The sequence below is a fragment of the Myotis nattereri genome, assembly GCF_964212035.1.
Source record: "Myotis nattereri genome assembly, chromosome: 15".
Classification (NCBI taxonomy): Eukaryota; Metazoa; Chordata; class Mammalia; order Chiroptera; family Vespertilionidae; genus Myotis; species Myotis nattereri.
In genome coordinates, this window is record NC_138090.1 from 29,089,614 (window position 1) to 29,377,971 (window position 288,358).

The 288,358-nt window shown below is 47.0% G+C and overlaps 3 protein-coding genes across 5 annotated transcripts; 1 reads left to right on the top strand and 2 right to left on the bottom strand.

Annotated features, from left to right (window-relative positions):
- Window positions 1-4,660: 4,660 nt before the first annotated feature.
- Window positions 4,661-35,182, bottom strand: CA5A (carbonic anhydrase 5A; the record flags this gene model as incomplete). Its single annotated transcript, XM_081106862.1, has 7 exons — window positions 4,661-4,804; window positions 7,230-7,385; window positions 12,991-13,053; window positions 13,207-13,302; window positions 15,414-15,532; window positions 30,162-30,359; window positions 35,026-35,182. 7 exons carry the CDS (start codon window positions 35,180-35,182, stop codon window positions 4,661-4,663), a joined length of 933 nt encoding a protein of 310 aa, XP_080962988.1.
- A 15,221-nt stretch (window positions 35,183-50,403) lies between these two features.
- On the top strand, window positions 50,404-172,624 carry BANP (BTG3 associated nuclear protein). 3 transcript variants are annotated; one of them, XM_081107994.1, is made up of 14 exons: window positions 50,404-50,485; window positions 77,002-77,096; window positions 81,706-81,844; window positions 88,443-88,534; window positions 91,621-91,820; window positions 105,990-106,106; window positions 107,875-108,050; window positions 120,626-120,865; window positions 127,593-127,760; window positions 130,547-130,677; window positions 132,780-132,842; window positions 136,053-136,091; window positions 168,562-168,705; window positions 171,997-172,624. In XM_081107994.1, the coding sequence occupies exons 3-14, from the start codon at window positions 81,775-81,777 to the stop codon at window positions 172,066-172,068; spliced, it is 1,512 nt and encodes a 503-aa protein (XP_080964120.1). In that variant the 5' UTR covers window positions 50,404-50,485; window positions 77,002-77,096; window positions 81,706-81,774; the 3' UTR covers window positions 172,069-172,624. The 3 variants fall into 3 exon arrangements, with proteins under 3 accessions (XP_080964120.1, XP_080964119.1, XP_080964121.1); XM_081107993.1 differs by lacking the exons at window positions 50,404-50,485; window positions 77,002-77,096 and adding an exon at window positions 80,439-81,530; XM_081107995.1 differs by lacking the exons at window positions 50,404-50,485; window positions 77,002-77,096; window positions 105,990-106,106.
- Window positions 172,625-248,049: 75,425 nt separating this feature from the next.
- Window positions 248,050-248,721, bottom strand: LOC308531661 (proteasome subunit alpha type-2-like; the record flags this gene model as incomplete). The annotated part of the gene is made up of 1 exon (XM_081108710.1): window positions 248,050-248,721. Exon 1 carries the CDS (start codon window positions 248,710-248,712, stop codon window positions 248,050-248,052), a length of 663 nt encoding a protein of 220 aa, XP_080964836.1. The 5' UTR covers window positions 248,713-248,721.
- Window positions 248,722-288,358: the final 39,637 nt, after the last annotated feature.

Consider the following 288,358-nt stretch of genomic DNA (forward strand, 5'->3'; position numbering starts at 1 on the left):
GTGGAAGCACCTGTTTGTTTCATCGCTGCTGCTTTGAGGGCTGAGATCAACGTCTTTCCTCCCAGCGTGTTTGTGGTTTCATCGCAGTGCGTCCGGCCCGGTGTGCTCCCCAGGAAAATCTGTGCCTCAGGGTTCAGGCCGGTTTCTAAAAAACAACTGACCGCAGAGGACATCCACCCGGAGACAAAGGTGTTTGTGCGTTCGGGGGACAGACCTATGGCCACACGAAAAATGGCGGGAAAGCACCCGCCCGTTCTTGGCATTCTCGTTGGCACATGTTATGACCGTTTGGCAAGTGGAACCGAGTTCAAGAGGCCGCGGTCCTTTCTCCCTCCCACGGCTCCTCTGCTCAGCTGGGCTTTGCTCTTCCCAATGCCCCTGGGAAACGGCCCCCCGAGAACTGACATGTGGCTGCTCTGCACCCTCCAACTCACAGACCCCACCCCCAATGACTGCAGTTCCTTCCAGACGCGAGAAGGACGCTCTCACACGCCGCAGGAGGGTGAGCAGGTGCCGCTTTGGGAGGGAGTTTGGAAATCCGTGTCCAGGTTATGGTAGAATACGATTTCTCGTGTTGTAAAGTTCAGGTTTTGTGTTTTTGCTTTAAGGCTGTATTTCTTCTTTCATTGAATTGCACACATCAGAGAGGGCAAAAGCGAAATGCTGCACAGGCCCCATAATCCAGAGATCTCAAGAGTCTCAACCCCTCACATGAGCCTCAGTTTCTCCTGAGGACAATTTTATAGAATTTTCATCGAACTTGTTATAACGACTGAGTGGGAATGCTGTGGTCTCATCCTTGGCCACACGATCCAGTCACTTGGGGAGCTTTGTAAGAACCATTCCTCAGACCCAGGGCAGCACAAGCTTTGGGGACCAGGGCTGGGCCCCCGTGGTTCAGACACACAGTGGGATTGAGGGTTGCCGGATATGCCTGGGAACACTCAGGCCTTGTCTGGCGGAACACAGACGGAGCTCTGTGAACTGTTATTAGTGGTGGCACACCCTGCTGCTCGGTAAACTTAATTATCGATTGTAAGTGAGCAGGGACATCAGCTTAGAGTTGAACAAAAATGTGTCTGTTTTGATTGCATTCTTTTTTCAACATCAATTTTGACTCCTTCAAGCCAATCCTCTTTCACCCAGCATAACCACCGAACTCAATCCTTTTTTTAAAAAAAATATATTTTATTGATTTTTTACAGGGAGGAGGGGAGAGGGATAGAGAGTTAGAAACATCGATGAGAGAGAAACATCAATCAGCTGCCTCCTGCACACTCCCCACTGGGGATGTGCCCGCAACCAAGGTACATGCCCTTGACCGGAATCGAACCCGGGACCCTTCAGTCCGCAGGCCGACGCTCTATCCACTGAGCCAAACCGGTCAGGGCCGAACTCAATCCTTTTAAAGCCACACATGTTTTATTTTAAACCATTTTTGTTGAGAGTGAATTGCCTGTGTCTGCCTCAGTAGAGAGTTGACTTCTCTTGGTGACGCCAGTTCCCTGGTGGCAGTGTGTTTCATCGTGTGCTTCGGAGGTAGCTCAGGAACAAGGCAGGTGGCTCTGGCGACACCCCTGATTCTCAGCCCCGGCACCCCTGTCAGTGTGCCCTGGTGCTTACAGTGTCCTGCTTGCTTTACTCCCAGAAGCGCTTGAGCCAACATCCCAGATGGCCTGGTATCCTGTCCGCAGAAGTCAGAAACCCGAGCTCTCAAGTGGGTAAGCAAAGTAGTTCTTTCAATTGAGGTGTAATATACACCCTGTGAAGTGTGAAAAGTGCATGAATATTGAGTGTTCGCCCCTGTGGTGCTTTACATACATACAAACCCATGTAACAAATGCCCAGGCTTAGAAAGAGAGCTGTGTATTTAAATCTGAACTAATTATGCCCGGTCGGCGTGGCTCAGTGGTTGAGCATCGACCTATGAACTGGGAGATCACGGTTCGATTCCCGGCCAGGGCACACGCCTGAGTTTCAGGCTCAATCCCCAGTGTGGAGCAGTTGATGAATGATTCTGTCTCATCATTGATGTGTCTATCTCTTTCTCCCTCTCCCTTCTTCTCTGAAATCAATTAAAGAATGTATAAAAAATAAATAAATTTGAACTAATTAAAATTATGTACAATTAAACGTCAGCTCCTCAATCACACTGACCACATTTCAGGTGCTCAGTGGCCTCCTGTGTACACCGGACTGTGCAGCTCTGGATCATGCCACCCTCACAGAAAGTGCTGTGGGGCAGCGGAGCTCCAGAACACTCAATACCTACCCACTCTGCCTGGCTTCTTGCACCTTTCCCAACCCGTCCCCTCCACCTGCTGCGGAAGACACTGGCCTCGGGGCTGCTGCCTGCTGCTTGGCTGACGTGGCCGCAGGCTGGTCTTGCATGTACAGTCCACCGAGTCACGGCCCAAGATGTTCACACCCTGAGCCCTGGGCCCTGTGCGACCCGACCTGGCAGAGGGGCTTTGCAGGTGTGATTCCGTGAGTGACTTTGAGATGACAGAGTATCCTGGGTATCTGGTCGGTCCAATGTCATCACAGGGTCCTGGTAAGAGGGAGGCAGGTCATCACGTGTGGTCACCTGTTACAACAGCCAGAGGAAACTCTCCTTATAGGCTAAATCCCGCTTCACTAGAGACTCAAGAATGGCTACATCTTCTCAAAAGTCGGGAACTATTTTGGGGTCCAAACCAAACTTAAAAATATCTCCTTTCCTCCCGGACACCATACGTCTCTGGCATTGAAGCAATCCACCCATCCAGAGCCTGACACCCGGGCCTCGACCCACCACCAACGCTCCCAAACTGTCTTGTTTTGTGGTGAAGCAAAAACGACTCAGGGCCTTTGTAAACCGGCATGAACGTCCGTGGTGCCGCATCTGCACAAAGCGCCGGAATAGGACGGGTGCTCGCGAGCACGGCACTCCTCCAGCGAAGCACGGACGCAAGGAAGTTGAGGACTGCCATCTCTGTAGTAGGTGCGGGACACTGAGCAGCTCAAAGCCAGACTGTAAATCGTTGGTCCCATAAGAAGTTCTGTGATTTGGTGGAGGGCGGGGGGGCGGGGGGGGGGCGTGGAAGGTAAATCTCTGCCACCATAAACCACACTCATAACATAGGTCCTCTCTGATTTTAGGTGTTATCTGTGGACGGTAGTGAGTACATTTATTCTTTACCTCCCCCGACTGAGACGGAGTGTAGACAAACACTCCGTGGTAGACAAACAGCCTTTGCTTATTTTCCTGTGCTGTTTCTCACTGTTTATCCGACTGTAAGGTAATGTTCGAAGACAACCTGATTAGGTGTTTGCAGAGCTGCATCCCTACCAGAGGATGTAAATGTTCCAAAAATAAAAATACTTTTTTACCAATTAGGATGTTATTCAGACTTAAAAGGAAAAAGTAAGGACATCCTGACACACACTACGACGTGGGTGAACTTGTAGGCATTATGCTGAGAAAACAAGCAGTCACAGAAGGACAAACACTGCGTCATTCCTGTCACATGGCTTCCTAGAGCATTCAGCATCGTGGGGACAGGGTTTCAGCTTTACACGGCGAGCAGAGCTATGGTGATGGTTGGCGGTGATAGCTGCACAACATTATGAACGCATTTAATGCCACTGAACTGTCCACTTAAAAATGGTTAAGATGATAATTTCATGTGTATTTCACCATAATTAAAAACATAGAGAAACCATTACACCCAGAATGGTGGCATGTCCTGAACAACCAAACACTTTGGAGAAACCTTTGGCTTTGAAGATGGAGGAAGGGGCCTCAAGCCAAGAAACGTAGGCACCTAGAGAAGCTGGAAAAGGCAAGGAAATGGGTTCTCCCCTGGAGCTTCCAGAGGAACCGCCCCGCCCGCACCTTAAATTTGGACTTCCAGCCTGCGGAACTGTGAGACAGTACACTTCTGTCGGGTTAGGCCCACAGTTTATGGTTGCTATGGGCTGAATTGTGTCACCAGCCCCGATTCATATGTTGAAGCCTTAACTTCCAATATGTCTGTATTGGAGATGGGACTTTTAGAAGATAATTAAGGTTGAACGAGGTCGTAAAGGTGGGGTCATAATTCGATAGGATTGGTGGCTTTATAAGAGGAAGAGAGAGAGGAAAGGCCCTGCGAGATGGTGCCTCCTGCAAGCCACGGAGAGAGGTCTCACCAGACCCTGGCAGTGTCGGCACCTCGACCTCAGACTTGCAGTCTCAGAACTGTGGGAAAATGTATTTCTGATGTTTCACCCCTCCGTTTGGGGTCGTTATAGGAGCCCCGGGACACTGATACATCGAGACTCTGTTGCCTGGGACCTACGGGGCGACCATGAGTGTGGAGAAACAGAGGACACCACCTGAGGAGAGGGCAGCATGGAGCCGAGAGAGGGCTGGGCGGATGACGTCAGTCGGGGGCTTGCTCGGCCCGTGAGGCTGCCGGGACCTGCTGCGAGTCCCATGAGATCCTCCGGGTCCCGGGTATCCACGCCCTTTCTTTGAAGTGATTTTCATTGCAGCTGAAAAGTACATTGACTAAAACAATGATCTCTGTCTTTCTTTTTAATGTCAGGGGTTGCATATGATCAGGCCATGAGACTTGGGAAACAATACTTCCTCTTTCTAAAGTCAGTTCAGCCCACTGACTTGGACGTAATGAATTTAGGATCCGGTGCTCCCTTCAGTGGCCTGGAAGGATGCACGGAGCTTCCGGTTCATCAGGGGTTGAAGTGGGCGGTAGTTGTTCACCATCGACTTCTCTTCCTCACCAAGTGCCGTGAACAGGAGCGTGCGAAACGCGGCCAGCTGGAACAGAGAGCCACCAGTCACCTGGGTGCAGGGACAGTGAACAGCTGCCAGGGCCTGTGTAGTCCCTCCCGCCGTGAATCAGGGATGGCCTGTGTGGCCAATACTACATGGCAGAGGGGACTCCTGAGCGATGTCAGCAAAGGCATTGCAGCTTCCACCGGGGTCTCTGGGGACGCCAGCTGCCATGTTGTGAGGACACTGACACAGCCCATGGAGGGGCCCACATGGCGTGCATTCTTGCAGGCTACTTGTGTGGGCCACTTTGGGCAGGAAGCCTCCAGCCCCAGGCAAGCTTTCGGAAAACTGTAGCCCCAGCTGACACCTGACTGCAGCTCCATCAGAGATCCCGGGCAGAACCACCCCAAATTCTGGCCCACAGTAACTCTGAGAGATAATAAACGATTTTTTTTTAAAAAAAAATCACTAAGTTTTGGAGCTATTTGTTACACAGCAATAGAGATCTACTGCATACACTCCTTTGATTTACTTTTCACTCAAGGAACTAAAGGATTATTTTTTATGTATCATCTCATTTGTTCTCATAATATACTTATGAGCTCTGTGAAAATAACTCACATGTTTACTTAATACAGAAGTGACATTTTATCTGTACAGTGACCACTTACTGGGCAAGACAGATCTGTGTGGTTGATGAAGTGCCCTGCGGAGTTCTGTGGGGCGTGGTGCACAGTCTCCCAGACATTCAAGCTCACGGCAGGTTTTTTGTGTTTTTTTTTTACTTTCTCAGAAATGCAGCCTCTCTCCTCTCCTCCACTGCCCCGGGGGTGCACACACACCTCCCACTTCCCCTGGTCAGGGTAAGGGGCTTCTGATCTGTATTTTTGAATAACACCCAACCCTGTTTTCATTTCCCTGCAGACAGCAGTTTGCAGAGACTGATATTGTTTTTGCACCACCCTCTCCTTTCCTACCCCTCTCACATTCTCTCCTGCTACAAACCTGACCCAGAATGGGTGCTTATTACATGTTTGTTGAGTGACAGAGGGGTCTTAGTAACAGGGGTCATACTTCCACCAAGGCCGTCCTGATGTCTGCAATAGTTCTGGTTTGGGGGTAGGATGGGTGATCTGCAGCCTGCATCTCAAAGTTCAGACTCGCAAGGCAAAGGGCACCATTCCGTGACTTTTAAATAAGAGAATGTTTTCAGACCCGTGAGGCTGGAAGTACCTCTGAGAGTGCATCTAGAGCCCTCAGAAAAGGACAGTTGAACCAGAGCTGATAAATACTCCTGAGATTGATCAGAGGCCTCTGCCTGAGGCAGGGGTGGGACAGTGACAGCGTGCTTGCTGTGTAGTTATCATCCCTAAATCTAAACTGCCCTCAACAGACGGACTTTCTCCTGATTCTAGATTTCCAAAGAAAAAGATACTGCAACTTAAAAAATATATATGTAATATCTACTTATTTTAGAACCACAGAATATTCAGATAAGGAAAAGGAAGACAATAAAAACCACTGCAGATCTATGACCCTGGGATAACGAGTAGTGACTTTTTGGTGTGTATCTATGTGATAAACCGGGTTATTGTTCAGTAAATATTCACTCCCTTCCTCTCTGCCCCACTGACTTTGGCCTTGCCATTGTGGCTTGCTTTGGTCAACAGGATGGGAATGGGTGTGATGCCAGCAGAAGCCTTAAGTGTGCATGTGTCGTTTGGCTTGCCTTTTGCATTTTTGTCATTTACCATGAGAACCAGCCCTTGGTAGTCACTGGTCCAAGGAGCATGAGAGACACTGGGTCCAACCCAACCACTGACCACCTTCGGTGAAGCCCAGACATCTACAACCTAAAACAGAGCCTCCCTAGCTGACCAGTGATTCTCTCTCATCATTGATGTTTCTCTCTCTCTCCTTCTCCCTTCTTCTCTGAGATCAATAAAAATATATTTAAAAAGGAAAGAAAATAGAGCCTCCCAAGACAATCAATAAACCCACAAGCAGGCAAAAAACAAATGTTTGTTATAAGCCACTGAGTTTTGGGGAGGTTTGTTACACAGCATTATTGTAGCAATAGCTGACTAACACAATCCTTCTGGAATTTTATCTCAGCATATATAGTTCTGTAGCTTACTGTTCTATCACCCAAACAGTGGAACAAACTAAAGTGTTCTCTTCCTCTACCCTTTCCTACCCCCCCTCCCCCCCCCCCGCCCCTACCCCATCTCTCTCTGTCTCTGTCTCCCTCACACACTAATATCTCAAGGTCAAAGAATTGTGATTTCAGGAACCTCTGTTCAGTCGCAACAAGCTTGTGCTTCAGTTGGAACTTCCTTCTGGTGCAGGGACATCCAAAACGCACCAAAAGGTAAAACTCCACGGTGCTCACTGACAGTATCTTAGTGCCACTGCCACACACTTTCTTCAGCACAGGCCCACCTCACCAGCTGCAGGCGCAGCTCACCTGGTTCGCGGCCACTTCAATGGGCTTCTTCTGGACGATCCAGGTGACAGACTCGGTCAGCGGGGGAGTGGTGAGCGAGCCCAGGTAGGTCCAGTAATCCCGGCAGGTGGGCAGCAGGCAGGAGGGCTCGAAGGGGCCCAGGGCCACCCGTGCATCCTGAGAGACAGAGGCCACAGGCTGCATCAGGCGGAGATGGGAGGGGCAGAGGCTCAGGGAGGAAGGCAGCGGCTCTATCTTTCTCTCAGAGATGTGGCTTCGCAAGGCTGGGAGGGAAGTGTGTTCCCCGAGATAAAGGCTGTGAGGCCACGGTTGTCACATTTGGAAGCAGTAACAAGAAAATATGACCCTTGTCGCAGAGCATGAATCCTCACCAAATGCTTATACAGTTTCTTTTAAAGTTATCTATTTTCCCATGTCCAGGCTGTGAAAATATTATACTTTAAAAAATGTGGTAAAATAACATGCATAACATAAAATTTACCATTTTCACCATTTTTAAGTCCTGTAGCAGTAAGTGCATCCACACTGTTGTGCAACCATCACCCCCGTCCATCTCCTGGACTTTCTCATCTTCCCAAACTGGAGCTCCTTCCCCATTAAACACTAACTCCCCGTTCCCCTCCCCCAGTCCCTGGCACCCACCATCCCACGTTCTGTCCCTAGGAATCTGACTCCTGTAGGGACCTTGTATGAGAGGAATAATCACGCACTATTTGTCCTTTTGTTACTGGCTTATCTCACTCAGCAAAACGTCTTCAAGGTACATGCATGTTGTAGCATGTGTCAGGATTTCCCCCCTTTTTAAGACCGGCTAGTCTTAAAAACCACACCGCGTTTATCCATTCATTCAACAGTGGACACTTGGAGAGCTTCCACTCCTTGGCTATTGTGAGTACGGTTGTCGTGAACATGAATATAGACCCGGCTTTCAATTATGTTGCATATTACCCAGAAATGGGAATGCCAGATCCTATGGGAATTCTGAGTTTAGTTTTTTGAGGCACTGTCACACTGTTTCCACAGTGGCTGCCCCTCAACACAGCTGAACTTCTCTCTAAAGCAGCCACCCCTGGGTGTCAGGGCCGCGGTGAGGACATACACTCAGGAGGGTGCCCTGCGTGGAGCATATGCCAGAATTGTCCTTCTCACGGGGAACAGGCGGGATTGGTGGACGTGGACAGCTGTTCTCGACCACTGTGTCCCCAGAGTTCTGCGTTGCTCCCACAAGGGCCTCCCATCAGCATGTCCTGCTTGGGAGCCCAGTGTTCAGAACTCACAGTTTGCTCGCTTTCTGTGCTTTATAAAAGGGTAAGGAGAAACCTGTGTTCCAGGGGACACCGATCAGATGTCACGGTTGATCCATTCATTCACTCACTCACTCACAGCTTTGCATTCAGCACTCACGGTAAACCCAATGCTATCTTAGGCTCTGGGGTACAAAACCACCCACCTTCATGGAGCTCTCCCTTTACCAGAAGAAAGCAGGCAGTACCCCAAATAATAAGTAGATTTCTAGCATTTGCACAGTGATGGAGGAAAATAAAGTAGGGAGTGGGGGGTGGGAGGGGGGGTGGATAAGAAGGATGGTCACTGGGAAGGTGACATTTGAGCAAAGACATGCAGGTTCCGGGGGTGGACACAGGCAGCGCCAAGGCCCTGAGGTAGGGTGCGGCCTGATGGGCTAGGGCAGTGGTTCTCAGCCTTGGCTGCACATTAGAATCACCTGGGAATCTTTTTAAAATCCTGATTTCTGAGCCTCATCCTCCGGAAATTCTGTTTCTTTCTTATGGGGCGGGGCCACAACATTAGTAACAAAGAAACAGAATTTCCGGAGGATGAGGCCCAGAAATCAGGATTTTAAAAAGATTCCCAGGTGATTCTAATGTGCAGCCAAGGCTGAGAACCACTGGGCTAGAGGAACAGCAAAGTGGCCACATGGCTGGAATGAGTAAATGACACACAAAGGCAGTAAAAAGAGACAGGGTGGGGGTCCTACAGAGGGGGACACCCCTGCTTCTGTCCGGCTGAGGCCACTGAGAAAATCTACCAGCAGAGGCAGGAGAAGGGGCGCTCCCTGGACGCTGCTCAGCACGGCGCCTGGGGTGGAAAGAGGAAGGAGGGCCTCTGCCAGTGTCTGCCTCCTTGTAAGGCAGAGGCACCCGACAGGCTTTTGCCCGGAGAGGAAATGATCCCTCGGGTCCCTCAGGTTGACGGCCCAAGATGGTGGGCTCCACCCTCTATAAATCGAGTGAAACTGAGAGGTAGGGACAGGCCCGCACGCAACGTAAAACATCCGGCCTCAACACCGGGCTGGGCACTAGGGAGGATTTAAGCACGAAGCAGACACCCTCTCATTCCCAAAGAAGAAGGATTCTGCACATCGAATCCTTCCACCCAGCCTTCAAAGGCACAGGCGCGGGGCCCGGACGACCTGGCTCGTACCCTGATTGCTGGCATTCATTCATCAGAAGTGGAGAGATGTTGGCCCACAAGAAGGAAATTGGGCCCTGGCCAGTTTGGCTCAGTGGATAGAGCATCGGCCTGCAGACCAAAGGGTCGATTCCAGTCAAGGGCATGTGCCTCGGTTTCAGGCTCCTCCCCAGCCTGGGTCTTGGTTAGGGCTGTGCAGGAGGCAACCAATTGATGTGTCTCTCTCACATCGATATTTCTGTCTGTCTTTCCCTCTCAGAAATCAATGGAGCCCTAGCAGGTTTGGCTCAGTGGATAGAGCATCGGCTTGGGGACTGAATAATCCCAGAGTCGATTCCAGTCAAGGGCACATACCTCGGTTGCAGGCTCCACCACCAGCATCCCTGATCAGTGCGTGTGCGGGAGGCAACCAATTGATGTGTCTCTCTCACATCGATGTTTCTCTCTCTGCCTCTGCCTCTCCCTTCCACCCTCTCTAAATATCAATGGAAAAATATCCGTGGGTGAGGATTAAAAAAAAAAAGGAAATTGGTTCACACCAATGGGCAATTATGAGGCGCCTTGCGTGAGCAGGTGTTGTTCCACTGTGTGATTAATTATCTAGGAATGTCTTCAGGACAGCATGATCGAACTGTAATTCACATAGCGTAGAACTCACTGCTGTAAAGTGTCCAGATCCACGGCTTTTAGGGTATTCACAGACAGAGATGTGCAACCACCATCACAGTCAAGTTAGAACATTTTCACCTCAAAAGAAAGAACCCCAGTAAACCCTGTGGCAGTCCCCTCCCTCACCGCTCCACCCTGCCGCCCCTGCCACAGGCCCCATCTGCTTTCAGTCCACGTGCACTTGCCTACATGGACATTTCCTACAGATGGAATCACACAACATGCGGACTTGTGTGTCCGGCTTCTCTCAGCTCAATACCGTCAAGGCCCCTCCCGCTGCTGTGTGCTGGTTGGTGCTTCTCTCCTTTTCATGCCGAATGGCATTCCATTGTTCGGTCTGCGTCACTCGTGAGGGAAACAGGTCACAGAGGTCGTGGGTCAAAAAGCAAAACGTACCAGTGGGTTTGTGGTGACAGACACATCCCCTCCTGCTCCCCTTGTCCAGCCCCAAAGGCTGCCAGGCACCTTCTGAGACCATTACCTTGAATTTTTAGAATCACCCTTTAAGGGATATGTTTATGTTATTGATGCAGAAAGTAAACCGATGTAAGTGACTCTCCCAGAACCACACACTTAGACAGTGGCTGGACCCAGATGCCGGGAGGTCTGTCCCAACCCCCTCGGGGCTGCAGGGTGGGTGTGAGGCAGTGGGTCACACGGAGGAGCAGCTGGTGGGCTGCTACCACCCACTGCCAGGTACTTGCCAATTACAATTTTGAGAGGACATCTATGTATTTCTAGTGATGTCCTCAGAGCTCTGTGTCCTGTCCCTCAAGCACATCAGGGTTCAGAAAGCTGTTCCCCCTTGGAGCCCTTAAAACGAGCTAAGGCCCCTTCTCTCTGTGTCTGTCAGCCCTGCTGGCTAGAGGATTAGCTGGGAACGCACATGGGTTTGCACCAGCGTGCAGCATGAATACGGACAAACCGGCTCCTGGTGGTGGGCGCCCACTCGAAAGTCTTCCCGTTCTCTTTTCTAACATGCACATCCCACTTGGGAAAGAGGGAAGGTAGTGGACAAAGGAAGCTCCATTCGGTACAACGTGGGAGAATAAAATGGGAGAAAAGGCAAAACCATAGGGTTTGGAACAGATCAGTGGTCGCCCAGGCTTGGGGGCAGGGGCACGACTGTGCGAGGGCCACAGGATGGGACATACCAGGCGGGGCACGGTTTTGTGTGGGCCCGGCTGGGTGACTCCACTAATGTGTCAAGACCGATAGAATGTACACCAGAGAGATGACTCGTAACACTGCAAAATTTAAAAAAATCAGCCAGAACCAGGACGGAGTGCAGACTGTGACAAATGACCGACGGACGACACCTCCCGTCCCATGGAGCGCGGCTCCTGCTCACCAGGGCTGGGCCTTTCACCTCTAAGATTCTCTTATGCTTCAGGTGAGGAAACTGAGGCCCAGAGATGATCCTCAGGACCAGACTGGGCCCAGGCAGCGTCTCCTGTCACCGCACGTCAGACACCATTCCTCCCTGGTGGCTGGCCCAGGAGACCCTGAGTTAACTCATGTGAGTGTGTGTGTGTGGGGGGGGGGGGGTAGGGGGGTGGAGAGGGAACTCTCCAGAGGGAAACACCCCCTGAGCAAACAGCACCTCACAGCCAGCTCCTTTCTTTCCCACCGGGAGGCGGAGGCCACCCCATGTAGGCGGTGGATGCTGGTGGGGAAAACATCCCAGGTTTACTCTGGCCGGAGACCAGCGAGGAAGAGGACGCTCCGAGCACCTTGTCCTTGTGGAGTTCCTGAGCTGGCAGCCATGGCGGCGGGGGGTGGGGAGGGTGATCTGGGCTCGGTCCCACAAGGCCCACGCAGAGGCCCACATCAAGGGGAAGGCACCACACAGATCAAAGGGCCCCCGTGAGCCAGCCAAGGAAGGGCTGACCCCCAGCCTTCCTGTGGGCCGCGCTCACCATTGTTAAGACAGGTGGGAGCCCCATCCGTCCAAGGACCACGTTCAAGGACCACAGCGACTCCTTCCCTCTCAGAATGCTTTTGTTTGCCCCCGAACAAATAAACTGCCTTTCTTTGGAATGTCCACTTCTCCATCAAAGTCCTCTCTTAGCCGATGTTGGAGAAAAGCGACATTGTTGTGCTTAATGCGACAAGGTGTCCAAGGGGAGCTGAGCCAAGATGCGCTCTGCCTCCCACGCGTGGTGGGTTGTGGGTTTCCCTCTTCCCATGGTCTCCATGCTCTCAGGGATGGGTGGTCCTGTGTCCCCCCCAGGAGAGTGCCAGGTGGCACTTGGGTAGGCACTCTTAAAGGTTAATCGTTAGGTATTTATTTCCATCAGCTTTAAAACAGATGTTAGCGTTAATGGATGTCACTGCTCAGGACAGGGCCAGTGCAGGGCGACAGGGCGAAAATCTTCAAGATGCTGCCTGAATGACTGGATTTTGGGGGAAACTCAAATCGATTCCCACACCCCATTTATACTGAGAAGACAGGGGCCCCGGAACAGCAGTGACACAGTGACAGCAGAGCGTGGGCCAGTGCGCGACACACCTGGAGTCAGCCCCAGCGAGCTCCATTTCAGGATGGGACTCAGACCCCCTCGGCACGCGCACCAGCTGGCCGTCTACCCCTTGCCAACGAGCCAGTGCTCTGCCCGGCCGTGCTTCTCCGGGGACGCTGACTCTGATATGCGCGGCTTACCTTATGCTTTATTTCCGGCAAGACGTCCACCAGCGTCTGCAGCGCCTCGTGGTGGGACCCCAGCTGCGCGGCACAGACACAACATGTTCATTCGAAAAGGCAGCGGGCAGGGCGGCAAGCGCGCCTCATCCTACAGGGACTGTTCAAAAAGCAGCCCCGTGGCCGCACACCACTTCTTCACCAGGAGGGCGGCGCCCCAGCCCAGCGAGAGGTTACCTTTAAAAACACGCCTATGACAGCCAAGCCGTTCTCCCCCATTACAGCTTCTTTGTAGTTTGGGTATTTCACAGCATTCCAGTGAACTAAATGCAGCTGAAACACAGGAGGAAGAGACCTTGTACCCATCACGCTGCAGCAAGAAATGAAACCGTTGCCCCCCTGCTGTGTGCCAGACCTACGTGTCCATTCAATGGTTTTAATGAATTCAGCCTGAGCAGCCGGGGTAAGGAACGCGGGCGCCACCAGCATGCTCGGAGCCCCACGTGGCTGCTAGAATCACAGACCGTAAGGGCCTTCGCGTTCTTGGTGGGAGAGAAAGAGGCTCGTTTTAACTTTATAAAATAGGAATGGGGGTTGGAGAGAGTGGGTTATTTGCTATTTTTCATATTTTTTTCAGATATCCTTGAAAGTGTTTGCCAGATCAAATGCAGGGCCCCCAAACTTTGAATTTCACATAAACAACAAATAATTTTAATGCCCCCCAATATTGCATTTTTCTCTCCATGTGTCGCCCTCGCTTGAACTTCCTGTGTCCTTATTTCACACCCTTCCTTCTGGCATCAGGACTGGCCAGATGGCAAGGGTTTAAATCAGGGGCAGGGGCCCGGCTTGGGAAGCAGGCTGTCCTGGGTCACTGGCCAGCAGGAGGCAGAGCCAGCACCCCTGGACTGGCTCGGGGTTCTCTGTGATGAGAGCGCATGGTGCTGCCCACGCTGGTCTGGCTCAGACGTGGATGGGGCCTGGGTGTCCTTACAGATTTCCTTCTACAGGAGTGAGCTGTGGTGAGGTCTTTCTGAATGGAGACCCGAACCCCGAGGCAGCAAGCCCTCCCCAGGCGCTGCTGGATTCCAGGGCCCTGATCCTCTGCCGGGGCCCACGTGTGCTCCAGGTGGCACCTCACTCCCAAGTCCCAGTGTTCCCAGCCATGTGCACCGGGGACAATGGGGGTGGCGAGGCCTCCCCTGCTTCTCTGTGGCTTACCTGGAACCCCCCACCTGCTGTCCTATTGCAATCTGCCAGAAACAGAGACAGCTGTCCCACAGCCCTGACTGCAGCCTCCTGCCTTCACAGACGCCACCTTTGGAGCTGGCTTTGCCCTCCACATCCCACCGGAAACGGCACTTTACAGCATGCGTGGGTCCCATCGCTGATCTCGCCTCTATGCTAATAAATTACAACAAGCTCCTCTGTTAAAATATCTGTAAACATTAAAAACCGTGGTGCGGATACACAGTTTGTGTTGTCAAATGAAAGGGAGCATGTTGCAAGCCGCTGCTCTTTCATTTTTGTCACGTTTGTAAACATGTGTGTAATTATATCAATAGATGTAATTGCCTCTTTATAAACTGTCCCCAGAGATCACGCCTGGGTGTGTGGTTGCTGGTCATTTTTATTTTGGGGGCTGGCTGGACTCTAGTTCGATTTTAACTATAGTATTACTCCCATAACAATGGCGACAGAAAGTTGAAACAAAAACAGCTCGTAACTTGAAATGCATCTGAAAGGCAGGTGGTTGGTGGGTGGATAAAGGGGTGGGTGGGTGGACAGACGTCTGATAAAGTGAACACGGCAAAACATTAATCTTAGAATCTTAGTGGCAGACTCACGGGTTCTCGGTGTACAGTTCTTTCAATTTTTTGGTTTGTTGGAAAAATTTCATAATAAAATATTGGGGGAAATCTATACATTACCACTTATCACCCCACAGTAACTACAAAACCCAGTTCCTAGCATTAATCTCTGCTCATTTTTTCCCTGACTCCCGTTTTATTTTAATGTTTCAGAGGTCACTTTTTTTTAGGATGATCTCTATTGTAAAGATTTTCAGATTCTCCATAGGTGGCCTCACACCCTGAAGGACAGGAAGGTGTGAGTGGGAAGTGGACCACCAGCAAGCGCGGGGCTGAGGGAGAGGCTTAGAGCACAGATTGTTCCTGAATCCCAGCTGCCTGGTTCTGGCAAGCTACCCAACCTCTTAGAACTTCCGCGTCTTCTTCTGTTAAATGAAGGTGCTAAAAACACCCCCCCTTCAGGATGGTTGTGTGATTGAACGGGTGGAGTGGCCGACTGTTCTGGTTGGGGCACGGAGAGTCCCACACCCCAGGAAACCCTCTGTTTCTGGGCCACTGGGATGGATGGCCACCCTACAAGGGGCCCGGCACGTGGACGGCGTCCGCATGTGGGCCGCTCGGACATCTACACACCTCTGCCGGGTACACGCGGTCCTCCACCGTGTGCTCGGACCCCCACTCGTTCACTGCTCCCCAGTGGAAGTGGAACTGCTTCAGGCGGTAGTGGTTTTCCAAGGGGCCACCGCTAATTCCTGAAAAATGAAACCCGTGCGTGTTAGTTTGTCTGTTCTTCGGATCGAAGCCGCATGATTTCACTGTCGACCGCTGTCTTGCTGAAATGACAAACTGGAAGGTGGGCCCCATGTCCCAGTTACCCGGCCCCAGGCGGGCCCACATCATGCTCACAGTAGCGATGCAGATTCCAGTGCTGCCACCAGGTGGCGGTAGGGCCTCAATCCCTCCCCACAGCAATGAAGCAAAGAATAACCATTTGAGATGTATGCCTGTCCTATAAGATTTCCAGATTCCTTAACTAAGAAAAAAAAATATGTCTCTTGAATGAAAAAAAAAAGGCTTAAATCCTGTCAACAAATAATTTTATAAACTAATATGTTAAGAGCAAGATTTTAAACAAATTCTGAACTACAACATGCTACCTTTTCCACTAACTCTGGTCTTGATGCAGCTCTAGCTCAGTCTAGTCCCACTGTATGACCAGGTTTTATAGGAACACTCCTTCATAAGTCACTCTAAATGCCTGGCGGAGCCTCCCCAAGAGCTGTTAGCCTGGTGTACTAGGGCTCAGACCTGAGCATCCGCCAAGGAGGAGTCTGGCTCCCAACTGCAGGAGAGCCATCCAGGGGCTCAGGGTCAGGGCAGGAACAGTGCATTTTAACTGTCTCCTGGGTGGCTCCGATGTACATGGCTTGGCCTGCCCCTCGCTGCACTTGCTAATAGATTTCCGTGAACAAACGCAATGGTAACTGTTGGACATCTCACTTTTGGTTGAAGTGAGCTTGTGCTACTGGGGTGGCTGGGACAAGTCTGGAAGACATGGCAGAGCGGTGGGGTGAATTCCAGGGGCCTTGCTTGCCTCAGCCCCTCTACATGTCAAATGCTACCGGCTAGTGCGTTTTCTGTTTGGTCTTTACCGTAAAAAGTATTTGTAGCAGGAAACACTGAACTATAAACAAGAAACCGGTTCAGCTCATGATTCTGCTCCCAATCAAGTTGTAAAGCTTCCCGCCATCTTTCTTGACTACAAATGAGGGTGTTGGTCAAGGTCATTAGGGTCTCGTCCAACCATAAAGTTCTATGGTTCATAAAGTAATCTTCTACTCTCCTTAACACGCACACGAATTACACCCCTACTTTCAAAAACAGGCAGAAATATCTCTTTCTCTACCAAGTATATAAGAACATTTTCTCCTGGCCAGGTGGCTCAGTTGCCTGGAGTATCTTCCTGTTCATCAAAAGGTTGTGGGTTCAATTCCCAGTCAGGGTGCATACCTAGGTTGTGAATTAGATCTCCAGCCAGGGTGTTTCCAGGAGGCAACTGATCTCTTTCTCTCTCTCTCCCCTCCCCTCTTTTCTCCCTCAAATCAATAAAACATATCCTTGGGTGAGATAAAGGAAAACAAGACCCCACATTTCAAATCATAAAGTCTGAATCCATCAGTGGCCAAGAGTACTGTGACATGAAGGAGGAGAGCCTCTCGGGTGGTTCAAACTGCAAGGCTTTAACGGAGATGTTCGCGGTTAGAAGTACAGGAGGGGTGATTGTTTTCCTTCGAGGGGGTGAGGATGCTCGTGCAGACTGGCCTGTGTAGTTTTATGTTGTATTTTAATTTATGGTGAGTAGTTAAATAGGTTGTGAGAAATCCCTGAGGTGCAGCAATTGGAGCTAGGATTTGAACCCAGGCCTGATGCCAAAATGTGCGCCTTTGCCCTTTAACCTTCAAAGCACAAAATGTAATCTAAGGAGTTACAGAACCATGAAGCGCAGGCAGAGGTCATCTTTGTGCACTTCTCCCTGGCACCTTGTATCTGTGGTGGAAAGGGAGTTTGTAGCATTGGGCAGCCAGAGACCACATGCAACCAAAGTACATCGCTTAGTGACGGAGAGGTGAGCCTGTCACCTGACCAAACGTCCTCCAGGAGGTACCCTGGGACTGAGAGCCCGAGACTGGCCATGTTCGCGCACGCAGAAGGTAACCATGGGGATACAACGCACATCTGTATCATCTTTTCCAGAACATAAGTTCAGAAGGCAGGAATGATGGGTGTTTCAGCTAAGGGACAAATTGAATGGGACACAAACTGGTGAACAGTTAGAAGGCTGCGAGCTAAGTACCATCCACTCGAGTTCCCAGGGCTGGGGCCATTTCTGTCTTGCTCATCATTGTATTCTCAGCACTTAGTCCAGGATACATCCATTGGAGGCACCTGGTGGGTGAATGAGTAGGATTACTCAGCTCATTGATTGGTTAAATCACTCAGTAAGCAGATCTGTGTATTACAGCAGAATGCAGCCTTTCCCATGGTAGCTTGGGCACTGCCTGAGATTCCTAGGGAATTCCACCAAACACTATAATTATTTCAAGAGCTGGATTTGCAGCTTAGCTCTAACTTGCTGTGTGACCTTGAGCAAGTTGCTCAGCCTTTCTGAGCCCAGCCTCCCCACCTGTGAAATGAGGAGTGTTGGCAGGATAAGTGGAGATAATGGCAGGGAGGTCACTTTGTAAAGTGTTGTCAGACGATGATGATGATGATGCCGGTGACTAAATGTCATGTAGCCTTTCAGGGACGCAGCTCCTTCCTCTATTAAAAAGGAAGTACGACCTACATGGTTCCTGTGGTCCCTTCCAGCTCAAGCATCTTAGACTTCTAAGTAGGCCCATAGGTCAGGTCTCCAAAAAGAAAGATACCAACTGCATGAGGCATACATTCACCGATAGCTGGAAGCCTGCCAGATCCCCGCCAAAAATAACCTTTAGCAAAGTCACTCCCCACTGTTGCCGGCCACAGAGAGCCAGAACCAGAGGCCGCTGGGAGGGGCGGGGACTGTGAGCACAGAGCCTGGCTCCGTCCTCTGTAAGGTGAGGAGGTGCAGGGGTCAGGAGACTTTCCCAAGTTCACACTCTGAGCAGGACTGGAGCCCATGACCACACTCCACTCCCACATCAAACCGCCCCCAGGACCCTTGGCCGAAGCAGCCTCCCACCAGGCAGACTCCCGCCTGTCTGCCCCTGCTCTTCTTTGCTTTATTGCTGCAGGCAGCCCGAACATAAATGGAAGTCTGTCTTTGAAATCCCGGGGCTCTCCCACTGCAGGGAAGAATGTCCCTGTTCAGCGGGGCCTCCAGAGTATAGGTCTCCTCCCGTTCAAGCTGATTCTGGTCATTTGTACATGAACCAGGGACTTGCTGGAAACTTGGGCTGGGACCAAGCAAACCCAGAACCAACACCCCAAAAGCCTGCTGCCCCTCGCTAGCCTGTCATGTGCAAATGTAAATAAGGAGATAAGCTTTTCAGGAGGGTAGCGAGGAGGAAGAGGTCTGGGGCGGGCAGGCAGGGCTAGGCTGTAACATGGGCTGGGCTGGAGCGCCCCCATGTGGCCGATGGGTGGAGACACACCGGGATCTGCCATTTTGAGGGTTGCAGCCTCACTCTTTCAAATGCATTTCAGAAGAGAAAAAGAGGGCGTCAGGAAGCGCTCAGGAACCTCAGCAGACATGGACCACAGAGAAGAATCTCACTGTAATAATGTCTCTTAAGCCCGACCGGCAAAGACAGCCCACAAGCAAAGTGCCTGTGTATTTATTTAAAAACTGGGAAATCCTATTTTGTCTCCCTCTCTGTGGGAGCAGGGTCTGGAGTCAGATGCCCGCACCATCTCTTCCAAGCGGAGTGATCTTGGTCCAGCCTCAGTTTCCCCATCTGTAGTATGGGGATGATCCTAGTGTTTACTAGGAGGGACACTACAAGAATTAAGTGATGCGGTAAATACAAAGTTCTTAGCACGATGCCTGGCAATTTGGAAGTGCTCCAAGACAAAACCCAGCAGCCATCGACATGTCTCTGTCTGGGATGAAATAGCCGATTAAAGAGGAAGGGCTCTCACTGCTCAGCGTCTCCTGTGTCCTGGGTGCTGTGCGGGCAGCGTCCGCCAGCTTGTGTACCGTCAGCACCTGAGGGGCAGTGAGTGCATGCTGGAAGCTACCACCTAACAAGCCGGCATTTATCGAGCACCTGCTAGTGCTGGGCATTGCCCAAAGCGCTTCAGGTTCCCCCAGGGAACGTGGGGCCTCCTCGCAGCAGGTGCCATTAGCTCATTTTTGAGATGAGGAAACTGACTCAGGAGTGAAGTCACCTGCCCCAGGTCACCCCGTGGCCTCACCCCAGGCCTGCTTGAAGGTTCAGACCATCAGCTCGCGTAGCAGGGTTCAAGCCAAACTGAGGTTTTTCTGGCCAGGAAAGTTAGGAGCCCGGTTTCAGATTGCAGCCCCGGGTTTTAAAAATCTCAGCCTGACTTTTCATAGAGACAACACTGTGTCAAAAAATATCGCTTCAATAAAACATTTTAAAAAGGCAAGCCCAGTACAGAAAGGGGCCTTTAGCTTGCCAGCCCCTAGCCCCCAGGCTCTGCCATGGACAGGGTCTGTCCACAGAGAGGAGGCTGTGCATCACCGCAGACTTCTCCACGAGCAGGTGCTGTACCAGCGACTGCCAGACCCTTCAGACCCCCGAGGACAGATGGCATTGGAGGATGATCCCTGCTGCCCTTGGCTGGTCCCAGACACGACCATCTCTGTGCTTACAACAGTGGCAGCTCGTCGCCACCTGTTTGTAGTTCGGTGGTGTTCCAAGGATAAGCAGTCTTTTGCTGGGCACGGCTGTTTTAAGGCTTAAAATAAATGTAAGAGGCGTTTGAGATATTCAAATTGGTCAAAACGGCAACTAACACGACATCACCGAGGAGCAGCCGGTCCTTGGTGCCACTCCGGGGTTTAACCAATATTCTGAAGCTGTGAAGTTCGAGGTCAAAGGTTTTCCGTGTGTTCTCCAGACCAGGAAGCTCTCTGTAACGCCCTCCCCCACCCCTCCCCAGGCAAGTGGGAGCCACAGCAGGTACCAGCACACTGTCAGTGTGGGGGTCACAGCCCGACCCCAGAACCCCGGAATGAGGGAATCCAGATCACTCCCTGGAGTTAAACTCGGAGATCCTCACCTATTGGCTCCGGTTTAAAGTCATACAAACTTGAGCTCACAGGCCGGTCTCACACAGTGCAGCTCTGCGTGGGTTGTTTTCTCTTTCTGCGTCTCAGATTTGGCACTTTTAAAAGATAATGACACTAGCCCTAGCCGGTTTGGCTCAGTGGATAGAGCGTCGGCCTGTGGACTCAAGGGTCCCAGGTTCGATTCCGGTCAGAGGCACATGCCCAAGTTGCAGGCTTGGTCCCCAGTAGGGGGCGTGCAGGAGGCAGCTGATCAATGATTCCCTCTCATCATTGATGTTTCTATCTCTCTCTTCCTCTCCCTCTCTGAAATCAATAAAAAATATATTTTTTTTAAAAAAAGAAAAAAGATAATGACACTAGTTCATTAGAACATCAGAGGAACTAATACAGTGATGTTGACAAAACACTCCCCAGCACAGCCCCCAACACCAGCAGGTCTCAACTGGCGGCAGCACTTCCTGTTATTATTATTGGTATTATTATTCTTATTAAAATGCTCATCACCATCATCATCAAAGCAGAGATTTTCAGTCACCTGAAACAGCCACTATTTCTCCCAAGATAGGACCTTCCCATAAAGACACTGAAGGATAAACATTATCTTAAGAGATTGTCTTTAAGAAGGGGCTCAGTGGATAGAGCATCAGCCTGCAGACTCAAGGGCCCCAGGTTCGATTCTGGTCAAGGGCATGTACCTTGGTTGCGGGCACATCCCCAGTAGGGAGTGTGCAGGAGGCAGCTGATCAATGTTTCTCTCTCATTGATGTTTCTAACTCTCTATCCCTCTCCCTTTCTCTCTGTAAAAAATCAATAAAATATATTTTTTAAAAATAGAAGGGGCTCAGCCAGCCACAGATGCATAAAAGAGGAAAAATCATTCATTCATTCATTCATTCATTCATTCAACAAATATTCACTGAGCTCCTACAGTGTGCCACAGTCTATGCTGAGTACTGGGGAATCTCCAGAGAATTGTACAGATGTCATCCTGACCCCTGGGAGCTGGGAACCCAGAAAGGCAGGCAGACAGCTAATGAGGCTGAGCAGGTCTGCATGTTGTGACAGGCACGGATTCAGTGCTTTGGGGGGACCTAAACTGGAGGGAGATGGAGTAGGCCACCAGGATGGCACAGATGGATGGTTCAAGTGTCGGAGGAGGAGGGAGCAGGGCAAATGGGGTGGGGGGCAAAGGGGTAGGCGCTGGCAGTGGCTAAGTAGGGGAGCCTTCATCAGCAGACTTTGAATGTTCTGATCTTTAAAAATGGACACATCATGCGAGGTTTGCCCAAGCCATCAACTGTTTGATTCCTCAGCTCCCGGCCTGACTCTAACCTCAGCACGTAGGTAGGCATGTGGGCTGGGCGTCCACCGTGCTGGAGCAGAGGCACCCGAGCACAGCTGGGTGCCGGAGGCTGCGTGCTCTTGCCATTGACCTTGTTTTCGATCACATTACGAGCCCTGAAGAACAGTTTCTGCGGTTGGCTCTCCTGAGTGTCACAGGAATCTATTCAGCATCTCCTTCAGAAAGGCCTTGAATTCGCCTTCCAAGGCCTCCACCGGGGCTCCTTTCAAAGCTCTTTCTTGCCCCCTTTCCATTTTCGCCCACCATCTCCTTCCCCTCCTCTCCCCAGCCACACATAGCCCTCCTCCCCCTCCTCCCCCTCCTCCTCCTCCTCCTCTCCCTCCTCCTTCCAACATGCCACACACAATCACGGGTTCTCTGCCTTTCAGAGCCTGGGAAGCGCAGCGGCCTACTCAGCTCTGCACCTTTCTTGCAGGCGTGGTTGCTAGGCCCGCAGGCTGCGGCTCTCCCTGAGGGCAGCAGGTGCCATGCCTGCGGCCTGAGCAGGGACTTGGGAGGATTCAGGACCCACAGATCATGTCTTCCTGGAGGGAGTGGGGGGTGGGGAATGGCACACTCACATTGTCCCCTCTCCATCCAGGACTTGGTTTATCTTTCACTTCACCTTTCCACATATTTCCTCACTTGGGAGCTTGTGAGCAAGGACGGCCCCTGGAGGGTTCTGTGACTTAGCGCATTTCCACCCACAGTGAGTGCTTAGTAGGAACTTGCCAAGAGAAAGTGGCCTGCGCTGCTGTAATGCAGGTTTGCAGTTGTAGCCTCTGATACGGAACAAGTACGTTTGATTCCTGGGTGCTTCTGTGGCAGCACCGGGGAACAGCTGCGTGCCTAATGGTGGAGACGGAGAGCAGTCTCGGAATCAGTGGACCATGTGGGCGTTAACAACATGACAGGGGTTCGGAGGGTCCTCAGAGGATCGCCCATTTCCCAGTCGCTTCCTGCTCAGTAGAGCACTGTTGGCACCAGCCGGGGCTCAGACTCGCCACATCCGTCATGTCCGTCTGGGAGCCCTCTTCAGCCTCGCCGCGCTCCAGATGTGGGGGAGCTGGGAGGACGGTGTGATCAGAGTGTGCAAGAATGCCAGGGAAGAGGAAATGGCGAGTGCAGGGAGCAGTGGGGGAGGGGAGGCGAGAGGGTGGGAGAGCGGGAGCAGGAAGAGAGCATCACGGGGACTGGCTGCAGGGGGCTGGGAGTGCTGTGGACTCGTGGGTCCCAGAGGGCAGAGCGTTTTCCTAGGTGGGAGTTATTATTCCCGTGGAGGGAGAATCACACTTCCCGCCAACCTCCAAAAGGACCCATATCCAGGACCAGTAGATAAGTAAGGTAGCAGATAAAATACATCTTCATTTTTAAATGAAGATGGAAAGTATATGGTTTTAGGAACCAGACTGCCAATTTACACATTTGCAGGGAAAGTAACTGCCCCGGATGAGTGTGATCATCACAGTCTTTCATCCCAGGCAAGGCGTCGTCTTCCGACCTGCAGCCACAGTCCCCTTCCTGACAGCACGGCCTTCCCTCCCTCCGGGACGCCCTCCCCTCCCCTCTGCATCATCTTGGGACCACTAGCTCATGCCTCACTGCAGGCGCCCAGCCAGCAGAGGGGTCCCCTGGGACTTGGGTCCCTGGGACTTGGGTCCTGCACGGAGAGATGGCAAAGCAGTTCTTGCTGCTGAGTGCCAGACCCCTCTCCAGGCCCCACCTGCCTGTCGGGGGGAGCCCCAGATGCTCCCCGGCAGCCCCCTTTTGGCTACACCTGGAGATTCCCACCCGATGGAAGTGAGGTCTGCAAACGTGGAAATCACACGGGTGTGCAGGTCACAGGTTCGCTCCAGGAGCAAGCGCACGCTCACCTCCTGCGTGTGCGCCAGCGGCTGATTCTGCAGTGGTGAACGAGGGCCCTGCCAGCCGGACCGCTTGGCAGTGGGGACGGGTATCTATTGTCGTCTAGAGGACAAAGGCTGTGATTGGCCCCACTTTAGAAATGACTTAAAATTCACTTCCATGTCAAAGGATGTTGGGCTGTGGCTTCAGTGCCTGGTGCCTTCGCTGCCGATTACTGTCCTTGCGAGTGAGTGACCTTTCAGGAAGGCCGCTCGCAAGTCCCGGTGGAGCCTCCAGGCTGGAGGTTTCCGTTTGCCCTCCATCTGCCCACTGGTAAAGCAAACCCAGAGGCCTCGGGGGCCAGAGAGCCAGGCTCCGCCTTCTCCGTGCTCCCTCTAGGGCAGCCGTGGGCAAACTACGGCCCGCGGGCCGGATCCGCCCGTTTGAAATGAATAAAACTAAAAAAATAAAAAGACCGTACCCTTTTCTGTAATGATGTTTACTTTGAATTTATATTAGTTCACACACACTCCATCCATGCTTTTGTTCCGGCCCTCCGGTCCAGTTTAAGAACCCATTGTGGCCCTCGAGTCAGAAAGTTTGCCCACCCCTGGGCTAGTGGCAGACAGTAAACAAGCACACAGCCAGGCTTTGCTTGACCCTCTGATTTGGAAGGCACCACAGCAGGCAAAGCTATCCCTGACCTAGTGCTTGGTTCTCGGCCGTGGAGCTAAGCACGTCACACGGGTCCTCTTCTACTCTCCCCACAGCCAACCGGAGTCAGAGCTTCAGTTCACAGAGGAGGAGACCGAGGGCCAGAGAGGGTAGGTGACATGTTCACGCCACCCAAATGGTAAGCGGAGGAACGTGGTCTCACACCCTGTCATCTTTCAACTTGAGAGTGAGCCCATCAACCCCATGCTGTCACCCCACCCCCTGAGGAGTAGGATGAGGTACCACTTGGGTGCTAGAGGGGCAGCCCAGGACCCTGTCCCCCCAAAGAAGATGGACCTGGCAAGGAAGACAGAGGCATGGAAGCCATCTGCTGCTCTACCCGCTCCCCTCAGCTAGGGGTGGGATGGGGGACAGCAGGGCCTCCAGCGCCCGGGAGTCAGGCCCCGCACTGTCAGCAAGAACAGACGCACCGGCTTCTCCATGTGGTGGGAGGGAGGGAGGAGGTTTTGGAAACAGCTCTGGGTTTGACTCTTGGATGTGGGTATCCTCTTCCAATAAGTGGAAATATTTACCTCTCTTGGGATTTGTGAGAATTAAATGCCTTGACAACGTTCCCCAGTTAGCACGGTGAGTGGTCACGGCCAAGCAGCAGTGAGCTAGGATCTGGTTCACAGAACAGTGTCTGCTCAGCAGGGGGTCTACCCCCGGCCTTGGAACCTGGACCTTGGATACATTTTCTGCACTAAACCTGCCCATCAGGTGGAACCAGTGCTGTCATTCATCACGCGAAGATCCGAAGGATCGCTGCGCTGGCTCAAGGGGTCTTCTTTCATGTGCGAGGCGCTCAATGGGTTTGACGGCAGGGCCCTCTCCCCCTTCCTGTAAAGTCCTTCATGGCTCCACCAGCCCCTTCGTCCTGGGCCTCAGCACCACTCGCATTCCTTGGAAGGAGCCCCTGCCTCCACCTCTGTTACTCATCCTCGCTGGCTGGACTTCCTCTCCAAGCACGTGTGTCCCTCACCCGCTGGAAGCACTGCTGGAACCTTCCACGCTGACGGAAAATGTCCTTGGCCTCCCAGTTGTGTTTCGCTTTGCGTTTTTGGCTCCCGCCTGCTGGTGTTACCCAACCTAAGGGATCACATTTTATGCAGAATTACTCTACCCCGCGCGCCTTCTCCGCTCACTTCCTCCCTTGCTCGTGGAGCATTTCCTTTTAGTACATCCAGGGTTTGTTCTCTTTTAATTGTGGGAGAATCTCATTAATCTCCATTTCTTGCTACAAAACTTTTTTTTTTTTTTTTTTAGTACTTTCCGTCTTTCGGCTGTGTTTTCCATTTCCTTTCCTCCCACGGCTCCTGATATCCAATAGAGGTGAACGGAGAAGACAGATCATCTGAAAAGGTGGGGGCTAGAGGCTGGAAAGGGAGCTATAGAGATGGGTGTGGGAGCCTGGGAAATTGGGTAGGAAAGAAAGAAAAGGGAAACTGCGTTTTGGAGAAAATAACAAGTAAAGTAAAACCAGATTGGCCTGTGTGGACATGAGCCACAGGGGGAATTATCCAGCTAATTTATGTGGCCAGGGAGAGACACCCAGATAATTCTTTCGGTCTGTGGCAGGGTGGGGTCCCTTTGAACCAGATTGAGTAGGTGGTGGAGGAGCCAAAATGTGGGGGTCACGGCCAGGTCAATGTAGAGGCCTGGCTGCAATAATGGGTGCAAAAGCCTTGGGCTTTGAGAGCAGTGAGAAAAAGGGGTGAGCCAAGGTCAGCTCAGGGTCAAGAGCAAGGATGTCAGGCCCAGTGGAGACAGCACTGTGCCTCTCCAGCCTCACCTCACTTCTGGGAAAGCACCCCTGTGGTCCTCCACTCTGACCTCACCTTGCTCCAAGGCAGCCAATCACGGAGAATCACAGAGTCACTGTGATTGGTTTACCCAAAATGAGTGACCCATGGCAACCAGCCCTGGGGTCGATGCTGCTGTTGCTGGGACAGAGACATGGGCTGTCCCTTTGTGCTGCTCTTTTGGGAGGATCTACAGGGCCACCATCCTTGCCTCATTCCAGGGGAAATGGAACCCACTAGGCCCTAGTGACAGGGGAAAGCAGAGCTGAGAGGGGAATTTAAGCCAATAAGTTTTCCTCTTCTTTGCTTAAGCCAGTTTGAGTTGAGTTTCTGCCACATGCAACACAAAGGAAGTCTTAATCAATACAATGAATGCCGTGCAAAAATGAGAACAAAAATAAGATCTGAGGCAGCAGGGACTGAAGAGAAGAAAAAACAAGAGAGTGACATGTGGGACAAGCTCATACGGGCTCCTGGGAACTGTGTGCGCCTCTTTCTAAATCATGTCAATGACTTTGCACTGGAGCTTGAAATAGGCGGGCAGTACAGGAGTATTTACACCACGGGAAGTGGCAAACACTACAAATTATGGCTTCTTGTCCCCCAACCTCCATCCCACAACCCACACCCCAGCAAGCCAGTTACTAAACATTTACCAGGACTCCATCTACTCAGAAGGGCCAGGTTTACGTGGGCCTGGCTTCCCAGACAGGTCTGAGAGTCTTAAAGCATGATGCTCTTACCAGTAATCTCTCTGGGTCAAGTTAAACAGATCATTGCCAACATTCCCCTCCACCCTGAGTGGCACAGACCCAGCCTACAGCTGAATTACATTTGAGCAAAGATTAAAAGGACTGAAACTGGTGGTTCTCCAGCTGCCTCCCTTCTATTTCTTCTCTCTTAATCTAGTCACTTTTTGTTTGTTTACTTGTATTAGGACTCTTGAAAATAAGTGACTGAAAGATAAATCAAACTGACTGGGGCAAAAAAGAGTTTGAATAGTCCAGCAACTGGTTTGGCTCTAGGCAGATCTGCAGTTAGAGGCTCTGACAATGACCTCCAGCCTCATTTTTACCCATCTCTTGGCTTTGCTCTGCCATGAAGAATCACAGATGCAGCCTTACAGCTGGCCTCAGCACAACCTTAGCAGAAAGAGAGGTTCTTTTTTTTTTTAACATTTCCAAGAAAAACCCTTTGGCTCTCATTGGCTTGGCTTGAGTCACATGCCCATCTCTGAACCAATCACTGAAGTCAGAGAAAGGGTAGCTGGGACTAGCCACGCCCACTCCTATGATTCAAGCTTTGGGTAAAATTCAAGACACTGAAATTCTTGACCAAAAAGAGGCCTTGGCTGTCACCTGTAATAGTCTAGTTTCCCAGCCTAAACTCTGACCCTGAACTCCAATGGGACACAGGAGCAACTAGGTTCCAAGGCACCCATGCTGTGAGACACCCAAATAAAAATACAATATAAGCCATCGGGCCCTTGGAGCACCGAGGAGATTCCCTGTTCCACCTGTCAGGAGAGTCTGGGTGTGGGCGTCTTCTTGCTGGTAGATGAGAGACAGGGGCCCAGTCTGACCTCACTGCCCCCGGCCCTCCTGCTGGGGTGAGCACGCTGGACACGGCTTGGCTGGGCTTGAGCCAGGAGCCCACCTGGACCCTGAGCTGGCTGCTGGCTCTCCTGGGGACTGACAGGACCATATTCCTCCCGTGTGCTAGCACTTTCCTCCCTGCATGCGGTTAGCACCTCTGGCCTCATGCCTGAACCCTGTGGACATCGGCTGCAGGTTCCTTCCACTGAGGATTCGTGCTCCTAAAATTCCCTTCTGCGGAGAGCAGAGACTCTCACTGTGCGGGCTCTGTGGCCTCCTGCCGTGGATCTGACCCTCGTGTTTCTCATCTGTCAAATGGGGACTAATATTCGTCTCACTCGGCTGTTACAAGGAATGTTTAAGTTTGTGAAGCCCCTGACAAGGAGAAGGAGCCAGTCAACGACTGGCGGGGGCGTTAGAACCAGCAGGACTTGGCCTTGAACCAGGACCCTCCTACTTCCTTGCCACTAGATCTTGATGAGTCACGTCCCTCTGAGCCTCCATTTCTTCTTGCATAGAACGAGGACCCCAGCACTCCCACAGTGGAGCCTGTTGTGTGTGCTGTCATAGTGGTGCTTCTTAAAGAGGGTGTTTGCTTGTCTGTACAGCATAGCTTCCCCTTCTAGAAACAGCACCTGAGCATGTGGTCTTGGTGAGGACATGGGTCAGGGTGCTGGGTTCCCCACTGACCAAGAGCTGGGTAAGTGCCAAGCTCAGCTACCAGACCTTTCCCTTTGGGAATCTGAATTATTTTTTCAAATGTATCTTAACTCTATTCATACAAAAGTCCAAAGTAACCTTCAAAGTTTTTTTATATTTTAAAACTTAAAGGAAAATAAATCTGTTTATAGATATCAGCCAGACTCATAGCTACACATAAAAATTATATAGGAGGATTATGAGCTCATCTACATCCATATCTGTTTTTCTCAGTCTTATTGGAATATGTATCACACAACTATTAACCGAGCAAAAGTTCAGGAACTATTATTCTTTATTTAATCTTTTCAAGTGGCTGCATAAAATGTTTAAAATTAATACAAACCATATTCCTGAAAAGCCCATTTTAGTTGCTCCTTGGGAATTTGAACTTGGAACAGACCAGCAAGGGCAGAAAAACAGTTGGTGTGCTAAGTAAATACATGCAGAACCCCTGCTCCCGGCGCCCGGAGCTGGCCTGGTTCCTGTGCTTTCCAAGATCTGCGTATCCACCTCCCTCCTCTTCTTCCAGCCAGGCCTAGCCTTCCGAGCAGTTCCTCTTTGCTTATGTTGGCCAGAGTTAGGGTTCTCATTCCTGGCCTTTGGGGAGTCGCACCTGAGAAGTGCCCCCGAGGGTTGGATTTATAACAGAGAGAGGATCCAAGCAAAATCTGCAAAGGGAAAAGGTGCCCCTGGCGATGACTGGAGACCAGGCGCCAGCTTCCAGTGTCCTCTCTGCTGGAGCCACAGGGACGCGCTGACCCCCCCGCAATGAGCTGTGACAACACGGGCGAAGTGTTGTCTACCAGGGATGCCCACGGGAGACTTGGTGCCCAAGGTTTGCACTGGGGGCTGGTCACAGGGGCACCCTCTACCTGGCAAATACTCTCCGCTCCCAGAAAGAACACGGATGTGCAGCATAAACGAGCTTACAATCCTGACGAGTTCGGAGGTAGGAGGAGCAGCCCCAGCCTGACGGAGTAGCCATCCCTAACTCCCGAGCACCCTGGCCAGGATTTAATGAGCTGGTTCATGGAGCGCGGGGCCCCAGAAAGGGACGGTGGCTTTGGAGGCTTCTCTCCCGCCACCCTGCCCACCTGCTCCTCAGCCCTGCATCATCCCAGACAACCTCCACCCCGTCCCCCTCCACTCCCTTCCTCCTGGCAGCTGGGTGTTCATTTAAAACCTCAGCCAGCTCAGTGTCTGCTGGCCACCCGTCTCCCCTGAGTAAGAACCAGCGAGGTGACCAGGCTCCAGACGCCATTCCCTCCTCCTCTCCTTCCAAGCCCCCTCCTCGGCCCTTCTCTGGTTTCCTCTCTGATGGGCCATATATTTGTGTTTTTATTTGCTTAGAGTTTCTTCCTCCCCAGTCCCTGGAATGTAACCCAGAAGGAAGGGACTTAACTTCGTTCATAGTTTTGTCCCCAGCAGAACCGTGTGATTGGCATTATAATCTGTAACATAAGCATCCCTGTCCCCGCAGAGAGCCATCGAGAATTCATCCTGTTTCTGCCACCACCGTGCTGTTCCTTGTCCCCAGATTTCATACTTCAGGCTCTCAGGCCCTTCTCTGCTAAGTCCCTGACCCCGCTCTTAGGATGTGGCAGGAGAAGAGAAAAGCCTCAAATCCCACTCCAGGCTCACCTGCGCCCTCGATGGCGTCGTCAAATTCCACCTGGAAGAGGTAGCCGGTGTTCCAGGCGTAGCGGCAGGCCGCGGCGTCATAGGAGACCCGGAGAGGGGGCAGCCCGGGGTCATAAACACTGTCCCTCCAGCGGATGTTGATGGGGGACTGCCGGGAGCCCCCGGGCTTGGAGGCTGGGCCCTTCCAAAGGGGGTGCACTGGGGACAGAGAGGGAGAGAAGGAGATCCTGATGCTGCACTGGCCTCACTGAGCCTGTTTGTGCTGATAATTAACTTTGTGTTAAAGTTTTTACCATTATGAAGGGGGAAAGACACATTTGTGACCAAATGAGCCACTTGAGTTATTGGGTATGTTATTTACCTTCTCCCTGTTGACACCCCCCCCTCCCCACACACACACACAGCCTCATCTGTAAGAACAAGGATAATCCTATATAGTAAAAGCCTAATATGCTGTGTCTGGTCAACCGGTTGGCCATTCAACCAAAGTGTAATCCTATCTAATAAAAGACAAAAACGGCAATTGACCATGCCTTCGCTATGCTTCCCATTTGGCTAATCAGGGCGATATGCAAATTAACTGCCAAGAAAGATGGCGGTTAATAGCCAACAAAGATGGCAGTTAATTTGCATACGCAGGCGCCAAGCGACGGAGCAAAGCCAGCTGGCCCCAGGCAGGAGCAGTGAGCGAAGGCCGGCATGGCGAGCGAAGAGCAAAGAGGGAAGCCCGCCGCACCCGCCTCCACCAGGCCCCCGGGGCCTGCGCAGCGAGTGAATCTGGGTGAGAAGTTAATTCTGTGGCTTGGTGTCCTGGCTCTCCTGGGGCCAGGGGTGGGCAAAACGGGAATCCCTGCTCTGAGAGTTCAGGGTCATGGGGAGCACACTGCCCCCTGGTGGAGCACACGAGTGGTGCCGGTGGCAGGGACCCTCTCAGACCAAATGCTGGTCAGAGACCAGGGTGGCTGGTGGGGTTGGAGACCCCCCCTGATGCGGACACTCTGCCATGCCCCTGGGGCCCGCGCGCAGTGAGTGAGGAGCTAAGCCCCTCTCCCGCCGTGCCGGCCTCCGCCATGCCCCCGGGGCCCAGGCCCCTCCCGGCGAAGAGTGAAGGCCTGGGTTCCGGGCACCAGAGGAAAACTGGTGCCAGCAGCCAGGGGAAGGGGCCCCCGAGGGGCCCCAACTGTGAGAGGGCACAGGCCAGGCTGAGGGGCCCACCCAAGTGCACAAATTTTGGTGCACCGTGCCTCTAGTATGCTAATGATATGCTAAGGATGTTCAACTGCTCGCTATGACGTGCACTGACCACCAGGGGGCAGATGCTTTGACTGTTAGGTTAGCTTGCTGCTGGGGTCTGGCAGATCAGGACTGAGTGAGATGGAGCCCTCCAGAGGTCCCTCCCGGCTGGCCAACCTCCCGCGTCCCTCCCTAGCCCCAATCGTGCACCGGTGGGGTCCCTCAGCCTGGCCTGCACCCTCTTGCAATCCAGGCTGAGGGACCACGCCCCCCGCGGAGTGCACAAATTTCGTGCACTAGGCCTCTAGTAGTATATAATAACAGCAGGTTATGGAATCCATGTTAGCTCCCACTCTGCCCAGTGCCCTAAAGCAATGACTGGCTGGGCTGAGAGAGAGAGCGGCCCGGGTGCCCTGCAGCTGTCCAGCGCTCTGCCTCTCCAGTTCCTGGTGATGGAAGGATGACAGCAGATTCAGAGCCGGAAAATCGGCCTCGCCTTTGTCTGGTGTCCTTTGTTCAGCCTCCTTCTGCTCTAACCCAGATCTGTACCCGGAGTGCCTGGCCTTCCATTGTCTGTTCTCTCCCAAACCCCTCTGAGCTCATAAACCGTGATTGTGTCTGGTGGGAAGCGACATTTAACACACACTGCCCTGCACTGTCATGTTCACGCCCATCCTCCCTAAGGGAAAACGGGGATTTACACGGCTGCACGACCCTTAGCATGGACAGACGCGGGAACAGCTAAGTGCCACAGAGGCAGCCTCCCCTGACCGGGGACTCAGCTGCCCCCCACACAGAGATGCAAGGTGCAGAAGAGTGGGGGTCTTTAGGGTGCATTTGTGACATTTCATGAAGGCTGAAGGGGCCGCCAATGATGAAGCCTCAGCATTGCACACCGTCCCTGCCACCGAGGGAAAGGTGTTGCCCATCACAGCCTGCAAAGGAGTGACGCCGCTTAAACCGTTCAGTAAGTGTTCACAGAGCTCCTCCCGTGGGTCCCAGGTTGGCCCAAGTGCAGGAAGGATGAGAGGCACATTGAACAAATCCGGACGACCCAGCCTGGAGCCCAGCCCAGCCAGGGTGAGCCGAACCCAAGCCCTGCAGACAAATGAGCAAGAACGGTTTGTTAAATGTTTGAGAGCACGCACTGGTGTGCTGCTGCAGGTTAGGGACCAGCTCAGCGGGGAGAAGCTCTGAGGTGGAAGGTTTGTTGGTTACCACGGGGATACTCCCTCCAGGGCCGACTTTAAGCTACCAACATGAAAGGCACTGATCACAGACTTCGGAAGAGATGCCCGCTGCTGGTAAAAGGTAGCTTACACACACACTGAAACATGGTCTGAGCACGCTTCATTGAAATGGTCCCTAAAATTATTTCTGAACATTTCATAACTCTGACTCTCTTGGGACCACACCACCAGTGATTCTCAATCATTTTTAGTAGCAAGTGTTCTTTCCCCCACAAATGAGATGTTTTGGCAAATCCCAATAAACAAAACAGTGAAGAGAACCCCTGGGATTCCCCCACCAGCAGTTTGAGAACTACCGCATAAATACAGCATAAACTGATTTAGGCACTCGATACAGTTACTTTGTTATTCTGTCCTGCACACGTGTGAAAGATGTGGGAGAGTATGGTTTGTAAGAATTAAAAATTGAACACCATCAATGTCTCCCAACAGGGTAATGGCTAAATACAGGGACATGCGTATGATGGCCCATGACGATAATAACAGTGCTCAGAGAGTTCTCATAAGATGCCAAGCACTGGTCCAAGCCTTTCTTTTCTTTTCTTTTCTTTTCTCTTCTTTTCCCTTCTTTTCTTTTCTTTCTTTTAATATATTTTTATTGATTTCAGAGAGGAAGGGAGCGGGAGAGAGAGATAGAAACATCAATGATGAGAATCATCCATCAGCTGCCTCCGGCTCGCCCCCTACTGGGGATTGAGCCTGCAACACGGGCATGTGCCCTGACTGGAATCAAACCGTGACTTCCTGGTTCATGGGTTGATGCTCAACCACTGAGCCACACCCACTGGGCTTATTACTCACCTTTTACAGGTGAGAAAACGAAGGCTCTGAAAGGGTAAGAAACTTGCCGAGGGGCAGGCATCCACAAAGTGGTGAGGCCAAGATTCCATCCACGTGGGCTGATGCTCTTAATGGTTAAACTAAGCACTCAGGGAGGACAGTTACTGAGAGACAGTGTGGAGATGTGTGCAGCTAAGAAAGAAAACCTAAATGCAGATAAGCATGCACAGTGCAGTACTTTTTGCTTTATGGAAAGTTTTGTGATGCGTGGATAGGTCTCTGTGCATGGGGAAAGCGTCAGGCAGCTGCACTGCAAAGCACTCTGGGAATTGGGGCGGAGGGGGACCTGCGGGAGGGTCTTCTCTGTGAGTGAATATGCTTCCTGTGGTTTGAAATCTCAGGTAAGTCTGGGGTGGGGCCTGAGGTTCCTCATTTCTCGCAAGCTCCCCAGTGGTGCTGCGGCGGCTGGTCTGGGCACCCCACTCTGAGTGGGGGTCACTGAACTGGGGCTGGGGGTGGGACCAGGCTTCCATCCCAGCCCCTGCTGGTTGGGGGCTTGAAGTGCATCCTGGTGACTTTGGTTTGCATCTCTGTGCCACCCTCGTCCTGGAGGACTCCGTGGGTCCCTGCTCTCGGAGGCCTATAGCAGCTCCTGAGCACCACAGACCTCTTAAAGCGTGGGCCCGGGCTTACCCCAGGCGTGTGGTCCAGCACGGCCCAGGCTGCTGCCCCACTTCACGGCCCGAGTGCTGGCCTGGCAGAACCCCAGTGGAGCCTGGAGTGCCCTGTGGTTTCGAGACAGAGTCCAGCATCGTCCTCAGGGGTGGACCCACAGACTCATGGGAAAGAGCTAACAGTGCTCACTGAGAGCCTGGGTGTGCCGGGCTTTCCACGCACCATTTCATCTCAATGCAGCCCCGTGGGACACCGAGTCATCCCATTGTATGGATGAGGACACGGAGGCTGGAGGGGCGGGGTGAAGCCACCGCCCAGGTCCCCCCGCAGACAGGTGTCGCCAATGCCTGGCCCCAGGAGTGACTGGCTCTGGGAACTACCCAGTCCTGGGAAGTGTGGACTATCTATGTCAGAAGCCACCTTAACAGCCTCCAGCGCACGCCCTTTGTCTGACGGAGGGAGAGTCTGAGACCCAGAAAGGGGAAAGGATGCGTCCAAGTTCACAGAGCATTAAGCACGCAAATGCCCGAGTGAGGCGGACAGAACGGGCAGTCCATGGACAGGGTGGCTGGGTGTACTTACTGCCTGTTTGCCGAGAACGTTCTCTGCTGGGGAGATTTGGAACTCTGATAACTGGCTCATTTGGTCCTTCAGGGCTGGATGTTTTGTAATAACAGCTTGTCTTAGGGAAGGGGTGCCTGTCTTGTTCCAAGCCTCTGGCCCTCCCAACCCCAACCCCCACCCCCATCCCAGGTGAATCAGGTTAAAGAACTCGTCTAAGGTCCCCACAGGAAAAGAGACAGAGCAGAAATCTGAACCCAAGCCTTCTGGCTCCAGGCTGCCTTCATTTTGAAAGACACCCTAAAGTTAGCTAAACGTCTAATTGCATTTGGGGAAACTGGAGGATTCTAAGACATTCTACTTACAAGCGTTATTCCTCCTTCTCTGCGCACAGGGCACCTGGGAGCACAGTCGCTCAGGCCTCAGCCGATGGCTTCGTAGAGCCCCCCACACCTGCTTGGCCAAGATGGAGAAGCCTGAGGTCTTCGCATGGTTCCTGCCCAGCATCGGGGTCCTGAGCATCTTGGGTCTGTCCCCGCGGAGCCCAATAAAGAGAGGGTCTTTCCTGCTATCCTCGCTTTGACTGGGAAACCGGTGGAGTGGATTGGACCCACTTCTTATTGTAAAAACTCACCCAAACCATGAGCCCTGGTAGTTAAATTTCAACCCAGGCCCGCCCTGGCTTCTGGGATGACACTTGGTTTGGCTTAGGGGTGGGTGCACTGGGACAAGTGGCCTTCACTGCGGCCAGGCCCCTGGGGTCACTGTGCTTTGATCTGGTAAACAGTGAGGTGAGCGGGACAGGGAGGCAGGCCTGCTGTGAGCCCGGGGAGCAGGTGAGGGCACATGGGGAGGGCGAAGTCCCTGCTCTTGGCATCGACCTCTAACCTAGAGTGAGCAGCTCTCCGGCCTCGGGCCGCTCCAGACCAGGCACAAAGCCATACTGTGTGTATGTACAGGGAACAATAGGTTCAAAAGTGCAGGGATGGGACTCAAAGCTGCTGGTGGGTGGGGCAGGTAAGCACGTGACTCTCTGCCTGGGACTCCTGGGAAAGCAGCCAGTCCCCTTCTCCATAAAACAGACTTGATTCGATACAAATGTGTTCTGCCCAAGTCAGCTGCCCTGGTTAGCCCAGGACTCCCGGGCTGCGGGGCCCCTTTCATGCACAAACTGTCCACATTTGGACAAAGTACTAGATGGTCCCTCTCATTATTCAACTTGTAATATTTGCACGCGCCAGATACAAACAAACTTACTTTGGACTCCATGGCATTTATTTCCCACTTTTACCCGTGAAATGATGACTACAGGTCTGGAGAAGTTTGTACCTTTTTGGTGTGTGTGGGTGTTAAACTTAGAAACTTCCAGGGGATAAGGAATATCAGAACTTATCCCAGGGTCTCAGGTCGGAAAGACCCCGCGGAACGAGTTCTGAACCTCGCGTCCACTTTGGGCTCCGGGACCCAAGGATCCCGTGGTCACACGCATGATTGGTCTACAGCTTTTCGCCCGATTCTCTGATGGACCCGTGGTTCATTGCCTTTGTTGCAATCAACAAAAAACAACTCTGGAATATAGGGTGTCCCTCAAAAATGTCTACAAGTACTTTAAATAATTATAAAGGCAGTGTTCATTAAAATATGTTTCATTTTCAAAATTGAGCTATCAGCTGTTGAAGTGTGTATACATTTTGGGGGGACACCCTGTCTTTGCTTAGATTCCTAGAGTCACTTTAGAAATGTAGCTACCCCAGGTAGCTTCATGCATTCATTCATTCATTCACTCACTTCTGCCTCTGTTTCCTCATCTGTAAAGTGAGGAAATAAAACTCTGTTGGGTTGTGTGAGGGTTTAATGGATTATATGCGTAAAGTGCTTAGAATGGTTCTGCTGCCAGTACTATACGCGGAGCGCCAGGCAGGCCTGGATGAGTGCAGGCTTCCCGGCATGAGCAAGCGGTCAGCGGACACTCACAGGGCCTCTTTGCTCTCAAGGGCATGTCCTCGGCCATCCAGGCTGCCCTGCCACCTTCAGCCGCCCATTTTAGGTAGATCGCATCCCCGGCCAGCCCTGCGGGTCTGTGTCTACCTATTTGCCTCGGAGCCCCGTGGCAGGGCTCTGCTTTGCTTAGAAAATGTCATCAGCCCATCTCAACCTGCACATCCCTCACAGCTGACTCCTACGTCACTTCAACTGTTAGCGCTAGAAACCGTAACCTCTGCCACTAAAAATACATAAAAGCCATCTATCGTACAAGCAGTTCAAAGGTCAAAAGTAAAAATCTCTCTTTCCCAGACTGAACTGCTGATTGCAGGGTCTTGTGGCTCTTTCTGGAAATTTCCATGATATTTAAGCTTACACGGTCATGTGCTACTTAACAACAGAGATGCCTTCTGAGAAATGGGTCGTTGGGTGCTTTCATCGTTGTGCAAGCATGGCGGAGGGCACTGACCCACGCCCAGGTGGCAGGCCTGCCGCGGCTGTATGTGCTGTGCGTCTACACCCCAGGGAGTCTGTTTGCGCCAGCAGCACCACAAACACTGAGGAATTGTAGTGTGCGCCCTGACAGTGGCTTTTCTTTTTTGTGATGCAAGTGTCGGAGTGAAGCTTTGACGGCCCTGGCATTCATTTCAAAGAGGCATCCACTTCAAAGACGGCTACCTCCAGTAACTAGGACACCAGCCACACGCTGGCTGACGAGCCTGGCACCCGCACTGAGGCACCTTGTTTAGAGATCTTGGTTGATTTAATAATTGGCCCTTTGGGCCACTTGTTTTCTTCTCTTCCCACACTTCACCTTCTTGCCCTTCTATTTTAAATTCACCAATAAAAAGTGAGCCCATGAAACCCCAGGCCTCCACGCTCAACCCCAACAAAGGAGAACTCCAGGACCCTGCTCTCTCTGCACCAGGGGCCTTGCTGGGTGCCCCCCTGGTGTGAGTAATAAACTTTTCCCTCCAAGAAGCCTAATGGTTATCACTGAAGGGCATCTTGCTATCATAATAAGAACCACCAGGGTCAGCCAGTCGATACATTAGTTTAGAAAGAGGAGCTATCCGAGAGAAAGTGACACAGAGAGACAATGACATTGCTCAGCCAAGCAATTCCTATTCCTGTATCCTGAACTCCACTTCCAAACTTTTCATTTATGTGAATCCTGAAGTTCCTTTTATTAAGCTTGTTATTTTTTTCTCTATATTCCAAAGGGCCCTAACTTAGTAGATAGTTCACTTTTTATCTTACAGATGAAGGGACCAAAGCTGACACGCACGGTCTAAGGCAGTGATGGCGAACCTATGACACGCGTGTCAGAGGTAACACGCGAACTCATTTTTTTGGTTGATTTTTCTTTGTTAAATGGCATTTAAATATATAAAATAAATATCAAAAATATACATCTTTGTTTTACTATGGCTGCAAATATCAAAAAATTTCTATATGTGACACGGCACCAGAGTTAAGTTAGGGTTTTTCAAAATGCTGACATGCCAACCTCAAAAGGTTCGCCATCACTGGGCTAAGTCCTCCCTGGCTAGAAAGTGGCCCAGGCAGGACTCAAGTTCATGGCCTCGAGCTCATTGTCTCTTTGAGCCCGACCACATGGCTGTGGTTGCTTCCACGGGCACACACGTAAGGTGTACAATCAGTGCACATTGTTCTGTAGGCAGTGGCCAATCATCTATTCTAACCTATCACCCGGTGCTAGAGTTTCAGTTGGACTATAAAGTGTGTGTTAAGCCTATGCCCCAATTATCAATTGCTGCTTAACACACCACCCCCAAACCTAGTGGCTAAAAACTACACATGTAATGTAGGCAGGGCTCACTGGAAACAACCCGTCGCTGGTCCAGGAGGCACCGGCTGAGGTGGCTCATCTGGGGCTGAAGGACCCACCACCAGGATGGCACGCTCACACGGCTAGCGAGGAGGTGCCGGCTGGCGGGCGGCTCCTCTCCATGTGGGCCTCTGAGCCAGGAAGTCAGCTTTTACTCACCAAAACATTTAGGAAGTCAAGCAGTTTCTTCAATAAGTTAAACTCAGAGTTACCATGTGACCCAGCAATTCTATTCGTAGGCGTACACGCAAGAGAAATGAAAACATACATCCACACAAACACGTGTACACAAATGTTCATAGCAGCTTCATTCACAAGGACCAAAAGGCAGGAATAACCCACATGTCTATCCATGGACAAATTAAAGTGGTATATCATCTAAACGCAATTATTCAGCCATAAAAAAAAAAAAAGAATGAAGCTACAGTCATCAAGACCGTGTGGTATTGGTGAGAGAACAGACAAACAGACCAATAGGACAGAATAGACCCACATAAATACAGTCAACTGATCTACGACAGAGAAATAAAGGTGGTGTGATGGAGGAAAGAGTCAACTAACGGTGCTGGAACATCTGGACAGACACATGCAAAATAAACGCAAGCAGATATAGACCTTACGCCCTACACACACACACACACACACTCACACACACACACACACACACTCACACACACACTCACACACTCACACACACACTCACACACACACACTCACACACACTCACACACACACACTCACACACTCACACACACACACACTCACACACACTCACACACACTCACTCACACACACACTCACACACACACACACTCACACTCACACACACACTCACACACTCACACACACACTCACACACACACTCACACACACTCTCACACACACACACACACTCACACACACACACTCACACACACTCACACACTCACACACACTCACTCACACACACACACTCACTCACACACACACTCACACACACACACACACACATACATCTTAAAATGGATCACAGAGCTCAATGTAAAATACAAAACTATGAAACTCCTAGAAGATAACATAGGAGAAGACCTACATGACCTCGGATTTGGCAATGACTTTTCAGATATAACACCAAAGGCATGATGCATGAAAAAAAATCATAGATATGCTGGACTTCACTAAAATTAAAAACTGCTCTGTGAAAGATGCTGCCAAGACAAGTCATAGACTGGGAGAAAATAGTAGGAAAAGATTCAAAGAGTGTGCAACAGGAAGAGTGAACTGATGGGCCCTGAGTGATGATGTGTCAATGTAAGTTTACCTGCAACACATGCATCACTCTGGTGAGGGATGCTGATAACGGGGGAGGCCAGGGGCATATGGGAAATCTCTGTACCTTTCTGCCCAACTTTACTGTGGACTGAACACTGTTCTAAAAAATAAAGTCTATTCGTGTAAAAAAGTGAAATGCTGACACATGTTACAACATGAATGAACCTTGAAAACATTATGTTGAGTGAAAGAAGCCAGTCTCAAAAGGTCGCATATTGTATGATGCCACTTACATGAAATACTCAGCATAGGCAAATGCTATGAAATAGTATGTAGAGATAGAGAGGAGATCAGTGGTTTCCAGGGGCTGGGGGAAGCGGGCAAGGAAGGAAGGGGGAGTGACTGATAAAGGGTATGAGGTTTCCTTTTGGAGTCATAAAAAGTTCTGGAACGAGTTAGTGGAGATTCTTGCACAACATGTGAATGTACTTAATGCCTGTGCACTTTAAAATGGTAAAATTTAAAATTTTATAAATACAATAAGAGAAAAACAGAGAAAAAAAAAGCAGTCATGCAGGTTTGGCAAAGTATAGATGGACCAGCGGGCTATCACATGATTTAGGCAAAAGCACAGAAATTGGGATCTAGAGAGCAATCCATCATGGTGGCTAATGATATTGTTTTTCATTGGTAGTAGATTGGTAGTAGTTTTATTGTCTAAGTCATTTGTATAGATACGTTTTTTGTTTTTTTTTACAAAAAGTATCAGGGTGTCTCCTTCGTGTCAAATGCTGTGAGCAAGCACTCTCCATAGTCAATTTCAAAACTTAGGAACAACTCTGTGAGGTAGACTGTATTGTCTCATTTTACAGATGAGGATATTGAGGCCAGGGATACTATGTTACTGGCCCAGTGGAACCCACTGAGTCTGTACTCAAAGGCACGCTACTCACAGCTAACTTTCATGAGGTCTTCCTATCCTATTTCCAGGAAGCAAAGGCACAGGGAGTTTAGGTAGCTTTCCCAGTTCCGCAGGACATCGTATTCCTGCAACAGTGTTTGGGTCAGGTCCTTATTGCTTTTACATTTTCTGAAAGTGTTTATTTTCTAGCTTTCTAGAGGTATAATTGACAAATAAAATGATGATTTAATAAATGTGTACATTCTGAAAGGATAACCACAATCAGATTAACTAACACCTCCATCACCTGTGACAAGAATGCTTGAGATCTTAGTCAATTTCTGGTATGCCATACAACAGCGATTTTCAGCCTATTTCTTCTCATGGCACACATAAAGTAATTACTAAAATTCTGCAACACACCAGAAAATATATTTCTTGTCCACCTGACATGCCGGAAGCCAGTCCATCCTTGCTGCTTGACACAATCGCTGCAGGGAAGAAACATCTGCACAGCATGTTTCAAGGGACCTGGTGTATATGGCATACTGTTCTTAATATGTTTGCTCCCCTACTTAGCGCTATGTGTTTTAACCAAGGTCACCTCTCTGAGAAAGGTTGTTTCCTCAGGTGGGGATTTTTCCATGAAGTTAGGGATTAACAGGACTAAGGAAGGGAATAAATCAGTAAAACCCCTTAACTAAGTGCCAGGCGGGTAGTTAATCACTTTAACTACGAACAATCACGCTTAAACTACATAATCTTTACTTAGGATAATCTCCTTCAGTTAACTTCCTTGTAGCTTAACAGAACAATAGAGCAGTGACCTTGGAATGGAGATAACAAACACCCTAACCTTTGGAATAGAATGGATAGGATTAAAATCAACTGGTATAAATACAGATATAACAGGAAAATAAAGACAGAACCTGACTAGAGAACCTGGCTAGGCTGCTGATCAACTGAACGCTGCTGTCTCTGTGTCATTTCCTCTTCGCCGACTCCGTCTACACCTTTGGGAACCCCTGGACCTGCTGGGGTTGGACCCCAACACTGACAAAAATAGGTATTATGTGAATTGACCAATAATATGCAACTCTATTATCTGACCTATATATTTATGGTTCAAGACAAGGCATTCACACCAGATGACTATTATGTTGGCTGTTGCCATTTTTTAAAAAATATATTTTATTGATTTTTTACAGAGAGGAAGAGAGAGAGATAGAGAGTTAGAAACATCGATGAGAGAGAAACATTGATCAGCTGCCTCCTGCACATCCCCCACCGGGGAAGTGCCCACAACCCAGGTACATGCCCCTGACCAGAACCGAACCCGGGACCCTTCAGTCCGCAGGCCGATGCTCTATCCACTGAGCCAAACCGGTTTCGGCATGTTGCCATTTTTTTATTTGACAATCTAAGGGAAAAGAGGTCAATGCCCCTAAGTAGCATGTTTTAAAATTTCTTGTGGCACACCAGTTGAAAACGCTGCTATACAGTATTATTAATTACTAGAGGCCCGATGCATGAAAATTCATGCAAGAGTAGGCCTTCCTTCTTCCGGCTGCTGGCACCGGCTTCCCTCAGGTACCCAGGACCCAGGCTGGCTTTCCTCCAGCCCAGCTTCATCAGGAAGGATGTCCGGAAGTCTAATTAGTATATTACCTTTTAATTATTATAGATAGTCACTATGCTGTACATTAGATCTGCAAAACTTATTCATCATATAACTAAAAGTTTGTATCCATGGACCAATCTCTCTTATTTCCCCCACCTCAAAGTCCCTGGCAAGTACTCTCTGTTTCTGTAAGTTTGATTATTTTTAGATTCCACATATGAGATCATTCAGTATTTCCCCTCTAGGGCTAGGCCCATCCATGTTGTTGTTATTGGTGGTGGTGGTGGTGGTGGTGGTGGTGGTGTGTGTGTGTGTGTCTGTGTGTGATATCTCACATTTTCTTGTGCATTCATTCATTGCACAACCTAAGTGTCTACTTAGGTTGTTTCCCTGTCCTGGTGAATGTGAACAATGCTGCAATAAATACAGAGGAGCAGATATCTCTTCAATGTACTGAGTTCTTTCCTTTGGATAAGTATGCAGAAGTGGGATTTCTGAATCATACAGTAATTCTATTTTTAATTTTTTGAGGAAACTTCATACAGTTTTCCATAATGGCTTTTCCACCAGCAGTGCTCAGGGTCCTTTTTCTCTACATTCTAACTAAAACTTGTTATCTCTGGTCTTCCTGATTATAGCCATTCTAACAGGTGTGAGAAGATAACTCATTGTGGTTTTGATTTGCATTTCCCTGATGATTCGTGATAGTGAGCACTTTTTCATGTAGCTATAATAACTTCTGTGGAAAAATGTCCATTCAGTTCCTCTGCCAATTTCAAAATCAGGTTGTTGGGTGTTTTTTTCTTTTCTTTGCTGTTTAGTTGTATAAGTTCCTTATATATTTTGATATTAACTGATTTTCAGATATATGGTTAACAAATATTTTCTCCCATTTTGTATGTTGTCTTTTCATTTTGCTGCACAGAAACTTTAGTTTTTGCTTTTGCTGCTTGTGCTTTTGGTGTCATAGCCAAAATAATCACTGCCAAAGCCTGTATGAAGGAGTTTCCCCTATGTTTTCTTTGAGGAGTTTTATGGTTTCAGGTCTTTAATAGACTTCTAGTGCTAATTTTATGTATGGTGTGAGATAGGGGGCACATTTCATGCTTTTGCATGCTGATATTGTTTTCCTAGTAGCATTTATGGAAAAGACTATTATTTCTGTCCTGGCTGGTGTGGCTCAGTTGTTTGAGTGTTGTCCTGTGCACCTAAGGTCACCAGTTCAATTTCTAGTCAGGACACATGCCTAGGTTGTAGGCTTAATCCCCAGTAGGGGACATGCAGGAGGCAGCCAGTTAAGGGGATTGGGCCTAAGCTGGCAGTCAGACTTCCCTCTGGCAGCCCGGCAGCCCTCGGGGGATGTCTACTTGCCAGCAGGGAGCAGGCCTAAGCTGCAGTCGGACATCCTTAGTGCTGCTGAGGAGGCGGGAGAGGCTCCCACCACCACCACTGTACTGGCAGCTGTCAGCCTGGCTTGTGGCTGAGCAGAGCTCCCACTGTGGGAGTGCACTGACCACCAGGGGGCAGCTCCTGCATTGAGCATCTGCCCCCGGTGGTCAGTGTGTGTCATAGTGACCGGTCATTCCCAGTCATTCTGCTGTTAGGGTCAGTTTGCATATTACCCTTTTATTATATGATAGAGGCCTGGTGCATGGGTGGGGGCCGGCTGGTTTGCCTTGAAGGGTGTCCCAGATCAGGGTGGGGGTTCTGCTGGGGTGCCTGGCCAGCCTGGGTGAGGGGCTGATGGCCGTTTGCAGGTTGGTCAACCCCCCACCCCAATGGGGACCCTCACCCCATGGAGGTTTGGCCAGCCTGGGTGAGGGGTTGATGGCTGTTTTCAGGCTGGCCACACCCCCTTTAGGGTGGGGGGTCCCCACTGGGGTGCCTGGCCAGTTTGGGTGAGGGGCTGAGGGCCATTTTCAGGCTGGCCAAGGGCCTCCCCCCCCCACCCCCCCGTGACGGAAGCTCCCAGCCTCTCCTTTTTTTCTTTTTCTTTTTTCATTCTGGGATTTATTTACCTTCTATAATTGAAACTTTGTAGCCCTGAGAGGAGCTCAGAGCCAGCCAGGGTGGGCAGGAGGGAAGCTTGGCTTCCTCCATCATTGGGGCAACCAAGCCTCCTGCTTGCTCCAGCTCCGTGGCTGCCGGCCACCATCTTGATTGGGTTAATTTGCATATAGTCGCTTTGATTGGCTGGTGGGCGTGGCTTAAGGCATAGCGAAGGTATGGTCAATTTGCATGTCTGTCTTTTATTAGTGTAGATTATTATTATTATTTTGTTAATCCTCACCCAAGAATATTTTTTCCATGTTTTTAAAAATATTTTTATTGATTTTTTACAGAGAGGAAGGGAGAGGGATAGAAAGTTAGAAACATCAATGAGAGAGAGACATCGATCAGCTGCCTCTTGCACACCCCCCATTGGGGATGTGCCCACAACCAAGGTACAAGCCCTTTACCAGAATGGAACCTGGGACCCCTCAGTCTGCAGGCCGACGCTCCATCCACTAAACCAAACCAGCCAGGGCTCCATTGGTTTTTAAAGTGAATGGAAGGGAAGGGGAGAGACAGAGAGAAAGAAACATCAATGTGAGAGAGACACATCAATTGGTTGCTACCTGAAACTGAGGTATGTTCCCTTGACCGGAATCAAACCCGGGACCCTTTAGTCTGCAGCCAACGCTCTATCCACTGAGCCAAAATGGCTAGGGCTCCAGTACTATTTTAAATAGGAGCAGGCATTTTTGTCTTGTTTTAAATATATTCTTATTAATTTCAGAGAGGAAGGGAGGGATAGAAAGGGAGAAATAGAAACATCAGTGATGAGAGAGAATCATTGATTGGCTGCCTCCTGCACGTCCCCTACTGGGGATCGAGCTCACAACCCTGGCATGTGCCCTGACCAGGAATCAAACCATGAGCTCCTGGTTCACAGGTAGGTGCTCAACCACTGAGCCACTCCGCACAGGCTTGTTCTTGATCTTAAAGTAAAAGTTTTCAACCATTTCACCATTGAGCATGATGTGGGTTATAGACCTGTCGTGTATGGCCTTTATTATATTGAGTTTTTTCCTTCTATACCATATTTGTTAAAAGTTTTAATCATCAAGGATATTGAATTTGTCAAATGCTTTTTTTTTGCACTTACTGAGATGATCATGCAATTTTTATTCTTCATTTTGTTAATGGGTCTATCACATTATGGATAAGTGTGTCTCCCTCTGGGTCCCTGGGTGGGTGGGCGTGCTCCTGAACCACGGCTAAGAGGGGCTAAGCTCAGTTCTCAGGCTGCTTCGGGGTCCACAGCCAGAACCAAATTCAGTGGGCCTCTTCCTTGGGGCCTGGGAAGGCCTGATTCTTGCTGGGTCCCTTGGCAGAAGATGCTGGTGGCAGGACCACGGTCCATTGGAGTGTAGCCAAGTCCACAGGAGGATGGTCTGTTTCAGAATCTGTAGCTGAGACCAAGGTCAGTGAGTCTGTCATCTGGGGGCAGCTGACTCAAAATGGCCCTCCTCGGCTTTGGGCTCCACTAGGGTTTCAACAGTCTCTTACCTAAACCCCAAAGGTCCCACAAAAGCACTTCTGTCCATGGGTGGCTGCCAAATCATTGTTGCTGAGGGAGGATATGATGGGGATGATCCTATTCTGCCATGTTATTGACATCACTTCTTGGTCCTTAAATCTCTTGAAGGCCCAGAACGTGTGGCTGTGGCCTGTTCCAGGTCTGGGTGGGATCCATGCTAGGGGGAGATGGGCCACAGTCGGTGTTGGGTGCTGCCTTTTCCCATTTCCCCTGAATTATCATTTGGGCTCTATCTCCAGGACTCCAGTTTGCCCCCAAACCAGCTAGATGTGCATATTAACACCTTCCTCTATTTGAGCTTCCTGGGCCACAAAATGAAAAATAAATCATAAGCACAGTTATACTTTTGATTGATTTAACTTTTTTAAATAAAAACACGTTATTGTTGAGAGCATTACAGATGTTCCCTTCCCCCACCCCTATTTCCCCCCTCCACTTGGTTCCACCCCCACCCCATGCCTTCACCATCCTACTGTCTGTGTCCATAGGTAAGATCTTTGGTTAATCTCTTCCCACCCATCTCCCTCCTTCCCTCTGAGATTCGTCTGTCTGTTCCATGCTTCCATGCTTCTGATTCTGTTTTATTCACCAATTTATTTTGTTCATTAGATTTCTTGTTTGCTTATTTTGATTTCTAGATTCAATTGTTGACAGATATATATTTGTTGCCATTTTATTGTTCATATTTTTCATCTTCTCCTTTTTCTTAAATAATAACATTCAACATTTCATGTAATACTGTTTGGTGATAATGAACTCCTTTAGCTTCTTCTTGTTTGTGAAGCTTTTAGTCTGACCTTCAATTCTAAATGAGAGCTTTGCTGGGTAGAGTAATCTTAGTTGTAGGTCCTTACTATTCAATACTTTTAATATTTCTTGTTGAGAAATCAGCTGACAGTTACCTTGTAGGTAACTAACTGCTTTCCTCTTGCTGCTTTTAAGATTCTCTCTTTGTCTTTACCCTTGGCATTTTAATTATGGTGTGTCTTGGTGTGGGCCTCTTTGGGTTCCTCTTGTTTGGGACTCTGCACATTATGGACTTGTAAGTCTATTTCTTTCACCAGGTAGGGGAAGTTTTCTGTCATTTCTTCAAACAGGTTTTCAGTTTATTGCTTTCTCTCAGTTCCTTCTGGCATCCCCATAATGCAAATGTTGGTATGCTTGAAGTTTTCCCAGAGGCTCCTTACATATTTTTCTTCAGATTTTGGGGTTCTTTATTTTTTTTGCTCTTCTGATTGGGCATTTTTTGCTTCCTTATATTCCAAATTGACTTGATTCTCAGAATCCCCTACTCTGCTGCTGAATCCCTGTAAATTGTTCTTTATTTCAGTTAGTGGATGCTTAATTTCTGACTGGTTCTTTTCCATGTCATTAAAATTCTCACTAAGATCCTTGAAAGTCTCACTAAATCCCTTGAAGCTCTCATGAAGATCCTTGAGTAAACTTATAACCATGGTTTTGAACTCTGTATCCAGTAGTTTGCTTACTTCCATTTCTTTCACTTGTGACATGTTTCTTTGTCTCTGCATTTTGGTTGCTTCCCTGTGTTTGTTTCTATGTATTAGGTAGAGCTACTACGTCTTCTAGAATTGGTAGAGTGTTTTTGTGTAGTAGGTGTCCTATAGGGCCCAGTGGCTCAATCTTCCTGGTCACCTGAGCTGGACACTCTAGGTGCGCTCCTGTGTGGGCTGTGTGCACAGGCCTATGGTTGAGCCTTGATTGCTGGTGGCATCTCTGGGAGGAGTTGACTGCCAGGCCCATTGGCTGTGAGGACCAGCTGCAACTACACTGGGAGAGCTGCTGTGTAGGAGGCAAGGCCCAGCTGTGAAGCAAGGCAGGCTGGTGCTAGTGCTGGGTCTTGCGCCTTTTATTGATAGGTTTGGGGCATGCTGTCACCAACTGCAGCTTGTTTGAGAGAATTTAGCAAAGTCTGAAGCCTCAGCCAGGACAGGCCATTCATATGGAAAAGCTGCTGCAAATAGCTTGGTTGGGGCTGCAAACTGGATGGGGTGAGGTCTCAGGGAATCTTCAGGGTGGAGCTAACAGTGTGCTCCAGGCTGATTGAGACCCCACTACAGCTTCCAGGCAGCCCTGTAAGGGGAGATCCCAGCACAGGAACAATTACCCTTGAGAGCACCCCTGTCTGGAAGAAAGCTGCCCCTGAGTTCCTGCCCTGATGCCAGACAAGCCAGTTCCTTCCCATATGTGTCTGAGTCCCCCAGAGCCACCCATTGCTGGAGCTCACAGGTATCAAGTCAGAGTGCATTTGTGCCCCAGCTCTTTAAAAGGAACAGCTGGGTCTCCAGCAGCCTCTGTGTCTCTTAGCCACAATCCCCATTGGTTTTTATAGCCCACAGTAACAGGGGCTTCTCTTCCCAGCTCTGGAACCCGGGGCTGAGGGTCTGGTGTGGGGTTGGGACCCCTTGTTCTTCACAGGCGGCCTCCGCAGAGATGATCTCCCTTCTGATTAAAAAAGTGGCACACGTGACCGACAGGCGTGGCTCAATGGTTGAACATCAACCTATGAACCAGGAGGTCATGGTTCGATTCCGGGTCAGGGCACATGCCTGGGTTGCAGGCTCGATCTCCAGTGTGGGGCGTGCAGGAGGCAGCCAATCGATTATTCTCTTTCATTATTTATGTTCCTATCTCTCTCCCTCTCTGAAATCAACAACGTTATATATATATAAAAGTGGCACACATGGGTGTCAGACCAGCTCGTTCTGCGCCTCCATCCCTCCTACCAGTCTCAATGTGCTTTCTTTACTTTTCTAGTTGTAAAACTTCCATTCAGCCAGCTTTCAGGTGGTTCTGAATGATGGTTGTTCTGTATTTTAGTTGTAATTTTGATGTGGTTGTGGGAGGTAGTGAGTACAGGCGTTCACTTATACCACCATCTTGGTTCCTCCCTGATTGGTTTAATTTCTGATCATGACTTTGTCATCAGTGGCTGGAAGCCAAACAGTGTGCAAGGCTGGGCAGGAAGGAGCAGGCAAACCTATACCTGGAAGAGAGCTACAAGCAAGGACTTTGTGATACTTTGAAATAATATGAAAAATATTACCCTACATTTACCTGCTTTCCTGTCAGATGCAAAATGTTAAGAATTCTTACATAGTTAAGGGTATAGATTTGGCTGTGATTGAGGCAGAAGGATAGAAGGCAGAGCTCTCAAGAGAACACCCCCCGCCACCTCTCGCCTCAGGATTTTTTGTGGTTAGTTTTTAGAATCTCCCACGTGAGCAGACTCAGGTGTTTGGGATTGCAAATCCTGCTTTGGTCTCTTTCCAGTCATGAGGCCTTGTTGAGAAAAATGTTCCAATCTCTTTGGACTTTTCATCTCTACATAGGACATATCTAATTTCCATAACAATACCTTTTCCAGAGGACCTTCTGTGGTTCTTCGGAATTTCTTTAAGGCACATTTCCTGGAAAGGAATCCAGTGACCAGCCTTAGCAGAACCCCTGAGTGTTAATTCTGGAAGAATTATATCAAAGAAAATGCAAATTCATCTCAACAAGGTTGCCCAACATTGTACAACTGCTTGCCACCCCGAATCAGGGTTTTATTGATGGCAAAAAGGAAATGATCATGGTAAAGCATTTTATTTTTCCAACTGAAAATAGTTCCAGTCTTGTATTTGGATGACCAAAGGAATTCTTGCTCAGTGTAAACAACTCAGAAACTAGGGGAGAGTATAAAGAAGAAAAACGAAAAGTAATGGTAATTCCAGCACACATGAAAAGCAATGGTGATACCAATACACAGGAATAACATTCCTGGGAATTCTCCATAATTTGGGATTTTTTTCCTCCGAGTACCCACAAACGCGCAGTTATACTACATACATATATTATATCCACATTCATGCTATATTTGCATTCATACAGCTTATATTTACATTGGCACAGATATGATATATAACATAACATGTAAAAATATATCACATTATATTTTTTCCACTCGCGTGCATTCTAGACTGTATTAACGACACTGGGAACCCCTGACTACACCTATTTAGGGGTGGGGAGGGAACCCCGCCAGAGCGGAAGCCAGCACACTCGGGAGCAGTCAGCCCGAGCATATGAACTACAAGTCCCAGAAGCCCAAGGCGCGGGCCGGGCGACCAGAGTATGTAGAAACTACTAGTACCGGCAAGCAAGGAGCAGACGCCGGGACTACAAGTCCTAGAATGCACTGCTCCCGGATCGCGCAGGGCCCTCTGGGATATGTAGTCGTTGCGGGGAGCTAATTTCTATTCCTTCAATAACAAAGAAAATGCAAATTCCTCCAACGGCCCACCAACGCGACTTCTAACCGGCAAGCGAGAAGCCCGGGCGCACCATAGGGAAGTAAAAACTCTTCGGGGTCCCAACTGTGGCGCGGGAGCAGGAAGCGTGCGCATGCTCGGCGGCTATGGGCGCGGGAGATGGCGCGCCCTGCAGGCCTACAGCGACAGACCCCGCCCTCGCTCCCAGCGCGCCCGTCCGGGGAGTCTGCGCAGATGATGCAGGGTGGAGGGCCGCGGGGAGCGACTCCCAGCGCCTGCGCAGATCAGCGGCTTCTCTCGCGAGGACGGGCGCCATTATCGCATCTCCCCGACAAACACCACGAGAATTCCGCAGCCCACACGGTAATTGCAGCTCCCGCAGCCGGTCGCGTCTCCACCTCCCCCTTCCCGCGGGGCGAGACGAGAGCGAGATCTCCCCTCCTCCCTCCTCCCTTCGCCCTCCTCCGGCCGCGGCGCCCGCGCCCTCCGCCCCCACCCGGACGCCCTGCTCGGCCCGCCAACGGCCCGCTGCCTCCGTCCGGTAGCCCCTTCAGCGCCCTCGGGCCCCGCCTCCCCGTGAGCCCTGCGGGCACCCCTCCTACCCCCGCGTTCCCCTCGGCCTAGTCAGCCCCTCCGGACGCCCCACGGCCTTAGCGCCCCGGGCACCTCTGCCCCCTGCAGGTCTGCGGGCACCCCCGTAACCCCGCCGCTCCCTCCCTCCGGGCGCCCCTCCACCCGGTCAGTCCCCCGGTTTCTGAGGCCCCCCGACCCCCGCGTCCTCGGGCGCCTGGCGCTCTCCCCGCAGCATTCCGACACCGGGGGGCCGGGTCAAAGGGCCGAGCGCAGGCTGCTTTTCTTCCCGGAGAAGACGGTTCCGTTCTTTCCATCAGTTTTCTTTCGCACTTGCAGTCCTCCCGCCCCGCCCCCGCCTCCGCCCCCTGCCCCGCGGCGTCTGGGTAGGACGGTCCGGGTGACTGGCCCGGACCGGGGGCCGCGCCAGCTGCATTGAGACTTGGGGAGCAGCCCTGCGAGAGGGGCTCCCCGCAGACGGCCAGCTCGCAGCTGCGGGAGGGGCCGGCTGGCCTCACTTGTGGGAAACGGGAAACTGCAGACGCCCAAGACCCTTCGGTGGCCGCCCCTGTCAGCCCCCTTCCCGCTCGGTGTTACCCGGCGGGGCATGGAGCCCCGAGAGCCAGGCCGCGAGTGGCGTTCGCTGGGTCCGCCCGCGGCTTCCCGGCGGCAGAGGGGGGCGTGCGGGGCCTTCTGGGGAGCAGGCAGCATTAGCCTCGGGGCGGATCCGGCCCAGGGCTCCCCCGCTGGGTGAATGAGGATTTCAGGGTGTGTTTTCCCTTCCCTGTACTTTTTTTTTTTTTTTCTATTTCTGTGGTTTAATCCTTTAAAAATGTGGCCTTAGTTTTTTGCTTTGAAGACACCCTCCCCCCATCCCCCTCCCCCCCAGTCCCGTGCCCGTGCCTTCCACGTCCACTGTGAGCGGATTGCATACATTGCCTTAATAGAGGGCTGATTGGTCTGATGAGATGGCAGGGATTGCCTTGATATTGGAGAAATAAATATTCCCCGAAGAACTGTCAACAAGAGTGACTTCCGAGGATGGAGAGCTTGCCTCTCCCGATCAGGGAGGCCCAGTTTGGCGTCTGGAAGTGGAACAGGTGGCTGCTCGCTAGTTGGTGTGACCTGTTCTCCCCAGATGCCCGCCGAGGACTGTGCGCTGAGACCCGACTGCGCTGGTAGAACGGGCACTAAACTAAACCAGTTGGTGAGAGGGCAGAGCTGTAGCTGGAAGTTTGGGAAACAGAAAAATAACGGGATAGTTGAGTGGTCTTCAGTGAGGGAAACGGTACGTTAGAAAATAGATGATTGGATAACGTAACGTCCAGCTTTTAGGACAACCCTGGGTACAGATAGCCATCCAGTGGTAAAAGGAAACCTGAGAACTGCCTGTAAAGTTCTATCTATTCAGCTCCGTTTCCCTTTTGTCTTGCAGTTAAAATAATATGTTGTTGTCATGTATTCTATCATGGGCTTTAAAACACACATACACACACACACACACACACCTCTGCCGTTAATGTGCCGTGGCAGGGACTGCTAATCATCTCCAGTGTTTCTCATCACAGCGACCCAGTGAGCTACTGTCCTGTTTTATGGATGAGGTGACAGATCCAGAGGTTAAGTGACTTGCCTACGACACACAGGGCCAAGGTTTGAATGTTCTTAAAAAATTAAACATACGTGTATTTAATCTTTTAAAGAATTATACACAATGAAAAACTTACAATGAAAAGCAACAGTCCCCTGTCCCACCTTTCAGTCCCCCTCCTTATATCTTTTTGTTGTTTCTTCAAGAAGTTCTTAATAGCTCTAAATGATAAGCTGATACTAATTTTACACATTTTTGACGTTACGATAGTATGATTTAGCTCTTAATATATTTTTTCTATCTGCTGAATTCACTGTTTCAGTTAACTCAAATTGTAACTATGTAAATACTGTTTGTTAATGCATTTTCCTTCTAATACAGCTGTTTGTTTGTCTGTTGTTTGTAATGGCCTTTCTCTTTGTGTTTCCTGTGTCCATTGACTCCTTACATTGTTTTAACCCTTTGAGTGCCAACCAATATCCTAGGAACTATGCTAAAATTGCCAAGGCATTTTTGCTGATTTTACAGCAGTTTAGGAAAAAAATTATGAGTCGCAGGTAAATGAAGTTACATATCCAAAAACCTAAGGAAACCTTTACTACATTTGTTTTCTGCACTTAAGTGCCATCTGTTAATAAAGAGTGAACTACTAGCATCTAACAGTGACACTGCAGGAGGCTCGTGATAGCGCTCCCGGCACTTTTGGCGAAAGTCAGGAGGAGCGCGGTCGTGCTCCCTGGCACTCTAGGGGTTAAATTCTCAATATAGTGTCAAATCTCTTCAACCTTCCTGGTCCCCTCCAACCCTCTGTCCTTTTTCTAACCTGGATTAACTGCTCCATGCCAGCACAGGCATCATCCTGATATTTTCCTTTGTTATACATCTGGACTTGTTCAGGACTCCATATTTTAATCTTGGCTTTTTTCATTTCAATGAGAGCCTTTGGCCAAGTAGCCTTATTCCTTTTGGCTAACTTTTTAGGATCCTTTTTCATTTCAGGACATTTCCAGCATGCCAAAGGATGTGCTCTTTGGTCCTGGGGTCTTGTCCTTCAGCTCTGGGAAAGTCTCTTGTTTCATTTATTTGAGAATTTCTTCTGCTCTTTTTTACAAGTTCCTGCTAGTTTGATAATGGACATCTTGACCTCCTGAATCTATCTTTATCTTCTTCCTGTGTCATTTTATTCTTATATCTGAGAGAAGACTTCAATTTACCTTCTAATTCTATTTTAAATTAGAGGTCCAGTGCACAGATTTGTGCACCGGTGTGTCCCTTGGCTTGGACTGCGCCCGCTCACAATCCAGGACCCCTTGGGGGATGTTGGACTTCTGGTTTTGGTCCAATCCCCACAGGTCAGGCCGAGGGATCCTAGCTGTGGACGAATCCGTGCACTGGGCCTCTCGGATGCATATAAGATCTTTGGTTAATCTCTTCCCGCCCTCCCCCTCTCCCCTTCCCTCGGAGATCCATCAGTCTGTTCCATGTTTGCATGCCTGTGCATTGAGCATCTGCCCCCTGGTGGTCAGTGCATGTCATAGCTACCAGTTGAACAGTCGTTTAGGCTTTTATGTATATAGATTTTTTATTTCCATAATTGAAATGTTAATTTCCAAGAGTATATTTGTTTTATTCCTTTTTCATAGTAGCTTATTTTTTTATAATGCATTATCTTCTTGACACTGAGGATACAAATAAGGATTGTTTCTTTTTTTTGTTTTCTAATTTCTTGTTTCGTTTAATGTTGCTGTTGTCTTTTAAAAAAATACTGGCTTCTTGCTTCGTATGGCAAGTACTCCTCAATTATTGGTAATTGTTGTCTAAAGCAAGAGGAAACTGGCAGATCTAAGTCTGTGGGGCTGGTTTTGAAAATGTGTGGGTTTCCCTTTGGGTGATTGGGAACTTGTGCTTGGACCTGGAATGCCAGATGGCTTGAGAGATTGTATCTGGGCCTTTCAGCAAAAGGAAGACCCCTTTGGTTGGGGGTGTCCCACTTGGTCTAGAGCAGTGATCGCCAACCTTTCAGACCTCACGGACCACTGGTTGGCAACCGCTGCTCCAAAGGTTTCCTTAAATCAGCAGTCGCCAACCTATCAGACCACCAGTGGACCACCTGTTGGCGACCACTGATCTAGAGGGCCTGTTGTACAGCTCTTCTGTACCAGGACTGTCTTCTGTGTGCAGGCGCAGACTTCGAGTTCTGCTGAGAGTCCTGGGTTTTGGGACCCAGCATGCTGCATGTGGGCTTAGAGCCCTCCTTTGGTTGTACCCACTCTTGTATGCTGTACTTGCTGTTTCCTATGTCATCGTTAGATTCTCTTTAGTCTGCCAGAAATTTGCAGTCTCTTGTCTGCCTTATTTTCTTTCTTGCGGGTTTATTATATACTGTTAAATTCATTTTAATGGGATGAGCAGTGATCACATGTGAACAGCCAGTTCCTTGCTATGAGCCAGAATTCCAGAACCTGTTCTCCATATCACTGTGCTCCTCCTCTCTCCAGCCTCCCAGCGGTCTAGGTGATGATGCCCACGTCAGTGGGACATGGGGCCAGTCATGATCCCCATGGCTGTTTGCATATTGCAAGTGTGGGTGGATGGTGTTTGTTCCCTGTGGAGGTTCTTCTGGCTCTGCAGCCTTCGAGTGGGTGCCAGGCTTATCTGGGGAAGGGCAATCATAGATGGGTCTTGTAGCAAAGATTGTGATTTCAGATTCTTTAGTCAGCTTTCACTCTCAGTGTTCTAGGAGAGCCTTTCAGCATGCCAAAGTTTAAGGAATGCCTCTAGATAAGCAGTGATTACTGAACAAAGTGTAATTGTGATGCATTTTAGTCTATTGTCCTTTGAAAGTTGCACACAGTGAAGTGCATCAGCTGTGTTTGCCAAGGCCTTGCTAGTGAAGTGGTCCACAGGCCAGCAACATCACCACACTAGGCATTTTAGGGAAATGCATGTTCCCAGGCCCTGCCCAGACATATGGAATTAGAATCTGCAGTTTTGTAAACTTAATTTTGAAGTAATTTTACAAAAGAGTTGCAAAAATTGTTTAGAGGGCTTCCCTGCTCCCTTCACCTACTTCCCCTAATGCTGACACCTTACTAATCAAATATCCTTAGGAAAACCAGAAAATTAACATATCGGCACAGTATATTAACTAAATTATAGTCCTTATTGAACTTCATCAATTTTCCACTAATATCCTTTTTCTGTTTCAGGATCTAATCCAGGATCCCACAATTTATTCAGTTGTTACGTCTTCTTAAATCTCCAATCTGTGGTATTACATAGTCCAAAAGTATCTTTCCCAAGATATTTGTAGATTGCAAAGGAAAAATTAGTAGCATCACAGTGAAAAAACCCAGCAGATACCGCCTTAACATCACCACTAATAATACATAATAATATCAGGTATGATCCACTGAGACGAAATGCATACCCTTAGTCTAATCATGAGAAAACTCAGGGGGACATTTGCCAAAATACTGCCGAGTGCTTTTTAGAAATGTCCAGGGTTTTTTTTGTTTTTGTTTTACTTAAACATTTATTTTCTCATAGTTTTGGAGGCTAGAAATCTGATATCAAGATGTCAGCAGGTTTGGTTCCTTCTCCAGCCTTTCTGGTTTGCAAATAGATGGCGGCCACCTTGTATCCTCCCATGGTCTTTCCTTTGTACATATTTGTCTGATGTCTCTTCGTTTGTCAAAATTTTCTTATAAGGATACCAGTCAGGTTGGATTAGGGTCCACCTTAATGGCTCATTTTAACTTAACCCCATCTTTAAAGGCCCTGTGTCCAAATACAGTTACATTCTGAGTTACTGGGACTAAGGTCTCAACATGAATTTTTTTTGGGGGGGGGACACACACACAATTCAGTCCATAACAGGTGACAATATGGCAGATTTACTTTTCCTAAATAATATTTTCTACAATTTCTATAATGTTTCATTATTTTACAAGGAACCTAATATTCTTCCTATATAATAAAAGCCAAATATGCTAAGTGTCCGGTCCTCCGTCCAGCCAATCAAAGTGTAATATGGTAATGATATGCTAAGGCTGCTCAGCTGCTTGCTATGATGTGCACTGACCACCAAGAGGCAGGCAGTCAACCGGTCGACGGGTCACTATGTCGTGCACTGACCACCATGGGGCAGACGCCCCGACTGGTAGGTTAGCTTGCTGCTGGGGTCCAGGCAATTGGGACTGAGTGAGACATGCTGGACATGCCCTGGAGTCCTGCAGTCCCTCCCCTGCTGGCCAACCTCCCGCATCCCTCCCCGGCCCCGATCGTGCACCGGTGGGGTCCCTTGTCCTGACCTGCGTCCTCTTGCAGTCCGGGCCCCTCGGTGGATGTCGGAGGGCCCGTTTTGGCCTGATCCCGCAGGCTAGGCCGAGGGACCCACTGGTGTACAAATTCATGCACCAGGTCTCTAGTCCTATATAAAAAAGAGTAATACGCAAATAGACCGAACAGTGGAACAACTGGAACGCCTGTGGCCCCTTGCCCTGGCCAGCCCAGCCTCCGAGTGGTTGCCCCCACTCCAGTTGGGGGCGGGACCGGCTGGCAAACCACCTGTGGCCTCTCACGCCTGCCAGCCCGCCCCTGATGGCCGCCATTGGGGCGGGCCGGCTGGAATCCACCAGTGCACAAATTTGTGCACCTGTTCTCTAGTGTGTGTGTGTGTGTGTGTGTGTGTGTGTGTGTGTGTGTATATAGACACACATACACATATACATATATGGCTAATATGCAAAGTGTCCCTTGGGAGTTTGACCAGGAGACTGGGAGTTGAATCACTTGCTATGATGTGTGCTGACCACCAGGGGACGATGCATAACATGGCAGGTGACCAATGGCAGATGGGTGCTGAGGGAGTGAGGGAAGGAGGAGGCAGGGAGGTGGGGAACCAGATAGGTTCTGATCGCTGGCCAGGCCTAGGGACCCTACCGGTGCATGAATTTCATGCACTGGGCCTCTAGTTATTTTATAATTTGGAAAAGCAACAATATTAGAACAAAAGTATTTGTGTTTACATTTAAAATACAGTTAGAATCTATGTGTGATAGTTAGAGATTTTTCATTTTCATGAAATGTCTTCTGGACATTTGAAAGTCAAGGGATGCCGGACAATTATTGTGAAGGATTAACCCAAGCATTACAGGATGTACAGCCCCCCCTCCCCTTACAGTTGCCAGTGGCACCTCTTCTCCATCACTTGGGCAACCAAAAAATATCTCCCATGGTTGAAAAAAAGTCCTTTGATCATCCCACTTTAAAGTATAATTTTATACTAATATTTGCAAATGTTTTCTCGCCCCTTTAAAGTAACCGAGGAAGAAATCATGCTAATTACCTTTGGCTGTGCCAGTGGGAAGGTTGTGTCTCAATACTGGCAGTTTCATGATAGCTAAAGTTGTCTAAAGACAATGAATCCTCTTTTGCTGCAGTTTATCCAAATTACAGTCTTGATGCTCAGGAGAAAATATAATAATAGCAAAAGGGTAGTGAACCTTGCATATATGTCAGACACTGTCCTAGTTCTCTACATATGCAAAAATTCATTCATTTGCAATAACCCTGTGTGGTAAACGCACCTGAATTAAGTACTTTACAAATATTATGGCATGTGATCGGCAAAGAAAAAATGAGATTGCTACAGATTTGGAAACTAAGGCTCAAATCTCTCTTGGGAAGCAGACAGCTTATATGTATATACTTTATTACATGTACAAAATAATGTCAAACAAAGTTATTGCCACAATGAAAATGTAGAGAACCAAAGAAATGCTGTGAATATATTTTCTAAATCGATTTAAGTTAGCAGTCAACCACTCACTGAATATTGTGAGGTTCTGAGTTACTTATCTAATAAGCTGTATTGTGGAGAAGTGACATACTGGTTTTCCCCAGATGTTATTGTAAAACAACTCAATTGGGCTAATAGTAGCCCCAGTTTTGTGAACTGATATTTCTCTCCTAAAACAGAAGCAATATTGTGACAAATCCAATAAAAGGCTTTATTTTTATTTTGTTTGTTTGTTTGTTTTATTTTATTAAGAGAAGGCAGTTCCAGAGATTTTTGAGAAAACTAATTTTTATGCCCTGAATTCTTGGGGCATCACCGACTTGGTGTAATTGTTAGTATCAGCTGAAGTAAAATCTTACAAAGGCTGTCAGAAAATGCATAAAAGGCAAATAGGTATGGTTTCTAGCATATCCATACTCTTCTGTTGTGGCTTAAAGTTGATCATGAATAATACTTAAGGAAATAAACTTCAGGTTTTGATATAATTGGAAAAAACTATAAACTTTTTAAAATAATATGCTTTATTTATTTTGGAGAGAGGGAGAGAGAAGGGAGAGAAAGAAAAAAATATCAATGATGAGAGAATCGTCAATCAGCTGCCTCCTGCATGCACCTTACTGGGGACTGAGCTTGAAACCTGGGCATGTATCCTGACCAGAAATTGAACTGTGATCTCTGGTTCATAGGTCAACACTCAACCACTGAGCAATACTGGCTGGGCAAAAATTATAAATTTAATAAGCTTTTTTTTTTTTTTTTCCCCCGTATTCCCCCTCACCACATAGTAGTCTGGGGATCTTTGTCTGATCCACTGTTTTGAGTTAAATGCATTTGCTTTTTTCAAGGTTGATTTTCAGGATAAAGCATACAGTTGTTTATCTTAAAACTTAGACTTTTCACAAACATTTTCCTTTTATTATTGTAAAACAACACATCAATGTAAAAGAAAATTCTGAAAGAACCCCTCTAATCCTACCACATTAATGTTATATATGAGAATATTTTTCCAGTTTTTATCTGCAAAAGATATTTTTAACATAATTTGTCTACATATGTACATAATATTTTCAGTGACTTAAAAACATGACAGTTATTTTCCCCATTCCATACTTCTCATGATAATCTAATCCATTTCTTTGAGTGGATGTATCATAACTTGCTTAGCAGTTTTTTTATTGTTGGTCATTTAGGTTGTTTCTAGTTAATCTATAGATGGAATGTGGCCATTAATAGAAGTGCCAGTCTTGAAGGACAGGGAAAGACTCTCTTTGCATTTAAAAAGTTGCCAGGGTTGCATATTCACTTTGATGTTGAAGAAATGCTTCTGTGTTAGATGGTCGTCAAGGAAATAAGAAATAATGAACCACAAATCTTGTTTTGTGTGTTGGTTATTTAGGTGTGCTAGGCACAAGTTCTAGATGATTTTTCATTAATGATTTATTGATAACATCTGTTATAGCTTATTAGCTTTAGTTTTTCTTTTTTTTAAAAATATATTTTATTGATTTTTTACAGAGAGGAAGGGAGAGAGATAGAGAGCCAGAAACATCGATGAGAGAGAAACATCGATCAGCTGCCTCCTGCACATCTCCTACTGGGGATATGCCCGCAACCCAGGTACATGCCCTTGACCGGAATCGAACCTGGGACCTCTCAGTCCGCAGGCCGACGCTCTATCCACTGAGCCAAACCGGTTTCGGCAGCTTTAGTTTTTCTTTACCATCTTCATCTGTCCTACATGTATCCTGAAAACATTAGCTATACAATTAAATGTTACATGATGGTGCAAGACTGACTTTAAAATGCCCATGTACAATAAACATTTTCTCATTTGAAGAAAAGATTTCTGGGGGGAAATACACATTAAGGGTCTCAATGAGAATGTCTCCGATAAAAGTTTTAAAAGCCCTCCCAAAACCAGAAGTAAATAAAGATTGTTATTGTGTTCTCTGATTTCACATAAAAACAGAATCACATAATGAATTGTCAGAAGTGCTCTGAACCATTCTGAAATATTCATTTTTGGGGATATGAGGAGTTTTAGGATTTTGAAAGCAAATATTGAGTGGGATTACATGGTTGCAATTTGCTCTTAAAAAGCTGTACTTGTCTTCTTGTTCATGGACAGTTTTGGAGCTCATTTAGCACATCACAGAACAAGAATCTTAGCAGTCATCTCTGCCTTCGCAAATAGTTTTAAAAATAACTTCTAGGTTTCCCACTTTTGTGCAGGATGTGAAACCACTTAAAAATGAGAGCCTCAGCTACTCATCTCATTTATGCCCTCTGCCTTGCCTTTGGCTCTGTCCGCTGTCCAGGGCTGTGCTCAGCCTGTCTCCATGGACGAGAGGGTGCCTGTCCTCAGTCCTAAAGTCAAGAAGCAGAAGGAATGCCCTTGGCCCCTTCCCACTCCCATTGCAGTGGCGAGGTTGGGCATCCACATCATAGTGCTCCAAAGTAAGGCTCTTAAGTGGAAGTGGAGCTTGGCATCAGCACCCAGAGCCTCCCATTGCTTGAAACCTGTGGATATTTTTGAATTAAAATATGATAGAACCATTTACTTCTTAAACCACAAGCAGGTAGTTTGCCCCAAATGCTGTAAAATCATGAAATCGGTTCCTATTTTGAATTGACATATCTGCATTTTCCACATTTACCCATAGTTAGGAACTGTCTGATGTGATTAAAATGTTTTGGATTATCTACCTCCATGATGGGGTGACAGTAAAGTTCACTTTGTCTCTTTAAGAAGCCTCACGGGTAGGGTGGGATGGTGGTGGTGTGAATGATGAGGTGCCCCAGACAGCTAACACACAAGGTGGGATTTCTTACAAGATATGAGCATGGAAGAATAAAATCTGTCTAAAAGGCCAGAGAAAGTGAAGAGATAAGAATAGTTTTTTTAGTTAAATCCCTAAAAAAGATAAGTGGAATTGAATGTGGGGAAATTGACTACCATTACCTTGTCCTGTTATTTTTATATTAGCATTTTAAATAGTTGAGCACAAATAAGGCATCAAAAGTGAAAGTTGGGCAGAGGGCCCAGGTTGGGGTGGAGGCCTGGCCATTCTTGTTACAGAATTTACCAGGTGACCAAAAAATACACAGGGAGTACTCGGAGATTCAGGAAAAACCATTTATTTCGGAGTGAGTGGATACGGAGGATGCTTTCCCTTCATACCCTTTGGTTTCTTTGTCCCCCGAACATGGCAGGCTTCCGGACCTTTCGTGGGCTTTGCAAAAAGCCCCCTGTGTTGGGATGGGGGACGTGAGACCGCACCCAAAGGCCTGGCCTGGCACAGCGCTGATAACCCCCTTTGGGGGTTGTGTATGGTTCATGGTTTATGGCCTCAGTAAAATGGGAGTGTTCTGGGAAACTGGTTCTGCAAGACAGGACAAGCATCAGTGGAGTTAGTTATCGGCTAGTCAGTGTGTGCATTAGAAGGTAGGTTACTGGCACAGATTCAGATTGCTCGCCACCCCCCACCCCCATGTCTTATTTTCCCCTTCGTTCTGACCAGAGCACTGTCGGGAACCTGGGCCTGCGTCGAACCAGTCAGCCTGTGGACTTTGCGATTGTACTGACAAACCTTTTAGTAACAGATTTACCTTGTGTGCTTCAAAAGCTGCTGCTTGTCAGTGATTTTTCCTTTTTCCTTAAGGTGGAAAATCATCAACTAACTTGAAGCAAAGGTTAACCTTTCTGAATTAGAAGTGGGTTTGGATAAACTGGCAGTGAAAACATGGTATGTGTGCTGCTGGCATTTCCTCATTGGTGTGAACTACATGTCCCCTGAATATGGCCGGGGACACAGGCATCTTAATCTTCCTGTATGGAGCAGGGAAGAACTCCAGCTGCAGCTCCTGCTGTCACCATGCAGTGCAGCCCTGCAATTCCATTGGTAGGTGGGTGGCCAGGTGGGGACTTCTGTTGCCAAGCCTGCCTTATGGATACTCTCATCAGTGGGAGTCGGGCATGGGCCTTGGGAGCAAAGCACTGTGTTAGGCTTTTATGCTCAGAACACTTCTCTGAAGATGCCAAGTAGTTCACAACCCACGTGTTTAGACTGACAAAAAAAAGGCTGGTGTTCTGTTAACCATTTAAAAGTTGCAGCTAGGAGGCAAGTACAGTTTTCAATTAATTGAAATTACACATTTTAATATTTACAGGATTTAACTAATTTCACTTTTTATTTTTGCAAAATGAGGACTTACTATTTATTGTTATTTTAAATTTGTGTAATTTAAATTTGTATAATTTGTATTTGTATAAAATGCAGTCATACTATGTTAGGGAGTAGAAAGGAAGCTCAAGGACGTACAGTAAGCTGAAAGCAAATACATACTGCTAGGGGTTCCCTCCACACAGAGCTGTTAATAAAAAATTCAGTTCAGCTTGCTTCATGGATTCTCCCAGGATCATTCAAGAGTCAGTAAGGCTGCTTTGCCTTATTGGGATGTCTATGAATCCACTATAATCTGAATCATAACTTGCTCTTTGTAGCTAACAGGAGGTGGATCACCAATCCAGGCCTCTAGGTAACTGAACAATCCTATAATAGTGGAGGCACCTCTAAGGAGGTCAAGATTACTATCCTATATAATAAAAGGGTAATATGCAAATTGACCCTAACAGCAGAAAGCCTGGGAATGACTGGTCACTATGACACACACTGACTACCAGGGGGCAGATGCTCAATGCAGGAGCTGCCCCCTGGTGGTCAGTGTGCTCCCACAGGGGGAGCTCTACTCAGCCACAATCCAGGCTGCCAGCTGCCAGTACAGTGGTGGTGGTGGGAGCCTCTCCCTCCTCAGCAGTGCTAAGGGTGTCTGACTGCAGCTTAGGCCTGCTCCCCGCTGGCAAGTGGACATCCCCCGAGGGCTCCTGGGCTGCCAGAGGGATGTCTGACTGCCAGCTTAGGCCCAATTCCCCGGGGCCTAAGCCAGCAGGTGGTCATCCCCCGAGGGGTCCCAGACTGCAAGAGGGCACAGGCCGGGCTAAGGGACCTCCCCCCCCCCCCCCCCCCCAGTGCACAGGTTTTTGTGCACTGGGCCTCTAGTTCTTCAATAATTGTCTTTAATTTCTTTATCCTTCAGTCTCAAAAAGAGGCAGTTTCAAGATTCTGTAGATGCCGTGGACATCATTAAACACGAAGGCAGAGGCCAACAAACATTTTCTGTTAAAGGGTCAGAAAATATTTTTGGTTTTGGGATCTCTGTCACAGCTGCTCAACTCTGTTTGCCCTTGGAGGGTGGAAGCCTGAATGGGGATGGCTGTTTTTCAATGAAACCTACCTACAAAAACTGACACCAGGCTAGATTTGGCCCTTGGGCTGTAGTGTGTGAATTCCCAAGCTCTAGACTAAAAGTTCTACTGCAAGTTGGAGAAAGAAATCATGGTTGGAAGTTCAATAACAGTATGATGATAGTAAAGCATACTTCAGCTGGTGCCAAGCACTGTGCAAAGTGTCATTTAGGCATTACTCTCTTAGTTTCCTCTAGCATCCATGCTCTTCACTGCTGACTTGGAGAGTTTGGGGGCAATCTGGAGGGATCCACTGAACCATCTCTGAGAGTGTAGGTCAGAATCTTTTAGTTTATTTTGAGAAAATCTACTTGGAAAGAAATTGTCAGTGGAAGCCTCTTAGAAGTATAATTAGCATTGGCAAAGTCACCTTCAAATGAAAATCCATCCTCACTACCACCTTTTTTGGAGAAAAAGTCTCAACATCTCTGTAGGATTTTTTTTTTTTTCAGGCTTAGAAGTTGTAAGAATTGTACAAAGAATTGTATAGTTTCCTAGATTCTCAGATGTTAATATTCTATATTTGCTTTACTGTTTCTATAACTGTGTGTATGTGTGTGTGTATATACATGTTTTTTTCCTGAAGTTTGACGTAATCTCTTTTAACTACTTACATTTTTAAAAAATATATTTTTATTGATTTCAGAGAGGAAAAGAGAGGGAGAGAGAGATAGAAACATCAATGATGAGAGAATCATCGATTGGCTGCCTCCTGCATGCCCCATATTGGGGATCGAGCCAGTAACCTGGGCATGTGCCCTTGACTGGAATTGTACCTGGGACCCTTCAGTCCACAGGCCAACTGAAGCAAACTGGCTAGGGCAAGTGTCTGTTTCTTAAAAAGGAGGACATTCTTATATAACCACAGTCCAATTATTAAAATTAAGAATTTATCATTGATGCAGCTCTATTATCTAAGCAACAGATCTAATTCAGATTTTACTAATTATCTCAATAATGTCCTTTATACTGAAAGAAAAGGGGACTCCTTTATGAACTTAGATGAATATGTTTTTCCCCAAGAATATTTGGCCCCCATGATGATACTGTGGTGGATGTGTCTGCCAGGGCCGTGTGTGGTCAGCCAGTGTCTGCCACATGACCTTAGCAGGCCTACCCATGCTTTTGTCCATTTGCTGCTTTAGATCATGTTAGCTAGTTCTCCTTGGTTATCCACTCTGCCTCTGAGGGATTGCACTTGTCTGACATCTGTTGTGTGGGTCAGAAATGTCTGGAATGGTCCCTGCATCTGCATCTGCCACCTGCCATTGTTAACTTTGTTATTTGTTCTAATGACTGCTCAGGTCAGGAGCTAATTTTCTCTTGTTTTTATGTTGCTGGTTAGGATTATAAATTCCCTTAACATTTTGGCATAATCTAGTTGTTTGGTTTGGATTCTACAAAATTGTGAGGTGGACAAAGGAGATTAGGACATTTAGCCCTGAACTGCTGACCACCTCCCTCCCCAAGCTTTGCAGTATGAGGCAATAAACAGGAGGAACAGATGGGTGATAAAAGGATTTCAGTTTTTAGAGGGAGCTGAGAGATGGATGGATGCACAGGCCCAAACTCCAGGGAAAGGAAACGGGAACACATGGTGATGGCTAACATGTGGGCTTAGTTAAGGACACAGAATGTGTTACTGTGGGAGTGTGCTCTGTTTCCTCCCCATCCCACTTCACTGCTCTCTGGTCTCATGTTCCCCTAATATTCATGGTGTATGTTTCAGATAAGGGGAGCATTTAGGGATGGGCCTATTTCTGTGAAATGGGAACACACCTACATCAAAGGTTGGGAAGATTAAATGACATAATGTTTAATATAGTGCTTAGGATTCAATAAATGGTAGCTCCTATAATTATTGTTATCAACTTTACCTGTCAGGTCCTATATCTTTTTATGCTTGCCAACCTCAAATGGTGCTGATTTAATTGGTAGAGGTTTTGCATATAGTCTGAATTTTGTCTGTGATAAACTTACATCATATAATTTTAGATATTTAGATTTGGACAGGAGCTTAGAGGTATTGTAAATTAGTACAAGTTGCTAATTAAAAGCTTGGCTGTGATTGTAAAGTATACACTTGTTAACAAGTGCAAGAACCTACGATAACTGCACTTCTGTGAGGAACCTGCCAGTACCACATGTAGGCCCACACCCTGGCCCAGCAGAAGTCCTTAATAGTCTTTAGAACCCTCCTGTTCTCTCCAGGGAGGTGACCTTTCTGTTGTACTTTTTATTGTAAATTGTGATTACTATATGGTGTTGTAATTTTGGTGTATTATTTGATATTCAGTGATCATTTTAAATTCTATTAGGTGATTTTAGACAATTTGCGATGTTGAGTATGAATTCGTACTGTGTTAGGGCCAATATTTCTTATAAGAACAGCTGAGTGGCTCAGTTGGTTGAGCATTTATCCTGTGCACCAAAAAGTTGCCTGTTTGATCCCTGGTCCAGGGCATGTACGGAAGGCAACCAATCAATGTTTCTCTTTTTCTTTCTCAACATGTCCTTGGGTGAGGCTTTAAAAAAAAAGGAAAAAAAAAAAAAAGAACATTTTCCATATGTCAGTGGAAAAATGACTTTAAAATTTTACCTCTAATTCAGTATCTGATTATAAAGTGAGCTATAGTTGAATTTAAGTATATAAATATCAAAATCAATATAATAATCTGTCTGAAACATAACTTTTTTCAGTAGAGGTACAAACATTGACTTATGTCATCTAATTCATTTTCACATCTCTAAATGTTTTTCATTTTAATGGTAAAATATAGAGGTATAAATGCAGTGAAAGTGTAGGAGAGAGCATCAACTGAGGTCTCCAAATACAGGGGTGGGCAAAAGTAGCTTACAGTTGTAATACAAATATATAATACAATAATGAATAAATAATAATACAAGAATAAACTGTTTCATGTGCTCACAACTGTAAACCTACATTCCCATCATGCCCACCACTGTATTTAATGTTTTCACTTAAAAATTTTTTTTACAAAAAAATTTATTTCATAGAGGAAGGGGGAGGGAGAGAGAGAGAGAAAGAGAGAGAGAGAGAGAGAGAGAGAGAGAGAGAGAGAGAGAGAGAGAGAGAGACATCAGTGATGAGGGAATCATTGATCAGCTGCCTCCTGCATGCCCCACACTGGGGATGGAGCCCACAACCTGGGCATGTGCCCTGAACCTGGTTCAGAGGTTGACGCTCAACCATGAGCCACACCAGTTAGGCTTCTCTTGACTTTTTTAAATTAGAAGATAATTAAACCAAGATTCTTATTGTCCTTGCAGCAGAAGGTTTGAAAGAGCTGTCAGGGCATCAAGGCATGAGTTTCAGGATTATCTGTGTTTGCAGGATCATTTGAACCTGAAGATCATTACTTTCTTCACTAAAGCATTTGTGGATGACTCCTGTGTGCCCAGCGTGGTACTTGTGTTAGTGATGATCCAAGGCATAGAGCAATTGTTTTTACATTAAAGTGAGACTTTCAGCCACTAGAGGAGCCATTACAGCCCCAAAGCAGCTGTAGACAGTATGCAGACAGCTGGGCGTGGCTGTATTCCAATAAAACTTTACTTGTGGACACTGAAATTTGAGTTTCATATAATTTGACATTTCAAAATACTGCTTTTCTTTTGATTTGGCTCATGGGTTGTACAAAAACAGGTAGAGGGCCAGATTTGGCCCATAGGGTCATGGTTTGCCAACCATTGGCTTAGAATGCATTTGTTGGGTGATTAAATAAAATGAGATTATATACAGGCAGGCAGGAGGTAACCAGACTAGGAAAGGCTTGAAACCTGGATGGAGGAGTTTAGACGTGCTGCCATCAGCAGAAGAGGGCCATGGAAGGTGCTGAGCTGGGCTCTGAGAGGATGAGCCCTCCAGAAAAATCACTCTGGAACTTAGAGGATGCATGAGAAAGGATTAGCTTCCTGCCTCAGCCATGTGTAACTTTGGGAGGGACAAAGGGACACTCATTCTGTCACATCAGTGGACTCAGCTTTAGAGTGTGTCCCAGAAAGATGATGCCTACACATCAGACTGGAGGCAGGGACTGGGAAGGAGGCCAGTTCATGGATAATGAAGCACTTAGCAGACCAGGTGCAGTGGGAGAGAGGAAGAGAGAAAGTCAGGTTGGAATCAATAAGCGTGAAGAAACTATAGGATAGGGTCTGGTGATGGTTGGATACTTATGGGTAACAGAGCAGAGAGAGTTAAAAAAAAAAAAAGGTGCAGGGTTCTTTCTCAGAGGGGTTGGTATCTCCTTGATCAATATTGTTGGGGAAAAGGAGCTAATAGGGACATGAGAAGAGTTCATCTTTGAAAATACTGAAATAGATTTCATTGTCTGTTGTCTTATGGGCATAGGGTGGTTTGAAATATTGGACTTGGGAAAGTCGTTGGTGCGAGTTTAAGGTGGCAAAATTTTGGGAGAGATGGTTGTCAGTTCTGTAATCAAAGTGAGTGCCTGCCACCACCCTCTGGGAGACAGTGCCTTCCATTGTGCTGCTCTGTTTCCTGAAGGCCCGGAAGGGGCCGCACAGGCACCTGCAGCCTGTTGGTTAGTCACTGCACTGCAATTGGAGTGGCCCATGTGACATGGAGCCAGGGGGGTGGACATGCTCTGCAAGGGACAGCTTTCAGAGGAGGACAGAGGTCTCAGGTGGACCCTGGAGCAAGGCCCCAGGAAAGGGAGGAAGACATGGATGGGTGGCCTGAGTGAAGAAGAAAAAGAAATGCTAATGCTAAAAGGCAGTTAGAAATTGTTTACAGGGCTCTTGCCTGGTCTCTTGGAGAAAAGTTCCAGTCCAACAGCGAGTTTGGAAAACAGATTTTTTGGGGGGGGATTCAGAAGGGAGTGGGAAGAGACAATGTTTGTGGATGGGCTTGGGATCTAGAACATGTTCTAGGAGTTTGGCACAGAAGAGATGTGATGATGGTGGCTGGTGGCAGGCAGAGTGGATTGGAGAGTTTTATTTTTGTTTTTTTCTAAAGACTGACTTATTTTAAAACCTTTTATTTTGTAATAATTTGAGATTTGCAGATAATAGCAGAGATAGTACAGCTTGTTCTTGTGTACCCCACACCCAGTTTCTCCCCGTTAACAACATGCACCACCATGATGTGGGACAGTGTTTGCCAACATGAAGCTCTCCAAGCTCTGCTTGATGGAGTGTGAGCATGTTTTACTATATCAGTGATTTTGTGCTACCTCCTCCTAACTTTAATCTAGAGAAAAGTTGCTAAAGAGCACAATGAATATACAGGTGTATAGCCTTCATCTAGATCAGTGGTCCTCAACCTTCCTAATGCCATGACCCTTTAATACAGTTCCTCATGTTGTGGTGACCCCCAATTTCATTGTTACAAATTGAACATAATTAAAGCATAGTGATTAATCACAAAAACAATATGTAATTATATATGTGTTTTCCGATGGTCTTAGGCGACCCCTGTAAAAGGGTCATTCGACCCCCAAAGGGGTCGCGACCCACAGGTTGAGAACCACTGATCAAGATTCACAAAGGGTTAACATTTGTGTGGGTTTTTTCCTGCATTTTAAAGTAAGTTGGAGAGCTCACCTTATTTTATCCCTAAATGCTTGAGCACTCATGTCTGAGAGCAATGACATTCTTTTACAAAACTACACATAAAAAAATGAACAATAATTCAGTGTTACTAAAGATTCCGTCCATATTTAAATTTCCCATGAAATTCTTTTATGGCTGAACCCCACCCCATCCCCAGGACCTTACTTCATCTGGCAGGTCTCCTTAGTTAATTGAGAGCAGACCTCTGCTAATTTGTTCTGTGTCATGGACTTTTTAAGACTCCCAACCAGTAGACCTACACCTCTGACCCCTTTGCTCTTGCTCTGTCCCCTCCTGACTCTCTCAGATCTCCCCCAGTTCTGGGCAGCCTTCCTTGATCTTCCAAGGCCAGGGTAGCTGCCTCAGTCTGTGTTCCCCTAATGCTGTTTTAGCTATGGCTAAGCAGTAGATCCCAAGTGTTACTTCTTAGTATGCATCTTAAGGGTAGGGTTACATTCTCCTCCCTTGTAGCGGATGTTTAGTTGTATGTATGTGCAGTGTGTGCCCAATGATTATTTTTTAAATAATCTATGAATGAATGCAGTAAGATCACAATACTAATTGTGTAAAAGAGTTCATAGAGACTTATTAAAGTTTGACCTGGAACTACAAAATAAGATTAAGGTGTTTTAGCCTACAGTCAATTGTACATTATTAGACTTATGCATCTTTGGCAGTTGCAGTATTTTATTTGATCAGAACAGATGATACTTCACAATGTAAGTAATTTAGTAGCTGTCAGGGAAGAATTAAAATATGGGTGTTATATATGTAAAAACCAAAATTTTTGTTGCAAGGTATATGCAGGCTTCTGCAATATTAGTTATATTTACCGTTGGCAGTTGGTAAACCAAGTAAAAGTTGCTTTTAAATGCATTTATAGTTTATATTTTATAGTAGGATTAATCTGGAATTCACATTAATTCATATGTGGTTCTTAGGTTTTCTTTCTAAAAATGTACCTGATAGCAGTGGTTGTCAAAGTGTGGTCTGCAGAACCCCAGGGTGTCCTTGAGACCTTCCCAGAGGGTCTGTGAGATCAAAGCAGTTTTCATAATGATCGTAAGTGGTCATTGCCTTTTTTGCATGTTGATGTTTGCACTGATGGTGCAGGGTCAGTGGTGGTAAAACTGATGCTGCTTTAGCACAGTTGAGGCTGAGGCCCCAAGCTGCAGTTGTGCCATTGTATTCTTTACTGCCATGCAATTTTTAAAAAATTTTATTCACCTAAGAATGTACTTGATGAAGCAGGGTAAATCTCAACCCAGTACACCTCTTTTGAAGACAGGATGTATGTGGAAAGCAGTTGTGCTGCATTTTGGAGTTAGAGGATTCCCTCAAGGACAAGTCCTGCAATTATTTGAGTTGCTAGCTGAACTAGCCACTTTTCATCATGGACCACTAGAAAAGAATAATTGACAAACTACCAATTTTCCTACTAAGTGAACAAATTCAGCTTGCCACTTCAAGGAAAGCAACTAACACAATTTCCAGTGATACAGATTGAACTTTCAAGTGAAATTGGAATTTCAGAAAGCCTGTATCTGCTGCTATGAGCCTGATAGCTTCCTAATACTTAAAGACTTTCTGATGTGATCAGTGCTCATATCAATGAATGTAATGCTTTTGATAGTATATTATAAACAATATTCAGAACTCAGTGAATCTGTATTTTCCAGATGACGAGTGCATGGTGTTTCAAAATCACACTTGTGTAAAGGTCCATTTAAAGGGCAGTACAGACCAATGGATTTTTAAGTAATAGCGTACAAAAAGTTCACTGATATGGTTTTAGATTTCTTATTGCAGCAAGCCTTTAGGAAAAATAAAACACTTGTTGAGTTTTGGTATTGTATTAAAGAAGAATATCTACAGTTAGCTGAAGGTTATTAAAATATATACTCTTAAAAAAATAAAATAAAATACATACTCTTCCCTTTCCCAGCATGCACCTCTTTGTGAGGCTGGGTTTTCTTCATATGCATCAACCAGAACAATCTATTACAACAGATTGAAAGCTGAAGCAGATATGAGAATCCAGTTGTTTTCCATTAAGTCTGACATTAAAGAGATTTGTAAAAATGCCAAACTGTGTTCCTCTTCTTTAGATTTTGCTGCTTTTGTTGTTTTGGAAACTATAGTTTATTTTCATAAAAATGTTTTGTATGCTAATATGTAATATGTTGGTTTTTATAATTTTAAATGAATAAAGAAATATTCAAACATTTTCTGTTCTAATTTAAAATGTGATAACTATTGATAGATATACCTATACAAGCACAGGTTTTGGGCCTTACTAATTTTAAGATGATAAAGGGGGTCTTTAGACCAGTGAGTCTGTGGATTGTGACAGTGAGTGCTGTGAGATCAACTTAAATCCATTTTCTTCTCTTTTCTGCATTTGTGGTTTATATTTGAGGAGGTTTACATATTTTGGAAAACATGAATAAAAGTGACTAATTTAATCAAACATTAAATTAGCTCTCTCAGGCTAGTTTGACCTTTTCCTAATTTTAAACTCAAAACATTTTTTGGGAGGGGGGCTGTCTTAAAGAAGAAACAATATGGCCTGAATTTTCCTCATTGGAAACCATAGGAAGAAGTATTTCTTGCTTCCTAATTTCCTAGTTTATTACCAGTCATTTAATAGTCAAATTGCTCTTTGTTCCCTATTTCATCCTTTGCATATTTCCCCTCCCACCCCACACTGATTTTGGGAGAAAAATAAGTAAATTGAGTCTTTCCCCTATATCTCAGTTTAATAAAAATTTGTTTCTTTGCTTACTTCATACCGACTTTTAATTATTTTATTACTCTACTTATATAAAAAAGATTTGACTAGATGGAATGCTCTTTAGTTTCTTGGAGGTTTCCCTGTTCCTGGAGATTCAGCTTTTTTTTTTTTTTTTTTTAATATATTTTATTGATTTTTTACAGAGAGGAAGGGAGAGGGATAGAGAGTTAGAAACATCGATGAGAGAGAAACATCGATCAGCTGCCTCCTGCACATCTCCTACTGGGGATATGCCCGCAACCCAGGTACATGCCCTTGACCGGAATCGAACCCGGGACCTTTCAGTCCGCAGGCCGACGCTCTATCCACTGAGCCAAACCGGTTTCGGCGAGATTCAGCTTTTTAACTAGGCACCACTTAGCTACTTCCTCACATGGGATTGGAAATTACTGTTATGATTTTTATGGCATTGTGGACTTGACATTTGGGTGGGGCGTGGTGGGTGATGTAATGTCAAGAATACAACCATATACCTATACAAGCACAAGGTTTTGGGGCCTCATTAATTTTAAGGCTCCAGGGAGGTGGAGTCTGCTATAGGACCTTGGTGATGGTCCTTCCTCATCACTCCTGTACCAAGTGTCTTTTCTGCAGAATTGTACTCAAAGCCTTGTATTTAGGCCCATCTCCCTCTTGTACTTGTTCATGGACAGTTCTAACCCTCAGAGTAATACATTCAGATTATATTTTTGTCATCTGTAAAGTGAAGTTAGGTTAGCACTAGATGACTTCCAAGGCCCCTCCAAGAAATGAGAAGGGTATACCAAGCTTTTTACCCATGACTTGTGGACTGCTTCTCTTTAGCCACTCTTCATGTATCTGATAAATAAGTCTAGTAGAGCAGGTCACTGCCCTGGGAGGTTATACACCTGGCTACATTGTTCTACCTCCTGTGGAAATCATCTGATCTAAGTCAGACTCAGCATCAGGGTTGGTATAAGAAACTGCTCTATGAAGACCGCCCTAAAAAACTGATGGGAAAATTGTCCCATATGTTGTGACATCCCTAATGAGATGATCCAAGTGATGTCATTTTCACAGTAACTGAGAATATCCCTGTGTCCATACAGCGAGGCTTTGTTTGGTTATTTTTTTCTTGCTGCCATTTTTACATAATGAGAGCTGATAGTTTATAGTGTTTGTTAACCTTTACTGCTGAAGCTAAGCTTATTGCTCAGTCACAGGAGCCTTTCTTTAATCCCTGTTTTAATGACCTTGTGAGTTTATTGTATGGGTGTCCAAATTTAAAGTTTATTTAAAAATTAAAAATAAATTTGCAGTTCTGTATTTCAGCTGATGAACAGCTGCTGTGTCTTTTGCTGATGGCTGACAAGCACCTTGTTGTATTTTCACTGTTAGCGGAAAGTATAATTCACATGAAGTTCACAGTCATAAACTAAATAGCTTCGTGACTTAGTTATGGTACATTCCTATTGAAATCAAAACATAAATTGAAAGAACTTTGAAGACCTAATCCATGGTTTTTAAGTAGAAATGCTGACCTTCATAGTTCTGCATTGCTGTGTAACTCTATAATCGGCTCTTCCACTGGATTCATCACATGTGTGTTCATTGAGGGCCAGCATGTGACAATCCTGTGCTAGACAGGAAGCAAAATGAAAATTCCTGCCCTGATGGAGCTGATCTTCTAGTAGGGAAGACAGATTTAAACGAAATGAACATTTAGCACATGTAGTAAGTTGGACAGTAAGTGCTTTTCGAAGAAGTGGGAAGGGAACAGGGAGGTGGGTGCTGGTGGTGGGTGTAATTGAATGGGCGTAATTCAATTACGGAATTGGCAGTAGGTGGTGGAGGGGTAGGCGGGTGTCCGTGTAAGGGCCCTGAGCTGGGTGTACCTGCACTCGAGAGGCCTCTTTGGATAGGGGTGAGTGAGGAGCAGCAAGGAGAGCCTGAGGGGCATTGTGAGGTGCTGGCTGGTGGCTTCAGGGTTCTGGGAAAGCCATCCTGAGTAAGCAGAATGCCTTCAGAGGGCTCTAAACAAATGAGGGACAGTCTGACATGTGTTTGATGTGATCCTGAAAGCCTTTTAACCAGGCATTGGGAATAATTATGGTGGAAAGGCAGAGCAGGAAGGCCCCTGTGAAGGCCAGTCCACGACTCCAGATGAGCCCATGCTTATTCAGAGAATTTGCCCACAGATGGAACATGAGAGAGAGAGAGAAAAACCAAGGACTGAAGGTTTTTGGTCTAAGCAACTGGTGTTACCATAAATTGAGATGGAAAGTCTGGGAGGAGCAGTTGGTTGTGGGGTATCGGGTTCAGTTTGGTACCTTGCAGTTGGGACTAGATACCCAGGGGAACTGTCCAGCAGGCTATCTGTAGTTCACGTCTGAGGTCTGAGTTGAAGGGTGAATCTGAGCCATCAGCACATAGACGGTATTTCAGAATGATTGAGAAGAGGTCCAGCACCTGGCCCTGGTCCTTCCACATCAGGGAGATCATGCACACCTTCAAAGAACCTCTGCAAGACAAGGCCAGGAGAGGAGCCAGGCCAAGAAGGCGAGGGAGGGAGGCTGGCTGTGGAGCAGGTGGGAGTGAGCCCTGGGCAGGTGCTTGTGGGGGCCAGGGCAGGCTGGATAGGGGCAGTTTGGTCAGTGGAAAAGCCAGAGTCTGATTGACTGGCTCTAGAGAGAATGTGAAGGGAGGAAATGGAGACACATGTACAGGCAACTCTTGGGAATTCTGCTCTGAAGGGGAGGTGGGGAAGTAGCAGTGCAGTGTGTATTGGGAATGACCTGGGAGGCAGTTGGTAAGGGACTCGGAGAGAACTGCTGAAGTGCGGGAGCCCCTGGCGGTAAAGAGGGGAGGGCATACCAGTATCTTTGGATCGGAGCAAGACCAGGTGGTGCCCATAAGCAGCCACAGGTGGGGTGGCTAAGTTCAAAGGAACTCTGATGGGGAAGAGAAAGCACTGAGGAAGGAGGAGTTGGGGTTTGGAAGGGAGAGGAGAAAGTATGACACAGTGGTCCAGGAGAATGGAAGTGTTCAGGGAAGGGCTGCTTTGTGTCTGCAGCCTCGGACACATCAGCACTAGTGGTCATGGCTGTGTGTGATGGATGCACACAAGTTGTAGGTTATATACTTGTTACTTTGTTTTAGAAAAACATTTTCACAGGTGATAAATGAATATGGGCTTATAGAAAATTCAGCAATCCTGAAGGATCAAGAATGAAAGTCAGCTCATATTGTCTATATTCCTTCCCTCATGGGTAACCTTCAGTATGTATCATTTCAGACACACATGGATATGTGACTACACATACATGCATTTTTAGAAAACAGAATAGGGATCATATACTGTTTTGCAATTTTCCTTTTACGTTCCTTTCTGTTAGTAGTATATTCTGGAGACCTTTCCATTATGGCTCATGCAATCAAACCACTCTCACTGACATTAGTGTCTGCAGTATAATAGGGTGTACTTTCATTTACCCCTCCCCTAAGATTGAGCACTTAGGTTGTTGATTCGGTTGGTGGGCTCTTTTTTCATGTGCCCCCTAGAAGAGGCTCTCTTCAGCCACTTGAGAGGTTAGGATTCAGGATTTTATGGTGAGTTTGGAGTATTTTCTTAAGCCACTTGTAGAACTTTTAGAAACCAGGAGAAAGCTTGAATTGGGCCCTTGAAAACTTTCCACTAGCCTTCTCTGAGAGACATTTATTTAACCTGGAAGCCTTGGATCATGAATGGGCTTCAGGGTGGCTCATGTGACAGAGTCCAAAATACGTTAGTTTAAAGCAGGGTTCTAACTAGTCATTGCCATTAAAGACATTATTGAACATTAATCTCAGTCCAGTTGTTTTATTATATTAAGACTGGACTGTCTCCAGGACTTCTGAGAAATGGCAAATTTAATTTGCCAAAATGGCAACGGCTTGTATTGCTCTGTTCCAGTTTTCTTGGGCTTGTTGCCCTACTTTTCTATTGAAGCCTTCACTGTTAAGCAGAATTTTAAATGACTCTTTATCCTGGCCAGAGAATCGTTTTGAGTAAACAACTTGGATAACGTATGGTGTCCTCATTTGGAAGAGGTTAAGATTCAGGATGTTATGGTGAGTTTGGAGTATTTTCTTGAGCCACTTGCAGAGCTTTCAGAAATCAAGAAAAGGCTTGAAAAAGGCCCCTGAAAACTTTCCACTAGACCAGTGGTTTTCAACCTTCTGGCCCTTTAAAACAGTTCCTCATTTTGTGACCCCCAACCGTAAAATTATTTTCATTGCAACTTCATAACTGTAATTTTGCTACTGTTATGAATTGTAATGTAAATATCTGATATGCAGGATGGTCTTAGGCGACCCCTGTGAAAGGCTCGTTCGACCGCCAAAGGGGTCGCGACCCACAGGTTGAGAACCGCTGCACTAGACCTTTATGAGAGATAGGTATCTAACGTGGAAGCTATGGATCCAGGGCCATTATGAATGGGCTTCAGGTGTATCACTTAGGTTAAGCTTGGCTGTATGTGACAGACTGCAAAATATACATTGTTTTAAAGCAGGTGGTGGTTTATTTTCCTTTCTTATGAGAAAGTCTGAGATAGGCAGTCCAGGAGGCGTGGCAGCTCCATAGATGTGAGGACCCAGGCTATTTCCTTCTTGTTCTTTGCTCCAACGTTCTAGCGCCTGTCCATCCTCATCCCTAGAGTCGAGCATCAGCCGGAGGGCCATGGTCACTGCCAGCTTTCTTTTGATGAGGTGCTGGCGCTGCCATGCACCGTGTCTGAGCTCATGCTCCATAGGCTCAAACTTGGTCTGGTAGCCACAGTGTGCTGTAGGAGAGGTGGGAGCTTTCCTTTGGTGCCCTCATGGCCCTATAAATTAGGGCTCTTACACTGGTATTGGTGAAGCCTGTGAAACTTGGTAGAGTTTTGTATGTGCAAATTTCCAGGGAAAGGGTCCGTGGTTTTTTGTTTGTTTGCTTGTTTTTAATTAAATTCTAAAGCAGACTGTGACTCTAAAATGTTTTAAATCTATCAAGTCAAAGATCAGTTGGGTGGTATCTAACCGAGGACTACCACCTTCATTACAGAGTTCAGTTTATCCCTTTAATACTTTTTGCTTTGGTTTTTAATTTGGTAAAAAGAAGAGATTATGGCATGAGTAGCTTTGATCTTTAAACTCACCACCAGTTAACCACCAGGTGACTTAGAGGTCATCTTCAGAGGACACACATTTAGCACGACACCTTATTTCCTTATCCTGACAGGTGCTCTGGAGCAGTTGCTGAGGATGAAGGTGGAAGAAACTACCAGTGTTCAGCACAGGCACCAGGTTCAGAGAATATTACTGGATATAACTGAGGTTGGAATTGAGAATGTCCCCCACAGTTTATGCCTAAATATTTAGTTGTGTTATGCCTAAATATTTAGTTGTCTGGACATCTTCAAAAAGTGTGTGGTGTTTTTTTTGTTTTGTTTTGTTTTGTTTTTAATTTTGGAAAGGTGATAAATGCACTTGATAAAAAATGCAAATAGTATAAAAGAGTGAAAAGTAAAAAATGGTTTTCTTTTTACCCTTTATGTTCTGGAGAAATTCTGTGCATATTTTTATAGCATATTTTTTTTAAAGTATGTAGTGCACATCCTGCCCCATTTATATTCGTGTAATACTGAATCTTGGGAGTTGTTCTTAGAGATATTTGCCTCCTTTTACATTTCTTTGAAATTCCATTGTTTGGCAGTGCCATATGTTTTGTTATTGTTGATGTACATTTAGGTTGCATCCATTCTTTTGCTGCTAAAAGCAATGCCTTAGTTGTGTTTTTTTGTTTGTTTTTTTTTGTTTTTTGGTATGTAGATCTATGTACAGATACATGAATCTATGTGCTGGAAGGATTCCTGAATAGGGAATGACACGGACAGGGCTGTGTCCAGTGCATTTTGATAGCTATCTTGCTTGTTGTTCTCCAAGGTTATACTCCCACCAGAAGTGCAGGAGAGCTATTTTTCCTATTTCCCGATACTCTTCCAATACAGTGTACCACACTGAGTGTTGCTTTGGTTTTTTTTCTTAGCGTCTCCTGTTACACATATGCTGGATCTTATTTGTCACTATGCTACTTTTTCTTGAACTTTTCATTTCTTTTTAATTAAAAAAAAAAATTCCTCCTCTTGTTTTTCTGAAGGCATAATTTATTGTTTATTTGCTCTTGGATTCCTTCTAATTTTCATTTCCAAAACTGTTTTGCCTTGTTTCTAACCTTTTCTGAGTTCTGTCACTTCATTTTTGAGCTTTTCTCATGATGGTTTATGGTTAATAGTACCATATCATTTCCTTCATGTATTTTAACTTGTTTTGAAATATTAGATTAGCATTTTTCATCTCTTTTGGTAACATGTCTTCTTAGCCTGTTTTCACTGACTTTAGTGATGGTGGTGGTGGTGGTGGTGGTGTTGTTGTTGTTCTTCTTCTTTTTCAGAGAAGCATTGAGAGGGAGAGAGAAAAATATCAATGATGAGAGAAGAAGCATTGATAACATTGATCAGCTGCCTCCTGGACGCTCCCCACTGGGGATCAAGCCCACAACCCGGGCATGTGCCCTGACCAGGAATCGAACTGTGACCTCCTTGTTCATAGGTCAATGCTCAAACACTGAGCCACACAGCACAGGCTGTTTTGCTTCTTATTCTCTTTTAATATATATTATGTTTTCATCAATTGGACCTCAATTTTTTTGTTTTGTTTATTTTGATGTGGAATTAATTTTCCTGACTGTTTAGAAGGGAGGCTTGATTTAGAGTAGTTTTTCTAATTTCAGTGTTTTAGAGCTCTTACATGTTTTTTGGGAAGTCTTAAAAAAATGTAGCAGTTCATTTTCTGAACTCTCCCGGCTCTGTTTTTTTCTCCCACCTTTAATTAGACTTTGATTTGTCTCTGTCATTGTTTTCACTGTCCTGTATATTTTGTATTCTGTTTTCAGTCGTTTCGTTTCAGTGTGTTTGGCTTAAAGGGAGCTTTGGATGATGATTATTATTAAAAAAATATATTTTATTGATTTTTTACAGAGAGGAAGGGAGAGGGATAGAGAGTTAGAAACATCGAGAGAGAAACATCAATCAGCTGCCTCCTGCACACCTCCTACTGGGGATGTGCCCGCAACCAAGGTACATGCCCTTGACCGGAATTGAACCTGAGACCCTTCAGTCCACAGGCCAACGCTCTACTCACTGAGCCAAACCAGTTAGGGCAAGGATGATTATTTTTAAGAGTTCCTGGACCCCAGAATGTTCTAGGCCTCTGGACTTTATTGCAGACCTCTTGCATTTGTCTTCTCTGGGACTGTGCTCACTTCCTGGTTTCAGCTGCTGTTCTCAGGTTGACACATTACTTCTCTGCTCCCTGCTTCTACAATGATGATCTTGTCGCTGTCAGTGGTGTGTCCCTACTTGCTTGCATTTTGGGGTTTGTTAGGAAGAACTCATCACTCAGTTCTGCTATAGACATTGGCCTGGTTTTGCTTTTCTAGCTGCTCCATGTGTTTTTATGGGGGGATTTGAGGAGACTAAAAATCTTTTAGTAAAGGACTCAGTCAAAGTTGCTCTGAGATCTTTTGTTTCTCATCCAGATTGGGGGTTATCAATCTATTTTTTGTTAAGGACAGTTGATGTTTTCTCACCTCATTCAGTCTTGTATGAAGTGATCATACATTTGATTAGATGTTTACAAAGGAAGACTTAAGAGAGGAGATTTGTTCCTCCTACAAATTGTCTTCCCTATGAAATTCTGGAGCTACCATTTAAGCTGTAGAATTTAAGTCTGGACAAAAGAGAAGAGGAATCATGTTACTTATAGGATTTAAGAACACATGTGAAACCTGCAGATTAATTTAATGCTTGTTGGAACTTACCATTAAAAGTTGCTGTCAGGAGATTCCGACTTGAAAGTAGATGATCTGAAAATTGTAAGTTATCTATCTGCTGCCCCACAGGAGCTGTGTAGGGATGGTAAGTACTTACCGATGAAAGGAGCTGTGCTGTAGAGTTGAGTGTATGGTTTCTGCCCTCAGGGAGCATGTAGTCTAGGTGGGAAAGTAATTTCTTTTTTAAATAATTACTTGTAAATACATAATCTGATATAATGAAGAGGTAATATGCAAATTGACTGTCACACCCTCACACAAGATGGCCACCCCCATGTGGTCACACAGGGGAGGGCAGTTAGGGGTGAGCAGGCCAGCAGGGGAGGGCATTTGCGGGGGACCAGGCCTGCAGGGGAGGGAGGGCAGTTGGGGGGGACCAGGCCTGCAGGGGAGGGAGGGCAGTTGGGGGGGACCAGGCAGGCAGTTGGGGGCGACCGGGCCGACAGGGGAGCAGTTAGGCGTCAATCAGGCTAGCAGGGAAGTGGTTAGGGGGTGATCAGGCTGGCAGGCAGAAACGGTTAGGGGCAATCAGGCAGGCAGGCTCCCAACTCCTAAACCGGCAGTTGGACATCCCCCGAGGGGTCCCAGATTGGAGAGGGTGCAGGCTGGGCTGAGGGACACCACCACCACACCCCCCCCCCCCCGCCCCCCCCCCCCCCAGTGCACGAATTTCATGCACCGGGCCTCTAGTATAAAGTATAATAAGATAAAAAATATTATAGTGACATTGATTACTGAGTTCTTCAGGACATCCTCTTTTTCAAGTACTATATTTGGATCTCTGATCAAGAGATCACATTTGGAATGATATGGTCTCATTTTTGTTTTGGAAAATAAGGTCTCTCTAGGCCTAATCAAAGTGTTTCAGGATCAGGAAGAAAATAACTGACTCTATTCCAGACACAATGCTAGGCTCAGGCATGACAACTCACACCAGAGGTGGCCCTGCCCCAGAAGGTGCCCTGTGGATAGGATGGCAGTGCTCTTGGGCATAGCAGTGGGCTGTGTTGTGGTTCAGGTCTGTGCTGGAAGCCAAGGGGAAGCAAAACAGAGGAGCTCAGAGAGAGGGTGGATTTGAGTAGGAGAAATGGAGTATGGGGATAGCCTTGGCTGAAAGATCCATTAGGTAAACTTTGGGAGGTGAGAGTTTTATTACTAGTGGAGACAACAGTGCGATGGTTTTCTGGGGTGTGTGAGCTGAGACCCCACGGGGAGCAGGTGGAAGATAGGATGTATTCTGTGGGCAGTAGGGGACCATTGGAGACTTTTGGCTTGGGGATGATGTGTTTAAGCCATTTTAGGAAGGTGACTTTGGAGGTAGTGTGAGGAATGGATTGATAAAGTGAGAGGCTCTCAGGTAGGGGCTAGACCAGGGGTGGGCAAACTTTTTGACTCGAGGGACACAATGGGTTCTTAAACTGGACTGGAGGGCCGGAACAAAAGCATGGATGGAGTGTTTGTGTGAACTAATATAAATTCAAAGTAAACATCATTACATAAAAGGGTACGGTCTTTTTTTTTCAATAGTTTTATTCATTTCCAACGGCCGGATCCGGCCCGCGGGCCGTAGTTTGCCCACGGCTGGGCTAGACAGAAGCAATGAGCATTTTTTGCGCTGTTTCTCAATTCTCCAAAAATGCTAACCTTTTGGTGGTTTGGGGCAAGAAGAACCCTATATTAAAAACAAAATTTGTGGACATCTGATGTTCTCTTTTTATTTTTGTTTTTATTATTCTCACCCGAGGATATGTTTATTGATTTTAGAGAGAGAGAGAAAAAGGAAGGGGGGTGGGAGAGAGAGAGAAAGAGAAAGTGAAAGAAACATCACTGTGAGAGTGAAACATTGACATGTTCCAGGGATAGAATCCACAACCTAGGTATGTGCCCTAACTGGGAATCGAACCCACAACCTTTTGGTACACAGGATGACGCTCCAACTAACTGACCCACCTGGCCAGGGCCTGATGTGCTCTTGAATATATATGGTCAGCAGTTTTCATTTCACAGGTCACAATCATTAATCTCCCTCTCTGCTCTGTGTTTGTTTTGTAGGTGACAGAATCCTAGCCCTGTGTCAGTTTGATTCTTGCTTGTTGACTGGCCCCTCTTCTCTCCTTCTGGATGATGTCAGAACAGGATCTGGCGGACGTGGTGCAGATTGCAGTAGAAGACCTGAGTCACCATCACCCAGGTATAGAGCTATGTGAGAGCAGATGGACTTTGTTCGCTTTTTTAAAAATCCAAAAGTGCGCCCAGCTGGTGTGGCTCAGTGGTTGAGCATCTACCCATGCACCAAGAGGTCACCAGTTTGATTCCTGGTCAGGGCACATGCCCCATGTATGGGGTCAGTCCCCAGTCGGGGGAGCGTGCAGGAGGCAGATGTTCAATGTTGATTCTTTCCCATTGATGTTTGTATCTATCTCCCTTCCTCTCTCTCTCAAATAAAAAAGACCATATTTAAAATAAAAATAAAAATCCAAAAGTGCTTCCAGAAGTTTTCTTTAGTCTTTTAAAGAAAGAGAAAAAATGATGCATGCACTGTGTGAAAGGTCCATTCTCAAATGGGTAGCCTTCTAGCATCTTGTCCGCTCTTCCCTCCTCTGATGTGCACAGGCACTAAGTCTCTGCTTCCCTCTTCCTTCCCCCACCTATAGGGACCTCTGTGACAGCTTAGTTCCTTATAATTTCCACCTTTTAAAATTTACTATTGAATGGTCATGGAAATGTTACCGAGTTGATATGTCCAAATTGACTGTATTTATTTGACAACTACATGGTATTCCATTTATAGGTGTCCCCTCATTTATTGAACTTTCTTCTTGTGGGTGGCATTTATATTTTTTGCACTGTTTCTATTTCATATAAACCCTTGCAATAAAGATCCCTGCAAGTATATCTTGGAAAATCTTTCTTTATGGTAAATTCCCAAGCAGAATTGCTTTGTATGTTTACAATTTTGATAAGACACTGACAGATTTCCCAGAAATGTTTTACTGTGTTACTCTTCCATCTGCTGAGTGAGAACAACTATTTTCCTACACTTTGGCTAAGGCTGGTAATTTTTCTTATTGATGTTAAAAGCATACATCTACTTTGAAACCTTAACTAAATATTTGTTTTAAGAAGGCCCCTCATAACCCTAACCGGTTTGGCTCAGTGGATAGAGTGTCGGCCTGCGGACTCAAGGGTCCCAGGTTCGATTCTGGTCAGGGGCATGTGCCTTGGTTGCGGGCACATACCCAGTGGGGAGTGTGCAGGAGGCAGCTGATCGGTGTTTCTCTCTCATCGATGTTTCTGACTCTCTATCCCTCTCCCTTCCTCTCTGTAAAAAAATCAATAAAATATATATATATATAAAAGGCCCCTCATAAAGGAAACCCTAAATATCAAGAACTTCAGTTATGAAAAAGCTTTGTCTACACTTTTACTTGTAAAAGGATTTCTCAGTAGGTTTCCTCTTTTTTTTCTTTTTTTTTTTTGCCTTAAAGTTTTAAGTGTTTTATATATAGTTACAAGTGCACATAATTAAGTCACTGAATGTCTGTTGCCTGTTTTTTCCTTTTAGAATAGTGGAATTGAAATACTGAATTGTTTTTCCAATATAAAAGAGAATTTTCAGAAATTTCATAAGAAATCATGATGCCTGTCCTGTATGATCTATTTGATATGTTAATTGGGAAACATTTCATTTGGAAATTAGTTATGACAGAAGGGAAGAGTAATATAAATAATTTTGGAATTAAATGAGCGGTCATAAAGAAATGAAGTGCTTCCTTTCAGGAATACTATTCTTTGGTCAGTTTCCCCCTTATTTTGCTTCTGATTTTTTTTTTCTTCACAGATAGGATTCTATTTTATTTGTCACCATTGAAAGTCTAAATTTGAAACAGATTCTTGGATTTGGGGCTCCTAGCCATCAGTTTGTTCAACTTTAAATATATTTTATTGATTTTTTACAGAGAGAAAGGGAGAGGGATAGAGAGTTAGAAACATTGATGAGAGAGAAACATCGATCAGCTGCCTCCTGCACACCTCCTACTGGGGATGTGCCTGCAACCAAGGTACATGCCCCTGATCAGAATTGAACCCGGGACCTTTCAGTCCGCAGGCCGACGCTCTATCCACTGAGCCAAACCAATTAGGGCAGCTTGTTCAACTTTAGCACCTGACTTATCCCTAGTAGTTTTATCGGAGCTGTGACCTTCACCACGAAGCTCCATGAGTTTTCCCAGTTCAAACTTGGGCTTCTTCAGCATTTTTACTTTTCTGACAAAGACATCATGGAGTGGATAAATAGGTTGGCAAACCTTTCCTCTATCTTTTCCAATGCCGTCTGGAATAAACTTATTGATCAATTTTATGACGTCATTTGTCTGTACTTCTCAGGTCATGATTTCCATCATCATTTTCTGGATTTGGTGGACCTGTTGATGCTGAGCACAGGAGGTCTTCCGAATCTGATTGTTGTGATTTTTTAGTTAAACCAACATAGAGTAGATGAAGCAAATAACCATTGGTATTAGTACACCAACATGAGCGTCAGTCATGCTCTTTCATTTTGTCACGGGTAAGATCCATGCCGTGGAAATCAGTGGTTTTGTCCTGCACATTTAGTAATTAGCTTGAATTTTCTAACTGCAGTGTCATCATTCTGCAGATCAGTTTGGCTCACTTCAAAACCACGACCCTTGAGACCATCAGATGTGATTTTGGTTCCTTGACTAGTTTTTGTGACATTTCTTATATTGAACACAGCTGGTGCTTTCACATGACACTGATCTTTCTTAGAAAAGAGATCACCCATTTTCTTGGCTCCCTTTCAGCCGCGTAGTGACCTGTGCACCTGGCTTCCCCTGTGTTTGCCCCTGACGCCTTCTGTTTAATTATGGCCAACTACCATGGTGCTGCTCAGAGAGCCAAAGCTGCTTCTGATTTCTTTAGTAAGAAGCACTATCACCTATTAACTGGCAAAATCAAGAGCTTCATCAGATCATTGAACAAAGTTGGGCATATGAGTGCAGCTATTCAACTACAATTTTCTCTGTAAAACTAACCAATTTGTTTAGAGCTAGAACTTGTAGCCCTGACCTCATTAGCACCACACCTTAGAAACCTTTGAACTTAAAAAGAAGCAGCGCTATTACTGTATATAGCAATTTAAAATATATCCGTGTTTATATTTTGGTAGGTGAACAACAATTTCTTTAGAAAGCACACACTACAATGTTATAAAAGAGAAATGTTCCAGTCACATAAAATTTAAGCAGTTTTAGAACTATTCAAATTCTGATAGCTGACTTCCTACATAAATTCCTTCTCTGTAGATTATAGTCCAGGGAAGGCATAGAGAAGTCATTTCTAATCTTGTTTTGTTCCATCTCTGTTCCTTAAATAACTGGGAATTATAGTTTATTGACTGTTTAATGAGAACCTGTATGCAAGGCTCTCTGAGGCCTTTATGGGCAGAAAGCCTGCAATTTCTGACTCAGAAGAACTTGCACACACCCAGCAAATACCATGGTACATTACACATGTTTGTAGTCAGAATGGGTTTAAGATTGAGATTATTTTTTCCTCATCTCTAAAATATGACCTTTGTGAAATTTAAAAGTAGTTAAGCAAGTAGAAGAAACAAAAATTTCCCATAATCCTAGTAATAGAACTGCTTTTAAAATGTTGGCATGTATGTCCTAATTTCCATTTAAAAATAAATGTTTAGGTTTTGGTTTTGCATGTACTCACCATACAGCTGCACTTACTTCACTTGTCTGCATGTAACTTTCTTCGGACCCATCATTCCAGGTGATTGTGATGGCTTTAAAATGAGTATTAAGCCCTGGCTGGTTTTGCTCAGTATCTTTACAATTTCCACAGAGTATTGGCCTTTGGACTGACGGGTCTTGGGCTCGATTCTGCTCAGGGATATGCACCTTGATTATAGGCTCCATCCCCGGCCCTGGGTCGGGGCCGTGTGGAGGCAACCAATCGACCTGCATCTCTCACACTGATGTTTCTTTCTGTTTCTCCCCCTCCCTTCCACTCTTTCTAAAAGTCAATGGAAAAAATATCCTCAGTGAGGATTAACAAATAAAAGAAAGTATTGAGTTCTTTAATATAAATCTAAAAGTAATGCACACAAAATTATAATGAGCAACGCAACAAAGGACAAAGAAAAGAAACTGTAGTCCTGCAGCCAATGGGAAGTTATTGGTAAATTCTGGTGCTGCTGCCTGTGCTGTCTGCCACGGACACGTCTCCTTTTACGCATCTGCTTCATTGCTCTTTGCTTCCAGCCTGAGGTGCTTCACGCTGCCAAGGGGCATGGAGTCGTCTTTTCTGTGGTGACAGGAACCAGCTGTGTGGCTCTGGACAATCACTTAACCTCTCTGAACTTGTTTTCTATTCAGCAAATTAAAAGGATCAAAATGATTGCCAAGGTTTCTCTCTGTCTTCCTAGTCCTGGTATAATTACCAGTTTTCTATAGAGGTGACAAAAGTTTTGGGAACCTGTGTTTTGGTAACCACAAACACTTGTAGACGTGGATTTTCCCCCTTTTTACTTAATTAAATAAACATTCATTTTTATCTATTTTTGTGGAGGTGGTCAAGGCATTTCCTGCCACACAGGATCGATCCACTGTGCAATGGTCTTGGGTAGGCAAGATGCCTTTTGTTATTGTCAGTTCTTGGCTGGTTCCTGCAGAGGAGCTTTGGGTAATCACCTCTGGGAGATCACTTTACTACTCCTGACTAGGAACTATGAAAGGTTTGTGTTTGAGTTATGGGTCTATGCAGTATCTTTATACTTAAGAGTTTTGAGATGAATTATTGAGTATGTATAAGTTTAAAGGCATTGACACTTTAAAAAAAAAATTGAGATCTTATTTGGAATATCAAGATGTACAGCCTGTTGAAGTGGCGGTGCTTTGATTGAGATGGGGCCTGGGCCATAGTGACCTGTGCACTTGGCTTCCCTTGTGCTTGCCCTGACCCTCCCTGAGCAGATGAGAGACTAATGCCAGCCAGGTGTGCTGTGTCCACATCTGTGGACAGCCTTTTGTGAGGGGCTGGGGGGTCCTTCCTTTGGTGGTAGTTGCTGTGCCACAGCATGAGCAGGTACTGTTTCCAGCACCCGTGTGGGCCTGGTGGAAGAGGGGTAGATTTCCTTGAGTGGAGGTGGTTGAGCACAGGGAAGATTGGAGGGGGAAGAGCTGGGACTGTCAGACATCATTGTCCAGGTGAGGCAGGCATCTCCTGTCCACAGCGAGTTTATCCTGCTTGATTGTAGCATGGGGTGCATTTGAAAGGAGGTCTGACAATATGCCAAAGTGCTCAGGCTCCATAGTTTATTCTCCATGGGTGGATACTCCCACAAGTGCTACAATAAGTGCAATTCTGTGTACACATGTATATATATACAATATTATACATGCTCTGTGTGTATATATATGTATATATATAATGTATATTCTCATATACTGGTACGCATTTCTGTAGAGAATAGATTCACAAACTTATATTACTGTTAAAAAGTGAGTTAAAGCCGTTAACTGGGAGGGCTGTCCACATTACATTGTTAAGTGAAGATGAAAGATGCGGACAGATCTGATAAAAGATGGCGGCCCTCTGGTATATATGTAATATGTTTATCTCCATGTGTGAACTTGTAGAAAGAGGTGAGGAGAAATATATCAGGCAATTATCATTGGTAATTAAGGCAAAGAGAGGAGAAGAAAAAAATACTGTAGCAAAACGGAAAAGTACTCATGGTATCATGTTAAATAAAAAATGACTGATATTCTATCTATAATTGCTAATATGTAACTGTTTAGTGATTGACTAGGTCTAGAGCAAACAATCAGGAACAGAGAAACATGGTTTGCAGAAATGATGTGATTTATGGATAGTTGTGGTCTTTGATTCTTTGGGTGTCTTTAATATTGTTTTTGTAGCTAATTTCCAACTAAAGGAAGGTGGTTGGGACCTGACCGTATTGTGGCAGGCCTTGAATGTGAACTGAGTTGCTTATTTGTGGGGAAGCCATGAATATCAGCTGAGCATTGCGATGGGGAGGCATTGATTTCAGCGGCACTGTAGAGTAGCTTTCCATGTAACTTAGTATGTTAAGTTAGGGACTGTTTTGATGATCAACACCTAAGGAGATGTAATAGCCCAGATAGTTTTTAAATTTGAAATGAGGTAGCCAACAGACACGACTTTAAAATTTGGAAAATATCACTATTATTGATTTGGTTTTGTTATGCCGAAATTCAAACAGGGTAGCTGAATAAAACACTGAATGAGAATCCTGTAGTTTTGGAGTTATGGAAATTATTTATCCAGTATCTCAGTTTTTCTTGAGATTAAGGAGAGATCCTATTTTCTCTCTGAGAATTTTTTTTAAAATATATTTTATTGTTTTTTTTTACAGAGAGGAAGGGATAGGAATAGAGAGTTAGAAACATCAGTGAGAGAGAAACATCGATCAGCTGCCTCCTGCACACTCCCTACTGGGGATGTGCCCGCAACCAAGGTACATGCCCTTGGCCGGAATCGAACATGGGACCCTTGAGTCCGCAGGCCGATGCTCTCTCCACTGAGCCAAGCCGGTTAGGGCTCTCTCTGAGAATTTTAACTTAGAACTATGAAAAGGTAAAATATGAAACAGGTTGTACCATTTCTCATTTTAACTTTAAGGTGTCAGAATGGTTTACTATTTTAATATTAAAACAGTCTGTAAAACTTTTCTTACTAAAGTTTAAGTCTTTTGTTTCTGCTTTGGTTTTCAGTTGTACTGGAGAATCATGTAGTGACAGACGAAGATGAACCAGCTTTGAAACGCCAACGATTAGAGATCAATTGCCAGGACCCCTCTATAAAGGTAAAAATATAAATATATTTTATTACTTAGTTTCCTAGCATTGCCATAACAAATTGTCGAAAACTGCAGAGCCTAAAACAACAGGAATTTATCCTCTCACAGCTTTGGAGACCAGAAGTCTGAACCCAGTGTGTGGGCAGGGCTGTGCTTCCTCCAGAGACTCTAGGGGAGGATCTTTCCTGCCTCTTCTGGCTTCTGGTGGCTCCAGATGTTCCTTGGCTTGTGGCAGCATCACTCCAATCTCTGCCTCCATCCTCACACTGCCTCTTCCCTATGTGTTGCTGTCTGTTTCACTTTCTCTTCTCTTATAAGGAAATTATCATTGAATTTAGGTGTCACCCTAATCCAGGAAGATCTCACCTCAAGATCCTTGACTTAATTACATTTACAGAGACCCTTTTCCAAATAAGACCACCTTTATACATTCTTGGGGTTGGGATATAGATGTATGTTTTTGGGAGTCACCATTCAATCCCCTTAAAGAATCAACATTGTTTAGATTGAGATGCTGCCATGTGAGGCATCTTTCTCTACAACCACAGACCTGTTGTGGACAGAAGGAAAGAGGACAGTTTGTGTGGCTAATATTTCCCACTAGTGCCAAAGTACTTCTGTACCTACCATGTAAGTCACCTAAATTTCAGTTTACTAGAGGTGGTCTTTGAAACCACTGAATCAGTCAGTCAGTGATTTTGGATCTTTGGATTTGCTTTGTTGGTTTAGTGTTTACGGAGTCATGGAGATAAATATCAGCACATGTGTGAAGTTTCAGCAATGCAAATGTAAACCATAGTGGCTTTTCATGTAATCCCTCTATTTAGAGACATTCATATCCCCCAAAACTTAACAATTTTGTTAAAAAGGGGAAGTAGTGTAAGCTTAAACATGTAGGTGATTTAAAAGTATATTCAGCCTGGCCGGCATGGCTCAGTGGTTGAGCATCAACCTATGAACCAGGTGGTCATGATTCGATTCCCATGCAGGGCACATACCTGGATTTCAGGCTCGATCCTTGGTCGGGGGCATGCAGGACGCAGCCTATTGATGATTCTCTCTCATCATTGATGTTTCTCTCTCTTTCTCCCTCTCCCTTTCTCTCTGAAATCAATAAAAGTATATTTAAAAAATATATATTCACAGTTAAATTTCTGTTTCTGACTAGTGGTTAGAAGGTGTCTGCATTAGTAACACCAAATTATATTTTAAAATAAAATGCAGTTATAATTTTACCACCGGAGATACTCATTATAAACATAAACAGTACAGAAATTTATAAAGTAAAAGATGAAAATGGGCTGGCCTCAGTCCTAGTTCCATTGTCAATAAGTTAAACTTTGGGCTATGGTTTGAATACTGCCACATTTGTGTACTGTTTGGAAAAGTTTGCTCACCAAATTGCCAAGAACTCTTTTCTCCAATGAATAGATTTGAATGTGAATGGCTAATATCACTTGTATATAAAAAGACATTAAAAATACTGTTCTCTGCTCTTTGTATCATGAATTTATTTGATAATTGTTTTATTAGTACATAACAGTGAATTTTGCCCAAACCCTAGGTAGAATCATTTGTAATTTAGACTTAAAATAATAAGGTTTTACTGTATTTTAAGAATTCTGGAGCCAAGTGTTTGATGTCTTCAAATGATAAAGAAGAATGGAGTTTTAAGTGATTTTTATCTCAAGAATTCAGGACCAATGGGTGGTTCCAATGGTGATTTACATTAGGGTGAACCATGGAAGTTACCTCTTTGTAGATCATGGGTGATGGAATGTCAACGGTGTGTGCCTCTGGCCCCGGTCACACACTTGCTCCAACGTCCTGTTCTCCTGAAGGCAGGCAGTCACTGGGGGACGTGGAGGTTAGCCCTTGCTTTATATGTTAGCACTCATGATGAGTCCCATCAGGGGGTGTGATTGCTTGAGACAAAGTGAGTTGTTTGGACAGTGTGCAGGTTTTGTTTACCGCATTGCTGCCCCTTACTGTCATGTCTACAGGCAGTTAGACAAATGCATTTAACTTCTTCACAAGATAACCTCAGTCTGTTGAAAATGCACTGAATAAGAGTAGCCATATTTTTCTTCTCCCAGACCTCGATGCCACCTACATGATGTGATATGGCTCTAATTTTGCTGTTTTTGCTTCAGATTAGAAGGACAGCAGGCCCTAGGAATACTGTAGGCCAGCAGCAGTTAGATAGCATGTCCTGTCAGTCAAATGGAGGCTGGTCTTTTACTGTGGGCAGAGAAGCAGAGAGAAAGGGGAAAGGCAGTCTTCATTATTTTCAGCTGTTGGTTCTCAAGCCAGCCTTTCTACTAAATTGAGCTATTGGATACTTTATGAACTTGCTTCTAACCAGCACTCTGAATCCTTCTACTAGCTGGTGAGATCAGTTTAGGGTGTTTGCTGCACAGTGGAAGTCTTACCTGAAAACATGCTTCTGTTTGTATTCTTGTCAACTCACGGCAGGAATGGCAAGTGAAGAGTTTTCCTGTCTGGTGTGTGTATTTGATCTGTTTCTTGGGTCTGGAGTCATGTATGTCACCGCTTCCTGTGATCAATTGGAATTAGTAATTGGGACTTGGCTCAAAAGTGATCAAGTGTGAAGCTGCTCTTCATGTCAACCACTAGGTGGCAGGCATGCTATTTGTAACTTTTTTTTTTTTTATACCAAATTTCAACAACAGGGCAGTGGGGATTATGTGAATGTGCAGGACTAGTAATTTCCATGCTGTTTTGATGTTACAGGTAAATGTGTTTTTATAGTTAGAAAGATGTGACTAGTTTTTATGTGTAAATTTACTGATTAATAGAAGGACATCTTAAAGACTACATTTTTATCATAATGGACTTAAATGTTACTAAGAATCACAACTACACATAGAAGTAAAACAAGGATTTAAGTAGTCACATTTAAATATAAGAGGCTGAACTTGTTTACTCAAATATTTCTGGCATGTAACTTAAGAGCTAATGTGCAGGATTGTCCTATCAGAGTAGATGTGATTCACATTAGGAAATAACCATTTGGGGTTCCTTAAAGTTCAAGATATCCCTTCTGAAGTTTTTCTTTTTTTCACTTCCAGTCCTTCCTGTATTCCATTAACCAGACAATATGCTTGCGATTGGATAGTATTGAAGCCAAGCTGCAAGCTCTCGAGGCTACTTGTAAATCATTAGAAGAAAAGCTGGATCTGGTCACGAACAAGCAGCACAGTCCCATCCAAGTCCCCATGGTGGCGGGCTCCCCTCTCGGCGCAACACAGACGTGCAACAAAGTGCGATGGTAAGAACAGACGTGTGGGCCGTGGTCACTTCCTCACCCAGGCTCCTCTGTGCGGTTACCCAAATTGTAGTACACATGAGGGCCTCTGCCTCCAGCTTCACGGCACCTATTTCACTTAGACCAGTGTTCGGCAAACTGGCTCGCGAGCCACATGCGGCTCTTTGGCCCCTTGAGTGTGGCTCTTCCACAAAATACCACGTGCGGGCACGCACGTACAGTACGATTGAAACTTCGTGGCCCATGCGCAGAAGTCAGTATTTTGTGGAAGAGCCACATCAAGGGGCCAAAGAGCCGCATGTGGCTCGCAAGCCGCAGTTTGCCAACCACTGACTTAGACTCAAACTAAACACGTGATACCCTGCTGGACTGGCTGGGAGTCATCCTCATTTTCTTTCTGACATGAACCAGACTGGTGCATCTTTTCTATGAAATTAACCCATCACGTCTTGGAAGATGTGCGTTTGTTTCTTTGTTGTTGTTTTTCTATCTGGCGAGTCTTTAGATATTTTTTCTCCGTATTAGTATTTATAAATTTTATTTGAGTATATCAAACTTTTTCCATTCACGTCTGTAGTTTTTTAAAAATCTTCACTCAAGGATACTTTCTCCATTGGTTCCTTAGGCCCATTTGCATTTGTTGTGAATGATCTGTTGGGAAGTCTGAGTGTAACCTCACAGCCCGAATGCAGACACCGTAAAGCTCTTTTCAGTAACGAAGCCTCTGGGCGATAAGCTGTTCACTGAAATACCACTCTCTCTTCTCTTTGGAGGCTGCACAGGGCCCAAAGCCAGCCCCACCTGCAGGGCCTGGTGCGGCCTCTCAGCTGCGGGGCCCACTTTTGAATCTCTCTCTGCATATTGAAATCCACTCACCTGTTGATTATTTCTGATTAAAACTGGCCCAGACTGACCATGGTATCAGCGCTGAGAGTTATTCTCTTTAATCCCTGGAGCGTAGGGGCAATGGACTGCTGCCAACCTCAGCTGGTATTTTGGGTCCAGATTTTCAGATTCTACACCTGAATGAGATTCTTTAAATAAATTCAAGAAAGAAAGAAAGAAAATCTTTGATGCTGAAACTTAATTATTGTAATAAAAATGTGAGGTTACTTGGATGGGGCCTCACCCACAGCGGTCTTCTAATTGAGGAATAGAAAAATCAACTTGAATTCTTTTAAGTAGGTGCTTTTTTCCTTCCTCGCAAGTGTGCCCGTATTTGGATTTTGCTTATTGTAATTCCTGGAATAGTGAGGTTGTTTCGCATTGGAATTGGGGAAGTCCGTATAGAGTAGGCTCTTCCTTTAAATGCCCAGCTATGAGCATTTCAGGAAGGGCCTTCATTTTATTATGTGGACTGAAGGGATTATGTGTATGGACAGGCACATTTATCCTATAGATCAGTGTGAAAACCCCTCTTTTGCACTTTCTTGAGATTAGACATAGAGCCATTTGAAGAAAGTGCATTAGTAGGACATAGCTGGGCCTGGTGTTGGCTTGATGGCAGTGCTGTCCTAGTTGGAGACTGAGCTGGAATGCGAGCATGACTGCACACATGCAGTGCATGGATCATGGGATAGAATACCGCTGTCCAGTGGGATCTTGTAGAAACAGACTGTTTGATACGTCAGATAGCAACTCAAAACCCAGATGTTTGGGTTTTGTTTTCATTAACTTAACATATTGACTAACTGGAAAAATGCTTGTGTTTCTTATTTTCAAGACAGTAGATTTCTATTTTGTTATTTTTTTAAAATATACTTTTATTTATTAGAGAGAGAGAGAGAGAGAGAGAGAGAGAGAGGAAGGAAGGAAAGAAAGAAAGAAAGAAAGAAAGAAAGAAAGAAAGAAAGAAAGAAAGAAAGAAACTAACTGCTTCCTCGGATCGGCTGCCTCCTGCATGCCCCCTTACTGGAGACCCAGCCATAAACCAAGCATTGTGCCCTGGCTGGGACTCGAACCAGCAACCAACCTCTCGATGCATGGGAACCAATTGAGCCACACCAGCCAGGGGCTTCATTTTATTTTTTATATGCACGAGTAGGTTTTTTCCTTTTTTAAATTTTATTATTTTATTTTATTTTGGAGAGAGGAAGTACGGGGGAGGGGCGGTGGGTCGTGAGACATGAACTCTTGATTGATAGGTTGCCTCCCATACATGCCCCAACTGGGAATTCAACCTGAAACCTGGGTATGTGCCCTGACCAGGAATTGAATCTGGTATCTTACCACCCTGTGATTTACAGGATGATGTTCCAACCAAATGAGCCACACCGGTCAGGGCATACATGTGGTTTATTTTGATTGAGCTGAGATTGACATAACAAATTTTTATTTTTAAAAGCTTAGATATTTTTTTACAGCTTAGTGTGTTTTTATAATTATAAAACAATTACAATAAATCAGAAGCTTCTTTAAAATCCTCTCAAAGTAAAAAGCAGATTTCTTTTTTTTAAAAGCATATTTTGATTGATTTCAGAGAGGAAGGGAAAGGTAGAGAGGGATAGAAACATCAACGATGAGAGAATCATGATTGGCTACCTCTTGCACGTCCCACACTGGGGATGGAGCCCCCAATCCGGGCATGTGCCCTGACCAGGAATCTAACCATGACCTCCTGGTTCATAGGTTGATGCTCAACCACAGAGCAACGCCTGCTGGACAGAAGTGATTTAAAGTTTTTCTTACAGAGAGATGTATCACGTAAGACGTATAAAGGGGGACATTTTTTATTTTCCTCTGAACTGATTATTGATCCACAGAAAACTGAAGTATTTGATCAAGAAATTATTTAAATTATGCTGGTTGCTGATTTTCTCTTTTACTTCCCAGAGGGTCTTTTGTTTTAAATGTTGCTGGATATTTGTGGAAGGAATGTTCCGGTCTTTGAGCCTCCATGGCTCTGGGTAGAAAGAGGCCTCGCTCGCTCTGTGCATCTTGTTCTGGCATTGGAGCACTGGCCTGGGTCACCAGTGTTCAGAGTGTTTCCATTTGGGGCATTTACCTTCTCAATCAAAAGTATAGCATTTCATAAGCTTTAGAATGTGACAAACTCAGGGTAAGTTCGTTTGAATTGGGAGGGAATGGTGTGATCTCAGCAATGACAGACGTTTTAATTTTTCCTTATCAGATTTTGAATTAAAAAAATTTTTTATTGATTTCAGAGAGGAAGGGAGAGGGAGAGATAGAGAAACATCAATGATGAGAGAGAATCATTGATTGGTGCCTCCTGCATGCCTCCCCTACTGGGGATCTAGTCCACAACCGTGGCATGTGCCCTTAACTGGAATTGAACCTGTGACCCTTCAGTCCGCAGGCTGACGCTCTATTCACTGAGCAAAACTGGCTAGGGCTGAATTTTTGATGTTTCCATTTAATTTTGTATGCATGTGATTTCTATTCCTGACTGGTCTACACTCCCTCACACACCTGCAGACTTTTGGTGACTTTGTTGTGATTTCCTGTACATGTTACGACTGAGTATTAACCAAAGAAAACATATAGTTTACACACATACACTTTATGAGTCATTAACATAATCTGATGACTCAAATTCAATCTGATAAGCAGATAATAAACATAGTCAAATGTTTTAATAGATTATGCATATTGTAATAATTTGGTGTACTTCCAGTGTTAGAATAACTCATATTTCATTGATTGGAATTGAGTTGAATCTGTAGGTTAATTTGGAGAGAATTGCTGGCTTGCTTTTGTTAATTGAGAGGTTTTCTTTGAGATAATTCACAAAAATTAGAAAGTTAATAGTATATCAGATTTCCTAAACTCAACTTGGTGAATAATTATTTTGAGTTTCAGAAGGATATAATCTAGTGAGGCTTAATTGTAGGTTGGAGGGAGGCAAAAACTTTCTCAAATAATCTTCAAATATTCTGGTGGAACTCCTCCCAACCCAGCCGCAAAACACAAAGTTGGAGGTCACTGTGTGAATAGAAATATCACCTGATATAGGGAATGAGTGGGAAGTTATTTGCAAATAGTACTGCGCTATGTACAGATTTAGTCTTACCTAAGGTTTGCTCCTAGTTTGGGTTAATATAAATAACTTAGAATGTGAACTCCCCAAGGGTAAAGCATTTCTGCTGTGTCGGAGTGGCCTTCTCACTTACTGCCATTCAGGACAGTGTTGGTGATGGAGGGGGTCAGAGGATTTGGCCTTTGGGCATTTTAAGTTATTTAAACTTGTCTTTGGAAGAGTAGTTTCTCCTAAAATAGGATGTGCTCTTAGTACCCATATGTGTAAGGTGAGGTTTAGACAAAGAACATAATTGTGGACATTCTTGATTATTTGATGTGACATGCTCATGTCCCCTCAGCCTTCACTGGTTGTTCAGTGAACAACTACAGACATGTCACTGTTGGTGATATTACAGACTTGGTGGCAGTTGTTTTCTTTAAAAAAATATTTTTATTCATTTCAGAGAGGAAGGGAGAGATAGAAACATCAATAATGAGAGAGAATCATCGATTGGCTGCCTCCTGCCTGCCCCACAGTGGAGATTGAGCCTGAAACCCGGGCATGCGCCCTGACCTGGAATCGAACCATGACCTTCTGGTTCATAAGTCGATGCTCAACCACTGAGCCACGCCAGCCAGGCCAGTTGGTTCCTTATTTCCTGGATGAGCTTTTTGCTTGTATTAAATGCTTTTGGTACTCGTGGAGTTTTCCTTGATCGTTGGAAATTGGATATAAGGAACGACTATGCTGCTTATGCGAACCAGATTCTCCCAGGGAACTCCATTCTTCAAGGGGACTTAAGAAGTGTTGTTTGTTTGAACCCCAGTGCACTGAAACTCTTGGGTAGGGATAGAGACTATAGGCATGACTCCTATACCTCTAGCAATTTCCATGGCAGACTTGTTCATTGATGTTGACCCATCCCTGTGAGCTTCAAACCTGAATCAGTGTTGTGTTTTCAGGTAAATGGAGCTGGCTCTAAATATTAAACTATTTTGGTTCTATAGGGTTTTCTCTGTTCCTCTGTTAGTATACAATAAGAGGTGTATGTGAGTGTTTACATTTAGAATACAATTATAAGTCATTGAAATCTGTATAGGATTTTAGCAGATTCTGTGTTAGAGTTTCTATGAAGTACTCTAAGCACACAGTTCTTCTGTAGAGCATTTGGGTGCAATCTCTGGTCCACCCCTTGTCCCAGGTCTGCATGTGTTTCTTGTTGGGCTCTCTGCATGGCAGATACTGACCTTGGAAATGTTCGCTGATCCTGCCCTGGTGTCCTTGCCTGCACTGGACCAAGTTATGGGCTCCAAATTCTCTGGTTCAAGCCAAGGGACTGCTTTTGTCCAACTTGTTTTTAGTTTTCCTTTTGTAATAAAAAGTGGCAAACACGAAGTTGTGGAAAATAGTTTACATCCTACATTTTCCAAGTCTTTTATTTAAGTCCTTTTTTTTTTTTTTGCACAGATTTGAATAAAGCTCCTAAGTGTGCATTCAAATGATAGTCCATTTTTTGTGACTAATCGGTAAAGGGGGCAGAAAAATTGATGTTTTAAAATAATAATACAGGTACTGTCACAAAGCTATTTCTTGAAATCGATGAGAAGTTGGCCACTTCCTAAGTGTAGCTTGGAAAATGTTTGCCATGACAACTCTGAAAGCTGAGGACACAAAATTGATTTAAAAACAAAGCAACTAAAATGCTTAAACACTGAAAACGGTAAGTTGTAACAGTATTGAAATAGGATTATTCCTGCTGCTGACCAGCAAGTGGCTAAGAATATGAGAAATACTTGGTTTCAGATCCAGGCTCCATCATCTATAAATGGTGAGAACCTGGGCAAATTCTTACCTTTTCTAAGCATCAGTTTTTCATCAGTAAAATGAGAATAAAAGTAGTAAGCTAGGGTTTCTGTGGAAGAGATCACTGTAAACCAATAAAATCAATTTTAGGTTACAATAAAAAATAAAAAGCACTTATTCAACCAAAAGGAGCTGTAACCCTAGAGACACAGATTCAGGTAGCAACCTAAATTGTGTCTGAGACAAAGGGCAGGATAGCAACGTTCCTTGCCCAGGCTCTCAATTAGGTCCATTTTATGTAAATGAGGTATCCAGTTGTGCAGTACTGAAAGTCAAAACTAGAGTTTCCCTACAGTGGCTGACTCCTAAGGAGAGGGTCCTGGTATACAGAGAATGTGAGAAGCCCCTATCAGGAAGTGGCCACTAGGCTCTTCTCTATAATAATAAAAGTGTACTATGCTAATCAGACTGGACATCCTTCCGGAAAACCTTCTGGATGGAGCCGGCACTGTGAGGGAAGCCTGGGTCCCCGGTGCCAGACGGAAGCTAGTACTGGCAGCCTGGGGAAAGGAAGGCCTACTCTTGCATGAATTTCGTGCATTGGGCCTCTAGTTGTTTATAAAATTTGGGCCCTCAGTTGACCATAGGGAGTCCATTTTTAGCAGATAAATTTTTCTCAGGATTCACATCAAATGAATCTTCCCAGGGTTCCCATCATGCATTTAGGTGTTTAGTATTCCTTGATCTTCCTCAATCCTCTTATGTTTAAAAAATTAATAATATTAATGTTGGTTGTTAACTGTGTCTAATAACCAGGCTCTGTGGTACATGCTGGGCTCACACCAGTAAAACCACAGGAGTTTAGGTCACACTCAGTTTAGTATCTTCAGAAATTGCACTGACAGCATCCATAGGCCTTCCTCTGCATTGTGTTCGTAGGTTTCTGTTCTGGATTGTGATCCTCAACCTTTTTTCTTTTAGCACCAGATTAGCAGCATGAGACCAAGGAAATCTAGAGGCATTAACCAGAGAATTGCACTCAGATATGAAGCTTATTCTTCCATTCACTCATGTCTTAACTCATAGGCTTGACCATGTAGTGGGCATTCACCTTAGCAGTTGTGATGTACCAGTGAATAAAACAGTCAAAAAGATCCCTGTACCTGGACAACCACATAACAAACTAAACTGTATAACAGATGAGAAGGTGCTGAGTGTTGTGGGGAAACAGTGACCAGAACAGATTAGTGCCTCTTGTATAGGGTTGTGTGTAATTTTGTTGTTTTAAACCACAGGCATTCATCAGAATCATCTTGGGAATTGTATTTTTTTTTCCCCAAAGTCCCAGGCTGTCTGGGGGTGGGCCATAGCTTCCACAGGAAATTCTATTATTTCAGAAGTTGGGGGCTGTAGACTATTGTTTCATTGATTTTGGTTAAGAATGTTGGCTCTGCTGCTTGAGGATTTGAACTCAAATCTAAGTGTGTCACTTACCAGCTGTGTGGGCTTGGGCAGATTATTGACCTGTCTGTGCATTGCCCCCACAGGCTTCCAGGATTGAATGCCTCCTTTTATATGGAGCCTTTGGGGATGTCCTGCTGGGGTCCATGGGGGTCCTGCACTCACACTCACAGTCACTGTCCACAATGGGTGAATGGTCCTTGTTTCACCCATCATAGGTCACTGGGCCAAGTTCTAGGGCCTTTTTTACTTCCGATACTGTATTTAGGCAAGAGTGTTCAACTTGTGTAATGAGCATAATATTAGAATTAAAACAACCAGGATAGCCTATGGGGTCTAGCTATTTCCCTTTTCCTTAATTTTGATAAAGTTTAATACACACACACACACTCACTCTCTCTCTCTCTCTCTCTCTCTCTCTCTCTCTCTCTCTCTCTCTAGAGGCCTGGTGCACGAATTCATGCACAGGTGGGGTCCCTCAGGGTGACCTGCGGAGATCAGGCCCCAGCTCATGCCCCCAGCCTCGCAGCCCCAGCTTGTGCCCCCAGCCTTGCAGCCCCACAGTGGCCTGGTGCCGCCCCCTCACCTGCTTCACCATCCCGCCTGCGAGGCGATCGATCGGGGCAGGGGGGGGGCTCCCCCCCCTGCCCCCACCACCGCTGCTGCTGTCTGCTGTCTGCGGGGCAATTGGCAGGGTGATTGGGTCCCCACTTGCACCCACCTTGGCCTGGCACCGCCTGCTCACCTGCTCCACCATCCCACCACGGTCCTGCTCTCATCAGGACCCATAGGGGCTGGCAGCGCCTCCACTGCCGCTCACTGCCAGCACCATGTTGCCAATGCCCACCATGTTCCACACCGCCCCCTGGTGGTCAGTGCACATCATAGCAGGCAGTCAAACTCCGGGTCTCTGGGTTGAACAACAGCCTGAGGGGACAATTTGCATATTAGGGTTTATTATATAGGATGTTTTTTTTTTTTTTATTTCAGAGAGGAAGGGAGAGGGAGAGAGAGAGAAACATCAATGATGAGAAAGAATCATTGATTGGCTGCCTTGTGCAGGTCCCTGACTGAGGATTGAGCCCACAACCTGGGTATGTGCCCTGACCGGAATCGAACCATGACCTCCTGGTTCATAGGTTAATGCTTAACCTCTGAGTCACACTGGTTGGCTTGATTAAGGAGCTTAAATAACAAACATACAGTTATAGGTAAAAGTATAGATAATGGTTTAAGATTGCAAAAGAATGAATTAAACACAAAGTTTTTTTAAAAAACAAAATAATCAAGAAATAGATAAATTGGTCAGTGGAACAGAGTAGAGAGCCTAGAAATAAACCCACACAAATATGCGCAACTAGTTTTTGACAAAGGTGCAAAAGAGCTCAATGGAGGAAGAACAGGCTTTTAACAAATGGTACTGGAGCAGTTGGGCATCCACAGGCAAAATAAAAGAAATGAGCATCGATGTCAACCTCACAGTTTGAACAAAAATTAATTTTAAAATGGATTACAGATTTAAATGCCAACTGGAAAACCTTTAGAGGAAAACACAGGAGAAAATCCTTGGGTGTTTAGGCAGACTTCTTAGACTTGACACCAAGAGCATAAAGAGATAAATTTGACTTGATCAAAATAAGAAACGTATGCTCTGTGAAAGACCTGCCAGGAGGATGAAGAGACAAGCTACAGCTGAGGATAAAATATTTGCAGACCATTTATTTGACAGAGAGCTGGTTTCTAGAATATAGAACTCTCAAAACTCATCAGTAAAGAAACAATCCAATTAGAAAGTGGGTAAAAAATAAAACAGATATTTGACCAAAGAGGAGATACAGGAGGGCAGATAAGCATATGATTATTTAGATGTTCAGTATCAATAGTCACCAAGGAAATGCAAATTAAAACCACAATGAGATATCACTCCACACCTATCAAAATGGCTTAAATAAAAAATAGTGACACCACCAAGTGTGACCAGGATGTGGAGAAACTGGATCTCTCCTCCCTTGCTGGTGGGAATGTAGGATGGTGCAGCCACTCTGGCGTAAAGTTTGGCTGTATTTTATAAAACTAAATACGTACTTGCCATATGGCCCAGTAATCACATTCTTAGGCATTTGTCCCAGAGAAATGAAAATTTATGACCACACTAAAACCTCTGCATCAGGGCAGCTTTATTTGTAATAACCAAAACCTGCAGACACCCCCAATACCCTTCTGCAGATGAAAGGTTAAACTGGTCCACCTGTAAACACACACCCATTCCATGGAAAGCTGTGCAGCACCAACACTGAATGAACTGTTGATACTCGCTGCCACTGGATGACCTTGGGGGCACTGTGCTGAGTGCAAAAAGCCAGTTTCTAAAGGTCATGTGCTGTATGGTTCCATGTCCATCACTTTCCCAAAATGTCGGAACTATACATTAAAACAGGTTAGCCCTGACTGGTTTGGCTCAGTGGATAGAGAGTCAGCCTGCGGACTGAAGGGTCCCAGGTTCAATTCCAGTCAAGGGCATGTACCTTGGTTGTGGGCACATCCCCAGTAGGGGGTGTGTAGGAGGCAGCTGATCGATGTTTCTCTCTCATCGATGTTTCTAACTCTCTATTCCTCTCCCTTTCTCTCTATAAAAATCAATAAAATATATATTAAAACAAACAAACAGGTTAGTGGTTGCCAGGGGATAGGGTGGGATGGGAGGGTGGGTGTGTCTAAAGGGGCAGCACTCGGCCTCTCCTTGGTGGCGATGGAGCAGTACATGATGTCAGCTGCATCGAACTTCATGGGACATGTTACTGCATGCAGAAACTGGTGAAATCTGAATGAAGCCTGTAGTCTCACTAGCAGTATTGTTCCATTCACTTTCCTAGTTTTGATACTGTACTACAGGTTATATAGGACGTCACCACTGGGGACACAGAACTTGGTATACTTTCTTTGTAACTTCCTGTGGGTCTATAATTATTTCAAAACGTGTCAGGCTTCAACCAGAGAAGCAGAAACAGTAGGAGATACGAGAGAGCGAGAGTCAGAGTCAGAGAGAGAGAGGGAGGGAGGGAGGGAGGGAGAGAGAGAGAGAGAGAGAGAGAGAGAGAGAGAGAGAGAGAGAAAGAAAGAGAAATACAGCACTCCCATGAGGAATTTATCACAAGGGATTGGCTTATACATTGTGGGGGCACCTGAAGGCTGTAGGGCAGGTTGACAGAAAGGGCACATCATGGTCAGCTGGCAGGAGCTGTTTGGAGTCTCCAAGACCAGGGAAGAGTTTCATCTGATCAGGCCGGGCCCATCCAACATTATGGTAAACTCTCAGTTATTCAGACCTTAATTTAATTGGATTTAACAGAAAAAATTCCCAATCTGTATGTCATATGTGAAAATTAACACCCTCTTAATTTTAAAATGCTTTTAACCATGATTTGCTTATAATTAAATTAATAGGTTATTTTTGTTGTTGTTATTTTAAACAAATTTTAGCAAATGGGCCATATGTTGGAAAAAACACTGCCACTGGATTTCACCAGCATAAATAAATATTACATACCTACATAGCCTGTATATTTAAGTCCAAGAGACTGCTTGTAAACAATGTTCCATAAATGATTAGCATGTGATCACACTGCATTGTGGGCGGTAGTTGGTTCTGTTATAACTTGGCATGACTTTCTGCAGCAGTTTTAACATGTGCTGGCCGATGTTCCCACCTGCACTGAGCCACACCCCAGCTGTGTGCATTTGTTTACTCACAGTGACTGGTGAATGCATGTGTTTACTAGGCCTATTCAGTATAAATTTAAAGTTACTGTAATATGTATAGAAAATTTCTATGAAATTAAGCTTTTCATACATACTTAATTTTAATTACACGAACATGTCTACATAAGTAAAAACAGGTAAGCTAGCTAATTTGTCAGTTTTTTAACAAATATTCAAAAAACCTACTTTATTATATAATGGATTTTGGCTTTTAGGGATATCCCCTCTTCCAAATTAATCCGTTACATCGAGGTTTTTACTGTATCTTTCTTTTGGTTAACTTCAACCAATTAGGACTTTAATCACATCTGCAAAATTCCCTCCAAGCAGCACCCAGATTAGTGTCTGATTGATTGACTGGGACTGTAGTTCAGCCTAGTCAAGAAACTTAATAGTGTGACAGTTTTTCAGTATCTACATTTAGATAACTATTTCATTCTTCTTAATGTGGTATGGATGTTTCATAATTTTTGAAAAATGAAATATTCTTTGGTACATTTTGAGGTTGACATAAGTTACATTAGTTAAGAGTTGGTAATTTCTGGCATATTGTAATACTGATATTTAAAAATAAAACTGATTCATTGCTCTTTAAATACTTTAATCTAAAACCATCATCCATTTAAAAAATCCTATGAATAGGCGTTTGACAGCCAAATTTTACCTTGTTTCTTTGCCTTTTGAACTTTCATTCCCATTTCTTTTCCAAAGTTTTGTCCTATCTGACAGGCTGTCACACTCCTCAGTAACAGAAATATGGACAGAAATTGAAGCTAAATATTTATTTCCTGTAACTGTAAGGCCCCAGGGTTAAAGACATTTATTAAAATTATTAGTACACAGGTGAACAAAACAACATAAATATGTTACTTTTGTTTATAATGAATTCTTAATAACCCAATATTGTGAATGTATCCTTGTGATGGTGAGGATTTAGTTTTAGTTAATTCCTGAATCCATGACTTATTGCTTAAAATGAGACAGTGTTCATTCAGCATTACTTTTATTTCTCTTCTTAGTTTTTATAGTTTTAAGTTCTGAGAAATGTTGTTCCCATAAATAAATCTGTGGGAGAGGAAAGAGTTCCTCAGGTCTTCAAGTTACATGCCAAAAATTGTTGTGGTCTATCATCAAAAATTATTTTTGATGATCTGTGAGCTGGATATTTTAACTGGGTCTTGATAGTTTTGTTGGAAGCAAAGAGCTATGGAACAATAGCTCACCGCAGGGTTTTCCAGTCGGTCATTGGAGGTGTTGCCACGTTTCAGACTGGCCCTGTGTTTGTACCTCAGGTGTTCATTTCCTGGATGGACAGTGCACCCGAGTATAATTAGAGGGAATATAATTAGAACAAGAAGTAATTTTTTAAAAAAGTGAAACAAACAAATTGACCAGAGATGCTTTCTCAAGGAGAATAATTTTTAGGAAATAGTACTTTCTGGAAGGCAAGGATCTTGCAGTTGAGATGCTGGGAACTGGCCCACACCAAGGAACCTCCTGAAAGTCTTCAAGTGCCTCCTGGTTTACGTTTATTCCAGCTTGAAGCTGGTTGCCTCAGAACATTGTTTTCTTGATCTTAAGAGTCTTTAGGGGGAAAGGTATATTTAGTTAAAACAATTTTGCCGATGATGGGCATAAATGAATTTTAATCAGTGTGGAACCTCTCCCCATTATGGAACTTGTCTACTTAGTAGAACTTCCTTAGTTGCTCATGTAATGAGAGAGAACAGGAATGAGTGTGTGAGGGGGGCCCTGGAGGATGCTAGTGTTCCGTGGAATACTCTTTGGGAAATATCAAATGTATGCAAACCTTTTTGTCTGTACAGTGGTCGGCAAACTGCGGCTCGAGGGCCACATGCGGCTCTTTGGCCCCTTGAGTGTGGCTCTTCCTAAGCCTTAGGAGTACCCTAATTAAGTTAATAACAGTGTACCTACCTATATAGTTTAAGTTTAAAGAATTTGGCTCTCAAAAGAAATTTCAATCGTTGTACTGCTGATATTTGGCTCTGTTGACTAATGAGTTTGCCGACCACTGGTATAGGAGAAGCGTGAATTCGTCAGCCTGTACATGGCCAAGTCAAAGGTCACCCAGGTTACTTACAACATCCTCAGGGTTTGGTGGTGACTAGCTGTCACCAAAGAACAAGTAGAAGAATAAAAAACAACACACCTTTGAGTGACGTGCTATGGATCATGCTCTTTTTTTGAAGCAGAATCTTTTGTGCCCTGATTTGGGGAGAGGGCTGAACAGCCTTGTAGCCGTGACAGTAGGCTAGGTTTTCATGTGTGCTGTTGGCTACATGGATCTTATGTAAAGGCACTGCTTCCCGAGTTGTGTTTTGGAGAATGGGGTCTAAGAATGACATGCTTTTCAAGTAATACTGCCACGTGTTTCAAGTGCTCATTGTGGCACTCTGACCCCTACAATGGGAGAAGACTCTAAAATTTCCTGGGTCCATTACTCCTGAGGGCTAGAAGATTAGTGACTGAAGTCTCAATGAGTGTGCCCTTTGAGATAGGCTCTTGGCTATTGGTGGACACACAGTGCTCCTCTACGAAGATGCCCAGTGAGGGCTCAGTTCTGTCCTGTGATAATTTTCCTTGAAAACAAAACCCTGAGGTCCTTGGTTCCTGGTTCCTGCATTCTCCCAGTGGAACCTAGAGGTGGTCAATGCCACGTGGCCCACCCGCAGTCCCTCTATTGTGTTGGTCCTTTCTTTCCAGAGCAGCACTAACATTTTGGGATGGTATTAATAAGTGTAGCATTTATAACTGTCATGTAGGAATCCATTGGGATGGAATGAGTAAAAGCATGTTTTTCAGGAAACATGATACTTTAGAAACCTTGTTAATTGTGCATAATTTGTGACATCTCAATCTATTCTGTATAAAGGTTTAAATAGCCCTTTCCTATATTACCCCATGTGCAAACTGAGAATACCAACAATGAGGAAGGTTGCACTCTCTATATAAAAAATTCCCATCTTCAATTTATTCTTTGCCCAGTGTAAATTGTTTATTACTTTAAACGTGGTTTCTGCTTGGGGCCACCTCCCTTCCTTAGTGCCCATCATTGGGAGCTGACTGTATTGAATTACTCTTATGCACTCTTACAATGAATGTTGTTGTTTTAAGGTCTTCTTTTTCTTTGTGATTCTTTTGTTCCCTAGCGTCGTCCCCCAGACTACAGTAATACTCAACAGTGATCGGCAGAACGCCATTGTAGCCAAGATGGACGACCCCTTGAGCAACAGGGCACCGGATTCCCTGGAAAATATCATTAGCAAGTCAGTAGCCACAACACCATCTCCACCTTTCACTGCCACTGCCACTGCCACTGTGATGAGTCCCCTTGAGGACAAATCAGCATTTTGAACTGGGCACAGTTGGGCATTTCTGTCCTCACATGGGTTGAGCCCAAAAGGCACTGTCCACACTTCTTTGTGGTGTGGGGGGGCTGTGCCATGCTTCGGACCAAGGTCCCATCAGATGAGCTGGATGAGAGCAAGAGGTTAAAAAGGACAGATAGCATTTGGGCGTTTGGGACTGTTGTGTTCAGTGTAGTGTGTGGTATCGAGACATGATGCTGTGTTTTCACAATAGTCAGTCAAGCCCTTATCCTCTTACCTGCTCATGGCTTACTCACATCAGTCTGTCTGTACAGTAGCATGTCAAGTCAACAGTTATTCTCATGTAAATTTGCTAAGTGAAAATTTGCTAAGTGGTGGAGATATTTTGAGGTAATGGCTTTTTTCTCAACCTTTTTCTTTTGAGACATTTTAAACGTAACCTTTTTCGGAGATGGGAGTGGAGTGTATAAAAGGCATTCTTGCCACCCTTATGTGATGATGAAGTGAGTTCCAGGTAGCCTTGTCTAGTGGTCAGGACTCAGCTTTTCCTGATAACATTCCTCCAAGAGGGCTCTTTGCTTTTTGTTTCTTACCCGTGTCTTCACAACGTTCTGTTTTGCCTGTTCTCTCAGTCTCCTCTGCAGATTGTTCCTCCTCCATCAGCTGTGTCCTATTTTCTTTGTTGTCATAGCCTGGGTGTCTGAGGGCCTGCGTGCTGGGATGTAGGGAGACAAGGTGAAGTCTGGGTGTCTAGGTGCTCAGAGGTGGAGGAGGTCTGGTCGGTGGAGAAGAGACGGGGACAGGTGTGCCTCTCGATGGCTCGGGTGAAGAAGGTCAGCCTTCAGAGTCTGAGCCTTTAGGAGCCAAGTCAGCCTGGACAAGCCTCTGTGGAATCAAGAAAGTATACCTCCCTTCTCTGGGTAGAGCTAGGATTTGAAACATGTTTTAATGTGTAAACAGGGAAATTGTGCTTCTCTTTCCTTCTCAGTGCTTAGCAGTCCACGTTGAAGGGCCGTTGAAAGGGTCTTTAAAAAGGCAAGTAGCATGTCTCCAGATAATATTTTTTATTTTTTGAGTACTTTTCGAGCTGGGCTGTGTCCTGTTTTTCTGACAATATCTCATTGCTTCGTATAGGACCCCTGATGGTGGTGAGAATATTTCATCGGAGATACTTGACTGGCTTTTTAAATCTACTTCAGTGGTTTTTGTCAGTGGAAATCATTGGGAGTGATAACTGCATTTTCAAAGGCTGAGTCATTTCTAGAATGTCTAACAGTATGGAGTGGATTAGATCAATGGAAGTCTCTACCCATACTTCCTCCTAATTTACTAGTAGTTTTTCCTTTGACATTGCTTAAAAGTTACTTTATGTGAATGTCAACATTTTATAGGAATACCTCTGTGATCCAAAAACAGCGTTTAGACCTTGAGTCACAGAAAGCTGTGATTTTACTTCATGATATAAACACTTTTTAAAACTTTTAAAATGTTACATAGTTTCTCCCAACCTCAAACTATTTACTGGTATCAAATTGCTATTAATCTTAGTAGAGGAGGTGCATGGGAAGACTTGTGCCCACTGCTCCGTGTGAAGTTAGCCTCGGACAAGGGAAGGAAAGAGGAACACACAGCTACTCATTGCTAGTCTCTGCCTGTCGGTGGTGCTGCTCTCACAACACTGGTGGTGTTTTTGTTTCCCGCTCAGCGCGGTTCCCGGGCGTCGGCAGAACACCATTGTGGTGAAGGTACCTGGGCAAGAAGACAGCCACAATGAGGATGGGGAGAGTGGGTCCGAGGCCAGTGACTCCGTTTCCACCTGTGGACAGTCGGGAAGTCAGAACATCGGAAACAACGTCACCCTCATCACCCTGAACTCAGAAGGTGCGCCCACAAAGCCTTCCTTTCCTTTGCCTGAATAGCATTAGGTACCCCCCACCTCCTTTTAGAAAATTAATATATGTTTATTGTTTTTGAAAAGTGATAAAATAGAAAAATGATGAAGGAAGTGTAAATAACCTGGTAAATTCCACGTCCAGAGAGATCTATAAATTTCCTGGGCATTTTCTGTATTAACATACACACTAATTTATGATTTTATAACTTGCTTTTTTCCTTTGCATAGTAGAAATCTTTCCACATTAATACAGACTTATATAATTATTTTCAGTCAGTTTCACTTATTTAAACAAATTCCGGAGGCTTTCTAGTGATGGGACAGTTGTAATTTTTATAACTAGTGGTGTAACTAGTAGTTGGTTCACTGCCTTGGACAATAAGTCTATCCGTGTCTCTCTGATGAGGCCCAGCATAGTCTCCCAGAGGTGTTGCACTTTCAAGTTGGGTCCGTGCCATAAGCTGTGTCGTTTCTTCCAATGAGACTTAGAGGTTATGAATCAGGACCATTCTGTGGTATCATTCTATCAGGAGAAAACATTTTGTAATACATATGTTTCACTGACACTGTCCTTGGGAATGCTTCCCCTAGCAGTTTCAATATAACAAGAACTTGGACTGAGCAGTCTTAGTTGGCACAGTGGGTTGGGGAAGATGATACAGAGAGGGGTGGGTGGAGTCGTCTTTAAGTCACTGCTGTGTATGTGATGTTGGAGGAAGAGCTAATCCATTAATGTCTCTTGTATCAGATTTACTACTGACCTGTAGGGCGTCATCTGTTAAATATTTCTCTGAGATTTATGAATGCACTGAGAATTGGATTAGCCGTCTCCTGCCGTGTCCTCCCCTAAGACTAGAGCAGCTTGCTCAACTGGAATGTCAAGTTAGCTAGTTTATATTGGAGAAACATTATTAATATGCAAAGTGCTAAAGGGCCATAGGCTTGTCTGTAGATTGAGTCATTTTAGTTCCTGATAAGAGCCCAGAGCTACAACAAGACAGATTGTTCTTATCTCCTTATAAAAATACTTAAGTGCCTAAAGTTTTAGAGAACCACAGGTATCAAAATGGTTACTTCTGAAGAATTCCAAATGGTTTGCATGAATTGATATTCTGTTTTAAATCAAATTAGAGTTATTTTATTTATAGCAAAGATACTGTATCATTTTATCCCAGTATTTTGTTCAGGCAGTTTCATCTCTCATGGCATGAACTCCATTAGAATGAGAAAGAAGTGCTAACTGTTGAGAGCAGTGAACAGTAAACTTACTTCTTACTTCTTGCACCTGCCTTCTCTTGGAGGTTTTGGTCTTGGTGTACTTCTATTTTTGTTAAGTAGGGAAAGTGTTGGGTATAATCCTTTAAAGATTAAGCAAGCTAATTGAGTTAGGGAAACAAATGAGCAACACGGACCAAAAATGGGATCTGTCGATTAATGAAGGGATTTAGTTATATTCTTAATGAAGAGTTTAAATTCCTGCTGTTCATGCATTTGGTAGTTCTTAGAAAACTTGACTAATCCTGTGTATAAAATGTTAGGTACTTAATTTTAGTGAGAGGGTTGTACTTCAGGTATAATTTAATCAATATCAGAGATTGGCCTCATGAATGTTCCAAAGCCCAGTCAGTAAGCTGACTTATATGACAAATATCTGTGATGTGCTCATTGGGAGTGGTGCAATGTCGTCTGGGAGAAGCATTTTGAATTGCTGTGTTCACAAAACATCAGCCATGCATACATAAAGAGGGAATTTAGCCAAAAACATTTCTTGATAATTTATTTTACATAAAACTTCTTTGCATATTTTTGTGTGTGATAACATTAAAACATTTTACTAGTGATCATAAATTGGCTGCCAAGAATAGGATTACAGACAAGTTAATGACCATAATGTAATCAAGAGAAACTAGTATGAGAATGTCGGTGGATGTGTGAGCATGAAGACCATGCAGTGAATGCCGCGCTTGTCCTAGATGAGAGAAGAGGGGCCGGAGTGTGATCTAGAACAGTGCTGGGAAAGTGACATCATTTCAGCATCTCATGTTGCATTTCAGAATCACAGCATGTGACACTGATTAGGGACTTTCTGTCTGTGCCCAGGGGTTCCCACTCCTTTATGCCAAGGGATGCTCTTCAGCACTTGTTTCAGTTATGGCCGAGCTCAGGACAACATCTGTGCTGAGCAGCCAGGAGTTCACAGGGAAAGAAGCAGCCCACCTGGTTCTACCCTGCGGTCCAGGCTTTGACCTCCAGGACTGGGGTTTCTGGGCCTGAGTAGATGGCCTTGGCCCTCAGCCAGTGGTGTGGTCATGCTGTTTCTATGAAGTGTGCTCATAGCTACAGGAAAAGATTGGACTCCAGTTCCAAAGCCATTTGTTTTTTCTCTGTTCCTATATCATTATCCTATATGTAACTCAACCGTCTTGTGTTGCCAGTTTAAAACCCCCAAAGTATCAGTCTGCTTACAGCTTAAAGATGTCACATCACTCCCCAGTAAGTGTGCGTGTTTGGGCCACAGGTTTAAAGTTAACTGTCTAAAACCAGAAAAGGGCCATCAGTTTTTATGGGTTGTTTGGAGGAGATAGAGTGTTACTGAATGAGGTTCACAGTCAGAATGTAAACACCGTAATTTATAAGGGCTCAGAAGTTGGTGCCAATTCTAAGTACCATGTGATCCAGTGTTGGGAGGCCTGGTCCAGCAAGACATACTTTGAAAAGGCTCCTTTGGTTCATTCCCAGACCTGTTCCTCCCCAGCCTGCGGGTTCCCCTGGTCCTCACCCCTGGTACCTTATCTATCACTTTTAAAAGTCACAGCCCTCTTCCCGGACTTGTCCTTTCATTCCAGAGTTGATGATGTTTGCTTCAGAGATTGGTGTAAGAGAGGGATGTGGCGGAGGTGATATTGCACTGAAACATTTGAAGTGTGAATTGAGCATCTTAGAGCGGGTCAGAGGAGAGGTGTATGAACACTGGGTTTCAGGAGCAGCTTAGGCATGGATTGAACACTAGGGTTTTAAAAACTGGTGGGTGAACTTAAAGCTGGGAAAGGGCAGTACAGCAATTGGCTTGAATGTAGATTTAATATTACTTTGGAAATAACTCTTAAATACCTCGCATTCCATGTATTAATGTTTGATCCAACATGTTTCCTAAAGTAGCCTCTGTGACTGACCAGCCCCACAGCCTCCAGAGGCATGATGGACAGTGTGGTCCTACAGCTTTAGAGCCTGGTGCATCAGGGCAAAGGCCGAGAGGCCTCCTTCATAACCTTTTCTAATTGTTTCTTTTTAAATTTACAGGAGCACTTATGTTTTCTATGCTGCTTGACACATTACCACCAAATAGTGGGTCTAACAGCACTTTTTATTATCTCACAGCTCTGAGGAGGCAGAAGTCTTTGTTCACAAGGCCTAAGTCAAGGCATTGACCGTGCTGGGCCTGTATCTGGAGGTGCTGGAGAAGATCTGCTTCCAAGCTCAGTTAGGGTGTTGGCAGGATTGCGCTCTTATAGTTATACGATCAGTGTCCCCGTTTTCTTGTGGGCTGTTGGCCCAAGACTGTGCTCTGGCTCTTACCTCATGGCCCTTCATTTTACAATGGAGATTTCTCTCATGTTAAGTCCCCATGACCCTAACATCTCTGTCATCCCTTTCTGCCACCAGCAGAAAAAAATTTGCTTTTACTGGGCTCGTCTGATTAGGTCAGGCCCACCTGAGACTCTCCTCCATCCTAGGGCTAACTACTCAGTGGCTTTTTTGTTACCTGTGGGATCCTTTGTGTCCCTCGACATAGTCACAGACAGAGGTCATGGAGCCATCTCAGAATTCTGCCCACCCAGACCCTGCTCATGCTGGCTTTAGTTTTGGCCTTGTGTTGTGTGTAGTTGTCTGGTGTACTGGATTCCGAGTGTAGACAAGACTCTCCTAGAGCAGGCTTCTCCGTTTTCTTTTCTTCCTTTTTTTAAAAAAATATATTTTATTTATTTTTTACAGAGAGAAAGGGAGAGGGATAAAGAGTTAGAAACATCAGCGAGAGAGAAACATCAGTCAGCACACCCACTACTGGGGATGTGCCAACAACCAAGGTACATGCCCTTGACCGGAATCGAACCTGGGACCCTTCAGTCCGCAGGCCGACACTCTATCCACTGAGCCAAACTGGTTAGGGCTTCTCCGTTTTCTAATCCCTGACTCCTTTGGGAAACATGAGAGATCTGAACGTTGGAGATGTCAGAAATAATGAAATATATCATAGTGATCTGTGTCTTTTCAAATAGCACATGTCATCTTGCTGTACTAGATGTCCTGTCCCTTAACTCCCACCCTGACTCCCGCTCAGTGACATTGACTGCTCTCCTGGAAGCCTTGGAATGAATAAGGCCCCACTCTCCCCACCCCTGTGCCTCATGGACATGGCGGAGACTCAGATCTTCACAGAAATGTTTCAGAAAAGGTAGCAATCATAAGTATGATTCTGATGAGATCATTGATAGTGAGGAAGTGTAAGAGCAGAAGAATTGTGCAATAATTTAAACTGCACCCCACCATGGCCTGCAGAAGCACAGAGGATAGGCAGAGGGAAGCTGGGGCAGGACATGAATCATGAGGTCAGGTTATGCCAAGGCTGTAGTTTAGGTCTTCTTTTTCCTCTGTTAAAGTGGTTGTTAGCCATCAGGCCATCAGGGCGCCCAGTTACAGAGAACTCAGGGTGCCGACTACTTCAGGGATAGTTGAATAGTGTTTTTACTTTAAGAAATGTTTGAGCATTACTGATAAAATCTTTATAATAGAATTGTTGATCTAAAACATTCCACTAAAAAAACCCAAAGCAAAATTAGCCCATACCAGAAAAGCATTTTAAAAAGAAAACAGTAGAATGTACCATTTCTAAATTGAAATCTCTATAATTTGTAGTTTGGGGAATGCCAATCTTAAAGATTTTTAAAGTTCTCAAATTTTCTTTCATGTAATTATAAGTCCTGATTTCATAGAAAGGACATCCTGTTGGAAGGCCACCTGTCTTCTCAGTTGTCCCCTCCGCATGTAGCCGTTCATGTGATTCAGGACACACCATGCCTTCCCATTCTCTTTTAATCCTGGCCCCTTCCCCATCATGAGTATTCCACTGATTTATGGTTGAGATGAAGATCTTTTTGAAGCATCTATATATGACATCATAGAAATTTAGCTAGCAGATGGCCAGAGTTGACATGAGAAAAGTGTAGCTTTATTTTTACATAAATAAAAATAGCCCCTAGGATCCTGGAATACCCCAACACATGATTCTTTATGGAACAGATAGTTGTAAGTGATACAACAATAAAGTATTTCATGAATTACACGCAGGATTCTTACTCTCCACCTCTGTGAAAGAAATTAATTATTTTCAGTTACAGTAATCCATGTCCTGGCTCTGGAAACACTTGATGTATGTTTACAGTAATGCAGCCTGACAGGTTTCAGGACACTGGCCTGAGATTTCCTACTCAGCAAATTCTATGGGGTTTATTCTGTATTACCATCCATATTTGGAACTATTTCTTTTATTTTATGCAGTATGCTGCTTTTGAAATTCACAAACAGTTTGGGCAGGCCTTGACACAAGTCAGATGAAAATTACTTTGGGGTATAGATGGAAAATACAGCCTGACACCAGTTCATGACCATGAATCTGTTCTCTGAAGACTTTCCTGGAGATGGTGGGAACTGACCTTGAGGAACTAGATTGAGATGAAGTTTGTCGTGTTGTGGAATTGACACTGTTTTGGGTCTCTGAACCAACCTGAAGCCTTTAGTGAATCATAAAGTATTGACTTCTTTTGGTTTGTTGTAGGTAGAGACTAAAATAGGTCATTAGTTACCTCTCATGGGTACAAAGAACTGACTATATAGTCTTAATAATAGCTAATGGACCAGCTGTGACAGGCAGCTCTCAGCAAGGGTGAGGTGGCATCCAGGAGCAGAGGCAGCATAATGGGAATCCACAGGTGTGTCCAAGCAGAATTTACTCCCTCGCCCTTTCTGCATCAGAACTGCTGACACCATACACCACCATGCCTCTTGAGATGTTTGGTGTGGCTGGGGGGCAGGACACCACGGGCAAAGCCATGTCATCTTTGGAAAGAGTTCCGGTAGCTTGGTTGGTGCTAGAAGGCAATTAGACTGCCCAGCCTTGTACTTTCTGAGGTCTTTCACGCACATGATGTGTGCAGACTTGGATTTTGCTATTTGCTCTGGAGGAGGGAGGATGCATCATATGGAGTCAGCTTAGCAGAGAGCCCCCAAGTTGCAATAGTGTACGTGAAGTCCTGGTACATAGTAGATGCTGAGTAAATATTGTCTTGTTTTTTGTCCCATGTAATATCCTCTTGTCCTTGGAAGAGAGATTTATTGAAGTTTAGGCCCTGGGATAGCAGTGTGACTGGGACCCAAGGCCGACTGGCATTGTGGGCAGGAATGTGCATTATGATCTCAGGGGAATGTGTATTTATGTCGACAGGTGGGGAAGGAAGCATAACAGCAGCTGGTTGTGCTTCTTGGCTTTAAACTGACCTTGAGAATGTACGTGGTCCTCCTCTTCACCTAAGTGCTTTCTCCTGGTCACTTCATTTTCCTGGCACTGAAATGGGCCTCAGAACAACTATGTGTGTTCTGAACTGTTTTAGTGGTCAGAAAATTCAGGTTACTGCTGAAGGGTTTTCATTGTAATAGGTTTTTCAGAAGTGCCAGTTCATTTCATTGAAGATTTAAATGATTGGAATAGAAAGCAAGTTTATTTTTCTTACATTCTGACTGGTAGTTTTCAAATAAAGCTACTAAAATCTTTCTATTGTTTCAGATGCCAAAACCGGACCAAGCAATTTTAGTAAAATAAATATATCCTTTCTGAATTGTCAAAAGGCAAATTTCTCAAATATTTATGTGGGCAGGTACTCTGTCTTATTTTCCATTTGAAAGACATGATTCATTGTTACTGGGGAGAAGTGGGGATCCAGACTGTGCTCCAGCTCTGAGTTGGAGGTAAGTTAGGGATGAGTATTTCCAGAGGAGCAGAGCTGAGTTAGCAGGTGCACCAGCATGACTCGGGTGAGAAATGCGCACCCAGTGAGCCTGTCTTCTTGCCAGGGAGCTCGGAGGTAAGCCCCACGATGGTGATGGTGGAGTCCTGGTCCTCTCTTCCCCCTGGGATGGGTCCCCTGTTCCCATGGCTATGATTTTTCACCTCTGTGTTGGTCAGAGTTGCTGCAGCCTGTATTTGTTGACTATCTAGCTCAGACTTCTTGCTTGAGAGATGACCACCGTAATTCACAGGGTATTTATGTGAAGTTAGGAATGAGTAGGTTATAAGTAAGTTATAAAATTACTTCTAAAATCGTGAGATATTAGATTGAAATAAAGTTTTTGGATAATTTCCTGCATTACAAGAGAAATTTAAGCCATTATTTTCTGTAGCGATACAAGAGGGAAAATAAGGAAAGTTAGTTTTTAGACTAATTTACTTTTGGGGGGGGGGTGAATAATATTCCCTGAAATAACAACTACTGTAGGAGTTTAAAATGACACTGTTTATCCTCTTGACTATTCTGGTGCATTTCCAGAAGTCTGTCTGCATAGCACTGCGGACTGGCTTTCGTCCATAGGCAGGTGCCAGCAGGGAGTAGGGTCATCGTGGGACGTTGAAGCTGACTTCCTTGTGGTGGTCCCAGTGAGGAAACAGCCCTCCCAGTTCACATTTCTCAGGCTGCACACTGGACAGTCGCTTCATCAGCTGAGAGGGTATACTGCACTTTCACATCATACCCTTTGATATAACCTTTTGCAACCCTGAGTAATTTTTACATAAAACGAGGCTTAACTTTCATTTGTAAATTTTTTTTTTGGTTAATTTAACATCATGTTTTGCCTTCAAAAGAATTAAGTTGAACAGATGAAGTCATTTTTTTCATTCTTCCTCTAGAATCAGTTTGAAAATACCTGCCTTTACACGTGTGTTTCCTGCATCTGTGTAAATGGAAAGTTACAATACTGTCCTGCGGCATTGTTTTCTTTTTTTGTTGTTAATCCTCACCCGTGGATATTTTCTCCATTTTTTTTTTTTTTTTGAGAGACAATCGAAGCGGAGGGAGAGGAGAAGAGTGACAATCATTGATGTGAGAGACACACATCGATTGGTTGCCTCCTGCACGCACCCCAACTAGGGCTGGGGATCGAACCTGCATCCCAGGTATATGCCCTTGACCAGGAATCAAACCTGTGTGCAGACTGATGCTATAATCACTGAGCCATGCTGGCCAGGGCTATGGGCTTGTATTCTTGATTGTTCCTGGAACCATGAGGCTCTTCAGTGGGTGACACTTAGAAGAAGGATGGCTTTTTCTCCTGCATATCACTGTTCAGCACCAGGGCCAAGTACAGGGTTTGGACAAGGTGAAGTGGTCCTAGTGCAGGTATTTGAGCATCAGAAGCCCTCTTGCTTCCTCCCCCAACCTGTGATTCGAGAGGCTGGGCAGGGCCTGTGCTCCATGGTGCCAGTGGGAAACCTCATAGTGCAGAGGGCACAGCTATGGTGTAAGGAGAGGATAGAGTATGGAGGACAGCCTGGTAGGAAGCTGGTTCTGAAGGCGGGAGTAAGAAGTAAGGTTCACTGTGAGTTTACAGAGACCTCAAGTTGTCATCCCTTCTTAAGAGTAGGGCTGCCCTGCCGGCATTACACACACACACACACGCACACACACACTCACACAGGCTCAGTATCACTTTGACAAGATGTTGACTTGCTGTTTGGAAAACAACACTGAGCTCTCGTCCAGTGTTTACATTGCTTTAAATATGTTATGTAAACACCAGGAGCTTGCTAAGCAGAGTTCAGTTCACTTGTTATTCCTGAGAAAGGCCTCTCAGTCTGTGGCAGTGTTGGTAGTTAGGCTGAGCTCCAGTTCACATCTGCACTGCGCAGTGTTGATGGCTGTCAGGAAGACAGGGTGGCATCGCCCAGTACCTCTAGTGGTTCAGGATGCTGCCGCCTGCCCTTACTGCAGATTCACATGGGATTCTCCTGCTCAAACACTTAAGCTTAAATATGTGCAGTATCACTAGATATCACCTTCGGTTTGACTGCATTCACAGTCACTTAGCATCGGTGCTTGAATGTGGAAAGGTTCGCCCACCACAGGTCCTATCTTGAGATTTAATGCCCGTGTGCATGGGTCCTTCCTGAACTGCTAAACAACCCAGAAGTGGCCACCTGTACTCTTTCTGTTGCCCTGTCTCCCCTTCATTCATTCTCAGCACAGATTGTGTCACTCCCTGTCCAGTCCTCTGTGCTCGCCTCTTTGCCCAGTTCTTCCTGCTCTGGTCACACTAGCTCCATTTCATTCCCAGAGCACATGGCCCTTCCCAGCCCAGGCCAGTGGAAAATTCTTCTTCTTTTGGAACCTTTTCTGTGGTTCTGCCCATGGGTGGCTGCTTGCAATCCTCTCCTTAACTGAGGCTGACTCTGGTCTATCTGAAATGGTCAGCTCTGCCCCTATGCTGTGTGACGCTTCCTGTCTTGCAGCTGCCACTTCTCTGTTCATTGTACCCACCCTCCTCTCCACTCATCAGCTCAGTGTGGGCAGCTCTGCTGGCTGACTCAGGTGTCCATGAGATGTAGCCGAGAATTTCAGTGTGTTCACTTCCAGCTTGGCCCAGAGCAGTGAGGAGGTGATTCTGAACCAGATGGGGGGAAGCTGGCCTGTTGTCATTTTAGCTGGTGAGGCAGCCAGCCACCTAGAGGATCTTAGGATTCCTGCATTCTAGCAACTTGCTCACTAATCAGAGCCTCTACTCCTCAAAGATCTCTGTCACGAGGTGCTAAATGTCCCTCTCAGGCTTGATTTGATGGGAACTCAGTATGGTGTGTTTTGGAGGGTTTGGCACAAGGGGCAGAGTTTGTTTCTGGAGCCTCCCAGGGAAGGCGTAGATGGCCTTCCAGCCCCGTCCTCCAGTCCTCCGAGTCCTCCTGCTGCCCTTTTAGGTCCCCGTGTCTGGGACACACCGTTGCATCCCGTCCTGGGGACTCTGGCATGAATATTCAGTCCCACTGAGTCCATTAACTATCTTTAACCATGTTTTGAACCAAAGTATTGTTTCCTGGTCCCAGAAGACTGTCCTGCTTCAGCACCTGCCCTTTTCTCTATATTGCAGCCCTCCTCTCCCTCCTGAATCTCCCATTCCTGTTCCTCCTTCCCTATGCCTTTTCTCCTCCCACTTCCCTCCCTCTGCCTTCTGCTCCCCCTCCCTCCCTCTGCTTTGCTTCATGGATTGACTGCTACTGATGAACGGTGGTTCTTCTGCGCTGGAATCTCATCTCCTCCATACTTAGGTCACGTGTGTATTTGGCTTCTCTGTAAATGGCTAAATGTGATAGTAGCTGACTGACGGTCAGAAAAGTGCATATATCTGAGCATATGGTCATGGTACCGTATCTCCACTCTCAAATCATTGAGGCTTCTGAGAAATGATACTATTTACTCACCTCTTACTCTGAGTTCCAAAAATTAGATTTGTGATTTGTTTTTGGCCTTAGCCAGAGCCAGGAGCCTAGCCTCAACCGCCCTAAACAGTACTTCAACTGCCGGTCTGCCCGTGGCAAAGGGTCATCTTGCCAGAGTTACCACGCCTCGCCTGATGTTCCTGGAAATCTCATGGTTCCAGAGCGCGGCTGGGAGAGGCCACCTGTGAAGGAGGCAGGGTGTGAGTCACAGACAGCTCGCCACTCGGTCTTCTGCTCTGCCCCAGGCCTTTGGCAAAGCAGGGCAGATTGGCCACCCTTTCTGAGGACTTCTTCGGCGTATGGAAGCTGGAATGTAAATATCAGGGCACTTCAGAGTAAAGTGAATGAGGAATTTTGAAGCAGTGGTGACTGTGGCTGTGACAGTACTTGGCAGCCCAAGCCTAGTGGACACTCAGCAGAAAGCTGGTGTCCCTCTGATAGCTCGGCCAGCCAGAGGAAGGCTCTAACTCTCCCTGTTGATGTCCTTCCCTCCCACAGTGGCGTATTTGTGCAGTAACTATATCTTGTACCTTATCTTGCTTCTGACCCACATTAGGGTCAGAAGAGATTGTTTGGAAAGCTGCTGAGTTTCAAGGCAAAGTCGGTAGTTCTTTTGAGTTGTGGTCTTAGTGAAGTGCTTCTCCTTCTGGGTGGGAGAGCTGGCCCCTCACTGTCCTCCCTCTTTCACTGTGGCCTTGCTGAAGGTAGAGAAACCAGGGCCCTTCCCACACATGAATGTCGAGTTCTGGGTGTTTGCATTTAGATGACCCTTGAGAAAAACAAAGGCTGGGGCATGTAGACGCAAGGCTTGGTAGTGTTCATGCCATTATTAGTAACCTTTGAGATCTTAAAGCCACAGATGTGCATTCCACAGGATTAAGGGAAGAATGAGTGGCAGGAGAGGAAATTTCGTCGTGAGGAGAGGAGAGGGATCACGGTGCTCTGAGCAGGAGGCCGGGAAGTGCTTCTGATCTGTATACTTCCAGGTTCACTGCTGGGAAGCCAAGGGAGAGGGGGTGAGGCATCACACAGAAAGACAGTGGAAGGACTCAGAGTGTGGAGAGGAGTGTGGGAAGCTTAGCATCCCCTGAGCCCTTTATTCATGCTGAGCTGGCTGCTACCCAACTCCTCAGCAGGTCAGAACAACAGCTTACATCATGCAAATAGTTTGTCTCACTTAGGATGTGCTCAGCTTCCAAGCGGCCTCTTCTCGGAACAGTTCCAAGTGGAGACTTGAGTCACAGAGTCCTCTAAACACAGGATTGCGCGTTGATTCTCATCCCAGAGACGGAACACTCCGTGTGGCTGTCCTGCGCTAATATGGCCAGATTCACAGCCAGAACCCAAGCGAATGTATTCTGTGAGCGGCCTCTCTCTCTCTTCCCTGATGTTGGAACTCTCAGGCCACTCTGATTTGCTGCCCTTTCAGATTCAGGTGAAGCTGAAAACAAACACAAGTATTAAAAAGCTCGTTGTTCTGCTGGAGTTGTAAAGAGAATCCAGAGTTTAAGGCTAGAGCTTGTCTGATGCCACCTCTTCCAGACACACAGGCCTGTGTGTGGGGTCTTGGCAGCATTGTCATCGGCACTACGGGGGCTCCACAGTTACCTGTTATCAGACTTGTGTGAGCTCTGGGCAGGCCATCGGGTCGGTGGCAAGATGCCGACAACATACAGCGCTCTGCCTTCTGTGAGTTATCAGGTGGGCTTAGCCCTGCGGAAGCCAGTCTCCAAGGCAGAACATTTTTATGTTAAAACATATTACATTGATCTTCCTGAGATGATCAACAGAATCCCAGGCCGATCCTTTGAGAATGATGTCCTCATTTCTGTTGTTGATCAACTGTAAGATCTCATACCACTCTTTTGTGACCACAGGAATTGCCCCGGTCTTCCTGGCCAACACTTGGGGAAGCTAGGGGAGCAATATGCCGACAGCCCCCATGGATCTTTCTTGTGCATATTTGAGCTGAGCACTGGGCCCTTTGGAGTGTGTGAGCTTGTCTGAGACTCCCCTTCTCTCTTTCAGAGGACTACCCCAACGGCACCTGGCTAGGGGACGAGAACAACCCCGAGATGCGGGTGCGCTGCGCCATTATCCCCTCGGACATGCTGCATATTAGCACCAACTGCCGCACGGCAGAGAAGATGGCGCTGACGCTGCTGGACTACCTCTTTCACCGCGAGGTGCAGGCCGTCTCCAACCTCTCGGGCCAGGGGAAGCATGGCAAGAAGCAGCTCGACCCCCTCACCATCTATGGGATCCGGTGTAAGTGAGGGTTTCCTGTTCTCTGCTCACCTCCTTAAAGAAGGACCTGGCTGGAGGGTGGGCCCTGTGAAGTAGGGCTTTGGGACGAGTCAGGATCTCCATTATTGGGTAGGGGAAGACGTCAGAACTAGTCACAGAGCAAGGAGAGGGATTTCTGGGTCGAGCATTTTCTTTAGTAAGTATTGCCTGGTACCCAGCCCATGGGAAAGACAGGGAGAGTGGGCCTTTCAGACCCTGAGAATCATTTTGAGTAGCTTACTGAGAAACTATGTGTGAAATCAGCTGACATCAGTCCCTCAGGTGGGAATTAATTCATCAGTTCTCAGATGAACAGTGTTGCAGGAGTCAGTAGACTTTTCCTAAGAGACATGCAGTTGATGTGTTAGGCTGCGGGCATAGGGTCTGTGTTGTGAACTATTCAGCTCTGAAGCAGCCACAGACCAAATGTAAACAAATAGGTGTGGTTGTGTTCCATAAACTTAACTTTCAAAAGCAGACAGAAGTCTGCCAACCAACTGCCAATGTATGCTTTAGAGCAGGGGTCCTCAAACTTTTTAAACATGGGGCCAGTTCACTGTCCCTCAGACCGTTGGAGGGCCGGACTATAATTTAAAAAAAAACTATGAACAAATTCCTATGCATACTGCACATATCTTATTTTGAAGTAAAAAAACAAAATGGGAACAAATAACAATATTTGTATTTGCATGTGGCCCGTGGGCCGTAGTTTGGGGACCCCTGCATTAGAGCATGATGCCTAGAGCAGAGGGCACCACGCAGATCTGTGGGCGTGGCACTCGTGTGTGCGGCCTTAGAACATGTAGGTTTGCATGGTGACAAACCATGTGATGGTATGTGACAGTGTAACCCACAGTGTGAGGTGCTGTTGGGATGTAAAGATGAACAAGAAGTGGCTCCAACTGCACAGTATGCAGTCTGATATATGTGAATAGCTGCAGCCCCGAGAGTCACAGGGCGGTTCACCATGCTGCAGTGGTTGTTGGCGAAGGCCCTGAGGGAGAACGGTGTTTGTGCCAAGGCTCCGAGAGTGGCCTGGATTGGCTCAGCATTGTGCAGTGTGATGGCCTCTGGGTGGTGGGCCACTGTTCCCGTAGGGAGTCATAGGGCTACTAGCAAGGGGTGCTGATGATTTGGAGGGGTGCCTTGGAACGAGTGTGCAGACTGTGACACACAGGTTGTTAAGCAGAGGCTTGGAGAATGTTCCACAGCAGTGGTGGGGAAGCTGGGCAGTGGGACTCAGACAGAAGCACATGGGGATGGGGTGGGGATGAATGGACATGCTGTGGAGTCACCACTGGGAGTCTGAGTGGCCTTGGGGAGGCACTGCATCGTCAGAACAGGCAAGTCCTATTTCCCTGCAGGTGGGGAAACTGGCCACCTTCTGAGTGCTCCTTTATTTGGGAACCATTGCAAATTGCTGCCTTCTCAGTGTTAAAATTCAGATGGAATTTTGAAAGGTTAAAAGTATTTGTTGACCTTTTTTCCTTTTGGCCCAGTTTAGTTTGTATTGCTGATTGTTACTCAAAAAACTGAACAAATGAATGAATGGATTAAATACTGAGCACTGAGTTTAAATAGTGGCGAGTGTAGGCATTGGCTACTTGATCACGCGCAACCAATTCTCTGCTGTTTCTGCAGAGTCTGGGTGACATGGACACCTTCAGTAATTCTCAGGTGGTCGTCTTTCCTTGTGTCTGTTTTCACACGGCTGTCTTCTCCGTATTTTCGTTGTCACCTGGCGTCTTCTCTCTAGGTCTCCATCATCACACAGCCCTGTTGTCTTGTGCCTCTGTCGTCACATGTTTCATCTTCTCCCTGTGTCTCGTCTCCTCTCCTTATAGGGATATCCATCATATTGGATGTAGAGCCCACTGCTCTCCAGTATGACCTCATCTTAATGTAATTAATCACATCTGCAAAGATTGTATTTCCAAGGGAGGTCACATTCTGAGCTTGGAGAGCCTGACAGCGGCATCGGGCTCCCCTGCTATGACCTGAGGAGTGGTGTCACTTATCGTGCTTATCTTTAGTTGGTGGATCACCACTGCTTGGGGAGAAGGGGTGGACCTGGCCTTGAAGCTAGGACACACTGGGTATGTGAGGTGCATGGTGTGTCAGTGAGGCGTGTGACCCCATCCGCATGAGGGAGCATGCTGGCCAGCTTCCCCTCACTCAGAGCTGAAGATTTCTGTTGTTTTTCTAGGCCAGTCACTTTAAAGTCAAGACTGTAATTTTAAGAAATAAATTGCTGGCACTCAGTTTTCTGCTTCTTCCCCCCCTCCCCCCCCTTGAACTTGAGATTACATTAGCAGTGATAGTGTTTTTCATTCCTTTGTGACTGATAAGCCTCTTGCCACCCACCGGGGATGCGAGATTATGTCTCTGTTCATTTGATTTCCTCTGTTCCTCTTTCCCACAGTGTGTCTCAGCCCCGCTGTGGGGCTCATTATTTGAGAGCTGGGAATCTGTTTTTGTGATTTGAACCACCATTGTCAACCATGGGCATTCTGGAAAGTGGGAAGGCAGTTAACAGTGACGGGCTCTCAGATCTTCAGGAGGTGGCCCGATAGCTTGTTAGCAAAGCAGATGGGCCAGCTCTCAGGGGCTGTCTTTCTGGGGGTGGCCTGGGAGCTTGCCTGCCGGGCAGCTCTCCCACAAAGATGCTGAGAGAGCTATTTGGCTCACCCTTGGGTGAAATGGCTCTGCAGCTCCCCAGGGGCCCTGTGCAAGGACCCGTCAGCAGCGAATCAGAAATGGCCTTAGAGTTGAGCAGTGTCTCCTACACAGGGCAGCCAGGTGATAGCCTAGTGGTGGGGAGTCATACGAGCAGAGGCTGTGGCGTGAGATTGATGTCATCTTCTCCCTGGTCCCCTGAGTGTCCCCCCAGGGGGTCTCTTGGGTGCTGTTGAAGGACAGAATGAAGCACCCCTGAGGTTTATGCTGTGACCATTTCTTCTCCACGTGGGTGGGCGCTGGGAGGCCTGACTTTAAAGCCGGGTCTGACTCCTAACTGATAATTCAGCTTGTAACTGAAGTGAGGGTAATGGCATTCTTATTTCATGAGGTTTTCTTATGAGATAAAATGCTTTACAAGTGTGAAGTACCAGTTAAGTTCAAATGAAGAATGCTTTAGGAAAAGTCAGAACAGCAGCATCCAGCAGTACGTGAGGTCAGGGGGCTGCGTCCTCTGCCATCAGGACTCCTTCCTGGAGCTGCCTGCTGCTGGCCAAGGGTTCTTGAGGGCAGAGCTGACTCCACTGCCCATGGGATCCACCCCCTGTCGCTCCCCCTAGGGCTCTCAGCAGGGGAACATTGTGCTGCTGATTCATTAGTTAGTTTTTCTTGGCAGTCACCAGGGTGGCATTTGCCATGCATTTGAGTCTTAAGTTGCTTTTGGAAGGAATTATGTAATATGATGTCTTAGGAGAATTAAAAAATGGATAATATATAACTACATGATGTATATTTTTTTTGTCAAAGGATGTAAGCCAGGTTTTCACTGGCAAATTGGTTTTTACAAAGTTGAATTTATATGTTCATGCTTTTGCTCATTTCTTATATTTATATATCTGTGTGTGTCTTGTATATATTTTCCGTTCCTGACAAGTTTTTAAAATTGTATATAATTTCATTTATCCCTTGAGGCATTCAGTTGGTTTTCCTTGAATGTGAAGGTGTGAGAACAGGAGGATGGTTTGTAGAATGTTTCTCTCTTTTTTTAAATATACTTTTATTGATTTCAGAGAGGGAGAGAGAAATAGAAACATCAATGATGAGAGAGAATCATTGACTGGCTGCCTCCTGCACACCCCCTACTGGGGATCGAGCCCACAACCCAAGCATGTGTCCTTGACTGGAATTGAACCCGGGACTCTTCAGTCTGCAGGCCAATGCTCTATCCACTGAGCCAAATCGGCTAGTGCTAGAATGTTCTCTTGAAGCATATAACCTAATTAGAGGCCTGGTACATGAAATTTGTGCACTGCGGAGGGTGGGAGGGCAGGCGTCCCTCAGCCCTGCCTGTGCCCTCTCGCAATCTGGGACCCCTCGGGGGATGTCCTGCATTGAGCATCTGCCCCCTGGTCATCAGTGCGCATCATAGCGACTGGTCAACTGGTCATTCTGGTCGTTCTGCCATAATGGTTATTTAGGCTTTTACATATAGATATAGATTTAAATATAGATATAGGTAGATAGATACAGATAGATATAGATACATATAGATAAGATATTTTGATACTGTGTGTGGTTGCTGTTTCTTTTCTTGTCTTGGAGAACACAGTTGTAGTTGGGCAACTATGCAACTATAGTGAGGAGTTGGGATCTCCTGTAGCTACATGATTCTAGTTTTGATAGTTGCACTCCCCTGTAACTACAGCCAGGAGTTGGGTTCTCCTGTAGATACATAACTGTAGTTCTGATCGTTGCATTCCCCTGTAATTACAGCCAGGAGTTGAGTTCTCCAGTGACTATACAACTACAGCTAATGTTTGTTTCTTCTGCAGCTACGGCAGTGGTTGGCTTTTGTTATCACTAATGTTGGTCACTAGCCTGGAACTTTGTGAGGCCATCCCCTGCACCTAAAGCCATACCTGGGGTGTAGCAATCCCTCAGTAGGTATTGATGAATGATTCTGTGATTATTTTAGAGAGGACCTGAATATCAGAAAGCAAAGATTCATGCTGCTTCATTTATGTATTTCCTTTTATGCATGAGGATTACAGTGCTGCTAAAACTACCTCAGGTTTTTGTTCTTTCAGATCCTATAAATCCTACCCCTCCTTCCCTCATTTTTTTTAATCTAGATTATAGAAATTTGGGTTTTCATTACATTTAGAGTCAAAGATGTCTTAAGCATATGCTCATAGAAAAACTCCAGAAATGTCTTTCCAAGATGAAAGAAACTTTTGATACTTAATAGAACAAATACTGCCTTTGTTTTGATTATTTGTAGTATTTTGGTCTTGAGAGGGACAGATTTTAGGAATTGTGCATCAAGTTAATTCTTAGTAGATGGTCCTAACTTAATGCTCTTCGTAGTTGAAACAGGATGTTTTTTAGCTTAATCTTTTTATTATTCAATTTTTGAATTTCATCCATTTGTTTTCCCATTAATCAGTGAAGTTGCATGAGCCAGCTAGAGAGGAGGTCACCCTGCTGAAGCATTTCTTGTAGTTCCCACGTTCATGACCTTACTTTCTGTTGATTCAGCATAAAGAAGAGGTGGTATGGTCTAGTGAGAGGTGGACAGGGCTGGCAATGAAGGGTCTCGATCTGCCACCCACTCCTCAATGGCCTCCCATGTCACTGGGTTCCTCTTTGTTGATAAGGGGGTCTCTGAATGTCATTCAGTCACATATTGAGAGCTATCTGTGATGTAAGAGGTTAACAAATGTGGGTGCCAGTAATATGCTCTGTTAAGTGCAGGCTAAACTACTGGACTGCAAGGCTACATGCACCCTCTGTGACTAGCAGTTCAGTTCTATTTGGGTGTGGGGGCTCTAGGGCAGTGGTCGCCAACCGGTGATCTATGGACCACTGTGGTCTGTGAGGTCCTAAAGGTAGGCGACCACTGCTCTAGGGAGTAAAAAATCACCTCTGCCCTTAGGGAGTTTCCATTCTGATGGGGAGGCAGATGGAGACACATGGAGAGCTCCACAAGCCAAATGCAGACTCAAGTTGCAATGGAGATGTTTTAAGAAGAGTTGTAGTCATCGAGTGTTGAAGCATTTACTATGGGCTCAGATAGTGTTGGTTCTTGGCATACATGGGTGCACAAAACAAAGATCCCTGTGTCTGTGAGAGAAGCAAAGAGTAAACACAGTAAATATATAAATTCTCTAAAATGTTAGAGACCGAGGACGGGAGGGAAGGTGGGAGGAACCTTAGGGTCAAAGGGACTGGTTAAGGGTAGGATAATTGAGGTCCTATTCAAGCCAAGACTTGAAAGAAGGGAGGGAGGCAGCCAGGAAGACATAAATAAACAGAGATGGAGTCTGGAAAAACAGGTTTTTTTTGTTGTTTGTTTTTGTTTTTTGATTTTTAAAAAAATATGTTTTTATTGATTTCAGAGAGAGGAAGGGAGACGGAGAGAGAGAGAAACATCAATGATGGGAGAGAATCAATCTACCGGCTGCCTCCTGCATGCCCCCTAAGGGGATGGAACCCCAAACTCAGGCATGTACCCTGACTGGGAATCGAACCATGACCTCCTCGTTGATGGATTGACAATCATTGAGCCACATAGGCCGGTTGTGTCCAGATGATTTTTAGAGAATGTTTATTAAAACTGGGGACAGCGAAACAAGGAAGGGCTCAGGATAGAAGAAGCAACATGAGAAAGACTAGGTGGGGAAATGACTGGAAAAACAGTTTTGATAAAATTATTGGAATCTTTGATTTTATTGTCGACATTAAGGAAGTTAGAGGAGAGGGAAAAGTTTGTGGAGCATCTGGGAAGCTCCTGTGAGCCTCACCACCTAGCTTGTTACCTTGTTTCCATCTGGTTTGGGTGGGTCCAGTCATAGTTATTTAAAACTTAAATAAATGAAAAGAATTTATAACATATAACCGGCATGCCTGCGGGGGGAGCAGAGGGGCTCTCAGCTCCAGTCACATTTTTGTGTTCAAATTGCTCCCAAACAGCCAGGACCCAAAAGGAAGGCCTTCACCTCATGGTGTTTTTATTTGGGACGTTTTCTTCCAGGTCACCTCTTTTATAAATTTGGAATCACAGAATCTGACTGGTACCGAATCAAACAGAGCATCGACTCCAAATGCCGGACAGCCTGGCGGCGGAAACAGCGAGGCCAGAGCCTGGCCGTCAAGAGCTTCTCTCGGAGAACGCCATCCTCCTCCTCTTACAGTGCATCAGGTACGCTTAGGGAAGCAGCCTGGAGCAGTTTGCGTTGCAGGACTTGGGGGGTGGTCCTGAATAAGGCCCCTTACCTGCCGAATCTATAGCTGCCCCTCGGATACTAGCAATTCAAACCTTCACTCTGTGCACACATGTCAGCTTAAGTTATTTAGAAAATGCTGCTTCTATGACGGTGCGGAGCCACAACCGGACCCACTTGAGGCTCTCGCTGGCAATAGAAGAGGGCATGTGGACCAGGGCCACCACTCACTGATGCGGTGTGGGCTGAGGCAGAAGGACGGTTCAATCAGGACATGCCATTCGCTGTGCTGAGCAGCTCCTTTACTTCCTCCCTCTGCCGAGTTATGTACCATGTTGCTCGGTGCGAGGTGTTTGGGGTAGGAAGTAACACAGATGGGTAAGGAGGAGGGTGGCATTCAAGCTGGGCTTTTAAAAAACCCAGTAGAGAGATGAGCATAATTATATTCCCTTGCCTTCAGGTGTTTATTTGTCTGGAGAGGATGAAGAATGTCTTTCTGAGCCATTATATTTAGTCTCCTGCTCCTACTAATAAACCCTGGCAAGTGCCGCCTTCCTGCTCAGTTTTGGAGAGACCAGGGGCTTCCTCCCCGTGAGCGCTGGAATCAGATTAGTTTTGAGAGAAGCATAGAGCACATTCAAGTTTTAAAATCAAACTTAAAGAAAAGCACATTGCTTTTTAAATTTGTGTTGTTTTAATTGTTCTCTATTTTAATATACTGCGTACTTGGCTAAAACTAGGTAAAGCAAAATAGGTGGTTAAAGGGACTTCTGGAATTTTTGTCGTTGTTCTTTATGCAAACTCAGCCTAACAAAGCAAATCTGATAATGTAAGGCTATTCTGGTGACAGAAATGATTCAGTAAAATGTAACTAAACCAGGATCATATTATTGGTAGTAGTTCCATCTGGGGTGTCTTGCTTACTTTTGAATTATCAACTGACATCAGAGGAACTTCCAAATAAATGCTATAAATAAAATTCTGAGCCAAGGTTGGTACTGCCAGTTTGAGCACAAACCATAAAGCCACTAGTTTCAAAACATTTAAAAAAAATCAATTTATTAAAACATTTGAGTTGCTCTCTCTTATCTAGCAATACTGTCTAAATTTTTATGTGCTTGATTTTAAGATGGCTACATTTTATTGTTTAAAATACAATTCAGCATTTCCCCCCACAGGTCTCATTGGTGAGATGAAGACCTTAGGTAGGCATCTATTTAGTGCCCAGTATTTTAGAGTTGCAGGGAACCAGCTCTTGCAGCTGGTTTTCCACTGGACATAGAGAAGAGCCAGGCTGGGGAGGAGAGGAGGCCCATTGGGCGGCCTGTCCTTTCTGTTTCCGTCTCTTCCAATGGGCACTGTGCTCCAGAGCCGCACCAGCTCTGTCCCTTGGCCTCGGGTCGATCCGACCATGCTTGTCTCCTGTCACTTGCCGTAGATCTTGGTCTGTTTTTGATCACAGAGTCACCAATGCAAGTTTTTGTACTAGACTTTGTTTGATATCTATATAAATTACAAAACATGAATTTAAAGTGGTCTTTATGTTGTATAATTATAGGGAGCTATTGATTAAATGGTAAATTCAATACTTTGAATCTTAGGTTTGGGAACAATTATACACACAAATCCTGTCTATGGTTTTTTGGAACTCTGGGGACTGTCATTCCTTTTGATTATATTTTTGAAAACCAGCAAAATCAGTTGATTTTTATTAACATTGGAGCAGAAATTATTTAGGAACCTATTTAGCTATATCGCTCTTATTAACTGGGAGAGTGGATTTTAAATGTTTTGATCATTACCCTCTTAAAGAAGTTTGGAAAAGTGTTCTTGTTTGCATATTTTTAAGTTGACATTTTAAAATGTTGACACCTAAAATTTTTAATTATACTTTGAAATAATTTAAAAGGATATAATTTCTGGCATACTGCTGTATTACTTACTTACTAACTTATTTATTTATTTTTATTGATTTCAGAGAGGGAAACATCAGTGATGAGAATCATTGATAAGCTGCCTCCTGCACGCTCACTACTGGGGATCGAGTCCCCAACCCTGGTCATGTGTTGACCTCCTGGTTCATAGGTTGATGCTCAACCACTGAGCCACACCGGTCGGGCTGCTATATTACTTTAAAAAACATACACGCAGGGACTCAATATACCACGTCAATTTGATGTTCATCATTAAATTATTTAAAAAATACATGAAAAGCTTTTCTTTAGTAAAAGTACTTAAGAAAATTTCTCTGCTTGAGATTTTACAGTTAAAATTAATACACATTATCAAAACAAACATCATTTGGGATTGAATATAGAAAGTAAAATTTTATTAGAGGTGTGTCTTTAAATAAGTGAGTGGAGCTTTTTTCTTTAGTTAGTTTAATTGTCCAAGGACAAATACTACTTATTGCTGTTTTAAAACAGAGTTTAATATCTACTTTTTTTACATTTTTTATTTTGTCAATATATATCCTGAGGAACTTTATTTAAATAAGTGGATGTGAATAGTCTGTTGGTGAATAGTCAGTTCTTTAGATTCCTTCTATCTACAGGTCAGAAATCTTTCTTATCTAACCCTAATTACCGATAGGCTCTACAAAATGCCATGCTCTCTGTTGGGGCATGCTGACTTGGATTTCAGAATGAAGAATTTCCCTCCTCTGTGGGAGTTTGGGTTTGGGGTTGGAGAAGAGAAGGCAGCCTGGATGTGTGTACCTACACTTGTCTCCTGGGTTGATGCTGAGCCGTCTGTTTTCCCACAGAGAGCCTGATGAGCACGCCACCACCCGCCAGTGAGATACCACAGCCCCAGCCACAGGCCCTGCACTATGCCCTGGCCAACGCCCAACAGGTCCAGATCCACCAGATTGGAGAGGATGGACAGGTCCAAGTAGTATGTACCTTTCTACTAGCCTGTCTCCATGAATGAACTGGAAGGGAGGGTGTGGCAGGGATTGGGAAAACCAAGACCAGTTCTCCCTGTGTTTCTGGATCACATGGATAGTTTGGGATGAGGGAAAAATGCATGTTAAAGTAGAAGTAATTAGGGTGCAAACTCTTACATTTCAAAAGGAAGGTCATTGGTGGGTAACCCTGACATTGTCAAGGGCCCTTCATGGCTGTGCTGCACCCGCTGGTCACTGTCAGCTCTAAGGGTGCATACTGCTGCCTGTCCTCCTGGGAGGTGTCATAGATATTTTCTCACTTTGGAAACACAAGTGCCCTTTTACTGGGGGAAGAAAAAGTAATTTCCTTCTGGGGTCAATGAGAAAGCTGGTCACCTTAGTTATTGTGTAGCATTTCCTTTGGCTAGTGGGACATGCGTTGAGCTTGTGTGGGCAGTTAGCTCAGCGGTGAGTTCACTTAGCCTTGTTGCTCTGTGTGGGTCCTGTAGCCAAGGTGTGGGGGGCAGGAACTTTGCTAGAGAACGGGATGTTTTCAGTGTGCCCCTGAGATTGTGTTGATGTTTAAGTCACACCTAGACTCTTTTTGTACATCTGCATCACCAGGGCTTTCTCCTGGAACCCCTATCCCATCCAACGGTGACCTCAGTTTGATGTCACCTGTCTCAGTTCGATGTTACACTGCCTGGAAAGGGGTGCGCTTCCAGAAAGTATTGATGAGGACTTTTAATGAAGTTTTTCTTCTTCCAGAGGAGATGAAGCAGTTAAAAGAAGTGAATTCTTTGTTTAATTGACAGTCACAAAGGCAGTTACTCTTTAGAAAGTTTTGTGAAAGAATTTCAGAATAACTTGGACACAGGGTTCACATAGACATAGTAAAATGAAATCAATAGAAATTTCTATAGTAATTTAATATTCATTTTTATTAAGATAGAATTTTATTTAAAAAAAAATATTTTTATTGAATTCAGAAAGGAAAGAAGAGGGAGAGAGAGATAGATAGAAACATCAACGCTCCCTACTGGGGATTGAGCCCGCAACCTGGGCATGTGCTCTTGACCAGAATGGAACCTGGGACCCTTCATTCTACAGGCCGACACTCTATCCACTGAGCCAAACTGGCCAGGGCAAGATAGAATTTTTAAATACAATCATGGGTATTCATATCACTGAGCAGTATCACTGAGCAAAGTTAAGATTTATTGGAACTACTTATCTGCCTGTTTCTACAAACATAAATGCATTGTATAGTTGGATGTTTTGATTTATTTATTAGTGTCTATTCCAGCTGTTTAGATAGTCATGTGTTTCTTTAATTTAAAAAATATTGACTGACCTGTTTTTGATATAGATGCACATGTACAGGTTCCCTCCCCACAATCCCACACTGCTCTGTCGCCATGCCACACTCCCAGATCTCTGGGAGACCCTTCCGGGTAGTTCCACAAAGTGTCTTTCTTTTTTTAAATATTTTTATTGATTTCAGAGAGGAAGGGAGAGGGAGAGGGAGAGATAGAAACATCAGTGATGAGAGAGAATCACTGATTGGCTGCCTCCTGCATGTCCCCGCACTGGGGATTGAGCCTGCAACCTGGGCATGTGCCCTTGGCTGGAATCGAACCTGGGACCCTTCAGTCCACAGGCCGACGCTCTATCCACTGAGCCAAATCGATTAGGGCACACAAAGTTTCTGATCACTCTGAGTTAATAGTATGATTTTTTTTTTTTAAAAGTAATTCTAATTTTCTAGAAATTTGTTTCCATTTTTTTCTATATGTTCTTCATATTCTGAAATTTGCTTGTTCAGTTTAAGCGAATTTAAAGACTTAACAGAATTTTCCTAGGCTCCATTGCTCCTTTAAGAATTACTGCAAAATATTCTGTATGTGTTATATACTAACAGTTTAATTTCAAGAGGCTATTAAGTAGCTAATACTATGTACATATTATATTACACTATTCAGGATTTAGTTGTCTTTTTTGGAATCGTGAGCAGATAAGAACAAAAATTTCAGAAAGTGTTTTTTGTTTCCTCTGGTTTTGATTTTCTTCTGATGCTTCTTGTTGTCTTCTTTCGCTGCGGATCCCACAGGGTCACCTTCACATCGCTCAGGTGCCTCAAGGGGAGCAGGTGCAGATCACGCAGGACAGCGAGGTGAGTCGTGGCCACCAGCACTGCCTGTGGGCTTTCTGCATTCTGATCTTTGTCAAATGGGGCAGACAACTGGGAATCCCCAGACAGCACGACGTCCAGCATTGACCACCCGACTCTCATTTCCTTGGGCACAAACTGGCCCTGCCTGTCTTCCTGCCTTTGCTGCACTGCGGGTTTATATGGGCAGTCTAGTTTTCTTTGTCAATACTTGCTACATCCAGTTTTTGCTTCTGGCTGGAGCTGACCTCCGAATACCCTTTTTCTCCCTGCCCATCCTGCTTTCCTGTCTTCCCATCTGAGATGCAGATCTAATTCCCAGCATGGCTGTGGCCCTGCTCTCCTGCCCCAGGGAGTTCCCCAGCATGGAGAGTGGGAAGAGCAGGAGGTGGGGCCCTGCTCCTGCGACATGACCTCACAGGTTCTCCTCACCTTCATGAGCCTGGGCTCTGTCTCTGGAAGACCAGTGCCCACGTTGTGGGTTGATTGGGAACTGGTGATACTGCATGTGTACGTCCTGTGAGCTTTCAGTGCATCTTTTCGTGGCTTTTCCCATTCCTGCCACTCCTAGGATTGCCTCAGCTGCCTTAAGTTCATGAGATCCAGGCTTCTAATCACTGGTGGTGTTCTGCTTTTCATTAATTCTAATCCATGGTAAAGGCAGAATGTAGGGAGTCCATCCCAGCTGCACAAGTGCTGTTGTGCATATGTGTATCAGCTGCTATAGGGGGTCAGTGTGTGAAGGTCAGGTAGACCATCTGTGTTATTGGAAGGTGAGGCCAGCTGGTCATGGCGCTGATATTCTCTGAGCCCCTCAGGAGGGACCTTGTCTTTCTAGCCTTCTTGTCCAGGGCATGGGTGGTTGTTGGCTGCCTGTTAGGGGAACACTGACGATCGTTTCCGACAGCACAAGAGAGCATCAGTAGACTCAGTGTACTTGTCTTCCTCTGACTCTGCCTGTGGCTGCCGAGCAGTGCACACTCGCTCTGCTGGCCAAGCATGGTGTGGAACGGCGTGCCCCTGGCAGCATGGACTGGGAGCTAAAAACATACTTATTTCTAGGCTGGGAAGATAGTACCAGCTTTGTGCAGACCTGCACTGTGGTGTGTTGTTACATGGTGTCGGGTTTCCTCACACACCAACGGCGAAAGCAGGTACAGATCCAGCAGCGACTGTGCAAGTGCTAACTTGTCAAAGAGCCTTTCAGGAGACCCTTTCGAGGGAAGCATTTGACTAGTTTAATGGTGCCTAATGGCTTTTCAGAGCTGCTCTGTGGACACTTCTCACATTCTAGCGGCATGCTAGGCTGCTTTCCTTAACTAGGTAAGGCATTCGTGCCCCTTTGACTTTTCAGTTTCCAGAACCCAGGGGCTGAGGTGGAGGTGGTGGTAATTTGCTTACTGACTCGTGTGTGAGGCATTTGCTGAGCTCCCAGTCTGTGCAGGTTGCTGTGCCGGCTATTGCTGCTGTGTGAAAATGTGAGGTAGTGGCTCCCCACAGTGCACTGAGATGAGTGTGCTAGGAGGGCCGGAAGTGACGAGCACTCGCTGGTGCAGAGAACAGAGGCCTCATGGGAGAGAGGCTCTGGGATGGTTTCTAAGGGAAATTCTTTCATTTGGACCCCGAAGATTTGTCCGTGGGCCCAGCCTGCAAAGGGAAGAGATAAGCAGGGGTTCTGAGGGAAGAATAGGGATACGTGGCTGAATGAATTCCTATGAGAAGAGCAGTAAATACCTGGTCAAAGGAGGGGACTGATTCATTCATAGGAGTAATTAATTCAGAAATGGTCATGTGTCCAAACGAGGGAGTGAGAGAAAGCATATTGGTGTGGCTGAAGCTGCGGCAGGGGAAGGAGAGCAGCAGGCAGTGAGCTTGGAGATGGCCCTGAGAGGTCTGACTATCAGAGTTAAGGAGCTGGATGGTGAGTGGAGAGTCTGCTGGCTCACCCTAATGTGGGTTCCACGGGAAATGTGCAGAGTGGTGCAGGAAACCTGCAGACTAAGTGGGGTGTCCTGTTGAAGGGCAGGGAAGCTTAATTTTTAAAGACACAGACAAGGGATGGCCAAACGACAATTAAGAAGTGTTAATCTAGAAGGTGCGTACACTTAGAATGCTTAATTTGCTGGTAGTCATTTGAAAAAAAGGAAAATTGATATAATACTAAAAGGAAATAATCAACATACATTTTAATATTTTTGCTAAAAGAATCATAGTATTTTTTAAAAATATACATTTTTATTAATTTCAGAGAGGAAGGGAGAGGGAGATATAGAAACATCAATGATGAGAGAAAATCATGAATCTGCTGCCTCTTGCATGCCCCACACTGGGGATTGAGCCCGCAACTTGGGCATATGCCCTGACCAGGAATCAAATCGAGACCTCCTGGTTCATAGGTCCATGCTCAACCACTGAACCACCAGGGCTGGGCATAAGAATAATTCTTGAATTTAAACCGATTTTGTCCCCTTTTTCAGTTTTCATAGCTGAATCCCTCTTGTCTAAATAATGCAGTATTTTTTTTGTTTGTTTCCATTAGGAATTGAATGCAATGAATTAGAAGACATTGTTGATAATATTAATGATCACTTTGTAATAGGTTACAATATACAATTGTCTTATCACAATAAAGTTTTACCTTGTTCATTTAAAAATAATTATTTTGTCAAAATAAGGATGTCTGCAAAGAGACATTTAGCAGAACCTATCAAACTTAAATCAATTACTTTTTTTTTTTTAAACAAGTGAAAATGAATTTCCAACTGGTGAGATCCCAGTAGGCCTGTGGTCTGGTTAATTGTATTGTGTCCTGCCAATTTCGTGCTTGTGATAATGCACTATTCTTATGTAAGATGTCTCCATGGGGGAACCTGGGTGATGGGTGCAGGGACTTCTTGCTATACCACTTTTGATTCTTCTTGTGAATCTAAACTTGTCTCAAAATAAAAGTTAGAAAAAAATTACATTTGTGGTCAGGGGAGGAGTAAAAATGTTTTGCTTTTAATTTGTTATTTTTTATAAGAAAAAATAGTAACCTGTAAACTCAGCTTAAATATTTTGTTTTGAGTGCTTATTTCTACAAGGGTTGAGTTTTTGTAGATTTGGTGTTCGTGGTTTTGCTGGTTACTCACGAATGGCATGGGGAAGTTTTTGCCGCTATGTCTTGAAGTCATTTTTATTCTTGATCTCTCTTTTTTTTCATCCATTTTGCAGGGCAATCTACAGATACACCACGTGGGACAGGATGGGCAGGTAAGTGCTAACCTGCCTTCACTCCATGCTGCTTGCTGTAGTAGATCCCCAGACACTGCATTGCCACAGGGAGGGATGAGGAGTGGGGAGCCAGAGGGCGGAGCTGCATTAGCCTCAGGGAAATACTGGCTTTACTTGGTGGCTAAGGACATCCGATGGGGACACATTGACTGCAGGACTCTGGGCTGCATCTGCCTCTTTGTGGAGTTTCAGGTAGCTCTTAGAATTATAAATGAAATTCCACATCTGTTTATAACTGTTTTCTGTAAATTGACATAAATGTTGTTGATCACTGTGTTTGTACAGTAGCTGTAGAATAAAACAAGGTAGGTTTTGTTCATGGATATTGCTGTCAAACTCCAGCTACTGCTGGAATTTTTCTAATCTTGGACAAAAGTAATGGAGACCATCATTGAATACATTTGATATGAATTGTTTTCACAAAGAGAAGTGTGCCAACTGTGAGGGTTTCTAGGGAGTGATTTGCTTTCTAAGATCTAGTGAAATTGCTGGTGAATTCGGGGGATTAAAATTTTCATGTCCTTGCCCAGCTGGCATGGCTCAGTGGTTGAGTGTCGATCTATGAACCAGGAAGTCATGGTTTGATTTCTGGTCAGGGCACATGCTTAGGTTGCAGGCTCCATCTCTAGTAGGGGGTGTGCAGGAGGTGGCCAATCAATGATTCTCTCTCATCATTGATATTTCTGTCTCTCTCTCCCTCTTCCCGCCTCTCTGAAATCAGTGAGATATATCTATATCTATATCTATATATATAGATATCTATCTATATATATAGATATAGCTATATATAGATAAATAGATATATATATATATATATATATATATATATATATATATAAATTTTTCATGTCCTTTTGAAGAGTTTTTATTAAAGTGATGTTTGCAACCTTTGAATAATTATGACAGAATTCTGGATGATCTTCCTTTTTTTATAAAACATGAACCATAAACACAGAACTCATTTACTTCAAGATAATAATACTTGTTATTCTCAAAACCAAGTGCGTGTTCCCCTTTGAAACACCTGTTTTCCCATTGTCACCATGAGTGTCTGATGTCTGCCATGAGCTGGTCGTGAAGAGCATGTGTTGCTAGACTAGGAAATGAAAGGATAGTTATAGCCCTTGGATTTTCTCTTGAACCCTCAGAGGGCCTTGGGAGAATTGCACTTATTTAAATTGGAGTTTCTTGGTTTGAAAATTTCTTCTTGAACATACACATGAGGTTTTAATCAGTGTCCTGAAGCAGTATTAATATATAAATATAACAGCTTCCATGGAAAAGAGCCAAAAAGCCAAAGAAATGAAAAATTAAAATCCACAGTTCCTCTGAGTTGCCTTGGTGATAAAGTTGTGGTCCAGGCACAGTAGAATTGGTTCTCAGCAGCTTCAATGTGATGTTTCTCTTGGTCGGGCCAGAGATGTCGGGCTGGGGCAAGAAAGGACAGGTCACTATCAGTAGTTTCTCTTTGTTTTTGACAATTTAATGGTTTGTATTCATACTGGGAGGAAAATTTGATCCTAATTAAGATATAGTCTGAACTTTAATTGATGAGAAAAGTAAGTCTGTTGATCTTTTTAAAAAATATATATTTGAGAGAACCAAGATGGCGGCATAGGTTAACGCAGGAGTTTGCTGCTTTGAACAACTACTTCAAAAGTGAAACTAAAAGACAGAACGGACATCACCCAAAACCACTGGAACGCTGGCTGAATGGAAGTCCTACAACTAGGAGGAAAGAGAAACGCATACGGACACTCAGAGGAGGCGCAGTGCTGAAGTCAAATTCTGAGGTGCGGAGTGCGCGCCCGGAGCGGGCTGGCGGCGGAGGGCGCGGTTGGCGTTTTCAATCAGGAGGGAGTCACAGACTCTGAGCTCCAGATCCCGGCGAGTCTTTAGGGACCCAGACTCAAACGGGAGAAGCGGGACTGCCTGGCTTCGGTCAGAGCGAGTGCAGCTTTCTCTCCCAGCTTTGCAGCGGGTGCTGGGACTCAGAGAGGCAGAGCCCCTGGGGACAGGACTGAGAGCCACCATCACTGCTCTCTCCGGCCCACCCTATTGATACTGTGCGACCCGCCTCGCCCAAGCCCTGCACAGAGGCATTTGCCGGATAGCCTCAGGCAAAGGCTAGATTAGCACCTCCCTAGAGGACAGAAGTTCTCTCACTGCTGACACAGCTGATTCTCATAGCCACTTGGCCTGGAGGTCAAACCCTCCCTGGAATTAGCTACAAGATTTAACTATAAGACTGCGCACAAAGACCACTAGGGGGTGCACCAAGGAAGCATAACAAAATGCGGAGACAAAGAAACAGGGCAAAATTGTCAATGGAAGATCTAGAGTTCAGAACCACACTTTTAAGGTCTCTCAAGAACTGTTTAGAAGCCGCTGATAAACTTAATGAGATCTACAAGAAAACTAATGAGACCCTCGATGTTATATTGGGGAATCAACTAGAAATTAAGCATACACTGACTGAAATAAAGAATATTATACAGACTCCCGACAGCAGAACAGAGGAACGCAAGAATCAAGTCAATGATTTGAAATGCGAGGAAGCAAAAAACACCCAACCGGAAAAGCAAAATGAAAAAAGAATCCAAAAATACGAGGATAGTGTAAGGAGCCTCTGGGACAGCTTCAGGCGTACCAACATCAGAATTATAGGGGTGCCAGAAGATGAGAGAGAGCCAGATATTAAAAACCTATTTGAAGAAATAATGACAGAAAACTTCCCTCACCTGGTGAAAGAAATGGACTTGCAGGTCCAAGAAGCACGGAGAACCCCAAACAAAAGGAATCCAAAGAGGACCACACCAAGACACATCATAATTAAAATGCCAAGAGCAAAAGATAAAGAGAGAATCTTAAAAACAGCAAGAGAAAGAAACTCAGTTACCTACAAGGGAATACCCATACGACTGTCAGCTGATTTCTCAACAGAAACTTTGCAGGCCAGAAGGGAGTGGCAAGAAATATTCAAAGTGATGAATACCAAGAACCTACAACCAAGATTACTTTATCCAGCAAAGCTATCATTCAGAATTGAAGGTCAGATAAAGAGCTTCACAGATAAGGAAAAGCTAAAGGAGTTCATCACCACCAAATCAGGATTATATGAAATGCTGAAAGGTATCCTTTAAGAAGAGGAAGAGGAAGAAAAAGGTAAAGATACAAATTATGAACAACAAATATGCATCTATCAACAAGTGAATCTAAGAATCAAGTGAATAAATAATCCGATGAACAGAATGAACTGGTGATTATAATAGAATGAGGGACATAGAAAGGGAATGGACTGACTATTCTTGGGGGGGAAAGGGGTGTCGGAGATGCGGGAAGAGACTGGACAAAAATCGTGCACCTATGGATGAGGACAGTGGGTGGGGAGTGATTGCGGATGGTGGGGCGGGAACTGGGAGGAGGGGAGTTATGGGGGGAAAAAAGAGGAACAAATGTAATAATCTGAACAATAAAGATTTAATTAAAAAAAATATATATATATATTTTATTGATTTTTTACCGAGAGGAAGGGAGAGGGATAGAGAGTCAGAAACATTGATAAGAGAGAAACATCGATCAGCTGCCTCCTGCACAGCCCCCACTGGGGATGTGCCCGCAACCAAGGTACATGCCCTTGACCGGAATCGAACCTGGGACTTTCAGTCCGCAGGCCGACGCTCTATCCACTGAGCCAAACCAGTTACGGCAAGTCTGTTGATGTTGATTTCCCTGTTGTTTCTGTCTCTATTCCTGAGCAAAATTCCACTAGAGATTTTGAAATATAATCAGGTTTTTATATTATGTTACTATCCTGTCATTGTGCCTAATCAGGCAACACCATTCCAAATACATCTTGAAGGCAGAGAACCCAGCGTTGTGGATAGGTATAGCAGGCACATGAGCTGTCTTCACGATTGTTAGCTCAGGAAGGCTCCTAAAGTTCACATCCGAAGAGCCACCTTCTGCAGCTTCCCCAAACAAGAGCATTTTCTTCGCTTTCCCATTCTACACACTCACCAAGTGCTGCTGCCTCTCCTAAGTTCCTGTCCATGCCTCCCTGTTCACACGAGCAGGGATTTACTGTGGATTTATGTCTGTTCCAGCCTGTCTGCCTCCGAGTTCCCACTGACTCTTTCTCTTAGCAACCTTACTACAAAATAAGTAGAACTACTGCACTGATCACTTTCTATGTCACATTCTAATATATAAAAACCCAGGGTCTGTAACGACTGACCGAAGGCTTGACTGAACACTGGAAGTCAGTCCTACAGTCAGTGCTGGGTTGCTGTAGCGACCCAGCACTGACTGCTGAGGGGGCTGCGGATCAGGCCCAGAGAGAGAGGCACGGTCTGATCCACAGCCTCCGTGGCAGCTGTTGATCAGCCGTTGTCTATCTCTCTCTCTCTCTCTCTCTCTCTCTCTCTCTCTCTCTCTCTCTCTCTCTGGGCTTCGCCAGCAGCCACGCCTCTCTTTCTCTCCAGGCCTCCGTGGGGGCTGCTGATGAGCACCGCCTCTCTGATCAGGCCCGGAGATAGGCCCAGAGACGCTGACTGGCATAGAAACAGACCAATCAGAACGAAATCTGGGTGAACTGTGAGGAGCCAATGGCTGCCTAGGAGGCAGAGCTCTTGATGCTGACTGGCATAGCAACCGACCAGTCAGAACCAAATCTGGGTGAGCTGCGAGGAGCCAGTGGCTGCCTAGGAGGTGGAGCTTCTGACGCTGACTGCCATAGAAACTGACCAATCAGAACCTAATCTGGGTGAACTGCAAAGGCAGAACCTAAGGTGGGGGCTGAGGAGGGATTTTAAGGGCAACAGCTGTTTGGCGTAAGGTGTAAGAAAGGGATTCAATTTTTTAATGACCGGTTTGGCAGTATAGTGCATATGGCTGGCTATCAGTCCAGATATAGGGATTATGTATTTTTGTCTGCCAAAAGCATCTCCTCCTGCTGAAAAAGCCCCCCCCCCCCATTTAAGCAATCCTATCCTATATAATCAATCTATCTATAATACTAATAAAAAGGTAATATGTAATTAGACTGGGCCGACTGACTTCCTTCCAGACAAAGCCATGGTGGTGGGGGCCGAGGCAGAGGCAGTTAGGGGCGATCAGGCTGGTAGGGGAGGGCAGTTAGGGGTGATCAGGCAGGCACAGGCATTTGGGGGCGAGATCAGGCCAGCAGGGAAGGGCAGTTAGGGGTGATCAGGCAGGAAGGCAGAGGCAGTTAGGGGGCGATCAGGCAGGCAGGCAGAGATTAGGGGTGATAAGGCAGGCAGGCAGAAGGGGTTAGGGGCAATAAGGCAGGCAGGCAGAGGCAGTTAGGGGCTATCAGGCAGGCAGACAGGTGAGCAGTTAAGAGCCAGTGGTCCCAGATTGTGAGAGGGCGCAGGCTGGGCTGAGGGAACCTCCCCCTCCTCCATGCATGAATTTTATGCACCGGGCCACTAGTAAATAATAATTTAGTCACCTGTATTTTTTTGCCTAGAAAATCTCCACCTGATTCTCATTGTTGGTCACTTTTGTGGGACCTCCAGTTAAAGATAGAACTTAAGTAAAGGCAAAACTGATGCCGATGCTGACTAAGAAAACCCAACACCTTTTTCTTTTCTAAAGAAACTCTGCTTCCTGATTTAAATAAACAGTATGTGTTCATAAGAAGCTGCCTATTTCTGTTAAACATCTGTTTACCTAATCCTTTCTTTGTTATTTTATCATCTATCCAGTTCTTGTTCCTGTTAAGTTATCCTGCTCATAACAACTTTGTTTTCTAAGTTGACCAAGTACTTGTGAAACAGAATGATGTTTCGCAGACACATACACCCCACTCAACTCGACACCACCGATAGGGCTGACACACAGCAGTGCAGAGGCAGGCGCCCTGTGGGCCCATCCTCACCTTCCCCCCCCATCGCCTCAGTCTCAGTCTGTTTGCCTCTCCACTTTCCCTCCCCTCCCCCTCCCCCGGCCTCTCATGCCAACAAGAGGAGAGGCCCTGAGTGTCAAGGGCTCTTTCCCCTTTAGCCTGACACAGCCTCAGAACCGTCCCTCCGTCATGCTCCAGGGCCTACTCCAGGTTTCCAGCCCTGGTGTAAGTGTTGGCGTTTCATTTACTCAAGACTGACAACACCAAGCTCATGCCAGTTTTTGGGGGCAAAAGGTGTTGAGTAGTTATCTCAACTCTGGGGAACAGAAAATCCTCCTGAATTATAGAAGTGCAAAAAGAAGTTTATGTATTATTGATGTAATTTAAAAATTATGTAAAATGACATCATGTACACAAAATTACATGTCTTTTTGAGTTCATAGATCCACTATTTTATGAGCTTCACGTTAAATTCTTACTCAGTAGGTCTAACTGCTGTTTAATTTCAGTCTGGTTAAGCAACAACACTCAAAATCCTTACAGTTAAGCATCATTCAGGAGCTGATGGCAGGGATACTTCCTTCCTGATGCCAGGGCTGTTGAGCCCCTGCCCACTTCTGTTTCTATAATGTGGTCATGTTTATCACAGGCTTTCTCGTTTCTGATTCTAAGATGGGTATCGCTGCCCTTGTTTGTGTTGCTGAGGGCAGAGCTTCTGTGAAAGCACTACCTGGCAGGAGTGCTGTGCTGATCCCTACTGCTGCTGGTGGGATTTGTATGGTCAAGTCTGCAGTGAATTTCATTTCCAGGAGAGAGATCTGATGTCTTCATGTGGCATGGTGTTTATTATACTATATTTACATAGTCGTGTAATATGGTTCTGACAGTGGACCATCCTTTTTGGAGTCATATATTTTCTTCAAATTAATTATCAAGAGATTATGCTCTTGTCCCATGTAGGGGTGTGGCACCTGGCAGGTCCACCATGGATCCAATGAGAGCATGTGAATGCCTGGTACATTACAGACATTGGGGCTTAGGGCAGCAGTGTCCATTGCTTCCCAAACATGGGAAAGAAGGATCTGGAAAGATGACCAACTTGGAGACCAGGGTGAACTGGAGGTGTAGTCGGAAGCCGCATTTCAAGGGATGGCCATGTCTGTGAGCAGGTTCGAGGCAGCATTGGGCCCTGGGTGTGTTCATGTGTTTCCTGTTCTCGTCCCTCAGTTTTCGGCCATGCATGTATATCTTCTAGTAGCGATTATTCCTCGTCCTTCATCGCATCTACTGTTTTGCGAGGAAACCAGATGGCCAAATTCGTTAGGGTTGAAATTAAGATATTGTCTCTACTAGTAATTCTGGTCATGGGTTCTGGACAAAGGCACCTCCTTGGAGAAAGATGCATGGGCCAGAGGCTGGTCCTCCAGATGTTCACATGTGTTTATGGCTTTGTTCCAGATGCTATTGTTGTTAAAAGTCATATTATTAAATGAATTCAAACTGTGCTAATTTCTCTTGTTCCCAGTCTGATCATAGATACTATTGGAGTGTAGGTGACGTCTTACACTACTGCATGCTACTGTCTCCTTTCTTAGTTAGTCATCCTTGTGGGGAAGGTTAGGGGAGAGAAGGAGCCCTGTCCTGGAGGGTCAGCTGCAGCAGCTCTGTACTGGGAGGTCCTGCTGGGAGCAGCCAGGGACGTTGAGCCAGCTTCTGCCAGAAACAGAGGCCTTTCTCCATGGGGCCCTGCAGCCATGTTGGACCTAATGCATGTGCATCTTCCACTTACTTTCTGTCAGAGAAAGTTAGAGTAGGAGGCCCCTGTTGCCCTTGGTAAGCTCTGTGATGGGGGTGAGGGGTGAGAGGTAAAGCACCTATTCAGGGTTCTTGCCTACTGGCATATCCGTGCACTCCCATGGTGCTACCTCCTGAGACCCTTGTTTGGGATGGGATGTTGTTTGGAAGAGAGCCAGTTGGTGGGAGAGTTGTAACTGGGGCCCAAGTCTCTCCTCGGTGCTGCCACTCTCAGTATGTCGTCTTGGGCAGACTTTACTTTGTTCTGCTTCTGTTATTCGACGCTGAAATGGGACCTGCTTCAGGAAGGTGCGCCTTCCCCCAAAACAGAGGCTGACCAGTGCTCAACCTGGTATCTGGTTGGCTCCTGATAGACGCTCATTGTCTACATGGCCACCTCTCTGGGAGAGTGGGTGCATATATCCAAACCCCCCGAAACTGATCACACAGGCAGGGTGTGAGAATGATGAATAGACTCTGAAGAGATAAGTTTTTACTTTACATACTTATAAAAGTAAGATTTAGCCCTAGCTGGTTTGGCTCAGTGGATAGAGCATCAGCCTGCAGACTGAAGGGTCCCCAGTTCACTTCCAGTCAAGGGCGTGTACTTCGGTTGTAGGTTCGATTCCCTACTCAGGTCAGGGTGCGTGCGGGAGGCAACCAATTGATGTTCCTGTCTCCTAACCCTAACCCCTCCCTTCCACTCTCTCTAAAAATCAATGGAGCCCAGCCGGCATGGCTCAGTGGTTGAGCATTGACCTACGAACCAGGAGGTCATGGTTCAATTCCTGGTCAGGACACATGCTCAGATTTTGGACTTGATCTCCAGTTTGGAGGCAGTCGAACAATGATTCTCTCTCATCATTAATGCTTCTATCTCTCTCTTTCTCATCCTTTCTCTCTGAAATAAGTAAAAAATACATTTAAAAAAAATCAATGGAAAAATATACTTAGGTGAGAATTTTTTTAAAAAAGTCTCCCAAAATAGGTAAGATTGGTTTTGTTCTTGAATGATGTCACTGGACTGTGACCCTTTGAAATTCTGCATGTTGAGTCTGGCAGAGAACATCCCTTAATTTGTGTGTGTGTGTGTGTGTGTGTGTGTGTGTGTGTGTGTGATATTTTAGAGACATTTTTTAGAAAACTGTATATTTAAAGCATTAATTGGGAAATGTTCCTTTTCTTGTTAAAATTATGGCCATGAATGAACCTTTCAAAGAAAGCAGATCATCTGAGCCTCATCACTGTGAAGCAACTTAGATTAGAACTTAGCTTTTTTAAATGAATTAAAATTATTTGTTAAAGAAATGTTTTAGTAACCTTAGGGAACAGTCAGCAAGTGGAATCTCAGATGGCGTGAGGCATTATGTTTGTGTTATTGAAAATCCCAGATTATGGTTCATAGCACTGCCAAGGTTTGGACCTGACTGCCGTGTAACTCGGTCCTGCTGGGGCCGGAAAAGGCTGAGGGTGCTTGTTCTAATTCCTCGGAGAAAACTGCAGCCACACTTCCTACAACTCTCATTAGGTGGAATGGACATCTTGGTCACGGCAGCCTGTGCCTGTTTTTCAGTGCCTGAGTTCCTTTCCCTGATCCAGGAAGTGGAGTTTGGTCAAATGTGACTAGAACACTCCTCAGTCCAGTTGCTTGGAAGGTCAAGGCACAACATTCAGTTCTGGCTAACTTTGGTGACCAGGTCTTCTCGGCCTTGCTCCTTTGTACGTAGAAAATACTTGTAAAGTTATGTGGGCATTTTAACCTTGGCAAGACATTTTAAAAACACTTTTAAATGAATAGAATCTGGCTCAGTTTTGAGTACTGATGAAGAATGATGAGGTTAAAAATATGTTTTGGGAGCAACCCTTAAATTCTGATTAATTGTGCCTTGTGTTCATGTAACAGTCATGCTGCTGTCCTTTCACGGGAACTCCTTTGGTCATAGCCCAGGAATTCTAGATGTAGGTCACATATCGGTGTGCATTGCACTGTCCAGGAGTCCCATCACCTGCCGTGGTGGGCCAGCCTGATGGCTCTGTTCTTCATGACACTGGCTGTTCTTCAGGGGAAAGTGAGGATTCAAGCAAAATGCAAATCTCATGGAGGAGAGAGGAAACATTTGTTTTCTGAAATGAGTGCCTTTCCTATGAGTAACTGTTTAGGAAGCAGGGGCCTGTGGTGTGGGCTGATGGTTGTGCGTGTCTCCTACCTCCGGGAGGGCAGGAGCCTGAGGCGCTTGGTGGACATAGATAGTGTTACCTCCAAGTTGAACTCTTCCTGGGAAATCCAAGAGGATCTCTGAAATTCCGTTTAACTTTTCAGATTTGGATTTGAGCCTCAAAAGTGGGGCCTGCCACAAACAGTCCCTGCAGAGTACAGCAGATCAGCACTCAGCCCTGGCGTGGGTTCCCTCACTCGTTAGGTGAGCTCAGGAAGGTGCTCAGTCGGCCTGGTGCTCTCACCTGCAGTTTGCCAGAGAGCTTCTTCAGGTGAGGAGAGGAGAATAGGCAGCATTCCCCTCAGAGGTAGGGTGGGAGGACACACAGAGCCTGAGGTCGCTCAAGTCACACTCTGAACTCGGCCCACCTCACTTGTGGGACAGGTAAAGCCGCCTCTACAGCGAAGCCTACATGTGGTGGGGTCTGGTGAAATAAAGTATAGTGTGTGTTCTGTTCTGGGAGCCCTTTTTAGGCTCAGAGATGAGCACTCGTGGCTGTGAGTCAGAGTTTGGCCCCAGCCAGGCACCCTCACTCCTCAGATCCCTGCTCTTCCGGAAATGCACTGGACAGCAAGGCTTCGGTGCGTGGGGGATTTCTACTCTGATGTTCTAAATGGGAACAGTGCATTCCAGCCTATCCCAAACTCCCACCTTTCCCTAGATAGCACTAAAACACTCTCACAACTATGTTACATCCTGAGAGCATTTCTGCTTAATTCAGAGCCTTTTAAAGCACCAGTGACTGGCTTCACAAACTCGTTGCTCGTGTGTGTTGTGCACTTGCAGTAATACACTCAAATGTTGTATGTAAATATACTTCCTACTTACATGACTAGGACTATGTCCTGTAATTAAATAATATCAAAGCTATTATCCAAATTTGGTCCTAATTAGCAGTGTCCCTAGGTGCTGGCAGCAGCAAACTGTGGGTTAGGAGGTTAATCCTCAGGAAGGTGCGTGGAAGCTGACAGGTGATACTTTAAAACCATGAGAGCAAACATGATGGGGCAAGCTCAGATGTGATTAATCAGCAGTGCAGGCCAGCCTCTCAGAAATCATGTGCAACTCCAACAGTTGACTGCGAGCTTGTTATAGGAGTTTTTCCATTTAAATGGTGAATTTTGGTTAAAAATTCCCAAGTTCTTATAGGGAATGTTCAGATACTCAGTTTAAATAGCAAGAGGTTCATGGTTTGGTTCTGATTAATTTGATGAGATTGAACACTTGGCCAACTCAAAATAATTTTACGGAAGTATCTAATCAGTTGGAGAAACAACAAAAAAAATCTGGTTTAGTTTAGGAGATTGCATTGCAATTATAAATTTAAACATGGAAGTGGAGAGATTAGGTTAAATTTGAGTAGTGGAAGAAAGAAGTGGCCAAAAAGAAAGGACATTTATTCTAAAAATATCCTCAGTATAAGGTATTAAAGTTTACATTTGTGTGACAGGTGAGGGAGAAGGTGGTTCTGAAACTTTGAGGTGTTCCCTGCTCTGTGGGAGGCTTTGTGGAGTCAGCATAGCACAGGGGCCTGACTTTGGCACCACAGAGGAAGCATGAGTGCTCTGAGGTCACACTTGGTGACATGAAGCTCCCAGCCACATGACTTCATATCAAAACCAGACATCTTCTGTAACTCATTTAAGTGAGCTGAAACAAAAATATTTTACTTTTTTCCTCTTCTTAAAGATAATTGTTTTCTTGGGGTTTAGATTGCATAAGGCATAGGAAATGTGTTGTTTTAATTAGAGCATCATGTAATACTCAAATTAAGAACATTTTTTTAGGAGAGAATGGGCATGTAGGCCAGCTGAGCATTTCAGTCACATTGACAAGGATGTGAATCCTCTCTGGGTTAATTGAGATATTTCCAGCAAGGTCAGCTGGGATAAGTGCAGCTAAACATGGACAAGGCACTTTGCGTTTGGTATATCCACTGCCTTTGTGATTGCTACTCTTGATTGCTTTGAGCAATTGAGTTGCCAGTGAAACTGAGTAAGTGGTTTGTCTCCACATAGTCATGTAAGTGGGAATGATGGTTGAACAAGAAGTTACCATGTCCATAAAAATTGCAGACATTAATTGACATTGGCATTGAAATACAGAGGATTCTAGTTCTAAATCTGCCTGAATTAGAACCAGTCGTGAATGAGTCCTGATTCAATTATATAAAAGTATAAACAACCAGAAATCCATACATTTGTATAAGTAAGTATGGGTGTATGGATGTTTGTTGTGTTTTAAACTATTTGATAGTAAGTTGCAGATACCAAAAACTTTATCATAGAACTTGTAAGCACGAGGACACTTCCCTACACAACCAGCTGTCACTCTTGTTTCAGTTACCTCTTGCTGTATTAACAAACTTAGGCTGAAGACGATGACCATTTATTATCTTTCATGATTCTCTGGGTTTATTTGTCAAATCAGGTGGTTGTTCTGCTCCAAGTGGTGTCTCTGGGATCACCTGGGGTCATCTGGAGGCTCAGCAGGCTGCCCTGTCTGGGGGCTCACTCCCAAGGCTAGAGTGTGCTAGCCTACAGCTGGGAGCTCAGCTGGGCTGTCTGCCTGAGCCCCTCGGTTCTCCTCTATCCACGCTCTCTCCTCTATCCACGCTCGCTGCATGGCCTGGGCCCTCACAGTATGGGGCATGATTCCAAGAGGGGATGCAACCAGCATTTAAGAGCTGAGGCTGTGGGCCCTGCAAGCCCCTGTGGTGATTGTTTTCTTGGAGAGGCAGTGTGGGATACCCATGCCAGGATCTTGAATTGAGAAGGATGAGGTGTGGGATTGCCTGCGTCTCTCAGCATCCTTGCTGTGCTTAACACGTTTTCACTCGGTTCTTTAAGGCAGGCCATGCCCTGCCCAAGTGCACAGGAGGCACACAGGAAGCATGGGCTGCACTGGAGTTTGGTGATTCTAAGGCGAGGCACCACTGCAGTTAGAGAATGGACATATTTCCACATAGACATTTATTGGATGAATCCTATGCTACAACCCCCTGAAATGACCTTCCCTGTTCAGGCTGATGGGTTGGGGGTTATGCTTGTGTTGTGACCTCAGGCAGACACCAGCCCACCTGTGTGGCATAAAATCTACATTGAGAAACTTTACATGATTGATTGATGAACTGTGTGCTTTTTTTGGGGGGACAGCTTGACTAATGATATAATCTGTTACATTTTCATAATTATACATTGTTAATTATTGAATTGTGGTTTTTAATTGAATTTATTGGGGTAACATTGTTTAATAAAATTATATAGGTTTCAGGTGTACAATTCCATAGTACATTGTTTGTATATTGTATTGTGTGTTCACCACCCCAAGTAATTATTGAATTATTAAAAGTCTTAAATTTTTTTTGGCTTTAAAAAAATACAGATTTGTACAATTTTTAAAATATAGATTTGTACAATTTCTGAGATTCTTTTGCATTCTATTTATTTCATTTCTTTGCAGAGTTTAAGAAAACAAAAGATCTAAACAGTTATTCATGTTTGAAATAACGCTCCAAAAGCAGTCCATTTTTGGATAATTGGCAGCTCCTGCTGGCTGACCTCAGATTCCTCTTGGGCACCATGTCTGTAGCTCCTCTGCTTACTGGGCTCTTTAACACCCAAGGATAGGCATCTGTTCCTGAGAGGGTGCTGATGGATGTGTTGTTTTAGTTAATACTAAGTTGCTAATAAAGAACATAACCAAGAAGAACAAGTCAGGGGTCCCTTTAACTTCTATGTAATGTATAAAGGTTTCCCGTCATATTAAATTGCCTTCAGGTAAATTATACCTTTCTTCCCAAAACATCACAGGGAGCTAGTCATCTCCCTACAGTGACTCAGGTATCCCTTTGCTGGAGCAGAGCATGTGCTTTCTCCTATGTCATAACCTCTTTGGTAGTAGCCTATAGAGGAAATGAGACAAATTCAGGAACTTGGTGAATGTAATTTCCCTTTACACATGGGGACAGTAGATAGTAGTTTTTCCAGGATTATAGAGGGAGGTGAAATCAGGGGTGGATCCAGAACCAAACTCCCATGACTCCTGAAGCTCCAGAGTAGCTACAGTTGTCTAGGACATCATCATCACTGTTGTTATGACCATCATCACTACCACCATCACCATCATCACCACCATCATCACCATTTATCACCATCACCAGCATCACCACCACCACCGCCACCACCACCATTATCACCAACAACCACCACCATCATTCTTACCATCATCACTACCACCACCATCATCATAATCATCATTATCACTACCACTATAATCATTATCACCACCCTCACCACCACCGCCCATCACAACCACCACTCACCACCAAGGACTCGAGTAAGTTTTTTTATGATCTTGAACTGTGTTCTAATCTCTCTTGTCTATTTATTGCCTTCTCTACCTCTTTCAGTTGGGACTGAAATGATGGTGTTTTCTTTGCCCAGCTCATAGGAATTTTAGTTGGGAGTAAGGTAACGGAAGCTATGAAAATGTACAAGAAATGGGACAAATCGTGGGAGCTGTTTCCTGCCTTGGTACAGTGTGTGTTCAGTAGGCACTTTGGTGTGGAGCAGAACCAGGAAGAGCCACGGGGCTGCTTCCAGATACAGGCTGCATGCAGGGTATGGAATTTGAACCCAGTAGGTTGAAGTTTAGTAAGATTTGAACACTCACTTTGTATCAGACTCTGTTGCTAGGTAAAATTATATGTATTAAAACACTGAATTCTGGGTCAATTATTTCTCTGTATTGGGGAGGTTTCCAGCCACTTAGGAAATCTTGAAAGACTTGAGTTTTAGTCATGCTGCTTAGATCATGAATCATGAAATGGTTTAGAACTGGTTTAGCTAGATGCATACTTTGGTACCAATAGGTTTTCTCTTTACAGTTGGATCTAATGTCATCTAAGATGTATGTGAAAAAGTTTATATACTGTATGTCTATAGGCTAAACAATGTCAGAGTACTTGATAATTAGGGAGATTCTGTGTGTTCTGGTAAGCCCATCTTTGTAATACTGTAATACTGGATACAACTCACACACACATATGATACATGTGTATTAAACAATACAGTGATAAATCCAGGTTACTCTCATTGTGTATTGATGAGATAACGTTACTAACAACCAACTAACAAACTTGGGCCTTCTTTAAACTTTTAAACCTCTCGACTTCTTGGGCATTTGTGTCCTTCCTTATACTTTGCTTCAAGGTAAATTTCAGGGGCTGTCAGAATTTTCCCCATGAAGCGAGGCCTCTAAATCCAGCTGGGAAAAAGACTTGAAGAGATGAGAAGTATCCAACATTTCATATGTAGGACTTTTTTGGAGTAGGTGAGAAAAATGTGTGCGTGTGTAGGGGATTTGTGTAGTGTGTGTGTGTGTGTGTGTGTGTGTGTGTGTGTAGGGTAGGATGTATGTGTGTAGGATATATGCATGATTGTGTAGGGTGCGTGTGTGTAGAGGGATGTGTTTGTGTAGGTGTGTATATGTGTATATAAGGCATGTGTGTAGGATATGTGTATCCATGCATGCATGCATGTATAGGGTGCCTTTATCTGTAGCTGTAAAATGTCTCTATTTCTGGGAAGCTTTAGTCCACTTTTATTGGTTTGTCACACTGGGAAGAACAGTGTCAGCTTCCCAGATGGCATACACTGATCATTTCACTTCTAATACAAATGTTCCCTTCAAGGAAATATGTTCCTGTATTGCATGCCAAAACACAAACAGAAATCTTGGAGAACCTACGTAGGTCAGGGAATTCATCCCTATGGAAAAGCCTCTGTACCAGAAATGGTGGAAAATATAATTTAAGCCATTAAAGGTCAGAGCGGAGTTGACTGGTTGTAAAAATCATCCTAGAAAAGTCACAGAAACAACTGGTTGAAGAGCATGGCCCACTGGCAGCCTTGGGCTAAGCGAGACCCTGCAGGTTCGTCACTCTGTCTGAGGCGGTTGGCTCGGACCAGACAAGAGGCCCACGGTATTTCCTGCTGCTGGCTCTAATTTTTCAGGAATCCTTCTGGTCCCCAGTAGAGGCTTGTTATATGAATCAAAACAGACCGGATGCCAGTGAGCACAGAAAACCTGAGAACTCGTAAGCTCTTTGGTTTCTCCTGAGCGGTGAGGAAGGAGTTTGAGGCTCCGGTGATGATTTTTTAGGAACGCTGGCGTGTCCCATTAGGCCTTTTGTTTTGTCCCTATAGTTGTAACGGAGATTGTTTCAGGTCAGGAAAGACCAGGAAAAAGCTGGGCAACAGTTTGGGCTGGGCAGGGTATTATAATGTTAGAGAGAAGCTGGATGAAATGATTACTTAAATGTACATTTCCAGTATTTGGGTAGTTGAAATGACAATGTCTTTGAAGGGGCTCTTACTAGTATGGGCTGAAGTATCTTTATAATAAAACCTCAAAGATAATTTTCAGAGATTTGGACATATCTCACATTGGTCTCTGTGCTCACGACCGCCCTGGGCCCCTTTGGTGGAATTCCACATCAGTCTTCTGACCAGATAGTTAATGGAGGGGTGGCAGTCCCTAAAATTACAGAATCATTTTTTATCAATTTCATTATTGTCAAATATGTATTTAAAAGGTTAAATAGTTTTAATACTGTTAGATCTAAATTTTGTTCATTTCTATTCTACACAGTACCTGGGGTAGTACCAAATTATCAATACTTAATGATTGATGAATGAATACAATAGTTATTATTACAAATTGGAACTTATTTAATTGTAAGATACACAGGTTAGTTGAAGAACTTTGAAACAGTTCCATTTTTAAACCATTAAAAATGTAGTATATATTCATCAATAATTTTAACCATGAATAATAGCCTGGAAATGTATGGAAGAGTTCTTTTTTTAAAAAAATTACTTATTGATTTCAGAGAGGAAGGGAGAAGGAGATAGAAATATCAATGATGAGAGAGAATCATTGATTGGCTGCCTCCTACACACCCCCTACTGAAGATAGAGCCCACAACCTGGGCATGTGCCCTCACCTTGAATGGAACCATGACCTCCTGGTTCATAGGTTGACGCTCAGCCACTGAGCCTTTCATGCCAGGCTAGAAGAGTTCTTATTTAAAACCTACAGCTCAATAACCTGAAAATTTGTGACTCCTGAGCAATTCCATTTTTCTTTTTAGTTGCAGAACTTTTTCAGTATAAGGAAGCTTTGGTGATTTATTTTGGGCTTTTCTGAAACTTTTCTGTCACAGTCTTTTAACTGTGTATGTGTTGCCTGCTAGCAGGCTGCTGTGTCATAATAGAAACTGTTACCTGACTGGGTGGGCAGCCCGAGCCCATGTCTGGGGCCAGTCCAGTGTACCTGTTGGTTTGAGTGCCTGTGCAGAGCGTCTAAGGAACATATGAAGGATTCTTTAGACCCAAGAATTCTATAAGCCATCAGAGAAGCTGCTATCTGTTGAAAGGAAGCAAAATTACCACTTCTGCACCAGGAACTTAATTTCTGAACTTCTGGTTTGTGGAGAGTGAAGGTGGGTGCAAGGTGAAATTTCAGAAGCAGGAACACCCCTTGGAACTATTAGCTCCAGGTGTCTCACTTTATAGACAGAAAAATTATGAATGGAAGGCACCTATTAGGACATTCCATTCCTATTCAGACCCTGGGTCTTCCCTTGTGCAAACTCTAGGAGCTCTAACTTGCCGGGGTCCAACCCCAGCAGGTCTAGGGGTTCCCAAAGGCGTAGATGGAGTTGGCGAAGAAGGAATGACACGGAGACAGCGTTCAGTTGATCAGCAGCCTAGCCAGGATCTCCAGCCAAGTTCTGGTTTCGATCTCCAGAGAGGTTCTGCTTAGGATCTCCAGCCAGGTTCTGTGTCCATGGTCTCTTGCTAGGTTCTCCAGCCAGGTTCTCCAGGTTCTCCAGCCAGGTTCTGTAGCCATGTTCCCTCGCTAGGTTCTCCAGCCAGGTTCAGTCCAGGTTCTCCAGCCAGGTTCAGTCACCAGGTTCTAGGCAGGTTCTCTTGCCAATTTCTGTAGTCAGGTTCAGTCCAGGATCTTTTGCCATGTTCTCTCGCTAGGTTCTGTCTCTAGGTTCTGAGGCCAGTTTCTGTCCAGGATCTTTTGCCATGTTCTCTCCAGCGAAGTTCTTCTGTCTCTAGAGAACGTTCTGTGTAGGTTCTGTGCCAATTTCTGTCTCTCTCGTTCTGTCTTCTTACATCTGTATTTATACCAGTTGATTCCAATCCTATTAATCTCTATTACAAAGGTTAGGGCGTTTCTTATCTCCATTCCAGGGAGTAAAGATTATGTAGCTTAAGCATGATTGTTCGTAGTTAAAGTGATTAATTACCCGCCTGGCACTTAGTTAAGAGGTTTTATTCCCTCCCTAACTTCAGGGGAAAATCCCTACCTGGGGAAACAACCTTTCTCAGAGACCTTGGTTAAAACACATAGTGCCAAGAAGGTGAGCAAACATATTAAGAACAGTATGCCATATATGCCAGGTCCCTTGAAACAGCAAGCATGGACCGGCTCCCGGCACTAACTGGTCTGTGTTTATAAAACCAGCAGATTGTCCCCCATGTCCTTAACTGTGGTTGTGTTTGGACTCTGGTGGTTCCTTACTTCCAGCTCGAGAGGAGTGTGGTCTGGGAGTGGCACCGTAATTTGCACTGAGTGTGTCTTGGTGCTGTTGGTCTCCAGGGTCTGCAGATTCTGGGAGAACATCATCTTCATCACAGGGCACATGAGTTGGGGAACCACCTGCTGATCAGTCCAGTGGTGAGAGGCACAAGCAGCGAGGCCTGCGGTGTCTGAGTTGTGACAGATAAGAAAACACCAATGAACATGACTGAAATCTTGATGAGCCCTTGAACCATTGAAGGGCAGAATTATTGCAGAAGGAAAATGTTTCAAGCACAATGTGATTTCCCACGTTTTACTCACTTTGAGGAAATCTTCATCTAGAAACCATGGACCCAGTCTGGTCAGAGTCCCTGCTTAAATTGTTAAAACTGCTTCTCTAACAGTGTGTTGAAATGACTAAAAGAGAATCCTATGCTGTTTAACTCACTCGCTAACCTGTGGGAAACTGAAGGACATGAGAACCAAGTCCCTATCTTTCTCACCAGGAGCCTGTGATCCGTGGGTGTTTTCACACTGACAGGTTTACAGAGGACCATACAGAGCTGTGTCTACATAATCCATAGCAGAACCAGTGCCAATGCTAGTATGACTTTTTATATAATTTCAGAGCGGAGGTCAACTTCTGATCAGGTAACATATCAAAGAGTCAGGATGGTTCCCCTTATTCTGAGGAGCTGGAAGGTTCCATGTGTCCTCTCACATGGGTAATGAATTTGCACATATTTTGTAAAATTCATTACCATCTTCCTTTACATTTCCTTTAAGGATTTGCAGTCCAAAAATGAAATATGTGTGACATGCCACTGGGTTTGGATTGAAGAAAAAGTGTAATATCTGAGACCATCAGGTGTGTGTGTGTGTGTAGAGACAGGGAGAGGGGAGATTAAGAACACATTGAACTAATAGCTGCTTTGTGCATAATATACATGCAGGTTAGGCAGATCATCTAGGAATGGTTTTTCATGTGCACATAAATATAGTTGGTCAGTTACGGTTAGAATTAATTCCATTGTTTCATGTTGATTCCCAAAGTGAAAAAACAAAAAACTTGTAAAGTGACACAGACAGATTTTTAATTCTGCCTCTTCACCTGCCCCTTTGAGCTATTTGCTTGCTTTCAATAACTATTTTCACTTAATGTTCCTATGTCATCAGATGTATACATGGCACCCAATGCCATGTACCTGTTATGGTATAGTTCGTAGAAATAAGCCCGGTGCCTACTGATGAAGGCTGGTCTAAGCTCTGAGGATGGCATTCCAGCTGGTGAAAGATGAGATTTGATTTATACAGATGATTTTGAAGTGGGAGCCTTTAGAATTGTGATTGTGTGGGCCAACAATCCAGCTGTAGATCTTCTGTCCATGGATGGAGGTAGTACCTCACCCAGAGTGGGTCAGGCAGTGACCAAACAGTGAGACATGAACTCTCCTAGGCCACACACCCACATTTGGGCACCAACCCCAGGCTCTGGTAGGTCCATCTCATTGCGTTGAAGACAGTCGGGTAAACCGGGCCCCAGTTAATGGAAGGCTTGCTGAAATAAGATGGAAAAGTGTGGCTCCTTAAAAATAGGTCCTCATGATGTAAACAGTTGGCAAATCTTTTTGAGAGAATTACCTTCCATTTGGGGTGATGTTCCGTTGGCACCTGAGTTGAATTCCCAAAAGCCCCTCCAGAGTTGGAGAATACACCAAGGCTTAATAATTTGTGATTGGCAGGTGTTCAGCTAAGAGACAAGTTGGCCAAAAAGAAACTGAGTAAAGGCCTTGTAGCTGTTTTCTCTTCTGAACTAAGGCGTAAGTAGAGGGGATTTTAGCATAAATAATTCTCTTTGTTTTAATGGGAAATGATTATTAAAGTCAAATGAGCTCTTAAGATTTCTTAGTGGTATGATTTGCTGCGTAATCATTCTTTTCGATTTTTTCTAACATGTCTCAGTCACCCACAAGGGGTTGGCTCTGGCCTGTGGTGCGACGGGAGCAGCCCTGAGGAGTTGCCACAACTGTGTTCAAAGCCTCTTCTGTTTGGTTGTATTTTTATTGGCCTGTGATCCTGGGCACATAAGTTAGCCTCTGAGGCCCCATTTCCTCTTGGCAAAGTAGAACTAATGATAACAAACAAGATGGCATCTGTGTTGAATGCCCAGTGTGCAGCCGGGGCCCCGGGACCCCAGCCAGTCCTGCTGCTCCCATGTAAACTCACTGGCACCATGGTCCTGCCCACCATCCAGGGCTTTGGGTCCTTATCCGCTCACTTTAGGGCTGAATGATGACCGACGGGCTCTTCTGATGACTAAAATAGCGGATGTGTGATCCTAACATTTGCAGCCATCGGCAGCAGCCTTCAGCAGCCAGGATGTCCCTCAGAGAGGACACTGCAGTGGAGCAGATCCCAGGGATAGCCCTGTTATTGGCCTCTCTTATATGAACCCTTGCACTCCTGGCTCAGTCTTCTCTAGGCTCCCTCACCCACTGGCTTTCCTCTTTGGTTTGGCCAGTGGGGGGCATAGGAGGAAGGGAACCCCGAGCTCCAGGCCTTCATTCCACTGATCTGCCCTGGGCCAAGGCCTGGCTGCACCCCACCCCAGCACAGCTCTAGCTTGTAGCTTTAACTCCATATCTGCGAAATGGGTTTTCTGAGGTTGAATCACCTTCAGGAGGAAGTTTGCCCTTCCCCCCTCCTTTCTTCCATCTCTCATCTGGAGTTACCAGGGTGGTGGTTTCTCATTTCAGTGTATGAGTGATAGCACGAACACAGACCATGCTGGGTAATACGGAAGCATGCTGTAAAGTGTGAACTCCCTCTTCACGAGCAGCCCTCACTCTCCTCCCCAGAGGTGGCCCACCATTGGCTGAGTGTGAAGTGTTTTTTGAGTTTTTCACTTGGACAAAGTTGAAAGAAATTTTTTTTACACCTGAAGTTAAACATTTGCGTTGTTTCTGACTCCTGGTGTCGGTTAACCTGACCTCGTAGTGGGGTGCCTCGAGCACACTATGCAGTGAGAGCAAGCAGTTGTCACATTCGAACCAGGCTTTTCTGTGTTGGCCCAATGTGTTTGTGAGCAGCGTGCTGTGTGCTTTAACAGTGCTAACGACTCCTGGGTCCATCTGAAGGGTGCACAGGGGAGAGGATAGGATGCTGGTCTGGTTTAAGCCTAGGAACCCTTCAGAAACAGGCATACTAAAACTGCCATTGTCCTTGCCTGTCTTACATTTTCCTCTTTCTGAACCCTAGAGGTTAGAAAGATAGTCTCTCAGTGTCAAGGGACTGAGGTAACACACTGTGAAGTCCCCAAATTCAAAATGATAAATGATCCCAGATGAATGATCCATAGTGTCAGGAGTCCAGGGACCTGCTGAAGGGATTCTTCTTAAATTGAACTTGAAAGGTATGCAAACTAGGTCTTTACAAATCATTGAAGATAACACAGTGTGTGTATCTGACTGTCCCTTCATTTAAAAGCCCCACAAAATTAACAACAGTGAACTTTGAACCTAAGGCTGATTAATCTATTAGAGATGCCTGTGGGTTTATTAGTGGGTTTTTCTTTCACAGTTATCTGTCCTTCTGGCCATCTCCAAACTGGTTTCACCTCACAAGAAGGAAGATGATGATGATGTTTATGTACCACACCTTCTGTTGAGTTCAGGTGGTTGTAACAGAACACCACAGAGTAGGGGCTTCAACAATAGACCTTTGTTCCTCACCATTCTTGGGGATGGAAGTCAGATTAGCCTGCCAGCACAGTTGGGTTCTCGTGAGGACTCTGTCTCTGGTTATGTCCTCCCATGGCTTTCCTTGGTGCATGCATGGAGAGAGCACTTCTCTCAGAAGGGCACTAATTCCATCATAGGGACCCACCCTCATGGCCTCACTGAATCCTAATTGTCTCCCAAAGATCCTTCCTCCATACACCATCACAGTGGGGAATAGGGCTTCAACATACAAATTTTGTGTTGGGGGGTTCCACAGGCATTTAGTCCAGGGCACCCTGTCTGTTCCTAGAAAGGATATGGGATGTTGTGACTGAGCTCTGCTGTGGATGCAGAAAGGGATTTGAGCCTGAAAATATTTGTGGCTTCTTGGTCCTTGATATCTTGATCAGACAGTAATCTCACTGTCTTACCTCAACGTGGAATTTTCTGAGAACTCCTGGAGAGTTCTTGGCCCCAGGTGGAGCTGGAGCCAGTAGCCATTTGCTCAGTGGGTCTTGTTAAGGGAACTGCGTGTCAGGAGAACAGCTCCTGCCCATGGCCAGTTCTTCTCAATGGGAAATCGGAATCTGGGTATTTATTTATTTATTTATTTTTAATCCTCACCCTAGAATATGTTAATAATATTAATGAGAGAGAGAGAGAGAGAGAGAGAGAGAGAGAGAGAGAGAGAGACAGACAGACAGACAGACATTGACATTGATGTGAGAGAGAAACATTGATCGGCTGCCTCTTATATGTGCCCTGACTGGGGATTGAATCTGCAACATTTTTGGTGTATGGGATGACGCTCCAACTGACTGAACACCCGGCCAGGGCTGAAATCTGTCTCTTTTGAAGAAGAGAGAGAGATAGAAACATCAATGGTGAAAGAGAATCATTGATCAGCTGCCTCCTGCACACCCACACTGGGGATTGAGCCCAAAACCTGGGCATGTGCCCTGACCAGGAATTTAACTGTGACCTCCTGGTTCAAAGATCAATGCTCAACCACTGAGCCACACTGGCCGGGCTGGGATCTATTTTTTTAATAGACCATCGGCTTGTGTCTTCTGAATTTTGGCAGCTTTCTTATTATGGTCTTTAAGCAACAGGAGCAACTTAAGATTTGAGGTGGTGTCTGGCTGCTCTTGTCTGCAGCCTTGCACTACTGAGTTCATGTCTGTGTATCTTGCTGGGTGGCATCAGTCTTGTACTGGCTGTTCTTGGTTCAAGACGTGCCTGTACTGGACCCAACGCAGACCTGCGCCCACACCTGTTAGGGTGTCCAGGAAGCCTATAGCCCAGCAATTTGGGGGAAGACTGTTGGCTTCTCCTTTGAAAGGGCAGAGGGGCAAGCTGTCCTTTGAGCTCACCTAGAGAGACCCACCTGTGAAGAGCTGACAAAGATTAGGGAGAGGAGAGGAACTGTCAGGATGTTCTCAGGAAGCAAAAGGCCTGAACTCTTGTCAACTAAATACAGTTGACCAGATGGCCCTGGGCATGTATTCTAGCTGAGGGTCTGAAAGTGTGAAGACTGTTCCTGGGCCGTCATCCTTAAACCAGTGACCTCCACTGGGTGGCTTAAAACAGCCAGAAATGCATCTTCTTCCAGCTGTAGAGGCCAGAAATCCAAATTCATCAGCAGCAGGGCAGCACTCCCTCCAGAGGCTCTAGGGATAGATCCATCCTTGTCTCTCCTGTTCCTGTGCCTCCTGACAGTCCTTGGCTGTGACTGCATCACTCCAACCTCTGCCTCTGTGTTTCCATGGTGTTCTCCTTTCTTTATCTATGTCCAATTCCCCTCTTCTTCTAAGGATATTTTTCATTGAATTAGGATCTATCCTGTTCTAATGTGGTCTCATCTTTTGCATTCTCCAAGATCCCATTTCAAAAGAGTTCCAACTATCTGTTTCAGAGGTTAGGACCAGGAGATAGCTTAGAAGACATAATTGATCCTACTATATCCCTGACCCCAACATTGGCTGACCACCCCCACCTTGGGCCTACATCCCACAGAGATGTGTGACAAATGCAGGCTCTGCACCATGACACCAGTTATTTGTGAAACAATGTGAGTTGGTGACGTTCTGGGTGCGGTGGGGCTTCCTGTGGGAGATGCCTGTGTGCTCTCTGTGCCTTCGCGTCCCTCCTGGGACTCCCAATCACTGTCTGATGCGCACACAGGCGCAGTCTTTTCTTCACTTGTATGAAAGGAACTCAGTAGTGGGCAGATTTTTCTGCACCTCCTCAATGCATGGAAGTTATGATGCACTGAGGGAGTGGTTCTCAACCTTGGCTGCACATTAGAATCACCTGGGAATCTTTTTAAAATCCTGATTTCTGGGCCTCATCCTCTGGAAATTCTGTTTCTTTGTTACTAATGACGAGGCTCAGAAATCAGGATTTTAAGAAGATTCCCAGGTGATTCTAATGTGCAGCCAAGGTTGAGAACCACTGCCCTGAGGGTAGGCATGGGAGTGGAGTCGCCTCTAGAACGGTTGCCTTGAAAGGGGAAGAGTGCCATCCTCACCAAAGGGCCTCTGGTGAAGACAGAGATAGGTCGACACCTAATGAGACTTTGTCCACTGGGTGTGTAATAGTCTTACTATTAGAAAGTAGTGATAATAGACTTACTATTAATATTCAGTGTATAATAGTCTTGCTGTTTAGTAAGTAGTGACAATAGTCTTGTTACTAGTAAGTAGTGATAATAGTCTTACTATTAGTAGTCAGTGTGTAATAGTTTTACTGTTAAGAGATTAACCAAAGGAATTGTATGCATGCATATAAGCCAAACCAATGGACACGGACAACAGGGGGATGAGAGCATGAGTGGGGGGCGGGGGAAGGTTAGGGGTTAATGGGGGGATGAGGACACATTTATAATACCTTAACCAATAAAGAAATTTTTTTAAAAAAGCAAAACTCTTTAAAAAAAATAGTCTTACTGTTAGTAGCTGGTGTACAAATCAGTTTCTGAACTATCTTAACTTCTCTATAAGAGATGGCAGGCACCGTGGTTTATCACAATAGAATAATAACACTGGGCTGATGGAGGCTGTGCTCCAGTATGAGGAATATGTAGATGTCCCATTAGTCATCATGAATATCGAAGCTGTGTTTCTGCAACATGATGAACTTTTAAATTTATGCAAGAACTCTTAACTATTTCCTCTGTAGGTGCACCTGCCATAGGAGGCACCTCTCTTGGTCTTTTCCAGGGAGGCTGTGGGTCTGCAATGTAGATCACTCCTGCAATTTGGGTTGTAGGTGAGAACATGAAGACTGAAAGACTTTTTTTTCCATTCCAATTAGGAGGGAACATTAGTTGACACCCATATCACTCAGGAAAACATGGACATTTATAAAGTAGTACTTTATTAATGCTTCTTACTGAATTAAACTCAACAGGAAAGTTGCACCGCGTCTTTTTAGTTGTTTTGTTTTGCTACATCACAATGAACACAACAATAATTTTTGCTCTTCTGTGCAGTGAGTTTTCGGAATTGAAAAAAGGTCAGAGCTGTGAGAACACTGTCATGGGACAGTGAAAGGAAGCATCCCTGAGCACAGTGCTTGCATTGTCTCTGTGAGGTGGTGGCCACTTTGTTCTCATTATCAGTTGGGACTATAGCTGGCATCCCACCTCATTGCAGCCAGGAAGTGTGATGGCTGGCAGACTGACAACCCTTTCCCTTTCCAAGGTCTGAATGGCACTATAGTGATCTAATGTATCACTTACATGCATAATTAAAATAAACCTTTCATTTCGTTCTTGCTCTGTCTCACCCACTCCAGAAGCTAGAGACCTCCTGGGAAAGACTGAAGGGCCTTGGACTTGACTCTGGCTGAGTTATTAAACCTCTCTCCATCCCCAACCCCAATCAACTGGAAAGTTTTAAGATACATGGTTAAGAACAAATCTTAAGCTATCTGAAACGGGGATGAATACCAAGTATCTCCAGGCTTCCGTTTCTGCTTTATTCTATTTTTTAGGTTTTGTTTTGCTTTCTCTTAGATTGTGTTTGAGATTCTTGCTCCCATGCTGGAACACACAAGCCACAGAGCATATGGCAGAACCTGCTTTTTATTACTGCTTGCCACACAGCATCTTTGTGTGCACATAATCTAGACCTGGGTTCCCTGGGGCATCTTCCCTCGGCTCCAGGCTGTAAATCTGGCTTATGGCTATTAGCCTGTTAGCTTTGCAACTGTAGCCTTGCTGGCCATAGAATGCTTTTCTGAAATGTTGGCTTGAACCTGAGGGCTGTGAGAAGTCTCTGTGTTGGGTCTTGTTGAGATCCCAGAGGAGCCTTGCCGTTTGAGCTCCTTTTGGACCAACTACTAACGGCGATGTGGTTTATGAAAGCACTCAAAATGGAGTCTAGGGAAATATGCTGCTGGTCCGTTAGAGAGTTTAAAGGCTTAAGAACGGTCATTTGTTTTTGGCATTTGCTGTACAAATGTACAAAAAAGATTTCAGGCTGGTAGATCTCCTGGCCAGTTGGTTTGGGTGCGTCCCTGGGACAGGCATCTTTCTCTCAGCTCCTCACTTTTCTATGAGAAGGAAGCTACTCCTTGAATTAATATCCAGATCTGAGAAAGTCAGCCTGGTTAGCATTACCTTTATAAGTTCAATTTAAAGATATTTTATAAAATTGATTTTTAGTGAGAAAGGAAGTTGGGGGGAAAGATGGATGTGAGAGGGAAACATTGATCGGCTGCCTCCTGCAAACCCCCTTCTGCAGATTGAGCCTGCAACCTGGACATGTGCCCTGATCCGGAATCAAACCAGCAACCTTTTTGGTGCACAGGATGATGCCAACCAACTGAGCCATACTGGCCAGGGCAGCAAGTTCAATCTATAATAATAAAAGCGTAATATGCTAGTTAGACCAGACAGCCGAACGACCTTCTGGACGTCCTTCCTGATGAAGCCAAGGGGGCTGAGGCAGAGGTGGTTAGGGGTGATTAGGCGGCAGGCAGAGGTGGTTAGGGGTGATCATCAGGCAGGCAGGCAGGTGAGTGGTTAGGGGTGATCAGACAGGCAGGCGAGTGGTTAGGGGCAATCAGGCAGGCAGGCGAGTGGTTAGGGGTGATCAGGCAGGCAGGCAGAGGGTTTAGGGGTGATCAGGCAGGCAGACAGAGTGGTTAGGGGCGATCAGGCAGGCAGGTAGGCCAGCGGTTAGGAGCCAGTGGTCCCGGATTGCAAGAGGTTGGACATCACCCAAGGGGTCCCGGGTTGCGAGAGGGTACAGGCTGAGCTGAGGGACACCCCCCCCCATCCCCCCACCCACCGCACGAATTTCGTCCACCGGGCCTCTAATTTAAACATAAACACAAAACAAGTAAGGGATTTGTTTCTAGCGGGCCTTAGGATTAGTGGTCTTGTTCCTGGCTATAAACTTAATTAAACTGTTACAAGCAGATCTTGCATTAAGGGTTTTTTGTTGGTTTCTTTGGGGATGGGGAGGAATGTTAGGCTTTCTTTTCTTTTTTAATCTGGGTGGATTCTTGATTGGATTGGGAATTCTATATCTGAATATTACTGAAAAGTCCTTGGGCTTCTTGCATTTATTTTTGGTTCTGCACCAGTTTTGCATTATCTCATTTGGATATTAAATAGTTTCAGAATTGGCAATATAGAGAGGAAAACCAGATGTGTGTGCTCCACAAAACAGTGCTCTTAGGTCCAGGATCCCCTTAGTAGGCTGCTTTATATCTGTGCCCTGGGCTATTTTCTTTTGGAAAATAATAGGCTGTGCTTCGGAAATGTAGAGGAACTCTCTAAATGAAGCTGGGGTATGGCTCATGCCTGCACCCCACCCATGAGTGCCTCATGGACAATGTGCTGCCCTTCGGGGAGCCCCACAGTAAGTGCAGCCGCAGGCTCACAGTGGCTGGCAGCCCGGAGGTGCTGCCTCTGGCTACTGGCCTGGAAGCTCACTGCATTCCAGTTAGATCTTTCTACATTCCAGAGCCTGTTTGGAAAAGGTACCGAACAGAAAATGAGCAGGAAGAATGAAGAAGGAGCTGAAAGCTCATTTTTGGGAAATGAGTGGGAATTCATCCAGGCCAGCTTTGTGCCTCTGATGGGGCTGTGGTGAGAGGAGCAGGAGGCAGGCTTAGGTGCTGGGCCACCCACCCTCTCCCAATGCTGGAGTCAAGGTGTTGGAGCTGAGCAGCAGGGCTTCTGCTGAGGCCCAACGTGGTGGAAGTCCCCTGGGCAAGTTTCTCTGCTGGGTCTGGAGTACGAGCAGGAGAAGAATGATAACTAAGTGGCTGAAGGTCTTTTCCTCCAGTAGTTTGCACGTTAAATGTTTAACTCATTTCTGATCACTGAGCAAAACCAAACCAATGTGGAATTGTTTAAAAGGCATAGCATTTTGAATGAATTCCCAATGGAGAACATTTTCCTATTTTTATTTTCATTTACCAGCCAGGCTGGTAATGTGCCTATCTTCACTATTATAATTCTGCACACTTAGATTCTGAGATTTCTGACATAATTCTTAAGATTTAATCAGCTGTGTAGATCATGTGAGAAGTCCTTTTATTGGCAATGCTGACAGGGGAAAATCTATCTTAGGATACTGTAAAATGCCTTCCGTTTGTAGAGGGTTGTGGCTCATTGCCAAAACCAGAGTACAGTCAGAACCTTCTCAGAAATAAGTTCCATGATTTCATAAGTTTCCTTTAAAAATTGTTATATGATTTGACCTTAAATTCACTTGTTAAGGGATCTTTAAAATATACATCAATTATAAACTGTAACTACATTAAAATACCTAACATTTTAGCTTAGTATTTGAAAACATTGCTTAGATTTTTAAAGTTCAGTCCAGGATCTAGAAATCAGTGCTGAGTTAGGGCAGCCATGGCGTCGCAGTCTGTACCCTCTCTCGCTTTCACCCACCAAAAGGGCAGGTGGCTGTGTGGTTTTGAGGATTTCCTACCAGGTCTCTTACCTTTCATCTTTTCCCCATTTTGATCTTCTGAGCTGTTGTGGAGCAGCATTATTGCCTGGCACAGCCTCTGACCTGAAACACAACCCTCCACTTGGTGGGATGTTGTTGCCCACATTACTTTTTCCTCAGCTTTGCCACTGGGAATAAACCACACTTGATTGTGCCAATTAGACATGAGGTGCCACACTGGGGGGACATGAGGGCTGGTAAGCAAGAACATAGCGTGGACAGTCCTGCATGGGACTACTTCATAAAAAATTCACAGATGCCTGTAAGTCAGGAGTGAGTCTGCTCACTAAGAGATGTAGGTGCAGATGCCACAAGCACTGTGCCAGACTCCAAACCAGCAGGTCTCCCACTCACAGCTGTGTTGTCTTAGACTTGAAATAAGGTCTTGTGGGACACGGGGTCAACTAATGACACATTGTCTAGTCAGTGTTTCTGCAGGGCTCCTCTGCTGAGCTAGAGGTTTTGAATCTCCAGATTCCTAAGAACGTAGCTATACATTAAGTAGCACAAAGAATTGACAATTTGAGAAATGTTGTGAAGATAGGGAACGAGGAAAGATGAAGCAGAGTGGTTCAGTCATTAACTTCAGACTTACAGATCTGGGTGAAAGCAACCTGTGGAGAGAAGGAACTGGTGGTCCACCTCCAAAAAGAGGCAAAGGGATGAAACACAAGCTAGCCACTGCCGAACCATCTGAGGAACAGAGGCTCCTAAAACACTTCCATGACTAAACACAGCTTTGTGTCTCCCTTTCTTCAGGTCCCAGCTAGTGTTTCTTGATTAGAGTCCTTTGACCTGTACGTGTTGGGAGTTTGTGGAGTAAAGAGCATATAGGGATGCTTGCTGGAGGGACCTAGGGAGCCCGCCTAGATCTTGCTGCTCTTTCTTAAAAAACAATGATGCTTTCCTAAGCCACAAGGAGACTGATGCCCAGCGGAGGCCCTCTGGGCCATGCAGAGGGGACTTGGATTCTCAGCTTTGAGAACCGAGGGCTGGGCGTGTGCTGAGGGGATATCCCCAAGCTCTGCTGTCTCCTGACTGCTCCCAGGCAGAACTGGCTCCTCAGGTGAACTGTGGCCACGCCAGCTGCGGCCACACCAACTGCTGCCTTTGACTGCTCAACTCTATGGATCATGGCGGGGGAGGGGGAAGGGTGGCAGCCTCCCTGGTGATGGGGAAGGAAAGCTATGGAACTGGACAGAACTGTGCCCTGTTTTCTGATCATGAAAGATCTGAAGGAGAGTATGTGCTGGGGAAAAGAAAATGTGAATTCCTAGAGGAGACTTCAATTTTCTCTAATTTTATTTTTTAACCTTTCAAAAACTCATTAGTACAAACAGTTTATAATGGAAATGAGTAGTGTTTTAATTAAGAGCCATTGTTGTCAGCTCAGCTCTATGGGGATCCAGAAGCAAGTTCCTGTGCTCAAAGAAGGCAGTTTCGGAAATGGCGAGTGCAGTTGTGAATATCCTGTGGCTGCTGTGTAGACTGGAAGGCAGAAGCCCAACGTGGTCTCCTTGGGCTAAAGCCAGGGGTCGCAGGGCTGGTTCCTCTGGAGGCTTCTTTTCCAGCTTCCAGAGGGCTCCGCAGTCCTTGGCTCGTGGCCCCTTCCTCATCTTCCAAGCCAACCATGGCCAGTGACTCTTCGCATGTGGCATCCCTCTGCCTCTCTGCAGCTGGGAAAGTCTCTGCTTTCAGGACACCCATGTGACATTGGGCCCACCTGATACTCAAGGGCATTCTCCCCATCTTGAAATGACCAGCTCAATCCATCTGTAGAGTGCCTCTGCGAGTATCAGGGCACACACCTGCGGGTCCGGGGAGAAGGAGGTGTGCATCTTGGGGGCAGTATCCTCCCAACATAGCCGGCTGGTGTTAGTATGTGAAACTGTGGTTTCTGAAGAAACGAAAAGTAGTTAACAACCTTCTGTCATCTTTTATTCTAAAAATGGAGTTTACCTCTTTTTCCTTTATGAGTTCCTTGTTAAAGAAATAGAACTCTTGTTTATCAAAAACTAGAATGATACTTTAAAACCACAGACTCTATTTTCATAAGGACTCCGAGCCCACCTTTCCCAGAGTGGGCAATCCCTCTTTTCTCTGCGGATCCACACCTTCTTCCTTAGCTCTTACGCTGTTGCAGGAGGTAGTGGGCTGGCTGGGAATTGTGGTCATTGTTGCCCCACTATGGATGGCCCACAAGTGACCCTGGAAGGTGGTGCCGTAGGCATATAATTAGAAGGAGGGGTGGGGTACACCGCCCAAGTAAAAACCCTCACAGCTATGGCATTTCACTGTCATGAATATAAAGCCTCAGAGACCTCCTTTACCACCTCCCCATCCTGGCCTTCGGGAGGTCAAGGCACCAGCTTATCTTCCTGCTGCTAGAGCACCAGGTGGGCTGGGCTGGAGGTGGGCCTGGATATGGGGGTGCTCATGAGTGGTAGGGTTACCCAGACCCTGTCTCTGGGCCCTCACCTGGCCCCCACCTCCAGGCACAGTCCAGGTGCTGTCCCTGGTTGTCATGGGGGCACGTGCCTTGGTGATTTGTCTCTGGAACTTGTTCTCCCCCTCCCCCCCGCACTCCCTTCCCCCGGGAGTTCTACTGCTATCCTTCATCAGTGTCTTCTCTCCCAGCCGCTGCTCCTCACACAGAGGTCTTCTTGGCTCCATCTGGAGCATTGGGTGTTGTAACTCACACCCATGTTTCTGCTATTTCTTAAACTCGATGGTCAACTCTTGGGGCGGGGGTAGGGGGACACTTCTTCATCTCCCCTGACTTGCAAATGCTCCAGGAGAACCTGCTGCCTTTCCTGTCCCTCCTGGCTGCCCTCCATGTCTCCCCACGTGAACCTAGAACAACAGTGATTTCCCAAGGTATTCACGTGCTTTATCTCCTGCTCCATGTCCCACTTTCTCTCCATCCCAGCGCTCTCAGGCATGCCTTTGGCCACGTCCCACACTCTTCAGAAACCTGAGCTGGTTGCTTTTTTCTTCTAAGGCTTAAAAAGCCATCTTTCTGAAATGTGGATGTTTGAGGGAGGTCCCTTGCAGATGTGGAACAATCTGATCACACACACATACATTCACCCATGCTCTCTACACACACATAAGTTACTCCAGATGATTTGCGGGCAGGTGGACCCCACAGTGTGGAGTGCAGTGCTGGGTCGTCTTCCTTGGTCCATGCCGTCACGTGGAGTCTGCATGCATGGCTTTCACTCTGCCCTTGTACCCGTGATGGTGCTGACGGTGTCTGCTTTGTCCCTCCAGGTGCTTCAGGGGGCCCAGCTGATAGCCGTGGCCTCCTCAGACCCCACTGCCACCGGCATGGATGGGTCACCTCTCCAGGGCAGTGACATCCAGGTCCAGTACGTCCAGCTGGCGCCAGTGACTGACCACACTACGGCAGCTCAGGTGGGTCTCTGTGGACAAGTCCTGGGTCTTCTATAGGTATGAACACAGCTTGGTTATTTCTACTTCTAACGTTCTTCCCGGAGGAAGGTGAGAAGTTAGATCTCAACCCAGGTGCCAGTCTTAAACTGATTCTTGAGCTATTTTGTCTTGTGCAAATGTTTGTCTATAAACTCAGAAGCAAAAAATAAATTCTGCCTTCGAAAGTGAGGGGTTCCCGTTGACCTGAGACCTCACTGCTCCTCTGTGTGGGCGGCACCCGGCCCAGGGCCCAGGGCCCAGGGGTTGGTACTCCTGCTGGCGCAGCCCTCAGCCTTCACCTTTTTCCCAGGGGCAGGTTTTTGGGCCACTTGCCTCTGAGCAGCCCGCGGCTTTAGGGTGGAAATGTAGGATGGCCCGGCTAGCTGTGGTGCCTGCACCTGGTTCTGGGAGCACCATTTGGCCAGGTTTCCAGCTTCCCACACCATACTTCTAGCATAGCAGTCTGACGGCCTTGGCGGGAACTCTGCATTTGTAAGGCCCACCTGTGTTTGCTATGTGCTTGTTCGGCATGTCTGCTTGAGCACTGACGAGCTTCCACGGAAGCCTCTCGGCATCTGGCTTTGCTGGATCTCCGCTTAAGCTGCCCTTATCCATGCTTCCTGGGAGCGCTGGAAACCGGCTTTCATGCTCCGTTTGGACACTTTCTGAAATGTCAGATGAGTGAGTCGCTTCTTTAGATATTTGAAGTGTTCTTGGAGCTGCCCCTCAGTGAGTGTGCTCAGTAGAGCAAGCATTGTGGCTTCTCTAGAGTCACCCTGGTTGCAGGGGACCCAGGCCTGCCTCTCACCCCCTAATCTAGTGGGGAGAGCTTGCATAAGCCTGACAGCCTGATCCCCTTTAGGGGACAGTGTGAGTGGTTCTGTGTGGTTGGTTGGTTGTGTTTAGAACAACCAGTTCTAAAGTCAGTGCATATTCCTATTTCTTGAGAGTGACCATAGGATTGGTCCTGAGAGGGCAGTGAGTCGTGGAAACAAGGTCAAGGCTGCTGTGTGAAGGGCACAGAGAAGCCGGTGGCTTGCATTCTCAGACCTCACAGGCCGTGGGGTTAAATCGCTAACTTTACTGCTGAGACAAGACAGATGCCATTGTGATGTAGGTGCTTGGCCATGGGAAGGCAGGGGGCATGTGTCTGGACAGCCTTGGCCTGAGGAGGCCTCAGAGCTCCCTGCCCACAGGACCCTGTGGATGTTCTGTTCCAGCCTGCTAGGTATTGGCTCCTGCCCCTTCTGCATGGTCTGCTGTCCTCTCTGGGTCTGCTCCTCTCCTTTTTGCTGAGCCTCTTGTGTCGATGCCGTCAGCCTTTGACATTTAGAATTAAAGCCCCGCATTTCAGGCGGTCCCTCTTCCCTCCTGCACTCTGCTCTGCACTGTGCTAGGCGTCGTGTGCTCTCCATTGCCCTGGGAGGAAAGGAAGTTCTCATTTGGTTTTCTTGCAGCCTCATGAGGTGGTTGCTGAGGAATGGAACCACGTAGGTTGCCCATGGTGACCCTGCTGACCAGGTGCCAACTCAGTGAACTCAGCAGTCCTCTGAGGACTTAAATTCTTATTCTCCTGACTCACAGTGAGGCTCCATTTGGCCCAGAATTTGGGAAGGTGTGTCCTAAAGAAGGTGTGCGCCTCACCCCCCACCAGACCCCTCCAGCCGCTCCCACAGCCCAGGCACTTCCCACCCTGAGTGGTGTTGGGCTTCCTCAGAGCAGTGACCATAGAGGCCCTTCCATTGTGGAGAGGGATGAGGCATGGCCTGGAGCCGGCGAAGGGTGTGTGCGTGTGGGGAGAGGAATTCTCCCCGACAAGTTTTCTGTTGTGATTTAAGAACAAACCTGTCCATGTGTACCCACCTCGTCTCATGCCGGGTGATGGTGTCTGATACCCACGCTCTTGTGAAAGGGTCGTGTGTAAAAGCAGTTCACTCCTGCTGCTGGGCGGCGCAGAGGTTGGCACGGCGTGTGTTCTTCAGGCCTGGGGGGCTCTTTGGTGGTCATCTTCCATGTTGTAGGTTTGTCGTCATTACAGATTTCAGAGTTGAGGAAAACTGTCCATTTTAGCACCTTGCCACCTTGGCTTCCTGCATTATTTTTTTGTCTCGATTCACACCTGGCAGGTCTCAAGATCCATTCAATTAGGACAGATAGAAGAGCAGAGAATGAGGTGCATGCATACTGCCCCCGCCTGTAGCTTCTCTCCTGTCTGCAGACACCAGCACTGTCTAATCCACTTTCCCTCGTCCAGAAATGTGTGGGGAAGCGCCCACCTCGTCTGTGTCAGCTGGTCCCTTTTTTGTTGCTCTTGCCCAGCCACTCTGTGGGCTCTTAGACAGCACGGGCAATGCCTGTGCTGAGCCCTTCGTCTGAGACTGGAAGGCCTCTGCTTCAAGGAAACACTGTTAAATGCCATTTGTATAGTATTTCAAAATCTCAGCCTTGAATTGCAGTAGGGATTGTAGCACTAGCCCCCATGCCCAGGGACTTCCGCCTTCCAGTCTCTGTGGCTTTCTTTGTCTCTTTTCAGTTGCCATGCCAGGCCTCTCCAGCTAAATTTCCTGCCAGGGAAGCTGGGACTACCCTTGAGGGTCTAGTCTTTGTGACATTGCCTTTGACAGACAGCTTAGAGGACCCTAAAAATCCCCAAATCTCCATCTAGGAGCCAGTTCTGCATGGTTTAGGTGGATGACTGGTGACTTATTCCAAGATTATATTTTTCCCTTTAATGAATCTTAACATTGTAAATATGCATTAAAAATACCTTAATATCTATAACTCATTGTTTAGAACTTACTTCTTTAAGGAGAGAAAGCTAGCTGCCCCTAAAATGCTTTTTTGGAACATTGGAACAGTTTTTATAAGAAAAGGCAAAATGGTAACTGAAATTCTAGGCAAATATATTAGGTTAAGGATGTGTTAACCACTTCAAGAGTATCCCCAGTGATAAGCAGGGGGTGGGAATAGGAAATCAGCACCACAGACTTCAGGGATCTCTGCAGCTGTGTGGGAGGGTCGTTTAGGACCTGAGCAAACAGGCGGTCCCGCAAGGAGGGGCCACATCCTGGATTCATCAGAGCTGCTGTGAAGCAGCTCAAGTTTTGGGAGTCATCACTCAAAGCAGGGGTGCACTTAGGACCCGGACCTTCCAGCTCTGCTGTGTGTTTGCTCTGTGCATGAAAACCATTGGTATTTTGTGACCAGTGAGTGTCCTGGACTTGAGTTGGTGGGTACTTTTATAGAAAAGCCCTCCTCTCTCCCCTCTTGCAGACGGCCGAGACCCTGCAGCCCACACTGCAGCCCGAAATGCAGCTTGAGCACGGAGCCATCCAGATCCAGTGATGCAGGACTGGCTGCCCGACCATGACAGGACCCAAGGTGGAGCCGTTGCCGCTCTCAGTGCTGGCTCCAGCCAACCACCCAGTTCTACACGCGTCTGGCCCCATGGCTTTGAATGGAGGTGACTGCACGTGTTCTGTTAAAATGCATCTGGAGCCTCATCCACAGGGGAAAGTGTCCCAGTAAATAACAGATGACAACAGCCGCCAACCCTCCAGAAGACCCCTTCGTTTGAGTCCCACTGTTGGTACCTAGAGAAAGAGTGGGAAGCACAGTGTGGATTGCGTTAAGTTCACGCAGAAAATCAAGAACTACAATATTTTTCTCTGTTTAAACAGCTTTTTTAATTTGCTATGGTGTTTATAACAAAAAAGAAAATGGAAAAAAAAAGGAGTAGCAGAAGCCTTTTGCTGTGTGCTCTGTTCAGTGAAATGAAAATAGGTATTTGCAGAGACAACTAACATTTTGATGGAAATATTGCTTACCTACTTTTCTAGGGGGAAATGCTCTCAGCACTGTAATTAAGCATTTTTAATGAAATAAATGTATTTATGACCACAGCAGCTTTAATGTTATTTCCTTTGAAGAGGTGGTTTGCCGAGGCCAGCCTCCCTCCTGGTGGGTGCTCAGGGATCACCCACGAGCCCTTTCCACTGTGCTGACAGTACTTGTGGGGTTCTTGCAAAGGGAGGGGGGTGGCTTATTCTGTCAGATCAGCTCCCCGATACTCAGAGCACTGCCCGGCGGAGTGCTCCCTCTCAGGGTCCCTGAGACAGTGGGAGCCTGCTTCAGTATTGCAGGTAACCCGGCCTGTCGCATGACACAACCATTGCCAGCTCCAGAAAGTTATAGCTCCAGGGCTTCTTAGAGCAAGTCATGTCCGGAGGAGCCTGCCTCATCATCTAAAGTTAAAAAACAAAGGCAGATTTTTAAAAAATATATATTTTATTGATTTTTTTACAGAGAGGAAGGGAGAGGGATAGAGAGTCAGAAACATCAATGAGAGAGAAACATCGATCAGCTGCCTCCTGAACACCCCCCAGTGGGGATGTGCCCGCAACCAAGGTAAATGCCCTTGACCGGAATCGAACCTGGGACCTGAGTCCACAAGCTGATGCTCTATCCACTGAGCCAAACCGGTCAGGGCCAAAGCCAGATCTTAAATATCTAAGGAGTTCATTATAATCATGCCTCACATTGTTGATTCACTAAATGTTTAAACCCATTAAAAGTGTACACATAACAAAAAACAACAACATAAAAAACGAAGGCAGAGAAAACAGTTCGAAGCACAGAGGTGGTTTGCACTACTCGTGATCAGCGTGTGGGGCCTGCTTCTCTCACAGGGTTTTGGCAGTTACATTAGTGGGGTTTGTGAAATTCACAACAAAATCATATTCACTGATTTGGACTATGCTCAATGCTTTTTCTGAGAAACATTCAAAGTTGCCATTCCAAATAGTCATGCCTCTTCCCCTCCACCCCATGGGGGTTCCTGGGCTGGGTAGTTTACATCAGGGCATGCTGGGGGGGGGGGGGTGAAGGAGGGGGTGGGGACAGCATGTCTACATTTCATGCCTCTATGCATCCTCCAGGGATGGGCATGGTGAGATGAGGACTCACAACTTCCATGGATAGTCACCTGAGAGAGGAGATGGACATGAGAAAAAGACCAGTCAAAATGCTGGAAGGAGAAGGTCTAATTTAACACGTATCTGGACTCCCAGGTGGAGGGAATGGAGAGAACAGTAGAAATAAAACATTTAAAGGATTCAGGAAGCAGAATAGATTCCAAGTAGAAATAAAAATAAATCTATGCCTGGACACACACAGAACATTAAAGACAAAAATAATTCTGAAAGCAGCCAGAGAGAAAGGTGAGACCACCTACAGTGGAATGAAGGAACCATAGCAAACTTCTCAACAACCACTGGACGTCTGAAGCAGAGGGTAGTACCAATGAGCATTGAGAGAAAAATATTATCTACACAGAAATGGGTCTGTAGTGAAACTGTTCAAGAACGCCGGTGACGATCCTCATTTGATCCAGCAGTTCCACTCTAAGGTGTACATGCAGGAGAATTGAAACCGTATGTCCACATGTAAACTTGTATGTGAATATTCATAGCAGCACTATTCACGGTGGCCAGAACCTGGAGAGAATCAGGTGTCCATCAAAGGATGAATAGATAAATAAAATGTGGTCCATCACCACAATGGAATGTTATTCAGCCATAAACAGAAATAAAGCTGACACTACCACGTGGATGAACCTCAAAAACATCATTCTGAGTGAAAGAAGCCAGTTATAATAGGCTGCATATTATATGAAATGTTCAGAATAGGCAAATGCATAGACAGAAAGCTGTTCAGTGGTTGCCAGAGGCTGGGGGGAGGGAGAAATGGGGATATAGGGTTTATTTTTGAGGCGATTAAAATGTTTGGGAATTAGTGGTAATGTTGCTACAACTATATAAATTTACTAAAAGTCATTCAATTGCACACTAAGAAGGGTGAATTTTTGGTATACAAATTATATCTCAAAGCTACTAAGAATTGGAAGACATTTAAAAAACCATTAATTAACAAAAGTGAGGGTGTTACTTGCATATAATTCCTCAAGAAAGGAAGTAGTAAGGAATTTTCTTCAAGAAGAGGAACAAATTCCAGGAGGAGGTTCTGAGCAAGAAGTGGTGGTGAACAACTAGAACCGTGAACACACAGATATGTCTAAGTGCTCTGTACAAACTGTCTCACAATGAAGTTGTCAAAACAATAAAATATTGGAAAACATTACAATGTAAGTTGAGATGGCCTGGAAAGGAGTTAAATTGTTTTAAAGCTCTCTTTTATTGCCCTGGAAAAAAAGGATCAAGATACTGTACAATCTTAAGACATGAAACTCAATATCTGCGACAAACGTTTTAAGAAACAGTATATAAACAGTGGGGTATTTCCACTGTGGGATAAAGGAACTTGACCTACTTGACGTGTAGAGCACACATTCTTCCATGTTTTTTTTCGGAACTTGATCGAAGTTGGCCACAGTCCAGACCGGAGGGAAGGTCAGATAAATCAAAATGGGAATTAGTGGTATATTGCCACAACTCTCTAAATTATTTTTTACATTCTTACCTGAGGATATGTTTATTAATTTATTTTTTTATTTTTTTAAGAGAGAGAATGAAAGGGGTGGGGAGAGAGACAGAGAGAGAGAAACATTGACTGGTTGCCTCCTATATATCCCCAACTGGGAATCAAACCCGAAACCTAGGTATGTGCCCTAATCAGGAATCAAACCTACAACCTTTTGGTGCATGGGATGATGTTCCAATCAACTGAGTCACCCGGCCAGGGTGGGAAGGTATTTTCAACTAACAATTAAATGTGACAAGTTGACATATCAAAACTTACGGAATCCTTTGGTTGTATTTCCAGAGTGGGACTACTGGTTCATATGGCAGTTCTATTTTGAACATTCAAACTGTTTTCCATTGTGGCCAGACCAATTTATAGTCCCACCAACATTGCTCAAGGGTTTTCTTAACTCCACATCCCCACCAGTCCTTATTAGCTCTTGTATTTTTTATGATAGCAATTCTAGCAGGTGTAAGGTGATACCTCATTATGCTTTTGATTTCTCTGATGAATAGTGACATTGAGCATTTTTTCATATATCTGTTGGCCATGTTTGTCTTTGGGAAAGTGTTTATTCAGTTCTTTTGTTTACTTTTTTAGTTGGATATTTTTTATGTTTTTGGCTATAGAGTTGTATGACTTCCTTATTTATTTTGGATATTAACCCATTGTCAGATGGCTGGCTTATGAATATTTTTTCCCATTCTGTAGGTTCATTTTCACTTAGTTGATTATTTCTTTTGCTTTGCACAATCTTTTTCGATGTAGTCTCTCACTTGGTTGTTTTTGCTTTTGTTGCTTGTGCATTAGGTGTGACATCCAAAAAATTGTTGCCAAGACCAGTGTCAAAGACCTTTTTCTCTTTGTTTTCTTCTAGGAGTTTTATGTTTCACATCTCACGTTTAAGTCTTTAATGTACTTAAGGTTTGTGAGCGTTGGGTTTTTTTCTTTTTTAACCTTTTCCCTTGTATTTATTTAAAATTTGTTTTTTATTGTTGACAGTATTATACAGATGTCCCCCATCTCCCTTCTACCCAGCCCCCAACCCACTCCAGGCCTTCAACACACTATTGCCCGTGTTTATGAGCTATACTTATAAGTTCTTGAGTTAATCTCTTCCTGCCCCTCCCAACACCCTTTCCTCTGAGATCTGTCAGTCTATTCTATGCGTCCTGGATTTATTTGTCTCTGGACCTATTTTGTTCATCAGTTTATTTTGTTCTTTAGATTCCACATATAAGTGAGATCATGTGATATTTGTCTTTTTCTGGCTGGCTTATTTCACTTAGCATAATGATATCGTGATCCATCCATACTGTTGAAAGGGTAAGAGCTCCTTCATTTTTTTTTAAAAATTAAATCTTTATTGTTCAGATTATTACATTTGTTCCTCTTCCCCCCCCCCATAACTCCCCTCCTCCCAGTTCCCACCCCACCCTCCGCCCTCACTCCCCACCCACTGTCCTCATCCATAGGTGCACGATTTTTGTCCAGTTTCTTCCCGCATCTCCCACACCCCTTTCCCCCACAAGAATAGTCAGTCCATTCCCTTTCTATGTCCCTGATTCTATTATAATCACCAGTTCATTCTGTTCATCAGATTATTTATTCACTTGATTCTTAGATTCACTTGTTGATAGGTGCGTATTTGTTGTTCATAATTTGTATCTTTACCTTTTTCTTCTTCTTCCTCTTTTTAAAAGATACCTTTCAGCATTTCATATAATACTGGTTTGGTGGTGATGAACTCCTTTAGCTTTTCCTTATCTGTGAAGCTCTTTATCTGACCTTCAATTCTGAATGATAGCTTTGCTGAATAAAGTAATCTTGGTTGTAGGTTCTTGGTATTCATCACTTTGAATATTTCTTGCCACTCCCTTCTGGCCTGCAAAGTTTCTGTTGAGAAATCAGCTGACAGTCGTATGGGTATTCCCTTGTAGGTAACTGAGTATCTTTCTCTTGCTGCTTTTAAGATTCTCTCTTTGTCTTTTGCTCTTGGCATTTTAATTATGATGTGTCTTGGTGTGGTCCTCTTTGGATTCCTTTTGTTTGGGGTTTTCTGCGCTTCCTGGACTTGTAAGTCTATTTCTTTCACCAGGTAGGGGAAGTTTTCTGTCATTATTTCTTCAAATAGGTTTTCAATATCTTGCTCTCTCTCATCTTCTGGCACCCCTATAATTCTGATGTTGGTACGCTTGAAGCTGTCCCAGAGGCTCCTTACACTATCTTCGTATTTTCGGATTCTTTTTTCATTTTGCTTTTCCGGTTGGGTGTTTTTTGCTTCTTCACATTTCAAATCTTTGACTTGATTCTTGCGCTCCTCTGGTCTGCTGTTGGGAGTCTGTATAATATTCTTTATTTCAGTCAGTGTATGCTTAATTTCTAGTTGGTTCTTTATCACAACATCAAGGGTCTCATTAGATTTCTTGAGGATCTCACTATATTTATCGGTGGTCTCACCAGTCTTTTCGAGGATCTTATTAAATTTATCGGCGGCTTTTAGACAGTTCTTGAGAGACCTTAAAAGTGTGGTTTTGAACTCTATATCTTCCATTTCTGTCATTTGTGTCCTGTTTCTTTGTCTCCTCATTTTTTTTTACTTTCTTGGTGCACCCCCTTGTGGTCTTTGTGCGCAGTCTCGTTGTAGTTAAGCCTTGATTGTTGTTGGTAATACTGGGGGGTATTTGACCTCCAGGCCAACTGGCTGTGAGAATCAGCTGTGTCTGCAGTGGGAGAACTTCTGTCCTCTAGGGAGGTGCTAATCTAGCCTTTGCATGAGGCTATCCCGCAAATGCCTCTGTGCAAGGCTTGGACAGGGCGGGTCCCAGGGGATCAACAGGGCGGGCGGAGCGAGCAGTTATGGCTGCTCTCAGTCCAGTCCCCAGAGGCTCTGCTTCTCAGTGTCCCAGCAACCACTGCAAACCTCGGAGAGAAAGCTGCCCTTCAGTTACGACCGATGCCAGACAGTCCCGCTTCTCCCGTTTGAGTCTGGGTCCCCAGAGACTCGCCTGGAACTGGAGCTCAGAGCCTGAGACTCCCTCCCAATTGAAACAGACAGCCGCGCCCTCAGCCGCCAGCCCGCTGTGCACGCACCTCCACACCTTTGTATTTTACTTCTGCACTGCGCCTCCTCTGAGTCTCGGTATGCTTTTCTCTTTCCTTCTAGTTGTAGAATTTCCCCTCAGCCAGCCTTCCTGTGGTTCTGGGTGATGTCCGTTCCGTCTTCTAGTTGTATTTTTGAAGTGGTTGTGTGAGGCAGCAATCTCCGGTGTTTACTTATGCCGCCATCTTGGTTTCTCTCCCGAGCTCCTTCATTTTTACAGCTGCATAGTATTCCATTGTGTGAATGTACCACAGCTTTTTTTAATCCACTCATCTACTGATGGGTACTTGGGCTGTTTCCAGATATTAGCTATTATAAATAACACTGCTATGAACATAGGGGTGCATAGATTCTTTCTGATTAGTGTTTCAGGATTGTTAGGATATATTCCCAGAAGTGGGATCACTGGGTCAAACAGCAGTTCCATTTTTAATTTTTTTAGGAAATCCCATACTGTGTTCCACAGGGCTGCACCAGGCTGAATTCCCACCAGCAGTGTACTAGGGTTTCCTTTTCTCTGCATCCTTTCTGGGACTTGTTTGTTGATTTACTGATGGTAGCCATTCTGGCAGGTGTGAGGTGATACCTCAGTATAGTTTTAATTTGCATCTCTCTGATGATTAGCGACATTGAGCATTTTTTTCATATGTCTCTTGGCCATTTGTGTGTCCTCTTTGGGTAAGTGTTTTGCTTTGTGCAGATGCTTTGCCCAATTTTTAGTTGGTTTGTTTGTCTTCCTTTTGTTGAGTTGTATGAGTTCTTTATGTATTTTGGAAATTAATCCCTTATCAAATGTATCATTGGCAAATATGTCCTCCCATACAGTAGGTTACCTTTTCATTTTGAGGATGGTTTCTTTTGCTGTGCAGAAGCTTTTTAGTTTGATATAGTCCCATTTGTTTATTTTTTCCTTTGTTTCTCTTGCCTTGGGAGATGTATTGGTGAAAATTTTGCTATGTGAGGTGTCTGAGATTTTACTGCCTATGTTTCTTCTAGGATTTTTATGGTTTCACGATTTACAATTAAGTCTTTTGTCAATTTTGAGCTTATTGTGTATGGTGTAAGTTGGTAATCTAGTTTCTTTCTTAATTTTCTTTTCTTTTCTTTTGTCCATGTACCTGTCCAATTTTCCCAGCACCATTTATTGAAGAGATTATCTTACTCCATTGTTTGCTCTTGCCTCCTTGGTCAAATATTAATTGACCATAAAGGAATAAGTCGATTTCTGGGGTCTCTGTTCTGTTCCATTGATCTATATGCCTGTTCTTGTGCCAGTACCAGCCTGTTTTGATTACAATGGCTTTGTAGTATAATTTGATATTCGGTATTGTGATCCCTCCAACTTTATTCTTCTTTCTCAAGATTGCTGAGGCTATCTGGCATCTTTTTTGGTTCTATATAAACTTTTGTAATATTTGTTCTAGACCTGTGAAGTATGCTGAATGTATGTTAGTAAGGATTGCATTGCATCTATTGATTGCTTTGGTAGTATGGACATTTTAATGATATTAATTCTTCCAATCTGTGGACACAGTATATGCTTCCACTTGTTTCTGTCTTTCTTTGTTTCTTTCTTAATGTTCTACACTTTTTTCCAAGTACATGATTTTACCTTCTTGGTTAAGTTTATTCCTGGATCTTGTCGAATGATTTTTCTGCATCTATGGATATGATCATATGATTAAAAAATGTTTTTTGTTAATCCTCACCTGAGGATATGTGTGTATGTGTGTGCTTGTGTGTGTGTGTGTGTGTGTGTGTGTGTTTATTTATTTATTTATTTATTTTAATCCTTGCCTGAGGATATTTTTTCCATTGATTTTCAAAGTGGAATGGAGGGAGGAAGGGGGAAGAGAGAGAGAGAAAAAGAGAGAGAGAAAGAGATAAACATTGATGTGAGAGAGACACATCGATTGGTTGCCTTCCACACTTGTCCCTACTGGGGCTGGGGATCAAACCCACAACTGAGACATGTAAAATCGAGTCTGTGACCTCCAGTGCATGGGCTAATGCTCAATCCACTGAGCATAATGGCCAGTGCATGGGGTAGGTCTCTTATAGACATCGTATATATGGGTCATTTTTTTTTTTTAGTTTTTTTTTTTTTTTACATTTTTAATTTTTATTTATTTATGTATTTATTTTTATTTTTTAATTTTTTTTTTTATTATTGCTTAAAGTATTACAAAGGGTATTACATATGTGTCCTTTCCCCCCCCCCCCCCCGCACTTGACAATTACCTCGCCTCCCCTACCCTCCAGTGTCTTATGTCCATTGGTTATGCTCATATGCATGCATATAAGTCCTTCGGTTGATCTCTTACCCTCCTTCCTCCTGCCCCCCAACCCTCCCTGGCCTTTCCGCTGCAGTTTGACAATCTGTTTGAGGCAGCTCTGCCTCTGTATCTATTATTGTTCAAAAGTTTATAATGGTCTCTATTATCCATGAATGAGTGAGATCATGTGGTATTTTTCCTTCATTGACTGGATAATTTCACTTATCATAATACTCTCCAGTTCCATCCATGCCGTTGCAAATGGTAAGAGTTCCTTCTTTTTTACAGCAGCATAGTATTCCATCGTGTAGATGTACCACAGTTTTCTAATCCATTCATCTACTGATGGGCACTTAGGCTGTTTCCAGATCATACCTATGGTGAATTGTGCTGCTATGAACATATGGGTGCATATATCCTTTCTGATTAGTGTTTCTGGTTTCTTGGGATATATTCCTAGAAGTGGGATCACAGGGTCAAATGGGAGTTCCAGTTTTAGTTTTTTGAGGAAACTCCATGCTGTCTTCCGTAGTGGCTGCACCAGTCTGCATTCCCACCAGCAGTGCACGAGTGTTCCTTTTTCTCCACATCCTCTCCAGCACTTGTCGTTTGTTGATTTGTTGATGATAGCCAGTCTGACAGGTGTGAGATGGTACCTCATTGTTGTTTTGATTTGCATCTCTCGGATGATTAGCGACTTTGAGCATGTTTTCATATGTCTCTTGGCTTTCTGAATGTCCTCTTTTGAAAGGTGTCTATTTAGGTCCTTTGCCCATTTTTTGATTGGATTGTTTATCTTCCTTTTGTTAAGTTGTATGAGTTCCCTATAAATTTTGGAGATTAGGCCCTTATCAGATATGACATTGGCAAATACGTTTTCCCACGCAGTGGGTTTTCTTGTTGTTTTGTTGATGGTTCCTTTTGCTGTACAGAAGCTTTTTATTTTGATGTAGTCCCATTTGTTCATTTTCTCTTTAGTTTCAAGTGCCCTAGGAGCTGTATCAGTGAAGAAATTGCTTCGGCATATGTCTGAGATTTTGTTGCCTTTGGATTCTTCTAGAATTTTTATGGTTTCCTGTCGTGCATTAAAGTCCTTTATCCATTTTGAGTTTATTCTTGTGTATGGTGTAAGTTGGTGGTCTAGTTTCATTTTCTTGCATATATCTGTCCAATTTTCCCAACACCATTTATTGAAGAGACTATCTTGGCTCCATTGTATGTTCTTGCCTCCTTTGTCACATATTAATTGAGCATATTGGTTCGGGCCGATTTCTGGGCTCTCTATTCTATTCCATTGATCTATATGCCTATTCTTGTGCCAGTACCAGGCAGTTTTGAGAACAGTGGCTTTGTAATACAGCTTGATATCTGGTATTGAGATCCCACCTACTTTGTTCTTTCTCAGGATTGCTACAGCTATTCAGGGTCTTTTTTATTCCAGATGAATTTTTGGAGAGTTCGTTCTAGATCTGTGAAGTATACCGTTGGTATTTTAATGGGAAGTGCGTTGAATTTATAGATCGCTTTGGGTAGTATGGACATTTTAATGATGTTGATTCTACCAATCCATGAACACGGTATGTTCTTCCATCTGTTTATGTCTTTCTCTATCTCTTTTTTCAACGTCCTATAGGTTTCTGAGTAGAGGTCTTTTACCTCTTTAGTTAAGTTTATTCCTAGGTAGCTTAATTTTTTTGGTGCGATGGTAAATGGGATTGTTTTTATAATCTCCTTTCTGAAAGTTCACTATTGGTGTATAGAAATGCCTCAGATTTCTTGGGGTTAATTTTGTATCCTGCTACATTGCCAAATTCTTTTATTAAGTCTAGTAGTTTTTTGATGGAGTCTCTAGGGTTTTGTATGTATAATATCATGTTGTCTGCAAATAAGGACAGTTTTACTTCCTCTTTTCCAATTTGGATGCCTTTTATTTCTTCTTCTTGTCTAATTGCAATGGCTAATACTTCCAGTACTATGTTGAACAGGAGTGGTGAGAGTGGGCCTCCCTGTCTTGTTCCTGTTCTTAGGGGAAATGGTGTTAGTTTTTGTCCATTGAGTATGGTGTTGGCTGTGGGCCTATCATATATGGCTTTTGTTATGTTGAGGTATGATCCTTCTACACCTTGCTGAGAGTTTTTATCAAAAATGGGTGTTGGATTTTGTCAAATGCTTTTTCTGCATCAATTGATATGACCATGTGGTTTTTTTCTTTCAATTTGTTTATGTGATGTATCCCGTTTATTGGTTTGTGGATATTGTACCATCCTTGCATCCCTGGGATAAATCCTACTTGGTCATGGTGTATGATCTTTCTGATGTACTGCTGGATCCAATTTGCTAAGATTTTATTGAGGATTTTGGCATCTATGTTCATGAGAGATATTGGCCTGTAATTCTCTTTCATTGTGTTGTCTTTACCTGGTTTTGGTATTAGGGTGATGCTGGCTTCATAGAATGAGCTTGGAAGTGTACCCTCCTCTTGAATTTTTTGTAGTAGTCTGAGGAGGATAGGTTTTATCCTCCTTGAATGTTTGGTAAAACTCCCCTGTGAAGCCATCTGGCCCCGGGCTTTTATTTGCTGGAAGCTTTTTGATGACTGCTTCAATTTCTTCCATAGTTATTGGCCTATTGAGATTTTTGGATTCTTCCTGATTGAGTTTTGGAAGGTCATATTTTTCTAGGAATATGCCCATTTTCTCCAGGTTGTCCAGTTTGTTGGAATAGTGTTGTTCATAGTATTTTTTAAAAATCCTTTGTATTTCTGTGGGGTCTGTTGTTATTTCTCCTCTTTCATTTCTGATTTTGTTTATTTGGGTCCTCTCTCTGCTTCTTGGTGAGCCTGGCTAGAGGTTCATCAATCTTGTTTATCCTTTTGAAAAACCAGCTCTTGGTTTTGTTGGTCTTTTGTATTTTTTTTTTTTTTGGTCTCTATGTCAGTTATCTCCACTCTGATCTTTATTATTTCCTTCCTTGTGCTTACACTGGGCTTTTCTTGTTGCTCTCTTTCTAACTCTTTGAGTTGTAGGGTTAGGTAATTTATTACCATTGTTTCTTGTTTTTTGTTTTTTTTTTGCAGTAGGCTTGTAGAGCTATGAAGTTCCCTCTCAAGACTGCTTTCGTTGTGTCCCATAGGTTTTGGATTGTTGTGTTTTCATTGTCATTTGTTGCCATGATGTTCTTTTATTTCTTCTTTGATCTTTCTGGTAACCCAGTCATTGTTTAATAGCATGCTATTTAGCCTCCAGGTGTTTGATTTTTTTGGATTGTTTTTATTGTAGTTGATTTCCAGTTTTATGCCATTGTAATCTGAGAAGGTCACAATGGGTACAGTATTCTTGGATCCAGACCCTTGATTGCATGACTTTGTATATTTCATTCCATTCCCTTCTTGCCTGATGTGTTTCTGTTGGTAAATCAGTCGCTAGTCTGATGGGGGATCTTTTGTAGGTAACTTTCTGTCTCTCTCTGGCCGCTTTTAAGATTCTTACTTTGTCGTTGGTGTTTGCCAATTTAATTATAATGTGCCTTGGCGTCGGTCTTTTGGGGTTCATTTTCTTTGGGACTCTGAGCTTCTTGGATTTGTGTGAGTTTATTCTTCCCTATGTCAGGAAAGTTTTCTGTCATTTCGTTAAACAGGTTTTCCATTCCTTGCTCAATTTCCTCTCCTTCTGGTACCACTATTATATGGATGTTGTTTCATTTCGTGTTGTCCCAAAGTTCTCTTAGGCTCTCCTCCCGCTTTTTAATTTTTTTTTCTAGAAGCTGCTCTGCTTGGGTATTTTTCCCTACCTTGTCTTCTAGCTCACTGATGCAGTCCTCTGCTTCTTCTAGTCTACTGTTGATGCTTTCTATTGAGTTCTTTATAGCAGTGATGTCATTTTTCATTTCTCCTTGGTTCTTCATTTCCTCTTGGTTCTTACACACATTGTTGAATTTGTCTTCCATTCTTTTCATCCACCTTATGACCATTTCTCTGAACTCTTTCTCTGACAGGCTGCTTACCTCCATTTCGTTTACTTCCTTTTCTGCTGATGCCTGTTTTTCTTTTATATGCAGGCTGTTTCTTTGTCTCCCCATGATCTCTCTTCTCCGGGTGTCTGGTTATGTAGTTCTCTCTCTCTCCTTATCCCAGGCAAAATTTGCCCTTTCCATGAGGGGGTGCAGAGCTCCTCCAAATCCGCGTGTCCACTCCGCTTGGGGTCTGATGCTCCCGGGTTCGCAGCTGTTTGCTGGGTGCCGTTGTTGTAGATTCCTGGACCCTTCAGACTTCCAACAACATCCATTCTCCCCTTCAAGATGGCATGGTCTTTGCATCAGAGCCGGTAGCTCCGGAAAGGATCCCAGCATCAGTGGAAGCTGTCTGGTCAGGGAATCCCTGTCTGGCAATCCCCTGCAGTCCCCTGGAGTATAGCTGTCCCTCAACTCACAAACAAACACTCCCCATGCGACCACACACTCTCCCTTCATTCTCTCACTCACGCACTATCTTGCAGTCTGCCTTCCCGTTGGCAACCATCTTCCAGTCTTGATATATTGTTTATCTCCATTTCATTTAGTTATTTTTTCTGAAGATTCCTCCTCTTCTTTCATTTGGGGGTGGTTGGTTTTTTTTTTGTCTCCCTATTTTAGTTGTCTTTTTGTGTTTGTTTCTATGTATTAGATAGAATTGCTATGACTCCCAGTCTTCATGTGGTGGCCTTTTATGGTAAATGTACTGTGGGACCCAGTGGTGCAATCTCCTTAAACTACTGAGCTGGATGTTCTAGGAGTGTCCCATTTGTGGGTTATTTGGGCTCTTCTGTTATAATTGGGTCTTGATTGTTGTTGCCCCATTTGTGGGTGGAATCTCCTCTCAGGCTGGCTGACTGTGAGGCTCAATCCCAACCAGGTCATGCAAACTATGCTACAGGTACTCTGGCTGGTGCAGACATGTGTTTGGGGGAAGTTTGTCCCTGCACTGTTGTCCTTTCCCAAGATTTTCCTGCTATCTGGCTAAACCAGAATGATACAGATTGCCGCATGAACTGGAATTCTGACAACCTAAGAGCTCAATATCCCAAGTCACAAATGATTAAGAGGACTGTTCAGGCAATAGCTCTTCTATGATTTCTTTTCTGATGGCTGCACCTAAGCCATGGAAGCTCAGAGGCAACTTGCAGACTCTTCTAGGTGCCGCCTAGCTGGTTTAGCTTCCTAAAGCAGGGCCACAGTATTCCCTAAATATATTTTATATTCATGAAGTAGTCTTGGAAATCCTTGCTCCGGACATAGTCCTCCACCTTCCTCACCAGTGTGCCCACCATGGCCGTGTTGGACCCAAGCCATCCAAGGTGCACTTGGTGTCCTCACCACCGCTCCTCAGAGCCCTACAACACCTGACTGAGTCAGCATTTTGCGAGTGGTTTTATGATAGGGGTCCAATTTCATTCTTTTACATGTGAATATCCAGTTTTTTTCATTACCATATATTGAAGAAACTGTCTTTTCCCCATAGTATATTCTTGGTTCCCTTGTGAAATATTAGTTTATATATGTTGTGTTTATTTCTGGGCTCTTGGTTTTGTTTCATTGTTCTATGAGTCTATTTTTATGCCAGTACCATACTGATTTGATTACTATAACTTTGTAGTATAGTTTGCTACCAGGAATTGTGATATCTCCAGCCTTGTTTTCTTTTTAAAAATTGCTTTGGATATTTTGGTTCTATTGTGGTTCCATTGAGAATTTTAGGATTTTGTTTCTATTTCCATCATTATAATTTTGATAGGGATTGCAGTGAATCTGTAGATGGCTTTGGTTAGTACGGACATTTTAAACAATATTTGTTTCATAGACATGGCATATCTTTCCATTTATTTCTCTTTAATTTTTTTTCATAAATGTCTTAAAATTTTCAGTGTAGAAATCTTTCACCTCCTTGAAAGATTTGGTTAAATTTATTCCTAAGAATTTTATTATTTTTATGCGATTATAAATGAAATTGTTTTATTTAGTTCTTTTTCAGATAGTTTGTTCTTAGTGTATAGAAATGCAACGGATTTTTGGATGTTGGTTTTTTATCCTGCAAATGTACTGAATTTGTTTATTTATGTTACAGTTTTTTTGTGGGGGATCTTTAGGATTTTCTCTATAGATCATATCATATATAAACAGACAGTTTAACTTCTTCCTTTCTGATTTGGATGCCTTTTCTTTTTCTTGCTTGATTGCTCTGACAAGGGCGTCAAGTATCATGTTGAATAGAAGTGACAAGAGTAGGCACTCTTGTCTTATTCCTGATCTTAGAGGAAATGCTTTCAACTTTTCACTGTTGAATATGATGTTAGCTTTGAGTTTGTCATATATGCTTTTATTATATTGAAGTATGTTCCTTCTACATCAGCCGTGGGCAAATTATGGCCCGCGGGCCATTTGAAATGAATAAAACTAAAAAAAAAAAAGACCATACCCTTTTATGTAATGATGTTTACTTTGAATTTATATTAGTTCACACAAATACTCCATCCATGCTTTTGTTCCGGCCCTCCGGTCCAGTTTAAGAACCCATTGTGGCCCTCGAGTCAAAAAGTTTGCCCACTCCTGTTCTACATTGTATTTGTTGAGAGTTTTTATCATGAAGGATATTGTATTTTGTCAAATGCTTCTGCATCTATTGAGATGATCATATGATATTTTTCATTCTATTAATATGATATGTCACATTTATTGATTTGCATATGTTGAATCATCTTTGCATCCTAGGGATAAATCCCACTTGATCATGGTGTATCATCATATTAACCCTTTGAGTGTTAACCAATATCCTAGGAACTATGCTAAAATTGCCAAGGCATTTTTGCTGATTTTACAGAAGTTTAGGGAAAAAAATTATGAATTGCAAGTAAATGAAGTTACATATTCAAAAACTTAAGGAAACCTTTACTACATTGACATATTTAGCAATATCATCATCACTAATAAAAGCAGACTTAGAACTGGACGCCATTTCGAAGCTTTGATAGCGCTCCCGGCACTTTTGGCGAAAGACAGGAGGAGCACGATCGCGCTCCCCAGCACTCTAGGGATTAATGTGCTGTCGAATTTGGTTTGCTTGTATTTTATTGAGAATTTTTTCATCTTTTTTTCATCAGGAATATCGACTTGTAATTTTCTTTTTTTCTTATTGTTGAAAGTATTACATAGGTCCTCCTTTTGCCCCCATTAACCTCTTCTAGCCCTTTCCCATCCCTTCTCCCCCCAGGCCCTCACCACCCCATTGTCTGTGTCCATGGGTTATACATATGTGCATATAAGTGACTTGTAGTTTTCTTGTAGTGTCCTCATCTGGCTTTGGTATCAGAGTAATGCTGGCTTTGTAAAATGAGTTTGGGAGTATTTCCCCCTCTTTAATTTGTTGGAAGAGTTTGAGAAGGATTGGCCTTAACTGTTCTTTAAATGTCTGGTAGAATTCACCAGTGAAGCCCTCTGGTCTTCGGCTTCTCTGTGTTGGGAGGTTTCTGATTAATGTTTATCCTCCTTACTCATTAATGGTACCTTCAAATTTTCTAGTTCTTCTTTTTAAAAAAAAGGTTTTTATTGATTTCTGAGAGAGGAAGGGAGAGGGAGAGAGAGAAATAGAAAAATCAATGGTGAGAGAGAATCATTGATTGGCTGCCTTCTGTACTCCTTCTATTGGGGACTGAGCCTGCAACCTGGGCATGTGCCCTGACCAGGAATTGAACTGTGACCTCCTGGTTCATGGGTTGATGCTCAACTACTGAGCCACACTGGCTGGGCTATTTCTTCTTGATTCAGTCTTGTTTCTAGGAATTTTCCAACCATTTCCTCTAGTCTAGTTTGTTGGTGTATGATTATTCATAGTCATCCCTTATGATCCTTTGTATTTCTGTTAAATCAGTTGTAATGTTTTCTCTCATTTATGATTATATGTATTTGTGTCTTCTCTCTCTTTTTCTTAGTCTAGCTAAAGGTTTGCCAGTTGTGTCTTTCTCTTCAGAAACCAGCACTATGAGCAATATATACACTGAGTGGCCAGATTATTATGACCACCCCATCAGTACAATGAAGTGAATTAGTTACGCAAATAACAATAATAATACAATCTTGAGAGTATTGGCTTAGGAAGTTTTCAATATTCAGTATTTTTGGAAGTGTCAATGAAGTACTGATGGGCTGGTCATAATAATCTGGCCACTCAGTGTACATTTATACTTGTTATATTCTCTTGCTGAATTAACCCCCTTATCCTATATAATAAAAGCCTAATACGCTAAGTGTCTGGCTGTCCAGTCGGCCATTCAACCAATCAAAGCATAATATGCTAATGATATGCTAAGGCCACTCAACCGCTCGCTATGACATGCACTGACCACCAGGGGGCAGATGCTCCGACTGGGAGGTTAACCTGCTGCTGGGGTCCAGCCAGTAGGGACTGAGTGATATGGGCCAGACACACCCTGGAGCCCTCCCACGGTCCCTCCCTGGCTGGCCAACCTCCTGCATCCCTCCCTGGCTCTAATCATGCACTGCTGGGGACCCTTGGCCTGGCCTGCGTCCTCTCGCATTCTGGGACCCCTTGGGGGATGTCGGAGAGCCGGTTTCAGCCCAATCCCACTCAGTGCAGGAGCTGTCCCCTGGTGGTCAGTGCCCTCCCACAGGGGGAGTGCTGCTTAGCCAGAAGCTGGGCTCATCGTTGGTGAGCACAGCGGCAGTGGTGGGAGCTTCTCCTGCCTCTGTGGCAGCGCTAAGGATGTCCGACTGCCAACTTAGACCCGCTCCCCATAGGGAGCAGGCCTAAGCCATCAGTCAGACATCCCCGAGGACTCCTGGACTGTGAGAGGGTGCAGGCCAGGCTGAGGGAAACTCCTCCCCCCCCCCCCCCAGTGCAAGAATTTCATGCACCGGACCTCTAGTCTATAATAATAAAAGCGTAATATGCTAATTAAACCAGACGTCCTTCTGGACAACCTTCCTGATGAAGCCGGGGCTGCGAGGGAAGCCCGGGTCCCAGGTGCCAGAGGAAAGTTGGTGCCGGCAGCCAGGAGAAAGAAGGCCTATTCTTGCATGAATTTTGTGCATTGGGCCTCTAGTCATTATATAATGACCTTTGTCTCTTGTTACAGTTTTTGACTTAAAGTCCATGCCACCCTTGCTGCCTTTTCTTTTCCGTTTTCATTCCATATATTTTCCATCCTTTCCTTTTGAGCCTATGTATCCTTAAAACTGAAATGAGTCGTTTTGTAGACAGCATATAATTAAGGTGTGGTTTTTTTAAATCCATTCAGCCACTTGATGCCTTTTTTTATTGGAGATTTTACTTGTTTACATTTAAAGTAGTTATTGATAGGTAATGACTTAATAATGCCATATTATTGTTTTTGGCTATTTCATTGTTTATTTTTCTTCCTCTTTCACTATCTTCTTTTGTGAGTTGATGATTTTCTGTAGTGGTATGTTTTGATTCCCTTCTTTTGATCTTTTGTGTATCTTCTGTAGGTTTTTGCTTTGTGGTTACCATGAGACTTACATAAAACACCTTATAAATATAACAGTCTTTTCAAAGCTGATAACCACTTTGATCTCATACAAAAACCTTACTACACTTTTATTTCCTTGCTCTCAATTTTTTTGTTTTCAATGTTGCTGTTTATATCATCTTATATTCTGTATCCATTAACAAATTATTGTAACTGTACTTATTTTTAATAATTTTGTCTTTTAATTTTTACACCAGAGTTAAGTGATTAACACACCATTATATTAGAGTATTCTGAATTTGACTATATGCTTACCTTTACCAGTGTAAAATTTTTATTTTTGTCTGTTTTTATGTTACTATTTAATGTCCTTTTATTTCAGCTTGAAGAACTGCTTTAGCATTTTTATAAGACAGGTCTAGTGGTGATGAACTCCCTCTGTTTTTATTTGTTTAGGAAAGCCTTTATCTCTCTTCCATGTCTGAAGGACAACTTTGCCAGGTATTCTTCTAGCAGCTTCTTCCTTTCAGCACTTTGAATAATACATCACCCGACTCTCTCCTGGCCTCCATAGTTTCTGCTGAGAAATGTACTTATAGCCTTCTGGGGCTCCCCTGTCTGTGAGAATTTTTCCCTTCTTGTTCCTTTTAAAACTCTATCTTTGATTTTAAACAGTTTTATTATAATGTGTCCTGCTGAAAATCATTTTGGGTTGAAATTTGGCAGAGTGGGCAAAATCAGTGAGCTTTATGAACTTGGATATCTAAAACTCTCCCCAGATATGAGAAGTTCTCAGCCACTATTTTTTTAAAATAAGCTCTCTACCCCTTTCTCCCTCCTCCTTCTGGCACTTCCATAATATCTAGTATTTTTTCTTTTAATGATATCCCATAATTCATTTAGGCTTCCTTTATTCCTTTTCTTCTTGCTCCTCTTTCTGGATGATTCAAATGGCCTGTCTTCTAGTTCACTAATTCTTCTGCTTATCCAGTCTGTTATTGAAGCGCTCTCTCTCTCAGATTCTTCATTTCAGACATCTTATTTAACTCTAGGATTTCTGCAAGTTGTGTTTTTTATAAAAACATGTTTATTTTGTTTCTTTATTGAACTTGCCATTTTGTTCATTTTCCTACTTTTGTTTAATTAGCTATCTGTGTGTGTATTTAGTTCACTGAATTTCTTTAAAAGGTTATTCTGAATTCTTTTCAGATACTTCATAGATCTGTATTTCTTAGAGTCAGTCATTGGAGTTTTTATTAGCTTCCTTTTGTGGTATCAGTTTTCTTTGATTATTCATGATTCTTCAAATGTTGCACATTTGAAGAAGTAGGCACCTCTTCCAGTCTTCACAGACTGACTGTGGCAGGGAAAGTCCTACACCACTTTGCCCATCCAGGAACCTGAGTGGAGTTCTTGGGTAGGCCACCCTGGTGCCTGGGTAAGCAGGTGAGCAGGTCTGGGGCTTGGGTCCACAGGGTTGGGCCTGGAATCTAGGCTCACTGGGACAAACCTGGCATCTATGAGCTCATCCTGGAGTCCATGGTGAAGTTGGATACTCCCCTTTGTGGAGGGTGTCTCTCTGTGCTGGGCTGCCTGGGCCTGGGGAGAGGGGTGACAACATGAAACTATCTTTTTGATCCTCTTCAATGTGACTTTTCTTATCTAGGCTTAACCCAGGAGCTGTAATCTCTCACATGGAATCTTTAGCTCTTCTGAAGGCATTTCCATGCATGGATAGCTGTTCAAATTAATGTTTCTGGGAGCGGATGAGCACCAGAAACTCCTATTCTGCCATTTTGCTGAGGTCTCTCTTCATAGTGTCTATCTTCAAGTAATCTTAACCTATAATTTAAAATCTTGTCACAAGAAAAACTCCAGGCTCAGATGACTTCACTGAAGTTAAATGTTTGAAATGCTTAAGAAAGAACAGCAATCTGTTATAAACTCTTCCACAGAACAACAACAAAAAAAGAGGTTCATGTTCCATCTTGTTTTATGAAGCAATATAACCTTGAAATCTAAACCTGAGAAGTATGTTACAAAAAAAAGAGAGAGAAAGAAAGTTATAGGACAGTGTTTCTCTTGAAAATCCCAGACAATCATTCTAAGCAAAGTATGAGCAAGCGGATTCAGTGATATTGAGTGATAATATGTCATGGACAAGTTGGGTTGGCTTCAGGAATTCAAGTTTTGTGTAATATTTTTAAAAAGTAACAAATGTGTTCATCTCATCAACAAAGAAATAAACTACATGATCATCTCAATAAATGCAGAAAAATCATTTGTACAACTCCACACCAATTCATGATTAATAGAGCTGTTAGCAAACCGGGAATGGAAAGGAACTTCCCTAATATGATCAAATCAGAAATCTGTGACAAACATCCCACATAATTGTGAAATAGCAAAAGCTTGTCCCTGAGGTGGGACTAAGCCAAGGATGGTTGCCCAACGCCACTTCTGCTTGGCACTGCACCGCAGAACCTAGCCATAAAAGATTTAAAGGTATAATACTTGAAAAGCCAGAAATGAAACTCATTTTTTTTTTTTGCAGATGATATGGTTATTTATAAAGAAAAGCCAAAGAAATCCAAAAGCAAAATATTAAAAGCAATGAGTGACTTTTGCAAGATTGCTGGACTCATGCTCAACATTGGCCAATCAATTGTATTTCTAAATATCAGAAACAAACAATAATCACGTATAAATTTTATTTATGATAACCTTCCAGACACTTCCACATAGAAATAATCTAACAAAAGATAGCTGAGACAGAAAGCTGTGAAATATTATTGAAGAAAAGTGAAGAAAACCTAAGAAATGTAAGTGTAGGGCATGTTTGTGGATTGCAAGCCTTAATATTGTGAAAAAGTCAGTTCTTCCCTAAACGGTGGACTCAGTGCTATTCCAACCGAAATTCAAGCACCGATTTTTCTAGAAATTGACATACTGATTCTGTAATGTATTTGAAAAATGCAAAAGGCCAAGAATAGTGAAGATGGTGTTGAAGACTTTGGACGACTTTGGAGGACTGACGTGCTTCTAGAAAGCAAAGCAGTGTTAGTGTGAGAATCATTCTGTCCAGAGGGCAATGGGCAGGATACAGAGCCTGAAAACAGACCCCCTCATGCAGCTTTCTGGTGGGCGATGCAGGAGACACTGCAGCTCAGTGAGGAAAGGCACTGTTGCTAATAAGTGGTTCCAGGTCAACTAGATGTTCGTAAGGAAACAGTTATGAATCCCCCTCTCATAAGTTACACAAAATCAGTTACAGAGAAACTGTGAAAGGAAACAAATTTTTTAGGAGAAACTAAGATTTCTTCATGGCCTTGGAGTTAGCAAAGGTGTTTTAAACTGAATGCAGAAGGACTGACTATAGACCTGGCCAGTTTTGCTCAGTGGCTGGAGTATCGGCCCACAGACTGAAGGGTTGCAGGTTCGATTCCTAGTCCCAGTTGGGGCATGAGCAGGAGGCAACCAATTGATGTATCTCTCTCACGTAGGTGTTTCTCTCTCTTTCCCCCTCCCCCCTCCCTTCCACTCTCTCTTAAAAAAATCAATGGAAAAAATATCCTCACTCCTCAGATGAGGATTTTTAAAAAAAGGTACTGACTATAAAGGAAAAGACTGGCAAATTGGCGTTCATTCTGATTGAGAACTTTGGTTCATCAGAGACAGCATTAGTAAACGAGGACAGAAAATCAAGCCAGAGTGGGATGGATATTTGCTATCCTTTTAGCCAATAAAGGACTTATTTATGAGAGGTAATCAGGTTTTTATTACCTCTAAGGTAATACAGATACACAACTCCATGTGTAGATGGACCAAGCACAGGCGTGCTGCCAGGAAGCCCACAAAAGAAGGAATGGAGATGGAGGAGGGAACCGTCCTGGTCATTTTCAGAAATGAGGATTGTAACTCTCAGTCATTTGTTACTGCTGAATTATTTAATGGTTAATTAATTTTTGTCCCCCACTTCACCCCCCAAAAGGCAAAAGGCATGAACACATGAACAAACATGTAACACGAAAAGATCTCAAAATGGTCAATAAATATCTGAAAAGGTGGCTCAACCTCACTGATCAAATCAAAACCACCACGAGATACTTTCCGAATGGCTAAGATTTAAAAGACTAACAATACTGAGGTAGGTGAACTTGGGGGCCTCCTATGCCTTGCAGTGCTTCTCAACCTTCCTAATGCCGCAACCCTTTAATACAGTTCCTCATGTTGTGATGACCCCCAACCATAAAATTATTTTCGTTGCTACTTCATAACTGTAATTTTGCTACTGTTATGAATCGTAATGTAAATATCTGATATGCAGGATGTATTTAAAGGGGTCGCGACCCACAGGTTGAGAACCGCTGCCTTAAAGGGAGGGTGGGAATTGATAAAACCACTGAGGAAACAGTGAGGCGCCTTCTGCCGAAGTGAGCACATGCACACGATCGTCCAACAGCCTCCCGGGCTCTGTCCAAAAGAACTCGGCGCGTGTGCTTCTGAAGACAGGCAGGACGGCCCCAGCAGCGGATTGTGAGCCCCAACGGGAAATCCTCAGATGCCCATCACTAGCAGAATGAGCAACTCTTTTTTGTTCTTGTTGTTAAGCCTCACCAGATATTTTGATATTTTTTCCATTGATTTTTTAGAGTGGAAGGAGAGAGGAGAGAGAGAAGCACCAATGCGAAAGAGACACATCGATTGGTTGCCTCCCTCACGCGCCAGAAGGGGGCTGGGGACAAACCTGCATTCCAGGTGCGTGCCCTTGACCGGGGATCAAACCTGTGACCCTTCAGTGCGTGGGCTGGTGCTCTAACCATTGAGTACACCCACCAGGGCAGAAAGGACAACTCTTCACGGTCGACTCATTCCACGGGATACGGAACAGCCATGGAAGTGAACAAACACATTGTCGCTCCCGCAGTCACACGGATGAATCGCATGTGCGTAGTGTGGGCCTCCTGGGAGGCAGAGCCTGGCGTCCTTATGTTTTTGAGGGCACTCACGTTGTAAGAAGGAGTGCTATGGTTGCAACTTATCTCTGTCATTCTTCAATTTACACTCTTTTAAAAAAATAAAACACACAAAAGAGAAAAGTTTGCCACCAGTAGACAAGCACTAAAAGAAGTTTTAAAGACTACTTTTGTCAAAGGGAAAGTGATCCCAGATGGAAGGCCTGAGATGCGGAAGGAAAGGAGAGCAGAGAAAGTGGTAAATGTGTGCGTAGTCTAAAAACTGAAACTATAAGGAAAATAATGTCTTATGGGGCTTAAAAAATAGGATTAGCATATGATGAAAGGAGTGAGCAAAACTCTCAAGGAAAGGTAGACTATTACCGATTTGGCCCAAGACAGTGGGAGAGGTCTGTGGCTGGTGTTGCAGCCTCTGGGCAGAATAATTCCACTTTCCCAAATCAGTCATCATGTGATCATCAAATCGTCCTCAGAGCACCCAGAGAGCAGTAGCTAAGCATTCACCATTGTGCCGAGTCTGGTATCTGTGATTTTGTATTGCTTTTCTTGAAAAGATCCTCCCAAATTACATAACCTGAATTTGTTCTCCATCTTGTCACCAACTCCCTGTTTTCTCAGAGAGAAACATTGGGAGAGCTGGGTGGTGGAAGGGCCCAAGGAGAAGGGCCACTGATGTGGACTGGAGTGTGGGCAGAGGTCTGATTGCCAGCTTGGTTCCTGTGCGCCATCCCTCTGACCCCTCTGCTCACAAGCCATGCGTCCACCACTGCCTGAACCCTGAGTGGATGTGAACCCCAGAGCTGGGGCCCCTTTTTGGGGGGGACAAGCAGCAGCCTCTCTCCTGGACAGGCCTGTGCTCCCCTCTTGGCCCTGCTGCCATGGGAAATGGACCCAGAAGGCCTCCTGGAGATCCTTGCCCAGCACTCGCCTGCCCATGGGCTGGTCTGGCTTAAATATCGCCTTCAGATAGCTCTATTTGACCATGTCCTTCCAGCCTTGCTCGGGCCACCAGGCTGTCAGGAGAAGGTGAGCCATGAGGCCTTGCTCCCTCGCTGCCCTGGCTGCTGACTGCTCCCTGTGAGGCCCTCCGGGTGTGATCACACAGGGGCCCCTGGCTCCCAGCCAGGTTGAGTGGGTGTGGGTCAAGGCTTCTCCATGGACTCCCAGGCTCCCTTTGCTGGGCCCAGGGCAGCATACCTAAGGGAGGACCTCATGCTGGCCACAGGCCTGGGGCAGCCCCAGAACCCCCTGAGCCCCCTCGCTTATCACAGCCAACCAGCTCCCTCTCACTCACTTCCTCCAGCTTTCACCTCGTCTGTGATTGGGGTTTTCAAGAACGATCTCAGTGCTGTGGGCGCAGCTGACTCAGGCTGTGGGCTACTGATGACAAGGAAAGCCTGTATTTGGGCTCTGCTTTAGTTTATCACGAACCCTGCAGATAGACCTCTTGTGTCCCCAATGAAGTTTGCTTTCTTCTCATGCTTCTCTCACCAGCCAGCTGGGACCAGGCCTCCACAGGCCCAGGGGACTTGCCTGGATGCCTGGAGCTCCCAGGCCCCAGCCCCCACCGCCTCCCCATTCAGCTGGTGGAGTCATTTTGCCAATAAGCCACAGAGCTGGAGCTTTGTGGGTAACTGTGGACAAGGGTGGGCTCTCTTCCTCTCATAGGACATTGGTCAATGTCTGAAGACATTTTTGTTTGTCACATTGGGGAGGGGGTGCAACTGGCACCTACTGGGTGGAGGCAGGGCCTGCTGGTGCAGAAGTTGGTGTGAGGAAAAGAGAGGGAGGGGGTGCACTAAAGGCTCCCATTTCGCCCTAGTTGGTTTGGCTCAGTGGATAGAGCATTGGCCTGCGGTCTGAAGGGTCCCTGGTTCGATTCCGGTCAAGGGCACATGCCCGAGTTGCAGGCTTGATCCCCAGTAGGGGGGCATGCAGGAGGCAGCTGATCAATGATTCTCTCTCATCATTCATGTTTCTATCTCTCCTCCTCCCTCTCTGAAATCAATAAAAATATATTTAATAAAATAAAGGCTCCATTTCCCCAGCAAGGCCAGGCACCCTCAGGCCCCAGCTGGCTGGCTTCCTATCCTTATGTGGGGGTGACAGTAGAGTAACATAAAAGGGCAGAGGGGCCCTAACCGGTTTGGCTCAGCGGATAGAGCGTCGGCCTGCGGACTCAAGGGTCCCGGGTTCGATTCCAGTCAAGGGCATGTGCCTTGGTTGCGGGCACATCCCCAGTGGAGGACGTACAGGAAGCAGCTGATCAATGTTTCTCTCTCATTGATGTTTCTGACTCTCTATCCCTCTCCCCTCCTCTCTGTAAAAAAATCAATAAAATATATTTTAAAAAAAAAAAAGGGCAGAGGGGAGAAGTGTGTGGAGGACGCCCTGGCCCAAGGGGTGTTCTCACCCTGGCATCTGTAATGCAGCATTTACTGGAGGCATGGGCAGTGGATGGACTGGGTCAGGGACCTCCTGTGGATGCTCAGGGTACAAGGGACATGCCTTTCTCTTGGGGCCTTGCTCAGACCCATGGCCCTAGGGGTTCCTCTTCGATGACCCTCTCCCTGGGAAGTCCTCATCATTCCCCCAGTCCTGGGCCCTCCTCTGGGGTGAAACTCCAGGCAGCAGAATGTGCCACATACGGTATGTGTGTGTGTGTGGAGGAGGGGGGGGAGTTGCTCAGATCAGGAGAGGCAGCGGAGAAATGAGCAGAGGTGAGGAGTGGAAGGACTAGCCTTCACACCCAGGGACACATGGATGAGACAGCAGCTCCATGCAAAGGCGAGGGAGTGCCCGCAGAGAGCACTACCCGTGTGCAGGAAATGCGGCGTAGGGTGGGGGCCAGCCACCATCTCCACAGCCCAGCACATTGGCTTGTGTCCCCTTCAGACACAGGCCTTCCACAAGCCTCAGTGTGAGTCAGATTCAGAAAGAGACACAGTCCATCTGAGCCCGTCCCAGCCTGGCTGGGGAGCAGAGGGTCCATCTGTGCTTGGCACAGGATTGTCACAAACAGCTTCGATCCCACCTCCTTTAGTCTCTGCAACTTTCTCATCTGTTCCCACGTGCTCCACCTTGGCACTGGGTTTCACTCCAGGTCTGGTGTCTCCTGGAGATGAGATTCCAGTTGGGTAGGAATGGCAGGAAGTGGAGCTGTGCCTCTCTGTGCGTCCATGGGGGATGGGGTAAATTTTTAATTTGTCTCATTACTGGCCATGTGAACATTGATTGTTTAATTAACATGATGTCTGCTAGGCCTCTCCCCTGCAAAGTGACTTTCCCTCTTTATTATAAATAAGAATTTTGTAGAAAAGTCCTTGAAAACTACATAAACATCTCATGCTTCCCCAAACTTTCCCTTGTTTGTCTTTGAGTAGGAACTCATGATTTACAATTTTTTTCAACAGGGTGTCATCTGTTGCTCTCAGTACGCCCCGTCCAGCTGGCTCTCCGGGCATTGACGGTGCCCAGGCTCCTGATGGCTTCCCAGCCATCTGATGTGTCAAGATGTTCCAGAAGCATCTGGTATTTTTCCTGCTCAGACTGGAATCGGCTGTCTCTCCAAGGAATCCTGGTCACTGTTAGAGGAAGATGGTATTTAGAAACCACGATCTGGGTGCTGGGGGTGCTCCTGCTCCTGGTGTCCAGATCCAACCCTCCCAGTGACCAGAACAGGGTGTGAGTGTGAGTGTGAGCGTGAGTGTGTGTGCGTGTGTGTACAGATAAATGTGTGTATGTGAGTCCCACACTCACACAAATGTACACCTGCACAATGCATTCACTCACTCACACACTTTATCCATCTTTATCTGCCAGTGAGTTTTCCCCAGTCAGCCACTGGCTGGCTGGCTTCCCTTGTCAAGCGATCTGTGTTTTCACTTCATTGATGTACAGCATTCTTCACTGGATCCAGAGCAGGATTCCAGGCCCGGAAGAAGCATCTCCCTCAAGCCTGTAATTTGATGGAGGGAGCCCTGGCTCACCGGGAAACCTGGATGAGCGGCAGAACTCAATTTGCCATTGAGGCTCTCTGAACAGATTCCTAGCTTTCGCTGTGCTCTTTATAAGAGCAGAAGTTGAAAACCCTTCCTGTGCATCGATGAGAGAATGGTTCCTTGGCCTGTGGCTTGGGCGTCAGCCACCGAATTCTTGGCTCCTGACTGAGGGCCGGGTTGGAGGGCAGGGTGGTAGTTCTCCAGTGAAGCCTGTGGAGGTGAGAGGAGGGGATGTTTTGGCAGAACAGCTTGGACTTGGCTCCAGGACAGTGCAGAAAGGAGAGAACACTCGCCCTGTGTCCCTGGGGCCCAGACTCCCTGTTTGCTGGGGGCATGTTGGAGCCCCCAGCTTCACTCCAGAAGACACCCCTACACCCTTGCTTGTGGACTGGCAGTGCCTTCTGCTCACTGGACTTGCTGTAGAGCAGGGGTGGGGAACATCTGGCCCACGGGCCGTAGAAGTCCCGAGAAATCATTTGGTCTGGCCCCGTGGTTGGCAAACCGCGGCTCGTGAGCCACATGCGGCTCTTTGGCCCCTTCACTGTGGCTCTTCCACAAAATATCACGTGCGGGTGCGCACGTACAGTGCAATTGAAACTTCGTGGCCCATGCACGGAAGTCAGTATTTTGTGGGAGAGCCACACTGAAGGGGCCAAAGAGCTGCATGTGGCTCACGAGCCGCGGTTTGCCGAGCCGCAGTTTGCCGACCACTGGCTCTGGCCCTGCCAGGGCATTAGGGGTGAGTTAAGTAAATGTTTAACCAAGTATAGCAGGCTAGTTTTTGATAATTTCGTATGGCCCAAAATGATGTTATAGATATCCAGATGGCCCTTGGCATTAAAAAAGTTCCCCACCCCTGCTGGAGAGCAAGGGAGGGACGGAGAGATTCAAGTCCCAATCGGCACATCCAGTGAGTCAGTGTTCGCCGGCCCTGCCTTCCCTCTGCTGCTGCAGGTGCGCCTGTCTCCACCTGGATGTGTCAACCAGCAGGGAAAGCACTCCTGACTCTGGCCCATTTCCTTTGTTGAGGCGCCTGGGCAGGGCTGAGCCTGTCTCCCATCCTGAGAGATCACTATTTGCTCAACCGACTACTGTGCTCTGGCCTGTAGGATCCCACCCTCCTTTCTCGTTGGGCAGCAGAACGGCCTGGCTGGAGCCATAGCACTGAGGGCAGGTTTCCACGAGGCAGGATTAGGTCCCCAAGCTCTGACCTTTCTCCCCACCCCAAAGGGCTGGATGGGTGCCCTAGGCCCCAGGGCCCTCCATCCCCAACATCTCACCTTGAAAGTAAAGGGGCCCTCCTGGTGCCAGAGTAAGAGAACATGGGAAGGAACGTGGGCCAGGGTGCTCAGGAGTCAGGAAGCGGGTTGTGACTGGTGCCGAGGCCTCTCAGGACAGGCTGCCAGCCTTCACTCCATCCTAAGGGAGTGAAACGATTCTCCCGAATCCCCTGTCCAGGTGGCCCAGCCCCCGCCTGTCAGCTGCTGCCACCAGCCCTTTCTCAGCTGGAAGTTCGTGGTGCTAGTCCCCAGTTAATTCCTGCCCCGTCGAGGTCTGACAATGCCCTCTCAGGTGCCAGAGGGGCCTTCTCATCCTATAGTAGTGGTGGAAGACCAAAAGCTGTGAACCGCACACTTCATATCAGTGAAATGTATGGTATGTGAGTTACATCACAATGAAGCTGTAATTTGTAAAGGGCCTTATTCTAATTATAATAAATTAATGAAAACAGCATAACTCTTGGTACTTGAATATGCTTTCTGTCGCTCCTTTGCTCTTTCAACAAATGGATGTAGAAGGGAGGTCAGCACTGTCTTCATCTCCAACTTTCTGGTGAGGCTGTCATGTGACGGGCTCAGTTGTCTGGATTGGATTGGTCCTCTAAACCAGCTTACCCCGGCGAATGTGCAGCTACAGTTGAAACCACTGGTTTAAATCTACCAGCGTCATGCTTATAAAGTTTTTTCAGACCTTGTTTACAAAATAGCTCTTGGTTAAAAAGTAGAATCCAACAAGTACTGGCAGTCCACAACTTAGGAAATTATGTTTCTGGAAATGGTGGTCTAACCTGAAATGGTTTATATTTAATCACATTTTGCCACAGGAAAAAGTGCCATGGTGCTGTGGAGGGCAGGATGCCCAGCCTGGCTTTTAAATGGAAATGGCCACAAGCACCGTAGTTAACCGATTGTTACCTGCCTGCAGTTTCCCAGCTGTACAAAACCTCATTAAGAAGGAAGCACCCTAGAGAAGTCCACATGTTAGTAACTCCTACGGCTCCTTCGGACAACAGAGTCCCAGGACTCAGGCGGAGTTTCCACCTTATGTGGAGAGACGGAGCCAATAGGAGGCTTTACATATCCAAGGAACTTGTTTTAGGGAATTGACTCCCACGATTGTGGGCCTGCCGAGCCTGTGTTCATGGGGCAGGGCTGGAAGCACCAGGAGCCCACACCGCTGTCCAGAGGCAGACTTGCTCCTTCCTCGTGGGAACCTCAGTTTTTCTCCCAAAGTCTTTCAGCTGAGTGGGTGTGGCCCACGCATTACGGAAGGTGGTGGTCTCCATTACCGGAAGTCTGACACAGAGGTTAACCGTGTCCACAAAAACCTTCACAGCAACAACCAGGGTAAGCGTTTGATTGAATCACCGAGACGACAGCCTGGCTGAGCCAACACGTAAACCTGACCATCCCAGGTCCCAAACTTGGCATGGGACCCTCCTGTCCCTTCCTCAGAGGGGCCTTTCTGGTCACCCCCTGAAATAGAGGCCCTGTTGGAATTCTGCCTGGACGCACAGCACTCAGCATATCCGATGTTTTCCTGCTCCTCATCTGTGAGCCTTTTGATTCATCTGCTCTCGGTACAGTGTGAGCTCCGGAGAGCAGGGAACTTGCCTCTCACTCATGGCCGGGCCCCCATTGCTCACAGTGAGTAAGTGGATTATGAATTCACTCCCTCTGGGGCTTTGCACACCCTCATTGCCCACCAGATGCTGTGATGATGACACTCGAGACAACTGGGATGTGAGTCATGAGGCCAGGACACTGAAGGGCAGCCCCAGACAAACCCTGAAACGGAAGCAGCAGGTCAAATTTGGCATCTTTCCAACTACGCCCCATGGGCTGGAATGCCTCACCTCCCAGGATGGCTAAGGGCTTTGGTGTGAAATGGTTCAAGTCCCAGCCCTACCACCTGCTAGCTGAATGACTTGGGCAAGTCACTTACCCTCTCTGAGCCTCACTGTTCCCATCTGTGAATTGGGCACAGTGATACTGGTAACCCCAGGTTGTCAGGAGGGAGAATGTGATCGTGGGCTGGCTCACTGTGGGCAGGTGGCCCCAGGCAGTGGGCAAGGGGGGCTGTCTGGGAAGCCAGAGGTGGCTGGTGGGACATTTTCTGCCTGGCAGAGAAGAGCTGAGACAGAAAATTGGAAACAATAAGAAAGACATTGCAAAGGAAGAATCGATGACTGAAAATGAGGGAGGGACAGGTCAGAATTGGCTTTTTTATTTTATAAAATGTCTGGGTTTTGGTAATAAGAGAAATCCATGCTCATTGTAGAAAACGTCAGAAAGACAGAAAAGCAGAAAAACAAGATAAAGACCACCCATACTCCTACCATGCAAACGTCCCCAAGTTGAACGTGTGGGGTGCTGTAGCCAATTCAGTCTTTACTCCACACTCCCACCCCAGACACAAGGATTTGCTTCTCAGACATCAATTAAGATGATTTAAAACTTCTAATGATTATATTTTAATGCACTGGTCCTCCATTTTGAATATTTTATTTTATCAATTCTAAATAAAGTGCTCATATCTAAATATGCATTTATATTTAAACCCTGTGGAGTGGGCTGCTGCTGACCCATTTCACAAAGTCTCCTAATTTGCCATCTTGGATTTCTTCTGGAGATTTCAGAGAATGACCGTAGCAAAGGTTAACAGCATTTTCAGGGCTACAGATACACATCAAATGGACTGCAGTCACAGGCATGAGTGCCTGCGACTGCCTCTCTGGTGCTCCAGCCCCCAGACCTTCCCAGGAAGCCCTGTGATGGGACCAGGGGATGATGGCATCTCTGAAATGAGTTTCAGTAACAACACTTCCAAGAAAACTACATGTTTTAAAGTATTTAATTCTGAACATCATCCCCGTGAGAGGGGTACTGTTATCTGAATTTTAGCAATGCATACACTGAAGTTCAGAGAGGTTAAGCAACTTGCCTTAATGGCACAGCCACGAAAGTGGTGAAGTCCCATCTGAATCCAGGCAGCTGGCTGCAGTCAGTCTGGACCACGTGGTGTGGGAGCTGAGGGTGTCTCTCTTTTCCTCCATCAGCCCACTGAAAGAGGACCCAGAGATTTGCCTCCAAGGGCTGGAATTTTGGGGTGTCAGTTCTGGAACCATGAATCAGAACTGAGATTGGGGACATGTCTTTTCAGTCTCCCAAGCGAATGGCTACTGACACCTATTTCTTGAAGGTGTCTTAGTTAAGAAGAGAGAATATCTGAGACCCCAGGGACTCTTTGGGAGGGTTGTGTGACTCTCGTGTGACCGGAAAACATAGTAATGCTGGCCTCAAGCGGTCAACACAGGTAGGAGCAAGGATGAGATCATGTGTGTGCATGTGTGTGTGTGAATGCATGGGTGTGTGCCCCTATGTGAGTGAGCATGTGTGAGTGAGCGTGTGTGTGTGCACATGTGAGTGAGCATGTGTGAGGGTGTGTGTGTCATTGCTGTCATCTCTTCCTACATCCACCATGGAACCCCCAGCTAGTGCATGGTAGGAGCTCAGTGCCTACTTCTGGGGTGAATGACAGCATGTTAAGCTCTCATGGCTCAGTTTCCCTGTAGCTCATGAGAGCCGAGGACGCCTCGGTAAGCGGACAGAATGGGTAACTCAGGGGCCAAGGGGTGTATGAGGGCTCAGAGGAGAGGTGGGCTCAGATGTTTGGCAATCCACTGGGCCTCCACTGGGCACACAAATCACTTCTCAGAGTTTATTGGTCAGTGGGTGCTATTTACATGTTACAGACACTGGGACTCTGGAAGGAAGGAGACAGGCTGAGCATCTGCAGACAATTGGGAGTGGGTTGGAATTTACCAGCTGGCTTCTCCCCAGTGCCCCCACCCTCCCTGAGCCCAAGGGTGAGAGCTGAGCCCTAAACTCCCCCAAGGTGGCCCTGAAAAGGAGCCCCGCAAAGGGCACCCGTCATCCTGAGACCAGCAGGCTGGTCATCCCTAGGGAGGACTCCTTCAGGGGAGCAAGAGTCCAGTGGGTTAAGAAAACCAAAAAGCCTTGCAAAGAAGCATCTTCTAGCATCTTCCCCACATGCTCCAGTTTATTAAGGCGAAAGCAGCAGGGAAGCCAGATGGAGACCAAGAGTTGGTTCTTCGCCCCCAAGCACAGCCAGTCTGTGTCCCCAAGCGTGCAAGGCTGATTTTGCTCAGATCCCTCTTAACCAGGCAAAAGCAGGGTTAAGTGTGTGCGAGGGGAGAGGGAATCCCAGACTGCCTGGAACTTGAAACTTCCCCGCTGAGCGCGAGCCAGTCCAGGAGAGCAGAGTCAGCGCCCTGCGGCTACTGCGGGCACCTGGGCCAATGCCGTCAGGGAGGACGCGTACATAGCAGACCCGCCACACGCCACACAGCAGGACACGCAGCCGACACCCACCGCTGCCTCCAGGGTAAGTGCAGGCTCCCTAGCTTGGGAGCCGGCTCCGGCACCCGCTGGGACATCGGAAATTAAGTGCTTTCTTTAGGAGTTTGGATGTGATGCTATTGGGCAATGTGTATTTTTAAATTATTATTAATGCATTCAGACTTGCCATGAAATTATGTGGCAAATGCAGTCTGGGAATATCTTTAAGCAAAACAAAGCTTTCTGTTTTCCCGTTGAAAAGTCCGAGTGTTAGACCAAATGCAGGAGCTCAGAAGCAGATTCATTTGGTACGAATAGCGATCTGTCTGCTATCTTTGATCTGACGCAATCAGTGCTGCCTCCTTCATTAAGGTTTTCTATCAATTACTGCTTTATTCTTTCCTTTTTGTGACATGTCCCTGGCGACAGGCTTGTCTCTCAGCACCCGGGTTCGGATATGCCACGAACAAGCCCGATTAACTATACTTTTTTGCTAAATGTGCATCTCATTACGGTTTTTCCGACCGAGCATGGAGGCAGGGCTGGGTCCCCCCAACTGACCAGGAGCAGAATTGGGGATCAGCACCTTGCAGTTGTACACAAGCTGCCTTTGGCGTGCCGTACCGATAATAAGCGCCTTTACAGTGTGTGTGAGCTTCACAGCAGCTTCATCTGAGCAAGTTTTCAAAGCAGGTCTCTTCCTGGTGCTTATTGACATGTCTGTTTCCCATTATACAGTTGGGCAATGAACGAAAGTGACAATCGGGGTTTCCGCACATAAACTTCCTGAAACTCTCTGGGAAGGTTCTTCCATAACATTCAAGCTCAACCCAAAGCTCTCACCCGGTGGGGGCGGAGGATTGGCCTTCAGCCCTGGGCCTTGAGCTTCATAGCTGGGAAGGATGGTGGCCGCAATGTTAACAGGGATGCTTGGAGGGGACTTGAAAGACAGGACAGCAAGGGAAATATGGATGGGGTTCACCAGGGCCGTTTCAGGAATTCCAGTTCTCCCCAGTGTCATTATGCTTTGTGTAAAAATCTGGCTTGATGCGAAATTGTGGTGAGCTATTGCCATGTGTTGGCGATTCCTCATGCCTTCCGCGGCCTGAGCTGTAATGGGAGAGAGGGCGGAAGTGGCTTTTTGGTTGTTGAAGACATTGGCAGGATTACCCGCTCCAGTGTGGACCGCTAAGAACCCGGGCTCCCTGACCGCCCTGTGGCATTGGTCCCATCTGTCCCCGCTATGGTCAGGCTTCCAGATTGGAAAATGCCATCTGTCGTTCCCGTTGGACACGGAGGACAGTCCTTCCAGGCCCGGAGCTTGGTTTAGGCTGAAAACACAGAAACGAGGAGCTGCCGGGACCGTGTATTTGTTCCCACATTTGTTGCTGGGATCCTGTCCCCTGGGTTTTGTGTCCCAGGGCTTGTGCCTTGTGGCTGTGACTCCAGAAGGAGGGAAGCTGCCTGGCTTGGGGCAAAGGCACCTTTTCATGGTTTTGTTTTTTCTTGAAATGGTCTCCAAATTTGCAAGTGTCCAAAGGCTCTGCAGAAGAAGGTGTGGCTTGCCCCCAACTCTAGAGTCCTGAGCATGGAGAGGCCTTCCGGTGCTCAGAGTACCCTCAGGCAGCCTGGGGTTGGCAGTTTCCAGGGGAGCCTCATTTTCCCCACTCCCACCTTCCCTTACATGACTCTAGAACAGTGGTTCTCAACCTTCTGGCCCTTTAAATACAGTTCCTCATGTTGTGACCCAACCATAAAATTATTTTCGTTGCTACTTCATAACTGTAATGTTGCTACTGTTATGAATCGTAATGTAAATATCTGATATGCAGGATGGTCTTAGGCGACCTCTGTGAAAGGGTCATTCAACCGCCAAGGGGGTCACAACCCACAGGTTGAGAACCGCTGCTCTAGAAGGAGGCAGTCACCGCTCATGGGTGGGTGCTGTTTCTCTGCGGAGCGCTTCCCTTGAGACCCTCTCATGAAGGGGCTCCTGGCTGGACACTCTCCACAAGAGTTTGGGATTTGGGTGATTGATTAGTGATGTCTGCCATGGACTGGGGAATGGGGTAATAGGAAGTGTGCTATGTGGTGGTGTCTAGTGCAAATTTGCTAAGAAGGAAGAAGTTACTGGATCCCAGAAGTCAGGACTGAGGCACACTGAGAGGACAAGTACTTACACCAACTCCTGTGTGTGTGTGTGTGTGTGTGTGTGTACTGAAGGACACGTCCTTAGACCCAGCTGGCAGTACCAGGCCACATTTCAGTGAGGTGGGGTCTGTGCAGAGGCTCAGCAAGCTGGTTTCAGGAAGTCTAGGAAGAAGTCATGCCCCAGGTCAGCCACCTCTGCGTAATCGAGGATTTAAAAACCAGAATCCACTGCCTCGTCACATCTGGCAATATTTGGGCCAGCACAATGCATTTCCTTCTTGGCCAGTGGGTCTCGCAGAGGGAGTCAGTATGGATGGGTGCCAGCACCACGGGCTGGGCTCCAGCCTCCCACCACATGGCCCACACCTCTGAAGTCAGTGCATTCACAGGAATTGCAAGCCCATCCTCCTCCCCTGCACTGCCCTGCCCCCTGCACCTCCCCTGCTCATAATTAACAAACAGTCCTTGGCTAATAGGGGCTCCCGTAGGAATTTTATTCCAACAGAGAATGAGTTGAATACAATAAACTCTCACAATGAGATTGGTTGCCTAATGGGAAGAACCCTGTGTACTTTCCCAAGGGAGTAGGTGTCTGGACTCTGCTGCCAAAATTCTAGAACTTTCTTCTTCATTGTCACCTTACTTATCTCCTTTGCAGCCTCCTATTTAACTCTTTTCTTGTGAACGATCCAATTCAGAGAGCAAACATGACCAGAGAGAAGAGAGTGTGGTCAGTCTCTCCATATCTGGGTTGACCAGAAGTTCCTCTTCATGAGTGTTGAGTTGGAATGTCATCCACCATCTCATTGCTCTGTGGGCAGGCGGGCTGAACTGGCCCAAGGCTTCTCCTGGTCCTGAGAGGTGGGTATTTAACCTGAGCAGGCCAGGGGGTGGGGTGGCTCTACCAGCCCTGAGAGTGGACACTTGATGTTCACCAGCTCTTGATGTGGCAGTGCCTGGGCTCAGGTCGGTCACCACTCCCACTGCCCTTGTTGACCTTTGCCAGGCCCTCAGGGGGCACATGGCTCTAGGTTCTCTGCCCTCTCAGGCCCACGAGGGCAGGTTTATCACTCCCGTTTAAGGTAAGTGACTGTGGTAAGCTGGAAAATGGCCCCCAAAGTTGTCCACATCCTAATCCTGAGAACCTGGGGATATGTGTTTACATGGCAAACGGACTTTGCAGGTGCAATTCAGTTAAGGGACTTGGGATGGGGAGATCTTTCTGGACTGTCCAGGTGGGCCCAGGGTCATCATAAAAGGGAGGTGGAGGGAGATTGGCACAGACAGGAGAGGAGGAGGCCACACGACGTCAGAGGCAGAGGCTAGAGCAGTGTAGCCACACACAAGCCACGGGTCAGGGCAGCCACCAGAGGCCACAGGGGCAGGAGCAGACTCCCCTGGAGACTTTGGCGGGAGCACAACCCTGCTGTCTCCTTGATTTTAGCCTCACAGGGCCCACTGTGAGAAAATAAATTTGTGGTAACTTGTTACAGCAGCCATAGGAAACCCATGCAGTGACTCAGGAGGTCATCAGCTAAGAGCCAGGACCCCAGTGCAGGCTCGCTGACCCCAGGGTTCCGGTTCCCCCGCACCACCTTTTGGTATCATTTGTAGACGAATGAGAGTGGAAGAGAGAGGACTTCTTTTCCTGGCATTTTTGCTCCCCTTTCTGTAAGAAGAAATGAGACCTGAGTCCCTCAGCTTATGAAGTCATTTCTGATGGGGAGACCCAGCCACTTGGAGTCAGCTGGGCCGGTGTAAAGGCGACAGAGAGACGCAGCACTGGGCTCTCCGGCTGCCTGCCCCACTGGTGAGTGCCGGTGCGGTTTGGGCGGAGCAGGCCCTGTTATGGAGGAACTGCGGCCCTAGGCCAGCCCTCCCTTCCCCAGCATCCATGCTGCCTTGGAGATGGGCAGGGTGCCTCCTGCACCATCTGGGTTGGGAGGCCTTGATGAGGCTAAAATGAGAGGACAGGGACAGAGAAGCTCTGGAAAGTTAGCGGGGCCCAGTTGCTGTGTGAACAGCTTCAGTGAGTTTTGCTGTTAAGATAGGAAAATGATTCCATTTCTTCCTTTTTAGAACATGAACTGCACAAGATGTCACTGCACGGGTTCCTAGAAATAAAGAGCAGCGTGTGTGTGTGTGTGTGTGTGTGTGTGTGTGTGTGTGTGCAGGGTCTGTGTGGATGATGAGCTGAGGAGGGAGAGGGCACTGGTGAGCACCTCCCACCATATCAAGCTCCAGTCTTATTGGCTCAAATCATTGTTTATCCATGAAAATGTGCCAAGAAATCAACATTACCAGGATATGCCTGTTTCAGCCAAACCCTGCCAAGCGCCGACGGGGCCCCACATCTGATGCCCCTTCCCCGGCGTCTCCTGCCTGCTGCTCTTCAAGAGGCTGAACCCAGAATGCCCAGCAGGCATTTCAGCTGACCCCTCCTGCCCAAGGAGGCTGGACACTGCCTAAGTTCCTGGGGCTGCCACAAGTTACCACAATCCAGGGGCTGGCAACAGAAATGTAGTTCCTCCCGGTTCTGGAGGCCAGATGTCTGAAATCAAGGTGTGGGCAGGGTCCCGCTCCCTCCGAAGGCTCCGGGGAGGATCCTGCCGCCTGCCTCCAGCTCCTGGGGACTCGGGTGTTCTTGGTTTGCTGCTGCATCCCTCCAGTCCCTGCCTCTGTCCTCACATGTCCTCTCCCTGTGTCTGTGTCCTCCCTCCGTCCTTCTCTTACAAGGACACCAGTCATTGCATTTGGGGCCCATCCTAAATCCAGGATGATCTCATCTTGTGATCCTTAACTAATCACACCTGCAAAGACCCTTTTCCTAAAGAAGACCAGAGTCGCAGGTTCTGGGGGCTGGGACATGTGTGCATCTTTTGGGGCTTTAATTCAGCCCGTCCAGTCCCCAAGCAGAGTGAAGCGTGAGGCACAGGGAACAGACTGCAGGGCGCACGGCCTGGTGAGGAGGCCTCCCCCAGTACTCAGGACAGGACAGGACAGGACAGGGGAGTGAGGACAGGGCTGGGAGTGAGGAGCGGTAGGAGAGCCGTTTACCTGCTTCACAGGCAGAAAGTGGAGCGAGAGACCGGACCAGTCACCGTGGCTCCCATCCAAGTGGGCCTGTTGTATAGCCCGTTTGCGGGGACAGCTCCTCTTGAAGGTCCCCAGGCTCCCAGACGCTCTTTTCTCCGCTCTGGGCATCCGGAAAGCTGACTGTCTAGAACAGGGGTGGGCAAACTTTTTGACTCGAGGGCCACAATGGGTTCTTAAACTGGACCGGAGGGCCGGAACAAAAGCATGGATGGAGTGTTTGTGTGAACTAATATAAATTCAAAGTGAACATCATTACATAAAAGGGCATGGTCTCTTTTCTTTTTAGTTTTATTCATTTCAAACGGGCCGGATCCGGCCCGCGGGCCGTAGTTTGCCCACGGCTGGTCTAGAACCAAGTCAGTACTCAGCTTATTCTGGCCTGTGGTCTGCTTTCCCCTTGGTACTGAGCTTGTGTGTTGCGAGTTCCAACCTGAAGTGGCTCAAGGGGAAGGGGGTTCTGTGAACACGGATGGACCCAGGGCCCAGCCTCGTGCTGCAGGCTGTGGACGAGCGTCCTAGGCCCCGAGGCTCACTCTTCTCATCCGTAAAACAAGGGCAGTGATAGTGCATAGAGTTTCCAAATTCAGCACCTTCGTCATTAAAATAATAGTACCCCCCGGGATGGAGAGCTCACCAACATGTCCAGCCGTCAGCACATCTGGCTCGCCCGGCCCAGCCCGGCCCGGCCCCGAGGAGGGCGCTCTGCCTGGAAAGGCTGGGCTGCCGCAGTTGGGAGGTGCAGTGCAGCCCCGGGGCTGGGGTCCGCAGTGGCACCGACTGTTTATCATTCCACGTGTGCTTATGGAAACGGCCGCCAACAGCAGGATGGGAGACAAACAGCGACAGGGCAAGGACGCTTCCAGGTTAGAGTTCACACCATCTGGCTGGCTCTGCTATGGGTGTGGAACCTCGGGGGGAGGGGGAGTAGAGAAGGGGGACGAGGGGGGCAGTGCTGGGGAGTGAGCTTCCTGATCATGCCAAATCCTCCTGTGTGACGGGGAGCCGGCACTCTTGTACTGTGAAGACTGTCGTACAAGACTGCGGGGAAGGGAGTGCTTAGGACTAGGAAGCTTCAGGGCCAAGTTACTGATGTGGAGACATCCTGGGCTCCTCCCGTCCTCCATCAGCCTGGACAGCCTCTGTTCAAGGGTCTCATCCGCGGAAGACTTTCTGGAGAGTGGATGATGTGGTGCTGCCCTGTGGTGTGCAGACGCCCCCAGGGCTGGGAGATGCCTCCTCTCAGGGAGGTGGCCCCAAACTGCTCTCGGTGAGCCTTGCCTCCCGTGGCCACGCTCCTGTGTGATGTCCCACAGGGAGAGCCACTGAGGCCCAGCCAACAGCCCCGTGAGGGGGCCGCCTCCGAAGTGGGGCCTGAGCCCCAGTCCAGCCTTCTGATGACGACCCCGTGCCAGAGCCAGCCAGCCAAGACACACCCAAATTCCCGACCCACCGAGGCTGTGAGAGAATTAATGACCATTGTCGTTTTCAGACACACAGTTACACAGCAACAGAGAACTAATCTGCCGGTACACCCAGGGGCTGATGGCTACAGCTGAGTCCCCCTTTGGAAACTGCTGTGCTCCCCACAATTACACCTTCCCCGGGGCAGCCTGGGGAAGTGGCCGGTGCACGACAGGGCAAGTGCCCGGCCTTCTTGCCTCTGTGCTGTGTCCCAGCTTCAGAGCCCTAGAGAGAGACTCAGCTGAGGCCTCGGGCCCAACCACATGCCAGCCCACCTGTGCTCTGCCCAGCCCGGCCTCCTTCCCTCGCTGTGCACGCGGCTCCTACGAGCACCCTCTGTGGAACGTTTCCAGCCTCACCCCTGCCCCCGTTCATGTCCTGGGACCCGCCTGGGACCCGGACCCGGCGGCTGCTCCTGGCCCCTCTGATGTCGCAGTGATCAGATTGGGCTTTTGTGTCATGTTCCTTGTCTTTCCTCGCTCCCCGAGGACAGGGGCTTCGTCAGCTCATCACACTTTACCCCCAGACACACGGTGGATCCTAACACATGTTTGCTGAGTGGAGTGAACAGGTGGCACAGAGGTGGCCGTCCACAGGACGATTTGAGAGAACAGTATTCCTGAACCCCACCCGCATGCCTGGAATTTCACCGTTAATAATCCATCTTTTGCCCTCATTAATCATCTATGCGAACACTACAAAGAAGAAACCAGATGAAATGATTAACATCGGCTTTAGGTGCAAGTCCGACCAGCCCTTCTGAAACCACCTGCCCAGTGCCTCTCAGCCAGAGCCTCAGAGCTCCCTGGAGACCGAGGTAAACGGTGGCAGTTACACAGTTATAATCGGGAGCGGAGGGGTTTCCACGGGGCAGGTCTCGGGTGGACCTGGGAATCTGCATTTCTAACACGTACCTGGTGGTGGTGCTGCTGCTGGCCGGCGCCCCACTAAAGACCCCCCTCTAGCTCCCGGTTCAGCTGCTACCCCTGTGGGATTCTCACCCCCCGGCTCAGGGCCAGGGCCGGCAATAGGAGTGTCACTGGGTGTACCCAGCTGACTATGCTGTGGTTTACTTACAGGGTCTGCATGTAAGACCTGTGGGCCAGGGCACAAATGAACAGTTTCGCAGGCCGGAGAGTGACCTGTGTGAGGTCGCGCAGCCCCGGAACCCGGCCCGAGGCCACTGGGACCTGGTGGTTTTCATGCCACCTCCCTTTGCCGCAGTGTGACCCAGCGTGGAAAAGTTCTCCTAGCCTGTGAGCTGCAGCTCTCAGCTAAGGATCATAAAGCACACTCACTTTAAGGAAACTTCTCCAGAAGAAACAGCTTTTCCACCTGAGACGGGAATCAGAGCAGCTGGATATTGAAGAGGGGGCCGTCTGCGGCCTCGCAGCCTGGAAAGGAGGCTGTGTGGTTGACCACCCTGGTGAGCTCGCCCTGAATGCATTATTCACGAGGGGCCCAGGGGAGCTAAGAAAGACACACTTGTGCTGCCCCTCAACCATAGTCCTCGGGAGGGTCCTTCCTGCTTTCCCAGCTCCTGAGGGCTCCAGGCATTCCTTGGCTTGTGGCCACATCGCTCAGGTCTCTGCCTCCTTCTTCATGTTCCCCTCCTCTTCTATCTAAGCCAAATTTCCCTCTTCCTCCTCTTATAAGGACACTTGTGATTGCAGTTAGGGTTCCCCAGGATAATCCAGGTAGTCTCCCCTTAACTCAGTCATACCTGCAAAGTCCCTTCTTCCTTATAAGATCACATTCACAGGCTCCAGGGATGAGGACCTGATATCTCTAAGGCTGTTAACGTCCTGTGAGTTGTTCCTCTAAGAAGAGCCTGCCTGGTGCTCTGGAGGCCTGCGGGCCTAGCTGTCCCTGGCACACCTGGTCAGCTCGGGCAAGAATGGCGGGAGAATGAACAAGATGACCCTGAAAAGCCCCCTGCACGGGGTCTGGAGCAGAGAGTGCGACACGCAGCAGCCCATTTTCCCATTATGTTTCCTGCGCCATGTTATCTGTATTTTCCTTCAGTTAAAGGTTCTATGAACCACCAGCAAACCATTTAAATTAGACTTACTCTGAAAAGAAGCATTTTCCTCACTTCTCCACCTTCCTTTAAATAGTATTGGGAAAACAATTTTTACCTAAAAATGCAACAGTAGTCTCTCATACAATGGAGGGGGCCTCAAGGGGTGCCCCTAGCCAGTAGCAGCACCGGGGAACTTGTTCAAAATGCAGAGTCTCGGGCCCCGGGCCGCCTGAATCAGAGGCGCTGGGTGAGGCTGGCATCTGCGTTTTGTGGGCCCTCGGGTGCCTATCAGTGCAGGAGTTCAAGCCGCATTTCTGAGGAAAGCTTCCTTCCGCGCCACACCCCGTAGGCACAGCCCGAAGGAGTAGAAGAAGCAGAGGAAGCAGCTGGGAGAGACTTTCTGGGATGGTTTTGTGAATGTGCTTGAGGAAGCCAGCAGGGAGGGCCACCCAGAAGGCCACGTACTAATTCGAAACACTGGTGTCCAAGGAAGTCCAGCTCATATCCACCCAGATCTCTGGGAGCCTTTGAGGCAGCACCGGACAGGGGTTCGCAGAAATGCCCGAGAGAATGCAGATCGTTTCAAATGCTTATTTTAAAAGGAGAAAGTAAGAACCCAGCAAGAACCCTGTCAACACAAACAAATTTATACGCAAAGGCGAAGGACCTAGAAGAACTAACAGGATTTTGGAAAAGAAGACTCAAGAGGGAAGGATCACTGTACCTGAGATGCCAGCGCCTAAGCGGGACCGCCTTCAAGGCTATGTGGTGTTGGTGGAGGGACAGACACACAGATGGATGGGGCAGACTAGACGGCCCAGAAATAGACCCACACAGACCTGCCCAGATGTTTCTCTGTAAAGGTCAGAGGCTCCTCCGTGGGGGACAGCCTTTCCACAGCTGGTGCTGGAGCAGCCACGTCCAGGGCAGAGAACGAGCTGCCAGGTAACCCTGCGTCTTCTCCCAAGACCAATGCAAAGTAGAAAATGGTGAATTATAAAACTTCAGGAAAAAAGAAACAGGAGAAAAGCTTTAGAATCTAGGGACAGGCTAGGAGTTCTTAGATGCTCAAAGCATGTACTGAAGTCCATAAACTGGACTTGATCAAAAGGAAAAACTTTGCTTATTGACAAGCTCTGTTAAGAGGATCAGAAGACAAGCTAACTAGTGGAGGAAATATTTGCAAACCACATGTCCAACAGAGGGCCTGGTCTCCAATATATAGAGAACACTCAAAACACATGGTGAAAAAACAAGCCACTTAAAAAATGGGCAAAAGACACGAACATCCAAAGAGGAGATATGGATGGCAAATAAGGCCTTGAAAAGGTGCTCCGTGTCCCTGGCTGTCAGGGACACGCAAACTAAAGCCACAGTGAGATCCCAGCACATGCCAATCAGAATGGCTGCAGTGAGAACAGTTAACACCAAATGCTGCCAGGATGCATTCTGGGAGTGCAGAATGTACCCCACTCTAAAAGACAGGTAGGCGGTTCCTTCTAAAACTGAACAGGCCACCCAGCAATTACACTCTCGGGCATTTATTCCAGAGAAATGACCTATTGTCACACAACACCTGTACACGAATCTTCGTAGCAGCTGTATTCCTAACAGTCAAACCTGGAAACACCTCAGAAGTCTTTGATCACCAGGGAATACTACTGGACAATAAAGAGGAACAAACTCTCAGTAGAGAGCGAAACATGCGCACACGCACATGCACACACACACATACGTGCACGCACAACATGCATGCATACAGGACTGGTAGAATCTGAGCCCCTCTGGGGACTGCACCAACCTCCTGGTTGTGCTGCTGCAGTTGTGTCAGATGGTAACACGAGGAGACAGGAGTAGGGAAAGGGTGTGTGGGACCTGCTGTACATTTCTTTTCAATCTCCTGTGAATTATTTCAAAATTGAAAGTAAAAAAAAAGGGGGGGGGAGGGAGGGGACTAAAGAAAACGCACCACAAATTCTTTTGTCCCTTTAATCTTTTTAAACTTGGAGAACTGGCTGAGATCTTTAAATAATTAGTGTCTGAATCACCAGAGGGCTCTGGGAGGCTGGGCTGCCGGGAGCCAGGCTTTTCCCAGACAGCGATGGGGGGAGGTGGGACTTCCCCCGGAAGGTCGTGACCCTCCCTGAGCCCTGGTAACTGATGAGGAACCCACGCTGTCAGTTGTATTGCTCTCTCTCCCTTTCTCTTTTGCAATCTCCCTGTCGCTGGATTGAAAAGTTGCCCCTGAGCTCCCAGAGGTGCTGGGTTCCCTCCGAGTGGGGCTTCTCTGGAAGTCTGGCGGTGCTTTGACTTTGGTCACACACGTCCCTGAGGAGTGGAGGCCGTGGGCGGCCACCTCGGGTCAGCCACTCAGAGACAGACAACAGCAAGGACAGGAGTGTCCCGTCCATTCCATGCGGAGGAGCCGGCTTTGGGGGCTGGTCATGGATTTAGGAGCAGAATCTGCTGCTTCGGTGGATTCTCTGCTTCACTTCTATGACCTCATCGGCAGAGCGAGGACTGAAGGAAGCACAGGTGGCAGGCACATCATCGACCTGCCAGACGGGCTCCTCTCCTCTTTCCTTGGGACAGAGTGGGCTGCGCTGGCTCAGATCCCACTCTGCCGTTTACTAGCAGTGGGACCTGGTGGGGAAGGATCATTTTTAAAAGAAGATAAAATTCTGAGTCAAACCAATATGAAATGCACACAAGTGAGAGATTTTATTTAACTCATGAGCTATTGAGGGGTCCAGTAAGATGTTGCTAGGTTTTCAAAGGAGGCAGCGAGGAGTGCTGGGGTGAAAAGCTGGCCCACCCAGGGCCAGGATCCACGTGCCACCCACACCATTCATTTGCATTTCTATGGGCAAGAATCACTTGCATTATCACCACTTTTCCACCATTTAGACTCTGAGCCGATCAAAGGCAGAGACAAGAGAGGACACTCAATCATCGCTGTTAACCCATTCTTAAGTCTTTTACAAGGTGTCCGGACACTTGTACCTGCTGAGTAGTACTAGCATTTCTCCAATCCTGAAATTGTGAGATGAAGGAAAGGCACCCAGGGAGGACGGGCTTTGCAGGGCGCCTTTGTGTCAGCTTCCTACAGGCTGCGGTGGTGAATGCAGGTGGTGAATGCAGCTCAGGCTATGGGCCCAGGGTCAGCTCTGGGCTAAGACTCCCCACTCCCTCCCCAGTGTTTCTCCCTCCCCTCCTCTCCTCTCACACCCTTCCTTTAGCAGCGGTTCTCAACCTGTGGGTCACGACCCCTTTGGGGGTCGAACGACCCTTTCACAGGGGTCACCTAAGACCATCGGAAAATACCGAGACACCGATCCTCGATCCGTCTCCAGGCGGGTCTGCCCACATGCAGACACACCCATATATGAGTACCCAGCGTATTAAAGGGTCGCGGCATTAGGAAAGTTGAGAACCACTGCGAATTGCTCTAAGTGCCCGAGACCAGACTTCCAGCAGCCCCTCACTCCGGGTGCAGGATGAGCAACCCTGCTACCTGGCTCAGGGGCCAGCACCTGGGATGTGATTTCCACAGAGGGTGAGGCTGAGGCACTGGAGATACAGGTGCCAGAAGCTATCCCGTGAGAGGTGGCTGTCCACCGTGAGGGAGATGCGACCGCCAGCCCGTCTGGAGGTCCCGAGGATGTTCTGTCCCTACTGGTCTCCTCCCCTGGCCTCTCCGCTTGTCTGGGAAGCAGGGAGCAGTTCCAAAAGGAGTTTTGGCTCCACGCCCTGAACCCCGGTCTTTGTTAATTGGAAAGATGGAGTGAAAAAATATGGACACATGGATCCTGCTCTGCACCACTGTGCAGCGACTTGAGGGTTCGCTCAGACCAGGACTTGCCGCAGTGGGTGTCGGCTTGGAGAGCCTGGGCGCCGGGTGTCCTGCCCAAGCTGCTCCCCGTATGGAAAGCTCCTCTTCTGGGAAGACCTGGCCAGGCTTTCTCCTGGGTCTGTCACTAACAGAACCCAGACGCCCCCCACGTGGGGGTCTGGAGAACGAAGCTAATGTCAGCTGGTTCCATGGTGGGTGGACGTGGCCTGTGGAAGGTGGGGAAGCGCTTGTCCCAACCCTTTCTCCAGCCCTGCGTTTCCAGAGAATGCGGGTGGCCAGATTGGTTTCTGAGGACGGGAACAATCTTCAAAGGAAGCCAGAGCCGGCCAGGGCGGCGTCCCTTCCTTGGCGGAGCCTCTGAGCGCTTACTCTCCCCGGGGCTCGCGAACCAGGCCGCAGCCTCGTTCTGTGCGCACATCACAGCAGTGGCAGACGATAAAGCAGTTTGTGCCTCGAAGCTTTGTTGTCATGCCACGCGGTGATGTCGTTGGGCCCTTTTGGGAGGTACTTTTAGCTACAGAGCTGGAAAGGAGGCCGAGGTGACTCTCCCCAGACCACGGGCAGCTGTGGAAGTGGCCGGATGTTATGAGGGTCACCTGAAAACGCATCAATGGCAGGCAGCAGGGGCTGGAGGCTGGGTGTCCCCAGGCTGCTGGCTGCTGCAATCCTGACCTGACCCTGAAGTTGGTGGCCGAGTGGAGGTGCGTGTCAACCCCGGGGAAGGCGCCGCCCTCGGCCTGGCCACTCAGCTGGGCTCACGGTGCTCAGCCCTCACCCCCCAGAAAGCCCGAGTCACCTCCTCCCAGGTGAGGACACACGGTCCCCATGCTCCCCGGGTTGGCTCCTGGCTGCGGAAGGCACTGACCGCTGGCTGGAAAGTGCTGAAGAAAGGGATTCGGAGGACGGTCGCTGTCACTGGGGTCTGGTATTGGTTCTGGAGGAGGCCGGTGGGGCAGTCAGAAAGCCCGGCCTCGCCGCCAAGTCACTGCCCCTGCAGCCGCTTGCCCTGGGCCTCAGCGGGAATGGGTGTGGTCTTTCTTGGATCTCTGCCAGGGAGTTTGTTCTTGAGGTTCTGGAAGAGCCTCATTATAAGGTGTGCGATGTTTGTTTCTTCTCCACCGAGTACCAGGCAGAGCCAGTGGCGAGGTTTTCCTTCCTCTGGCCCGAGCCTTGTCAGCACCCTGCGAGAGCCCTGGCCAGGCGCGTGCCAGAGGCAGCCTGTGGATGTTTTCTCTCATATCTCTCTCTCTCTCTCTCTCTCTCTCCATCCCTTTCTCTCTGAAATCAACAAACATGTCCTTGGGTGAGAATTAATAAACCCTCTTAGAACGCCTGGCAGTGGGCCAGGAGACACCTGATTGGTGGTGTTGCTTTTGTATCAATCAGGGGCAAAGTGGATGTACAGTCCTTAGTTCATCCTTACTTAATGCCTGTGTCAGTGGCCAGAGCTGTTTCATGCCTGAAGCACATTAAAAAAACCAACAACAACAAAAACCAAACCTCTAAGAGGTAACTCTATTATACATTTTTTTTTTTTTAAAAAAAACAGGCTCAGAGTTTAAGAGATTTGTTCAAAGTCAGAAAACAGAAACTAAGCAATGCAGTTAGAGCCGTATCATGGGCTGTAAATTTCAAAACTATTGGTGATGGCCATGGGGTGGACTAATGGGCTCACAATCAGAATGACATTATCAGCAGAGAAACAAAACCGTCCTTGAAAGGAATTCAACTTTGGCTGCACGGCCCTTGAAGTCTGGCTGTAAGAGCATGATGCTGGCTCATATATTTAAGTCTGGCCCTCGGCCTGAGTGAGAGTAGGTGAAATTCCATAAATAGTTAAGCATATCTATGTTTTATTCCAATGACCTAAGAATAATAAATCATTTTGCCTGTTGCTCAGTAACCTTTAAGTCTTGCCTTCCTAATCCCTAATTGGCAAAGCAGTTGCCAGACCAAATTACATAGTTCTGATGTAACTACGTAAATATTAACAAGCTAGGTCCCTGCTCTGGTCAAATTCACCCTTTATAATTCTGGCTTTATTTTGTCAAAATATGTCTTTTCTTTCTTACTCCACCATTACCACTACCCTCCCCATCAAAGCTATTTCTCTCCCTTTTTTCAAACCTACACAGAAGTAAAACAAAGAATATAAATGAGTAACTCCATCACCAGCTGCAGCAATGATCAACAGGTCGGAATTTCGTTTCACCAATTCCACCCCTCCCTCCCATGCACACCCCACTCCTCTACCCGAGTATTTACAGCAAATCCCAGTTGGGATGTTGGCCTGCTCCGTCCATTACAACATCCCCTCCAGCCCTTCTGGATATTCAGCAGCAGGTGAGCGTGCCTGGGCCCATGGCTGTGCGCAGGGCTGCATGACGGTAATGGTCTTCCATGACTCTCAGCTATGGTTCTCTATAGAGAAGGACTTTCCTCCACTGACCATGAGGCTGCCCAGTTCACACAGGATCATGCTTGGTTCTAGCAATTGGTAAAGTTGGGAGGGGGTAACCAGGCATTTATCCTGATGAACCTCCAAAAAGCCAAGCACATTTTAGTATGATTATGACATGAGGGTTTGTATACATGTGTCTGCTTTCATCTATTGCCATCATTACAACTTTGATACTCAAGTGGCTCCATTGCTGGCCAGTGAGGAACACTTCAAGATGCTACTGGGTCCTTTTAAATCCTGATTTTCTGAAATATCTGAAATACTTTTAATCATTTGAATTATACATATTAACTAGAGGCCCAGTGCACAAGTTCGTGCACCAGTGGGGTCCCTCAGGCTGGCCTGCAGGATCGGGCTGAAACGGGCATTCTGACATCCCTCGAGGGGTCCCAGATTGCAAGAGGGCACAGGCCAGGCCGAGGGACCCCACCGGTGCACGATTGGGGCCGGGAGGGACGTGGGTGGTTGGCCAGTGGGGGAGAGACTGCGGGAGGGTTCCAGGGTATGTCCGGTCAGTCTTGCTCAGTCCTGATCAGCCTGACCCCAGCAGCAAGCTCACCTACTGGTCAACTGTCTGCCCTCTGGTGGTCAGTGCACGTCATAGAAAGCGGTTGAGCAGCCTTAGCATATTATTAGCATATTATGCTTTGATTGGTTGAATGGCTGACCAGACACTTAGCATATTAGGCTTTTATTATATAGGATGCATTTGGACAAATTTATACATGCATGTAGCCAACACCACAATTGAGATAAATTATTTTCATCATCCCAGCCTATGGCCACATACCTGCATCCTCTCACATAGATTAATATCTTTTCTAGAATTTCATATCAATGGAATCAGACAGTAGGCACTTTTTATGTGTCTGGCTTCTTTTACTGCATAACATTGAGATTAATCTTGTAGTATTGTTTATCAGAGGTCTATTCCTTTTTGTTGTCAGTAGTATCCCATTGTTTGGATATATGACAACTTATGTGTTCACCTGCTGATGGACATTGGGCTAGTTCCAGTTTGGGGCTGTTAGGAATAGTTACTGTGAGCATTCATGGACAAGTCTTATTGTGGACATGTGTTTTCGTTTCTCCACTCTAGGAGTGGAACTGCTGGGTCTTATGATAAGTGTGTGCTTAATTATAAGCAACTGCCAAGCTTTTCCAAAGTGGCTGCTCCATTGTGTGTTCCAACAACAATGCGCCCACATCAGGGCTCAGGCTAGGGTGAAACTAGGAGGCACCTCCAGGCAGCACTAAAGGAGGGTGCAGGCTCAGGGTCCCCCACGTCGGCCTGAGAGGGCATGCCTCTTTAAATGTTGACCCTAGATGCCTCCTTGCCCCACCCTAGTCCTGGTGCTGCCAGGTGCCCCACATTCTTGCCGGCACTGGGTATTGCCAGTTGTTTTAAAATGTTTTAGCCATTGTGATAGGTGTGTAGTGGTATCATGTGATGGTTTTAATTTTCATTTTCCCAGCGACTAAGATTTTGAGCATCTTTTCATGTGCCCATTTGCAATTTTTGATGAAATGACTACTTAAATCTTTTACTCATTTTAATTGGGGTATTTGTATCCTTATTACTGAATTTCAAGAGCATTTAAATGTAGTCTGGACACAGGTCTTTCATGAAATATGTGTTTTGTGAATATTTTCTCCCCATCTGTGCTTGCTTTTTTAATTTTCTTAATAATATCTTTTGAAGAACAGAAATTTATGATGTTCAATTTATCCATTTTTTAAATGACTTATGCTTTTTGTGTTCTCTCCAAGAATGATTTGCCTTTCCCAAGGTCATTAATAATTTTTCTTATGTTTTCTTCCAAAAGTTTTATAAATTTAGCTTTTCCATTTAGATCTATGATTCATTTCAAGATAATTTTTGTGTATGGTGAAGTAAGAGTTGAGATTCATGGTTTTCTCCCACATTGATATGCAATTGTGTCAAAACTGTTTGTTGAAAAGACCATTCTTGCCCTGGCCAGTTTGGCTCAGTGGATAGAGTGTTGACCCACAGACTGAAGGGTCCTGGGTTTGATTCTGGTCAAGAGCATGTACCTGAATTGCAGGCTCAATCCTTTCCTGGCCTGGTCAGGGGGCGTGCGGGAGGCAACTGGTCGATATTTTTCCCCCTCCTTTCCACTCTCTCTAAAAAAATCAATGGAAAAATATCCTCGGGTGAGGATTAACAAAAAAGAAAAAAAAGAAAAGACCATTCTTTCCCGCATAGAATTACTTCTGTAACTGGTTGAGAATATTGATCATTTACTTGTGGGTCTATTTCTGATTCTCTTCCTATATACCTGTCTTTACACTAATATCACAGTCTTTGTTATTGTAGTTTATAGCGCATTTTAAATAGTATGTCTTCTATATTTGTTCTTCTTTTTTCAAAATTCTTTGGCTATTACACATCCTTTTTATCTCCATAGAAACTTCAGAATTGGCCTGTGCACTTCTACAAAAACAGCCTGCTTGTCCTTGACTGGGATTGATTTGAATCCCCATTTGCAAAGAGCTGTCAACTTACTATATTGACTGTTCCATCATCCTTGAATATCGTTGGCCTCTTCTTTTATTCAGGTTCTTCTTTTATTTAGGCCGTCTACAATTTCTCTCAGCAATGTTTTGTAGTTTTCATCATCAGGTCTAGCACATATTTTGTTAAATTTATCCCTAAGCATTTTATGACTCAATATTCAATGTTTTTCAATTTCTAATTGCTTGTGCTGACATTTGATACTGACCTTTATCCTGAGACCCTACTTAGTTCTAGTTCTAGTGGCATCTTTCTTTTTAATTCCTTGGGGTTACCTAGGTAGGTGTTCACACTGCCTGTGAATAAAGTTTAACTTCCTCCTTTCCAGCCTGCATGCCTTTTATTGTCCCGCTCTGTCCTTCTGTGCTGTCCAGGACCTCCACACAACAGAAGTTAGGAGAGGTGACATCCCTGCCTCGTCCGCTTCTGAGGGGGAAGCCCAATATTTTACCATTAAGGATGATCCGAGCATCAGATTTTATATATAAGTCCTTTATCTGATTGAGAAAGTTCTCTTCTATCTCTAATTTGCTTGGAGTTTTATCGTAACTGCATGCTGAGTTTAGTCAAAAGTTTTTACTGCATTTTTTAAAAGGATCTTATTGTTCTTCTCCTTTTCCCCCAATTTGTATAGTGAACTAGACTGATTGATTTTCAGATATTAAACTGACCTTGCATTCCTGGGACAAGCCCCATCTGGTAATAATGTGCTGTCATTTTCAAAAGTTTCTGGAACAGATTTGCTCAGAGTTTAAGGCATTCTTTGCCTATGGTCATAAGGGGTTTTGGTATATTAATTTCTTGTAATATCTTCATCTGGTTTTGGTATCAGAGTAATAGGCCACATAACATGAATAAGAAAACATCCCTTCTTTATTTTCTGAATAAGTTTGTATAAGTCTGGTTATTTTTTTCCTCAAATGTTTGGTAGACTTCAGTGATGAATGCACTGGATCTCAGGATCTGGATAGAATTTAATAGCATCACCCTGCTTTTACCTTTATGGGTACTTACTATTTAGTCATTGATTCTGATGTTTCATTTGCAGTGGCAATGTCATGGTTGGTTTCTGTACATATAGGGCGTTCCAAAAAATGTAAGCACACTCTTTGAATAATTATAAAGGCAATGTTTATTAAAAAACATTTCATTTTAAACATTGAGCCATCAGCTGTTAAAGCGTGTAAACAGTTTTGGGCTTACACAGAAATCTGTTTAACGTAGGTAAGTGGACGATAGTATGGGATGTTCAGATGTGATAGGAGTTGTGCATAGAGATGGGAAAATGAAGGGTGCAAACACAGAGCACGCTGGGCCTGGGGGGTGGGGCTTAGGGATACCCCGCCTCCCAGGTGGAAGCCAGCCAGGCTCCGGCTGTGGGTGGGAGGGAGAGGGCCTCCTTCCGATTGGATTCTATATTTGAGACGAAGAAGTTTAGATTTGGTGACAACCAGAACTGTGTTTAGGAGGAAAACTTAGTCACTTGAAGCAATGCTTCCCCCGGATTACCAGAGGATCTTTCTATCTCCTCATCTCAGAATAAAGGGTCTTAAAGGGGCTGTCCCAGCACTGCATGTCGAAGCTGGTTCCCACACGCCTCCCCAGCACATACAAGCATGAGGCTCCTCTGTGTAAAGGCTGCAGCTCGTGTGAGACGTGTGTGTCCTGGGAAGGAGGGGCCGGCACCCCCTCCCACACAGGGGAGTGAGGTTGTTACCACCCACGCCCAGGAAGGGCAGAGGTCAGCATCTGTGCAATGAATGACCCTGATGGCGATTTGGGGGCACTGGCTGGTGCGGCCCTCTGCAAGGGTGGCATTTCTTTGAAGTTTTACATGTAATCCCACCAGACAGCCATGATTTTTAACATACAAAAATAATGTTTACAATGTTCTTACTCTCCAGCCCTCCAATAATTGATGCTCTGGGAAGATGCATCACTGTTGTTCATGATGCATTTGTCCCATGTCACCATGCTGGCTTGGAACAGTCTGGAAGTTCTCTACACCCATAGGACCCTGAGCTTTTAAGCCAAGGACCGGGCACCCTCTGTGGTGTGACACCTCAGCCCAGACAGGAGACCCCTTCCAGGGGGACTCAGGGACTTCTGTCGCCCGCCCAGTCTCCCTCTGCCTGTGAGTGCAAACATTTTCTCTGGCATCAGACATGCAAGCCTTTTTTGCCACCTGAGAATGTTGTGCAAACCCATCTAGGCCGTGTGTCCCCAAGGCTGCCCTGCGAGGGGAGATGGGACCCTGGCAGCCTTTCCCAGGATCTGTGCCCCTTCCTGTGCGGTTGCGGGCTGGGCACTCGCTCCCCGGGGCTGCAGGGCCCCTCTGAGGGGCAGAGTGAGCGGGCTTTGCTCTCAGCAGCTTCGCTTCCCTCTGAACGCACATGCAATGTTCAAGGCGATGAGGTCAAGGAGAGAACCCTTCACTTAGGGAAGACTCCAACCAAAGGTGAACATGCAAAGCACGTATTTTTGCTTCTAACAAGGTCCTGTGCTTACAAATATAGTATAAGTGGTTAAGAGTAAGCAAAACGAGTTACTAAAAACAACTGTAATACAGTGATACAGTATAAAATCCCCCAATGGAGTGGGCCTGACTCACTGATTTGCAGAGAGCTCTGCCGCTCGCTCTGTGTAAATGCGTGCAAGTCACTGAGCCTCCCTGAGCCCCGATCCCTCACCTTGTGCTGGAGTCACCTCAGGGCTGTCACAGAACGTCAGTGGCTCGAGGGATGGTGTGGGCGGTGGCTGGCAGCGGCAGGAGCTGGTGATTCAGTGGAGGCAGACTCACCGCTCTCCGCTGCTGAACTTTGCACACCTATTATTTATTGTTGTAAGTGCTAGGTTGTGTTATATTAATTTATGCGAGCTCCTGTTTCTCTGTCTAGACTCTGGATCTGGCTTGATGGCCAGTGCTTAGGATTCAATAGGCGATAAATAAATGCTTGTTCAACCGAGGTAATTGCTTGACCAGCTGTTGAAGCTACTCCGAGTTAATCCTTAAGTTTCTTTGGTCTTTGAAGTTGCCAACTTGGGGCTGAGTTCTTCTTACTTTTAATCAAAACCCTGTCATGTGGCAGAAATAAAGTTTTGTAGTTTTTAGTGAAAAAGGCTGGCATGTCTGATTAAATGAACTACTATACAGTGTAGGTGAGCGGGCCTTCACCTACTGTTATACGTGATATGAATGCCAGACCGCAACCGGTGTCCTCAGCAGTGAATCGGGGAAAGGGAGCAGATTGCCCCCCTTTCCCCCCCAAAGCAGGTGCCAGGAGGCTCTCTGGGTCCTTAGGGAGAATGAACACCAGGGTGTTCTCGGACAAGCCACACATCACACGTAACGTGGACGGTCCTGCTATAACGTGATGAACGCGATCCTAAAAATCCCCCAGCTGTGCAGAATCTCAGGGTTTACATTAAAAGCCACAGGTTTGTGGGAAAAATGGGCTTGGGAGCACAGCATTCAAAACTTCATCAGTGACATGGAAACATGGGAACCTAATAAACATGGCAGCCAGCTTCATGCGTTAGATGATTAACTATATAACCAGAACAATAAACAGGGCGCCAGCAGAGTTTGCTGGGACGCGGGCCTGGGAGGGTCCCACGGTGAGGTCAGATGCCCCGTGGTCCCGAAGCGGAGGGTATGGGCCCCTGGGGTCACCATGGGCTTTGAGGTGAGTGGGTGTCGTGGTCTTGTCCAAGGCTCAGTTCCGCAGGCGCCGTTGTCTGTGTGCGCGGTGTTTCTGGCAGGTGAAATCGTGCATCAGGGAACGTGCCATCTGTGCTATGTTTGAACTGCTCCCTAACGGAGCAATCGTGTGGAGCAAATTCCCGTTTTCACAAGCGTTGCAGCAGGGCCGCTGTGCCGGGGCCTGCTGTCCTGTTCAGTCTCTTTGTAGAGTGAAAAGTTAACGCACACAGTCACGCCCTGCTGAGTAGATATAAGAATGACCACTTTCTCAGCCAGAGACTGGTGAAAAAGTGAAAAGCAAAACAAAAGAAGGCAAATAAAGCACAGACTTGGAGCGCGGCCGAAGTCTGTGACCCGGCAACATGCAGCCAGAAGGCCAGTTGGTGCCTCTCCGCTGTCCCCTCCCCGGGGGAGGGGTGTTCCCTAACCGCCCCTTCCCCAGGCCTGTTGACTCCTGGGCCCGGAAGGCAGTGTGGTGTCCCATTCCCACAGTTCTGAAAAGCACACCAAGTACCCCTCCTCTGAGTGTTCTGCAGACTCGTGGGGAATTCTCCCTGATGAGCGAGGTGGGCTCAGTGAGGTGCTTGCAGATGGGGCGTGTTTGGTGGGGTTTGGGAAAGCAGATGAGAGAGGCAAAGTGGTGTCCATGGGGCCTCTTGGGGGGGCACTCCTCCAGGAGAGGGACACAGACAGGGGTCAGCCTTGTCCACTGCTGATGGGCAGGAGCACATGCATTCCCTTCAACACGCCTGTGGTCAGGATCCGCCTCTGTGCCCTCCAGGTGGGTGGCTTGGAGCTGCTGGCTGCCCGGACATGACCTGTCTGGACAGGACCCTGCTGCTGCCCGTCTGTCCGCCCATCTTCAGGGGAGCTGAGGACAGTGGTGCTCACTCTTGGCCCCTCAGAGGCCTATCAGCTGTTGGAGGACACTCCCAGCCTCTCCATCTGCTTTGCATTGCGGCCTGGAGTGCTGATGCTTCATCATCCCTCTCGGCCACATGTTTTGGAAATTACCCTCCCCAGGCTGGCCCTGTGATGACTTCAGCTGGCCGCGCTCCCGTGTGGCAATGGCACAGGATCCACCGCCTGCCACCCGTTCTAGCTTAGAACCGGGAGGGTGCTCAGGCCCCACAGTCTCTCCTCCCACTGCCCTGACCTCTGGCTCCCCTGGCCACAACCATCTCCCGAGGAGCGTGCGCGGCTCCCACGTCCTCGGTCATCCATTCACTGGACTCAGCCAAGAGGCGCACTCCACTCAGTGTCATGGACAGGCTGGCTCACTGCTTCCATCCCTCCATCCCGGTGACGGAGCCATGACTCGGCCCTTCCCGGCCCAGGGTTTCTCGCGTGAGAGCTGGATTCAAAGCAACAAATGCTCAGGTCCTTTGCAAACGTTAGCATTGCAGTTGGTGTCTCCATGTGTTTGTCTTGTCTTCCTGGCTGGGCCTGAAAATCCTCAAAAGCCACACTGATGACTGTTAGCATCTGGCCAGAGGGCTGGGCCCTACTGCCAGGCGCTCCGTTGGGACAGCAGCCTAATGAGAGACTGGCCCTGGGCTTCCTGGATGTGTGTGCCCTGAGCACTGGGTTGCCCTGATTTCAGGCTCCTCACCTCTGGGTGATGGGCGGCGCCTGCCTGGCAGAGCTGGTGTGTGCACTGGCCTCTCTCAGAGCCCTGCCCAGCGGGGCTGCCTGTGGCTGGCAGAATAATGGCCCCGAGGGCGTCTGCACCCTGACCCCAGAGCTTGTGGACATGTGATTTTACATGGAAAGGGACCTTGCAGGTGTGGTTAAGGGTCTGGAGATGAGGAGGTGATCCTGATCCTATAAAAGGGAGGCAGGGGGGTCAGAGAGGAGAGGAGATATGATCAGAGCAGAAGAGTTGAGGGTTAAAGAGACAAGAAGATGCTACTACACTTCTGACTGCGAAGACGGAACAAGGGGCCAGGAGCCAAGGATGCAGCACCTCTGGAAGCAGGAAAATGAATTCTGCCTGGAGCCTCCAGAGGAACCAGCCCTTGGACACCGTGGCTTCAGCCCAGGGAGACTTTGTCGGACTTCTGCCCTCCAGACCGAGAGAGAATCCACTGTTGCTTTAAGCCACGCTGTGGTCATTTGCTCCACTAGGCACAGGACACTGAGCCACCTCCCTCCTCTGTTCCCTCTCCTTTCCTTGACTGTAAACACAAGCCCAGGAGCAGGACTGTGGAATGCTGACTCTGTCACAGCTCTGTTCTCCGATCAGATGGTTTCAGCTAAAACCTAGTGCCCTCAGCTTTGCTCTGGCCGACTGAAGTTTTGTAGCCTGTTGGGCTGTGCGATGCTTCAGTGCCTGGTGCTCGAGTTGCTCCCAGTTCACCTAAGTGTGCCTGGCTAGTGTCAGACCGGCCAGGACTCGCAGGACTCCGATGCCGCCCGCTCGCCCCAGCTCTACCGCCACTTACCAGGGTATTTTTGGAATTGCTTAAAGCATCCGTATTTCATTCTTTTGGATGTTCTCAATGGTGACAAACTTTTTTCTTTTTAATTCCTTATGGACATATGTCTCCTTTTCCCCCATTGACCTCTCCCCGGCCACCCCCAACCCCCAGCACATGCCCTCACCCCCCTAGTGTCTGTGTCCATTGGTTATGCTCATATGCATGCATACAAGTCCTTTGGTTGATCTCTTACCCGCCCCCCGCCTTCCCTCTGAGGTTTGACGGTCTGTGACGAACTTTGATCTCACAAGGGTGGATTCACATTTCAGGACAAAATGGAAATGTCTGGAGTGGAAACTCACTGAGGGCCCTTGTCAAGGATGGTGCAGCCCGTAAGCCCGTTTCTCTGGCCGCCACCTGGTGGCCCTGAAGGGGGTTACGTGCATCCAGACTCACCATCAGGTCAGCAGGTGCTGGCACGCAGTGGGTCCCGGCGGAGCACCCAGAGCAGGTGGAAGTTTCCTATGGCAGCGGGTGCGGTGGGTGCTGGTGGGGGGGGGGGTGGACACGGGAGACCCTGCTGTCCAGTTCACCTTCGAGGTGTGTGCAGTTCCATTAATAAGCACAGCTTCACAATGAAGTGTCACTCCCCCGCTCCCAGGCATGGCTGGCCACGCCTTTTGGCCTCTCCACAGCCACGCAGGAGACGCACGGGCTCTCTTCCTTGTCATTATTTCGATGCCTCAGAATGAAGAATTCTTTCCAATGTATCCTGCTGTCAAATCAAGTTGCCAGCAGCCCCACATTTCAGCAGCTCTTCGCCCTGGGAGCACTTTCACTCAGCCTTAGCTTTTCCTTTTTACCCCTCCTTGCCAGCCACCCCCGAGCTCCGTGGGGTCAGAGTCCAGGGACCTGTGGCCCAGGAGTCACTTGCTGGTGGGAAATGCCGGCTGGCCCTGGGATCCAAGTTGGAAGCAAACTCTCTGTGCTTCTGGGGTATTAAGGTGATACAATAATGCGTGCCCCACATTGGAAATGTCTACCTGGCCTTCTGATAGAATACTACTGATAAAAAATGGGAGCAGCACGCTGGTCCCAGTGGGTGAGTTTTGAATGCATCCTTTCTGTACATCTATTTGTGCCAATGGGTTACTATGCCCACTGCCCATGCACCTCGCAGCCGCTGGGCACCGGGGTCGTCCTTCCTGACAGGACAGAACTGTGCCTCGGCGATCTTTTCAGTGGCCGCCTGGTAACCTCTGGTATCCATGCCTTCAGCAAACATGGTCTCCTAAAATGTGCCAGGCACTTTCTGGGCCTGAGGATACAGAAATGAAGAAGAGAGATCAGATCTGCACGGGTGCCCATTTATTTAATGAACCCCAATCGGTGGGTTTGGGTAATCCCGTTTCTCCCTCTGTACACCCTGCTGCCATGAGCATAGTTACTTATCCGTCTTGTTGAAATGTTGCATCGCTGCCTTAGGATAAGCTCCCAGCAGCGGGGTTACAGAACCAAGACTGAGCCCATTTACAATTTGGACTCATATCCAAGTAACTCCTAAAAAGCCTGCACCAGCTTCCATCTTGCCAACCTGGTGTGTCCCCACCCTGTCACAGGGCATCGACACCGTGTGACTCTGCTGTCTCCCTCGGGACACGTCTCATATCATGTCGTCCACGGTTAGTCAGGAGCGGTGATGGCTGCGTTTTCTCTGTGCTTCCTGGCGTGACCGTGGGAGGAGGGGCGCTCCCCCAGCACCCGGAGGGAAGGCTGATGGCCAGGCTGGTGAGCATTCCTTGGCACCGGGCTCTGGAAGAACCTCTCAGGTCCTCAGAAGTGCTCTCGTCCCTCCCTCCTTCCTCTCCTAAAGACTCCTTGTCCTGAATCATATCTGCTGGAGTTGTCTCTGGCCCGAGCCGCTGGTCAGTCACTTTGTTCTCTTGCGGCAAGTTTGGATTTCAGCTCACTCAGATGTCATCTGTTGGGAAGAATTTGAGGCTCGTTGACTTTTGTCAGTGACACCACTGAGCGAGTTCCCTCAGGTGCGTGAAGGTGGCAGGGGCCTGACGGTGGGAGGAGTGCTCTGCCGCGCTTCCCGCAGGGCGTGGGGCGCCCGCACTCCCGGGAGCCGGGCGGGTGAGGAACACCACGTATTCCCGACCATCGGTGCTGCTTATTCCTGATGATTTGGTTGCTCAGCAAACGCTGGCTGAGTGTGGGACCCCTTGACCAAAAGGACACAGGTCAAGGGGCAATGGTGTGTCGTTTTATTACACGTGGTCAGCGACGAATGGCCCCGCACAATGTGCCAGGATCGCAGACAGTGCGACTGGCAGCAGCGCCTGTCTGTGATGAGATGCAAGTCCCCGTATGAAACAGGCTTCCCTGTTGCTTAGGGGAGGCCCGTGAGCAGTCGCATCTGGTCACCTTCCCAGTCTGGCCTTGCCTCTCCACCTCTCCTCTGGCTTCTTTCTACAGATATGGGCACCCTCCCTCTCGCCGCTCTAATTTCTGTTACTTCAAACACAAATCTCTGCAACAGAGCCAGGGCATTCCCAGGTGCACACCTGCCCTGGGGCCTCCAGGGCGGGGGCAGAGTCCGCTCCACCTTGGCCACGAGGCTGGGTCCACGTGGGGTTTGTTCTGGGCTTCTGGTCTGGGCAGAAGGTGGGTTGGAAGCCCATGGGGTGGGGCTGCATCTCTGTGGGGCTGTGTCACTTCCTCCCCTCCTGCCGTCTCTTGGGGTTCCAGGAGGGCCTCGGTTGTTCCTAGTTTGGAAGAGAGCCGCATGTCTGGGCGCTGTGTGCAATACCAAAACACTTCTGGAATTCGAGTGGAAGCCAGTTGGTGGCAGGCTGATGCGAGGCTTGGTTTGCAAAAAAGCAGGTAACAGACGTGTACCTGCGGATGGAGAAAGAGAAGAATGCTTTTGGACCCCTCAGGTGGGCCTGTGTCCCGGCAGCCTCAGCGGACAGGTGGCTCTCAGGGAGGGTGGAGGTCCTGGATTATGGTCCCTCAAAGGCCCCTGAGGACCTCCGTCAGCTACGTGGCCTCTTGGGCCAGTGACTGTTCTCTACTGGCCTCACGTTCTTCTCCGCGCTGCCTGGGCCGCGGCTGAATGCAGAGGGCTCGCTGTTCGGTGCAGCTTCGGAGGGTCTGTCCAGTGGCCCTTGAATAGCCCTGGAGAGACCGGTTTCCTACCCACGGGGAAACAGACCACTTTCTCTTTTACTTCCTCTGGCTGAATCGATATTCTGGAAAAAAATCAGAAGTACTAATCCTTAATTTCTTGGCAGTCTTATTTTGCTATTTTTAAAAAAATCCTCACCCAAGGATTTTTTTCCCATTGATTTTCAGAGAGAGTCGAAGAGAGAGGGAAAGACAGAGAGAAATATCAATGTGAGAGAAACACATTGATTGGTTGCCTCCTGCACGCACCCCTCCCAAGGCCTGGTCTGGGGAGGAGCTTACAACCAAGGTGTGTGCCCTTGACCAGAATCGAACCCGGAACTCTTCGGTCCGCAGGCCGACGCTCTATCCGCTGAGCCAAACTGGCTAGGGCTTATTTTTCAATTTTCTCAGCCACACAGCTTCTTGAGTTTCTTATTAAAGGGTTGAAAATACAGATAAATTCTGTGCTCCTTGCAAGCAGCACCCCACTGTAATAGTCAATAAAAATAAGCCGGGCAGATGCAGTGTGGGCACTTCCGCTGAAGACCAGTTTACATCTGCTAATTACTGAGGGGGGTGGAGACCTGAGTGACTGCCCTGACACCGTTAATCCAGCCGTCTTTTCCTGCCCATGATAAGTGGGTCCCCTGGGCAGCCGCCAGCCAACCCCCCCTTAATCCGATCTGTTTCCCTTCTTGAGAGGATTAAATGGTATTAACGTATAAAAAGGCCTGGTGCAGAGCATGACACTTGATGAGTGCTCAGACTTTTGGTATTGAATTAAGATAAGTGCATCTTGAGTGATGACTGTGGGTAAGCTTTATCCTGAGCCTGGCCACTGGAGAGGAGGGCGTATAGATGAAATCTGCCTTCTGAGCTCTAAGACCTCAGCATCCATGGACAGACTTGTGTGTATATAACTACCAGTGCCTACCACCACACATGCCTACCATTTCAGGTGCCTGCAGCTATGGCACCTATAACTATGGCACCTACAACTATAGTGCCTGCAACTATGGCACCTACAACTACTAGTGCCTACAGCTACACGTGCCTACAACTCTGAATGCCTATAACTACAAGTGCCCACAACTCTGGGCATTGTAGGGACCGGGATGGATACTGTAAAAAGTGGGCTGAAAACCTTTGCCCCTGGGCCTGGGGAAGTGATGAGGAAACCTGTGGTCATCCAGGGATTGAACAGAAGCAGGCAGTTTGCCATGAGAAATAAACTCAAACCTGTACTGTGTGTGGGTCTGGGGACTGCATTTATACTGTCTGCATGGCACGGAATCATGAAGACAGGAATTCACATAAAACCGAGGCCAGAACCCGGGGAGCCGGTAAACACATATACATTTCCTCCGTTCTATGTCCCCGGGACACGCCCCGAGAAGAGCTTCTTCCAGAGAGAAGCACACGAGAAAACCACATGAAGGAATAAACTCTCACGAGGAATAGCTAACCAACACAGGGCCGATTCCCTGTCAACACAGAAATAACAGCACCGTGTGAGGTAGATGTGTTTATTTAAAATTATGACACGTGAAAGGAGTCAGAAGGAAAGATCAGAACAGGAGACATGGTTTTGGAATTGATCCGGCAGAATTTATTTAAGTGAAAAATGTAGTCATTAAAATTAACAAAGCTGACGAGAAAAGCAGCCGACTTGGAAGTGAGATCCGCGGATATTACAATCCAGAAGAGAGAAGCAGACACACGGGAAAGAGGACAGACTTTTAGAAAGAGGAGGACAGAGTGGAGAGTCCGTGACGGCGGCCGGAGCGCAGGAGAGACAGAGCCTGAGAGAGGCAACGTTGGGAGACGTCGGGGGAGGCGGGTGCCTGGCTCTCCTGGTCGTCACGCCATGCTCAGGCATGCAAGTCCAGAAGCAGGGCGCAGAAACAGGTACGTGGGTTTTTAAAAATGCCTAGAGTCCAGAATTTCATTTAGGAACCTGGTCACATTTCAAGTAGAGGAAGGATGATTCAGAAATATTGTTGGTACAATTAATCCACCTTTTGGGAAAGCATAAAGTTAGAGCCGTACCTCACACACAAAATAAATTCCATGTGGATTAAAGAGCTAGTTACCCGGCCGTCCTCGGCACGCTCCCTCCTTATGGTGGAAATGCGTCCCCGGACCATTTCTCTAGAAACCAGCCTCACTCGGGCGCCCTGTGCCCGGAGCAGGACCTGCAGCCTCTGGCGTGGGTTCCAGTCTGGGCTCCTCCGCTTGATGCCGTGTGACCTCGGGCACAGGTGCTCAGAACAGGCCTCCACCCCGCCCCCCAGCCTCAGAGGGCTGTGTGGAGGGTTGACCCGCCTGCAGAGGAAATGTGTAGCCTGCGTGGCAGTGCTGGTCACAGTCCCACCAGCTGGACTCTTGATCAATTCTTCAAGCAGGGAGCCACTCGAAGAGTGTGAAGTTTGGGTCCTTTTCGGAAACGCTGACGGTCACCGAGCTGTAACGTGTGCTGGGCACAGCCAGGGCCCGTCTCGTGAATGGGCAGGGTGACCTCAGTTGGGGAACTACTCCGGTAATTGTCTCCAGGCCCCGGGGCAGCCTTTGATCAGGAAAATCTCTGTTTATTCTATGATACAAATATGGAAGAAATCCATTAGTTCCAAACTGGATGCAGATAAACCGAGCGGATATGCCTGCTGCCGAGCTGCCAGGAGTGGGAGGGGAAGGGGATGCTGAGCTGGCCTGGGAACGAGACCTCTCACTGCAGCCGGTCCGCCGCACTGCGCACGCCGACGCCCCGGCCCTGTCCCCGAGCTGCGCTAGCTCACCATCCCGGGCCCAGGCCTTGTCCCAGGCCCTGTCCCTGAGCTCACCATCCCGGGCCCAGGCCTTGTCCCAGGCCCTGTCCCTGAGCTGCGCTAGCTCACGATCCCAGGCCCAGGCCTTGCCCCAGGCCCTGTCCCTGTCCCAGGCCCTGTCCCTGAGCTGCGCTAGCTCACGATCCCGGGCCCAGGCCTTGTCCCAGGCCTTGTCCCTGAGCTGCGCTAGCTCTCGATCCCGGGCCCAGGCCTTGTCCCTGAGCTGCGCTAGCTCACGATCCCGGGCCCTCCTTATGCACAGTGGAGGGCCACTGGCACCGTTTGGGTCCTTAGCCCAGTGATGGCGAACCTCTGACACGCAAACTCATTTTTTTGGTTGATTTTTCTTTGTTAAATGGCATTTAAATATATAAAATAAATATCAAAAATATAAGTCTTTGTTTTACTATGGTTGCAAATATCAAAAAATTTCTCTATGTGACCCAGCACCAGAGTTAAGTTAGGGTTTTTCAAAATGCTGACACGCCGAGCTCAAAAGGCTCGCCGTCACTGACCTAGCCAGAGCCAGGACCTGCTGTATTTCTGTGTGTGTGGTAGCCGCCTCACTCTCCCCACGGCCCCCGATAGCATCTGGCCCTGGGCTGCCCATCCTCCCTGCCTTTGCTCTTTCCACCCCAAACATTTCCCAGGAGCCGGCCCTGTGCCGGGTGCTAGAAACCAGCAAAGGCTCAGAAGCAGAACCGGTCTATTTGGGGAGGTAGATGAGCGGTCACCCCCAGGAGGGGCGAGATAGTAGAGATGTGCCCGGGCAGTAACGGAGGATATGGGAGCAGGGGGGCGCCAGGTCTGGCCTGTGGGAGCGAGGAGCAGGGGGGTGGGGGGTCAGTGGGAGCAAAGGCAGCGTGGGGAGGACAGGAGGTGGGAGAGTTCAGCACAAAGTGTCAAGCAAAGAACAGAGGGGGCAGGTGAGAGGGGGCAGCAGGGCCCAAACTGTGCAGGCCCTTGAAGGCTTTACTGGGAAGAAGCCCAGACTTTGTTTGTTGGGCTCAGAGGAGGCTGCTGTCAGCCATTTACACTTTAGTATGAATTTAAGCCAGGATGTTGCTTTCCGTAGGCTGATTTTCATGTTCCATTTGGTTCTGATTGTGGAACGAAAGCTCTGTGCTCCTTGAAAGCATTTCAACAACCTGGGTCCGGAGGGGGTAGTGTTTGGAAGGAAGAGAGGAAGAGATGATCAATGGTCCTAAGGTACCAGGATGGTTTGGACCCTGAGGCTGCGGTTGTGCATCTAGGCCCAGGTACCTTTTGGGCAGGGGAGGCCGGACAGCTGAGTGTACAGCCAGGCGCTCTCTGGGGTGGTCCAGGACAGGGTCTCGCCCCTGGGAGCTGTACTGTGTTACCAGCTGCAGCTGTGTCTGTTTGTTGATTGGGTTGTGTCTAACTTCAATAACCATGCACAGTGTTGCCATGAGATGCTGTAAATAGAATAAAATATTACTAAATATTTGCTTGGCGTCAGCCTCGCTCTGTGAAGTCCTGTTGGGAGGCAGTGAGGAGATAAAGGAGCACACGTGATGGATGCCGGCTGCCGCTGCTCTCTCGAGGGGCTGAGATCTGTCTTGCCCCTCCAACAGCCTCCACCGTCCATGCTTCACGTTTAAGTTCTTTCTTGCTATTCGAGGCTCATTTTTCTATCTCAGTTTTCAAGGGCAGATGAGATAATGGATGCAACACGTGCTGCATTTGAAATGTTTTAGGCTAATTTTTGCCTTTGATCCCAAAGGCTGTTTAAGATACACGTTTTCTGAGTTCACCTCTGTGGCCTAGCAAAATCCATTCGTCCTGACGAGAAGGCAGAAGTATGTCCTTGTTTTTTCAACCTAAAATAATGAAAAGAGAAGTCCAACCTATTGGACTTTGCAACAGTTTTCATGTTAATTTCTGCATGTGTCCCTAGATTTTGGATGAGATTCCCTCACCTCAGGCATCAGTTAAATGCCATTGCTGCCTTTTTAAAGATTAAAAAAATTTTTTTTAAACTTTAAGTGGCCTGAAGTCCCAGGGAGGAGGGATGGATCACACTGAGGGGACAGCGTGGCTCTGTAGTTGAATCGGTCAGGATTAAGGAGACAATTATTTGGGAAATTTCAAACTTGTGTACACACAATGAACGCATGTGCACCCATCACTCAGACGCAGGGTGCACCCATCACTCATCCCACGCTCCCTGCTCCCCCCACCTCCCCTCCCACTGGGCTACGTGGGGGGCAAATCCCAGACACCCTTCCCAAATAGCGCACGGACACCCTGGCTTCTCCGTGCGGTACCAGCTTTGCCGCCTGCCCTCCGCCTCGCATGGCCACTCTGTGCTGGCGACCAGCTGTCCTCGAGGGTTTGCTGCTGTCCTCACAGGGGCACCTGGAGAGGCCCAGGGCGTGGCACCTGCTGCCCAGTCTCATCTTCCAGAAGTCTGAAGGGAGCTCCACCCCACGTCCCCAGGCCAGGCCTGAGCTGGGCCTCCGTGTCCCAGGCCACCTCCAGAGCCAGGCGACGGCTGTGCTGGGAGAAGCCGGGGAGGCTGACGTGGGGCTGGCACCCATGGGGCCCAGAGGCCGACAGGTTGGCAGTGGACGTGCGGCCCTGCGAGCTGCCTGTCGGGGAGGACTGCGTGGGCAGCATGCTAGGTGCTCGAGATGGCTCTGGCCGTGGCGGGTGAGAAAGGCACACTCACTGGCCGGCCGCTGGCAGGCCTGTCGCTGCAGAGTGAGTCACACCCCTCTGGACTCCCACGAGCTTGCTCAATTTATTAACTCAAGTTCTCCGCCTTCCCTGGGGGTCAGGAGAGGCTGGAGCTGATTCTGTTGTCATTTTTTGGGAGGAGAAAACTGAGCTCATGTAAAGGGGCGTGTTCTCCAAGGTCACACTGCCCACTGCCCCTTGCGGCCAGGGGGTGAGAGCCAGACACCCCCCTGGCAAGGCGGCACCCGGGCCGTTCCTCTGAGCTGCTCCTGGACGGAGATGTGCGAAGGCCACGCAGGGCACCTGCCCATGGGCTCTCCATCTCTTCCTCGTCCAGTCCTTCTGCCCGGCGTCTGATGGGGCGTGCGGAGCTTTCACTGGGTGGTCTCTCACAGAAAAGGCCACAGCCGTCTAAGCGTCCCTCTCACCTGTTGGGCTGGCATGTCCATGCCTGGCAGATACCAGTTGCCCAGTCCCTGCCCTCCCCGGCCCTGTAACTGCAGCATCTGAGCAGAGATGAGAGAACCACTCACCTTGCTCTCCATCAGCTGAGGGCTGCCTTGGCAGGGCTCGGCCCAGGCGCAGAGGAGTTTGGTAAAAGCTGGGTGGGTGTGAGACTCAAGCTAAGAGAACACCTTTCACCAAGAAGCAAGAGGACTGACTGGTCAGGTGGTCTCTCCTTGAAGAGCTGCCCCTCCTCCCCACGGCTCCCCAGGACCCAGGTAATGCTGGGCGTTGGCCTCAGCGCCCAGGCCCAGTCTCAGCGCTAATACATGTTGGGAAGATTCTTTTCTCTCTTTAGGTCCCAGATTCCTTCTGGTAAAACAGGAGGCAGAGCTGGCCTTCAAAGCCTCAAACCTAGCAAACTCCTACATATCCTTCAAAGCCCAGCTCACATGCCCCTTCTCTCCGGGTAGGTTTGCTGTCCTCCGGGTCTTTGTTGTGCCCCAACATAGAATCTGCCGTGTGTCATTACCTTGGTGTCTGGTGCTTCCCATGGGCAGGCAGGTAGATAGCCCCTCAGCACACCTGCAGGTTCAAAAATCATTTAATGACTGAACAAAAGCAGAGAGAACAAACTACCTCAAGGCGGGTGGTCTTCTCAGGGTCCTCGTCGAAGGGGCCTGTTTTTATCGAGCTCTCGTTCTTTCCTTTATGTGCAAAATAGCACCTGCAAAGACGGCTTTCTGGGAGGAGCCTGTGCTGTGTGGCTGCCGCAGCATGTCCCCGGCCCGCCCAGAGGGGCTCTTTCCCGCCGGCCTGCTTTCCGTAGGTCCAGACGTGCCCTCGTACACTTACCTTCCTCCGGGCGCTTCTGTCTGGTCTTCGTCTGACCTCCTCGCCCACCAGCCTGCCGGGTTGGACCGAGAGGGCTTGCTTGCTGCTAACTGGAACTGGGTTTCCGGGTGAGGGTCACTCCTCAAGGGAGAGGAGGAGGGCGTCCTTGGGGGGCTGCTTGCTTGGCCAGCATCCCTGAGAGGTTGACGGGGTGTGGCTGACACCCTCTCAACTGCCTGACCACTACTCCCCCCACCCCGCCCCCTGCAGGCAGGATGCCAGGTGAGACTGACCCCCTGAATCAAAGGGGAAGTTCACACTTTGCAATGCGGCAGCCGCCCAGCCCCCGCACCACAGAGGAGCTGTGACTCCAGGCCTCCATGGAGACCCAAGAGCAGCAGGTGGCCCTGGCAGCCGAAGTGCCATGCGAGCAGGACTCTGTCGGGCTCCAGCTTGGCACTGGTTGGCCCGGCGGCCTCACGGCAGGTGAGAGGGCTGGGCTTTATTGGCCTCGCCTGAGACATTCAGTGATTCTGTAATTTTCACGATCAGTAACGGTTTAAGGGTCACCTCTAGATTAACACCCTTTTAAAAAGGTTATGACAGTATGGAGACCCGGGGACTGAAAATATCACAGAGTGCGCTTGTGAAAGGCAATTTCGAGTGGCCTTCCTGCCTGGATTGGACCAGAGCTGGGTTTGGGTTTGCGAGTCAATATTTTGAAGGGCAGTCTGGGCAAAGGATCTGCCCTCTGTTTGTGTGGGCGTAAGAGTTATGCGAGGGGCTTGCTGAAATGCAAGCGATTGAGCCCCTCCACTCCAAGATCTGTTCCTGGTGCCCAGGAACCTGCATTGTAAACCGGCCCCAGAGGACTCTGCGGGAGGCGGTCTCTGACCACACAGCGAGGATCCCTGCTCAGACCTTACAGGGGCCACGTGAGCAGGATCATTGCCAATGGGGTGCCAGGCGGGAGGGAGCCTTGGGCTTCCCAGCTGGGAACCCACGGTTCCTGAGAGACGCTGCATAAATCCAGGCTTAGGGGGAAGGACTTCATCTGGACTCTTTGGTTTATCCATTTATGCATTTGTATTGCGGTGAAATACACACAACATAAATGTAGCATGTCAGGCATGTTTAAGTGGACAGTTCAGCACATTCACGCTGTTGTGCAAACGTCACCACCGTCCATCTCCAGGACTTACTCGTCTGCCCAAACCGAAGCCCTGTCCCCATTTGACACTAACTCCCCACCCCTCCCAGCCCCTGGAGACCCCTGTTCTACTTCCTGTCCCTATGGCTCTGACACCTCCAGGGGCCTCGTGTGAGCGGAATCATGCACTATTTGCCGTTTTGTGACTGGCTTGTCTCAGCGCAATGTCCTCAAGGTTCACCCACGCTGTAGGCCGTGTCAGGGTGTCCTCGCTTTTTAAGGCTGAATAATATGCCACACTGTGTTTTCTCATTCATCCGTCTTACTATTGAGAATAACGCTGCTATGAACACAGATGTACGAATTTCTCTTTGAGACCCTGCTTTCAATTCTTTTCGATATTTACCCAGAAATAGAATTGCTGGATTGTATGTTAAATTCGACTTTAACTAGAGGCCTGATGCATGAAATTCATGCACTCGGGGGGCGGGGGTGTCCCTCAGCCCGGCCTGCGCCCTCTTGCAGTCTGGGAGCCCTCGAAGGATGTCCGACTGATGTCAGTTGGACATCCTTAGCGCTGCCGCAGAGGTGGGAGCCACTACCACTGCACTCGCCAGCCGTGAGCCCAGCTTCTTGCTGAGCAGCGCTCCCCCTGTGGGAGCACACTGACCACCAGGGGGCAGCTCCTACGTCGAGCATCTGCCCCCTGGTGGTCAGTGCACGTCATAGCGACTGGTCATTCTGCCGTTCAGTCAATTTGCATATTAGCCCTTTATTACATAGGATTTTTTGCAGGAGCTGGATTCATGGTTTATTTCACACTTGGCATGCTCTGCGACATTGGGGAAAACCTCCCCTGTCACCTGTCAGAGGCGTAGTCCCCTCGAGTCTCAGCAGAAGGTGTTGACGCTGTGGTTTTGCTGCTGTGGGGCTTGGGTGCTATGCCCGACAGCCCCGGTCCCCTGGAGCGTTCTCCAAGCCTGGCCCCTCCTCACACCTCTCGACATTCCACTAGGATTTGGGTCCGGGTGGGGAGAAACAGCCACACAGATATAGGGCCTGCAGCTACAGGCTGTCACGGTGCAGAGTGAGGATGAAGGGAGGACAGGGGCTGTTGTTGGGGCAGAGGTGTGGGGGGGAGGGAGGGTGTTAATTGTGAGGAAGCAACATTTCAGCAAGAACGGGAACTGGCCCAGCCCTAGAAGTGCCATGGGCTTCCTGGGTGAGCACTAAAGCACTAGAATTCTGCTCCATGGAGTCGTCTCTCCAGGCCTGAGCTGACGTAGTGGGGAACGGAGGGCAGAGGCAGAGGGTCTGGATTCCTTAGGCCCCTGGAGGCGACTATGGCCATCGGTTAAGAACTGTACTCTTGAAATGTCCAGGAGGAAAATGCGTTCCAAAGTGCTTGGGACGCACTAATTTAAAGGCACAGACATGCTGTTTGGACCTGAAACCAGAGTCCTTCAGAGTGAAACCCTGCGGGACGAAGCCTCCGGAACCGGAGCGCTGCTCAGCCGGCCCAGGCCGAGGGCAGACCCTGCAAGGAACGCCGTCTTCCCTGGACGCGGCGCCCTGGTGACCCGAACGCCCCGGATCCCCTGGCTGACACTGACCGCCCAGCTGAGCGAGGACACTGCCCAGGCCCCCCTGCCAGCTTTCTCTTTTGTTAAATACAACAAAGGAGACTCAAGGAGTAAGAAAGGCAACTAATTGTCATGATGTTTATTCAAGTGACGGATGTTAGCCTGGACGTTTCTTGTCATCCAACAACAAAACGAAGAAGGAAAGGCATCTATTTTGCCCCAAGTAACTTCAACCAGTTATCTGACACCAAGAACGCGCCCACCCCTCTAGGTTAGTAGTTCTGAGAATTGGCACAGAGTCTTGGTCACTCAGCCCGGGTTATTCAGTTACTTAGCAACAACTGAAATACGGCAACTGGAGCACACTGGGAGTCAGAGAGTGTGCGTCCCTGGGGGCATCACGCAGCAGACTGGCCACAGAGCCCCTGCTCCAACCATGCCCCTGGGTAGTGCCCCAGCGCTGCAGGGGGCGCGGCACACGGAAGGGCCGCTGAAATGTGGGTGGAGACCCCGCCCTCTGGAGAAGGCCCGCTCCAGGTGACGTGTTAAACTTGCTTCTGCTCAAGTCATTGTCATCGTCACGGTGATCACACCACCTCGCCTAGTATCTTCCACGTGGGCCACGGGTGCTGACTCTACACCAGGGGTGGGCTACTTTCTGACTCGAGGGCCACAATGGGTTCTTAAACTGGACTGGAGCGCCGGAACAAAAGCATGGATGGAGTGTGTGTGTGAACTAATGTAAATTCAAAGTAAACATCATTACATAAAAGGGTACGGTCTTTCTTTTTTTTTTTTTTTAGTTTTATTCATTTCAAACGGGCCGGATCCGGCCCGCAGGCCGTAGTTTGCCCAAGGCTGCTCTACATCTTGTGCTCATTCATTAAAAACAGCTAACATATTCTGGTTTCTCTTCAGATCACATAAATCTTCCACCTTTTACCAAAGATTTCTGTGGAGAGGAACAATGAAACACACACACACACACACACTCACACGAAAAGTAAAACAAACAGCTAACAATGCCCTCTGCACCCATTGCGTTCTGGTGACAGTTCTCAGCAAGCTGACCTGCGGTGCAACAAACTCTCATCCTGGCCACCCTGGAACTGGAAACCTCAGTTCACAGGAAAAGGAGCTCAGACTTGGGAAAGAAGCAGCAGATAATTTTTAAAACGCCCTAGTATGGGTGCTCAGAGTTCATTGCGACTAAAGCAGAGATGTTGCTACGAGTGACAAAGTTGTGGGACCCTGGAAACTCCCAAAACTCTTTCTTGATTGACCAACATGTTTACAAAGGATGTGTTTCTGCAGAGGCGAGAACTGTCCTAGAGCAGCCATAGATTTTCTAAGTTCTCTCAGACAGTGAGCATTTTAAAAATTAAAATTTCTGCTTCCCTGGCTCTCGGGGGCCGGGAGTGGGTGAGCCCAGCTGAGAGCTAACTTGAGAGAAAGCTGGCTGAAGGGGTGAGGCAGTGGGAGGAGGGGGCAGGCGTCTTAGACTGTTGATGGAAAAAACAATTCTAAGAACTGCAGCAAAAGGAAGATTTCATCTTCAAATATGTTGAAAAAAATTACCATTTGGCTACAATTCTGCACCAGGCACTGCTTTGCTCTAAAGCTGATTAGAACCTTTGGAGGGGCTTCGGCAGTGAGCAGACCCCAGGCTGGTCGGTCTCCGTAGGGTTTCCCACATTCCTGTAGGGTATTTACTCCTGTGGGGTAGGGGCACGAAGCACTCCGCACGCCGAGGTGCTGGCCGGAGCCGGGGCCGCAGCAGCTGTGGATTTTGGCTGCCCCCGGGGCCCAGGATCCGTGCGGCTGGTGTCTGCCTGGCCCGCTGAACACCACGCACAGGGCCTTCTCCGGGCCTGTGACTGATGCTTGCCCACCGGGTCACAGGGAGAGGGCCGCCCCCTGAAACACTTCATCCAGAGTCTGTGCTGATTGGAAAAAAACGTTAACATCTTCCTGGGTCTCTGGATAAATTGGGGGTTTTTGGTGTGTTTTTTTGTTCATGTGAATCACTTAGCAAATGGTAAATCCCTTCACTCCATTCAAAACAACTTCAGTTCCAGAGACGCCGTCACTCGGGGAACTCTGGGATCCTGAAGCCCCGCACGCAGGGCTGGGATGGCTGCCTTTGCTGTGACCACTCATCACACGTTTCTTACACAAACGGCCGTCTGAGGAGTTGCCAGACTTAAACCATTTGGGTTTTCAGTGATGCTTTTGGACCTGGGGCAAGTTTCTGTCAAGGGGATTTGCTCCAAATGCTGATCCCTCCATCCGCCTGCTGCGGAGGCGTCCCTGCACTGTGGGTGCCCCCAGCACCGCTGGGCCTGGCTGGTGTCTGCCGCCCCGCCAGACGGTGAGCGTGGAGGAGGTGACCCGTTTCCACACAGTCAAGTTCCTGTGACACTACCCTTGAGCCCAGGGTGAGGGAACAGAGCAGGCGTGCCAACAGTGGGTCTCTCTCGCTGTCCTGGCGGGGTCCCGGGCTCCACACTGCCCCTGGCCGAGTCTGGTTTAGGGGGTCCTCCTCTGTCTCTCAATGCTGGCACCTTGGAGTGGGCGAGGCTAGGCAGGAGAAAGACAAGTGGGGAAAGAAGAAGTATGTGCTGGTTGCCCTGAAGAGTTTTCTCTCATTGGGCAGACAGATGTGCCCTCCCGTTGCAGGTGAGGTCGATCTTCGTGTTTGCATTCTGGGAGGAGTGAGGTGTGGGGGCCTGGAAGGTGATCACTACCATCAGCAAGGTCCCATTTAGGGACATATCAGCTCAGCAGTGGCTGCTACCACAGAATGCCACCTATGGGGACTTAAACCAAAGACATCGACTTCTCACAGCTGTGGAGACTGGAAGTCCAACATCAAGGTATCGGCAGGGTTGGTTTTTCCAGAGGCCTCTCTTCGCCTTCTCTGTGTGGCTTCACATGGCCTTTTCTCTCCAAGAATGAACGCTCTGGGTGTCTTTTCCTCTTCGTATAGGGACACCAGTCCTGGCCAACCAGGCCCCATCTTTATGACCTCATTTCACTTTGATCACTCCCTTATTAAGGCCACATCTCCAAATGCAGTCATGTTGGGAGTTGAGGCTTCAATGTACAGATGACAGGGGACACAATTCAGTCTCTAGCATGCGGGAATTTGTATTTTCAGTCTGTGGCCACCACAACACAGAGCTCTCTACTTTTCTAAGTATCTTTACAACATGCCACCATCTCAGCAGAGGCCCCCAAGCCAGCATGCTTGGGCAGACTGAAATCGGGTGTCTTTCCCGTTGGTCTCAAGAGAGGCAGATCCGGGCAAGAGCTAAATTCTCTAACCCACTAGTCTGGCATCTTGAAGACCCCAGGGGCCTTACTGACAGACACTGAGCCCAGGGTAGAAGAGGCATTGGAAGGGTTGCTGGTTTCTCTATTCTAATGTTATAGTGAAGTGCAGTTGACAATATTTGTTGTTTTGAATAAGTCATCTGTCACCAGATAGAAATTCAAGGGGAGGGAGTCTCTCTCCTTAAAAACCCCTCACTTCTCTCCCGTTTCCTTCGTCCAGAGATCATCCATGCCCGTAAAAACCCAGGGCACGTAGGTTTCCTCTATGCTCACATCCCTTGCCACACCTGCTACTTTCCCTTAGCTTATCTCCAGCCATCCGCTTTCATTAGCACGACTGACTTCACACCTTAGCACGGCTGTGTCGTGTTCCACCGTGAAGGTGACCCATGATGATTTCACCAGGTCCCTGCTGGACACGGTGAGGCTGCGCCCACATCTTTGTACCACACAAACCTAGGAATGCGATTGCTGTGCCCGCGTGCCTTTTAGATGTTGGTGCATGAGTTTAGATACTCAGTGGCAAGGTTGTCTCACTTCGGCCGACGCTGTGCTCTAACGTTCCTTCTGATCTTTGTTAGTCTGACGGGCACATGTGGCCTCTCCTGGTTTGGGTTGGTCTAATGGCAGTTCTGATGCCAGGAGGACAACATGAAGGCCATCTGTTCCAGCCTAGGGGGAGTGTGTCTTTCACGGTGCAGGTGTCTGTGTGGCTGCAGTCACACACACACACGCGCACACACACACACACACACACACACACACGCACTCACCCACATGCGCGCGCGCACACACTGGGCTTGGTTTATCTCCAGGAAGGCGAGTCTGTCCCCTGTTGGAGCAGTGGCCTGGCCTATTCTGGAAGAATTGGGGGCTTGAAAGAGGACCTCCAGGGGCATCATTTGTGCCATTGTGTCTGGCCGTCAGCAGAGGCTCTGCATTGGTGTGTGTGTGTGTGGGGGGAGTGCACGCGTGCATGCACACACATGTGTGGAGGGGATGCTCACAGTGTCTACTCCCAGAGGGACATGTAAACCGTGGGTGCATTTGCAGTGGGGAGTTCCTTCCCAGACCTGTCACAGAGTCAGAGTGGGGCTGCAGCCCTGGCCGGTTTGGCCCAGTGGATAGAGCGTCAGCCTACAGACTGAAGGATCCTGGGTTCAATTACGGTCAAGGGCACATGCCCGGGTTCCAGGCTCAATCCCCAGTAGGGGGCGTGGAGGAGGCAGCCGGTCAATGATTCTCTCTCATCATTGATGTTTCTCTCTCTCTCTGAAATCAATAAAAACATATTTTAAAAAAAGAGTGGAGCTGCGGAGAGCACCACGAGGCCCAGCAGGGAAGTGGCTCCTCCTTCAGAGTGAGGAAAGCAGGGCACCGGCCGCAGCCCCTGGAGTGTGAACAGGAGCGCGGAGATTTATGGAGGCTCACAGCGCTGCGGATGGTGCAGAGCGCGGTGCTGCCGGCCTGGGAATGGGAGAGGCCGCCGGGAGCCATAATTTCTGATCCTGATGTTCCCGGAGTGGAGTTCGGACACAAAATATGGAGGAAACAGCTCCTTGTTGTCCCCAGGTGCCTCTTCAATCAGAAGCTGTTAACATGTGCACTTTGGACTTCCCTGATGGCGGTCTCGTTCTTCCACTTTTCTTATTCATTCATCTGAGTCACAACATTGACCGAGCCCTACTCTGTATTAGGAATGGAGGCGAGTCTCTACTGAAACATCCACCTATGTGCCTGCTCACGCCCCACTGCTTGTCACAAAAGAGAGTAGAATCTACTTGAAGAAGCAGACTGTCGTATTCATTTCTGCACTTTTTAAATGATTGTTCAATGACCGATACAGAGTAGGACTTCAAAGCCATTGGCACCGGAGCCTCCATCAGGCACACATTTAGTTAACTCCCCGGGTTGAGAGTTTACCCTGCATCACAGGACACAGCTCCATTTAGGTTCATCCTCTGGATGTACGTTAAGCCTGTTCATGTGTTATAGGATGTGAACGTGACAGGGACAGAAGTGAGTGAGTCTTCCCGGTGAGCAGGACACTGGGATTCTCATCCCTGCATCTCCATTCCCCATCACTCCTGTTATTTCTTCTTAGGTTTGGCCAGTCCTCTGCCAAGAACGGCTCAGATGCCCCGACCTCAGCTTGTGGACTTTCCTCTGGGCCCGTTCTTTGCCTGGCCCTGTGGGTCTCCACCTTCAGCGTGCCAGACCTAGAATCAAGGATGTATACACCAAACCACTGTGCTCTGCAAGGAAAATAGAAAGGGTTGTCAGGGGACACTTTGACTGCATAACTGTGACTTAACTTGCTGACTTTAGAATCTCACATGTAAGATGTGACTCCATGGAAGTGAATCAAACGAGGAAGGAAATAAATCATTCTTTTCCTATCCTTGTGGGTCATTTGTTTCCAATATGTGGTAAGTTAAATTCATATAAACCTCTGCCTACAGCACATGGCTCTGGGGGCTAGAGTGGCACATTGGTGTGTGTAGCTGAGGCATGGTAGGAATGGTTAGGACTGGAGTCACAGAATAGAGTAGCTTTTGAATTTAGTCTTGACAGGGATCAGGAGGAATGGGCCAGAACAAAAAGGGGATGGGAGAGTTGTACTAATAAAATGGTTCTAATGTTATAGTAATAATAACAGCTATTGTTTACTATGTATTCATTATGTACCAATTTATACATTTACTTATTTAATCCACAAACAAACCTTTGAGGTAAAGCCCATTATACTATTACTAGAGGCCCGGTGCATGAAATTTGTGCATGGGTAGGGTCCCTAGGCCTGGCCAGTGATCAGGGCTGATCGGGGCCTTCTGGCTGTGGGCCTTCCTTCCCCGGCTTCCGGCTGCTGGTGGAGGCCTTCCTTCATTCTGGCTGCCCCCTTCATTCCACACCACCCCCTGTTGGTCAGTGTAGGTCATAGCGAGTAGTCAAACTCCCGGTTGTTTGAACTCCCGAAGGGACAATTTGTATATTAGCCTTTCATTGTATAGGATATACATGAGGAAACTGAGGTCCAGGGAGGTGAAGTCAATATGGAAGCACAACTAGTAAGTGTCAGGATTGGCATGTAAGTAGCTCCAGAGCTTGTGATGTTAACCAATTTCTAGAAGCAAGGAGGGACTAAGTTGTGAGAATTTAAAAAGAACTGCAATAATGGTAGCTCTGATTTTAAAAACACACATTTTTTAAAAGGCTCTTGATACGTAGGACTGATAACCTTGCTTTCAGAAAGGGCATTTGTCTAGCAGATGAACTAGCTTTCAGTAACAAACCAAAGCAGTCTGTCAGCAATGGGAGGGACGATGGGGGATGGACGACGACAAAAATGGGGGATGCTGCCAAGGAAGTAATTTATTTGAGTAAAAAGTCGCATTTTCTCATCGCCAAAAAAGATACCATCGTTGTCTTTTGACTCAAGCATTTAGTTTATATATGTATTTTTGGATTTAACTGTTTATTGTGAGTTACAAGTATCATTTTAAAAACACTGATCCATTAAATCATGTAGAAATAAGTATGCAAAAAGTTTGCAAAACAAAACATACTTTAAACTTGTTTAAGTATAGAGATTATCTGCAATTCCAGATTTTCAGTCACTTCATTATGCGACGGCAGCCAAGTAGTCCTTAACTTCAGTTGGAGTAAGCCTCCTAAGTCCAGCTTCACTGCAGATTCCAACTTCTATGTTATCTTCTGTCATCTGCCCTTCAAAGCCTTCCTTCGGGGTTAATATGGCTGTATGAATGGCATCTTCAAGTTCTAGGTCTTCATTATATCTTTTCTCAAGAAAAGTTTTTCCATTCACATAGTTCTTTCCCATCGCTGTGGCTTTCCAGGCAAAGTAAGCTCCTGATGGACCTGACTGAAATACATATGGTCGCCCCTCATTCCAACCACAAATTAGTAAAGAAACTTCAAATGGACGAACACCGCCTGATTGGGTATATGCTTGCATCACAGAAGCTACTCTCTGTACCAGCTGAGCTAGTTTTCGAGCTCTGTGCACAAGCACTCTGTAACCTGAGCCCATGCCACTATATACCAAGCCTATATGTTTGGTAATTGGCTCCACTTTGTGTACACTTCGCTCATCATACAGAATGAATTTCTGTTTCTTCTCCGTTGCTAAGACCACACCATTTGCAGCTTTAATTCCCACTGAAGGGGCTCCTCCAGCTATAGCAGCCAAAGCATATTCAATCTGAACAAGTTTACCAGATGGGCTGAAAGTAGTCAACGAAAAGTGGTAACCGTGCTCCGCCATCTTCACCCGGAGAGCTAGTTTATATTTAATGTGATGACTGACATATTAGTGATTTCACCTAACATTCCCATCTATCTAGTTACTATGTGCTTTCTATTCATCTTACCCATTGCATGTTGCCGTTTCTCTTCTTTCTTGACTTTATAAATGGTTGTTTTTATGATTTCACACCTCCCTTTATTAGCTTCATAGTTATAAATAACTGTGTTGTTTTTTAGATTGCCATAGAAATTAAAACATGTATCCATGACTTGTTAAATTTCAATAAAAACTAGTATTTCTAAAAAAGACTTACAACCCAATTTTTTGAATGGGCAAAATGTTTGAATAGGCACTGCATGGAAAATCTCCAGATGGCCAATAAACATATGAAAAGGAGTTCAGTGTCACCAGTCATTAGGGAAATGCAAATATAACCACAATAAATAGCGATATACACTCACCAGAATAACTATCATTTTAATCTGGAAAATTTCATTTGATTTATCTTCCAGTTTACTAATTCTCTCTTTGGTTAGGTCTAATTTACTAAGTTCTAAATTCCAGTTATTGCATTTCTGAGTTCTAGAACTTCTCTATGACTCACTTTTTGTTATTGTTGTTGTTGTTTGTTAATCCTCACCCGGGGGATATTTTTTCCATTGATTTTTTTTAGAGAGAGTGGAAGGGAGGGGAAGAGGCAGAGAGAAAGAAAGGTCGATGTGAAAGAGCCACATCAATTGACTGTCTCCTGAATGTGCCCCAATCAGGGCCAGGATCGAACCTGCAACTGTGATACATGCCCTTGGCCAGAATCAAACCCATAACCCTCAGGCCACAGGCCAACACTCTAACCACTGAGCAACTGGCTAGGGCTCTATGACTCTTTATTAGTTTCCACTGTGAAAAACTTCTCAATCTTGTCTTTTATTTCCTTGAGTATTTTAAGAAATTATTGAAATTATTGAATATTTTAAGAAATGGTTGAATTCTGATAACTTCACTACCGTCTTCCACGGCTCTGTTTCTAGTGTCCATTTCTTTCGTTTTGGGATTATGTTGCCCCATCTCCTTGTATTCCATGCTATTTTTCATTCTGTGCTGGATATTTTACATGAAAAATAAAAGTAGAGAATTTGAAGCTTAGGACAATGTTATCTTCCTCCACAAGAGGATTTATGTGAATTTCTGGAGATAAGGAATGCCATTATCACCGCAGGCTAATCAGGGATTCTTTATTTTGAAGCGAGGCTTCAGTGTCTGCAGGAGATGGTCGATTTTCAGTCTTCCTTTAACCTTAAGTGCAGTCCTTTAGAGTCTCAATCTGAGCCCTTGGTGATTTTTAGATCCTCCTCCTTGTCTGTGGCTTACACTTTGAGTCTGTTGAATTACCTGTTCAAGTGTCTCTGCCTCTTCGGCATGGCAGGTAGCAGATGAATTAAATGGAGAGGAGACTGCAAGTCAACCTTCCCTCCTTAGACGTCCTTTCTCACCTGAATCTGGACCCTACAATTCTTCACTGCTGTTAACTTGCCATCAAACTTAAAAAAATTTTTTTTTGCACTTTGTCCAAGTTTTCTAGTAGGTGGGCCAGTCCAAATGATCTACTCCACCAAGACCAGGAGAAGTCTCTAGGACAGCATGCTGACCCGGGAGAGCTACTGACTTAGAAAGCAGAGAGTGCCTGTGAGCGACAGTGATTCCTCAGGAGCTTAAATGTGGAAAAATCGGATTCTAATGGGTATTTGCCCCCTTTCTTCAAAAACGCTTGGTCCTGCTTAACAATGCAACAAGGTGATAGGTGAGGCAGAGAGCTTGTCTTGTGGGAGGCTAGATGACCCATTGGAAATCCTAGGGGGCATCGCTCATAGAAAGGAGGCAGGTGGCTCAGTGACTATGAAACACAATGCCTCCACAATTCCAACGCCATGCCTCCCAGTGAGTCTAATCGTAGCTGTAATCTCCTGTGGCTCACCTATAGGGCTCCTGGGCCTCACCGATGGACTGCTTCCCTCTGCCTCATTGGCTCTCCTCAAACAGGTGTTTCCCACTCACATGATGGCATGAAGTAGCTGCCCTCAGCACCCTGAGAAAGTAAGGAAAACCCAGCAGCTAGAACCAAAGCAATAATTCAGATATTTTAGCCATAAACTTCCTTTTTGCTTCTGTTAAAAGATATTTGGGGAAAATCTGATATGTAATTGTCAAGTCGCTGTATTTTCTCACGTAGTCCTCAGAGCCGTCCAAGGCCAGTATTATCATCATCCCCATTCCACTGGCCTGGAGACTGAGGTTCAGAGAGAGGAGCCAACTTGTTGACTTCTCAGTTTGCAAGAGCTAGTTAGCTTCATTTATTGTGTAAGCTACGTGAGGGTTGGCAGGTATTTTGTCTCTTTGTCCATGTCTATGTTAGTCTGCTGTATCATAATCAATGCTTGTTGAATGAATGAATGAATTAGTTAGATAGATAGATAGTTAATGAAGTGGCACAGCTGGAACTTGAAACCAGCTCTTTTCATTCCAAATCGGTGTGTTTCTCACTACCATGGTGACCCATACCACAAACAAGGAATACTTGGCGACTCCTTCTGAGGCACTTTTATGAGGAAGTGAGGGATGTAATTAGCCCCTTAATGTGGACATAAATTCCCTGTGGCTCCAGTTAAAATGCATATTCTGATCAGCCGGTCTGGATGGGGCCTGAGGTTCTGCACTGCCAACCAGCTGGCAGGGGCTGTCCATGCTGCTGACTCGTGGACCATGCTGTGAATATCATGGGGCTAGGTCATCAGTGATGAGGAAACCCGGGGGTTAGACATCTTACATGGAGATGTAAGTCGAGAAGAGGTGATAAAGAGCTTTGACCTGAGGGCTTGAGTCCAAGTCCTGCCTCTGCCCTTTGTGTAGAATGTGGCCCATTGATTACTGCCCTGAGCCACAGTTGTGTTTATACAGCCTTATTTAAATATCATTTACATACTATATCATTCACCTATTTAAAGTATACAATGCAATAGTTTTTAGTATATTCGCAGAGTTGTGCAACCATCACCACAATTAATTTTAGAACTTTTCATTACTTGGAAAGGAAACCCATTAACAGTCATTCCCCATATCTCCCTCCCTCCCTCCAGACCCTGCAACCATGAATCCACTTTTTGCCTCTAAGGATTTGCCCTTTTTGGACATTTCATATAAAACAAATCACACAACATGTGGCCTTCTGTGACAGGCTTATTTCCCTTAGCACAATGTTTTCAAGGCTCACTCCTTTTTTTTTTTTTTACCAAGGTCTTATTTTATTTCTACAAATCACAGCTGATGAACACCAGCACCTTCACACACACAGACCATGCTCCAACTCAGGCGTGGGGCACCAGTCTGTGAGGAGAGCTGCTTTCAGGGATGGGGGGGGCAGGACAGGTAGAAGCCTGCAAAGTGCAAAGTACTGGGTGGAGAGGGGTCAGGGCCCGGGGGCCTCAGCCAGAGCAGCCCAGCAGCCGCACTGTGTGCATTTAATCATCCGGCCCACTTCCAGCTTGCTTTTGGGGACTGGCAAATGCAGCTTGTCCCCACATTGGTGTCCCATGTCTGAGTGCATGCAAGCAGCGTAAGTTCTCATTTCCCTGCCTTTTCCATTTTGAGACCAGGTTTCTGTCTGCCTAGCCTTCTTTAATACAATACAGGGTAGGGCACAAGTAGGTTTGTAGTTGTTCGTATGGAAAAATAATACAATAATTAATAAATAATAATATAAGGGTAAACTCTGTTTCACATACTCACAACTGTAAATCTACTTTTGCCCACCCTGTGTTCATATGGTTCTCTGCTTATGGCTTTCTGCTTGTAGAACAGGAAAAACATCATCAGGTTTTCAAGTGGTGGATCCTGAAGATTGACCCCAGAGATTCACTTTCTTCCGCTCATGACGTTGTGTTTCAGCTTCTGTCATCTTTTGATCTAATTCATCCAGCATTGGCTTGGTCAACTCCCAGCCCACTGGGGGAGCTTTTTAGCTTCTTTTGATTTTAGGCATTTTTCTCCTTCGCCAGGGTAGGGAAGTTTTCACCATTATTTATTCAAATAGGTTTTCTGTCCCTTTCTCTCTTCTCCTGCTGGGACCCCGCTGATACGAATGCTAGTATGCTTGATATTGTCCCAGGGGTCCCTCATTTTTAAAATTTTTTCTTCTTTTTGCTCTTCAATTGGGTGATTTTCACTATCCTCTCTTCCTGGTTGCTGGTCCATTCTTCTGCATCATCTGACCTGCTGTTGATTCCCTCCAGTATATTTTTCATTTAAGCTGTTATATTCTTCAGTTCTGGCCAGTCCTTTTTGTAATTTCAGTCTCTTTGTTGAAGTCCTCACTGAGTTTATACACTTGTCTGCATAGTTTGATAAGCATCTTTATAACTATGACTTTGAACTCTTTATCTAGAAGACAGCTTACCTCCATTTCATTTAGTTCTTTTTCTGGGGTTTTGTCTTGTTTCTTTGTTTGAACATAGTCTTTTGTCTCTTAATTTTGCCTCTTTGTTTCTAGGTATTAGGTGGGTCAACTACATCTCCTGGTCTTGAAAAAGTGGTCTTATTTAGAAGGTGTCCTGTGTGGCCCAGTTGTGGAATCCCCTTTTTCATCAGAGCCAGGTGTTCCCTGGACTAGAGTGGCCACCTATTGTGTACACACTGGCAGGCAAGGATGGTTCCTGGCCCAATGGCTGTGAGTCCTGGCCATAACTGCTGTGGGCTCATTGGTGCACAGGGCAGGCCTGTGGTGTAGCTGGCTGTGAGCCTAGCCCAGGGGTGGGCAAACTTTTTGACTCGAGGGCCACAATGGGTTCTTAAACTGGACTCAGAAGTAGGAGCTGCGGCCGTGTTTCCCGACGTTGCCATGTTAACACTGCTGCTGGTGAAGGAGCGGAGGGGAGAGCAAGAGAACCCTCCGCTCTTTCGGCTCCGCAGGCCGGATCCGGCCCGCGGGCCGTAGTTTGCCCACGGCTGGCCTAGCCACACCATTGCAGGCACACTGCTGAGTGCTGGTGCCAACTGAGATGTCCACCGGATGTGTCAGGGCAGGAGTTGCTTGGAGGGGTGACAGCCTGGGTGGGTCCTCAAGGAAATGCCAGGATGGGGTGAACAGTGTCAGCAAGGTTAAGGTGCCTGCCTGGGTCAGACCAACTAGGTGGAGGAGAGTCAAGATGGGGGAAATAAGGGTGCCCAACAGCACTTCTGACTGAGCAGAAAGTTTCAATGGATCCTTGTTCCTCTAGCACACACCCTAAAATTAGTCAGTGCATCACCTTCACCAATGACCCAGGTGATTTTCTTTATTTTTATATTGATTTGAGAGAGAGGGAGAGGGGGAGGAAGAGGGAGAGAGAGAGAGAGAGAGAGAGAGAGAGAGAGAGAGAGAGAATGAGAATAATCTATTGTTGTTCCACTTACCTATGCATTCATTGGTTGATTCCTATATGTGGCCTGACTGGGTGTCAGACCTTCAACCTTGGCGTACTGGAAAGGCCCTCTAACCAACTGAGCTGCCTGACCAGGGCTGACCCAGGTGCTTTTCAAACTGCTGTCTCTGTGCTGCGATTGGGAAAGACTGCAGCCTGGGTTTCTTACAGCTCGTTGGCTGTCCCTAGTGTAAGTCCCACTGGTTTTCAAAGCCAGATGTTATGGGGGCTCCTCTTCCTAGTGGCGGTGCCCCAGGCTGGGCTGGACTCTCACTCTTCGGGGACAACCTCTGCAGTTGTGATATCCCTCCCACTTGTGAGTCACCTCCTGGGGAGTGGGGACAGGGTGGATCCTGACTGGACTTCGTCTCTACCCCTCCTACCCATCGCAGGGTGGCTTTTTCTTCATATCCATAGTTGTGGAAAATCTGCCCTGTGAGTCTTCAGGTCGTTCTCAGAGACAGCTGCTCTGTATGAAGTAGTTTTGGTGTCAGTGAGGGGGGTGAGCTCAGGAACGTCTTACTCTGCCATCTTGAGCTTGAAGCCAGGAGCCTTGCTCTTGGATGCCAATTTAGCTTGTCCATGAAAAGTTGTTCCTTTTGGCTGGTGCACTGCCCCACAAGAAATGTGTTTCTGGATTGCCGAATCACTGCCCTCTGTCTTTTTACTGTTAATGATGTCATTTGCATAAAAAATTTAAATGTTGCCTAAGTATAGTACATCCATTTTTTTATTTTCTTGTTGGGCTTTTGGTGTCGTATCTAAGAAACCATTGCCATAAAAAGAGAAACCACTGCCCAGTCCAAAGTCATGAAGATTTGCTTTCTGCTAAGAGTTATGGTGTTAGCTCTTACATTAAGGTCTGCGGGCCTCTTCGAGTTAATATTTGTATGTGCTGCTTTGTAGGGCTCAAACCTTATTCTTTTGCATGTGGGTGTCCAGCTGTCAGCACCATTTGTTGAAAAGACTGTCCTTTCCCCACTGAATTGTCTTGGAATCTTGTTGAAAATCAATGGACCATACATATGAGGATTCAGAGCATCAGACTTTTATCTTTGAACTCAGGACAAAAATTAATGCGCGCGTCCTATTGCTATTCCAAGGGTTAAGTGGAATAACTCGCGTGAAGAGCTTCTTATACATGGCCTGGCACCTAGAAGGCACGCAGGCATTGTGCAAGGATGTGGTGATGAGGAAGACAGTGCGGGTGCAGGAGGTGGGCTGTTCTCTCCTGGAAGGAGTGCAGTGCTACGGAGCCACAGGCTGGGGGGAGGGGCTGTGGTGAGGGTGGGGGTGGGGGTGGGGGGCTTCACTCCTCCCAGCCCTTGCCATGCCAGCAGGACCTGGCCCATCACACCCAACTTGGCCAACAGGCATGGAAAGAATGACTCGTCTTTTCACGAAGATGGACGATGATCTCAGGTGAGGGGTAGGGGCTTGGAACAAAACGTCCTTGGTAACAAAGGCTTGGAGGAAACACGGCCCCAAACAGTGGTTTCCAGGGAGGCCCCTTCGCCCAGATCTCACTGGGCCCCGTGGCCTGCGGAGCAGCTGCAGGAGGCATTTCTTCCCTCCAGAGCCTGGCTCGTCCTCAGGCTTCTGGGATCCTTGGTGAAGTGTGCGAGGGCACCCAGGCAGCCAGCGCCTAGGGGTGGCGTCCACCTGCCAGTGCCTGCTCAGGACCGCACTCGCGTTGCTCTGCTGTGGGCTGGGGCTGAGGCTGAAACCCCCCCCCTCCCCCAAGGGCTTTCTCAGCAATTTCCAGAGGCCTGGCCTTCCCACATTCTCTCTACCAGAACGCCCTGTGCAGCTGGACTCGATGGAGCCTCCATGAATGGGAACCCGTATCCTCCCTGGCCCACCTCCTGGGGCAGAGTGGGTGCCACTTCTTTTCACATGGTCACACCGTACCTCTGGCCGCGGGGAAGACCTGGATTCTAAGCTGCTTCTCATACTCTGGGAACCCTGCTTGCACCGAATTCTACTTCCTGTGCAAAGTCACACGCAAAATTAATTAGATAGCGTCCTGGTGAATTATCCTTCCACCTGAGCTGCTGCTACAGCCTCTGCCACCCCATCAGGTGCAGGTTCTCATCCCTCGAGGGCGGGCAGTGTCCTTCTCTCAGAGGCTCCCCATCTGCTCCCCCTCCGAGGCCCTCAAAACCTGGCTCTCTTCGTGACCACACATGCAGACCCTCTCGGACCAGATAGCACGGTGTGTGGCACTGCCGGGAAAGTCTGAGTTAGTCCAACGCGGGGCTGATGAAGAAGAGCCCAGGTCCTCCCTCTGGGCAGCCCTCCTTGACCAGAGTCCCCACAACGCCGGCGAGGTGTGTCAGCTGGCCAGGACGGTGTGTCAGTCTGGCCGGTCACATCTTCTTCCAAGATATAGTCCCCTGCAGCCCCTGCCACTCTGGGTCAGGCAGCCCCAGCCCTGCAGCCCTCATGTCAGTGCCTCTTGGCTCTCTGTTGTCATTTCAGGGTCGTAGATCCCTGTGAGGGCAGGGACTGGCTGTCCTGGTCACTGCTGAGTGCTGGCAGCTGGTGAGAAGCCTGGGGCCTTGCTGAATGGCCACTAGTCAGTGTCAGGTGTGGTCCCTGGGGCCTGGCTCTTCCTGTGCACTCTGTCCCTCCCTCCGTCTGCTGGTGAGGGGCTTTTGTAGCACCTTCCTCACCTGGCTCTGTTTCCTCCAGCATAATATGCAAGCCCTCCGCTGCCTCCCACTGGCCTGACTCCATCCCAGGGAGCTGGTCCTGCCACCCATCCACTTGGCCTGTCCCCGCTCCTCTGCGGGAGCCGTACCTGCCCGCTGCCCTGCCCTGCCCTGCCCTGCCCTGCCCTGTCAGGAGGAGGCTCTGGAGCAGACAGCCTGGGCCTTGGTCCCTGGACGGCCCTGGTGGCTTGGGCTGTACTGAGGGGAGGGGGCTGTGCAGAGGCAGCAAGGGCTGACGCTGGGCTGGCTCTCACCTCCACTGGCCCGTTTCCTCAGGGTGCGGGCATGGGCGTGGTATTCAGTGGATACTGTGGGCAGGAGGGAGAGCGGATGCCTGCTTGTGCCCAGCAGTGCCTGGCCTTTTAGGAGAGCCCACGGGAGCTGGCCATAATGTCGTCCTGGCACCTGTGAGGGGCATGGCTGTCTGCCCACTGTCCCCGGAGTTGCGGGGGGATAGGTGTGCTCACTGTGGGAGCTACTGGCAAAGAAAGGACTGAATCAATGACTATGGAATCGTGGTTTGGGGGGTAGGTGGGGCAGAAAAGATGGCTTCTCCCCACATGTTCTTGCATCCAACTCGGTTTCATGAAGCAAAAATAGCAGTTGAGCCTGTTTTTTCAGCTTCTCATTTTCCTTCAAAACAGAGCTGCATTTCATCAAAACCTCTAAATATTTATTTTAACATTCTTCCTATAATTTAAAATTATTTGCTGTATTCTAAGGGATGTTTCATGTTTCCTGTTGGGCAATCGCTTTTTATCTCCACTGAGCAGCCAGCAGTCTCCATACCTTGTCATGAGCAGTGGGGGGCAAAGCTGTCATCTCCCAAAGCTGGGGTGTCCCCTTTGCATGCAGGAGCTCCAAGGCTCACGACTGGATGGCAGAGGCGAGGCCAACTCTGGTCGCCCCGGGCAGCCTGTGGCGGGAGGACAAGTAGGTTCTGGTTCTACCATGGCCGGGGGGCCAGGGGTAAGCTGCTTTGCCTTTTCTTTTCTTTTTAATTTTTCAAAAAATTTTATGAGAGAGAGAGAGAGAGAGAGAGAGAGAGAGAGAGAGAGAAACATCCAGGTGAGACAGCTGCCTCTTATATGCACCCCAACTGGAGATTGAACCCACAACCCTTTAGCACACAGGACGACAGTCCAACCAACTGAGCCACACCAGCCAGGGTCCTGCTTTCCCTCTGGCAAGTCATTTTCTTCAAGTGCCCACTCCTGGGGTTTCCCACTCCTGGGGTTTCCCACATCCCATCCCACGTGCTGACTTTATGTGTGCAGCATCCACATGCCTTACAAACCATAGAAAGGGACCGGCTTCCTATACTTTCTAGTACCGTGGTTGTGGCCAGGGGAGACTGGCCAGGTGTTAGCTAGTTGCCTCTAACACTCACTGATCTCCCTTTTAAGCAAAGAAGCAGCAAATCTCAGGCCCAGAGACTATGGTGGGCAAGAGGATCTAACTAGAATTTAAGGATTTAAAAATGAAATTTTTTTTAGGGTGTGGAGCCCGCTGCCTTGCCAGCCTGCGGGTCCTGGACCCTGTGCCATTCCCACCAGTGGCCCGCGGGACACAGGGAACCCCCGGCTGGCAGGGGCAGTAGGGAGCCTAGGAAATATAAAAACTTTTGTTGATTCAGTTAAAAGTTCAATGCTGAAGGTACAATGATTTGTTTTTGCAGAGTTAACATAAATTCAAATTTTGGTGGCATAGTAAAAACAGTATTTTTGCTGAATTGGGACATCTATGAGGCAGAAATATGCTTGGAATCAATGCTGCCCACAAGCGATAATTGCATCAGAATATTCTCCCAATCACAATAGAAGCCGAGGTTGTCCAAACGTAGAACTATTAAGTAGAGAAACGAGACCACAAATCTGTGTGATGAAGCCCCCATGGCGGGAAGGAGCAGGAGCAGCCTCAGCCGGCAGCCTCTGCTCTCCCTGGGCTGTCTGCCCTCCGTGGGCGCAGAAGGGCTAGAGCCTGTGGCCCACAACGGCTTTGAATTGCTTTGCGAACGGGTCCTTGCATATTGTTTGCATTTTGTTCAAAATTTACTGGAAGCTTCAAGTTTTTCAGTGAATGTTGTACTAGAAAAATTCAGTCTCTGAAACTTTTGATGAAGCGCTTCATGGGAAGATGCCGAAACGCTGCCCTACCAGAGCCGGGGAGGGGCCAGCCTGGCACCTGGGGTCGGCTTCCCGGGCAGTGCCACAGTCTTGCTCTGGAATGTCCTGGGCTTGAAGAATCTTCTGATGAAGTTCACATTTTTTAATTGGATACATTTATTAGTATATTCTCTACTCAAATGGAATGTAGTTAAGACAGCCCAAGATTTTGAAACATTTCAAAAGAATCCCAAGTTGATAAGTTTTGGCTTATGGAATATTTGTTGATGAGACGGTCTCTGAATGGAGACAGACAGCACCTGCTCAGATATCCAGGCTGCAATAGGCCACAGGGGTCCACATGGAAAATCAGAATGGAGAAAACCCTCCACTGTAGTCAAATTTCCTCCGAGCTTACCAGGTCTTATCGTACTGCACACCGCCGAAAAGAAGAGCAGTTTCTCACCCTGGCTGGGTGGCCAGTTTGATTCCCGCCTGGGGTCCATGCCTGGGCTGTGGGTGGGTGAGGGCCATGGGAAGGCTGCCGATGGGTTGGTGTTTCATTTTCACATTGATGTTTCTCTCTCTCTTCCTCTCCCTTCCTTTCTCTCTAAGAATCAATAAACTATTCTTTAAACAATTAATAAAAAGGAAAGTATGCAAGACCACTTATACGTGTCCAGAACTTAAAAAAGAGTATTTTCTCAATAAAATATTACACTTTACACAATCAGTCAAAGGTTTCAACATTTTTCAATTTATCAATGACAAAGTTCAACACTGAAGAAGATTGAGAATAATTTAAGAAACAGAAAACTAATAATTAATGAAAACAAATTCTTTAAAAAATACCAGTGACATAGTGTTAGAGGCAGATATGCTTGCATAATTTATTTTTGACAATGGTTTAAATAGACCTATTTTATAGGTCCACCAATAAAGAAAATAAAAATGTCAGACAATAAATAGATATTTCCAAAAGTGTATATTTAAAAACTTATTTTTATTTTTAAAAATATTTTTTTATTGATTTCAATGATAGGAAGGGAGAGGGAGAGAGAGATAGAAACTTCAGCGATGAGAGAGAATTATTGATCAACTGCCTCCTGCACACCCTCTCCTGGGGATTGAGCCTGCAACCCGGGCATATGCCCTGACAGAGAATCAACAGTTCATGGGTCAACACTCAACCACTGAGCCACACCGGCAGGGCTTAAACTTATTTTAAGTGCGGCCTTTTATACTCTCTCGTGTCTTGGTCTGCTTGATAAGTTATATTGTCACCCTGGTTGCATAACATCCCATCGGTGGCATTATTCTTTTGTTCCCTTTGTTTTCCTTGCTCCTTAAGGATGCACAGATATCTTACTCATTTTTGTTCATTATTTACCTCATCCAAATATCCAACAAATACTTAGTGCCTACTCTATGCCAGATATTGTAACTCTGTAAACCCAGCAAGTAGCAAGGTCTTAGAGTTGTAAGGCTCTTTAAAGTTGGACGGGTGGAGGGGTGCATGGAAGGATGGGTGGATGGATGGGTGAATGGATGGATGGCTGATCCTGGGTGCGTGCATCAATGGGTGAGTGCACGGTGGATGGATGAGAGTGGATTAAATGTAGTGATTAATGAGGGCGTCACTGATGCTTTAAAGGCTAGTTTTCTCCTTTTCTAAGTCTGAAGCATGTTCTCCTGGTTTGTTACAATACAATCTCATGGTTGGCTAGCTCATTCCACATTGTTTTGTGGCTCTTTGAGCTCCTGTTCATCAGAGAAAGTGGGTGAGAAACCAAGAGTGTGTCAGTATAAACCTCCCAAACCCTTGCTAGGAAACAGATGGACTTTGGGGTTCTGAATGGTGGTCTGTGGGAGTCTTTGTGAATGGACAGGGCACTTTACCCGTGGAGGCCAGGGCTGGCCAAGGGCCCTTTCAGTGAGACAGGATCATGTTCTACATCAAATGCAGCTTCCAGATTGACTCTGAGCAGGTAGCAGGCAGCTGAGACCCACCACACCTGTGGATGAGAACCTTGCCTCACACAGATCTCTTTTCCAATCTAGGACCCATGCCCATCAACTGAATACCTCCCCCAGGAGGCTGCCCATCGCCTGTGCATATAGAATACACCTCTGACTGCAGTGGGTTCCCCCAGCCCTTGGCTCACGCTGCCCCAGGCGACCATGACTGATCTTACTAGTATTCATCCAGGTCCCCATGAGCTTGGTGTCCCCTGGTGCTTAGCGAAGGTAATTGAATGAGGGTGTTGCTGCAAGATTGGCTTCTGCTCCTAGTTACCGTTTCAGTGAGGCACTCACTCAGGAGTCCCATGTTCAGAAGCTCTGGAAATCCAGGCCTGTGAGCTGTGTAACCAAGTCAAATCCCAACTTCTCAGTCCCTAGAGTTTTAGGAGGAAACGACTATCAGAACGCTGATGACTGAGCGCTCGCTGTGCCGGCACTAGGCCCAGTGCTCTGTGCACATTAGCTCTGTAACCCACACAGAGCCCAGAGTGTGTGTGTGTGTGGGGGGGGTGGGGGTGGCTGCCAGCGCTCGCCATTTTTAATTGGGGGAACTGAGGCACAGAGAGGTGAGGGAGCTGACCAAGGTCCCACAGCTGGTGTCGCGGCACAGGCAGGATCACAACAGATGGACTGGCCCCATGGCCTGCATTTGTTCTTTCTTCCTGAATTTTATTATGAAAAACTTCAAACACACAGGAAAGTTAAAATAAATTTACAGCAAATAGCCACTTACTTACCCACCACCGGATTCCATCATTAACATAGAACTGCAATCACTTTATCATGTCTAGCCGTCTCTCCATCTTTCTATTCATCAGCAAATCCATCTTATTTTTGTATGCATTTCAAAAAAAACAATTGCCTTCACCCCTAAACACTTGAGCCAACATTTCATCAACTACAGTTCAATATTTGTTTATGGTTTTAAATAAAATTCCCATGCAATGAAATGCACAAACTTTGGGTGTACTATTCTCCGAATTTTGACAGAAGCAAACACCCGTGAAACGCCTTCCGTGTGTGACCTGGAACTTTCCTGTCACCCAGGAAAGTCCCTCATTTACAGTCAGCCCCAGCTTCGCCGCCCCCACTGAGACACCCACTGTCCTGGTTTTTTTCATCATAGGTTAGTTTTGCCTGTTCCAGAACCTCATGTAAATTAGAGTCTGCATTTCTAATCATTAGTGGATACTACCACTTGAGTGAGGGGTGCTTCAAGGGCTAGCTTTGTGGGGCTGGTAGAATTTTACTTTCTCTGTGTATCAGCCAGGGTTCTCCAGAGAAACAGAACTAATAGGATATCTACCATCTAGCTCATCTCATCTCATCTCATCTCCCATCTAACATCTATCATCTTTCTATCTATCTTTCTATCATCTGAGAGATATTTTCATTTGAAGGATTGCGGGGCTAGCACGTCTGAAATCTGCAGGGCAGGCCAACAGGCTGGCAACTGGCAGGATTCACAGTCCTGAGACAGAACTTCTTCTTTGGAAAATCTTGTTTTTTTCTTAAGAACTTCAACTGGTTAAATGAGGCCCACCCACCTATAACCTCCCTTCCTCAGAGCCAGTGGAGTGGATCCTGACGACATCCACTGAATACCTTCGCAGCGACATCAAGACTGGTGTTCGACCAAACTGGGCACCAGAGCCTCGCCAAGTTGGCACATGAATTAGCACTCACGCGGATTAATGCTCCTGCGTTGAAACCTCTAGCCCTGGCCCTGGCTGAGAATGTGGGAAGGTGGTTCTCAGCAGGAGGAAGGTCCACCCCAAGACCTAACTGGAAGGGAAGAGCCATGGCCCTGGCTGCGAGTCTCCGCAGTCATTGGAGGGAGCCGAGCTGGGCTGGAGCCAGGCCGCGTGGAGGTGGTGGTGGTGGGGTCTGCGCTTCCTTCCTCAGCCTGCGGAGAGCGCAGCTGTTGTGTAACAAAAGGGATTCTTTGCGCGGCTCTCCAGGATGACTCGCTCCTCCCAATAGATGGTCTGATTATGTTTTAATGAGAATAATATTTGCCTGGAGGAAGGATGAACCCAGCCACGTTTTTATGTCAGCCAGATGTCTTCAACTATTTTCCCCCTCCCAGCGCTGGGGTTCTGGCAAAACCTGCATTGACGTTCGACCCTAAAGATCCCTCTCCCCGGGCCCCACCTCTCCCAGCCACCCTTTAAGCGTTTCCAGGGAATGGAAGCCATGTGTAGCTAATTCATTGACACGTTGCTCATCAAAATATAGACTTTTGTGAGAACTCATTGGTGCCTGGGTAGCATTTTAAATCTTTTTTTTATAAGCCTCTGACTGAGCCTGTTGTTTTGAGCCAAATGTTAACAGAACCTCAACTTCAAAAGACTGACGTTTGGGCCGAAACTCGGCAGCTCTGGTGTTTGAGCGGGCACTGAACTTGGCCGCACATTTCGAGTGATTTTAGGCTGAGCAAAGCCAGACTCTAGGCAAAGTTATTAACTGGTTTTTCCCCCTTTATATTTTTCAGGCTGACAACAGGCTTTAAGCAGAAATCCAGGGCCCACTGCTGTGACAGGTAGGACTCAAAGTCACTCACTCCTCTGTTGGTCGGGATGGCCCAGTGTGTGGCTATGTTGCCTTGCACAAGGTCTTGAGAAATCTAGGTAACTTCTTTTTTTTTTATAGCCTTTTTTTTCTTCTGCCAAAGAATGGGATAAAGAGCATCAATTTTGTCTGTTACTTTTCTCTAGAACTTCATTCATTCTTCATTCACTTATTCATTAATTTTATTGAACACCTATCATGTGACAAGCGCCATGATAAGGGCCGGGCATCAGTGATGAGCATAAGGCATTTTGTGTGTCCTTCTAGAGCTGACACACGCGTGGGAGAGACAGGTGACTAACAGGGCAACAGCTAAATGAAACTGTGATGGCAACTTGTGATGAAGGGAAAAACCGAAGTCTGACAAGACAGGAGGCTCCTCTGGCAGGTGGTGGGAAGACTGAAGTCTGACGCTTGAGAAGGAAGGTGTGGGGAGGGGAGGAAGGAAGAGCATTCTGGGTGGGGCACAGAGTATGCAGGATCCCCGAGTCTCTGAAGGACTGGGTATGTTCAAGGACCAGGAAACTGACAAAAAGGAGGAGGCAGGCCAGGTCATGCTCGGCTCTCAGGCAACAGAAAGGAGTTTGCATTTTACCCAAAGAGTAATGAGAAGATATTGACACGCCTGCAGAGGGATTTGGTCCCCTTTTTGTTGCTGTTTCAGTCAGGTGTGTTGAGGTATAATCTACATCAGTAAAATGCACCCTTTTGCCATGCTGTTCTGAGTTTCGACAAATGCATGCAGTTGTGTATCCAGCATCACAATCAGGATCCAGAAAGGTTGCATCACCCCCACCACTAACTCCCTCGTGGCCTTTGTAGTCAACCGCTTTCCATCCGCCAGCCCCTAGCAGCCCCCATCTGATTTCTGTCACAGAGATTAGTTTTGCCTTTTCCAGAACGTCATCAAAATGGAATGATCCGGAATGCAGCCCTTTGAGTCTGTCTTCCTTCACTTGTCACAATGCATCCGACGGCCAGGCTGTTGCAGGCATCAATAGTTAGCTCCTTTGATCGCTGAGTGGTAGTCCGAGATTCAGACGCACGGACATTGGTCTATCCAGCCACCTGCTGAAGGCTGTCTGGGCAGGTTCCAGTTCTTGGCAGCCGTGACTAGAGCTGCTCTGAGCTTTGTGCTCAGACCAATGTTACTGCTCCTCTCTCCCACTCCTTGCCAATGCTCCATTCATATTTGCAGGCGGTTTTGGGTTGTACAGTAAGAGTATAGTTAATGTCATGAGAAACTGCTGAGCCATTTTTGAAAGAGGTTGCACCACGAGGCATGTCCACTGGTGACGTGCACGGCCTTGAGAGCTCGGTCTCTTCAGCGTCTCTGTTCTTGGCCATCCTGTGCAGTGGCTCCTCCCTGGGACTTTTGCCAAAGAATGGGATGCAGAGAAGTAATTTTGTATCCGTGCTTCCCTCATGACTGTTATATTGAGCACCTTTCCTTGGGCTTCCATTGTTGCTTTTAAAAGGAATTGTGTTGGGTGTGGTGTATGGAGCCGCAGGCGGGAGACAGAGGTCTGAGTCCTGGTTTTAGTTCAGCTCTAACCTGCCGTGTGATGCAGGGCAAGTCCCCTCTCTCCGCCTCATGTCCTATAACTGTCGTGGGGATGGTAACGGAGCTGTTGTGAGGATGGAGGCCAAGGTAAGAGGCGGGAAAGCGCTACAGTTTCCTGCTCATTCCATGGTCATTGCTATAATTCCTTGTCATGCCATCTCCTCCGGCTTCGCTTAATTCCTCAGCTCTGCACAGTAATCATGATGGGATCAATAACCAAGACGCTGTGGTTAACCTAGCGCAGTACTTTTAAGTCAGCAGCTCCCTCTCACATGCCCGCCTATTCTATTTCTGAGGAAGGGGAGGAACGCTGATACAGAGGAACCCGTTCTCTCCGGAAACTGTTTGCCCTCTCCATCCCCAATCCCGCCTCCAACCACCTGCCCCCTCCCGCTCTTCCCACGAGCTCCCCTCCTGAGCAATCCCATGCTCCCCCTCTCTTGAGCCAAGAGCCTTGGGATCAGACTGGACTCCATCCCCCTCTCTTTCGTGCCCACATCCAGTCCCTCAGCAGGGCCTCTGGCAGCATTTTAAAGATAGATGCAGAATCTTGTCATTGCTTCCCTCATTTGCACCTCTCACCCGGACCATTGGCCTGGCTTGCAGACAGGTCTCCCAATCCCCTGGCCCCGTGGTCAGTTCTCCAAATTGTGGCCAGAGAGGTCCCCACCCCTCCTGCCTACCTGCCCTTCCCTTCTGCCCAGGTGGGCATCCTAGCACTCTGGGTGGGCACCTTCTGCCCTAACCCATCATTGTCTGCTCGCTCCTGGACTCCATTCAGGCTCTGCTCACAGGCCCCCCCCCCGCCACCCCCAAGACGTCTTCTGTCCCCCAGCTACCGCTTACCTGCTTGTTTCCCTCGGGGCACACAGCCCCAGCCAGCACTTCATTTACCTATGTAGTATTTAGGGTCTGTCCTGCCTCTGGGATATCAGGCCTGGGCTACAGAGGTCTTCTGTTCACTGCTCGATCCCAGGACCCAGCCTTGGCACACTTGGGGCCCAGGAATACTTGCCGAACGAACAGACACAAGAATGACTTGAGTCAACCCAGAACTGGCAACAGCCAAGAGCTGCAGTGGTCCCAGGGGGAAATCAGTGTCAGGAGGGCAGTTCTTTTCTGAAACCACCAAGGAGTCAGAAGGTGCCCCTGGAGGTGGCATCGTCCAGGTGCTGGGGTTGTGACTGAGCGGAGGGGTCCCAGGGGTGAACAGATGCCCCACTGGGATGAGGAAGAAAAGGTGGAAACTTCTATGGACTTTGACTATCACTCTTGTCACATTTCAGTGTGTGTATGTGTTTACCCACGTACGCATACTGGCCTACAGCGCCACCAGGGACTAGCATGTGCGTATCATTTGTAAAGGAGCCACAGCTGTTTACAGTTGGAGACGTGCAATTAGCAAGGCTGAGAGTCTTGTTAGAGAGCAGGGTGTCTAACGGGGCAGTTTTTAGGGCCATCAGATAACATCTACAGGTTGGGGAGGCATAAGTGTGTCCCACATATTGCTTGGGACACACTTGTACTAAAATTTATCTGCTGTTCATCTGGAATTCAAATTTAACGGAGCCTCCTCCTATAGTTTTGTTTGCTAAAGGTGGCAGCCCTGCCCCAGGAGACATCTGGCAACATCTGGAGGCAGTTATGTTAACAAGATAGCTCCCTTCTCAAGGTGGGGGGCCTCCTCCTACCGGTCACAGGGTCTTTTTGAGGCTTTGATGTGGTAATGATATGAAGTGCTTGCCTAGGCACATCCAGAGGTGTGTGGAGGTCGCTGCCTTGGAGCTTGAGTGCCTGTCTCTGACAGTGCCACCCCCTCCCTCCGCCGCCCCCCCACCACCCGCCCCGTACATCCAACTGCTCCTGAAGCAGGAGGCCTGCCTTTAATTCTGCCAGGGCCACACATGGGAGGGTCAGGCTCACGTCAGCTTCAAATACACACATCTAACAATAACAACAATGTTTTTAAACCTCTTATTGCCAGGCATTGTATCTCCATCATCTCTAATCAATATTGTCCTTGAGTGTCAACCTATGAAAAATGTTTATAGTCTGTGGTTAAATAAGGAACCTGCAGAGAGTTTATAAATTGATGTAAGATCCAGAGCTGTCCTACCTTAGGAGAAATGCCATTTATCCTGATATTATGTCCTTCTTATCTATACTAATAAAAGCCTAGGTGGCCCTTGCGCTCGATGTCATCACAAGATGGCCGCCACAACATGGCCACATATACAGCAGAGGTGGGGCCTGGTGGCTGCTCCTCACAGTGAGACCTGGGATCCCACGGCTCCATGCAGTGCAGAGAAGGCGGGTCCCGGAAGAGGAGGCGGGTCGCAGCAGGGGAGGGCAATTGTGGGTGATTCGGTGGCAGGGGAGGGCAGTTGGGGGCAATGGGGAGGGCAGTTGGGGGCGATTGGGCCAGCAAGGGAGCAGTTAGGCATCAATCAGGCTGGCAGGGGAGCGGTTAGTGGGCGATCAGGCTGGCAGGCAGAAGTGGTTAGGGGCAATCAGGCAGGCAGGCAGGTGAGCGGTTAGGAGCCAGCGGTCCCGGATTGTGAGAGGGATGTCTGACTGCTGGTTTAGGCCTGATCTGGCCTAAACTGGCAGTCGGACATCCCCCGAGGGGTCCCAGATTGGAGAGGGTGCAGGCCGGGCTGAGGGACACCCTCCCCCATCCCCTGCATGAATTTTGTGCACCAGGCCACTAGTTATTTGATAAAATGATAATAGAGGGTATGACTTTTAGGGTTTTTAAAAATATATTTTTTTATTGATTTCAGAGAGGAACATCAATCATGAGAGAGACTCATGATCGGCTGGCTGCCTCTTGTATGCCCCCAACTGGAGAATGAGCCTGCAACTTGAGCATGTTCCCTGACTGGGGATGGAACCGTGACCTCCTGGCTCACAGGTTGATGCTCATCCACTGAGCCATGCCAGTCAGGCTAGGGTTGTTATTTAAAACGTGGAAATAAAAATTACCATCCCATCATTAGACCAAAAAACTCTTCTGGAAATTTTACTGAGTTTTTGACATCTGGTTCTGGCCGAAATGGAGAAACAGGGATCTACCCTTCGCTGTGAAAAACCAGAAAGCAATGAAATGTTCAAAGCACCGTTTCCACCACATTACACACAAGACAGTGCAACAGGGAAACAAACAAGGTCCCTGATTGCTCACTGCAGGGAGGGGATGAAATAGAGGGGGTGGTGTCACTGAGTGGGAGAGATAGAGGTTGGAGTTCAGGAAGGCCAAATTAACAGGAATCCGAGGATAGGGTACTGAAGAGGAAGATGCTGCCAGGCAAGAGCTCCAGGGACCTGCAGAGAGCCGTGGCTGAGAGCTGCCGTGCGTGTGGGTGTTGAACTGCAGAAGGCCGGGGAAGGCATTGCCCAAAGGAGCAGGCAGAACCATCCCTGGGCTGGGATGGTTGTATTCACATCCGTCAGGGCAGACTGACCTCACCATACACTGGGAGTTGGTTGAGCCGCAGAAGAGTCTTTTCTGAGTAATGGTGGTAAATTAGCTTCAGCCTAAGTCTGTACTGCACCCATCCTAATAGCAGACATTCAATTGAAAAGATTATGCATGAAAAAGGCAGAAAATTAAGACCAATAATCAGGAGGAAAACGAAATCAATAGGAAGCTACCCACAAGTGGCAGAAATGATGGAATTCACAGATAAGGGTGTTCAAATAGCTATTAAAATATGTTCCATGTGTTCAAGAAGGAAGAGGAATACATCATAATCAAGATAAGGAGTGAGATAAGAGATATAAAAAGTCACAAATGGAACTTCAAGAGATGAAATTTTAATAATATCTGAAATGAAAAGCACACTGGCTGGGATTCACCGCAGACTACTAGTAAATGCTGTAGAAGAAAAGATGAATGAGTTTGAAGGTGCTGATATTCAAATCAGAACAGAGATAAAAAAGACTAAAAAAACAGCATGACAATACCCTGACCTGTGGGGTGACACCCAGGTGTGTAGCCTCTGTATAAATGGAGCTCTAGGAAGAAGGGAGGCAGGGACAACAGAGTTTGAAGAAATAATAGCCAAATTTTTCTGAATTCGACAGAAACTATAAACCCACAGATACAAGATGCTGAATAAACCCCATGTAAAATAAACATGAAGAAAGCCATGTTGAGGCACATTATAAACAAATTGCTGAAAACCAGTGCTAAAGAGAAATCTTAGAAGCAGAAGGATAAAATGACACACCATGGACAGAGGGACAGTAGACCCCTGGCCAGAAACCATGCAAGCTGGAAAATAATGGGAAAGCATGTTTAAAGTGCTCAAATGGGGAACCTGTCAACAATGATTATATTACCCAGTAAAAAATATGCTTCAAAATTGGAGATAAAATGAAGACTATCCCAGACAAATAAAAAGTGATAGAATTCATTATTTGTTTCATTGTCAGAAGATCTGCTGTAAAAGATATATTAAGGGGAGTTCTTCCAGGAGAAGAAAATAATTCCAGATAGAAATTTAGATCAGTACAAAGCAGTGAAGAGTACCAGAAATAGTAATTATATAGGTAAATGTAAATGATATTTTCTCAATTCTAGATCTCTTGAAATGACAATTCTCTGTTTAAAGCAAAAACAATTAACCATGTATTTTGGGTTTTTCTTTTTCTAGTATACATGGAAGTAAAATATATGACAATAATTGCACAAAGGATGGGAAGGGGACATAGGAGTATATTTTTGAATGATTCGTTCATTATATGTGATGTGGAATAATATTATTTGAAGGTAGACTGTGATATTATAGATGTATATTATAACTTCTGGAACATTCAGTAAAAATAAATTTTAAGGTATAGTGAATAAGCCCATAAGTGGAGATAAAAGAGTATCATTAAAATAAAATTCTCAATTAATCTGAAAAAAGGCATGGCAATACCATAGAAATAGATTTAAATCCAACCTTGTTTATTACAAATTGTAAATAATTACAACAAATGTAAATTGTTTAACATTCAAAATTAAGGCAGAAACCAAGAGATAGGATAAAGAAGCAAGACCCAAGGAAATACTGCCTAAAGAAGTGCAATTTAAATAGAAAAGCACAAAGTAGGATCAAAATAAGATGGGAAAAAAGATTTACCATGATAATATGAATCAATAGAAAGCTGTAGTGACTGTATTAACCAGACAAAGTAGATTTCATACCAAAGGAAGGTTTCCAGGGATAAGGAAGTCAATTCTGCAAGAAGATACAAATGCTAAATGGATATATTTCTAATAACAGCTTCCAGATATATGAAGCAAAAACTGATAGAACTGAAAGGGTAAATAACCATCGTAGCTGGAGGCATCAATATTCCTGTATCAGTCAGGGTTCAACCAGAGGGGCAGAACCAGTGGGAGCTTTGTCTGTATCAAGAAACACAATAAATTATTGGCTCATGTAATTGTGGGCTGGCCACGCAAGTCTGACGGCAGGCCAACGTGAGTGTAGGCAACGCCAGTGCTGTTGTTCAGAGGAGCGAGTCCTTCTTTCCCTGGGGAAGCCTCAGCCCAGCTTTTAAGGTCTTTCTGCTGATTATGTCAGGCCCACTCCACATCATCTCCCTCACCGAAAGTCAACTGATTAGGGACTTTAATCACATCTGCCAAATCCCTTCACAGCAGCACCTAGTCTAGTGTTTGGATGGAGAAGCCTATACATCAGAAGCCATCACAACCATCTCCCAACATGGAACAAGTAGACGGAAAATCAGTGACCATATGGAAGACTTGGAAATGTTGTCAATGAACTTTACGTAATTGGCATTTGCAGAACATTCCACCCAACAAGGGTAGAGAGAACAAGAACATTCATCCAGGTGGACTATATTCTTTTTTTTTTTTTAAATATATTTTATTGATTTTTCACAGAGAGGAAGGGAGAGAGATAGAAAGTTAGAAACATCGATGAGAGAGAAACACCGATCAGCTGCCTCCCGCACATCTCCCACTGGGGATGTGCCCGCAACCCAGGTACATGCCCTTGACCGGAATCGAACCTGGGACCTTTCAGTCCGCAGGCCGACGCTCTATCCACTGAGCCAAACCGGTTTCGGCAGGTGGACTATATTCTTGACCATTAAGTAGGTCCCAATAAATTAAGAAGATTAAAGCCATACCAAGTATGTTCTCTGAACACAGGGGGATTCATTTCAAAGAGGTCAGGAGAGTGCTCCAAGACCAGGCAGCGAGGAAAGTGCTGGAGCTCGGATTTGAACACAAGCCTTTTGGGCTTTTTAAAGCCGCACCCACTCCCTGCTACCCAGGCTGTGACTGGACTGCTAGAGAGGGAGTGGGTCTGCGTCTGGGGGACTGGAGACATCTGGCACCCTGCACCAATTGCATCTTTCAAAATGCTTAAACTTGCTAGTGATCCTGTGTTATTAGTACCAGACTGCACAAACACTCATGAATTTCAGCCTCATGTTCATCATCCCAAAGGGCCTCACCCCTGGGGTGCTTTTGTCTTCAGAGACCCCCCGTGAGCACTGACACTGGGCGGTTCTCCCTGGAGGACCCAGAGATGCAGTGGAGAGAGCATGATGATTAGCCAGGGCCCAATGGGGAGCTGGCTGGGGAGCCTGTGTCCTTTCGGTCAAAGTTCAGAGGCCTAGGAGAAGGAGATCGGTTCTGCAACGCCAAAGAGCTTGGCCAGGATCGTCCAGTATCCTCCAGACACTGCCGGCATCCTCTCCAACAGAACATGGGACAGTAGGGGCGGTGGTGCCCTGAGCCAGCGCGGACAGCTTCCCACACCACCCTGTCCCCTATGAAATAACAGAGCAGGTCCTGCTCCAAATATCTTGAACTTGGAACTTGAAACAATAACTGAGGGAAGTGTTAAGGTGGGGAAGTTTTCTGTTGTTATCACTGTCTGCCCCTTGGCAAGTTTCTGAGCTGCCTGTGGTAGGTAGTTCTGGGACCTGACAGTCCGATCATCTATCAAAACTCACAAATGACCATCTCATCGTCTTTCTTACTCATCTGCTTTTGTAGTAAGTTTGGGTAAAAGCGACTTTGAAAAAAAGAGACCATGAAATCCAAGCAGATGTTACACGAAACACGTATGTAAACCGTAGATGGTAAACGGACGGTGCTCGTGCCCAGCCATGAGGGCTTGGGCAGGACAGGGCGCAGCTCACTCGCACGTGGCATGTGGCAGAGAAGCACCCGTTTCAGACCCGTGCGAGCCTCTCCGAGGTCACAGAAATCTCGAAGCAAAGGAGAGGGCTTCCATGTCCGTATCCGGTGATTGACAGGTGATAATGTTTTATTGGAGCAGAAACATTTCCCAACTAATTTATTCCTTCACTCATGTGGATAAAAAGGGGGGTTGCAGGGGAGAGAATGAGAAACTAGAAGCAGATTAGGGGGCTAAGTTGAACTTGCTTGCCAAACTACACATACCCTGTGCCCAACTTCCATAACTGAAATGAAATGTTGAATTAGTCACAACAAATTAAAACACTATTTATTGACGGATGGAGGGTCCAACTTTTTGTAACTTGTGGAATTTCCTCTGTCCCTCCTATTCCTCTCCCCAGTCCTCGCTCCCCTCTGGCAAGGGAACTGGTTTTTCTTGCCATGTGAGTTCATCAAAATCAGAATGCTCGTTCTATTGGAAGCAGCATTTCTGCAGCGCCTCTGAAAGAGGAAAGTGTGTCAGTTCCCGTCCTGGCGCTCAGTCTCCCAAACACAGCCCCGGGGACTTGCCATGACACCCTGCTTGCAGCTCCTCCTGCCGTGGGCAGTCACGGTCACAGCTGTGCCAGTCTTTTTCATCGGAGCGAAGTGAGGCTTGCTCATCAAATTCCTGAAACCGCCACCTGGCACAGCCCTCATGGAGGTGGCATTGGCTCCTGTGATCCAGAGCCTCTGAAAGCTCCTCAGGCTGTAACCTAGGCAACAGGCGAATTTTTTTTTCTTTTTTTATTTCTTAAAGTGTTACAAAGAGCATTACACATGTCTCCTTCCCCCTCCCCCCTTGACATTCCCCTGGCTTTCCCCACCCCCCAATGTCTTGTGTCCATTGGTTATTCTCATATGCATGCATGCATACAAGTCCTTTGGTTGATCTCCTACCGCACCCCCCAACCCTCCCCAGGGTTCCCACTGTAGTTTGACAGTCTGCTCAATGCTGCTCTGCCTCTGTATCCATTTTTGTTCATCAGTCTATAATGGTCCTTATTATCCATAAATGAGTGAGTTCATGTGGTATTTTTCTCAGCTTCCCAGGGGCCATCTCAGGCTCACAGGGGCTGTCCCAGCCTCACAGGGGCCGTCCCAGCCTCACAGGGGCCGTCTCAGCCTCACCGGGGCTGTCTCAACCTCACCAGGGCCGGATTTGGTGCTCTCAACAGGCGAATTTGACGGTTAATTTGCTCTTGTAGAAGTTTTGTGACTTTTTTATCCTATTTCATTGGACAAACCATAGAGCCTGCCCCCTGCCCACCCCCCTCTGAACTGGAGATGGGAAGGGAGAACTGGCTCCTCAATGTGGTGAAAGGGGCCCCGGGTGGGCTGTGAGAATTGAGGGGAGGGCAAGGGAGGGAGGCTACTAGTAGAGCGGATGTACTAGTAGAGCCCTCTGCTGTCCTGGGGTAAAAGGGACAGTGCCCAGTGGGGACCTGAGGGTGCCGATGTGGAGAAGGGTCATCACCTGCTTCTTGCCCTCAAGAGGACACGGTTGTTTGCCAACTAAGGGAAGAGCACGAGAACTCTTGTCAGCATCCTGCCCGTTTTCAGTTACCGAGGAGCCTGTTAGAACTTGCTATGCCAGAAAAGAAAAAAAAAAAGAAAAGAAAAAAAAGTAAGTAATATTTTATAAAAGAATATTTATTCCCTAACGTATTTTGTGTAGATTGGGTGTTTCTGAATGTAGGTGTGCTTCCCAGGAGACATGCTGCCCAGAGGAGGGGGCAGTAGAATCATTGGGTCGTAACTGCAGTCGGGCCTTGGCCACGGGTGCGACCACCCCCCACGGGAAGATGCCCTTTCTCTCTGGCAGGTTTCCTGTTTTCCCACAGACCCGCCGGCTCAGACACTCATTGGCCACCAGGACTTTCCCTTCAGACCCCAGCCCCCTCCCCATCCGCCTAGCATCATCTGGGCCAGGTCGACACTCTGTGTTTGTAATTCTGTTTATAGCAGTGATTCTCGTCGTGGTTCCCTGGAGCTCAGCACCACCCAGGAACTTGTTGGAAACACATACTCTCAGGCCCTAGCCCAGACCTGTTGAATCTGAGGCGCTGGTGTGGGGAGAGGGCGGGGAGGGGGCTGGCCAGCTGCCTTTTCCTAAGCCTTCCCAGTAATTCTGACACAGTTTGAGAACCCCTGGTCCATAGAACTGTGCACTTTACATCGAACTATATCTCAATAAAGACCTCAAAAACATAAACAAGAAGATAGCCTATCTGCAGCAAAAATGGCAACAATGTATTTTGGAGTTTACAACGTGTGGAAGTAGGGATGGGAAGGAGGAAATTGATGCTGTTGCAAATTTACACACTCTATGTGAAGTGGTATACTATTGCTTACAGATAAACTTTAAGAAGCGAAAGTTGCATTTTTAAGCCTTATGGCAACCATTAAAAATTTTAAAGGGTATAAGACTTAAGGCAATAGTAGAGATAAAATCATAAAAATAATTAATTCAATATAAGGGAAATAGTTAAGAACAGATAAGACCAATTGAAAATAAGTATCAAGATGATAGATTTAAATTCAACTCCCCAATAATAATAAAAAAAGAGATTATATGATTTGGTAAGAAAATAAGATGTAACTATATGCCGTCTCAAAAACAAACAAACAAACAAAAAAAACCAACAAACAATCCACAATTTTAAACATAAAAGCATAGGTAGTTTAAAAGTAAGAGGGCAGAAAAAGTTAGACCATGAAAATGCTAATCAAAAGAAAAATAAAGCTGGAGTAGAAATGTTAGCATCATATAAAGTAGACATCAGAACAAGGAATATTACTAGAGAGGAAGAGGGACATTTTAATCAGTGTCATTCTGTAGGAAGACATGCAGTTATAAATGTGCTTGCATCCACACATGAAACAAAAAGTAACGTAGAAATAGAAAAATTCACAAATGCACTTGAAAATGTCAGTGCTTCTCTCTGGAAGTTAGAGAAGTGGGCAGAAATTCAGTAAGGATGTAGAAATCCTAATCACAATATCATCCAAGTTGATCTAACTGACATTAATTGGACAATCCCTCCCCCCCCCCCCATATCGGTAGAAAACACATTTTTGCAAGTGCACATGGAACATTCACCAGAATAGACCCTATTCTGGACCATAATACAAATCTCAACAAATTTTTAAAAAGCGAAATATGTTATGTGGCCACAACAGAGTTCAAGTATTTATATCTATATCCAAAATTTCCAAATATTAAAAGTTAAACAATATACTTTTAAATAATCCATGGGTCAAAACATAAAAAAAAAATTAGAAAAGAATTTTAATTGAAAAAAAAAAAGAAAACACGAAGTATGACAATTTGTAGATTGCTAGTAAGGCCACATTTAGAGGGAAACTTATGCCATGAAATGATACATCGGAAAAGAAGAAAGTTCTCAAATCAATAACCTAAGCTTCCACAGTTAAGAGCCTTGAAAACGACAAGTACAATAAATTCAGTAAGAAGAAAAAGAAAACTATAAAGGTAAGAGCAGAAGTCAATGAACTTGAAAACAGAAAAGCAATAGAGAAAATAAAAAACAAAACAAAAGCTGAATCTTTGAACAGAACAACCAATCGACAAGCCTGAAGCCAGCTGACCAAGAAAAACGGGAGAAGCCACGAATTACCAATATCCAAAATGGAAGAGGGACATCACTGCAGATTCTACAGGCATAAAATGGAGCAGTAAGGAACGCTTAACTTTAGGACAATACATTTAATAATATTGATGCAATGATTCAATTGCTTGAATGACACACACCACCGAACTCAACAAAGAAGAATTAGGTGTTCAGGACAGAGAAGATGCCATATTGCTGCCCACCCCGTCTGTTTGCGGGGAGCTGGGAAGGTGCCCTGCAGGAGAAGAGGCCCTGTGGGCGTGGATGAAGGAGGTAGTCCAGACAGAGGAGAAAGGCCCGCCAAGGCAAGGAGGTGGGAACACGCGGGAATGTCTGCTGGGTAGAGTGTGTGCTGGAATGAATGCATTTGGGGCCCAGGGAGGGAGGTGGGACTCAGAGCTTGAGTTTCCAAGCTCCGATTACTATGGTCAATGGTGGGGACTATAGGAAGCTCTTAAACTCAGGGCAGAGCTAAATTTCAGGCCTCTTGTGGTGCAGCCAAGATTTCAGCTGTGTCCTAACTCACTCTCACCTCCATCAAGTCGCACTGCTGTGTGCTCAGGCACAGCCCCGAGACCTCTCCTTGGAGAGACGACACAAAATCTCAACGGCCCTGACAACAGGCCGGATCTCTGTGAGCCAAAACTGTCCTCCGCCCCTGTTCTGAGTTTGTCATAGACCAAGGCGGGAACAACAAGCAGGTTGCCACACCTGTTAGAACTGCCTGTAGAGAGAGGAGGTGAGGGTGCTGTCCCTGTGCCTCTGGGCGCCCCGAGCCGCTGTGGGAGAGCTGGAGGCGGCAGCGGGAGGGGAGGAGCGCTTTGCCAGGAGCAGCCGAGGAGTGGGGTGCCCACAGTGGACACTTGGACCAGACAGGTTTAAAATGCTCAGATCCACTTACACATGGATCTGTAAAGTAAATGTGATGGTACCGTAGGTGTCTTTTCTCATTATGATTTTCTTAATAACATTTTCTTCCCCCTAGCTTACTTTATTGTGAGAATACAGTATATAATACATATAAGACATACAAAATATGTGTTACTTGACTTTATGTTATCAGTAAGGCTTCCAGTCAACAGCTGGCTATTAGTAGTTAAGGTTTTGGGGAGTCACAAGTCATACACAGACTTTTTACTGTTCAGGGGGGTCGGCACCCCTAGCCCTCACGTTGTGCAAGAGTGAACTGTATTTGAAAGCTGTCTTCGGCATTTGCTTCAGCAGGTGCCATTAGGAGACAGATGCCAACCCTCTGCTCCCCCTAAGTGCTCAGGCTTCCGCCAGGAGCACCCCATCCTTTTCCATCCTGTCTGCCTAAGAACACACTTCCTTCTTACCCCTGCCCTTTCCCAACTTTTTGCTCTGAACTGGGAGGTTTAGACTTTCATTCCAGGCTTTCCAGGGACCTCCAGCCGCACTTGGGAAGGGAGCCAGATGTGAGGATTTGTCCAACTGACCGTGCCCCCGAGGGCTCACCCAATATTAAGCAAACTTGTTTTCCCAAAGACGCCAACCTTCCTTCTCCCTCCCTCTGGCCAAGCTCTTCGGCAAACCAGGGTGATGTCATGGGAAACAATTCAAACGCGTGGCACCACTGTGTCAGGTGCAGCGAGAGGCCTGGTGAAAACTGGGGCGGGGGGTGTGGGGAGAAATGGTTAAAGGAACCAGGCGGGCGCCATGACAGTGACGGGCTGGCAGAGGATGGATGTATTGGGGGAGCTGGCTCAGGCAAGCTAGTGTTTGAATGGAGCTCTAACTGCTTTGAGGAGGGGCAGGCAAAGAGAAGCTCAAGTCAGCGTGCATCTGCCCCTGCCCTGGGTGTAGACGGCCAGGTGGTTGGGCATGCCCGCTGGCCCTCCCTTCCCGTGAGACGGGGAGTGGCACACGGCTTTGATAGATTAGCAAGGCTCCGTCTTAAGAAAGGCTGCTCCCCATCCTGGGAACCCCAGGCCGCTGGGGTGACTCGGCAGCCTGGCACAGCCCCAGCCTGGCAGCGTGGGGCAAAGGGCACCAGACCTCCCAGCCACGCAGGAAGGAGCCGCTGATGGCGAAGCGGCAGTGCTGCCATCTGCCTGCAGCTGGAAAAGCCTTTGAAAGGAGGGGGGCTCAGCTCTTTCATGGATCATGTCTGCACCCCCGACAAGGCTGTTTTAGCAAGAGGCTGGAAGGAAAAGGGCAGCTTCTCTCGGCTGCGGGGTCTCGGTTTCCTCGGCGCTGGCGTTGGGTCTGTTTTCTCTCCTCACTGCGAGCGGCAGTGGTGCCCGGGCCTGCGGCCTGCAGCGGCGGGGGGCCCCGTCCACCCACGCCCTCGTCATCCCCCTGCCAGCTCGGTCACTCCTGAAGTTCGCAAAACAGCCAGCGGTGGGAGAGGCGAGCCCACGAGCACATGGGCGCGCGCGCTGTTACTTCAGTGAGCGTGTAAGCAGAGACACGAGCACTCAGGGCGGCTGTTTCCACCGTCTTGTCACTAAGCAAGTGCTGCCAACAACTCACTCAGGGGACACGCCCTCCCGCGGGTCCTCCTGTGCACAAGCACATGCACACACACATAGGCACAGGCTTGCACACTGACTCGCGTGAAAGACACATGCACACACACATGCACATACTCACATATGAAACACAGTGATCACACATGCACACAAATGTACACACTTACACATACCAAGACACACACAAGACATACACACTCACTGTCATACGCTATCTCAGACATACTTCAACACACAGGAACACTCTTGCTCACACGTTCATGCACACTCACACTCACAGGTGTTGTCCTGGGGATAAGTGAAACAATGTAAGTGCCCTAAACTCGTAAATTATAATATCACTCCACCAACAGTAGATGCTGTTGTTAACGCAAGTACAGTAGATCCTAGGGGCACCAGCAGGGCCCTGGGTGCTTCCCTGGTGTGCAGGCTGCCTCAGTGGCCTTCCTTCTGGGAAGAGAGGTCCAAGCCCCAGGTCTCAACATCCGAGGGCGCCTTTGTCCTGGTGGGACTGCGTTTGTCAGAGGGTGTAGGTCAGGGCCTGCTGGGGGATGCCTGAACTGGGCCTCCCCACCGGCCTTATCACCGGCCAGTGATGGCAGCTCGTACACTTACTTCCCCAGAAGCCTGTGCAACAGGCGTCGCTCTTCCCCACCCGCCCGGGGCTAGGGGTGCGGGTCTGGCCCCCCAGCCGGCTCCCCTCAGGCGTGTGCTGGCGGGCAGGTGAGCCGGGCAGGTGAGCCGGGCAGGTGTCAGTGCTGGAGAGCTGGTTTCGGCGCCAGCTCCTCGGAAGCATTTAGCCACAGGGCTGCTGGCCATCTTTTCTCCCAGAGGACCAGCTGCAGGTGAAGAGTCAAAAGATGGCTCTAAACACACGTGCCAGCCGTGGTCCCCCGAAACATGGCGGGGTGATTTCTCTTGGCCTGTGGTCCCAGTTTCCTCTGCTTTGGCGTTGGGTCTGTTTTCTCTTCTCACTGCTAGCGGAAGGTAGCTCAGTCCCAGAGGCACGGGCTGCTGCTAGAATGTGCCAGTCAGGGCTTTGGACTTGTGTGTACTTCAGCTCCTTTGTGTTGGGAAAAATGTATGCAAACTAGAATAAACACTGCCTCTTGGGAGGGCTCCTTGTCAGGGTCTGGTCTGCTGCGGGGTGGGGTTAGCCAAAGGATTGGAGGAAGCAGCCGGGACTGCGGGGGGTCAGACCCAGAGGCACTGCTGCAAGACAGACCCCCAGGGACCCTGGACTGTGGACATCCCCAGGGCTCCCCAGGGCGGGGATCAGGGTGTGGTAGCAGGATTTGTCATGGGAGAAAAAGGTAGCCCAGGGGGAGGTGCTGGGAAGTGGGGCGTGCCCTCTTTGTAAGGAGGAGCCAGTGGGAGTCTGGCTGCAGGACCAGCTGAGGTCCCTGCTGGAGGCCCCCCAGGTCCAGCTCCCCAGGCAGGTGAGCCCTGAGCAAATGGAGCGGGGTCTGGGTGCTGGGAGGGTTCTTCCTGCCCGTCCAGGAAATTCTTCAAGACTGAGAGCCTCTTGGGTTTTGCCAGGATCCCCAGCAGCTCAGCGCCCTCTGTGCCCACAGCCGAGGGGGACACCGGGCCTGCCCTGGTCATCACTGCGGCCCCATTCACCTGAGAGAGAACGCATGCTTTCTATTAATAATCGAACTCTGACAAGAATGCAGGCTGTATTGAGGAGGGGAGGAGAATGTCCATGTCTCCCAAGCACAGCATCCCTGTAATTAGAACAGCACTCGATTGTGCCATTAAAGTAATGAAGGAAAGTCTGCCTCAGGCTGTGGGATGATGCTCGTTGTGGGAATAGATTACACACCATGGACCCAACAACACCCCCCCCCCCCACCCTGCCCCGAGTTTATTTAGGGTTTTTTTTTTTCTTTACTTGAAGAAGTCTCTGTAAACTGAATCTCAGCAATGCTGAGAGAATCCCAAATGTGGTTTATAGAAACAGTCCGAAGTAGTCCAACTTATTTCCAGATTGCCTGCGTTTTTTCACATCTGTGAAATCAAAACCAGACAGAATTCTTTATTAAAATGCAGTGCCTAATGCTAATTTTTTTCCCATGTCTAATATAATCGGTCCTGACTTTTCAGTTTCTCTGTGTGTTTATCTTGGAGTGTCTCAAATCTCGTCCATCAATCCTCTTTCTCTCTCCCTGCCCCCCGCCCCTTTGCCGCCTGTCTCCTTCCCCCTCAGTGGGGTCTCAGGGCAGACAGTCAGGGTGGACGGGGGCGGCCTGGATGGTGCGGACCCCCCTGCACGGACTGTGGCGTCCACCCCGCTGGGCTCTGCCTCTCTCACACAAGCCTTCTGGATCCTGCCTCACCATTCCTCCGTCCGTGACCCCAGTTCCACTTGGGAGCTCTGGTCTGGCCCTAAACTGATTCACACTCACTGTTTCCAAGCAAAGCATGAGTTTGTACCCCCCTTTGCCCAAATGCTTCCCCGCCCCAGTCCTTCCCCGTCGGCCTGGAGAACTCCTCCTCATCCTCCTCGTGCCCAGTGCCGATCTCATCTCCTCTGTGATACCTGGCCCACCTCAAGCACCACGAGTTGCTCCCTTCCCCGGGCTCCCATGCCACGGAGCGTCCTGTTATTTTAGCGTCTGCCGCATGGTGGGGGCCCATCTGGTGTGTTTACTGCATCCCGGGTGCCGTGGGTTGCCTGGACTGCAGTGTTAAAAAGGATTCTGAGGCTGAGAGTGACATTCTGTTTAGTGATGTCATCGTGTGCAAGGAAGGAGGAAGTGGCAGATCCCAGTCAGACGTCTGCCAACTGTGGTCTAGACCAGCGGTTCTCAACCTGTGGGTCGCGACCCCTTTGGCGGTCGAACGACCCTTTCACAGGGGTCGCCTAAGACCATCCTGCATATCAGATATTTACATTACGATTCATAACAGTAGCAACATTACAGTTATGAAGTAGCAACGAAAATAATTTTATGGTTGGGTCACAACATGAGGAACTGTATTTAAAGGGCCAGAAGGTTGAGAACCGCTGGTCTAGACCCTGCCGGACTCACACCGCTAGAGTCAGACTCCACCGGAGGGCTTATTACGCACAGTTTCCTGGGCTCAAGCCAGAGCTCCATCCGGACCCCACTGCGCTCACTCTAACACGCTCTCAAGGGCTGCCAGTGCCCCTCGTCCCCCTGAGGGACACTGACAAGTGGTCCAGGCTGGCCGCCTCAGCCTTCCCTGTTAGAAAAGCAGACCCTCACCCTGCCCAGACCTACTGCAGAGACAACACTGTAAAAAGAGCCCCAGGTGGCTCCTCTGTGTATCAAAGTTTGAGAAGCGCGGGGTCCCCACGTCCCTGCTGCCAGGACGGTTATTGCTCATGCTGTGTCCTGGTGTCACAGCAGCTCTGCACACGGAGGCTCATGCATGCTTGCAGAATGAGTGCTCGGTAACCCGTGTGGCCTCATCTTCCCATTTGAAAAGGGAGACCCTTCTTTACAAAACCTTATGTATAAAATGTCCCCTGATGAGGGGAATATGCTCTATTAAAAATACTAGAAGCTGCCTTAGCTGGTTTGGCTCAGTGGATAGAGTGCCGGCCTACGGACTGAAGGGTCCCAGGTTCGATTCCAGTCAAGGGCACATGCCCGGATTGTGGTCTCAATCCCCAGTAGGGGGTGTGCAGGAGACAGCCGATCAATGATTCTCATCACTGATGTTTCTATCTCTCTCTCCCTTTCCCTTCCTCTCTGAAATCAATAAAAATATATTTTAGAAAAATATTAGAAGCCATTGCTTACTCAGTAGCTCTTTTTGCAGTTTGTGAAGGTTGGAGGAATTGTAGCTTCAGCAAACACACGTAAAATAAAATCAGGCCTCGCCGACTCAATTATACCTTTATTGGACCTTCCAGAGTCCAGAACGGCACTCACTTGTGACCACAACAGAATCTGAACGTGCTTTTCAGAACAGCAGCAGAGGGGAGAGCTGAGGATAAACATGGCAGTGCCTGGATGCTGCACCGGAGCAGTAGAGGGGCACAGAGGTCGTGTGAGGGTCATGACCCTTCACCCCAGTTGGAGTCTCCTGGTACCATCTGATCAGTCAGGGAGGGATGTTGGGCCACGTGGACGAGTGTGCCTGCACAGGTCGGGGAACTCTTCTTTGGGAAGCACTGGATGTGCTCGTCCACTCAGCACGTATTCATTGTGCGCCTACTGTATGCCGGGCACTGGGCTGGGTCCTGGGGAAACACTCATAGGAGGAATTGTTCCCTGTGCTAGTGGTCAATGTAGGAAAGGTCACAGAAATAGTGACCACGCAGGCAAGCTCCAGGGGGACAGCACGAGCCTCATGCACGGTTTCCAACGCCCGCCCCGACCTGCTGCCGCCTGGACTTTCCTCTGTCTCATTTCCTCACTGCAAGTGCTCACACATGGGGCTTTGGGTTGGTGGGTCCGAAGGCACATAAGTAGCTAATCTGGGTATATCAGGCCAAAACCTTCCCATTGTTCTGGACAATGTACTTTTTTCTTGGTGTGAAAAAAAAATTTTTTTTTAAATCCTCATTCAAGGATATGTTTCGTTTGCTTGTTTGTTTATTTGTTTGTTTTAGAAAGAGAGAAACAGTGATTGGTTGCCTCCCATATGCGGCCCAATTGGGAATCATACCTGCAACCTAGGTATGTGCCCCAACTGGGAATCAAACCCGCAACCTTCTATGCTGTACTGGACAACGCTCCAAACAACTGATCCACCTGGCCAGGGCCTGGTCTGGAATGTTTTGAGTATTGTGGACTTGCAGGAGCTGGGAAGACCTCTGCAGGCTCGTCTCGGGTCTAACACTGACATTGTTTTAGAGGAGAAAAGAGGAACCCTTAGGTGCCTTGGCTGAACCAAGGCCAATGGCTTGCCCTTCCCCTCCACAGCCCCCACTTATCAGGCACTGACCAGGCATTTTGCACACCTCACCCTCTTAATTTGCACAATGGGAGAGATGACATGTTTGTGAAATTAAAAGAGGTTTGTGTTAGCGGGGGGGCGGCGGGGGAGAGTGGGGGGGAGGCGGGAGGGTAGCAGATACTAAAGGAGAAAAGTAAACTGGGATGAGATCACACTCCGCCATATAGTGCATGCTTGAGATTAGTTGTTATGGGCAATAGGGAGCCATGGAAGACTCCAGGCTGGGAGCAACACTAACAAAACTGTGTGTTAAAAGCATCTCTGTTGGGTTTGGTGGGGCTGAGATGGAGGCTGAGGCACAGCTGCTGCAGAACCAGAGAGAGGAGTGGCGTTGGCTAGAACTAGGGCAGTATGTATATAAAAGTGTGTAAATTATTGCAAGTTGTCAGTCTGAATTTCCAGTTGACTTTCATGGAATATTAGTTTCCTGTCACAAAGTACCCCAGTGGCTTTAAACAAGGGAAATTTATCCTCTCTCAGATCTGGAGGCTAGAAGTCTGAATCAAGGTGTGGACAGAGCCACACTCTCTCGGGAGGCTCTAGAGGAGGAACCCTCCTGCCTCTCCCAGCTCCTGGGGCTCCCGGTGTCCCTGGTTTATGGCTGCATCACCCTGACCTCTGTCTCCATGGTCACATGACCTTCTTCCTGTGTGTGTGTGTGTGTGTGTCCCCTCTCCCTCTGCCTCCCTCTTTTCTGTGTGATGGCATTAGGCCCACCCTGACGATGCCGGGTAATCTCCTCCCAGGAGCTGATCCTTGATGCCCAAACCTGCAATGACTTAGCCATGTGGGCAGCACTGCAGTTTGCAGGGACTGGGCCTAATGTCTTGGGCCAGTGCTCGGCCCCGAACGGTGGACAAGGCTCGCCTCTATCTGGCGGCTCTCCATCAGGTGGAAGTGGCTTCCATGGTCTGCGGTCTCACCGGACCTCGCCTTTGGGAAGTGCTTAATGGCCTCTGACCAGCTCCATGATGGGTTAGACCAGTGACGGCGAACCCTTTGAGCTCGGCGTGTCAGCATTTTGAAAAACCCTAACTTAACTCTGGTGCCGTGTCACATATAGAAATTTTTTGATATTTGCAACCATAGTAAAATAAAGATTTATATTTTTGATATCTATTTTATATATTTAAATGCCATTTAACAAAGAAAAATCAACCAAAAGAATGAGTTTGCGTGTCACCTCTGGCACGCGTGTCATAGGTTCGCCATCACTGGCCTAGACCATGTGCTGTTCATGGAACTGGTCAGCCCTGCCCAGCTCCTGAGGAGGGTTAGGGGCCGGGGAGGACAGCTGAGGGGCCATCACCAGAAGTCGGGCGTGGGTGCTGGGTCGAGCTGTGGCCAGCATGCGAGTACCAGATGGAAGGTGGAGCTCTGTGCCCCCGGAAGTGTCTCTGCCACGGGATGCTTTAGTCTTGAGACTCCAGGTGGCCTCAAGAACCTGCCTCCTGACCGTATGGAGGATGCCTGTCCCAGCCTGGCAGAGTCCAAGGAAGGCCCACTGCAGTGGGCACGCCACGCTGCCACGCTCCGGGCAGGCTCAGCTTCCACTGAGGCGTTCCCTCCTGAGCGTGGAGGACAGCGCATTTGTAAACAGCTACAAACATTTAAGACTCCAGAGACCACATCAAATGTGCGCTGGGAAAAAGCCGAGGGAAGTTTCATGTGAACACAATGTCACATGTCTGCAGTCAGCTCGGTTCTCTGTAACACAGCGACACTCTGAACTTTACAGGAAAAAGGCTCAGCTGTTTATGTTCTCAGGACGGTCCTGTGCTGGGGCAGGGGGTGCGGGGTGAGGGCAAAGCTGTGAGCCTTCAAATCTCGCCATGGGAAGGCAGAAGGGAGTGAATGTTTACTGAGCATCTGATCCGTGCCAGGCACTGGGCATCTGACAGACATCACTTAACCCCCAACAAGCTTGAGAAGGGGGTATGGCCATCCTCACGCATCAGTAAAAAACCCTGAGGCTCAGAGCCTTGTCCAAGGATGCCCGCAGCAGGCGGCAGAGCAGGGAACGTGTGCTGTGCATTTTGGATCTCTCTTTTTCATCGGAAGCTTTTCTTCCCTGTGTCCTCAGATGCTGCTGGATCGAACGTCATTCCTCTCTGGACAATCTCCCAAATGCCACCCTTCCCGGCACAGGCAGCCGAGTGTGGGATTGAGTCTCTGGGCTCCCTGAGGTGCTGGAGGGAGCTATTTGGGAAGAGGGTGCAGTGGGACCTAGCACACATGTTGCCTCGAAGGCGTTCCCTCAGGGGGCGGGTCTGAATGCCCTGAAATATTTCCCCGTCTTGGCGGACGTCGCCCCTTCAGTTAGCGGTGCTGCCTTCAAGGCTAAGTCCACACGCTCCTGTCTCCCATGCTCCATTCCTGCCCACCTTGGGCTCGGTGCTTTGATCCCATTTCACAGACCTGGGCCAGGGATCAGCGGGGACCCCGCCACCCAACAAGGTGGGTGCCAGAGTCCCCATTTCACACACAGGGACCCTGGGCTCAGGCCCCACAGCGATAGGGCCAGGGCTAGGGTTCAAACTCAGGTCTCCCAACTCCTCACCTGTCACTCTTTCGAGTATCCAATAGTTGCTTATCCTCTGAATGAGCGTGTGGCCTCACGTGATGTGAAGGTGTTTCTGCTCTGCTTTGTTTCCTTGTCCAGAGATTTCATTTTCTCCCCTGTAACGAGCACCCGGCACACCGGGCTGCATCCCACGGCTCTGCAGGCTCTAGAGGGAGATTGGAACACGGCTGGGGACTGGCTTCCACTCACACAGCCCGCCTGGCCCCCACAACCCTGTGAGGTTGGCATCACTATCCCCGCTTGGCAGGCGAGACCCCTGAGACCTAGAAAACTCAGATTGGAAGTTCAGCTGCTCGCCCAGGCCCGGGTGCGGGCTGCCTCTGCAGGTGGCTGAGCCAGGTCTCCGAGGCCAGGATAGCGTGTGCGCTACGTGGGTGTGCCATCTGAAACCCAGCTTCTGGCAGGGTCTCTGCCCCTTCGGGTGCTGTAGCAGACCGGCCAGGTGGCCCCCTGCTTCTTGTTGGAGGTGCTGTGTCATCAGTGAGGATAGATATGGCCATCCTGCACCTTCTCCCCTCTGCCCTGCCTGCCCCTCCCTGCCCATCCCCTCCCTGCCGTTCCTTCCTCCCATTATTTTCCCCTTCCCTCTCCTTCCCTGTCCCCCTCCCCTCTCTGAGGAGAATGGCTGGCATCCTCCTTGCCTCGGTGGGGGTTGCTCGGGCAGACTGCCCTCTTGCTTGTGAAATCAATTAGTTTGGCCTCAGCGCCGCTGTTGTTGTCCAACTCATCCTTCATTGTGTCAGGCTCACGCCAAGCACAGCACAACACATTGCCGGTGAGATCCTGCCAAGAGTGCGAGCCACCGAGAATGGCCAAGCGGTGTGGGTCCAGAGGGTGAGGGGTGTGGGGACTGTCTGCTATTGAGAGGAGTGTTTGTGCCTCAGCTTCAGCATTTGCACAGGTGGTTGTGAGGGAGAACTGTGTCTGCTATTGTTGGGGAGTCCATCATAGTGAACTGGGGGCAGCTAGCATCCCCTGAGGGACCTCTTCCGTTCCCTCTGGGTCCTTGTCTCCATCTGACTGAAAGCCTCTGAGGACCCCTGTCCTGCTCTCCCCGAGGGCCCCTGTCCTGCTCTACCTGAGGGCCCCTGACCTGCTCTCCCCGAGGGCCCCTGACCTGCTCTCCCCAAGGGCCCTGACCTGCTCTCCCCGAGGGCCCCTGACCTGCTCTCCCCGAGGGCCCCTGACCTGCTCTCCCCGAGGGCCCCTGACCTGCTCTCCCCGAGGGCCCCTGACCTGCTCTCCCCGAGGGCCCCTGACCTGCTCTCCCCAAGGGCCCTGACCTGCTCTCCCCGAGGGCCCCTGACCTGCTCACACTGAGGACCCCTGACCTGCTCTCCCCGAGGACCCCTGTCTTATTATCCTGAGTTTCCTGAGGGCCTTGGACTAGTAGAGAGTGTTTGGAGGGTTCTTCAGGAATAGCCTGAAGGCTACACACCAGAAGAGAGAGAAGTACCAGTCTATGAATAGAAATAGGTGTAAGAACTGCCTTCTGTAAGTCCTCACTTTTTTGTTCGTTTGTTTTTTGTTAATTCTCACCGGAGGGCATTTTTCCCATTGATTTTTTTAGAGAGAGTGGAAGGGAGGACAAGAGACAGAGAGCGAGAGAAACATCAATGTGAGGGAGACACGTCAACTGGTTGCCTCCCACACACATCCCCACTGGGGCCAGGGATCTAGCCTGCAACCACGGTGCAGGTCCTTGACTGGAATCAAACCCTCGACCTTCAGTCCACAGGCCGACCCTCTAGCTACTGAGAGAACCCGGCAGGGCAGTACCCACTATTTTGGAAGAACATCTCTTCACAGGTACCAAGCCTCTAGCAGGGCTGGGGAGCCCACAGCCTCAGTCCAGCCCTGAGACTGCAGGTGCTCAGGCCATGAGGTGCTCCTTCATGGCTGGAATGCTTGCCTGTGGCTGAACCTTGGATATGGGGGGAGGGCAGAGGCCAAAGTAGAGGGGTTCAGAACTGGGTGAACCTGTTGAATGCACCACTAAAGGCTCCAATCTGCCCCAAACCCAAGGCCCACTGAACATTGCTCAAACCTCAGGACCTGTTATCTCATGTGAAAGGCATGGAGGTGGGCAGTCCTAGGGCCGACCAGCAGCTCCCCTGTGGCACCAAGGACCCAGTTTGCCCCACCTCTCCTCCCTGCCATCCTCAGCATGCTGGCCTTGGTCCTTAGCTGTTCCTGCCGCACTGTCCTGTGTCTCCAAGCATCAGGGCCGCCTCTTGCGGGAACGCACAAAGGCACCCTGGGCTCCCGTCGGGGGTCCTGGGCTGCAAACAGACCAGACAGCACCCTGCAGGGGGTTGGGCACTGGATCTGAAGTCTGAAAATCTGGATCCAAGTGACAAGCTGCATCTGAAGATACAT

Bases quoted from the DNA above. Each gene is read 5' to 3' on its own strand.
- BANP (XM_081107994.1), top strand. From the start codon at position 81,775: ATGATGTCAGAACAGGATCTGGCGGACGTGGTGCAGATTGCAGTAGAA. The intron at 91,821-105,989 runs GTAAGAACAGAC...TTTGTTCCCTAG, and splicing joins ACGTGCAACAAAGTGCGATG to CGTCGTCCCCCAGACTACAG. The intron at 130,678-132,779 runs GTATGTACCTTT...CGGATCCCACAG, and splicing joins AGGATGGACAGGTCCAAGTA to GGTCACCTTCACATCGCTCA.